Source organism: Rhinoraja longicauda, chromosome 9, assembly GCF_053455715.1.
Source record: "Rhinoraja longicauda isolate Sanriku21f chromosome 9, sRhiLon1.1, whole genome shotgun sequence".
Lineage (NCBI taxonomy): Eukaryota > Metazoa > Chordata > Chondrichthyes > Rajiformes > Arhynchobatidae > Rhinoraja > Rhinoraja longicauda.
In genome coordinates this window covers 6,280,185-6,568,542 of record NC_135961.1, presented here as the reverse complement: position 1 = coordinate 6,568,542, position 288,358 = coordinate 6,280,185, and the positions used below count along the sequence as shown (strand labels likewise).

Below are 288,358 nucleotides of genomic sequence, written 5' to 3'. Positions count from 1 at the left end.
GACTCGGTGGGCCGAAGGGCCTGTTTCCGCGCTGTATCTCTAAATCTAAATCTAAAAATCTAAAATCCTACTGTAGGAGGAAACGGCAGATGCAGGTTTACACTGAAGGTAGACCCAAAATGCTGGAGTAACTCAGCGCATCAGGCAGCATCTCTGGAGAGAAGGAACGGCTGATGTTTTGGGTCGAGACCCTTCTTCAGACTGATTTCGGGGAGAGGGAGACACAGGGATATGGAAATCTTTGTGTACCTCGTTGTCACCTTCCCCGAGCTAATAATGATCTATTCCACATTTTCCTTGATCTACGTCCCCTTTGTTTTCTCGTTTTCACACCTTATGCTTCCATATCTCTGTTCCACCCTCTCCCCTGACTCTCAGTCTGAAGATGGGTCTCGACCCGAAATGTCACCCATACTTTCTCTCCAGAGATGCTGCCTGTCCCGCTGAGTTACTCCAGTGTCTGCCTCCAGTGTATCACCAACATCTGCAGTTCCTTCCTACACGTAACAACATTTACGTCAGGCTATTGTCCATCTACTACAGCATGGCATTCAGCGTCATCATCCCCTCCAGACCTGTTATCAAACCCAGACAGCTGGGGTTCTGCTTGTCTCTATCTAACTGGGGCATGGGTGGCACGGTGGCGCAGCGGTAGAGTTGCTGCCTTACAGCGCCAGAGACCCGGGTTCGATCCCGACTGCGGGTGCTGTCTGTACAGAGTTTGAACGTTCTCCCCATGACCTGTGTGTGTTTTCTCCGAGATCTCCGGCTTCCTCCCACACTCCAAAGACGTGCAGGTTTGTAGGTTAATTGGATTGGTATAAATGCAAATTGTCCCTGGTGTGTGTAGGATAGCGTTGGTGTGCGGGGATCGCTGGGCGGCGCGGACTCGGTGGAACGAAGGGCCTGTTTCCGCGCTGTGATTCTAAAACTAAATTCTAAAAAACAATACAATACAATACAATATATCTTTATTGTCATTGTACAGTGGTACAACGAGATTGGGAATGCGCCTCCCATACGATGCAATAAATTAATTAGCTAGTCAGTATTAATTTAAACAACCCAATGAAACAAATTGTAACAGTTTCAACAGAATAAAGTGCAAGTAGATCTGTGCCGGATCACTGTGCGATGTGACCATCCGGCTCAGCAGGACCGGTTCATAGCAGCTATGGCCCTGGGGATGAAGCTGTTCCTGAGTCTGGAGGTGCGGGCGTAGAAGGCCTTGTATCGTCTGCCCGATGGTAGAAGTTCGAACAGACTGTTGCAGGGGTGTGAACTGGATCCTCAAATTCTTTGTCTGCAGACCACAATCAGCAGAAATTGCCCACAACATGACCTCCTAAATGACCATCGACCCAGGAGCACGGCATGGCTGTGTGCTCTGTCCCCTGCTCTACTCAGTCTACACCCATGACTGTGTGGCCAGGCATACCTCCCGCGTCAACTTTAAATGCGCCAATGATGTCACCGTTGTTGGATGAATAATGGGTAACAATGAGTCAAGGCGCCCCTTTGCCATGCAAGCCCACTAGCTGCTCTGTGCAAAACCAGTTGACACTTCCAAGGCCACCTGGGTCAAGACGAGATGGAGAGACAGGTAGAAGCCAGGGGAACCATTTAGGCTACACCACTACATCAGTGAACCCATGGACGTCCCTGGCCAGGACCTGCCCCGAAAGCAGTGGATAACCCTCAATCGCTTGAGGACAGGGGTCGGATGCTATGGAGTAGCGATGAAGAGGTGGGGTCTTGTGGACAGTGCGAGTGTGGGGACCCAACACAGACAGTGGAGCACGGTCACCAGTTGCCCCAAATACCGGCCACCGAATGGTGAACGAGGTCTGATTAACCTGGACGATGACACGTTGGCCTGGCTCACCTCAACGGAGCTGCAGGTCTAAAAGACACACGACAGAAGAAGAAGAAAGTGCAGAAGGGAAATTGATAATCCCATTGAATGGTGCCAGAACAGCAATCTTGCTCTCGTAGCAAGATCAAGGCATGATAGTTCGCTTCAGCAGGGGGAAGCCAAGGATACATTCACCTGTTCAGGCAGCATCTCTAGAGACAAGGAATGGGTGACGTTTCGGGTCGAGACCCTTCTTCACACTCGAAACGTCACCTAATCCTTTTCTCCAGAGATGCTGTCTGACCCGTTGAATCACTCCAGCTTTTTGTGTCTGTCTTTGGTTTAAACCAGCATCTGCACAGTTCCTTCAAACACCTGTGTTCATCGAGCAGACTGTGGTGGAGAAAATCAACAGCTTCAACTTCCTGGGTGCGCATTTCTGTGAAGATTTGGCCTGGGCCCGGGCGGACAATGGTGCAATCAGAAAGTAAGTTCATCAATGCCTCTCCTTCCTGAGAAGATTGAGGTGATTCAGTACGTCACTGAATACTCTATTGAACTTCTGCAGATGTACGGTGGAGAGCATATTGACTGGTTGCACCACAGCCTGGTTCATTAACTCAAACACCAGGAATGAAGGAGGCTGCAGAAAGCGAACACCAGGAATGGACATACCCAGTCCATCATGGGTGTTGACCACCCCAGCACTGAAGAGACCTGCCAAGGCAGCAAATATCATCCAAGACCCACGCCAACCTGGCCACACTCCCATCTCACTACTATCATCAAGAAGAAGGTGCAGGAACCTGGGAGCAATGACCTCCAAGCTCAAGAACAGCTTCTTCCCAGTAACTTCCTACCTCAGTAAATCCGTGATTCTGGTAAGGATACCGTCTGTCGGTCATGCACCCGTGAGCATAAAAGCAACTACTGCCCCGCTCAGTACATGCGATGTCACAACTGCGGAGAGATTGGACATTTTTCCAGATCCCCCGACTGGCCACTAGCCCACTAGCCGCCCACGGTCCCGACAACATGACCGGCTAATCAGACAGAAGGCCGGGGACTGGAGCCGTGACGTCCGTGATGTTGAGTTCCAGATCAACACTTATCCGCTGCCTGAGCCAGTGGATGACGACGTTGATGTATTCTACATTGACACTGTGATTGACGCTGTGATTGAGTCGACGCGTGAATGGGGACAGATGTGCAGCATCAACAATGTGAACATTGAGTTCAAACTTGACTCTGGAGCTCAAGTTGACATCCTGCCAGAGCACTTGTTCAGAAAGACTGGTCTTGCCTTACTGAACACGAACGTAACACTGAGATCATACTCTGGACATACAATGAAGCCGGTGGGACAGGCAAAAGGGAACGTCAAAGTAGGTAAGAAAGAATATAGGGTTGTCTTTCAAATAGTAAAGGGGGAGATGTGATGTAATTAAAGTAAAGGGGGAGATGTGATGTATATGTAATATAAATGCCAGTGCCCCCTTGAGGCCAAGAGCAGAAGCGGGCCAATGAGCCTTGTGACTGAGGTCAGGTGACCTTCTAGGGCCAATGGGCTGGGGCCTTGTGACTGAGGTCAGGTGACCCTCTAGAAGTTTCCTGGTGAAGGATCAATAATAGAATCTTCTTACAAGATGTCGGGCGTATATTCATTGTGCTAGCCACAACAGGGTCTTACAGAGGACATTACAGTAACTATGATGTACTATGTTGCTCAATGTATTTCTGTTCTTCACTAATAGACAATAGACAATAGATAATATGATCTGATTACCTCGCATTACTAATTATCGGTATATTATATTACTGATTGCTGCATGTTTATTTGTGTTACTATGGTAATGTGCCTGTAAAGCCGCTGCAAGTAAGAATGTTCATTGCAGGTGCGGGTAAACACACTCGACTCTCCTGAAACATTCCCATTGGACTTCAGCATAATGACGAAATTGAGCAGAAGTGACACAATGCATTGGAAGAGAGAGAATGGTAGGAAGAATTCTAATCGAGCGGCTTTATTCAGAGAGCAATTTTTGCACCTGGACTTGGGCAAGTAAGAGTATGGGAGATATCTGCCCTTCCCCACCGATGTCCTCGCAGAATGTGCCTTTAGATGCAATCACAACTGACAGTTAAAAACTGCCTCGAATGCACACGTCCTCAAACCATCTGGATTCCTCAATTTTGTTCATGTCGTTTGTGTGGCAAAACCTTGGGTCCTCCTTTAAAAATGCACATTGTGGTGTGATGGTGTAATTATGCTTTGGTTGCAATCTTAACTCATGCCGAGCAAGAATGTCAGCAGGATAAAGGGATTTCACTAGTTTGATCCAGGACCAGGCTGGAAAGTAAGACGTCCCACATGTTAACGTCGAAGGCAAGATGAATGTTCCTCTATATCTTACAATCAAGTCCAGACCTCCTCCGTGTCACCATCTATTGTCTATTGTCTATCTCAGTCCACATTAACTTGCATTTGACTGCTTGGTTTAGTTTAGAGATACAGCGTGGAAACAGGCCCTTCGGCCCACCGAGTCCGCATCGACCAGTGATCCCCGGACACTGCCACTACCCTACATACACCAGGGACAATTTACACTTATACCAATTTACCTACAAACCCGTACGTCTTTGGAGTGTGGGAGGAATCCGAAGATCACGAAGAAAACCCACACAGGTCTCGGAGAAAATGTACAAATTCCGTACAGACAGCACCCGTCGTCGGGATCGAACCTGGGTCTCTGGCGCTGTAAGGCAGAAACGCTACCGCTGCGCCACCAAGCGCCCCTGGCAGGCTGATTCTGTGGTCTTACCATCTATCTGAAATTAGTATGTCCACAGTTGTCAGATGTGGATTGTCACCATTTTGAATATGAAATCTCCATTTGTCTCTTTCTGATCTACTGAAGCTCGTGGTCATTAAACGCTTTCCTTACCGTCAGTGCCTCACATGTCTCCTCCTCTGCCTCGCTAATGAATCTGAACGTGATCATCCATCCAGTGGGAATTACCTCTGTTCAGCTCCAATTCCATGTAGGTTTTTGATTGCCTTGCAACACTGAGCGGGATGGGTCTCGTCAAAGTTCAAACCACTGGCAGACGGAAAAGCAAATAGTGGAGAGAGATTGATCCCTGGGATGGAGGGACTGTCATATGAGGAAAGATTGAAGACTAGGCTTGTATTCACCGGCGTTTAGAAGGATGAGAGGGGATCTTATGGAAACATATAAAATTATAAAAGAACTGGACAAGTTAGATGCAGGAAAAATGTTCCCAATGTTGGGCGAGTCCAGAACCAAGGGCCACTGTCTTAGACTAAAGGGGAGGCCATTTAAAACTGAGGTGAGAAAAAACCTTTTCACCCAGAGAGTTATGAATTTGTGGAATTCTCTGCCACAGAGGGCAGTGGAAGCCAAACCACTGGATGGATTTAAGAGAGAGTTGGATACTCTGGGGGCTAGTGGAATCAAGGGATATGGGGAGAAGGCAGGTATGGGTTATTGATTAGGGACGATCAGCCATGATCACAATCAATGACGGTGCTGGCTCGAATGGCCTCCTCCTGCACCTATTTTCTATGTGTCTGTTTCTATGTAGCAGCACCAAGAAAATAATTTAACTGGCTAGGTGTACCCATGTCTTTACTGATACAAGGAAAGGAACGTTTAGTCCTTAAATGAATCATTTTAGTTCATTTTGTCTCATAAAGGCGGCACATTGGCACAGCGGTAGAGTTGCTACCTTACAGCACCAGAGACCCAGGTTTGATCCTGACTACGGGTGCTGTCTGTATGGGGTTTTGTATGTTCTTCCTGTGACTGCCTGGGTTTTTTCCGGGTGCTCCGGTTTCCTCCCACACTCAAAAGATGTACAGGTTTGTAGGTGAATTGTAGATTATCCCTGGTGTATAGGATCGTGCTAGTGTAGTGTTGGCACGGACCCGGTGGGCCGAAGGGCCTGTTTCCACGCTGTATCTGGAAAAATATATAGTAAAGTGAAGTCTTTGTGCAATTGGTGGATTTGGTGGATAAGTGAAGTTAAAATACACTCAGCTGGAAATTGAGAGGCACTGACGTTGTTGATTACCTTGATTCCATTTTATAACGTTCATTATAACAATAAGATAGTGAAGCTCACAATTAAGGACAATTAAACATTAACCCATTAATTACAGAATCAAAATGTTCTCTGGATGAGTTTCATTACTTCCGCCAACAGAAACCAATGTTTCTGGTTTCTGGTTTGTCTTGTTTTCTGCCCATTAAAAAGGGTCAGAAAGGCCCACCAAAGCTAATTTTATTGCCAGATATTGTAAATGTCCCGATGCCGGATGCAGGTTATTGAATCACCACAGAGAGACACAAAAAGCTGGAGTAACTCAGCTGGTCAGACCGCCTCTCTGGAGAGAAGGAAGAGGTGACGTTTCTGGTCGAGACCCTCGGGAACGTGGGTTCTGTCGTGGATGAGGCCCTCTCACGTGTCTCCTCTGTGTCCCAGAGCTCCAGTTCAGATACTCCAGCATTTTGTCTCTATCTTCGGTGTAAACCAGCATCTGCAGTTCCCTCCTGCACATTCCCTCTACATTCACTCCCAGTGGGCAAGTCCTAAATGGGACTTGTACAGGAGTTGGACGACCCCGCCCCCACGATGTGGAGAGGACTCAGCCTTACCACCAAGCTGAAGGTCTACCGTGCAGTGGTACTCACCACTCGTCTCTATGCCAGTGAGACCTGGACTGTCTACAGCAGACATGCCAAACAGCTCAACCACTTTCACTTGAGCTGCCTACGCAGACTCCTTCACATCAGGCGGCAGGACAAAATTGCCGACACAGAGGTCTTGGAACGGGCCGGAATCCCCAGCGTCCACACCCTCCTACGGAAAGCCCAAGCCAGATGGGCAGGCCGTGTCGTCAGAATGCCCGAGAGTCGACTGCCAAAACAGCTTCTGTATGGAGAACTGTGTCAGGGCAAGCACTCAGTAGGAGGACAAAAAAAACGGTTTAAGGACTGCCTCAAAGTGTCCCTCAAAGACTTGGACATCAACCTCAGCACTTGGGAGTCTCTTGCTCTGGACCGTCCAACCTGGCGTAGCAAGCTCACCACAGGAGCCCGTGCAGCAGAGAACAGACGCACTGCAGAGGCCTAGAGGAAACGCACCGCACGCAAGGCCCGGGCTACCTCCACTCCCACTGCAGCACCCATCCACTTGTGTCCTACGTGTGGGCGTGCCTTCCGGGCCCGGATTGGCCTCACCAGTCACTTCAGGACCCACAGTCACCAATCCTCCAACTGAAAGTGAAGTCATGGTCATCTTCGAACCTGAAGGACGAACAACAACAACTTTCACTCCCCTCTCTCCCCCTCCACCCTAGTTGCTTTCCCAGTTCCACAGTTCTCCACTTTGTTTCCCTCTTGAGATCACAGCTTCCTGAGTCATCAATGGGCCTACCAGGGCACCACTCTGCCTGAGGTCATTTATGGCTGGTCCTAATTGGTCCTGGTCTTTTCTTGCCTCCAGTTCTTCACCCCCTACTTTCAGTCCGATCAAGGGTCCTGACCCGAAACATCACCCATCTTTTTTTCTCTAGAGATGCTGTCTGGCCTGCTGAGTTGCTCCAGCACTTTGTGTCTATTTTTGAAGGCAAGGTTGTTGTCTTGGCACCAGGTTGAGAGGTTCTCAATCTCCCTCCTGTACATCATCAGTATTTTCTGGTTTTATCTTGAGGAAGAAAGGTTCTCCCATTGGAGAAACAAGGATCTGAAGATGCTGGTTTTCCAAAAGGAAAAGACACAAAGTGTTGGAGTAACTCACCGGGTCAGGCAGCATCTCTGCAGAACATGGGTACGTGATGTAAGTCTCGACCCGAAACTTCTAGAAGGGTCTTGACCCGAAACTTCTAGAAGGGTCTCGACCCGAAACGTCACCCATTCCTTCTCTCCTGAGATGCTGCCTGACCCGCTGAGTTACTCCAGCATTTTGTGTCTACCATGGGTAGGTGATGTTTCAGGTTCTTCAGACTGATTCAGCGTCAACAGCACATTGTACTGGCTACAGCACCTGGAGGGTGTTACATAATTTCTGCTGCCTCAAACGCAAGAAATTAGAAGACTGATTGAGGTGGGGTGGGAGGGGGGAGGAGGGGGGGGGGTTTGGGGGAAAGGGGGAGAAAGCTAGAAAAGAGAAAGGGAAGGGCAAATCCAGGCAAGTGAAAGGTAGATACAGGTGAAGTTCTGGATGAGCGAGGGATTCGGACACAGGCCAGAAATTAAAAGACAAAAGGTGTGTGTTAAGGATAAAAGTGCAATTTGAAGCCAGAGGAAGCAATACTGGTGGAATGGGAGGGGAAAGGAAGAAATAGGTGTGCGTCCAGGTGAGGCACAGGGGAGAGACGGGAGGAGTTGGGAAAGGGAGGGGGGATGGAGGTGGGGGTGTAGGTTAGATACCTAAAATTGGAGAATTCAATGTTCATACTGTAAGGTTGTAAGCAGAATATGAGGTGCTGGAAGCCTGTGGAGATTGTTGAGGAATACAAGTACCTGGGCACAGTATTCGACAACCTGCTGAAATTTGCCTCCAACACAGAGGGTGTCCTCAGGAAATGCCAGCAGCGGCAGTATCTCCTGAGGAAGCGCAACTGCTTTGGGGTCAGCAGGGACATCCTCATAACGTTTCAGTACTCCTTCGTTCAGAGCGTCGTCACTTTCTCCATCACCTGCTGGCTCCACTCCATCAGCCTTCAGAACTGAAACCGCCTGCAGACCACAGCCGAAGTCTGTTCCAAAATTATTGGACTCCCTGTCAGAGCCCTCTCTCTCCACCCTCTGCGACCAGCAGATGCTGAGGTCAGCTGGCAGGGTTTTACAGGAGCCCTCACACGCCCTGTGCTCTGTGTTTGAGTGGCTCCCCCCAGGACGCCGGCTTCGCTGCCCAGGCTGTGGGACACAGAGGAGAAGGGCAACCTTTGTCCCCAAGGCTGTTCAGCTCCTCAACTCCCAATCCACCCCTGTCCCACTGCTCACCCTGCTAATCCCGCCCACCCCCCTCCCACCCACAATAGTTTTTGTACTACCCCACGTGCCTTTGTAAATTGCCCCATGGGACAAAAGTGATTTTGAACTTTGAAATTGAACCTTGAACTTGTTCCTCCAATTTGCGCTGGGGGAGGCCCAGAACAGAAAGGTCAGTGTGGGAATGAGAGGCGGAGTTAAAGTGCTGAGCGACCGGGAGATCAGGTAGGTTAATACGGAATGAGTGGAGGTGTTCAGCGAAACGATCGCCGAGCCTGTGCTTGGTCTCGCCGATGTACAGGAGTTGACGCCTGGATCAGGGCAGAGTGAGTGGAATTTAATGGGGGCAAGTGAGATTAGTATAGATCAGCATGATGGTCGACATAGTCGTAGTGAGCCATGGGCCCTGTTTCTATGCTACACTAATCTATGACCCCATTAAGGAGCACCAGACACACATCTGACGGCACTGGGCCTGTACTCGCTGGAGTTTAGAAGGATGAGGGGGGACCTCATTGAAACTTACCGAATAGTCAAAGGCTTGGATAGAGAGGATGTTTCCACTAGAGGGAGAGTCTAAGACCAGAGGTTGTAGCCTCAGAGTTAAAGGACGTTCATTTAGGAAGGAGATGGGGAGGAATTTCTTTAGTCAAAGGGTGGTGAATCTGTGGAATTCTTTTCCACAGAAGGCTGTGGAGGCCAAGTCAATGGATATGTTTAAGCAGAGATAGATAGATTCTTGATTATCTCCCCATCAGAACTGCCCCCTCCATCGACTCCTTTAAGTCCAGGCTCAAAACCTATTTCTACTCCCTAGCGTTTGAGGCCCTCTGAGGGGGCGCTGTGAACTGTTTATGTATGTGCTGTTATGTTTGTGTGCCATTGTATGTTCGTTTCTTAGTACCTGAACTGATGTTATGCACTTTGGTCAACGTGGGTTGTTTTTAAATGTGCTATACAAATAAAATTGACTTGACTTGACTTGACTTGATTAGTACAGGTGTCAGGGCTTATGGGGAGAAGAGAGGAGAATGGGGTTAGGAGGGAGAGATAGATCAGCCATGATTGAATGGCAGAGTAGATGTGATTGGCCGAATGGCCTAATTCTGCTCCTATCACGTATGGCCTTATGACCTTATGACCTGTGATCTCCACCATCAAGAAGTAGAAGAGGAGTAGATGCAAGTGAACCCCACCATCTAAAGGTCCCATCAAGTTGCAAGCTGTCCTGATTTTGAGGCATATCGCTGTTCCTTCATTGTTACTGGTCAAAAGCAGAAGCGGCCACTTAGCAGCGTTATGGGAGCCTATTCACCAGCGGGACTGCGACAGTCAGGGAAGGCAGCCCAGCCCAGCTGCTCCTGCTCAATACGCCTCGCCAGACCCCCAAAAATACGATCAGCCCGAGTATCTGGGAACCCACTCTGCCGTGTAAGAAGGAAGTGCAGAAGCTGGCGTAAACTGAAGATAGACACAAAATGCTGGCGTAACTCAGCGTGACAGGCAGCATCTCTGGAGAGAAGGAATGCGTGACGTTTTTGTTCCAGACGGTCTGAAGAAGGGTCTCGACCCGAAACTTCACCCATTCCTTCTCTCCAGAGATGCTGCCTGTCCCGCTGAGTTACGCCACCTTTTTTCTGTCAACCTACTCTGCTGACCAGAGCAGGTCAGATTTGTGACATCACAGGTGGCATAATGTCGAGCTGCTGCCTTACAGCGCCAGAGACCCACCTTCGATCCTGACCACAGGTGCTGTCTGCACGGAGGGGCGAGGGGGAGAGGGAGGGGGGAGGGGGGGAGGAGGGAGGATAAGGGGGGTTGAGGGGGATGGAGTTGGGGGAGAGGGAGGGGGAGGGGAGGGGAGGGGGGGGGGGGAGGAAGGGGGGGGGAGGGGCTGCACCAATGCAGGAGAGGTTTGGGCCCAACGGGTCCACTTGGTCTAGTCTCCTTTAAATTTCCCTCTCTGACCTGAAGAATCATAACATTCACACTCACCTGCCCAGCAAGGAGGACATGAGAGTGACCCTGGCACGTTCACCCTCTGCACTGATGCTAACTGCTGCTTCAGTCCTGTACCTTGGGTCGAATAATAATAATAATATATTCTTTTATTCGTCCCACACCGGGGAAATTTACAGTGTTACAGCAGCAAAGTGGATAGCAAGAGAGCAAGAGATCATTCATAAATTGTCATCAGTTTTCTGTGTGTTCATAGCTGTTACTGTTGACTCGTCTGCTGGGAGCAGTGCTGGTTGTGCAGCCTCACAGCAGCGGGAAGGAAGGACCTCCGATATCTCTCCTTCACGCACTTGGGGTGAAGGAGTCTGTCACTGAAGGAGTCTGTCCTGTATGGGGTGGGAGTCGTTGTCCAGCAGCGATGTTAGCTTTGCCATCATCCTCCTCTCTCCCACCGCCTGCACTGAGTCGAGGGGGCAACCCAGGACAGGGCTGGCCTTCCTGACCAGCTTGTCGAGTCTCTTCCCTTCCGCCGCTGAGATGCTGCTGCTCCAGCAGACCACTCCATAGAAGATGGCCGATGCAACCAGTGTGTTGTAGAAGGTCCTTAGGAGTGCCCCCTGCACACCAAAGGACCTGAGTCGCCTTAGCAGATAAAGTCTGCTCTGGCCCTTTCTGTATAGTGCATCGGTGTTTTCAGTCCAGTCCAGTTTATTGTTGAGGTAGACACCCAGGTACTTATAAGAATCCACCCTCTCGATGTCCATTCCCTGGATGTTCACCGGTGTCGGGCGGACCTGGCTGTGCCTGCGGAAATCCACCACCATATCCCTGGTTTTCCCCGCGTTGATCCGGAGGCAGTTCCGCTGGCACCAGTCCACAAACTCCTTGATCAGTTCTCTGTACGCCCTGTCCTCGTCGCCCGTGATGAGGCCGACAATGGCAGAGTCGTCAGAGAACTTCTGTAGATAGGAGTCTGCAGAGCTGTGCCTGAAGTCCACAGTGTACAGGGTGAACAAGAATGGAGCTAGCACTGTTCCCTGCGGAACCCCAGTGCTGCAGACCACCCTGTCCGAGACCAGGTCCTTTGTCCTCACATACTGTGGTCAGGGGAATTAAATATTACGTTACCATCCAGCCTGAGTGAAAACAATAATCCAATCAACACATGTAAAAACAGCAGGGTGCAGCGGTAGAGTTGCTGCCTTACAGCACTTGCAGCGCCGGAGACCCGGGTTCGATCCTGACTACGGGTGCCGTCTGTACGGAGTTTGTACGTTCTCCCCGTGACCTACGTGGGTTTTCTCCGAGATCTTCGGTTTCCTCCCACACTCCAAAGACGTGCAGGTTTGTAGGTTAATTGGCTTGGTATAAGTCTAAATTGTCCCTCGTGTGTGCAGGGTAGTGTTAATGTGCGGGGATCGCTGGCCGGAGCGGACTCGATGGGCCAAAGGGCCTGTTTCCGCGCTGTATCTGTAAACTAAACTAAGTTGATAATCATCAGTGAAAGAAACCTCAGCTGCAATAGTGTGTGGTGGATGAAAGGCAGACGACAATATTCAGTGTATCATTTTATTTCAATCACCGCATAATTTTAGATTTAGAGATATAGCGCGGAAACAGGCCCTTCGGCCCACCGAGTCCGCGCCGCCCAGCGATCCCCGCACATTAACACTATCCTACACCCACTAGGGACAATTTTTACATTTGCCCAGTCAATTAACCTACAAACCTGTACGTCTTTGGAGTGTTGGAGGAAACCGAAGATCTCGGAGAAAACCCACGCAGGTCACGGGGAGAACGTACAAACTCCGTACAGACGGCGCCCGTAGTCGGGATCGAACCCGAGTCTCCGGCGCTGCATTCGCTGTAAGGCAGCAACTCTACCGCTGCGCCACCGTGCCGCCCTTATGGATTATGGATAAGCTTTCAGGACGAGATCCCTTGTTCAGACTGAGAGTCAGGGGAGATCGAGTCTCGAGGTATGGAAGGGTAAGGTGTGAAAACGACAGATCTTGAGCTGCAGTTTCAAACATTTTAACTACAACCCACCTCAACCAAAACTGATTTGCCCCCCCACCCCCACCCCCCACCCCCCACCAACCCAGTAATAATAACAACCAGTAAATTATAAATCTAATTGCAGCTACATGTAAAGCACTCTGGTAACCCCCAGAGGGCAGTGTGATAAGGAATGATATTTTGTATGGTACACTGTTACATGCCACTAGAGGGTGGATTTAATGTGACCACAGCTGAGATGGGATGCGATGTTCCCTAGTTGGTGAACCTACACTCCCTGTACCTCTTCCTCCGCCTCCACTCTCCCCGAGTTTTGCTGACTTCCCTCTCCTAGAATCCTCACAAGTGACAGTGTCTTTCTCTCTCCCAGCCCCCCACAAGTTCCTGGACCGAAATAATCAGAGGTTATTTCTGCTTTCTTACAAACTTACAAACTTCTTAAGGGGTTGGACAGGCTAGATGCAGGAAGATTGTTCCCGATGTTGGGGAAGTCCAGAACAAGGGGTCACAGTTTAAGGATAAGGGGGAAGTCTTTTAGGACCGAGATGAGAAAGTTTTTCTTCACACAGAGAGTGGTGAATCTGTGGAATTCTCTGCCACAGAAGGTAGTTGAGGCCAGTTCATTGGCTATATTTAAGAGGGAGTTAGATGTGGCCCTTGTGGCTAAAGGGATCAGGGGGTATGGAGAGAAGGCAGGTACGGGATACTGAGTTGGATGATCAGCCATGATCATATTGAATGGCGGTGCAGGCTCGAAGGGCCGAATGGCCTACTCCTGCACATATTTTCTATGTTTCTATGTTCCTCAGATAGACACAAAATTAGGACAGGTGTCAGAGATTATGGGGAGAAGGCAGGAGAATCGGGTTAGGAGGGAGAGATGGATCAGCCATGATTGAATGGCGGAGTAGACTTGATGGGCCTAATTCCACTCCTACTCCTTATGACCTTATGAGAAAAGCTAGAGCAACTCAGCGGGACAGGCAGCATCTCTGGAGAGAAGGAACGGGTGACGTCTCCGGTCGAGACCCTTCTTCAGACTGAGAGTCGGGGGAGAGGGAGTCGAGAGACACGGAAGGGTAAGGTGTGAAAACGGCAGATCAAAGCAGACAATGCAAAGGAAATGTAGAATGGTTCATTGTCTTGTTTGTCTGCCTTGCCTGACTGACTTATAACTTGATTCCATCCCCTAGCCTCTCCCCGCACCTCACCACCCACGCTTGACTACATTGCATCACCATCCCTTAATAGCCTTGGCTAGCATTAATACATTGCTGGAATATGTTTGTAAGGTAATGATCGGAATAAAACAAAGAGAATCCAGAGCTGTGATTCAGGCCGCAGTTTATTTCCTTTCACTTGCCATCTTAATCATGTCCCAGAATCTGGCCGCAGTCAAGAAAACAGAATGTAAATCTGGGCTCTCCGTGCATTTACACAATCATTTTTTAAAAATGTGCTTGTTAACATGTAGGCAGCTGTTTAGTGCATATTGGAGTTAGTTATTGTCCTCAGCATAAGATGGTATAATCAGTTTGGATAGTGCCTTGGCTTTGGGCTTGGTTTTCTTAGATGAGCACTTATCCTGGTGTTATCGCACATGTACTTTGTGTTTTAATTGTAACGAGACCAAGTGTAGGGCCCAAGGTTGGGCCCAAACCTCTCCTGCAATGGTGCAGCACCCTCTCCTCTCCGTCTCCCCCTCCCTTCTCTCCTCCCCTTCCCCCACTCCCCCCTCCCCCCATCCCTCACTCCCCCCCCCCTCCCCACCACCCACCCCCCTCCTCCCCTGCCCCCTCCCTCCCTCCATCCCTCTCCACCCCTTCCCCCTCCCCTTCCCCTTCCCCTCCCCCCCACTCCATCCCCCTCAACCCCCCTTATCCTCCCTCCTCCCCCCTCCTTCCCTCCCTAGGAGATAGATTTAAACTTTAAAATGTGAATAAGTTAAAAAATATAAACTCCGATTTCAATGAAACCTCTTCCATGATCACCAAAGGGACGACGGTGAGCAAGGTGGGCCTAAAGTTGTCGCGCTATCGTGTACCGTTTTGGCTGTAGTTCAGGAACAAACAAACAAACAAACGAGAGTTTTAGTATATAGATGTAATTCATCCTTCGTTATTTTGTCATGAGTACCGAGGTACAGCGAAAAGCTTTTTGATGCGTGTTGACGAGTCGGCAGAAAGACAATACATGATTACAATCGATCCATTTATAGATCTAAGAGTGTGGAGTGATCGTCGCAGCGGTGGAGTTGCTGCCTTACAGCGCCAGAGACCCGGGTTCAATCCTGACCTCGGGTGCTGTCTGTACGGTGTTCGCATGGACATCCATTCTTCCTGTGACCTCATGGGTTTCCTCTGGGTGCCCTGGTTTCCTATCACATTCCAAAGACTTGCAACGTTGCAGGCTAATTAGCTTTTGAAAATTGTCATATCATATCATATCATATATATACAGCCGGAAACAGGCCTTTTCGGCCCACCAAGTCCGTGCCGCCCAGTGATCCCTGCACACTAACACTATCCTACACCCACTAGGGACAATTTTTACATTTACCCAGCCAATTAACCTACATACCTGTACGTCTTTGGAGTGTGGGAGGAAACCGAAGATCTCGGAGAAAACCCACGCAGGTCACGGGGAGAACGTACAAACTCCTTACAGTGCAGCACCCGTAGTCAGGATCGAACCTGAGTCTCCGGCGCTGCATTCGCTGTAAAGCAGCAACTCTACCGCTGCGCTACCGTGTCCCCAGTGTGCAGGATATAACTAGTGCAAGGGTGATCGCTGGGTGGCACGGACTTGGTAAGCTGATGGGCCAGTCTCCACACTGTATCTCCAAACTAATTAGTGGGAAAGAATGAGTTACAGTAGAAGACTGTTCAGTGCTGGTTGCTTGTATAGCATTCTCTAATAGAATGACAAAAATAAGTTATAATTATAGAAATAGATATAGAAATAAGTATGGCCTATTTCAAAGCCTTGTTCGATTAATGTTTTCTGTTCCTGGTTCTCACACCTCTGTATCCATAAACCATTTGATTTTACCTCTCTGTAGTTCAGAGGTACATCGCGGAAACAGGCCCTTCGGCCCACCGAGCCCGCACCGACCAGCGATCCCCACACATTACATAGAAACATAGAAAATAGGTGCAGGAGTAGGCCATTCGGCCCTTCGAGCCTGCACCGCCATTCAATATGATCATGGCTGATCATCCAACTCAATATCCCGTACCTGCCTTCTCTCCATACCCCCTGATCCCTTTAGCCACAAGGGCCACATCTAACTCCCTCTTAAATATAGCCAATGAACTGGCCTCAACTACCTTCTGTGGCAGAGAATTCCACAGACTCACCACTCTCATTAACACTACCCGACACACACTAGGGGCAATTTTACCTCGATATCAAACCAATTGACCTACAAAGATGTACGTCTTTGGAGTGTGGGAGGAAACTGAAGATCTTGGAGAAAACCATGCAGGTCATGGGGAGAACGTACAAACTCCGCACAGAAAGCACCCGTGGTCAGGATCGAACCTGGGTCTTTGGCTCTATAAGGCACCAACTCTACCGCTGTGCCACCGTCCTGTCCAATGATCATGGGGATTTGAAGGTAAGATGCCTTCCTTCCGTGCCGCCCTGTCCCTGACCCTGATCTTACCCATCAGTAATAAACCACATCCCTGACCACTTAATACTTACACCTCCCGCCTTCTCTTTCATGCTTTCGGATTTATTCGTTATCATTCACCCCTCAGTTCATTCCTTCAGTATCTTATAGAAACTTACAAAATTCTTAAGGGGTTGGACAGACTAGATGCAGGAAGATTGTTCCCGATGTTGGGGAAGTCCAGAACAAGGGGTCACAGTTTAAGGATAAGGGGGAAGTCTTTTAGGACCGAGATGAGAAAGTTTTTTTTCACACAGAGTGGTGAATCTGTGGAATTCTCTGCCACAGAAGGTAGTTGAGGCCAGTTCATTGGCTATATTTAAGAGGGAGTTAGATGTGGCCCTTGTGGCTAAAGGGATCAGGGGGTATGGAGAGAAGGCAGGTACGGGATACTGAGTTGGATGATCAGCCATGATCATATTGAATGGCGGTGCAGGCTCGAAGGGCCGAATGGCCTCCTCCTGCACCTATTTTCTATGTTTCTATGTTTCTCCTCAGAGTTACGGGCAGAGGGCAGTTATGAACAAGGGGTCAGGGATTCCAGAGTTCTGCAACAGTGGAAAAGAATGAGTTACAGCAGAGTACTAGTCATCCTGTCAGGTCGTTTTAGCTGTGTGATAAATGAGAGTAATAGCTATAGAAATGAATATGGACGATTTCAAAGCCACCGTTATATTAATGTATGCTATTCCTGTTTTTCGCATCTCTGTGTCACTTCTCACCGGTCTGATGCCCTCAAATTCTTTCTCTCTCTGGATCATCCCTATTTTTAACTGGTCTGAATCACATATTACTCTGCCAGGAAAAGAGAGCGTACAGAGTTAAGAAGGATGAAAGACTGGTGACAATTGAGTAACCGTCTGATTCTTCTGTTCTGCCCCCGAGCAGGGGTCCAATTATTTCTGTATGAGGTGCAGTCAAAACCAAGCGAGATGCTTGATTTGGAACCAGAGAAGATCAGAGATGCTGGAGTCTGGAGAAAAATAAATAAATTACTGGGGGATCTCAGCAGGGCGGGCATTTGCAGAAGGAAACGGGCAGCAGACGTTTCAGGTCGAGACCCTTCATCGGGACTGTAAGATGCACGATTTAACTAACTCCCTCCGGTAAAGCAACCTTTCCTTGAACGCAGCAAATGAAATTCAGTAATTGGGAAATAGTGAAATAAAGGTGCTGGAGACAATGGTCCTCACTTGTTAAACTTGAAAGTGATGCCTGGGCAGGACGAATCATCTGAGATGGTGCTGAAATGTGCTAGTACCAGGTTCATTTCCCGACCTGTGGCAAATTTGCTCATCTTCTCCTGAGCAGGGGTAAATTTACATTCATTGTAAACTTCAGTGATCGTATTTAAGGCAAGAAAAAAAATCACCCAGAGCTTTTACCACTGATAGTCCTGGTTTTCTGAATCCATGTCTCTGTAGGTGATTTTCAATGACTAATATGCCAAGTTGCAAATGTAGATTTAGATTTTTTTAGATTTTTAGATTTAGAGATACAGTGCGGAAACAGGCCCTTCGGCCCACCGAGTCCGCGCCGCCCTGCGATTCCCGCACATTAACACTATCCTACACACATAGGGACAATTTTTACATTTACCCAGTCAATTAACCTACATACCTGTACGTCTTTGGAGTGTGGGAGGAAACCGAAGATCTCGGAGAAAACCCACGCAGGTCACGGGGAGAACGTACAAACTCCGTACAGTACAGCACTCGTAGTCAGGATCGAACCTGAGTCTCTGGCGTTGCATTCGCTGTAAGGCAGCAACTCTACCGCTGCGCCACCGTGCCGCCCATACTAGAGAACCCATACTAAAATGAAGAGACCCATTTCTGATCGTACTGTGGGCACTGAAATGAGACTCTAATGGCATGCTCGTCATTGAGAATAGTTGGCCATGGCTACCTGTCTTGATTTACACATCAAAACTGGCCAAGCAGTGAAATGCGCAGGAAGGAACTGCAGATGCTGGTTTAAACCGAAGATAGACACAAAAATCTGGAGTAACTCAGCGGGTCAGACGGTATCTCTGGAGAAAAGGAATAGGTGACGTTTCTTCTTGAAGAAGGGTCTCGACCTGGAACGTCACCTGTTCCTTTTCTCCAGAGATGCTGACTGGCCAGGAGGTGAGGCAGTATTGCTACGACTGATTGAATTGTACCATGCCAGAAATTCCATTCCCGAACGATTGGCTCCATGTGCAATATCTGAGGACACTTGTCATTCCCTTTTTGACCTTGAGTTGTCTTTAGATCTACATCATCAACTTCACCAAGGCTAGCTACTTCCACCACTGTAGCAATGTTGGAGATTCATACATCTGCATCAGTACGTATCTGCAAAGAGTTAGAGCAAGCGACACAGCGTCTATTCAGAAGACTTAGGTTGCCAGTTCACTAAACTGCCTGGTGTAACCTGTCAACCCAAAATGTTACTCTCTGAAGAAGTGTCTCGACCCGAAACGGTGCTGATTGTCCCGCTGCCCAACTTGCCCACACCGGCCAACATGTCCCAGCTGCACTAATCCCACCTTCCATGATTCAGCAAGACTCCAGCATTTTGTGTCTACCTTCGATTCAAACCAGCATCTGCAGTTCTTTCATGTTACTAGTTACTAGTGTTGATCTGTGCTGCAATCGTTGGACTACTGCTATTGACCTGAGCATTCCCAGGGTGGAGAAGGAACATATCACCAGTTATAGGTGTACTTGGTCACCATTCAATACCGTCTGAAGAAGGGTTTCCACCAGAAACGTTACCCGTTCCTTCTCACCAGAGATGCCGCCTGTCCCACTGAGTTACTCCACCATTTTGTGTCTATCTTCGCTGTAAATAAAATCTGCTGTTCCTTCCTACACACATGGTTGATTGCTGTCCCTTTCGAGAAGGAAACCTGTCTTTCCTATCTTTTCTGGCCTCAATGCAACTCCAGTCAACATCAATGTGGGTGACTCTTAATTTCTCACTGATACGCCTGATCACTGTTGTCAGAAAATGCTGGAGTAACTCAGCAGGTCAGGCAGCATCTCTGGAGAGAAGGAATGGGTGATGTTTCGGGTCGAGACCCTTCTTCAGACTGATGTCAGGGGGGCGGGACAAAGAAAGGATATAGGTGGAGACAGGAAGACAGTGGGAGAACTGGGAAGGGGAGGGGAGGAGAGGGACAGAGGAACTATCTAAAGTTAGAGAAGTCAATGTTCATACCGCTAGGCTGCAAGCTGCCCAAGCGAAATATGAGGTGCTGTTCCTCCAATATCCGGTGGGCCTCACTATGACACTGGAGGAGGCCCATGACAGAAAGGTCAGACTGGGAGTGGGATGGGGAGTTGAAGTGCTCAGCCACCGGGAGATCAGGTTGGTTAAGGCGGACTGAGCGAAGGTGTTGAGCGAAACGATCGCCGAGTCTGCGTTTGGTCTCGCCGATGTAGAGCAGTTGACATCTGGAACAGCGGATACAATAGATGAGGTTGGAGGAGGTGCAGGTGAACCTCTGTCTCACCTGGAAAGACTGTTTGGGTGATATCACTGTGGTATGTGACCACCTCCTCACTGGAATGGCATTAAATATCAACCTGCCCCAAGTCCAAAGAACTAATATATAATGACCACACCACATGTGCTAGGAATAAGTCATTTAGGGGAGGGTAAGAAAAGAATCAGTGTGCTGCAATGTAATATTTTTGTCCCCTGTTTAACAACTTGAACCATGGAGAATAAGCAGGACATTTTCCTGCAACCCAAACAATTCTTGTATTCTGTCAAAAGTACTTTCCATTTCTTCCATGATTCAGCAAGTGGAATTGTGTCATAGTCATGGAGTCATACAGTGATACTGTGTGGAAACAAGCCCTTCGGCCCAACTGGCCAACATGTCCCAGCTACACTAGTCCCACCTGCCTGCGTTTGCCTCTATATCCCTCCAAACCTGTCCTATCCATGTACCTGTCTGACTGTTCGTAAACATTGGGCTAGTCCCTGCCTCAACTACCTTGTTCCATACACCCACCACCCTTTGTGTGAAAAGGTAACCCCTCAAATTCCAATGAAATATTTTCCCTTTCTCCTTAAACCTATGTCCTCTGGTCCTCTCTGGGTAAGAGACTCTGTGCATCTACCCTATCTATTCCTCTCATGATTTTATACACCTCTATAAGATCACCCCTCATCTTCCTGTGCTCCAAGGAATAGAATCCCAGCTTATTCAATCTCTCCCTATAGCTCCGATTCTCTAGTCCTGTGGTGCGAGGGAGATTTCAGATCCTGGTGCTGATAGTTTTATAATTGGATGAAATTAGCTGTCGCAGTAGGTCAGATGAAAGAAAAGGAGGCAGCTTCTAACTTGACTGATATGCATTTGACAACCATTAGTCCTTTTCAACCAGAAATGGAGCAAAACTGAAAAACTGCCCTGGGCAAATCTCACAGGTATTTGTAAGTGAGTGCCAACAGTGAATATAATACTGCACATTGCAGCAAACACACGCTGAACTCAAATGTTAAAAAGCAAACATGTGCGGATGTCGGAAACCTGAAATAAAACAGCAAGCTCTAAATACTCAGCACGTCAGCTAATATCAATGGAGGTAGACACAAGGTCAATGTTTCTGGTTGACGATTAGTTCTGATAAAAGGTCATCAAACTGAAACATGATGTTACTCACCGTGCCAACCATCTCAAGTCCACTCCCGGCCCATCTCCCCAGACCACACATCGATCTATCTCTTCATCCAACCCTACCCATACCCACTTATCCCAGCCCTCCTCTCCCACCCACTCGACTGCACCTTCCCCAGCCCCCACAGCCTCTCGTCATCCTTGTTAACCCCGACACCACTTCAACCATCCCCACCCGAACTGAGTTCATCTCACCTAGCCCAAATCCCTTTTTAGAAACAAAGAAACATAGAAAATAAGTGCAGGAGTAGGCCATTCGGCCCTTTGAGCCAGCACCGCCATTCTATATGTAGTATAAGAAAATAACTGCAGATGCTGGTACAAATCGAAGGTATTTATTCACAAAAAGCTGGTAACTCAGCAGGTCAGGCAGCATCTCAGGAGAGAAGGAATGGGTGATGTTTCGGGTCGAGACCCTTCTTCAGACTGATGTCAGGGGGGCGGGACAATTCAATATGATCATGGCTGATCATCCAGAATCAGTACCCCGTTCCTGCTTTCTCCCCTTACCCTTCTATCAATAATTGCTGCCTTACAGAACTTGCAGCGCCGGAGACCTGGGTTCGATCCCGACTACGGGTGCTGTCTGTATGGAGTTTGTACGTTCTCCCCGTGACCACGTGAATTTTCTCCGAGATCTTCCGTTTCCTCCCACACACCAAAGACGTGCAGATTTGCAGAAAAAGTGTAAATTGTTCCTAGTGTGTGTGTGGGATAGTGTAAATGTGCGGGGATCGCTGGTTGGTGCGGACCTGGTGGGCCGAAGGGCCTGTTTCCATGGTGCAAATCTAAACTAAATTAAATGAAACGCTGTTAATCTTCATTTTATCCACAAAATTATGACCTTGCCTCCCGTATATGTATCCAAGTCATTCACATATATTATAAACAATGATAAACAATGACACTGATCCTTGTCGGACACCACTGGTCACAGGCATCTAATTGCAAAATTAATCCCTATCATCGTGTCTTCTATTGCCAAGCAAATTTTGGATCCTATTTTGCCAACTTGCCCTGGTTCCCATAGGCCATAATGTTTTGAACCAGTGGGATGTTTTCAAAGACTTTATTGAAATCCACGTAAATCACATCCACTACCCTGAATTCATCAATATGCTTTGTTGTCTCTTCAAAGAATTCAACCAAATTAATCAGCTAGGATCCATGCTGAACAACGACATGGTGGCTGTATCACACCCGTGGGGAATAAAGGTGGACGGGCAAGGAGGGGGACGTGGGTTCGCTGAACTATCCAGACGTCCAAGGAATCTTCTTCTTCGTTCGTGTCCATCATCCATGTTTCAAATGTTGACATCGCTGTCATCGTCCGTCAATAGACAATAGACAATAGGTGCAGGAGGAGGCCATTCGGCCCTTTGAGCCAGCACCGCCATTCAATGTGATCATGGCTGATCATTCTCAATCAGTACCCCGTTCCTGCCTTCTCCCCATACCCCCTGACTCCGCTATCCTTAAGAGCTCTATCTAGCTCTCTCTTGAATGCATTCAGAGAATTGGCCTCCACTGCCTTCTGAGGCAGAGAATTCCACAGATTCACAACTCTCTGACTGAAAAAGTTTTTCCTCATCTCAGTTCTAAATGGCCTACCCCTTAATCTTAAACTGTGGCCCCTGGTTCTGGACTCCCCCAACATTGGGAACATGTTTCCTGCCTTTAACGTGTCCAACCCCTTAAAAATCTTATACGTTTCGATAAGATCCCCTCTCATCCTTCTAAATTCCAGTGTATACAAGCCTAGTCGCTCCAGTCTTTCAACATACGACAGTCCTGCCATTCCGTCCTGCAAAGGGCGCAAGCTTCCGGCGACAATCAGTGGGAGCCATCACTTGTACAATAGATGATGGTGGTAGCAGAATTAGCTCAGGACACTTCCAGTTTCCAGCCCCGTGACGTGGACGCTTCTGCTATGGGGCTGTCCAAGGAATGTAATGGCTGGATGCCCTACAGCAGCCTGAGGCCTGCCTGGGTCGGGCGCCGATCATAAGACCTAGAGTGTGGACTGGACTTTGAAAATGGTGCCAAAACCTCTCGCCTCTTGCACGTGGTCTCAGTGGATTATTTCTGTACACTTTGCTGAGTGGGGGTTGTGCTTAGGTAAGGGAATACTTTACTGAGCCGTATGTGAGAAAATAAATTCAACGTGCATTTGCATAGGTGACAATGAAGCGCCATTGAACCAGAGTCCCTATCATAGGAGGTGCAACAACTGCCACTTTACCTCCCTCCTCGACTCCATCCAAGGACCCAAACAGTCTTTCTAGGTGAGGCAGAGGTTCACCTGCACCTCCTCCAACTTCATCTACTGTATCCGCTGTTCCAGATGTCAACTTCTCTACATCGGATAGAACAAGCGCAGGCTCGGCGATCGTTTCGCTGAACACCTCCACTCAGTCCGTCTTAACCTACTTGATCTCCCAGTGGCTCAGCACTTCAACTCACCTTCCCATTTCCAATCTGACCTTTCTGTCTTGGGCCTCCTCCATTGTCAGAGTGAGGCCCAGCGCAAATTGGAGGAACAGCACCTCATATTTCGCTTGGGTAGTTTACACCCCAGCAGTATGAACATTGACTTCTCTAACTTCAGATAGTCCCTGCTTTCCCTCTCTATCCCCTTCCACGTCCCAATTCTCCCACTAGTCTTACTGTCTCCGACTACATTCTATCTTTGTCCCGCCCCCTCCCCTGACATCAGTCTGAAGAAGGGTCTCGACCCGAAACGTCACCCATTTCTTCTCTCCCGAGATGCTGCCTGACCTGCTGAGTTACTCCAGCATTTTGTGTCTATCCTCCAGTAGTATCATTCCATTTCAGAATTCTTGCGGAATTTTAAGTTCTGCACAGTGTTGAATTGGATTTCAGCAAGAACAAAGACTTGAACACAAATACTCTACGGAGATTTTCTTGGCATAAGAGGAGGAAGAGGAAGTTAATGATTCAATTCAGTAGCTTTTCATCACATTTTCTGGCTCGTCGGTTACAGATTATTTTATGGTATTATCGTCAGGTCAAGTCAAATCGGGTTTATTGTTAGAGAAGTCAATGTTCATAGTGCTGGGGTGTAAACTACCCAAGCGAAATATGAGGTGCTGTTCCTCCAATTTGCACTGGGCCTCACTCTGACAATGGAGGAGGCCCAAGGACAGCGAGAAGATTGTCAGAAGATAGACTCAAAAAGCTGGAGCAACTCAGTGGGTCGGACAGCATCTCTGGAGAAAAGGAATAGTTATAATAATAATAATAATAATGCATTACATTTATATAGCGCTTTTCATATACTCAAAGACGCTTTACAGGGATTTAGAGAACATAGGGAAGTGAATAAATAGATAAATAAGTAAACGAACAGAGAAAGAAGACAGAAGGTGAGGTGACCTTCAGTGGTTGAAGGCAGTACTGAACAGGTGAGACTTCAATGATGTTTTGAATGTGGTGAGTGAGGAGGAGTCTCTGATGGTTTGGGGTAGTGAGTTCCATAGGGTGGGAGCAGCGATGGAGAAAGCCCTGTCCCCCCAGGATCTGAGTTTGGTCCGGATGTGGGGGGATAGGAGATTGGCAGCAGCAGAGCGGAGGGTGCAGGTGGGAGTGTGCCTGTGGAGGAGGTCGGTCAGGTAGGATGGGGCCAGGTTATGGAGGGCTTTGTAGGTCATGAGGAGGATTTTGTACTGGATTCTCTGGGGGATGGGGAGCCAGTGGAGCTTGTAAAGGACGGGGGTGATATGGTCACGGATCGGGGTGTGGGTGAGTAGACGGGCAGCGGAGTTTTGAATGTATTGAAGTTTACTGATGATTTTTGAGGGTGCGCCATAGAGTTGACGTTTCGGATCTGAGACCCTTCTGAAGAAGGGCCCCGGGTGGAAATATCACTTCTCCATGTTCTCCTAAGATGCTGACCGACCTACTGAGTGACTCCAGCATTTTATTTATTTTTTACAATGCAGCCACATAACGGGGCACAGACTCAAACAGTGAAATGAAAGTGGCAATGCCTGCGGATTGTGCCAAACTACAAAACAGAATAGAAAAAAAAAATTTAACGCAAAAAATAAATTAATACAGTAAATTAAATTAGTCCCTGTTAACTCTCATATCACCAGGGACTATTTTAATTTACTGTATTAACTTTTTTTTTTGTGTTGACATTTTTTTTTCTATTCTGTTTTGTAGTTTAGCACAATCCGCAGGTGTTGCCACTTTCATTTCACTGCACATCTTGTATATTTATGTGACATATACGCTGTGGCATTAAGCTGTGTCATTACATCACATATGTGACATTACGCGGTGGTAAAAGCCAGCTTCTTCCAGCTTCGTACCATAGCTAAAATCAAACCATTCCTCCAATTTGACGACAGTGAAAAAATCATCCACGCATTCATTTCCTCCCGCCTAGACTACTGCAACTCCCTATACACTGGGATCAGCCAATCATCCCTGTCCCGCCTGCAATTGGTCCAAAACGCCGCAGCGAGACTCCTGACGGGTACCCGTAAAAGGGACCACATCACCTCGATTCTGGCCTCTCTCCACTGGCTCCCAGTACGGTACAGAATCAACTTCAAGCTCCTCCTATTCACTTACAAAGCCCTAAACGGGCTCCCCCCCCCCCCCCCCCCCCCATATATCAAAAATCTTCTAACCCACCACTCTATCTCTAGGTCCCTCAGGACGGCCGACTTGGGGCTACTGACTATCCCGCGGTCTAGGCTTAAGCTCAGGGGTGACCGCGCTTTTGCGGTTGCAGCTCCGAGACTGTGGAACAGCATCCCTCTCCCCATCAGAACTGCCCCCTCCATCGACTCCTTTAAGTCCAGGCTCAAAACCTATTTCTACTCCCTAGCGTTTGAGGCCCTCTGAGGGGGCGCTGTGAACTGTTTATGTATGTGCTGTTATGTTTGTGTGCCATTGTATGTTCGTTTCTTAGTACCTGAACTGATGTACAGCACTTTGGTCAATGTGGGTTGTTTTTAAATGTGCTATACAAATAAAATTGACTTGACTTGACAAATAAACTTGACTTGACTTGACTTGAAACACACATAAACATAGATTATCTCTGGCATCCATCCGTCCATCTGCGGGAGATGAGTCGTCCTGCTTGGAGAGGGGGGTTTATCATCAGTGGTTATGTTTCCTTGTGTGACTGACTAGGTCTATCCATGACAGGCAGATCCTTCCACAGTTTCCACGGGTGAGGTGGTCTCTGGTCGTTGTTCTGGGGGGTCCGTGGCTGCTGTCTTTGACCATATGGTGGCGTTGGCGCTTGTGCTCCAGGGTCTTGAAGCACATGCTGTTGTGATGTTTCATGCCCTCCTGGAGGTCCATCCTCCACCTAGATCAACATAGATTACACGCAAATTACATAAACGGCTGGAAAAAGAGAAAAACGTGCAAGAAAACAAGACAGTGCAGAGCACAATTAAAAAAGCTAGTCCATGGAAGTGCAAGTGATAGTCTGTAATGTTGCGTTGTCGAGGGAGCAGTGGGGTTTTGTGTGTTGGTTCAATAACATGATAGTTGCAGGAATGAACCTCTTCCTGAACCTGGTGTGCAACGTCAGGCCACATACCTCCTGCCCGATGGTAACAGTGAGAAGAGGGCATGGTCTGGATGGTGGGGGGTTCTCAACGATCGATACCATCTGTTTGAGATGCTTTAGGCAAGACTGTGTTCACAATGGACCAGGCTGAGACCATTAGTCACTGCAACCTCTTGCACTCTTGCGCATTGGAATTGCCGTACCTGACCATGATGCAACCAAGCAGCATCTCTGGAGAAAAGGAATGGGTAACCTTTCGGATCGAGACCCTTCTTCAGTCTCGACCTGAAACGTCACATATTCCTTCTCTCCAGAGATGCTGTCTGACCCGCTGAGTTACTCCAGCTCTTTGTGTCTATCTTCGGTTTAAACCAGCATGCGCTGTTCCTTCCTACACGTGATGCAAACCCATCAGATTGCTCTCTACAGTGCATTTGTAGAGGTCTGTGAAAGTATCTGGTTAATGCCATGCCTCTGTAAACTTTTATATCGAGGCACTGGTGAGCCTTCTTCTATGTGTTGGGCCCAGTACAGGTCATCCGAGATGAAGCAGCTAACTCAGGCATGGGTATAGGGAGAGTAGAGCAGGGAGCTAAGCACGCATCCTTCAAGTACACCTGTGCTGATGGTCAGTGAGGAGGAATCGCATTGACAAAATGCTGGAGTAACTCAGCGGGTCAGGCAGCATCTCAGGAGAGAAGGAATGGGTGACGTTTCGGTCACAAAATGCTGGAGGAGATCTTGTCACCAATCTGTACTGATTGAGAATATCTGCTGATGAGGAAGTCAAAGATCCAGTTGCAAAGGGAGGGACAGAGGCCCGGGTGATGAGTTTGGAGGGGATGATTGTGTTGAATGCTCTGCTGTAGACAATGACCAGCAGCCTGACGTATGTGTTCCACTTATTCAGATATACAGTGCATTCAGAAAGTATTCCGACCCCTTTACTTTTTCCACATTTTGCTACGTTACAGCCTTATTTTAAAATGGATTAAATTCTTTTTTTTTTAATCATCAATCTACACACAATATCCCATAATAAAAAAGCAAACACAGGTGTTTAGAAATCTTTGCAAAGTCATTATAAAGAAATAACTGAAATATCACATTTACATAAGTAATCAGACCCTTTACTCAGTACTTTGTTGAGGCACCTTTGGCAGCGATTACAGCCTCAAGTCTTCTTGAGCATGACGCCACAAGCTTGGTACACCTGTATTTGGGTAATTTCTCCCATTCTTCTCTGCAGATCCTCTCAAGCTCTGTCAGGTTGGATGGGGAGTGTCGATGCACAGCTATTTTCAAGTCCTTCCAGCGATGTTTGATCGGGTTCAAGTCTGGGCCCTGGCTGGGCCACTCAAAGACATTCACAGACTTGTCACAAAGCCACTCCTGCGTTGTCTTGGCTGTGTGCTTAGGATCGTTGTCCTGTTGGAAGGTGAACCTCCGCCCCAGTCTGAGGCCCAGAACACTCTGGAGCAGGTTTCCATTAAGGGTCTCTCTGTACTTTGCTCCGTTCATCTTTCCCTCGATCCTGACTAGTCTCCCAGTTCCTGCCGCTGAAAAACATCCCCACAGCATGATGCTGCCACCACCATGCTTCACCGTAGGTATGGTATTGGCCAGGTGATGAGATGTGACCTTGGCATTCAGGCCAAAGAGTTCAATCTTGGTTTCATCAGACCAGAGAATCTTGTTTCTCATGGTCTGAGAGTCCTTTAGGTGCCTTTTGGCAAACTCCAAGCGGGCTGTCATGTGCCTTTTACTGAGGAGTGGCTTCCGTCTGGCCACTCTACCATAAAGGCCTGATTGGTGGAGTGCTGCAGATATAGTTGTCTTTCTGGAAGGTTCTCCCATCTTCACAGAGGCTCTGTCAAAGTGACCATCGGGTTCTTGGTCAAGTCCCTGACCAAGGCCCTTCTCCCCCGATTGCTCAGTTTGGCCGGGCGGCCAGCACTATGAAGAGCCCTGGTGGTTCCAATGTTCATCCATTTAAGAATGACGGAGGCCACTGTGCTCTCGGGACCTGCAATGCTGCAGAAATTGTTTTATACCCTTCCCCAGATCTGTGTCTCGACACAATCCTGTCTCGGAGGTCTACGGACAATTCCTTCGTCTTCATGGCTTGGTTTTTGCTCTGACATGCACTGTCAACAGTGGGACCTTATATAGATAGGTGTGTGCCTTTGCAAATCATGTCCAATCAATTTAATTTACCACTGGGGGACTCCAATCAAGTTGTAGAAACATCTCACGGATAATCAATGGAAACAGGATGAACCTAAGCTCAATTTTGAGTGTCATAGCAAAGGGTTTGAATACTTATGTAAATGTGATATTTCAAGTTATTTCTTTGTAATTACTTTGCAAAAAATTCTAAACACCTGTTTTCACTTTATTATTATGGGGTATTGGGTGTAGATTGATGATTAAAAAAATTAATTTAATCCGTTTTAAAATAAGGCTGTAACGTAGCAAAATGTGGAAATAGTGAAGGGGTTTGATAACTTTCTGAATGCACTGTACATATTATTCATTAGCAACAGATGACGTTCTTCTGATGACCTCTTCCAAAGCCCAGCTCCATTACCATCACATCCATTCGAGGAAATTATCTACAGCTGAGGTAGACTGTTCACAATTGTAAAATGTGTAAGAGGGAACTGCAGATGTTTAGTTTACACCAAAGATAGACTCAAAATGGTGGAGTAACTCAGCGGGACAGGCAGCATCTCTGGAGAGAATGAATGGGTGACTTTTCAGGTCAATACCCTTCTTCAGACCTTGCAAGGTGTTTAACATTGAGCAGAGATTTAGAAACATAGAAACATAGAAACATAGGTGCAGGAGTAGGCCATTCAGCCCTTCGAGCCAGCACCACCATTCAATGTGATCATTGTTGATCATCTAAAATCAGTATCCCATTCCTGCTTTTTCCCCATATCCCTTGATTCCTTAAGCCCTAAGAGCTAAATCTAATTCTCTCTTGAAAACATCCAGTGAATTGGCCTCCACTGCCTTCTGTGGCAGAGAATTCCACAGCTTCACAACTCTCCGGCTGAAAATGTTTTTCCTCATCTCAGTTTAAATGGCCTACCCCTTATTCTTAAACTGTGACCCCTAGTTCTGGATTCCCCCAACATCAGGAACATTTTTCTTGCATCTAGCCTGTCCAATCCTTTAAGAATTTTATATGTTTCTGTAAGATCCCCTCTCATCCTTCTAAATTCCAGTGTATACAAGCCCAGTCGACACATTCTTTCATCATATGTCAGTCCCGCCATCCCGGGAATTAACCTGGTAAACCTACGCTGCACTCCCTCAATAGCAATAATGTCCTTCCTCAAATTAGGAGACCAAAATTGCACATAATACTCCAGGTGCGGTCTCACCAGGGCCCTGTACAACTGCAGTAGGACCTCCTTGCTTCTAAACTCAAATCCTCTTGCAATGAAGGCCAACATGCCATTAGCTTTCTTCACTGCCTGCTGCACCTGCATGTTTACTTTCAGTGACTGATGTACAAGCACACCCAGGTCTCGTTGCACCTCCCCTTTTCCTAATCTGACACCACTCAGATAATAATCTGCCTTCCTGTTCTTGCCACCAAAGTGGATAACCTCACATTTATCCACATTATACTGCATCTGTCATGAATCTGCCCACCCACCCAACCTATCGAAGTCACCCTGCGGCCTCATAGCATCCTCCTCGCAGCTCACACTGCCACCCAGCTTTGTGTCATTCACATTTTGTCCACCTATTTACCTCATCATTTAAACTGCCTCTTTCAACTCTTCAAACATCCTAACCTCAGCTCATCGAATCTTGAAACCCATTATTACCTCTAGTCATGACTATTTTAATTCTCTTCTACCTTGTGGCCATCCAAAAATTTGTCGCTCATGGTACATGTTCGTTTTGGCTAATGCTGATTTTTCTCTAACAAACCTTCAATTTAAAAATACCTAGATCTGTTTTCAAGTCACTCCACGCCCTTACCTCATCTCTTCAAGCTTTGTATTTTTGTACCTATCCATCCTATTCTGTTCCACCAAAGGCAGCCATTTCATTAGCTCCATTGGGCCTAAGTTCTGGATTCTCTTTTTAAATCTCTTTACTTTACTGACATTCATTCCTCCTTGGTCCTTTAAAACTACCACTTTTAGCAGACGTGGAGCCAATCTACTCTGACCCATCCTCTGACTGCTGAGATTCTCTTTACAGACAATAATGACCATTCCATCTGAAATTATGCTGAGTTGGTTTTTGGGATATGAGGCATTTTGTCAAGTACTGATTGAATGTGGAATCATGCTTGGAGGGGGTTCATAGGTTTAGTCTACATTTCAATGTGCCATTTGGCCATCTTGTCCTGCTTAAGCATTTGCTGCATTGGAGTTACTAAACCCTCTGGACCATCTCCAGCTATATCTTCTTTACAGCAGTTGCAAATTCCCTCTTCCCATTCCAGCGAAAGAGTATCTCTCTGGTGTTGCTGACCCTTGTAATACATCAAGGGAGGCCATTTCCTTAGCTCCATTGGGCCTAATGGCCAATAATAAAGTTCAGCCTTTGAGAGTCATGAGTCCATGTTCTGTCATTACTGTCTACATGTCATGCACTCCAAATTCCATTTTTTGATTGGCCCTTTATAAATGATTGTTAAGCTCACAATACGGATCATTTGTGGACAGACACAAAATGTTGGAGCAACTCAGCGGGACAGGCAGCATCTCTGGGGAGAAGGAATAGGTGACGTTTCGGGTCGAGACCCTTCTTCTGAAGAAGGGCCTCGACCCGAACCGCCATCTATTCCTTCTCTCCAGAGATACTGCCTGTCCCACTGAGTTAGTCCAGCATTTTATGTCTTTCTTCGGTTTAAACCAGCATCTGCAGTTCCTTCCTACACTCCAGTACAAATAAAACATAAACACAGATACATCTTAGGTAAGCATCTCAGATACAGTACAGGTGTATAGTAGTAGCACACTTTGACATAAAGGTCGGACAGAAAGCAGTTTTTCTATTAGTCTTTTCAGTGAGAGCGACTAGGCTTGTATACACTGGAATTTAGAAGGATGAGAGGGGATCTTATCGAAACGTATAAGATTATTAAGGGGTTGGACACGTTAGAGGCAGGAAACATGTTCCCAATGTTGGGGGAGTCCAGAACAAGGGGCCACAGTTTAAGAATAAGGGTTAGGCCATTTAGAACTGAGATGAGGTAAAACTTTTTCAGTCAGAGAGTTGTGAATCTGTGGAATTCTCTGCCCCAGAAGGCAGTGGAGGCCAATTCTCTGAATGCATTCAAGAGAGAGCTAGATAGAGCTCTTAAGGATAGCGGAGTCAGGGGGTTTGGGGAGAAGGCAGGAACGGGGTACTGATTGAGAATGATCAGCCATGATCACATTGAATGGCGGTGCTGGCTCGAAGGGCCGAATGGCCTAATCCTGCACCTATTGTCTATTGTCTATTGAGAGCTTGATGGGGTGTTCCAGCAGAGCATAACTCCAGGACAGTCTGAATAAATTCTCTAAGTCTGTAGATTTGCAAAATCAGTTTAAATGGCGAGATTATTTTAAGATTACAATCAACTGCAGTGAAACCAGATGTTGATGGACTGGGCTCAGATATGGCTCACCAAAAACAACTTACCGTTCAGGGCATGGAAAAGCAGATCCACAAACTAAGTGCACCAATAAATGATAGAATATTTCAAAGGATAGTCATCATTGATTATATGAGTCTGAAGAAGGGTCTTGACCCAAAACGTGACCCATTCCTTCTCTCCAGAGATGCTGCCTGTCCCGCTGAGTTACTCCAGCATTTTGTGTCTATCTTTGGTTTGAACCAGCATCTGCAGTTCCTTTCTACATATGATTTTCTTAAGGTCCATTTCACCAGGTATTTGTAAATGCATCATTAAGGGGAGTCCTGTAAGAGATCAGTGCATTTGGAGAATCTGGCTAGGCACAAACGTGCTCTCGTTGCAGCTGTACCATGCTTTGGCTCCACAAACAAGTCTAATGAACTGAATATTCAAGTATGCGGCCCCGGGTTTAGTTGAATATTCAAAAGCTATATTTGCGATTCACCACTGCTGTGTAAGGAAATGGTCAGCAGAGAAATTTCCCTTTACTTCAGCAGTGTGAACCTATGAGGCACAAGAGCTTTCCTTTGATGTGTGCATTTGCACCATCCCATTTGGGAAATGCAAGGAAAGCTTATTCTGGGCAGTGTTTTGAAAACCTGTTGAGATTTTCCTGTTTAGTTTCGTTTCATTTAGATTTACAGCGCGGAAACAGGCCCTTCGGCCAAACAAGTCTGGAACCGACCGGAGATCCCCCACACACTAACACTGTTCTACACACACTAGGGACAATTTACATTCACACCAAGCCAATTAACCTACAAACCTGTACGTCTTTGGAGTGTGGGAGGAAACCGAAGATCTCGGCGGAAACCCACACGGTCACGGGGAGAACGTACAAACTCCGTACAGACAGCACCCGTAGTTGGGATTGAACCCGGGTCTCTGGCGCTGCAAGCGCTGTAAAGCAACAACTCTACCGCTGTGCTACCGTGCCACCCACATTTTTTTTGTAAAACAGTATTTTTTTTTATTTTTGGAAACCAATAGTTTATTTTCCTAATTTATTTCAAATTGTCTCACGTTTCAACTCACAGGGTAAATGCGGCAACAAGTAAAATATAAGCTGGGGTAAGGAAAGGCGCTCACACGAGCAGCACCAATGTAAAGTTATGCATTGTGGCCATCGTGCTTCCTATGGCAAAACTTAATGTCAAGAGGACGGAATGATGGAATCGTTCATCTGGAAATGTGTTGAGACACTGATCTTAACAATAGGGAGCTCGGTCCTGCAGAGTGTAAAACAAGGTGGTGGAAGATAGACACAAAATGCTGGAGTAATTCAGCGGGACAAGCAGCATCTTTGGTTAGAAGGAATGGGTGACGTTTCGTGTGGAGACCTTCTTCTATGTGGGTCAGGCAGCACCTGCAGTTGGAATGGACAGCTGACCTTTCGGGTTAAGATCCTCTCATTAGCCGTCATATTAAACCGTGCTTTTCCACAGCAAATCAGCATAGCAAGAATGCCAGATGTAACTTACATTATCTAATAACATCTTACAGATATGATCTTTTAGCTCTAGATTTCATGTTATATTTGCATGTTCTGGATTTCCCCAAAGGAGGTTGGCCCTGGTGTGGCTCATGGCACAAGTTCGCCCCAGCATGCCATGGCCAAACTTGACATTAGGAAGGAGATGATGAGGAATTTCTTTCGTCTGAGGGTGGTGAATCTGTGGAATTCTTTGCCACAGAAGGCTGTGGAGACCAAGTCAATGGATATTTTTAAGGCAAAGATAGATAGATTCTTGATTAGTATGGGTGTCAGGGGTTATGGGGAGAAGGCAGGAGAATGGGGTTAGGAGGGAGAGATAGATCAGCCATGATTGAATGTATCTGGCAGAGTAGGCCTGATGGGCCGAATGGCCTAATTCTGCTCCTATCATTTATGATCTTATGACCTTATGACACCAGGCATTGCTTGCCTGCCGCAGAGCTGAGAACCTGCCTGTAGAGGGGGTATAGGTATGTATAGTGATACTTTTATTGAACTGTATACAAAAAATGAATTTCACTGATAATGCACATGTTCACTGCACATGTGATAATAAAGTACCGTGGAACCTTCAAATTTTGTTTGACAACCTTCTTGCAAAGTAATTTCAGTCCATCTTTCTTTACATTTGGCTACAAACCCCTCATTATAATTTAAGTTCCATGTTTGACACTCAACCTTCTCCACTGATGGGAATACAAGGTTAGTCTATCCAAACATCGACACAAAAAGCTGGAGTAATTCAGCAGGTCAGACAGCGTCTCTGGAGAAAAGGAATGGGTAACATTTCAGGACGAGACCCTTCTTCAGACTCGACCTGAAACATCACCTATTCCTTTTATCCAGAGATGCTGTGGGACCCGCTGAGTTACTCCAGCTTTTTGTGTCTATCTTCGGTTTAAACCAATCTGTTCTCATGATTTAACCACATTTTACGATCAGTGGAGCCCACCCTCGGAGGCAAATAAATTCTTACTCGTTTGCAGTATCTACAACTAAACAATACCCCAGACAGAATTCTGAAAGAGGCCTTATACCACCGATAACAGTGTCTGCACCCCCTTCCCCTTTTCATTCCAGAACCTGACATTAAGTCGTATAAGAAAATAACTGCAGATGCTGGTATAAATCGAAGGTATTTATTCACAAAATGCTGAAGTAACTCAGCAGGTCAGGCAGCATCTCGGGAGAGAAGGAATGGGTGACGTTTCGGGTCGAGACCCTTCTTCATACACATCGTGTATGTGTATGTGACAAATAAACTTGACTTGACTTGACTTGACTTGTTAGGCATAACCTGTCCTTGTAACGGTTCCACCAGCTCCAGGTATCTAATACCTCCCCTGCACTACCTCTTCAGTCTATTCATCTGTCATGTCCTATTATAACACCTGCTAGCACATGGCATGGTGGGGGGGAGGGGGGAGTAGAGGGTTTAATCCAGAGATTATAACCTTTGAGATCCCACATTTTAATCTTCTGCCTCATGATTCAATTATTTACAAATGACCGTCCACATGTTTCAATTACTTACAAATATCATATCATATCATATCATATATATACAGCACGGAAACAGGCCCTTTCGGCCCACCAAGTCCGCGCCGCCCAGCGATCCCCGCACATTAACACTATCCTACACACACTAGGGACAATTTTTTACATTTACCCAGTCAAATTAACCTACATACCCGTACGTCTTTGGAGTGTGGGAGGAAACCGAAGATCTCGGAGAAAATATAACATTCAGATCTTAGAAAATATACCAAATAAGTGTGCAAAACTAATTGTAATTTTAGGCGTCCTCCAGTTTTCTTTTGGATCAAGTGTTGCACACTCATTTCTCAATTGCCACACTTCATTTCCTGAAGTGGCCCAGGGTATCATTCGGAGGTTTGCACCTCCCAGCCCCCCTGCGGCTAGACCTTGGATTTAGTATAAATTAGAGATCAAACGCGAGACCTGTTCAGATAATATAGCTGATCCTGCCAACAGCTGCAGAGCTGTGAAGTGAGTCCACAGATTTGTCTTTGATAATCCACGTGCACAGGTGCCCTATTCCACTCCACTTAATCAAGTCAAGTCAAGTCAAATTTATTTGTCACATACACATACACGATGTGCAGTGAAATGAAAGTGGCAATGCCTGCGGGTTGTGCACAAAAAAGAATTACAGTTACAGCATATAAATAAAGTTAATAAGTTACTATTAGTGTCGACAAAAATTTAGTCTCTGGGGTTATAAAAGTTGACAGTCCTGATGGCCTGTGGGAAGAAGCTCCGTCTCATCCTCTACGTTTTCGCAGCGTGACAGCGGAGGCGTTTGCCTGATCGTAGCATCTGGAACAGTCCGTTACTGGGGTGGCAGGGGTCCCTCATGATCTTGCTTGCTCTGGATCTGCACCTCCTGATGTATAGGTCCTGCAGGGGGACGAGTGTAGTTCCCATGGTGCGTTCTGCCGGCAGTGTCACCGGCAACGTCAGGCCGCTCCCCGACAAGATGGATGCATTCTCACTAAGTGGCGGTCGGTGTTGCCTTCCGGTCGCGAGGGGGCCCCGCGGTGGGGGTTTCCTCTACGCAGGGATTCTGCTCCTCTCCATCGGGGACCTGGGGTGGAGGGGACTGCACCGAGGAGTCCCCTGCAACCTGTTCCTCACGCGGTTCACAGACTCGCCAGCCGCCTGCCACTGTTGCGGGATGGAAGAGTCTGTGTACCACGTGTACATGGAATGTGTGAGTCTGTGTACCACGTGTGTATTGAGTGTGTGAGTCTGTGTACCACGTGTACATGGAGTGTGTGAGTCTGTGTGCCACGTGTACATGGAGTGTGTGAGTCTGTGTACCACGTGTACATGGAGTGTGTGAGTCTGTGTACCACGTGTACATGGAGTGTGTGAGGTTGCAGCCCCTGTTCCAATATCTAAAGGGGCTGCTCCTTGCTTTTTGGCTGCACCTTTCACCCACCATCCTCATCTTTGGACACCCTGTGCGTGGGGGAGAGGGTAGGGCTGAAGATGTCCTTGTTGGGTTGCTCCTGGGCCTGGCCAAGCTGGCCATCCGCGACTCACGGCGCAAGGCGGAGGAGGGCTCTGCCCGAGCCAGCTGCCTACCCCTTTTCCGGGGTTACATCCGTGCCCGGGTGGTGTTGGAGAGGGACTATGCGCTGTCCACGGGCACCCTGGAGGATTTCCGGGACCGCTGGGCACCGCTGGGGATTGGATGTATCCTGGATGGGGATTGTAATATAATTGTATAATAGTTTCAATTGGTATATTTGTTTGTATAATATTCTGGTGGTGGGTTCTGTTTTGGTTTTATTGTATTGTATATATTATTTTAATATTTGAATAAATATTTTTGATTTTTAAAAAAAAAGAAGAAAAAAAAGATGAATGCATTCTACGCTCGGTTGAACAAACGGCCGATGGAATGACATCTTCAGCCCCAACTTCCTTGTACTGCCTGTACTGATGGTCACTGTCAAAGATATTTTGGTTTAGAGATACAGCACGGAAACAGGCCCTTTCGGCCCACCGGGTCCGCGCCGACCAGCGATCCCCGCACATTAACACCATCCTATACCCACCAGGGACATTTTTTTTACACATTTATACCAAGCCAATTAACCTACAAACCTGTACGTCTTTGGAGTGTGGGAGGAAATGGAAGATCTCGGAGAAAACCCACGCAGGTCACGGGGAGAACGTACAAACTCCGTACAGACAGCGCCCGTAGTCGGGATCGAACCCGGGTCTCCGGCGTTGCAGTCGCTGTAAGGCAGCAACTCTACCGCTGCGCCACCGCGTCACCCAGATATCAGGTCGGCTTTCCTCAGGAAAGCAACTGGCCCGATGGAGTCCCCAGCTGCATCCTCATTACCTGTGTGGACCGTATGCTAAGAGTATTCACAGACATCTTTCGCCTCTCCCTACTCCATTCTGAGGTTTCCACCTGCTTTAACAAGGGCACTATCATCCCGGTGCCAAAGAAAAGCAAGGTAACAGGCCTTACTGACAATCATACAGTGGCTCTGTTATCCACCATCATGAATTGACTTGAAAGGCTGGTCAAGGCACACATTAACTTCAGCCGCCCAGTCAGCCTTGATCCACTGCAATCTGTCTACCATCGCAACAGGTCCACGGCCATACACTAATTGCAGGAACATCTAGATACCATGGCGATCTATGACAGAATCCTATTTACTGACTATAGCCACCTTCAACACCATTATCTCAACCGAAGTCATCGTTGAATTCCTGGATCTAGGTCTCAGACCCCTCATTTTTAAGAGATTAAATAATCGACCGTGATATTTCTCAACTGCGGATGGTACCCACAATGATGCATTCTTAGTCCCTCACTGGACTCCTTATTCACACAACGGAATGGTCAAGTTCTGCTCTAACTCCATGTACACGTTTTCAGAGGACACTGCGGGTTCACTCAGTGGGTCGGATTTTTGAACAATGACAAGATGGGAGTACACAAAAGAGGTTGGGAGCTCAGTAACATGGTAGCGAGACAACAACGCCTCCCTCAATGGCGGCAAGAAGAAGGAGCTAGTTATTGACTTCAGGATCGACACAAAATGCTGGAGTAACTCAGCTGGACAGGCAGCATATCTGGAGAGAAGGAATGGGTGACGTTTCGGGTCGAAACCCTTCTTCAGACTGAAATGAGGTGCCGTACCTGGCCCAGTCAGCATCAATGGTGAAGTAGAGAAGGTCAAGAGCCTCAAATTCCCAATGTAAATATCAGCAACAATTTGTCCTCGACCAACCCATATTAAAGCCATGGCCAAGATAGCACACTAATGCTCCTACTTCCTCAGAAGACTAAGGTTTGGCATGTTTCCAATGACTCTTATCAACTTCTACAGATGTACTGTTGAAAGCATCCTATCGGAATGCATCACAGCTTGGTTTGGCAACAGCTCTGTCCAAGACTGCAAAAAAAAGCAGGGAGTTGTGGATGTAGCCCATTTCATCACATAGACCAGCCTTTCCACCCGCCCTCCCCCCACCCCTACTCCCCCCCCCCCCCCCCCCCCCCACCCCACCATCTGAAACACCCGGGGAGCTATGTAAGGATTCTTTTTATTGACTATAGCCCAAGTCAAGTCAAGTCAAGTTTATTTGTCACATACATATACAAGATGTGCAGTGAAATGAAAGTGGCAATGCCTGCGGATTGTGCTAAAACTACAAAACAGAATAGAAAAACAAAAATGTTAACACAAAAAATAAATTAATACAGTAAATTAAATTAGTCCCTGTTGATATGAGAGTTAACAGTCCTGATGGCCTGTGGGAAGAAACTCCGTCTCATCCTCTCCGTTTTCACAGCGTGACAGCGGAGGCGTTTGCCTGACCGTAGCAGCTGGGATGGTAGGGGTCCCCCATAATGTTGCTGGCTCTGGATCTGCACCTCCTGATGTATAGGTCCTGCAGGGGGACGAGTGTAGTTCCCACGGTGCGTTCAGCCGAACGCACTACTCTCCGCAGAGCCTTCCTGTCCTGGGCAGAGCTGTTCCCAAACCAGACTGTGATGTTGCCGGACAAGATGCTTTCTACAGCTTTTAATACAATCATCCTTGACATACTGGTCGACAAGCTGTCGGACTTAGACTTCCCGCCTCTCACCTGCGCCTGGATAAAGGACTTTCTCACTAACCGCCCACAAACAGTCAAAATGGGCCCCCACTGCTCCTCCACCCTCACACTCAGCACTGGCTCTCTACAGGGCTGTGTGCTGAGTCCACTCCTTCTATGCTCTGTACACTTATGACTGCACTCCCATCAACTCCACAAACTCCATTATTAAATTTGCGGATGACAGCACTGTGGTCGGACTCATATCAGGAGGGGTCGAGGCAGCGTACAGAGATGAGGTCCTGAAGCTGTCAGAGTGGTGTTCTGCGAACAGCCTGGCACTCGATACCAGCAAAACAAAGGAAATGGTCATCGACTACAGAAGGCCCCATTCTGCATCAATGGGGACAGTGCCGAGAGGGTTTCCACCTTCAAATTCCTGGGAACGCACATCGCGGAGGACCTCTCCTGGTCTGCCAACACTTCAGCGGTGGTAAAAAAGACCCAGCAGCGATTGCACTTCCAGAGAGTGCTAAGGAAGGACAGTCTAGAGGAGAAGCTGCTGGTGGCCTTCTACCGCTCCACCATCGTGAGTGTGCTGGCATATTGCATCACAGTGTGGTATGCCAGCTGCTCAGGATCAGACAGGAGAGTCATCAAAACTGCCCAGAAAATAATCGGCTGCCCTCTGCCTTCCCTGGAAGACATCTCCAGCTCTCGGTGCCTCTGCAGAGCCAGGAAAATAATCATAGACCCCTCCCATCCTGGACTGTTCCTGTTCAACCTCCTGCCCTCTGGTAGGCAGTACAGGTGCATCAAAAGCCGGACAAACAGACTCGAGAACAGTTTCTTTCCCTGGGTCATCAGAACTCTAAATTCCTCAAATATTCGCACAACATGAGAAATGCCGTCATCCATTCCACTCATTTCTTTTAAAGTATTTATTACATTTTAAAGTGCAATATACTCCCAAGTGCAATATTCTACCTAGGGGTGAAAATATATATATTCATTTACTACTTTAAGCATTTAAATGACCTATTGGATGTGTTTTTAATTTGTTTTGACTTGTTTTGGTTGCACTGATCAGGAGTAGCTCTCCTAATTTCGTTGCATCTCTAAGTACAATGACAATAAAGGCTTATTGTAGATCTGTAGATTCCATTTATACTTCACATTGCCTCAGGAACGCAACCAGCACAATCAAGGACTATTTCACCCCAGTCGTACCTTCTTTAACCCTCACCCATCGGGGGGAAGATACAAAAGCTTGAAAGAATGTACCAGCAGATTCAGGAAGAGGTTTTTCCTCACTGTAATCAGACTACTGAACAGTATTTAGACTTTAGTCCTCCCATAAGCTAAGCTGTCGTCCCGATCTTCCAACCTACACCATTGCAGAACCTGTACTTTTTGTTTCTGAAAATGCAATGCTATCATGCTACAACACTCTCTATTGTGCTCTGGTAATTTTCTCTTTGCACTACCTGTTGTACATATGTATGGCTTGGTCATACTCATGTATAGCACCCAAAGCTTTTCCCAATATTTCGATGCACATGATAGTAAACCAATACCAATGGCAATAACTAAAATCATCCATCATTTTTTTGTACTAAAAGGCGTATCACAATCAAGGGACTCTTGTGGCCCTCAAAAATCTGTTATCCTCACCAAAGTCCCAGTTGTACCTTATCTCTATGTAGTTTAAACACGATTGATAACATTACGTTTATTAACATTATAAACCAGCATTATAAACAACTGGTATTTATAAAGCATCTTTAAAACAGAACCACAGTTCTCCCAGCTTCAGGGCAGTATTGTTAAAGAGAACTTGACATTACTGTGAATAATCAAAAAACCATTTAAATAATATGCTTCTATTTTATGTTTTCTGCCAATGTGGACAATTTTGCATTCCCCCAATTTTGGCCTTTTTTCTCACCCACTTAACACATTTACTATATCCCTTTGTTGCCTCTTTATTTTATCTTCACAACTTACTTTCCTAAATATATTTGTGCGAATAGCAAATTTAGCGATCATATTTTCAGTAACTTCATCCATCATTTATCTAAATTATAAAATGTAAAGGCCCAGCAGTGATCTCAGGTTATTACAACTTGCCAACCTGAACTCATTTATGCCTTCTCTCTGTTAACCAGCTGATCGCCTATTCAACCCAGGTATTTATTCACAAAATGCTGGAGTAACTCAGCAGGTCAGGCAGCATCCTATTCAACCCAATTCACTCATATTCCTCCTTATGAGCTGTGCCTTTTAAAGACTGGTAAAGAAAACAGGGACAAAGTTGAGAGGAAAGACACATTGTTGGAAAGCTGATATTTAAATAATATAGATATCATGTAATGATATCAAATAATATAGATGCTGGAGTCAATTATTAAAGAGGTAATAACAGCGCATTTGGACAGCGGTAAAAGTCCAAGTCAGCATGGATTTGTGAAAGGGAAATCTGCTTGACTAATCTTCTGGAATTTTTTCAGGATGTGACAAGTAAAATGGATGAAGGAGAGCCAGTGGATGTAGTGCATCTAGACTTTCAGAAAGCTTTTGATAAGGTACCACACGGGAGGTTAGTGAGCAAAATTAGAGCACATGGTATTGAGGGTAGGGTATTGATGTGGATAGAGAATTGGTTGGCAGACAGGAAGCAAAGAGTAGGAATAAACGGGTCCTTTTCAGAATGGCAGGCAGTGGAGAGAGGAGTGCCGCAAGGCTCGGTGTTGGGGCCGCAACTATTTGCAATATATATTAATGATTTATCATATCATATCATATCATATATATACAGCCGGAAACAGGCCTTTTCGGCCCTCCAAGTCCGTGCCGCCCAGTGATCCCCGTACATTAACACTATCCTACACCCACTAGGGACAATTTTTACATTTACCCAGCCAATTAACCTACATACCTGTACGTCTTTGGAGTGTGGGAGGAAACCGAAGATCTGAGGGAAAACCCACGCAGGTCACGGGGAGAACGTACAAACTCCTTACAGTGCAGCACAAGCAGCAACTCTACCGCTGCGCTACCGTGCCGTGGATGATGGAATTAGAAGTAACACGAGCAAGTTTGCAGATGACACAAAGCTGGGTGACAGGGTAAACTGCGAAGAGGATGTTAGGAGGTTACAGGGTGAGTGAGTGGGCAGATGCATGGCAGATGCAGTATAATGTAGATAAATGTGAGGTTATCCACTTTGGCAGCAAAAACAAGGAGGCAGATTATTATCTCAATTGTGTCAGATTAGGTCAAGGGGAAGTGCAGCGAGACCTGGGTGTCCTTGAACACCAGTCATTGAAAGTAAGCATGCAGGTACAGCAGGCAGTGAAGAAAGCAAATGGCATGTTGACCTTCATAACGAGAGGATTTGAGTACAGGAGCAAAGAAGTCCTTCTGCAATTGTACAGGGCCCTGGTGAGACCACATCTGGAGTATTGTGTGCAGTTTTGGTCTCCTAATTTGAGGAAGGACGTCCTTGCTATTGAGGCAGTGCAGCGTAGGTTCACGAGGTTAATCCCCGGGATGGAGGGACTGTCATATGAGGAAAGATTTGAAAGATTAGGCTTGTGTTCACTGGAGTTTAGAAGGATGAGAGGGGATTTTATAGAGACTTATAAAATTATAAAAGGACTAGACAAGCTAAATGCAGGAAAAATGTTCCCAATGTTGGGGGAGTCCAGAACCAGGGGACACGGTCTAAGAATAAAGGGGAGGCCATTTAAAACTGAGGTGAGAAGAAACGTTTTCACCCAGAGAGTTGTGAATTTGTGGAATTCTCTGCCACAGAAGGCAGTGGAGGCCAATTATATTAGATAGAGCTCTAGGGGCTAATGGAATCAAGGGATATGGGGAGAAGGCAGGCACAGGTTACTGATTGTAGATGATCAGCCATGATCACAATGAATGGCGGTGCTGGCTCAAAGGGCCAAATGGCCTCCTTCTGCACCTATTTGCTATGTTTCCATGCTTCTATCAATGGTGTCTGCTGTAGAAATTGAATTGTTTTCATACTTTGACATGTGCTTTCAGATTCTTTATTGTGGATTAAGTATATTGTCAATGTGTTCCTATACTTCATTGTTATGTTCATCATTAACATGTGATCTTGGCAGAAAATGTCACACACTACTGCATACATTCCTGTTCTCTAATTTGATTTTTTTTAGATTTAGAGATACAGCGCAGAAACTGGCCCTTCAGCCCACCGGGTCCGCGCCGCCCAGCGATCCCCGCACACTAACACTATCCTACACCCACTAGGGACAATTTTTAAATTTGCCCAGCCAATTAACCTACATACCTGCACGCCTTTGGAGTGTAGGAGGAAACCGAAGATCTCGGAGAAAACCCACGCAGGTCACGGGGAGAACGTACAAACTCCGTACAGACGGCGCCCGTAGTCAGGATCGAACCCGAGTCTCCGGCGCTGCATTCGCGGTAAGGCAGCAAATCTACCACTGCGCCACCGTGCCGCAACAAAACATACTAAATCCAGGTGTCCCTCGATGTTCTGAAGATAGACGCAAAATGCTGGAGTAACTCAGTGGGGCAGGCAGCATCTCTAGAGAGAAGGAATGGGTGACGTTTCGGGTCGAGACCCTTCTTCGGACCTAGATGATCCTCTTAGTAACAACAACTAGTTGTGACTTGTTGATTCTACTCATTATAATCTTGGCATTTACTATTTGTCATTTCATTTCATTTCCATTTTTCTCCATTCCATCAGATTCCATGCCATGAAAAGTCATTGTCGATTCAAACCTCATCAAAATTAACCCCTATTCAAATACAGTGACGAGCTTTGTCCTGATAGCCAAACTATAGCCACCATAACCAAGCCCAAGGCTGTTCCAACTGAAATACGGTCAATATAGATGCAATTTCAGTCGGAATTGTCGCACGATCTCCAAGAGAAGAGGTTTGGCTGATCATTCTTGCACAATATGGCACACAGTGATACAGCTGCTGCTTCTCAGAGCCAGAGACCCAGGTTCGATCCTGACCTCAGGTGTTGTCTGTGTTGACATTGCACATTCTCCTTGTGACCACTAGGACTTCCTCCGAGGGCTCCACTTTCCTCCCACGTGCCAATGACATGTGGGTTTGTAGTATTAATTGGCCTCTGTAAATTGCCCCTAATGCATGGGGTGTGGCTGACAAAGTGAGATCACACTGCATTAGTGCTAAGGGACGATCGATGGTGGGTATGCACTCGATGAGCCTGTTTCCATGCTGCATCGCTAAAATCAATATAAGAAATCTATCTACAACTTTCGCAGAGCCTCCGAGGACACCAAGAAGGAATTCCGGACCAAGCTGGATGCCCATAGATTGTGGCAAGACTTGCATGGTATCATGGCTTACAAACTAGAGGAGGACGGTGTCATTGGCAATAATAGGTCATAGAAACATAGAGACAGAGAAAATAGGTGCAGGAGGAGGCCATTTGGCCTTTCGAGCCAGCACCGCCATTCATTGTGATCATAGCTGATCATCCACAATCAGTAACCCGTGCCTGCCTTCTCCCCATATCCCCTGATTCCTCTAGCCCCTAGAGCTCTATCTAACTCTCCCCTCCCCTATTAACTCAATGCATTCATTCTATGCTCGCTTTGCACAGAATGGCGGTGGACAAATGGCACCTGCCCCGCCAATCTTAGGTGTGCCTGCGCCGAAGGTTACCGTGGTAGACGTGAGATAATCCTTCCTGAGGGTGAATCCGTGGAAAGCAACTGATGCAGTTGGAGCCCCCTGGCCATGTCCTCAGGACCCGTGCAGATCAGTTGACAGAGGTATTCCCAGACATCTTTAACCTCTCACTGGTCCATTCTGGGATCCCCACCTGCTTCAAGAAGGCCACTCTCATCCTGGTACCAAAGCAAAGTAAAATAGCATTTCTCAATGACTACTATTCAGTGGCTCTGACATCCACCATCATGAAGTGCTTTGAGAGACTGGTGATGTTGCACATTAAATCCAGCCAGCCTTGATCCACTGCTGTTTTCTTACTGACGCAACAGGTACACAGCAGACGTTATCTCCCTGGCCCTAAACCCATCTCTGGAACACCTTAGATGACATTCTTGCCATAGAGGGAGTACAGAGAATGTTCACCAGATTGATCCCTGGGATGGCAGGACTTTCATATGAAGAAAGACTGGATAGACTCGGCTTGCACTCGCTGGAATTTAGAAGATTGAGGGGGGATCTTATAGAAACTTACAAAATTCTTAAGGGGTTGGACAGGCTAGATGCAGGAAGATTGTTCCCGATGTTGGGGAAGTCCAGAACAAGGGGTCACAGTTTAAGGATGAGGGGAAGTCTTTTAGGACCGAGATGAGAAAGTTTTTTTTCACACAGAGAGTGGTGAATCTGTGGAATTCTCTGCCACAGAAGGTAGTTGAGGCCAGTTCATTGGCTATATTTAAGAGGGTGTTAGATGTGGCCCTTGTGGCAAAAGGGATCAGGGGGTATGGAGAGAAGGCAGGTACAGGATATTGAGTTGGATGATCAGCCATGATCATATTGAATGGCGGTGCAGGCTCGAAGGGCCGAATGACCTACTCCTGCACCTATTTTCTATGTTTCTATGTTTCTATGACTCCTGAAACATATAAGATTATTAAGGGATTGGACACGCTAGAGGCAGGAAACATGTTCCCAAAGTTGGGGGAGTCCAGAACCAGGGGCCACAGTTTAAGAATAAGGGGTAGGCCATTTAGAACGGAGATGAGGAAAAACGTTTTCACTCAGAGAGTTGTAAATCTGTGGAATTCTCTGCCTCAGAAGGCAGTGGAGGCCAATTCTCTGGATGCTTTCAAGAGAGAGTTAGATAGAGCTCTTAATGATAGTGGAGTCAGGTGGTATGGGGAGAAGGCAGGAACGGGGTACTGATTGTGAATGATCAGCCATGATCACATTGAATGACGGTGCTGGCTATAAAGGCTGGATGGCCTACTCCTGCACCTATTGTCTATTGTCTATTATCAGCTATAGCTCTGGCATCAACACCACAATCCCATCCAAACTCATCTCCAGACTGCTGACCTACGAATCAGCACTGGATCCTCAACGTTTTGACCAAAAGACCATAATCGGATAGGATAGGTGACAATGCCTCCTGCACAATGATTCTCAACACCGCAGGAAGCATTCTTAGTCCCATTCTATACTTCCCGTAGACTCATGAATGTGTGGCCAAATTCAGCTCTAACTCCATCTACGAGTTTGCAGATGAGGCCATTGTGGTGGGCCGGATTTTCTCTGTTCCCCAGTAATCTCTTAACACTGTGATGGGCTGAATCAAGAACAATGACAAGACGGAGTACAGGGGATAGAGAACTAAGCAACATGGTGCCAGAACAATATCCTCTCCCTCAATGTCAGCAAGACGAAGGAGCTATCGACTCCAGGAAGCATGGTGGAGTACATGCCCCAATCAGCATTACTGGGGCCAAAGTGGAAATGGTTGTGAGCTTCAAGTTCCTTGGGGTTAATATTACCGAGGTCCAACCGCCAAGATGTGCACACATGAAGGCACGTCAACGCCTCTACTTCCTGAGGAGACTGGGGAAATCTTGCATGTGACCTGCGTGGGTTTTCTCCGAGATCTTGGGTTTCCTCCCACACTCCAAAGACTTACAGGTATGTAGATTGATTGGCTGGGCAAATGTAAAAATTGTCCCTAGTGTACGTAGGATTGTGTTAATGTGCGGGGATCGCTGGGCGGCGCGGACCCGGTGGGCCGAAGGGCCTGTTTTCGCGCTGTATCTCTAAAAATAAAATTAAAATAAAAATGTCTCCAACCACTTACAAACTTGTGCAAATGCACCGTAGAAAGCATGCTGTTGAGGTGCATCACCACTTGGTTTGGGAACTGCTCTGCCCAAGAGCACAAGAAATTGCAGAGAGTTATAGATGTAACCCAGTCCATCACACAGACCGGACCGGACTTATAATAATAATAATAATAATAATAATAATAATAATAATAATAATATTCATTTATTGTCATTGCAACGAGTACAACGAAATTAAAAAATAGCCAATCCTGACGGTGCGTAAAAACATAAATGCAATAAATGCAAAAACAAATAAATACAATTATATTAAGTACAAAATATTTTTTAACAGTGTTGCCTAGTGCAGAAGGTAGTGTTCAGTTCTCGTATGGCCCTGGGGTAAAAACTGTTCTTAAGTCTGTTTGTTCGGGATTTGATCGACCTGAAACGTCGACCAGACGGTGAACAAACAGACGGGGTGGGATGGATCTTTTATTATTTTGCCTGCTCTACTGAGGCAGCGTAGGCTGAACAGGTGCTCCAGGGAGGGCAGTGAGCAGCCGATGATCTTCTGGGCCGTCGTGATGACCCTCTGAAGGGCCTTCCTGTCCTTTTCTGAGCAGCTGGCATACCATGTGGTTATACAGTATGCCAGCACACTCTCGATGGAGCAGCGATAGAAGGACATCATGAGCTTCTCCTGCAGGTTGGTTTTCCTGAGGATCCTCAGGAAGTGGAGTCTCTGCTGTGCCTTCTTCACTGTGGTGATGGTGTTGGTAGACCAGGTAAGATCCTCTGCGATTGGCACCATTGGCACCACCTACACTTCACGCTGCCTCGGAAAAGCAGCCAACAAAATCAAAGTCATTCCACCCCAGTCATTCCATCTCCTTCCTGCTCTCATCCAGCAGAAGGTACAGAAGCTTGAAAGCATGCACTAGTAGACACACAAACAGCTGTGATCAGGCTTTTAAGCGGTCCTTCCATAAACTAGGGTTCTGTCCGATTCACCTCTAGTATATTGTGAACATTGGATTTTGTCGATAGAAATTATGTGCTGCAATGCTCACAACTACATTTGGCATTCAGTATATTCCACTTTGTTCTATCTATTAGACCCGAGTTTGACCTGATTGTACTTATGTATAGAATATCTGAACTGTTTAGATAGCATGCAAAACAAGTTCATTGCACGTGAGAATAATATCTAAGCTGAAACGTAAACCTAATTTAAAGGTCCTATAGCTAGTGTAGGTCACTTTCCAGAAAGGCAACCATCGATGGAAAGTTGGAAGAGGTGAGGAGATGTTTGTTATATTGTAATAATGTTGATGCCATTGAGTTGCACAAAGTGAAATCGTGCAAGGAATGACTTTGTGTGGCTCTGATTTTCCCCCAGGTGAATCTAACTGAGTTCACTGACTGAGATATTTTATATCAGGCAAATTGATAATAAACTACTGGGTACAGAAAATTTTGGCTTGAAAACTGAGCAGGTTTTAGAGTAATACAAATGATCTCTCCACCAGCGATCCTTTACCACCTACGTTTTTAGTACAACACAAGAATAACTAGTCAGATACGGTACCAGGGAACTATCAGCACATAGAGGGGAAAGAAAAGAGGCAGTAAAATTGAATCTGTTCTAGTTGTTAATCAATTTGCAGTAACTTTTCTTGGTAAAATACTATCAAGGTGGTGTCAACATAGTTAATTTCCACCCAAGTAGGCGTGCAACTTGGTCTCACTTCATATAATTCAATGGGGTTTAAATAATTCCAATATAATAAACATACTTCCAAAGAATGTACATGCAATTAATTTAACTGAACAGGCATAAGCTTAATGGATGACAAGTAAATCTGGAAAAAAGCAGCATTTCAATTTTGGAGATTCAATGGTTGTGGTCTAAGTGCGAATTAAATTTTGTCCGTGGGTCTCAATAAGGTTAATTGCTCAATATTTTCTGCCAGTTAAAGGCTCCTGTCTGCTTTTTTCAAGGTGACAACGCTGAAGTTTCAACTCGGCTGCAGGCATGGTTGTCATTCCTCACCTAAGTAGCAGAATTTGCTCATAAGGCAAAGTACACAGATGTGGGAATGCGTGTTGTCACTGAAAAATTTAACCCCTTCAGTGATTCACTTACTTCCACCAGATGCCGTGCTGCAATATACAGAGTAATGTGCAGGAAGGAAGTGCAGGTGCTGGTTTAAACCTTGGATAGACACGGAAAGCTGGAGTAACTCAACGGGACAGGCAACGTCTCTGGAGAGAAGGAACGGGTGACGTTTCGGGTCGAGACCCTTCTTCAGACTAGTTAAAGGGATATGGGAAACGAGAGATATAAACAATGATGTAGGGGGATAAAGAACAATGAATGAAAGATAAACAAAAAAGTATTGATGATAAATGATTTATTCACAAAATGCTGGAGTAACTCAGCAGGTCAGGCAGCATCTCGGGAGAGAAGGAATGGGTGACGTCACCCATTCCTTCTCTCCCGAGATGCTGCCTGACCTGCTGAGTTACTCCAGCATTTTGTGAATAAATCATTTATCATCAATACTTCAGTCTGAAGAAGGGTCTCGACCCGAAACGTCACCCATTCCTTCTCTCCCGAGATGCTGCCTGACCTGCTGTGTTACTCCAGCATTTTGTGAATAAATCGATTTGTACCAGCATCTGCAGTTATTTTCTTATAATACTTGATGATAAAGGAAACAGGCCATTGTTAGCTGCTTGTTCCAGAACAATATGATCTAGAAAAACTGAGTGTATTTCATTGATGGAGGAGCTACAATGATGGACAATTATTTCTGATTATTAAGAGATAAACATTGCTGAGGGTAAATAACATGTTTTACTGGTCTGCCACCCAGTTTTGCCACTAGTCATTTAACTGGTCAGACTGAAATGGAGTAGGAGTTCCCTCGGTATTCTCCAGAGTTCCACCTTCTTCCAATAGTCTTTCTTCAGACCTCCGATGATCAGCAATTTGACACATTGAAGTTCATTCAAGTAGCTTAATTCTCCATTTGTGACATCCAGTTTTATTTGATCCAACAGACATGTGAGCTAGCACTGTATACACCTTTAACAATAGAAGTAAAATTTCATTATCAAACCTCCAATTTCCAATTATTCAATAAATGTTTCGATGTTGGTTCATTCCTTAAATTGCCCTTTTGGGTCAACTTGCATCCACTACTTTTCTATTGATTCTGAAGGGAGTCTTGAATCCGATGTGGGATCCTCAGACTTTACCACAGATGAGGCAAGTAGTGCTAGACATTGTTGTACGTGTGTTCTTTGCCTTCTGCAACAGACCTTCCACAGTTTGTGCTTGGCCTGCGCATGTCCATATTGGAGACACTCGTCTCTTTGGGATGCCACCTCCATTCTTCCCATGTTAATAAATGCAATACAAATATTCTCTTCGCCCTCAAACTGAAAACCCTTAGGTTTGGAGCAAACTGTCTGTTTGTTTGTTCTGCTTGATGTGTAGTAAGAGGTAACTAAACCCTGGCCACTCCCTCGTCTCCCCTCTCCCATCAGGCAAAAGGGAGAGAAGTGTGAAAATGACACCTCCAGATTCAGGGACAGTTTCTTCCCAGCTGTTATCAGGCAACTGAATCATCCTACCACAACCAGAGAGCAGTGCTGAACTACTATCTACCTCTTTGATGACCCTCGGACTATCCTTGACCGGACTTGCTGGCTTTACCTTGCACTAAACGTTGTTCTATTATCATGTATATATACACTGTAAATGGATCGATCGTAAGCATGTATAGTCTTTCTGCTGACTGGTCAGCACGCAACAAAAAAGCTTTTCACTGTACCCGTGACAATAAACTAAAGTGAACTGAACTGAACTGAACCCATCTACTTTGACTGGATTTCCCAGTCACCATATAACTGAAGCAAGGTTTCTGTATTCTTTAGGTCCTTGTGATGCTTGTGGATTTCTGTTTGGATTTCTAATCTTTCTTGGGTGATCTCTATTTGTTTTCAACCAGTTCAAGTGAAAGTATCTTTTACTTTAGTACAATGCCAATAGACAATAGACAATAGGTGCAGGAGGAGGCCATTCGGCCCTTCGAGCCAGCACCGCCATTCAATGTGATCATGGCTGATCATTCTCAATCAGTACCCCGTTCCTGTCTTCTCTCTTGAATGCATTCAGAGAATTGGCCTCCACTGCCTTCTGAGGCTGAGAATTCCACAGATTCACAACTCTCTGACTGAAAACGTTTTTCCTCATCTCCGTTCTAAATGGCCTACCCCTTATTCTTAAACTGTGGCCCCTTGTTCTGGACTCCCCCAACATTGGGAACATGTTTCCTGCCTCTAACGTGTCCAACCCCTTAATAATCTTATACGTTTCGATAAGATCTCCTCTCATCCTTCTAAATTCCAGTGTATACAAGCCTAGTCTCTCCAGTCTTTCAACATATGATAGTCCCGCCATTCCGGGAATTAACCTAGTAAACCTACGCTGCACGCCCTCAATAGCAAGTATGCATTTGAAATGCCAATAAAGACTTTTTAAAAGTGTACAATTTAATCTACAAATTTGACTTATTCATTCATTACAAATCTGTTTCCCCTCATTAAATAGTGACCTCGACAACCTGTTCGTAGTCTGTGTAGGAGGGGACTGCAGTTGTGTAGGAAGAAACTGCAGTTGCTGGTTTACACTGAAGATAGACGCAAAATGCTGGAGTAACTCAGCGGGACAGGCAGCATCTATGGATAGAAGAGATGCTCCCTGTCCCGCTGAGTTACTTCTGCATTCTGTGTCCATCTTCAAGGAACTGTAGTTGCTGGTTTAAACCGAAGATAGAAACAAAAAGCTGGGGTAACTCAACGGGTCAGACAGCATCTTTGGAGGTCTGAAGGAGGATCTTGACCCGAAAAGTCACCTTTCCCTTTTCTCCAGAGATGCTGTCTGACCCGCTGAGTTACTCCAGCTGTTTGTGTCTATCAACCTGTGCATGGTGCTCGCTCTCAGGATTTAATGGTAGCAATAGGTATTCTATCTGAGATGTACAATCGATTCTGATAACTACACTCCAAGTATGCTTTCTAGAACGCTGTATTAATCCAATACATGTACATAGTGGTTTATTCTTGGTCCTTTCCAGATAAGTAGATTAGCAAGCTAATTGCCCTCAGTCACATTTCGATCTGTACATCATGCATGCCTCCAAAAGTAACGCTAAAGCAGGAGGAAAGATGGTCGCCACTTTCAGTCAATGAAGGATTAATTATCCAGTTGAGGATTTGAGGTAAGATACACTAAGAAGTTGGACGAATTGCTGGAGTAACTCAGCGGGACAGGCAGCATCTCTGGAGAGAAGGAATGGGTGACGTGTCAGGTCGAGACCCTTCTTCAGACAGCCAGGGCAGAGGGAGACTAGAGATATGGAAGGGCAAGGTGTGAAAACGGCAGATCAAAGCAGTTGATCATATCTCCAGTGTCCCTCTCCTCGACTCTCAGTCTGAAGAAGGGTCTCGACCTGTTCCTTCTCCAGGAAGGAACAGCAGCTTGCAGCCCGGTGGTATGAACATCGACTTCTCCAACTTTAGATAGTTCCTCTGTCCCTCTCTTCCCCTCCTCCTTCCCAGATCTCCCACTGTCTTCCTGTCTCCACCTGTATCCTTCCTTTGTCCCGCCCCCCTGACATCAGTCTGAAGAAGGGTCTCAACCCGAAACGTCACCCATTCCTTCTCTCCTGAGATGCTGCCTGACCTGCTGAGTTACTCCAGCATTTTGTGAATAAATACCTTCGATTTGTACCGGCATCTGCAGTTATTTTCTTATGTTCCTTCTCCAGAGATGCTGCCTGTCCCGCTGAGTTACTCCAGCATTGTGTGTCTACCTGAGCAGCATGACTTGATCTGCTAAAATGAGAGCTTTTACTCTTTCTCCCCGATCTCCTCGAAGCTGGAAGTCTCCAATCTGGGCGAGCTCCAGTCAGTTCGCCAGATCCCATGCCCCGCTCCCCCCTCCACCATCCCGCCCCGCAGACAGTAAAATTAAGTCTGGTTAACAAGGTGCAGCATTCGCCCTGGGAATAGCTGGATTATTCCGTTGGATTTTTATGCTGTTATATTTTGCGATTCGCGCAATTCTCCCAATGTATTGCAGGCGGCAATGTATATAGTTTTAAGCGAGGCTTCGATGCCGATGAAAAGTAACAGGAGGCACAGATGAAATCTTGTTTGTTTGCCTGTGAATTGAAATGTTATTCAAAAGTGCAGCAACTGAGTTAATATTTACCTAGAACCTACAATGTTCTATAGTGCCAGCGATCATAGCTTTACAACAATCCACTTCTCATAGAGTCCCAGGGCTCGAAGCTGCCAAACCTTATCGTAAAATCTATGGCTTTTCGGAAAAGTCTTTGGCAAAGCTTAATACGTTCAAACGCATTACATGCAAAGCAATTGAGTCTATCTGAGATTTGATATTGTGTATGGAACCTCTTCGCATGTCGCATTCACCAAAGGTATTGTATACACTGGAATTTAGAAGGATGAGAGGAGATCTTATCGAAACGTATAAGATTATTAAGGGGTTGGACACGTTAGAGGCAGGAAACATGTTCCCAATGTTGGGGGAGTCCAGAACAAGGGGCCACGGTTTAAGAATAAGGGGTAGGCCATTTAGAACTGAGATGAGGAAAAACCTTTTCAGTCAGAGAGTTGTGAATCTGTGGAATTCTCTGCCTCAGAAGGCAGTGGAGGCCAATTCTCTGAATGCATTCAAGAGAGAGCTAGATAGAGCTCTTAAGGATAGCGGAGTCAGGGGGTGTGGGGAGAAGGCAGGAACGGGGTACTGATTGAGAATGATCAGCCGTGATCACATTGAATGGCGGTGCTGGCTCGAAGGGCCGAATGGCCTCCTCCTGCACCTATTGTCTATTGGTACCGGTAGTATTATTATCCTCGGGTACAGGTTCCATAAATAGCCGCAAAGTCCAAGAATCGAACTACTGTATCTCGAAGATAGACACAAAAAGCTGGAGTAACTCAGCGGGTCAGGCAGCATCTCTGGAGAGAAGGAATGGGTGACGTTTCGGGTCGAGACCCTTCTTCAGACTGAGAGTCAGGGGAGGGAGAAATTTATCTTCTCGCCATCTGACTGGGGTTCAAGTGCCCGTGTTTTATGGTTCTGAAATGGCTATTAAAATATGACCAACAACTCAGCATCAACCCGTATGGCCCATGCCAACGTTATAGACTCCTGCCACAGTGTATCGAAGTCACATCAAAGAGCGACACAAAAAGCTGGAGTATCTCAGCGGGTCAGGCAGCATCTCTGGAAAAAAAAAAAGGAATGGGAGAGGTTTCAGGTCGAGGCCTTTCTTGAGACCGAAGACCGTCTGAAGGAACGTCACCTATCCCTTTTCAGCGGAGATGCTGCCTGACCCGTTGAGTTACTCCAGCTTTTTGCGTCTACCTTCGGTTTAAACCAGCTTCTGCAGTTCCTCTCCACTCCGCTGGAATTTAGAAGATTGAGGGGGGATCTTATAGAAACTTACAAAATTCTTAAGGGGTTGGACAGGCTAGATGCAGCTAGATTGTTCCCGATGTTGGGGAAGTTCAGAACAAGGGGTCACAGTTTGAGGATAAGGGGGAAGTCTTTTAGGAGCGGGATGAGAAAGTTTTTTTCCACACAGAGAGTGGTGAATCTGTGGAATTCTCTGCCACAGAAGGTAGTTGAGGCCAGTTCATTGGCTATATTTAAGAGGGAGTTAGATGTGGCCCTTGTGGCTAAAGGTATCAGGGGGTATGGAGAGAAGGCAGGTACGGGATACTGAGTTGGATGATCAGCCATGATCACATTGAATGGCGGTGCATGCTCGAAGGGCCGAATAGCCTACTCCTGCACCTATTTTCTATGTTTCTATGTTTCGATATCAAAGAGCTCTATTTAACGCGATGGTCAAAATGAGCGGTGTTGCACTGCGCGACCCGGTTGGGTAGAGCAATACTTGCAGTTAGTGTTTATGAAAATAATCTTGACATTGTTCCAAATCCACAGTCTTTGTTGGATCACCGAGGAGTCATCTGGTTAACCAATCAATGATTGAAGCTTCATTCATAATTCATTTATTTCGTATAGACAGAAGTGCGTAGTCTAATACCCTCGACTTTTTTTTTTCTCGTGGGACTGACATGAAATCTTTTATTCGAAATATACTCATTTCCGCCAACACCAGCGATTCAAAGCCACACCTTTTTCCATTGGTATTGATATCCGTCCCAAACGATGTCCCACAAAACTCCACCTGCGGCTTTAATTAAACCCCTGTGGGAGTTCTTTAAAAGTCCTGTAAAAGTCTTTAACAGGGCCTGCTCGGTTTTGTTATGCATCGTGTGATTCAGAATATGCCTAAAGTCGAGTCTCCGCGCCGTTGTGGAAGAGCCCGTGCTGGAATAAACACTGGAATGCGGCAGTGGGTGATTTCAAGAATTTACCATTTCTTTTGATGTGATGGCACATTTTCACAATGATGGCTGGCTACCGTGGACGCTAAACTGAGGGCTCGCCCGCTCCTCCAAAGACCTGACTTTATACCAAGATGATACAAGAGACTGCAGATGCTGGAATCTTGTGCAAAACAAAAACCCGAAATGCTAGAGGAACTCAGCGAATCAGGCAGCGTGTGTGGAGGATAGACACAAAAAGCTGGAGTAACTCAGCGGGACAGGCAGCATCTCTGGAGAGAAGGAAATGGTGGCGTTTCCGTGTCGGGACCCTTCTACAGACTGAAGAATTGGATAGACCACGTTTCGGGTCAGAAACTTACTTCAGACTAAAGATGTTGCCTGGCCCTCAATTTCAAATTAAACAACCTTATTTACGGATGTGAATGAAACGGATCACACCGGCATTCAATTATTTCAACGTGCATATATTTCAAACAACTTTCTTAAAAAAATAATAAGTTAGTTACTGAGAATTTCAGTCGTAAGTGTTGCGCCAAAAAATGTTTATAAGCTCTCGGAGCAGAATTAGGCCATTCGGCCCAACAAGTGCACTCCGCCATTCGATCATGGCTGATCTTTCTCACCCTCTCAACTACTGCCTTCTCCCCATTACCCCTGACACCTTTACTAATCAATTTCTGCCTTAAAAATATCCATTGACTTGGCCTCCACAGCCTTCTGTGTCAAAGAATTCTACAGATTCACCACCCTCTGACTAAAGAAATTCCTTCTCATCTCCTTTCAAAAGATACCGCCTTTAATTCTGAGGCTGTGGCCTCTGGTCCTAGACTCTCCCATCAGTGGAAACATCCTTTCCACATGCATCCCATCCAGGACATTCACTATTCGTCCGTTTCAATGGGGTCCCCCCTCATCCTTCTAAACTCCAGCGAGTACAGGCCCAGTGCCTTCAAACGCTCAGCATATGTTAACCCACTCATTCCCGGGGTTGCGGTGAACCTCCTATGGACCCTCTCCAACGCCAGCACATCATTCCTCAGATATGGGGCCCAAAACTGCTCACAATACTCCAAATGCGGTCTATAACTACTGCCTTATATAAAGCCTGAAGACGGGGCTCGACCCGAAACGTCACCCATTCCTTCTCTCCAGAGATGTTGCCTGTCCCGCTGAGTTACTCCAGTGTCTACCCTCAGCATTGCACCCCTGTTTTTGTATTGTAGCCCTCTCGAAGTGATAGCATTGCTAACTATTCATAAAGTGCCAAGAGTTAAGAATCTGGTTATCCCTTTCGGAGTTGTCCACTTGACCGTGAGCTATTGACACCCATGGTCTCTCTGCTTTTCCCACACCATTTGAAGCCTTGATTTATTCCCCTACGTTTGAAAATCTTTCTTCATATTCCCTGATTGGGAGTTGGGTACACAAGCACCAGGGGATCTGGTGATGGTTCTATAAAGCGTTTACTTTCTTGAAAATACCCACTGAAGTAAATACATTTATAAGGTGGTAAGTGATAGGAGCAGAATTGGGCCATTCAATCATGGCTGATCTTTCTCTTCTCCCCATAACCCCTGACACCCATACGAATTAAGAATCTATCTATCTCTGCCTTAAAAAATATCCATTGACTTGGCCTCCACAGCCTTCTGTTGCAAAGAATTCCACAGATTAACCATCCCCTGACTAAAGAAATTTCTCCTCATCTCCTTCCTAAAAGGACGTCCTTTAATTCTGAGGCTATGACCTCTAGTCCTAGACTCTCCCACTAGTGGAAACAAACTCTCCTCATCCGCTCTATCCAAGCTTTTCACTATTCTGTAAGTTTCAAAGAAGTCCCCCTCCTCATCCTTCTAAACCCCAGCGAGTACAGGCACAGTGCTGCCAAAGGACTATCATATGTTAACCCTTTGTTACCCTTTACTGACGATGTTTGAAATTGTATATCATGAAGACCTTTCTATGCCACTGGTAAAATATACGTACAACTGCTAAGTTAACAGTTTTAATAAAAGTTAGCTAGCCTTTACTATTTTGGCTAGATCTCCTTTGGGGACCAATGCAATATTATTGTGTTTTTGTCTTTCGCTAAAGTATTTTATTAGCTTATACTTTTGCCAATGGTATCCCGGTGCGTCGCAGGAAACATGTTCCCAATGTTGGTGGAGTCCAGAACCAGGGGCCACAGTTTAAGAATAAGGGGTAGGCCATTTAGAACGGAGATGCGGAAAAACTTTTTCAGTCAGAGAGTTGTGAATCTGTGGAATTCTCTGCCTCAGAAGGCAGTGGAGGCCAATTCTCTGAATGCATTCAAGAGAGAGCTGGATAGAGCTCTTAAGGATAGCGGAGTCAGGGGGTATGGGGAGAAGGCAGGAACGGGGTACTGATTGAGACTTTTCGGGTCAAGATCCTCCTTCAAACCTCCAAAGATGCTGTCTGACCCGTTGAGTTACCCCAGCTTTTTGTTTCTATCTTCGGTTTAAACCAGCAACTACAGTTCCTTGAAGATGGACACAGAATGCAGAAGTAACTCAGCGGGACAGGGAGCATCTCTTCTATCCATAGATGCTGCCTGTCCCGCTGAGTTACTCCAGCATTTTGCGTCTATCTTCAGTGTAAACCAGCATCTGCAGTTTTTTCCTACACAACTGCAGTCCCCTCCTACACAGACTACGAACAGGTTGTCGAGGTCACTATTTAATGAGGGGAAACAGATTTGTAATGAATGAATAAGTCAAATTTGTAGATTAAATTGTACACTTTTAAAAAGTCTTTATTGGCATTTCAAATGCATACTTGCTATTGAGGGCGTGCAGCGTAGGTTTACTAGGTTAATTCCCGGAATGGCGGGACTATCATATGTTGAAAGACTGGAGAGACTAGGCTTGTATACACTGGAATTTAGAAGGATGAGAGGGGATCTTATCGAAACGTATAAGATTATTAAGGGGTTGGACACGTTAGAGGCAGGAAACATGTTCCCAATGTTGGGGGAGTCCAGACAAGGGGCCACAGTTTAAGAATAAGGGGTAGGCCATTTAGAACGGAGATGAGGAAAAACGTTTTCAGTCAGAGAGTTGTGAATCTGTGGAATTCTCAGCCTCAGAAGGCAGTGGAGGCCAATTCTCTGAATGCATTCAAGAGAGAAGACAGGAACGGGGTACTGATTGAGAATGATCAGCCATGATCACATTGAATGGCGGTGCTGGCTCGAAGGGCCGAATGGCCTCCTCCTGCACCTATTGTCTATTGTCTATTGTCGCGCCTGTCGGACTTGAAGATTATACGGACGTTGCACTTTTATACTTAAATGTGGAAGGCAGGGAGATTGACTCTGAAAACATCGCCACCAGATGTGATGAACATCCACAGTGTGCATTTCGTGCTCGTTTCCATTTTGTAAAGACCACCCTGTTTAACCCCAGCATTCTGCGGCTTTCAGAACCCGACTGACTAAAAATAGCCTCAATCTCGCCGCAATGTTTACGACCTGGTAATCACAAGAACCGCCAAGTTTACCTTAATTAGGCTGGAAAAAGCTGGGAACGTTTAGCCTGTTAGGTGCAGCATCTGCCGATCGGCCAGACAGTTCAATAGTCAATCAATAGTCATTTTATTTGTCACGTACACATAAATGTGCAGTGAAATGAAAAATTACCCGCAGTTCAACAATAAGACCAATAAGAATAAGCAATAAAAATATGCAATAACATACAATCATAAACCAACACCAAAAAAAAGAAACATCCATCACAGTGAGTCTCCTCCAGTCACCTCCTCACTGTGATGGAAGGCCAGAATGTATTTTCTCTTCCCTTGGTCAGAGACACAGCGCGGAAACAGGCCCTTCGGCCCACCGAGTCCGACCCGACCCGCGATCCCCGCACATTCTAATTACTATCCTACACACACAAGGGACAATTTTACATTTATGCCAAGCCAATTAACCTTCAAACCTGTACGTCCTTGGAATGTGGGAGGAAAACGAAGATCTCGGAGAAAACCCACGCAGGTCACGGGGAGAACGTACAAACTCCGTACAGACGACACCTGTAGTCGGGATCGAACCAGCGTCTCCGGCGTTGCTCTACCGCTCTACCACAAAGTTCAATCGCCGAAGGAACTGCAGATGCTGGTTTACATCGAAGATAGACACAAAATGCTGGAGTCGTCTCTGGATACATTATGTATCTATTTCAACTCAATGGTGGATTGGTTTAGTGTCTCCTGCATTTTCAGTTTTGTTTCACGTCCGCGCAATATTTCATCTTAATTAGGTTGGCATTCGCACTGTAAGGCCAATACCTGAGAGCGACGATTTTAATTTTAGGTGTTGCTGCTGGGCGAGACTTCTGGTGGGAAAATGTTTTATTCCATCTCTTTGTCAGGTGCAGGCCTAGAACAACAACTTGATACTTTTTTTCCCGCGGGAGGGGTGTTGCAGGAAGCTTAGCAGAAACAGGTAAAATAAGTAAAACACAACGGGGATAGCCGAGCGGGGGTGCCCGGGCACGGTGGAGCAGGGAGGAATAACGTGAACAAGAAAGTGTTTGAAAGAGTGTGTGTGTGTGTGTGTGTGTGTGTGTGTGTGTGTGTGTGTGTGTGTGTTAATGTGTGTTAATGTGTGTGTGTGTGTGTGTGTGTGTGTGAATGTGTGTGCGTGTGTGCGTGTGTGAATGTGTGTGCGTGTGAATGTGTGTGTGTGCGCGTGTGTGTGTGTGTGAATGTGTGTGTGTGTGTGTGTGCGTGTGTGTGTGTGCGCGCGTGTATGTGTGTGTGTGTGTGTAAATGTGTATGTGTGTGTGTGTGTGTGAATGTGTGTGTGACTGTGTGAATGTGTGCGCGTGTGTGTGCGCGCGTGTGAATGTATGTGTGTGTGTGTGAATGTGTGTGTGTGTGCGCGTGTGTGTGCGTGCGTGTATGTGCGTGTATGTGTGTGTGTGTGTGAATGTGTGTGTGTGTGTAAATGTGTGTGTGTGTGTGTGTGTGTGTGAATGTGTGTGCGATCGTGTATGTGTGTGTATGTGTGTGCGTGTGTGTGTGTGTGAGTGTGTGTGTGTGTGTGTGTGTGTGTGAATGTGTGTGTGTGTGTGTGTGAATGTGTGTGCGATCGTGTATGTGTGTGTATGTGTGTGTGTGTGTGTGTGCATGTGTGTGTGTGTGTGTGTGTGTGCGCGCGCGCGTGTATGTGTGTGTATGTGTTGGGGAGGGGCGAAATTGAGAGATGGAAATTGAACAAGAAAGTGTTTGAAATAGTGTGTGTGTGTGTGTGTGTGTGTGTTCGCGCGTGTATGTGTGTGTGAGTGTGCGTGTGCGTGTGTGTGCGCGCGTGTATGTGTGTGTGTATGTGTATGTGTTGGGGAGAGGGGGCGAAATTGAGAGATGGAAATTGAATTAGAGCAATTACGGGTTCGGCGACTGAACTACCAAACCCCAGCGACAACAAATATAATAAAAAGGAACTGAAGATGCTGGTTTATACCCAATAAGGACACACAATGCTAGAGTAACTCAACAGGCCAGGAGTAAACTGGGTATCTCTGCGACAACAAGCCATTTTTAATTCCAGAGACACAAAATGCTGTAGTAACTCAGCGGGTCAGGCAGCATCTCGGGAGAGAAGGGATGGGCGACCCAGAAGGGTCTCGACCCGAAACGTCACCCATTCCTTCTCTCCAGAGATGCTGCCTGACCCGCTGAGTTACTCCAGCATTTCGTGTCTACCTTCGATTTAAACCAGCATCTGCAATTTTTTTTCCCTACTAAATTCCAGAGACCCTCTTTTTCGGTAGAAATGTATGTCACCGATCTTCGGATGTATTCCATTCATCCAAATCGATCAATATGATCGGGCAAAGTGGTAACACCCACGACCACTGCAGGGTAGAATTGTTGATCGCGTTCATTGAGTACATTCCTGAATCCAGTGTACCAGATCATTAAATGGATTGAGGACGTTTTTGGCAAAAAAAGTACATAAGAACACTAAATAAACCACATAAACTACACTAAATAAAGATAAATGGGATGGAGTTCAGTCTGAAGAAGGTCTCGACCCGAAAAATCACCCATTCCTTCTCTCCCGAGAAGCTGCCTGTCCAGCTGAATTACTCCAGCTTTTTGTGTCGAAAGATCGGTGTCATTTTGTGCCACTGGTCTGTACTAGTCTCCGTACACCTGCAAGTCGCTTTATTTGTAAAGACGTGTGAATCCAAAAAGGCTCTGGACCACTTGTAGCGTTTTGTTTGAAAGCTAGACAATCGGATATCGTGCAGATATCGATTTGCAAAAATCGTTGCTTCCAAAGTACATTGCAGTATTTTGCCAAAAGCGAGCCAGTTACCTATAGCTCAGGGTACGGCATAGGCCATTTAATTAAAGTTCTGAGAAAATTATTCTGATCATTTAAATTCAAAACTGAAGAAGTCTCGAACCGAGAGATCCTTCTCTCCAGAGATGCTGCCTGTCCCGCTGAGATACCCCCGCTTGCTGTGTCTGTCCATCTTTGGTGTAAACGAGCATCTGCCGTTCATTCCCGAAATTTAACATTAGTCGGTGAAAGTACTTTAAAATTGATGTGACTGTCCAATATTAAGCTGTGGGAGGATATCAATCGTTTAGTGGCTCTGATGTTGTAGTTAAGACACGTAATATGTAATGACTGAAGAGTGTTCAATAGACAATAGGTGCAGGAGGAGGCCATTCGGCCCTTCGAGCCAGCACCGCCATTCAATGTGATCATGGCTGATCATTCCCAATCAGTACCCCGTTCCTGCCTTCTCCCCATACCCCCTGACTCCGCTATCCTTAAGAGCTCTATCCAGCTCTCTCTTGAATGCATTCAGAGAATTGGCCTCCACTGCCTTCTGAGGCAGAGAATTCCACAGATTCACAACTCTCTGACTGAAAAAGTGTTTCCTCATCTCAGTTCTAAATGGCCTACCCCTTATTCTTAAACTGTGGCCCCTTGTTCTGGACTCCCCCCCAACATTGGGAACATGTTTCCTGCCTCTAACGTGTCCTTTCCTGCCTCTAACGTGTCAGGCAACTTTACACTTCGGTAAGGGCGAGCAGAATTGTGCGTCTATCTTCGGTGTAAAGCAGCATCTGCAGTTCCTTCCTAGGCAACCTTTTAGTTTTGCCGATCTCATCCTGATGCGCATTATTTAACAGCGGCTCACACCATCTCTTCCATTTATAACGCCGAAAGCCTGGCTTGCTTTTTGTTTTGTAAATAAAGGAACTCCCCTCCCAGTCTACTGGCTCCGTCACATGCAGTTACATTCCACCTCACTCTTTCTCACGTCGAGATATATTTGTAGCTTTTATTGTTCCTGTGCGGCAATAAAGAAAACGGAAATGGTGCCTATAAACAAGGCCGGCCAGTGCTTCGACATCTCTTCAAAGAGAAAGCAAAGTACAATCATATCGACGGTCAGAAACACACTCCGATATTTCTGATTCTTTTATATTTTCCATGGCTTCCGACATAGTTTTTTTGGTTTTTTTTAAAGTTTAAAACCCTTATTCAGACAAAAACAGGAATTCTTGGAGGACTCAGCATTTGTGGAAAGGGTTGACCTTTCTCGTATTTGTTTTCCAAGACCTTTCTTTACTCGTTCCAATAACTTTTTCTCTCCAGTCTCTTCACATACTGTACATATCTCCGGTGGAATACAAAAGAAAATCTGTTCTGATGGCTCTCTCTGAGGGGGTGGGGCTTGTGGCTAGTCCCGGCTCGCAGGTCGAGACAAGGCCGGTGTTGAAAGTGTGGGTCCTGGCCAATATTTAAAGTAGGGCCTCAAATTCTTGGCACTGATAGACCCATGCATGGGAGCAACAGAACTGCGCCACATCTTCGTATATTGGTTTAGTGTGTTTGACATCTATCCAATGAATACTGCCGTTGTGCATTGATAACGAGTATCGTCTGGACTAGACGTCAGCATTATCTACATACGCAACTGTCCATTTTAACCACAGTGCGTATACGTGGCGCGTAATTCCGCGTTAATAAGTTACAGTCCAAAACCTTGAAATACTAATTCTAATTTTATTATATGATTTCTGACAATCGAGACATTCAACTGGATCGAAACTGGATGTTTTTAATGCGGCGATAGACAGATAAGTGATTAGCAAGGGTGTCAAGGGTTATGGGGAAAATGCAGGAGAATGGGGTTGGGAGGGAGAGATAGATCAGCCATGAGTGAATGGCGGAGTAGACTTGATGGGCCGAGTGGCCGAATTCTGCTCCTATCACTTATGAACGGAAGAAGGGTCTCGACCCGAAATGTTACCTATTTTTTTTTCTCCAGAGATGCTGCCTGATCCGCTGAGTTACTCCAACTTTTTGTGTCTATCTTATGAGCTTACAAAACTCTTTAGGATTACAGTGATAAACTCATAAGATGATGCGATTTTCCCCAAAGAAAACACATGAATGTATCCCACATATTTATTCACAAAATGCTGGAGTAACTCAGCAGGTCAGGCAGCATCTCGGGAGAGAAGGAATGGGTGACGTTTCGGGTCGAGACCCTGCTTCAGACTGTATCCTACGAGCTGGCAGTGACGACTCGGGCTAGTTTTAGCCTGGTGTGTCCAGATTAATTGATCAAAACTTTGTCCCTCACCACCTTCCTCTCACAAATATCCCCCGACAATCCGATGTTAGCCGGTTACATGTTTTACTTTTTAATGTCTGCGTCGGAGACCTTCGTGTGCAAAATTACACAATCAATCGATCCAACCAAAGCTTGATGAGAACTTGAGGCCAAGTTAATATTTTTTTCCCCAGTTATTAAAAAACTTCTAAGTCGACATAATGGAATTCTGCTCAAGAAATAAAAATGAACAAGTGGTGATTAAAAGAACCGGTAGTTCCGCTTTGGAATGATGAATACAGAGAAGAGTTTCTGAAATGGACACAAAAATGCTGGAGTAACTCAGCGGGACAGGCAGCGTCTCTGGAGAGAAGGAATCTGGGGCGACGTTTCGGATCGAGACCCTTCAGACTGATGCAGTCAGGGGACTATTCACTCTTCAAGCCAAATGCATATAGAAAGGCTACACCATCTGAGGATTTCGCAAAATGTTTTACCCTTCAGGTTAATTGCTCTATTGCTTATACTCCCCAAATATTAATTCATGTTTGTTCTAAAATGCTTGGGCGTCAATTCCCGACCAAGATTCCGCCAGAATTATTGCCCCCTTCATTTCTCCGGTTATTTGACAGTCTCTAAATGTTTTGTTAATCAAGCGCTTTGCCGTGTTTCCTTTCATTGCCCACCGTGTTTGTTTTGTTTGTTTTGTATTTTTAATATTAATCCCAGCGTTGTGTTCTCTCAATGCACTTTGAAGACGGCACTTAAAAGAGAAAATAATTAATTATATGACGACATAACCCTTCTTTGATTTATCACCATCGCCAACGACTCAAAAATACAATCTCGTCTTGGCAGAGGGAATCAAATTCCGGGAGATTTTTGGGGGGGGGGGGGGGGGACCGGTGAGAAAAGCTGGAAAATCACTGGGAAAAACCAAAAGGTGCCAAAACAGCAATTGATTTTGAATGAAATTCAGGGGGGAAAGAAAATCACCGTTGTGTTGAAAGGAATGATAAATTTATTATACATTTGTGGGGTTGCATAGCGCAGCATTCAATTCTCAGTCAAATGATAAAATCATCAAAATGTCTACACGATTTCAAGGTGTCAAGCTTCTGTCTCCAGACACTGAATTGAATGTAACATTATATTCTGGAGAGCTCTCTATAAATAGAGTAAAAACATTTATATTTTTTCAACTAACAGGTTGAAAAAAGTTCTCAAAGGAAAACATCTGTTAAACAGTTCAATTATTTGTACAATCAGTCATTTTACATAAAACCTAATGTACCTCTATCTCTACTAGTGTATGCAATTGTTCGAGGGAAGTTCCAGATTCCTGTCGCCCAAAGTCAAGGATCCAACAAGTATCTAACCCACGTCTGATCCACTATCTTATTTTTTCCTATATGTCCTATCAGGTCCTTAAATGGTGAGAATAATGGAGATCTTCCACAATGGTCGGTATTTGAGGACTTGCACCGTGGCCAACATTGGATTTTAAGGCACTTTTGTTTTGACTTCAACTCGCTGAGTGTAGTATTTAGTTCCTTGTATGATTTACCTTCAAGGGTCCCGAAGCAGGTTCATGCGTTCTTTATTAAAATGATTTTCCACTCATTTCCTATCTTCTCTAAATCACAGTTAATGGAATCTTATGAAATCAACCATTGATTGTCAACGAAAATGTTTAATGTCAATTCCATAAACGCCAAGATTGGTGGAACTTAGTAGTAGCGAGCAACTCTCATCTCTGATATGTATAGTAAACTTTTAAACTCTCTAACAAGTTCATTTCTCGTGCTAATCGCATTTCCCACCGAGGTGCAAACGCCAAGTCCAAAAAGGGAAGGCGAGAACAGGCAGGAGGTCCTTAAATAGAAGGTTAGGGAATGGAATGGATCCGGATGTCTTCACATGGATGGGGGAGTCACTGGAGTCCACGTGGAAGCCAGTCTGCTGTGTGCAGACGTGTCGAACTGGCTGTCAGAAAGCTCGAGTCCGGTCCCGCTGTCGTACAGTGGCGATCCCGAGGAGGTGGCACCCACTGAATGAGCCAAAGGTTGGTAATGAGCTGCAGAACCCCGTAGGAACTGTGAGCTCAAGCCGCTGGACATGGTCCCAGACTGGGGCACGGGGGTGATGGTGCTGTTACTGACTGACCACAGACTCGGATATTGGCTGCAAAGAGAACGAAATGGCCATTAACTGTTGTGTAACTTCCTTATAAACAGTGGCTAATGAAATGTGCCACGACTATAATGACATTCTGCTGCCACTATTGTGACTACGGTAAATTGAGGTTCTTTGAAACAATCAGATTCACCCCACGATCGTTTCCTCTTAGTTTTTTATCCTGTAAAAAAAAAATCATCCTCGAGTATTAGTTTAACCTTTATCCTGCAAAAAAAAATCATCCTCCAGTATTAGTTTAACCCCATCAAAAAAAAAATATGGAAGGGTTTTCCACCGTATGTTCAGGTGGAAGAATCGAGATCCCAGAACATTAAAATAAAAGGAAAATCTAAATTTGCTTGATTTGTTGAGGACATTGCTAAATCTGCTTTCATTTCGATGCACAGAGGAATATTTACAGTAAATATGAATTGATGGTACTTCCATTCTGATTTCAACATTTTCATTGCCTGGCCATAATATAGGTGCTGGAGCAACTCTATTTGTTTTAGGGACAGGTTGGAGCTTAATCTAAATGCGTTGACAAACAGAATGAAAGTAATAAAATGGGGGATTTGTTAACAGCAGGGTTCCAAATCGACCCTGGGAAACTACGGGAGTTCCCACTCAGAGAGTCATAGAGTGATACAGTGTGGAAACCGGCCCTCCGGCCCAACTTGCCCACACCGGTCAGATACATGTCCAAGCTACACTAGTCCCACTTGCCTGCGTTTGGTCAATATCCCTCGAAACCCGTCCTATCCATGTACCTGTTTAACTGTTCTTAAACGTTGGGATATAATATATAAGAAAATAACTGCAGATGCTGGTACAAATCGAAGGTATTTATTCACAAAATGCTGGAGTACCTCAGCAGGTCAGGCAGCATCTCGGGAGAGAAGGGATGGGCGACGTTTTGGGTCGAGGCCCTTCTTCAGATATGGGATAGTCCATGCCTCAACTACCTCCTCTGGCAGATTGTTCCATACACCCACCACCCTTTGTGTGAAAAGGTTACCCTCAGATTCCTATTAAATCCTTTCCCCTTCACCATGAACCTATGTCCTCTGGTCCTCGATTCACCTGCACTAGGCAAGGGACTCTGTGCATCTACCCGGTCTATTCCTCTCATGATTTTACACACAATTACGCAGTGTTGTGATAAACTCGCCAGGCTTATCTGGTAGTGATCTGGTACCTGGAGCTGGGGGCAGTGCCGGCGTTGTGTGCCATTGGGAGCATGCTAGTGTGCGTGGAGACCTGGAGACCCGACCAGTTGTCGTGGCTCGGAAGCATGGGCAGGCAAGCCGACGAATTATCGGAATAGCCGGCTGCAGAGAGAAAACAAAAAAGATCACGTTTAAATATGACAAATGAAGGTACCACGTCGTGCAACAAATATTTTAAAGATAAGCGATGATGAGAAATAGTTCAAAACGCGCGATTTTAAAATGTGACGTCTATCGTTAAAGGTCCAACTGAATATTTCATTTGAGGAAACCAAATATTTCTCCCAACATTCTCAACCCAAGTCGAACTTTACACATTCTAATCTCAAAAAATATACACGGTGCAAATGAATGCCACAAGTTTGTAAAACATTTCCGACGTTAACATAATTTAGCAACAACAAAATTACTAAGTTAAAACAGAGAGTTGGTCGTTAATTATCTAAACCGGCAGGGCAGGCACATGATACCATCTCTCCTATCACTATATTATTCTAGTTAGTGATTTCAGAACTTTTGACTCAAGCATGTTCCTCCTGTACTCCGACTGTGCTGAAATTAGGACACGTTAGTGTTCTACAGCAATTGGTTTTATTTCCTTTAATTTGGGAAAGGTACTATTCCAGATTCGCACCAGTCATTAAACTGAGGCTTAAATTACTTTGTCTGTGACGCTTTTGGCTACTACAATACCCCACCCCCTCCACTCACCATCGTTCTTTGTCTCCTTTCTAACTGTAAGACATATCTGCGTAATGTACCATACATTGAGCGTCGCGTCTTGAAGGGAACATATTTAAGCCTTCCATTCAAGTACAATATAATGAAGTATTCGCAGTACATTAGTTTGACAAAAGGATATCTGGCATGCTACGATATCCAACAGCAGTTCAAACTTTATACACGAAGCATTGTAATTAATATATACCCAGGTTATTTTAGAATGGCTTAACGTTAGATCTAGGCTATGCCGCCACTTACTCGACGAGTTGTTCCTGTGTGTGTACGGGTTGGGGTATGGCGCAGAGCGATGGTTCCTCAGGGTGGAATAGCGTTCGCAGCCATGGGGAGCGGAGAGAGAGAGAGGGCCTCCATACTGAGCATGAGGATTAGCGGGAGGACACAAGCCACCCGTACCAGGCAGAAACCAGCCACCTACTGGGGAACAAAAATCATAGACGGCCACCAGCAAGTTAAACATTTGCAACCAAATTACTTATGTGCATCAGTGAAAAACAGCTCATCCAACAACTCACATTGCGAATATCCGGATTGTTGACTGTCACCCATGTCATCCAGCATTTCCTTGTGATCGCTTCTGGACGAGAAAACGTCTATTAACGCAATGCACGTATTTACACCCTTCCCCGAATTACGTTAGTAAAATACTTTTCATAGCTCACCTCTCTTTCGAATCGAGGAAGGCTTTTGCAAACGGGTTGTACTTAATTTTAAGAGCTGTAATCTGTGGGCGAAAACAGATAACATGGTCCTTCAGCTTTCGTTGCACAGTTGAGTTGCTGCCATTTGATGTTTCAATGCTTTATACCGGCTGTTAATATTCATTATTGTTAATAACAGGTTGAGTTTTAAGAAATTAATATAGTCATAGAGTGATACGGTGTGGAAACAGGCCCTTCGAACCAACTTGCCCACACCGGCCAACTTGTTCCAGCTACACTAGTCCCATCTACCTGCGCTTGGTCCATATCCCTCCAAACTTCTATCCAGAAAATGCAATTGATATGCTGATCATCAATCAGTCGTAATAACACACGAGAGCAACTGACATCCTGGGTTGTCTACTGATGAAACCGTCTCAAATTATGTGAAGGGCACTTACTTCTTCGTTTTGATAAGCCGTCACGGCTATGAACTGTGTCTCGGGGAAGGAATGGCTGCTGATCATCCTCTGAGGCCCTCCAACGCGGACAATGTGAATCCTGGGTTCGTACTTGTGCAGAGAATTCAACATGATCTTTGAATTTACATTTAAAACAAAAAGCCGTTGAGGTACGAGTTAGATTTTCATAGCATTGCTCCATGTTAGTTACGACAACACTTGCCGTTTTGTTAAATTACATCGATTGCACAAAAATGTTGGTCCCGACATTCAATATTCGATGTGAATGTATTTGGACCAATAACCCTATTTTATTAAGCAATTTATCCACGATTTTACTGCTCCTTTTGCCATTTGAACTGATTTGGTTTAGTTCATAAATAAATACGCTATCTCTGGAATTTCCTTGCACCTCGGAGAACATACGGTACAATTAAATATTTCCACTTTGTACTGCAATAACTTCACGGTAATATAAAAGGCTTTTGGAATATCGTAGAACTGTGGAGAGATATGTGCGATTCTCATAGAGATCGATATCGTTTTGTTTTTTGCTGTTCTTTCATTATATTTTGGAGAACGCCTGTCGTTCTTTTAGTAAACAACTTATTCGTATTAATGCCAATCATTAAAGAATATACATTTTTCAACGCATTTCCACAAGGTGCATCTATCCAGGTGATGATAAAGGTGATGTTTATATTCAAAATGCTGGAGTAACTCAGCAGGTCAGGCAGCATGTCAGGAGAGAAGGAATGGGCGACGTTTCGGGTCGAGACCCTTGGGTCTCGACCCGAAACGTCACCCATTCTTTCTCTCCTGAGATGCTGCCTGACCTGCTGAGTTACTCCAGCATTTTGTGAATAAATACCTTCGATTTGTACCAGCATCTGCAGTTATTTTCTTATACATAAAGATGATGTAATATCTTCACATAGTATTGAAGTTAGGTATAAAATATCAATGTGTTTGTTAATAGCGCTGAATCATTTATTGTAGATATATATGTAATCTAGATATGTAAATTGAATTCAGATAGAACTTCATCTAATTCCAAACTTGGATAGAATATTGTAAATGGCTGAATCGGTTACTTTATTTAAAAGGTATACCTGTCCTCCGCCGTTGAGTTTGTTGGTGAGTTTGACTTTACTGAAGGAAACGGGGGCTTTCATCCAGTGAGCTCCGAAGTTGGGCGAGTCCGGGTGGATGTAGACACAACTCGGAGCCTGGGGCTCCGGTTTCCCCCCTGGAACCCACTCTCCGTTCACATACTTCCAGCGGTGGTTGTCGGCAGCCACAAAATCCAACACGAAGGAGTACATGGCGTTGGGATCCAGCCCAGACACATTCACTTTGAGTACGGGAAACATCCTCCTGCGAATAAAACAAAATGAATGCATGTGAACGGGGGACGGGGCGTTATTTTATCCATTGCACCAAACTCATCATAAGTTGCCTTTTGAGAATCCCCGAAAGACGAGCTTGTAAATGCCGCCACTGTTGGCCACAATTGTAGGAGAAAAATAGTTTAAGAGGTCGCGGATTGAACAAACACACAGACGCGGATGTTGCTTAACATTGGGGTGCTTTGTAGCGAGTACAATCGCAGCAAGCAATTACAGTCTGAGTCATAAAGTTAGCCCAATTACTCTTCTAACAGTTTTGAAATGTATGCTTCTGAAATGCGCAAAGCGAAGAGATCAGAGGGCAGTTAGTTCCCCAGAGGAAACGCGGCTCGCTGCCTACCTGCCGTTCTTTGTAACGATCATTTCGTTCGTCAGCTCCTTAAACTTAAGCCACAGATCCAGATCTTCCAGATTGACTTTCAGTTCCCTCTCAGTGGGGTCTCCTTTCTCGCTTCCTGCCTGCAGTTCATTTTCCACCGCGCTCAGGAGGTGGTCTACGCGGTACTGTCCGCTCTTCCCGCTGTCTGCTCCACTCGAAGTCATCGTCGTTATCCTTGGTGCCCAAAGATTGCTCTCAATTGATTCCTATTCCAAGCTGAAGGCTGCTGCGGAAAACTATATAATCCTTTTTTTTGCCTCTCTCAGTGGCTCTCCACTATCCCAATAAATACTAATCCGTCCGAGGGCTGACGTCAGGTAACTATTTGGATGTTCTGGGATTGGTTGCGCGATGCTTTGATGTCCTTTGTCCTATCTGGTATTGGCCATTGTCGGGCATATCAGTGAGACTGGGCCGACCTTCTGAAGTTCCAGCCACATGCAATTACCAGGTTAAATAGAGCTATTTTATGCAAATCTGCAAATGTTTACACCTATATCAAAGCACGAGGTTCAATGAGGAAATAGCTTTTAGGATATAGATTCGCAGTCCTCTCAAGTGTCCAACCTGTTTGCTATACAATTTTTCACACATATCGAGACGTAAACACCACTTCAAGTGGAATTGAAATATCGATAATTTCAAGCGTACTCGGCACGAGGATTCGGATTTCTCAAACGATTGACATTGTTATTGATCAAGTCAAGTTTATTTGTCACATACACATACACGGTGTGCAGTGAAATGAAAGTGGCAATGCCTGCGGATTGTGCAACAAAAAAAAATACAAATAGAGCATATAAATTAAAATTATACAGAAAAGAAACTTTAGCACGTTTTGAAAATCCCCATTAAGCTCAACGGATATGCGGCATTTATCAACTTGGTATTTCAGGAGAAACACACTTTTCCTGTTACAATTAAATAAATCAAGTTAGATCAATCAGCATGACTTTTAATAACGTGTGACAATAACACAGCATTGACTCCTGATATACTTTAGACTTCTTACCAACGGGGAAGGCTTGCTAAAACAATTCAAATGCATCTTGAGACTGAGGAATACTATATCAGCGACTGGTCTGAAAGACGAGGCAAACATTTGGTCCGAAATCCTGTATCGCTGGGTTAGTTTATTACTTCTCTCGAGAAAGATACATTTGGGGACTGAGATGACAATAACCAAATGGAAACCGTTAATCGAGTTAGTACGAGAACAAAACATTTTTGAAATGACGTACACCGGATAGTGAAGTCTTGGGCCAAAGTTAACTTGAAGCACAAATCTTCCAATATAAAAAAATATATATAATGTAGGTTCTAGATTGAATCACCGTCCCGAAACGCTAACTTTGTTATTCTATGGTCTCTTCCAATCCTGTTTGGGTTTCATATTTTCTGTATAGGCATTCTTATACCATATTAAAAATATTTCATTTTGGTACAGAATTTACTTTACCGTGAATGGTAGTTGAATTATAAAAAATGCGTTGTTTTAAAACACGAGAAATTTAATTCGCATGGTTTGCCATGAGAATTAGATTTCTCTAATCAAAGTCTGTACTATATCAGGAGTGTGTTATAGTCACAAGTTATTAAAAGTCATGCTGATTGATCTAACTTGATGTCTTTCATTACAACGGGAAAATTGTTCCTCGTGAAATACAAAATTGATAATGCCTTATATCCGTTCAGTTCTGGGGGGATTTTCCAAACGCGTTAACATTTAGTAAATTAACACTCATCCCATATTAATAACAGTGTACATTATTTGATGTATCTGAATCCTCGTGCCAAGTATGCTTGAAATTATCAATATCACAATATCATGATAAAAAATCTTGAAGTTCCGGAATTGAAACTGTTTGAATGTTAATGGAGTTGGAGAAATATTTATGCTGACGAATCGGCCGTGAATCATCCACATTTAACGCGCGCCAGATAAAGTGAGGGAGACGGGGTTCAAGTTCTGATTGAAAATACAAACTTTTTTCCCCCCCAAAAAGATGATATCGTATCGAGATTTCGGTTGGGGTGGGGGGTTGGGGGCCAGTAGGCTAATTGTGAAGGAAGACTGGGAATGTCCGTCGTGTATAAAGCAAACGTTTCTGTTCTATTCACCTGTAAAAGGGAAGCAATTTGTTTTGGATCGGAGGCTAATTTCAGGCTGGTTCTCATGACCGAGTGCTGCAGGGGCACCTATAGATCTTTTGACTGTGAGCGATAGTGCATGACAGTTTACAGCCAAAAACTTCTTTGGCCCTATAAACAATGGTCAGAAAAAGAGAGAGGGAGAGAGAGAGAGGGAGAAGCGGAACATTCCATTCACTTGACCTTTACAATTCGTTTAATATTCATCCCGGTTTTGGTTTTGCCAGTGGGCTCGGGTGTACTGGAACCATCGTATTATTTTGAGGACAACACGAAGTGAAATTAAAAGTAATGCGAATTTAACCCTGATTTATTTCATGCTTTGCCAGTGACTGTGACTATTTTGTTGCATTTGGTCACTATAGCGTTAAATTACCGAGACGAATCAAAACGAAGTGGGACTAACTACCCCAACAGTTAATGTAGGAAGCAACTGCAGAGTTCGATATCGCTCTGAGGGCTAACGGAATCAAGGGATATGGGGAGAAAGCAGGGACGGGGTACTGATTTTGGATGATCAGCTATGATCATATTGAATGGCGGTGCTGGCTCGAAGGGCCGAATGGCCTACCTCCTGCACCTATTTTCTATGTTTCGTTGTTCTTTGTTTATATGCTGGTTTAAACCGAAGTTTGACAGAAAAAGCTGCAGTCTGAAGAAGGGTCTCGACCCAAAACGTCACCTATTCATTTTCTCCAGAGATGCTGCCTGACCCAGTGTAAGAAAATAACTGCAGATGCTGGTACAAATCGAAGATATTTATTCACAAAATGCTGGAGTAACTCAGCAGGTCAGGTAGCATCTCAGGAGAGAAGGAATGGGTGACGTTTCGGGTCGAGACTTTTCTTCAGACACTTCCAGCATGTGTCTATCCCCAACAGTTACTTTGCTCGACGTTTCAGATGAATATTATTGACTGTGTTGATATTGTATAAACTGTTCAGCATTTGGGACGAATTCAATAGCGAAATAAATGAGTTAGTGCCTTGGTGGCCGGATATCAGAAAATAATAGATCAATATTTAGCACATTTCGAAAATCAGGATGATTCTGTTTCTCATCGGAGCCAACAAACAAAATACGTATTTCTATTTAACTGCAGTTACCGCTTCGCTCAGGAGAGTCTGAAACAACTCCTTCTTACTCCATCCGCAGAATGCCATATTTATTATTTTAAATGAAACTATCGACATTTTTTTTCCCGCGCACTGAATGCATTTTGAAGAGCATTTCAGTTTTATTTTGAATGCTACAACATTTCGCTATAGACTTCTGGAACTTTTTCAGCTACTCGCTTCTCTCTAAAAGTTGGCACAGTTTGGAGCCAAACTGCAGAACAAAATGAATTTGACATGATGTCGATAACTATTTCATTTACTCCAATCTTACGCCCGTAATGGCGCAAAGAATGTGATGATGTAATTCTGAGTGCTTGGCAGAAGACTGGAAATGTCTGATCTTGAGCAGAGAGACCCACCATAGACATCTATGCAGACAAATGTTTATGACTCTTAGTGGGCAAAGCACCAACTGCGGTCACGTCTAATGTGCACATATCAGGCAACCAACTCAGAAATAAATAGAAAAAAAGAAACGAAGAATAAAAATAAAATGCCTTAATCACGAAAACAACATCTCAATTGTGTAACATTCAAGGACGAAAAGAAAGACAATATGATGCGATGAATGAATGATTCGGAATAAGAAATATTTAAATTACGTTCAAGGGATGTCGAGATTTCGCTGTCAGAGTAACGGCATTTAATGTATTCGGAAGAACTTGTTTTTTAGTCTGGAATCTTGGCCAGCCCCGGTTTTCTTGTCTCAGTCTCCTTCGCGCGGCTATGTAGTTTGGACATTGGCAATCGAGCAAAGTTGCTGATGTTAGACTCAAAAAGCTGGAGTAACTCAGCGGGTCAGACCGCATCTCTGGAGAGAAGGAATAAGCGATGTTTCGGGTCGAGACCATTCTTCAGACTGATGTAATTTACTGGCCTCGTTTTACTGAAATGGAACGATATTCTAATTCTTCAGAAGAAAGTTGCTTATCTTTCCTCACGTTGTAATTATCATTTAATTCAATTTCAGGAATGTAGCTATATTACCTACGGTTGATATTGGGCATGGGTTACCAAACCGAAACATAGAAAATAGGTGCATGAGTAGGACATTCGGCCCTTCGAGCCAGTACCGCCATTCAATTTGATCATGGCTGATCATCCAAAAACGGAATAACTCAGTAGCGCTGGAGTTGCATGGTTTAGTACTAGTATTGGTTTATTATTGTCACTGATACTGAGAACAGGGAAAATCTTCAAATCAAATCACACTATACATGAGTAAAACCAGGCAACACATGTACACCAGGTAGTTTGTTGAAACAACGGTACCAGAGTGCAGAGTATAGTGTTACAGCGCTGTAGAATTCCAAGGTCCACAATGAGAAGGGTTCGAAGATCGGGATTTCACCCTAGTTTAAGGAAACACCATTGAGTATTTTGATAACATTGGGAAGCTCTTTCTGAATCTGGTGCTATATGTTTTGATGCTTTTTGTATCTCCTGGCCGACTGGAGAGGGGAAAAGAGGGAATTACAAGGCGAAAAAGGTCATAAGTCCATTAGTGATAGGAGCAGAATTCGGTCAGTCAGCCCATCAAGTCAACTCCACCATTCAATCATGGCGGATCTATCTCTCCCTCCTCGCCCCATTCTCCTGCCTTCTCCCCATAACCCCTGACACCATTACTATTTATTACTACTCTGCCTTAAAAATATCCATGTCTTTGATTATATTGGCTACCTTCCTGAGGCTGCGTGAAGTAAGGTCGATGGTGGGGAGACCGGACTGGGGATACTTCCTCAACCCTCTTCAATGTATTGTAGTCTCGGGCAGAGCTGTTCCCAAACCAAGTTCTGATGCATTCCGATCGAATGCTTCCTACTGTCCCACTGTAAAAGTTGGCAAGTCATTGGGAACATATCCAACTTCCTTAGTCTTCTGAAGAAGTAAAAGTACCACCAGGATAAATCCCATTCGATAGCCTTCACAAATCAAATATACATTATCATAATAAAGGACCTTATTGTACAATTATTACCATGGACATGTGACATAATGTTAAACAAAATTATAATGTTATGTTAAATGTTAATGGTGATAATGTTAAACAAAAGCTTAATATAAAATCCAACTCACTAGAGAGATAGAAACTATTAACACCTGCAGCCAGCATGAAAGAAAATATTGACCTAGCAGAAGTTAAGAAATAGAAGCAAGAACAGTCTCTCATATCTGCTCTATCATTCAATAATCCTATGAATGTTTTTTTTTACCTCATTACCACGTACCCACATTATGGTCATATCTTTCACATTCCTTAATAGCCAAGAATCCACCTATATCTGTCTTTAATATAGTCACATAGCCTCCATAGCTTTCTTCGGTATTCAATTCCAAAGAATCACAAAATCCTTCTCATCTGTGTTTTGAATAGCTCTTATTTTGAGAAGATTCTAGATACCTCAATAAGATGCTGTCAAGTTCCTTGAGTCAGAGAGTTATTACAGCACAGAAACAGACCCTTTGGCCCATTGTGTACATGCCCAACCAAGGTACCTGCCTGAGCTAGTCCAACTTGCTTGCATCGAGCCTTACCTGCCAAAATTGTATTTTAAAACAGAATGTGTAAACGTAGTACACTGAAAACAATATAGTAAATGAGAAAAAAAGGGAATTATTACTTTGTATCCAAAGTAATAATTCTGTCCCTTTCTTCATGAATATGCTCTATTGTTTTGTGTAATTTTCTAGTTGTCCTATTGGTCATATTGGCATTTTGGCCACTCCCTCTTCTCCCCTCTCCCATCTGGCAAAAGGTATAGAATTGTGAAAACACACACCTCCAGATTTAGGGGCAGTTTCTTCCCAGCTGTTATCAGGCAACTGAGCCATCCTACCACAACTAGACAGCAGTCCTAAAATATTATCTACCTCATTGGTGATCCTCGGACTATCTTTAAATGGACTTTACTGCCTTTATCATGCACTAAATGTTATTCCCTTAATCATGTATCTGTACACTGAATGGCTCGATTGTGATCATGTATTATCTTTCTGCTGACTAGTTACCTCGGTACACCTGACAATAAACTAAACTGAAACTGAAGTGAACAGTCACAGTCTTTTTCTCAGGTTTGAGGATTTTCAAACTAGAGGGCACAGGCTTATGGTGAGAGGGCAGAGGTTTAAGAAGGACATTGATGACAACGTTTTTACTCAAAGGGTAGACCGTATCTGGAGTGAGCTGCAAGAGGAAGGTATAGAGGCAGATATCATTATGATTTTTGGATAGATATATGGATAGGAAGTGTTTACAGTCCAAATGCAGGAAAATAAGACACTTCAGTATGCCAACTTGGTCGGCATGGATAAGATGAGCTGAATGGGCTGTTTGATGTTGTTTAGCTTTATTACAGCCTCCTTCACTCCAGAAAATCTGTTTTTTTGCCATTTCCAACCTAATGGCATTCGTCCTATAACCAGGCTACCAGAACTGCATATACGGATTGCCAAGTGCATGTGGTCTCATCATGATGCAGCTGTCATTGGTGAGGTGCGTCATGATGTTCTAACCTTTGTACTCAATACCCTTCCCAATGAAGCCCAGCATGCCAAAGGCCTTCTTTACCACTCTCCCCACTTGACTCCCGCACTCCAAATGACCCCTTTGGCTGCTTCCTCTGTGTTAATTTTGAATCCAATTTAGCTAGCTTACCTTGGATTCCATGTGATCTAAACTAGCCCAGCCTACAATGTGAAACTTTGCTAAAGGCCTAACTAAAGTCCATACACACAATGTCCACTGCCCTACCCCTACAATCCTTTTGTAAAAAACTCTTGGATTTGTGAGGCACAACCTCCCATGCACAAAGCCATGCTAGCTATCCCTAATCAGAAAGACACAAAATGCTGGAGTAACTCAGACAGGCAGCATCTCTGTAGAGAAGGAATTGGTGATGTTTTGGTGTCTACTTTCAGTGTAAACCAGCATTTTCAGTTCCTTCCTACACATTTTATCCCTAATCAGTCTCTGCCTGAAGAAGGGGTTCGACCCGAAATGTCACCCATTCCTTTTCTCCAGAGATGTTGCCTGTCCCACTGAGTTCCAGCTTTATGTGTCTATCTTCTGCCTATCCAAATGTTGGTAGATCCTGTTGCTAAGAATCACCTGCAACAACATTCCCACCACTGACATCAGGCTCACTGGCCTGTAATTCCCTGGTTTGTTCTTAAATAACAGTACAACAATGGTTTTAAAACTAGAGCATAGGTTTGAGTTCAGAGGGGAAAGATTTAAAGGAATCTGAGCGGCAGGTTTTTCCACACAGAGGGTGATGGGCATTTAGAATGAGCTGCCATAGGAAGTGGTCCAAAAACCATCCGAATGTTTCCTAACCAGAAGGTTTGGATGACCCAGGAGATCCACATTCTTCTGAGGACCAGATCCCGGGCATTCAAGTCTGGCGATGCAGGGGTGTACAAGAAGTCCAGATACGAACTTGACAAAGCCATCAAAAAGGACCAAAGGAACTTTCACTCCAAGCTGGAGGATGAGGCAGATGTTCAGCAACTGTGGCAGGGCTTGAATACCATCACCTCCTCAAAGGCAAAATCAGGCAGCAGCTCAAGCGACAGCGAAGCATCACTCCCTGACGAGCTCAATGAGTTCTGCACACACTTTGATATGGAGAACACAGATGTGACTGCCCGAGCCCCCATACAGTATTACAGTCACAGTTACAGAGGCTGACATCAGGAGATCCTTCAGGGGGGTGCACCCTCGGAAAGCGTCTGGACCTGATGGTATACCCGGTTGTGTTCTCAAAGCCTGTGCAGACCAACTGGCTGGAGGTTTTATGGACATTTTCAACCTCTCCTTACTGAGGTTACCTCCTGATTTAAGAAGGCATCAATAATACCGGTGCCCAAGAAGAGTAAGGTGACATGCCTCAACAACTATCGACCGGTGGCACTAACGTCCGTTGTGATGAAGTGTTTTGAGAGGTTGGTTATGGTGCATATCAGCTCCTACATCAACATAAACCTCGACCCAATACAGTTTGCCTACTGCCACAACAGGTCAACAGAGGATGCGATCTCATTGGCTCGCCACTCCACACTGGACCACTTGGACAATAAAAACACCTACGTCAGGCTATTGTTTATAAACTACAGCTCGGCGTTCAATACTAATAATAATAATAATAATGCATTACATTTATATAGCGCTTTTCAAACACTTAAAGACGCTTTACAGGGATTACTAGAACATAGAGAAGAAAATAAATAGATAAATAAGTAAACGAACAGAAAAAGGAGACAGAAGGTGAGGTGACGGTCAGTGGTTGAAGGCAGTGCTGAACAGGTGAGACTTCAGTGCTGTTTTGAATGTGGTGAGTGAGGAGGAGTCTCTGACGGTTTGGGGTAGTGAGTTCCAGATGGTGGGAGCAGCGATGGGGAAAGCCCTGTCCCCCCAGGATCTGAGTTTGGTCCGGATGGGGGGGGGGACAGGAGGTTGGCAGCAGCAGAGCGGAGGGTGCAGGTGGGAGTGTGCCTGTGGAGGAGGTCAGTCAGGTAGGATGGGGCCAGGTTATGGAGGGCTTTGTAGGTCATGAGGAGGATTTTGTACTGGATTCTCTGGGGGATGGGGAGCCAGTGGAGCTTGTAAAGGACGGGGGTGATATGGTCACGGATCGGGGAGTGGGTGAGTAGACGGGCAGCGGAGTTTTGAATGTATTGAAGTTTACTGATGATTTTTGAGGGTGAGCCATTGAGGAGGCTGTTGCAGTAGTCCAGACGGGAGGTGATGAAGGCGTGGATGAGGGTTTCTGCAGCTGTGGAGGAGAGGGATGGACGGAGACGGGCGATGTTTTTGAGGTGGAAGAAGGCTGTCTTTGTGATGTGTTTGTCGAAGGAGAGGGTTTGATCAAAGATGATTCCAAGATTCCGGATGTGAGGGGAGGTGGATACTGGGAGACCATCAATATTGAGGATGAAGTTTTGGGTGGATTTGGTGAGGGTTTTTGGACCAATGATTTCAGATTTGTTGCGGTTGAGTTTGAGGAAATTTGATTGAAGCCAAGATTTTATTTCAGTGATGCAGTTTGTCAGTGTAGAGTGTGTGGTGATGGAGATTGACTTGGTGGAGATGAGGAGCTGGATATCATCGGTGAAGCAGTGGAAGTTGAGACCATGACGGCGGATTAATACTATCATCCCCCTCCAAGCTGGTCAACAAGTGCGCTGTCCACGGGTACCCTGGGGGATTTCCAGGACCAGTGAGCACCGCGGGGGATTGGATGCCTCCTGGATAGGGATTGTAATATAATTGTATAATAGTTTCATTTGGTATATTTGTTGGCATTGTATTCTGGTGGTGGGTTCTGTTTTGTTTTACTGCATTGTAAATATTGTTTTTATATAATTGAATAAATTTTTTGATTAAAAAAAAAATCCAGGTCCACCGCATCCAGGACTTCACGGCAAACCTGGACGGTGCCAAGATTTTTTCCAAGATCGACCTGGTATGCAGCTACCATCAGATTCAGTTCCACCCAGACGACATCCCCAAGACGGCCCTCATCACCTCCTTCGGGCTCTTTGAGTTCCTGCGCATGCCTTTTGGCCTCAAGAACGCCGCCCAAGCTTTCCAACGGCTCATGGACATGGTGGGCCGCGGGCCGGACTTCGTGTTCATCTAACTCGACGACATCCTCGTCACCAGCCGCTCTCGCCAGGAACACCGCGCACACCTCCGGCAGCTCTGCCAAACGCTCAACGAGCATGGCCTGGCCATCAACCTTGCCAAGTGTCAGTTTGGCCTCACTTCCATCAACTTCTTCGGCCACCACAGAGCGGTCCCGCTCTGCATCAACCTGCACAGACCGGTCCTGCTGCCGACCAAAGTCGAGGCCATTCGCAAGTTTGCCAAACCCTCTACTGTGAAGGGACTCCAAGAGTTTGTCGGCATGGTCAAATTCTCCCACCACTTCGTGCCAGCAGCCGCCAGGATCATGCAACCGTTCTTCAAGGCCCTGGCCAACAAGCTGAAAGAGCTCATTTTTGGACCCCATTCGACGCCAAGTAAACGCTGGCAAAGGCAACAATGCTGGTACATCCATGAGCCAATGCACCAACAGCTCTCATGGTCGACGCATCTGACACAGCCATGGGCCAAGTGCTGGAACTGACCAATGGTAGCTGGCAGCCCCTCGCCTTTTCCAGTTGTCACCTGAGATCCCCCGTCAGTGAGCTCCTCGCACTCTACCTGGTCATCCGGCATTTCCGCTACTTCCTCGAGGGCAGGGATTTCACAAGCCACTCACGTTTGCCTTTGCCAGTGTCTGATCCTTGGTCAGCCCGACAGCAGCGCCACCTGACTTACATCTCAGAATACACGACTTGCATCCAGCACATCGCAGGCAAGATTAACAGGTCGCAGATGCGTTGCCCCGCACCTACATCAATGCTTTGGGCCCAGGTGTTAACTACACGGCCGTGGTGGCCGCCCAGTGAGAGGATGAAGAGATGCTCACCTACTGCACCGCCATCTCAGGCCTGCTGTTGGAGGATGTGCGATTCGGGCCCGCTGACACCACGTTCCTCTCACTCCTTCATGTGGCACGGGTTGCCCAAACAGTTTGGCAACTCGGCCAGAGCGTCCATCCCCTGTCAATCCTCCAAGATTCAGCGACATATCAAGGCGCCGCTGCAGGACTTCGCCCTGACACACCGGTGTTTCGACCACTTCCACGTCGACATTGTTGGACTCACCTCTTCACCATCGTGGAGATTCACGAGATGGCCGGAAGCCATCCCGCTCTCGGATACCTCCACTGCAACATGTGCACATGCCCTCACCGCCCACTGGATTGCCTGCTTTGGTGTGCCGGCGGACATCTCCTCCGACAGAGGTGCTCAGTTCATCTCCGAGCTGTGGTCAGCAATGGCCCAGCTGCTTGGTACTAAGCTGAATCACACAACGGTCTACCACCCACAAGCAAACGGGCTAGTGAAATGTTTTTACTGGCACATGAAGGCATCCCTCAACGCACGGCTCACGGGCCCGTACTGGATGGATGAATTGCCGTGGGTCATGCTAGGCATACGCACAGCCCCGAAGGAGGACCTGGCAACTTTCTTAGCCGATCTGGTGTATGGCGCCCTGCTTACGGTCCATGGGGACTTCATCCCGGCGGCGCATGGACATCAAGAACTGCCCACAACAATGCTGACGCGCATCCGTGAGAAGGTGGGCACGCTCTCTCCAGTCCCAACGTCCCGACGGTCTCACAACCATGTACGTCCCACCCGACCTCTAGGATTGCCAGTACTTCTTCCCTCGCCGAGATTCCCACCGTACACCACTGCAAAAGCCTTTTGAGGGACCCTTCAGAGTACTGCAAAATGATGCCACGACTTCCATCATCGACATGGGAGGCAGACACGAGACTGTCTCCGTGGACCGTCTTAAGCCAGCACACTTGGACATTGACCAACCAGTGCAGGTGGCACAACCCCGTTGCAGAGGGCGTTCACCATCACGACCAAACCCCGCCCTCAACTCAACCAGCTGCAACCCCGAACACAGGAGACATGTACACAAGATCAGGCCGCCTCACTTGACAGCCTAACCGCCTCCAAAACTCCGGTTCTGAGGGGGATCATGTGGCGGGCCGAGCCACTTTGGTCTCAAACCGTCGTTCGTCGAGCTCTCGCGTGGACCAGGCGTGATCTGGGCCGACCAATCAACGCCAACCTGGGTGGTCTGCTGGCGGTGTGCAGCGGACGACGGAGCTAATCTCCACCTCACAGTCAACACATTAACACACACCTTGCCCTCTTGTACTAATGGTTGAGCTGTATCGGTTAAATGTTTATACAACACGTGAACCTCTACAAGATACATAATGGAAACTGACTCTCCGAACCAATAAGTCCACCCCAACTATCGATCACCCCATCACACTAATCCTATGTTATCCCACTTTCTCATCCATTCCCCACACTCGGGGTAATTGACAGAGAGGCCAATTAATCTACAAATCAACACGTCTTTGGGATGTGGGAGGAAACTGGAGTATCTGGAGGAGACCCGCATGGTCACAGAGAGAACGTGTCAACTGTACAGTTAGCACTCACGGTCAGGATCGAACCCGGGTCTCTGGCGCTGAAAGGCAGCAGGTCTATCAGCTGCTCCACAGCGCTTCTTAAAGAATATTACTTTACTTAAATGTAAATAATCATATTTTTTGATGAACTTTCAGTTAACTTTAAAAAAATATATTTTCATTGCTTACTTCCATTTTGATCTCTGTATGTTGGTGAACTTTAAAAACTATCAGAATCAATGGACACTTTGACGGCTGGCGAAACCTCCCCAGCTTTGTTGACTGTCAAAGTCATAAGGTCATATGTGATAGGAATAGAACTAGGCCATCCGGCCCATCAAGTCTACTGTGCCATTCAATCATGTCTGATCTATCTCTCCCTCCTAACCCCATTTAGGTTTTTGAGGACGGGGCCCTGGCACTGAGCTGCTCGAAGCCCACTCGCCCATCGTTTTCGGTATTTTCTGTTCGACCCGTGACTTCTTCTTCTTCTGTCGTATGTCTTTTAGACCTGCAGCTCCGTTGAGGCAAGCCAGGCCAATGTGTCATCGTCCAGGTCAATCAGACCTCGTTCACCATTCGGTGGCCGGTATTTGGGGCAACTGGTGACTATGTGCTCCACTGTCTGTGTTGGGTTCCCACACCCGCAGAAGGCACTGTCCACGAGACCCCACCTCTTCATCGCTCCGCCTGTCCTCAAGCGGTTGAGGGTTATCCACTGCTTTCGGGGCAGGTCCTGGCCAGGGGGGACCCGTGACTGTTCCACCTGTACAAGGGGTTAATAAACCCCCACAAAGAAAGCTTTGGCGTCCATTTAACATTGTTTCCACCCGGATGGTTCTTTCGAGTTGTTGAAATTTCCAAGTTTTGAAAGTCCTATTGTTACTGTTTGGCTTTCTGCCTCACATTTTCACTGTTTTTTTGCCTTATATACTGAAAATCTAAACCAATACTCGCTTAAAAACACAATCCAAATTTCAAGTTGAAAGTGCAATCAGTCCTGCTGAGCCTGGCTCCCTCTGCCTTACATTTTCACTGTTTTTTTGCCTTAAACACTGAAAACCTAAACCAATACTCGCTGAAAAACACAATCTAAATTTCAAGTTGAAAGTCCAATCAGTACTGCTGAACCCTCTGGGCTCTGCCTTACATTTTCACTGTGTTTTGCCTCATGAAATACTGAAAGTCTAAAGCAATGCTGATTTAAAAACGCAATCGGAGCAACGGCCCAGTTGCATTTCTGACTTTTCAAAAGCTAATTTCTCGATGATTGATGGAGTGGATTGATGACTCTGGTCACTGGGGGGGGGGCTTGGCGGCAAGTTCGATAGTGGCGGCGTGCGGCTTGGTGGCCTGTTGAGAGTTTGCAGCGCTTTAGAGAAGTTCCCGCAAGAAATACGCAGTAATGTCTGCGAAGAAAAAGGGGCGGGAAATGCGCGAGAAGGCTGTCAGGAGAGCGGCGGATGGAACGGCTGCAACGGCTGCGAGCGGGGCCGGGCCCGGGCCCGGGGCGGCAACGGCACCAACGGCACCAACGGCAACGGGAGAGGAGGGGGAGCGCGAGCTGCTGAGGGTGGGGAGAGGATGCGCGCGGCCCCGGGCTCGCGCTCACTTTGCAACGACGTTGGTGGGGGGGGGGGGGGGGGGGGGGAGTGAGTGAGGGGGAGGGGAGAGCGGGGAAGGAGAGGGGAAGGGAGAGTAAGAGGGAGAGGAGTGGGGGAGGAGAGGGAGGGGAGGAGGGACTGGGGAGGGGTGGAGGGAGGAGGGAGGTGACTGAGAAGGGGAAGGGGAGGGAGGAGGGAGGAGGGAGGGGACTGGGGGAGCAGGTGGAGGGAAGGGACTGGGGAGGAGGTGGGAGTGGAGGGGAGGGGCCTGGGAGGAGGAGTGAGGTGAGGAGGAGAGAGGGGAAGTGGGGAGGGGAGGAGGAAGTGGGGGAGGAGGTGAGAGTAGGTGGGAGGAGATCAGCCATGATCACATTGAATGGCGTTGCTGGCTCGAAGGGCCGAATGGCCTCCTCCTGCACCTTATTGTCTATTGAGGTGGTAGGAGAGTGGGGGGTGGGAGGAGGAGGGGGGGTAGAGGCAGTGGAGGAGTGGGAATGGGAGGAGGAGGGAGGAGGGAGGGGATTGAAGGGGGAGCGGAGTGAGGGAGGAGACTGGGGGTGGAGGGAGGGGAAGTGGGGGAGGAGGGAGGGACTGGGGAGGGACGGGGAAGTGGGGGGATGATGGAGGGGGGTGAAGGGGAGGGGAGTGAGGGAGGAGACTGGGGAGGAGGGAGGGGAGTTGGGGAAGGAGAAGGAGAGGAGGAGGGAGGGGAGTGAGGGAGGAGATTGGGGAGGGGAAGTGGGGAGGGAGGGGACTGGGGAGCAGGTGGAGGGAGGGAACTGGGGGAGGAAGTGGGAGGGGAGGGGAATGGGAGGGAGGAGAGCAGAGTGGGGAGGGGAGGAGGAGGGAGGGGAGTGGGGGAGGAGGTGAGAGTAGGGGTGGGAGGAGATGAGAGTAGGGAGGGGAGTGGGAGGGGAGGAGGAGGGAGTGGAGGAGGGAGTGGAGTGATTGGGGAGGAGGCAGCGGAGGAGTGGGAATGGGAGGAGGAGGGAGGGAGGGAGGGGAGAGGTAGGGGAGTGGGAGAGGAGGACTGGGGAGGGGAAGAGGAGGGGTGTGTGGGGGAGGGGTGATGTTAGGGTGGGGGACTGGGGGAGTGAGTGAGGGAGGGGCGTGGGGGAGTGACGGAGGGGATTGGGAGAGGAGGAGGGGTATGGGGGAGTGTGTGGAGGGGAGGGGGAGTGTGTGGAGGGGAGAGGGGGAGTGTGGAGGGGAGAGGGGGATTGTGGAGGGGAGAGGGGTGTGGGGCGGGTGTAGGGGATTGTGTGTGGGAAGAGGGACGGGGATAAATGGAGGGATATGGAGTGAGTGAGAGGTGGAAGGGGCGGAGTGGAGTTTAGTGGGGAGTGTGAGTGTGTGGGGTGGAGTCTTGGATGCAGAGAGGCTGGCGATAATGCCGAAGGTCTGCGTTTTATAACTTGACAGAAAATCGCACCTTTTTTAGCCATTATAGTGGAAGGTCGAAGTGTCATTCTGCTATTTGGCAAAGTTTGCGGATGATACGAAAATACGTGGAGGGGCAGGTCTTGAGAAAGCAGGGACTCTGCAGAAGGACTTGGACAGGTTGGGAGAGTGGGCAGAGAAGTGGCAGATGGAATATCGTGTAACAAAGTGGAATCATGCATTTTGGTAGTAGGAATAAAGGCGTAGACTATTTTCTAAATGGGGCGTGAATCCAGAAATTGGAGGTGCAAAGGGACTTGGGAGTGCTGGTGCAGGATTCCCAAAATGTTAATCTGCAAGTCGAATCGGTAGTAAAGAAAGCAAACTCAATGATAGCATTTATTTCAAGAGGGCTTGAATACTAAACCGGGGATGTAATGTTGAGGCTCTATAAGGTGCTGGTAAGGCCGCACTTGGAATATTGTGGGCACTTTTGGGCACCATATCTGAAGAAGGATGTGCTGGCTCTGGAGAGGGTCCAGAGGAGGTTTACAAGACTGATCCCAGGAATAAGTAGGTTAACCTATGACGAGTGTTTGTTGGCACTGGGCCTGTATTCGCTGGAGTTTAGAAGAATGAGGGGGGGACCTCATTGAAACATGCAGAATAGTGAAAGGCTTGGATGTGGAGAGGATGTTTCCACCAGTGGGAGAGTCTGGGGCTAGAGGTCATAGCCTCAGAATTAAAGGATGTTCTTTTAGGAAGGAGATGAGGAGAAATTTCTTTTGTTAGAGGGTGGTGAATCTGTGGAATTCTTTACCACAGAGGCTGTGAAGGCCAAGTCAATGGATATTTATAAGGCAGAGATAGATAGATTCTTAATTAGTGCAGGTGTCAGAGATTATGGAGTGAGAACAAATCAGGCAAGAGAATATTTGATAAATGATAGGGCACCAAGAAGTGTGTAAAGGTATAATGGAAAGATAGACATGACCCGAAACGTCACCCATTCCTTCTATCCAGAGATGCTGCCTGTCCCGCTGAGTTACTCCAGCATTTTGTGTCTGCAATGTAAACCAGCATCTGCAGTTTGTTCCTACACGGAGGTATAATGGAATCTTGGACTGAGACTTCACAAATGCATGAAAGTAGCAGGACCATTCAGTGGTTGAGAAGGAAAACAGGATGGTTTTTGTCTCTATTCGGGTAATATTTGTCTCTATTACTTCGGGTATAGAATGCAAAAGTAGGGCAGTCAAGCTAGAACTGTATGAAATGTTATTGGGCCACAACTACTACTACTAGAGCAGTAGTAGTACTGAGCAGTACTGAGGTAGACACAAAATGCTGGAGTAACTCAGCGGGACAGGCAGCATCTCCAGAGAGAAGGAATGGGTGACGATTCGGGTCAAGACCCTTCTTCAGACCTGAGCTTTACAGGTAGAATCTGATGGCACTAGAGGGGGCACAGGGTACATTTCTGAGGATGTGGTTTTGTAAACGCAAGGAATAACTCCCGAGAATGGCAAAGGAACCTGAGGGGATATTTGGTTACATAAAATCATGAAAAGTCTTAACTGATTCAGGTTAGTTTGTTGTTGTATACACCAGGGTGCAATTAAATTCCTTGTTCATACAAAGCTCACAGAGTAAGCTCTATAGTAATGACCAATATAACAATAAATACAATGAGGAGTGCAAAGCACAATGGTACAAGATTGTACTGCAGACTCTAGTAGTAAAAATAACCGAATAACGGAGGTAGGGTTAAGAGTAAGAGTATGTGGCAGTGCCTCCAGGAAGAGGGTAAGGCATTCAAGATAGAGCAAGGAAGAGATGTTCTTAAATCTGGCTTTCACGTTCTGGGACTCTATTCCTTGGAGCAAAGGAGGATGAGGGGTGATCTTATAGAGGAGTATAAAATCATGAGAGGAATATATCGGGTAGATGCAGAGTCTCTTGCCCAGAGTAGGTGAATCGAGGACCAGAAGACATACGTTTAAGGTGAAGGGGAAAAGATTTACTAGGAATCTGAGGGGTAACATTTTCACACAAAGGGTTGTGGGTGTACGGAACAAGCTGCCAGAGGAGGTAGTTGAGGCAGGGACTATCCCAACGTTTAAGAAACAGTCAGACAGGTACATGGATATGACAAGTTTGGAGGGATATGGACTAAACGAGTGCAGGTGGGACTAGTGTAGCTGGGACATTTTGGTCGGTGTGGGCAAGTTGGGCCGAAAGGCCTGTTTCCATGCTGTATCACCTTATAACTAAAATTCCAGCATCTTAAGTTTTTTGAGTCGCTTACTTTGTTTTGTATAGCTGTGTTATTCTTGCAGACTGAAGTAGACAATAGACAATAGGTGCAGGAGTAGGCCATTCTGCCCTTCGAGCCAACATCACCATTCAATGTGATCATGGCTGATCATTCTCAATCAGTACCCCGTTCCTGCCTTCTCCCCATACCCCCTGACTCCGCTATCCTCAAGAGGTCTATCTAGCTCTCTCTTGAAAGCATTCAGAGAACTGGCCTCCACTGCCTTCTGAGGCAGAGAATTCCACAGATTTACAACTCTCTGACTGAAAAAGTTTTTCCTCATCTCTGTTCTAAATGGCCTACCCCTTATTCTTAAACTGTGGCCCCTGGTTCTGGACTCCCCCAACATTGGGAACATGTTTCCTGCCTCTAACGTGTCCAACCCTTTAATAATCTTATATGTTTCAATAAGATCCCCTCTCATCCTTCTAAATTCCGGTCTATATAAGCCTAGTCGCTCCAGTCTTTCAACATACGACAGTCCTGCCATTCCGGGAATTAACCTAGTAAACCTATGCTGCACGCCCTCAATAGCAAGAATATCCTTCCTCAAATTTGGAGATCAAAACTCCACACAGTACTCCAGGTGCGGTCTCGCTAGGGCCCTGTACAACTGTAGAAGGACCTCTTTGGTCCTATACTCAACTCCTCTTGTTATGAAGGCCAATATTCCATTGGCTTTCTTCACTGCCTGCTGTACCTGCATGCTTCCTTTCAGTGACTGGTGCACTAGGACACCCAGATCTCGTTGTACATCCCCTTTTCCTAACTTGACACCATTCAGATAATAATCTGCCTTCCTATTCTTACCACCAAAGTGGATAACCTCACACTTATCCACATTAAACTGCATCTGCCATGCATCTGCCCACTCACACAGCCTGTCCAAGTCACCCTCCAACCTTGTAGCATCTTCCTCACAGTTCACACTGCCCCCCAGCTTTGTGTCATCTGCAAATTTGCTAATGTTACTTTTAATCCCTTCATCCAAGTCATTAATGTACATTGTAAATAGCTGCGGTCCCAGCACCGAGCCTTGCGGTAGCCCACTAGTCACTGCCTGCCATTCTGAAAGGGACCCATTTATCCCCACTCTTTGCTTTCTGTCTGCCAACTAATTTTCTATCCATATCAGTACACTACCCCCAATACCATGCTCTCTAATTTTGCACACTAATCTATGTGGGACCATGTCGAAGGCTTTCTGAAAGTCAAGGTACACTACATCCACCTGCTCTCCCCAGCCAATTTTCCTAGTTACATCCTCAAAAAGTTCCAGAAGATTAGTCAAGCATGATTTCCCCTTCGTAAATCCATGCTGACTCGGAACGATCCTGTTACTGCTATCCAAATGCTCCGCAATTTCGTCTTTTATAATTGACTCCAGCATCTTCCCCACCACTGATGTCAGACTAACTGGTCTATAATTTCCTGTTTTCTCTCTCCCTCCTTTCTTAAAAAGTGGGATAACATTAGCTACCCTCAAATCCACAGGAACTGATCCTGAATCTATAGAACATTGGAAAATGATCACCAATGCGTCCATAATTTGTAGAGCCACCTCCTTAAGTACCCTGGGATGCAGACCATCAGGCCCTGGGGATTTATCAGCCTTCAGTTCCATCAATCTACCCAACACCATTTCCTGCCTAATGTGAATTTCCTTCAGTTCCTCTGTCATCCTAGGATCTCTGGCCACTAGAACATCTGGGAGATTGTTTGTATCTTCCTTAGTGAAGACAGATCCAAAGTACCGGTTCAACTCGTCTGCCATTTCCTTGTTCCCCGTAATAAATTCCCCTGTTTCTGTCTTCAAGGGACCCACATTTGCCTTAACTATTTTTTTCCTCTTCACATACCTAAAGAAGCTTTTACTATCCTCCTTTATATTATTGGCCAGCTTGCCTTCGTACCTCATCTTTTCTTCCCGTATTGCCTTTTTAGTTATATTCTGTTGCTCTTTAAAAGAGTCCCAATCCTCTGGCTTTCTGCTCTTCTTTGCTATGTTATACTTATTCTCTTTTATTTTTATGCTGTCCTGACTTCCCTTGTCAGCCACGGGTGCCTCTTACTCCCCTTAGAATCTTTCCACCTCTTTGGGATGAATTGATCCTGCAACTTCTGCATTATTCCCAGGAATACCTGCCATTGCTGTTCCACCGTCTTCCCTGCTAGGGTCTCCTTCCAGTCAAATCTGGCCAGCTCCTGCCTCATGCCTCTGTAATCCCCTTTGCTATACTGTAATACTGACACTTCCGATTTTTCCTTCTCCCTCTCGATTTGTAGATTAAAACATCATATTATGATCACTGCCTCCTAATGGCTCTTTTACCTAGAGTTCCCTTCTCAAATCAGGTTCATTACTCAACACTAAATCCACAATTGCCTTCTCCCTGGTAGGCTCCAGTACAAGCTGTTATAAGAATCCATCTCGGAGGCACTCCACAAACTCCCTTTCCTGGGGTCCAGTACCAACCTGATTTTCCCAGTCTACCTGCATGTTGAAATCTCCCATAACCACCGTAGCATTACATTTTCGACATGCCAATTTTAGCTCTTGATTCAACTTGCACCCTATGTCGAGCCTACTGTTTGGGGGCCTGTAGATAACTCCCATTAGGGTCGTTTTATCCTTACAATTTCTCATTTCTATCCATACTGATTCTATATCTCCTGATTCTATGTCACCCCTTGCAAGGGAGTGAATATCATTACTTACCAACAGAGCAACCCACCCCCTCTGCCCACCTGTCTGTCTTTTCGATAGGTTGTATACCCCTGAATATTCAGTTCCTAGCACTTTGTCCTCTTGTAGCCATGTTTCTGTAATTCCCACAACGTCTTACTTGCCAATGTCTAACTAAGCCTCAAGCTCATCCACTTTATTTTTTATACTTTGCGCATTTAAATACAACACTTTAACTTCGGTATTCACCTCCCCTCTCACCATTGGCCCTGACCTTACTCTCTTATTCCATCTAGAACTTTCCTTCCCATTTATTCTAGAGTCCTTTGCAATTTCTCCTGTATTTGCTTCCCCTTTAACTCCATCTTCATATTCCCAATTTGTCAACTGCTGTTATTCGATGGCTTGTATTAAGATGATTGTTAACAGGGCTTTGTTTTTATTTTTAGCATGAGTTGATGAATTTACAGCAAATGAACTTATCGCTCCAAGCTGTCCTCCATATGGTTGTCTCTTTCAAAAAGGTACGTGTCAGAAATATTGTGATAGAATATACCATATTTAGTTCGATATCTGCTTAATATTAAAATCTGTAGTTTTTTTCCTGAATTCTACTTTTAAATCCATTTTGAATCGGTCACATTTAACTATTATGTTGCCCACTTGTGTCCAACTGATCTGTGCTGACATGATTGCCATTATGCCATTTGCTGCCATTAGGCTATTAAAAACTGCAACCTCAAATAACTTCTGAACTAAATAGACTATTATTGCATTATTATGGAGTTTTTTTTATGTCAGTGTATATATTTTTTATTGTATTGTTTACAGTGTACTATGCTTCCATATTCTGTTGCGCTGCTGCAAGTAAGAATTTCATTGTTCTAACATAGAAAATAGGTGCAGGAGGAGACCATTTGGCCCTTCGAGCCAGCACCGCCATTCATTGTGATCATGGCTGATCATCCACAATCAGTAACCCATGCCTGCCTTCTCCCCATATCCCTTGATTCCGCTAGCCCCGAGAGTTCTATCTCTCTTTTAAATTCATCCAGTGGATTGGCCTCTACTGCCTTCTGTGGCAGAGAATTCCACAAATTCACAACTCTCTGGGTGAAAAAAATCTGGGACATATGACAATAAAATTCTCTTGACTCTCTTGACTAGTTGCCCAAGACTGAAGGCAGAGAGTAATTGATTACGCTATGTGAATTGCTATTGGTATGATAATGTGAACCTAGGCCAGTTCATCTTTGGTGAAAACTCCTTGGAATAAATTAATATAGTGGTCAGCATGATAAATAAGTAAATTCTGAAAGATGGAATTGTCAATAATTTACAAAACATTAGCCAAAGGGAAAATCAAGGCCTTGTTGCAATGAGCATGGTCAAAGAACAATGTATAAAATGAATAAAATATATTACAGCAGCATGTAACTCTTTTTGGAATGATTTCAAATTCATTGCCGAAAAGCTTTAAATCTTATCAAATTTTGAGAGCAACATCCAGTGTGTTGATGAGAGGTGGCAGTTAGGGGGGAGACGGTCGAGGGGATTGTGGAGAGAATAAAATGGGATTAGTGTAAATGGGTGCTTGTTAGTTGGCAGTGACTCTGGGACAAGGGACCTATTTCGTGCTGTATCACTATGATTTTCAAGAGAGTATTTTTAATGTGGAGGGAAATGTGCAGGTTATGGTCTCATAGCCCTGCTGCCCCTTTCATCCTTGGTAATAAAGGTGGCGCATAGGTGAGTACACATTTTTTGTAGATGCCAGCACTATGCTCTGGTTGGATGTAATCTATATACTAATACTCTCGTTTGTTTGTTTGTTACTGAACTACAGCCAAAACGGTACACGATAGCGCGACAATTTTAGGCCCACCTTACTCACCGTCATCCCTTTGGTGCTAATGGAAGAAGTTTCATTGAAATCGGTGTTATATTTTTAAAGTTATTCACATTTTAAAATTTAAATCTATCTCCTAGGGGAGGGTGGAGGGAGAGGGGAGGAGGGAGGATAAGGGGGGTTGAAGGGGAGAGAGGGGAGCGAGGGAGGGGGAGGAGAGGGTGCTGCACCAATGCAGGAGAGGTTTGGGCCTAACGGGTCCGCTTGGTCTAACACCAATTATAACGGTTGTGTTGTCTGAATAGCATTGCGATTCTTATTTGTTGGAGATGTATTCAATCTGGCAAATGGATAGTATTCTGTCGCATTCCCAAATTTTGAATTGTAAATGGCAGAAAGATCTTAGGTAGGCAGGAGGTGAGTCGCATACGGCAGCTCGCATGACCTCTGCTGCTCTTGTAACGTGGGCCTCTGTGGCTGAAACCATAGTTCCCAACGGTGGTGATCGCGAAGAAGCCAAGAGACTAAATTGCAGAAATTATTAAGGGGCGGCATGTTGCCACAGCTGATGGTGTCAAAGACCCTGGTTTGGAGTTTGCATCTTTTCCCCGTGACCGCGTGAATTTCCTCTGGACGCACCCACTTCCCAAAGACTTGCCTATGTTAATTGACAATAGACAATAGACAATAGACAATAGGTGCAGGAGTAGGCCATTCAGCCCTTCGAGCCAGCACCGCCATTCAATGCGATCATGGCTGATCACTCAATCAGTACCCCGTTCCTGCCTTCTCCCCATACCCCCTCACTCCGCTATCCTCAAGAGCTCTATCCAGCTCTCTCTTGAAAGCATCCAACGAACTGGCCTCCACTGCCTTCTGAGGCAGAGAATTCCACACCTTCACCACCCTCTGACTGAAAAAGTTCTTCCTCATCTCCGTTCTAAATGGCCTACCCCTTATTCTCAAACTGTGGCCCCTTGTTCTGGACTCCCCTAACATTGGGAACATGTTATCTGCCTCTAATGTGTCCAATCCCCTAATTATCTTATATGTTTCAATAAGATCCCCCCATATCCTTCTAAATTCCAGTGTATACAAGCCCAATCGCTCCAGCCTTTCAACATACGACAGTCCCGCCATTCCGGGAATTAACCTAGTGAACCTACGCTGCACGCCCTCCATAGCAAGAATATCCTTCCTCAAATTTGGAGACCAAAACTGCACACAGTACTCCAGGTGCGGTCTCACCAGGGCCCGGTACAACTGTAGAAGGACCTCTTTGCTCCTATACTCAACTCCTCTTGTTACGAAGGCCAACATTCCATTGGCTTTCTTCACTGCCTGCTGTACCTGCATGCTTCCTTTCATTGACTGATGCACTAGGACACCCAGATCTCGTTGAACTCCCCCTCCTCCTAACTTGACACCATTCAGATAATAATCTGCCTTTCTATTCTTACTTCCAAAGTGAATAACCTCACACTTATCTACATTAAACTGCATCTGCCATGTATCCGCCCACTCACACAACCTGTCCAAGTCACCCTGCAGCCTTATTGCATCTTCCTCACAATTCACACTACCCCCCAACTTAGTATCATCTGCAAATTTGCTAATGGTACTTTTAATCCCTTCGTCTAAGTCATTAATGTATATCGTAAATAGCTGGGGTCCCAGCACCGAACCTTGCGGTACCCCACTGGTCACTGCCTGCCATTCCGAAAGGGACCCATTTATCCCCACTCTTTGCTTTCTGTCTGTCAACCAATTTTCTATCCATGTCAGTACCCTACCCCCAATACCATGTGCCCTAATTTTGCCCACTAATCTCCTATGTGGGACCTTGTCGAAGGCTTTCTGAAAGTCGAGGTACACCACATCCACTGACTCTCCCTTGTCAATTTTCCTAGTTACATCCTCAAAAAATTCCAGTAGATTTGTCAAGCATGATTTCCCCTTCGTAAATCCATGCTGACTCGGAATGATCCCGTTACTGCTATCCAAATGCTCAGCAATTTCGTCTTTTATAATTGACTCCAGCATCTTCCCCACCACTGATGTCAGACTAACTGGTCTATAATTCCCCGTTTTCTCTCTCCCTCCTTTCTTAAAAAGTGGGATAACATTTGCTATCCTCCAATCCACAGGAACTGATCCTGAATCTATAGAACATTGAAAAATGATCTCCAATGCTTCCACTATTTCTAGAGCCACCTCCTTAAGTACTCTGGGATGCAGACCATCAGGCCCTGGGGATTTATCAGCCTTCAGTCCCATCAGTCTACCCAAAACCATTTCCTGCCTAATGTGGATTTCCTTCAGTTCCTCCATCACCCTAGGTTCTCCGGCCCTTAGAACATTTGGGAGATTGTGTGTATCTTCCTCAGTGAAGACAGATCCAAAGTAACGGTTTAACTCGTCTGCCATTTCTTTGTTCCCCATAATAAATTCCCCTGCTTCTGTCTTCAAGGGACCCACATTTGCCTTGACTATTTTTTTCCTCTTCACGTACCTAAAAAAACTTTTGCTATCCTCCTTTATATTATTGGCTAGTTTACCCTCGTACCTCATCTTTTCTCCCCGTATTGCCTTTTTAGTTAACTTGACCACTATAAATTGTGCCTGGTGTGCAGGGCTGTGGATAAGAAAGTGGGACAACATAGAACTAGGCTGTACAGGTGATCAATGGTTGGTGTTGAGTCGCTGGGACGAAAGGCTTGTTTCCAAGCTGCAAAACTGAATTCTCTACGGTGAGACCATGGACAATTTTTAGATTTTAGTGCTATGAAACCTTTCGCTGGTTCTTGCTAAACGTAGGCTACAAACGTTCAGATGCATGACAACAATTTTATTTATTTATTTATTTAGACAATTGAAGAGGTTATCCAGAATTCTGATCATCTTGCAGGTTAGTCCTACCATACTCTTCTGTCCTTGTGAGGAGTGACCAATGTCCAGATGGATCTTTGTATCTAACATAACATGCTATCCAGTGAGTGATTATAGCAAGCCCACTTTCTGTAACAATTAGTAAACATTCAATATGATTTCCGTCTACTGAGTTTTGGCTATTGTTTAGTTATTCTGGTGTACAAATGGAATAATGAGTCTGCAAGCAAGTGTGTCGTTGCCAATCAACTGGACTCTTGACAACTTGTATCTGTTTTCCAGTCACAATTTATTTACGTACACAATGAGAGCACAGTTCCAGTTACTGTACTCTGAAATGCCACTCAGAACGGTCGACTTTTTATACAGATTTTGACCCTTGAAATCGTGTGCACTTTCTAATTTCTTGTCATCAATAACAATACGTTCTCAAAACATTAATATACAAATGCAATAACACTAATACAAGTAAAACTACATGCTATTTAATTTGCAATATCAAGAACCTTGTAGTGTGAGTTAAGGAATACCCATCCCAAACATTGTGGTGTGCATCAAGGAATACCTATCAGGAACATTGATGTGCGTCAATGAACGCCTAAAGGTTGTTGTGCTGCACAGCTATTCTAATCTTTGCCATACTGCAGCTTCCACAAGTGCACTAATCATGAGGATAACTAGCTGTACAATCTGCAGAAAGCTTTTCCGTACATTGTGGTCGTAACTAAATGCTTGTCACCTAGCTATGATCATAGAATTGTTTTGGTATTTAAGGCATCAAAGCCTTGCCAGATCCTTGTGGAGGAATCCTATTAGTCTTGGTTCCGAGCTGGATATCTGGTTACTTAATCTAAATATGTTGCGATCTTGCACATCTCTGCCAAATCTCTTAACTACCTTTCCTCCAGGATAACAGCCTCCAGCCAAATCATACCCCTTGGACATTCTGCTAAATCTTTATTGGACTTCACATTCTTAAAGATAGACACAAAGTGCTGGAGCAACTCAGCGGGTCAGGCAGCATTGCTGGAGAAAATGGATGGGTGACGTTTCGGGTCAGGACCCTTGTTTAGACTGTAGAGATTCCCAATACACTGTTGTGCATCAATCCTTGAAAATGCATATGCACCCATATTCATCTGTTAATGAATGTCTTGTATAATTGCCATGTATTCTATATTTTCTTTCCCCATTCATTCTGGAAACGCGTGTCACTTCACACTTCTGTATATTATATTGAATCTACCCATTCAGACAGCCCACCTGTGCCGTCTTGATCTATTATATTCCTCCCAACTGTTGCCACTTTCAGGGTTGAACATTTTAGTCAAACATGATTTGCCCTTAACAAATCCATGCTATCCTCTTATTAACTCGAAAAATACATCTAATCATGTCCTGATACAAAGGTCATTTTTCCCACTGCCAATGTCCAGGCGAGCAATCTTATCAGTTCCATTCCAGAGTCTGAAGAAGGGTACAGACCCAAAGCATCGACTGTTCATTTTCCTTCACAGATGCTGCTTGAGTTCCTCCAGCACTTTGTCTTTTGCTCAGGGTTTTGGCATCAACAGTCTCTTGTCCGTCTCTTTCTCTGGTCCCATTCCCTCCCTCCTTATTTCTCTGTACGCTTGCAACACATTCCCTCTCGCACATGTCCATGTCGGTACTTTTGCCAGTTAACCTAAACAATTGGGTAGGTTACCACAGCCAGTCCCAAAGATGTGCTGGAGGAAACCAGAGCAGAGGAAGGAAATCCATATGGTTGCAGAGATGATGCCATAAACTCTGCAGAGATGGCATCTTGGGTCATGATCAAACCTCAGTCTCTGGAACTGTGGGGCAGTAATGCTAACGTCCACACCTCTGCTGCACTTTTGATAGTTAATGATACTGTTTCATCATTATTCTCTCAAAGCTTCTCCAAAACTAAAGTAAATCTGAGTGATCCATAATTACGTAGTATAGCTGCATTCCTTCTTGAACAAGGATTTTTGCTATTTTCTGGATACCAAGCACCTTCCCTGGGTGCAAGGAATATTGAAAGACTATTTCACAGCCTTCAGCAACCAAAATTATTCCCCATTCTCAGAATCCCATTCTGATCAGGGGATTTGATGATGAAGCATAACCAGCTCAGCTTTTGAGTGCCTCCTCCTCATAACTTTTTATCTTGTCTTGCCAATTCTGATATTCCTATTTTAAATTCTCACAAGTTCATAATACTTCAGAGTTTTCAAATAGAATGTATAATGGTAATTTTATTCCTGCCTTCTGCAACTCTGACTGTTGGGTCTTGAGTTCTTTCTATCCCAAATTGTCAGTTCTAATGTGAACCACAACTCTGGATGTCTCAGAGTCCTTTTTACCCTGGATAAATGGATGCAATGCTTCACCCAGCACTTATTTTGGCTGTTGGGGAAATGCTAAGTTGTCCACCTAACTCCCCAACAGACTTGAGGGGCTGAATGGCCTAATTCTGCTCCTATCACTTATGACTTTATGACCCCAGCTGCCTCTCGAGTTTGGAATTTCTTGGAATTGCACACGGAATTGTCCCTCCATAATGCTTGGAACCTCTTCCCTTTAAAAAAAGGACTTGTAATGTGTATCTTTACTTAAGCAACTCTCCATCTTGGTTTAATTTTACATCTTTGACCAGCTTAACGTAGGGAGCAGCATCTCCATTGTCCTGATTGCATTCCTGAGTTAAACATGATTCAAAGCTCAACTACTGAGATGCTTCGCTTCTGGGGAGTGTGGGAGGTGGGAAGGAAAGTGTGTGTAATAAACGCAATTGAATAAACTGCTCTTTATGCTTTTATCTTTTGTTGGGAGCTTTCTACAAGGTCAGCGACGAGCACTTTTCAAAGATCAAGCTATCTTTGTGAGCTTTCGGGAGGAGACAATATTAAAATACCATGATCGTTTTTTTGCATGATTTTCCTGACCCTGCAAGAATAGAATCTCAATCTAATCCAGTGTTAATTGACCCTGGGACATCGTGCTCTGAAGCCACTGAATTATATAATTAACCTTTTTTTAAATACCCAAATTCATCTAATTCTGACTTCAGACCTTGCATCAATATTTAAAGTTGACATTAAGTGAAGAAATAACAACAATGAATGGGGTTAAGTATTGACACATTATTGCAATTTATTGACTTTTATAGAGTTGAATGAAGGATGGTCAACTTTCTTCGGTATGCAGAGATCAAGAATACCAAACTAAATGCTGAAATCCAAAGTTCTCACTTTCAGATGTAGGTAATATCTTGTATATTAATGTTGTATTTACATATTTTGAGAACATTGTAACTTCAAATGATTACCCCATTGACTATTCTTGCAGTTAATCTGATAAATATTGATATTTTAATGTCTTAAATTTTGATTACATCTATGGAATAAGTTGGTGTGACAGTAAACTTGGTCTTAGGCCATTGGCCAAGATTGTATATTTCTAGGTATAAAGCACAATTGATTGGATTTCTGAACTGTTTGCATTAACTGACACATGTTAGTTGTATGAACCTAAAGCAATGGGTTTAAGCCACTGCTAATATATTAGTCGTAATCCATAAAGTAATTATAGCATCACTTAATTCATCAATTTCCTTAAGTACTTTAAAGAGTTGATGTTGTCAAATCATGCTTGGCGGATCTGTTTTAACTTCCTGGAATCACTCATTCCTCAGTTACATAATTTGTCCAGAGGCTGCTGGGACGTTTTGCTACCTGTGGGGAGAAAATATATGTATTAAAAACAATTGGCTAACACAGTTATTTTATCCTTTGGGAACTTTATTCAAGGTCAGTGACAAGCACTTTTCAAAGATCAAGCCATCTATGGTGTGAGCTTTCAGGAAGAGAGGGGAAAAGTACCATTCTCATTTTCTGACATGATTTTCCTGACTCTGCAAGATTGAAATCCCAATTTGGTCCGATGCTGAGTGACTGTGCAAAATTATGCCCTGGTGTTTATTAACAAAACTGCTGGAGGAACTCATTTTTCTTCAGAGATGCTGACTGACATGCTGAGTTACTCCAGTCTTTTGTCTATCTGCTGGAGAGAAAGGAATTGTTGATGTTTTGGGTTTGCCAATTCCTTTCCTCCCCATTGATGCTGCTCAACCTGCTGAGTTCCCCTAGCAGTTTATATATTTTTTTTCTCTCTCCAGATTCCAGCATCTCCATGCGCTGGAGTTACCTGACTGACAAAAAAGGCTAGGACTTGATGAGTACTGTTAGCTTGCCACTGACCTTTGCTAATTAAAATTAACCTTTTAAGAATGATTCTCTCAGCGGGCTATTCCTGAATCTTTACGTTAGGCAGAACAAGTACCACCCAGAACTCGTCATGGATATTTGAAATGTATAACTCAAATATTTTATATTTGGCATTCTTCATCAATAGAATTTTGTCCATTGTTTAGTAATACACTTACCAAAATATTGCTTTTTGGGAGAATGTCATCAATGTTTAAGGGTACAAAACAGCTCACGGGGTTTTCAGTATTCTGATTCCGGCCTTGTGGTTTAAGATATTTACGTACAATTCTGTGGATAAAAGTTACAAGACAGAATAACTAACATGTTGACTGGAACAGCATAAACTGCTTGGATATAACAGATTTAACTTTGGTTTTCAGAAAGCACATATGAAACATGAGTGAGGACACCAGCAGTGCCCTCCAGATATAAAGATGATCCCACTCATTTGCTAGATTCTTATCTACAAAGTGGACTTTGACAAGGGCTACTTGCAATCGTGTACCTGAATCTGAATTGTGCCAGAAAGTGGGGGGATTCTTGAATGACCATTGCAATATGTGAATATTATCTCTGTATTTGCAATGGCAGAAGCCTGCTGTGGTAATAAGAGTTCAATATACCATTGTCCATATTCCTAATGACTGTAAATGGATGACTGTCAATCTCAAATTAAATATCAACATTGTGCTGACATTGTTTGTCTTTCTGTCTGTGCTATTACATGCCCATCGAGCAATTTCAACTGGACGAAGAAATGTGGCTCACTATCCTGTTATCCAAGTGGTCAATAAATGCAGAGGCCCACACGCACATTATCAATGTTTACACACTGTGTCACTTTGCAGGAGCACCACTTGATGTGAGTCTGAAAGTTTGATCATATAAAAACCAGGCTGACAGCACTGTGGTGCTGTCCTTTTGGAGACATTCAACAGATGTTATTTATCTCATGCTCAAAATGACAGCCCATATTTCTAGTATGTGTTTTTCTTCTTAAACCACCTAAAGGTATAATCAGAGCTCCATATTCTGTTCCGGATCCATGCTGAGTTGTGAAAGGAAAGGTGAAGGTTGGCTCACTTACTCGGCTTTCATTCCCTCTGATGCATCCTGATCGTGAGACTCAAAACTCCTTGGGTTTGGCTTCTCACAGATTTTAAGTTCATTGCGAGATGGAAACGAGTTATTTCTTTTCCTTCCGCTTTGGATATCCTTTTCTGTTATATAATTCTCATGACAAAACACCTGGAACAAAGATAGGTTTTTCTGAATGGTGTTGGAATATGACCTTTACAACAGCATTGATGACCAATAAAGACATGTTTTTCTTTAATGGTTCCAAGCATTGTGTTGGTAGATATTTCATTTTTTCATGAATGCATCACTGAATGCTAGGACAAAATGAAGTATTTTTCTGGGGAATGTGCAGTGCAGAAAATATAAAATTTGTGAACCTGCCAATTTCATGCTAATAATCTGATAACCAAATTAGCCCTCCATTTTCAGGGAGTTTTTGTTTAGGTCACTAGTATAGATAAAATTTCAAGATTTTCAGGTGACACTGTATTACAGAATGTTGGGCTGGATGGTGTTAGAAGGAATGCAAAGGATTGGAAATAAACTGGAAGACGAGGTTTTTAAATGGCAATTGAATTTGAGTTTGAGATGATGTCTTGTAGATATTGGAAGAAGCAGGCTACCTATTCAGACGGATCTTGAGGCACACATTTACAAATCAATGGAAGTAATCTGAACAAGCCATCACAAATGCAAACAAAGGATAAAAGAGCATGGGTAAAAGAAACAGCTTTTTCAAGGAGAGGGAGGAAGCAATGTATAAAGAATCTGCGAGGCAATTCCAGAGAATAGTGCCGTGAAAGAGAAGTAAGATAAAGCAACAATTGGAGAGATTTGGGGGGGGGGGGGGAAATGGATGAGAACTGTCATGTTTTACGTACCAAAAAGCAGCACAACTCTGCAAGCTTTAGTTTAGTTTAGAGATACATCTAGGAAACAGGCACTTCGGCTACCACGTCCTTCCTGAATATCGATCACTTGTTCACACTTAGTTCTATGTAATCTCATGCACTCCCATCAGGAAATATTTTAAAAATATATATAGACTAATTAACCTATAAACCCGCATGTCCTTTTGGGATGTGGGAGGAAACCAGAGCACCAGGAGGAAGCCCCCTACTCAGGAAGAATGTGCAAACTCCACACAGACAGCATCCAAGGTCAGGATCGAACCTGGGTTCCTGGTGCTGTGAGGCAGCAGCAGCAGCCCTACCAGCTGTGCTACTGTGCTGCCCATTGTAATGACAAAGCTGAACTCGAATTGGCACTTGTTGGAACACAGAAGAAGAAGTTATTTATTGAAAGTAAAACAATGGACATCAACCAGTAGTGCATTGAAGAGGTGAAGTCCAGCGGTATCGAAGTCAGGTGAGGACTTGTACTCGCTGGAGTTTAGAAGAATGAGGGGAGATTCCTTCATTGAAACGTACAGAATAGTGAAAGGCTTGGATAGAGTGGAGGAAAGAAAACTGCAGATGGTGGTTTAAATCGAAGGTAGACACAAAATGCTGGATTAACTCAGCGGGGCAGGCAACATCTCCAGAGGGAAGGAATGGGTGAATGTTTCGAGTCGAGACCCTTCTTCAAACTAACGATATGGAGAGTGCATATGGAGAGGATGTTTCCGCCAATGGGAGAGTCTAGGACCAGAAGAATTATTTGCCACAGAAGGCTGTGGAGGCTACATCAGTGGATATTTTTAAGACAGATAGATTATTGATTAGTACAGGTGTCAGAGGTTATGGGGAGAAGGCTGGAGAATGGGGTTAGGAGGTAGAGATAGATCAGCCATGATCGAATGGTGGAGTAGACTTGATGGGCTGAATGGCCTAATTCTGCTCCGATCACTTATGACTTCTGCAGCAAATCAGCTGATATAAGATGAAAGTAATGTAGGTGCTGATGCGAAAATGGGACTGGATTTATTATTATGGTTGCAACTTGCTTCTGATTTGTATATTACTATTGCAGTGTCCCAGCCCCAGGACTGCAGTTGTCCTTGGCCCAACCATCCTCACTATTACATTAATTAACTTATTTTCATCGTTAAGAGTCAGAAGTTTGGATGTTTCCTGATGATTGCACAATATCCAATTCTATGCATAGCTTCACGGCAATGGAAGCAGCCTATGCCTGCACGCTGCCAGACCAAGGCAATACTGGGGGCTGTGTTGGTATCGCAGTTAACATTGACACAAAACGTAGAGGGGTATCGCTGATTAGAAACTTAATTGGATCCAGAACATAAATACTGTGGCTATTGTTGGAGCCAGATTAGATCAGAGGCTGAATGTCCCACACCAAGTGAAACACCGAAAAACCTTTCAACCAACTACACAGCTCAACGCTGGGGCATGATGGAATACTCTCTATGTGCCTGGATGAATGCAGTTCCAACACCACTCAAGCGTTTGGCACATTGGCCTTCATCAGTCAGAGTATAGAGTATAGAAGTTGGGAGGCCATGTTGCAGTTGAATAAGACGTTGGTGAGACCGAATTTAGAGTATTGTGTTCAGTTATGGGCACCATGTTTTGGAAAGATGTTGTCAAGCTGTCACGCTATGAAAACAGAGAGGATGAGACGGAGTTTCTTCCCACAGGCCATCAGGACTGTTAACTCTCATATCACCAGGGACTAATTTAATTTACTGTATTATTATTTTTTTGTGTTAACATTTTTTTTCTATTCTGTTTTGTAGTTTAGCACAATCCGCAGGCGTTGCCACTTTCATTTCACTGCACATCTTGTATATGTATGTGACAAATAAACTTGACTTGACTTGAAGCTTGAAAGGGTTCAGAAAAGATTTACAAGGATGTTGCCAGGACTAGAGGGTGTGAGCTATAGGGAGAGGTTGAGTAGGCTGGGTCTCTATTCCTTGGTGCGCAGGAGGATGAGGGGTGATCTTATAGAGTATACAAAATCATAAGAGGTTTAGATCGGGTAGATGCCCAGAGTCTCTTGCCCTGATTGGGAAATCGAGAACCAGAGGACATACAGTAGGTTCAATGTGTAGTGGGAAAGATTTAATAGGAATCTGAGGGGTAGGGTTTTCACACAAGGGTGGTGGGTGTGTGGAACAAGCTGCCAGATGAGGTAGTTGAGGCTGGGACTATCCCAACAATTAAGAAACAGACAGGTACATGGATAGGACAGGTTAGGAGGGATACGGACCAAGCGCAGGAAGGTGGGACTAGTGTAGCTGGGACATGTTGGCCGGTGTGGGCAAGTTGGGCTGAAGGGCCTGTTTCGACACTATCACTCTATGACTCTATGACTCTTAGCAGCTCAACATAATACCAGAAATGTAGTTGACCTGGTTGAAGCCCCATCTACCACCCTAAACGTTCATTGCCCATGCCATGGTTACAGTGGGGCTGCGGTGTCTGTTGTCTACAAAATGCACTCCTGTTACTTCCCCGGACTACTCTGTCAGCACCGCCAGAACCCACCACGCTTACAGCAAGAAGGACTAGGGCTTTGGGTGCATGGGACCAGCACTGGTTATAGGTTAGGACGTTATCTTTAAACCTAGGGCTGAATTTGTAGCGAGCAGTGAACCATCTGCATTTGCTGATGACCGTTTGGGGAAAGATTATAATCTTCCCAGCAGGAAATCCTAATGAACGCCAGAATGTATCTGCAGTGCGGCTCTGCATATTGAAAGTGCCCTCTGTGTCACGATGAGATCGCATGGGGTGGTCAGACAGGCTCCGTCTCTAATGCGACGAACAGAACACATACAACTGGCTAAAGCATAGCCCTGCCTTAGTCAGATGGTAAGAGCTCTTGTCTGTGTGCCCTATAGAACCCTTTGTTGAATCCATCAGGAGGGATGAGAGCATAGGAGGGGTGACATTTCCGGGCAGTGGGGTCACTCGGATCGAAACCTTCCTGAACGTGGGCGACGTTGCATCTTCTACACAGATCCATGAGTAGTCGGCAGATTGATCAGCACCTGCAATCAGTTTGAATAGACATTGAGAGCCAGAGTCAATCGCAGAAAGAGTGAGGCCGTGCTCGTCAGCAACCTCGTTTATAGTTTTAGTTTTAGAGACACAGCGCAGAAACAGGCCCTTCGGCCCACGTGATCGCGGGGAGAACGTACAAACTGCGTACAGACAGCACCCGTAGTCAGGATTGAACCCGGGTCTCTGGTGCTGCAAGCGCTGTAAGGCAGCAACTCTACCGCTGCGCCACCGAGCCGCTCTGACTGGCCTTCTGTCCCCTTCACCATCAGATCTGACAACCTGAAGGTGCTGGGGATCTGGTTCGGAGGGGCTGAGGTGTTCCACAAGAATTGGCTGGAGCAGATCGCCACCGTCAAACGAAAATTGGAGCCGTGAAAGCAGCGCTCCCTCTCGATAATGGAAAGAAATGTGGTCATCAGGTGTGAGATGCTCTCGGGACTGCTGTACTTGCTGCAAATGTGGCCCGTCTGTCACTCCTCTGCCTCAGCGATCACCTGTGTCATCATCTAGTTAATCCGGGGATCAAAGATGGAGCTGGTCCAACAGGTCACCCTGCACAAGTCTGCAGACAACGGGGGAAAACGCGTGCCCAATGTCGCCTTCCTGAAGGACGCCTTCATGTGTGGCTGCATCAGGCTGTGCGGAGAGGCAAAGCATGTGGGCACCAAATGTCATTACCTGCTGAGGTTCTGCTTGCTCCCGGTTTTGGGATAATTGGGTCTGGCTCTAATGCCGTGCAATGTGCCTGTCAGCTGGACATTGCCGCACCACTTGTCCTTGTGCAAAAGTTCTTCCGGACCAACACCATTGTCCATCAGTCCATCGGGCAGTGGTTGAGGCAGGTACTATCGCAACGTTTCAGAAACATTTACAGAGGTACATGAATAGGATAGGTTTAGAGGAATACTAGACCAAGTGGACCCGTTGGGCCCAAACCTCTCCTGCATTCGTGCAGCACCCTCTCCCCCCTCCTCTCCCCCCCTCCCCTCCCTCCCCCTCCCTCCTTCACTCCCCCCTCCCCTCCCTTCCCCCCTTCCCGTCCCCCACACTCCATCCCCCTCAACCCCCCTTATCCTCCCCTCACTCCCTCCCTCCCTCCCTCCATCCCTAGGAGATAGATTTAAACTTTAAAATCTGAATAACTTAAAAAATATAACACCAATTTCAATGAAACTTCCTCCAAAGGAACGACGTTGAGTAAGGTGGGCCTAAAATTGCCACGCTATCGTGTACCGTTTTGGCTGTAGTTCAGGAACAAACAAACAAACAAACCAGAGTTTTAGTATATAGATGGGGCAAACACAGGCAGGTGGGATTAGTGTAGATGGGACATGTTTGTCTGTGCAAGTTGAGCTGGTGGGCCTGTTTCCACGCTGCATGACTATTATTCGGTGGCTCTCAGAGCCAACGCCAAGGCTCTGTGGGGGAGGACCGCAGTCTAGGGTCCTTCTGCTATTGATCATTGATGGGCAGAGACCGGTGGGAACACCTCTCAAGCAAGGGGAGGTATATCACCCCGGTGGGCAACATGAGTGACAATAGACAATAGACAATAGGTGCAGGAGGAGGCCAATCGGCCCTTCGAACCAGCACCGCCATTCAATGTGATCATGGCTGATCATTCTCAATCAGTACCCCGTTCCTGCCTTCTCCCCATACCCCCTGACTCCGCTATCCTTAAGAGCTCTATCTAGCTCTCTCTTGAAAGCATTCAGAGAATTGGCCTCCACTGCCCTCTGAGGCAGAGAATTCCACAGATTCACAACTCTCTGACTGAAAAAGTTTTTCCTCATCTCCGTTCTAAATGGCCTACCCCTTATTCTTAAACTGTGGCCCCTTGTTCTGGACTCCCCCAACATTGGGAACATGTTTCCTGCCTCTAACGTGTCCAATCCCTTAATAATCTTATATGTTTCGATAAGATCCCCTCTCATCCTTCTAAATTCCTGTGTATACAAGCCTAGTCACTCCAGTCTTTCAACATATGACAGTCCCGCCATTCCGGGAATTAACCTAGTAAACCTACGCTGCACGCCCTCAATAGCAAGAATATCCTTCCTCAAATTTGGAGACCAAAACTGCACACAGTACTCCAGGTGCGGTCTCACTAGGGCCCTAGTGTTTAAAGATAGCTGCAAACACTACTGAGTATGAAGGCTGCTGAATGTATCGACACCAAGAATGTCTAAAGCATTCTTGCAAAGTGTTTATTTTGTACAAATTTTATATTCAGAATCAAGTTGATTTTTGGAGAGAAAAAACTCTTCAAAAAAACAATGCAAGGAACAATGCTGTTTGTCACATATTCATAAACAACTTTTAAAAGTGAAAATACAAAAGCAATTAAAAAAATTAAGAAATATTCTGGGGGAGTTAAGAGTATTTTTGCACAAGGAAAGCTTATAAAAGCAATAAAAGGTATTTCTAAAAGTCTTATGTGTAGTAGGAAGGAACTGCAGATGCTGTTTTAAACTGAAGATAGACACAAAATGCTGGAGTAACTAAGCAGGGCAGGCTGCTGAGTTACTCTAGCATTTTGTGTCTAAAAGACATGATAGTTTAAAAAGACCTTGTCCAGGTTTCTCGTTGCCATTCCCTTTTCAAATTAAGGAGAAAACACTAGTTGCATTCCTTCCTGCCATAGTAAGATTCAATGGCAGGCTAAGCTGTAAATATAAAGCATTTTTCCAGTTCCCACTGCCGCGAGGAGTCCAGATTCCCAGCAGCAAAGCACAGACAACAACGTAGGGACTTTTATATGCACTAATACACAGGGTGATATGAAATAAGGTGGATGTAAAGAGGTTGGTTCCACATGTGGAAGTATATCACCATGTCCCAAGTCAAGATTGCCATCGATAAACCCGGTAGAGTTCAAGAGATATTGTTTTACTCAGAGAATATATAAGAATATGGAATTTGCTACCAAATACAGCAATTGAACTTAATTAGACACAAAAAGCTGGGGTAACTCAGCGGTTCAGGCAACATCTCTGGAGAAAAAGAATAGGTGACATTTCGAGTTGAGAAACTTTTTCAGGCTGAAGGTCTAAAAAAGGTCTCGACCAAAGGAGGTAGTTGAGGCTGGGACTATCCCATCGTTTAAGAAACAGTTAGACAGGTACATAGATAGGACAGATTTGGAGGGATATGGACCAAGCGCAGGCAAGTGGGACTAGTGTAGTTGGGACATTGTTGGCCGGTGTGGGCGAGTTGGGCCGAAGGGCCTGTTTCCACACTGAATCACTCTATGACTCTATGACCCGAAACGTCACCTATTCCTTTTTCTCCAGAGATGCTGCCTGACCCGCTGAGTTACTCCTGGTTTTTGTGTCTATCTTCAGTTTAAACCAGCATCTGCAGTTCCTTCCGACACACGAGACATATTTGAGCTGAGTAATTCATACTCTTGAAAAAGAGTTAGGGAAAATATTATTATCTATTGTTTTAAAGATTTATTAGCTCTTTATTATACTTAACATTTTACAGAATAAAAATTGTTGAAAGTTGCAAATGAAATCTGATGTTGCAATGATGAGATAATGGTCAATAATCAGCATTAGTATGTATAGCTGTGTTATTTGTGGTCATGTAATTAACATAGAACAATTAGTTAGTGATAAGATCACTGTTCACAGCTCCATTTCAATTGCCATGGCACAGACAGCCATTATTAATGGTTTCATGCAAATGAAATATATATCTGAGTGTTATGGGTGTGGATGTGATCAGACGAACACCACAATGTGCTTTAATTACTTACAAAATCTTGAACAGTGGGTTCTTTGAACTCTGCGAAGTGGCCACTCCTCTGAAGCAGTCTGCCCAATATAGCACCAAACAGAGAAAAGCAAATGTGAAGTAAAACTGAGGTGGTCATCACTTACTGAACAGAAAAGCGATAGAAATCATAATCAGTTAACCAAGGGTTTCTGATGCTCATGTATTGAATTTTCGTTTAGTTGCTCTTGGCCATTTAAAACTTACCGTCAGCTATGGACACCAATAACAACTTTTAGAGATTTATAATGCACTTTGAACATTGCAAAGCAAATGCCAACAATCTAGTAGGCGTCAGTTTAACCTTGCATTTTTTAAATGTGTAGCATAGCTTAGAGTAAAACATTCTGATGAATTAAAAATACAAATGCACACCAACATACACTTTGCACTAAAATGAATAAAAACAAAATAGAAATGCATTCCAGAACAGATGTAAAACACAAGAATCTATATTTACTTTGTAACTATACACTTATCTAGCATTTTTAATTATGTGAGGATACAAAGGCACTTTGAAGGAGTGTAATCAAACTACTATTGACACCAAACAAAGGAAAAAAATCATGATGTGTAGGAAGGAAATGCAGATGCTGGTTTAAACCGAAGATAGATACAAAAAGCTGGAATAACTCAGCGGGTCAGACAGCATCTCTGGAGTAAAGGAATACGTGACATTTCGGGTCGAGACCCTTCCTCAGACTCATGATGTTGGTCTGAATTGTGGGTGGTGGGAATGAATGGAGCTGCTGGTGTTCAGCCAGTGTACTGAACCAAGTCCTCAATTTTTGCACCAACAGGATTTAATGAGAGATTTGTGAAATTGCATCTGTCAGCTTGTCAGAGTCTACATGGATCCTGGTGCAGGATCTGAAACCACACGGACTTAAATAGGAATCATAAGATACAGATTTGGGAAGCAAGTACTATTTTTTTAAAATCCATTAATATTTTCATTTTATTTCTAAGTGTTTAACAATTTAACTCAATTCATAGAGTCACAGAGTGATACAGTGTGGAAACAGGGCCTTCGGCCCAACTTGACCACACTGGCCACCATGTTCCAGCCACACTAGTCCCATCTGCCCGCATTTGGTCCATATCCCTCCAAACCTGTCCTATCCATGTACCTGTCTAACTGTTTCTTAAATGTTGGGATAATCCCTGCCTCAACTTACCTCCTCTGGCAGCTTGTTCCATACACCCACCACCCATTGTGTGAAAAGGTTACCCCCCAGATTCCTATTAAATCTTTTCCCCTTCACCTTAAACCTATGTTCTCTGGTCCTCGATTCCCCTACTCTGGGCAAGAGATTCTGTGCGTCTACCCGATCTATTCTTCTCATGATCTTATACAATTCACGGGGCGGCATGGTAGTGCAGCGGTAGAGTTGCTGCCTTACAGCGAATGCAGCGCCGGAAGACTCAGGTTCGATCCTGACTACGGGCGCCGTCTGTACGGAGTTTGTACGTTCTCCCCGTGACCTGCGTGGGTTTTCTCCGAGATCTTCGGTTTCCTCCCACACTCCAAAGACGTACAGGTATGTAGGTTAATTGGCTGGGTAAAATGTAAAAATTGTCCTTAGTGTGTGTAGAGGGGATCGCTGGGCGGTGCGGACTCGGTGGGCCGAAGGGCCTGTTTCCGCGCTGTATCTCTAAATCTAAATCTAAATCTAAAAAAGATCACCCCTCATCCAAATATTTGTTGGAGACAATTAAAATCTGCGCTTACAAAATTAACTTTTTTTTAAAGAACTAGAAAAGTTTCGGAACAGTAATGGAAAGCAATTCTGAAGATAATCTTTTAATCTAAGCACTTCTCACTGACGATGTTGCCGAGTCTGCTGAGTATTTCGTAACATTCTGTGATTTTTATTGCTAACCAATATATAGCAATGCATTTTAGCAATTTTATAGCATTGCTTACTGCAAAATCAAAAACTCACCTCACATAACAAGGTATAACATTATCAGGGTGTTTTACCGTGGTAATGGTCCCAAAGCAGTGCCCCTTGTGGAATGACAAAGTATCACGGATAACAACAATGGGTTTCAATCTCACATATACCTACTCCAGCAGCTGCTGTCAGTTTTGCAATGTAACTACCATGATTACTGAGGCCTTCCAAAATTATTACAGTCCCAAAATACAACCTATTTTCTTTGAGCTAATGACATACCTCAACTAGTGAAATTGCATTACATTTTACTTCCGGAAGATTTCAATTAAAATCTCAAATAAAATGGGCACAACTCTTGGATTTGGGTATCTGAACAGATGATTCTCTTGACACAGAATTAAAGGACCCTTAACGAAAGGAACTGAAGTGAATAAATTGACATCAAATGGAATGATGGTGAGCTTGATTCACTTCAACAAAGCCTACATTTACATTTCAGTCAGGAGAACAAACTTTCTTCTGTATTGTCATTTCCATGTCCATTTCAACTGATAAAAGGGAATGGGAAAATGACCTTGGCTCTAATTAGTACAACAAAGGCCGCATTTCTCTTTTAAAGCCAAACAACTAGCTTGGCCCAATTCAAATGCTAATAAAGAGTGAACTGAATTGGTGGCTGGCTTTCTCGCGCAGACGGGGAAATTCCATTTTGCTGAGACCCATTCATACATGTGGCTGCAGGACATAGTAGAATTTCTCCATCAAGTACTGTTAGTGTCTATTTTAAAACATGAACCAAATCAACTTCTGTTGAAGATTGTTTCACAATTCATTGCACATGGAAGATGGACACAAAATGCTGGAGTAACTCAGCGGGGGGACAGGCAGCATCTCTGGATAGTAGGAATGGGTGATGTTTCAAGCATTCCTTCTCTCCAGAGATGCTGCCTGTCCCGCTGAGTTACTCCAGCATTTTGTGTCTACGGTGTATACCAGCATCTGCAGTTCATTCCTACAATTCTCTACCTCAGAATGCAGTGGAGGCCAATTCTCTGAATGCATTCAAGAGAGAGCTAGATAAAGCTCAAGGATAGCGGAGTCAGGGGGTATGGGGAGAAGGCAGGAACGGGGTACTGATTGAGAATGATCAGCCATGATCACATTGAATGGCGGTGCTAGCTCGAAGGGACGAATGGCCTCCTCCTGCACCTATTGTCTATTGTCTATTGTCTATTTCATTGCACATGGAGACAAGTTTAAGATGCCAGTACATCGGGACTAATATACTGAATTTTCTTTAAAATTAAAATATAGACTCACTGTATATATGATATATGATCAGTTCAGTTCAGTTTAGTTTATCGTCACGTGTACCGAGATACAGTGAGAAGCTTTTGTTGCGTGCTAACTAGTCAGCAGAAAGACAATATATGATTACAATCGAGCCATTTACAGTGTATAGATACATGATAAGGGAATAATGTTTAGTGCAAGGTAAAGCCATCAAGGATAGTCCAAGGGTCACCAATGAGGTAGATAGTAGTTCAGCATTTGTTATTTATTATTTAACGAACACAATGACATCAGATCTAATATTGTCCATTTATATTTTCCATCATAAGTAATTTAGGATTTTACTTCAGAAAAAAGAAAACCAGTGGACTCACCGATGGGCTTTCGCCACATTAGCAATGGAGCGATTGTACATCTGGTAAAGCATGTCAAATTGCACCTCTCCACGATGAGGAGCCTCCTGCTTTTGTTTAAGGTTTTTCACCTGGTAATCACAATTAACATGAAAAAATAAAGAAACACCCACTTTGTGTCACTATTAAGTATAACCTCAAAATTAAAAATAAACAATTGTACTATGGAATTTTACATATGCTGGTAAAAATGGTTAAGTCCCCACGTGGCATAATTCACCGAGGTAACCATAATGAGGCCCAACCTGTTGCATCCACATATATTCTTTCAGCGTGGGCCACTGGATAGAGACCTAGGAACGCAGGTTGACATCAAGACCTGTAACACTTTGGCTATTCACAGCAGCTTAACTGCCACCATAGCTGAGAATGGATGACTCCAAGAATGCTTGAGGTGAAACCTGGGACCTTTCTTACCGCTGCATGGCCAAGAAAAACCTTTTATGTAAGTTTAAATATGAAACTGTAATGCTCCCAACTCCATCAATATCCAGACTTGATCATGATCATGAAGGTAGCAGCAAATGTGTTAAAGACTAAATACTGATTGAGAATGATCAGCCATGATCACATTGAATGGCGATGCTGGCTCGAAGGGCCGAATGGCCTCCTCCTGCACCTATTGTCTATAAATAAACTCATTTGGGTAGAATTTTTTTAATGGCTCCCTGATTTGCTGTGAGGCCTCAAAGCAAAGCACCACTATCTGCTGTTATTCTGCAGTTTCTTAATACATGACACAGCTGCAGGATTTCAAAACCACCATGATGAGAAATACGGCCGAGAATCTGCTGGGAAAGTCAAAGCACCCCTGGCACATCTCATGGCACACCACCAGATTCAGGGACAGTTTCTTCCCAGCTGTTATCAGGCAACTGAATCATCCTACCACAACCAGAGAGCAGTGCTGAACTACTATCTACCTCTTTGGTGACCCTCGTACTATCCTTGACCAGACTTTGCTAGCTTTACGTTGCACTAAACGTTATTCCCTATACATTGTAAATGAATCGATTGTAATCATGTATTGTCTTTCTGCTGACTGGATAGCAGGCAGCAAAAGCTTTTCATTGTACCTCAGTGCACGTGACAATAAACTAAACTGAACTGAACTAATCTAAACTTAACTACTATGAAGATCAAACTCAACAGTTTAGGAAGGTGATATCCTGTGAGTCACTATTATCAAATATCATTAGATCTTTTGTGCCATTCAGTTGACAAGGAGAAGATTAATTCTTGTTTGGAGCGACACACAAATGTGTTAAAAATTAAATCAAATCATCTGGGTTGAATTTTCATTATGGCTCCCTGATTTCCTCTGTTTAGAAACATAGAAACATAGAAAATAGGTGCAGGAGGAGGCCATTCGGCCCTTCGAGCCAGCACTGCCATTCATTGTGATCATGGCTGATCATCCACAATCAATAACCCGTGCCTGCCTTCTCCCCATATCCCTTGATTCTACTAGCCCCTAGAGCTCTGTCTAACTCTCTCTTAAATCCATCCAGTGATTTGGCCTCCACTGCCCTCTGTGGCAGAGAATTCCACAAATTCACAACTCTCTGGGTGAAAAAGTCCCTACTCACCTCAGTTTTAAATTGCCTCCCCTTTATTCTAAGACTGTGGCCCCTGGTTCTGGATTCGTCCAACATTGGGAACATGTTTCCTGCATCTAGCTTGTCCAGTCCTTTTATAATTTTATATGTCTCTATAAGATCCCCTCTCATCCTTCTAAACTCCAGTGAATACAAGCCTAGTCTTTTCAATCTTTCCTCATAAGACAGTCCCTCCATCCCAGGGATCAATCTCGTGAACCTATACTGCCTCAATTACAAGGATGTCCTTCCTCAAATTAGGAGACCATAACTGTACACAATACTCCAGATGTGGTCTTACCAGGGCCCTATACAACTGCAGAAGAACCTCTTTACTCCTATACTGAAATCCTCTCGTTATGAAGGCCAACATGCCATTAGCTTTCTTCACTGCCTGCACGCCAACTTTCAGTGACCGGTGTACAAGGACACCCAGGTTTCGCTGCACTTCCCCCTTACCTAACCTGACATAATTGAGATAATAATCTGCCTCCTTGTTTTTGCCACCAAAGTGGATAACCTCACATTTATCTATATTATACTGCATCTGCCACGCATCTGCCCACTCACTCAACCTGTCCAGGTCACCCTGCAACCTCCTAACATCCTCTTCGCAGTTCACACTGCCACCCAGCTTTGTGTCATCTGCAAACATGCTTGTGTTACTTCTAATTCCTTCATCCAAATCATTAATATATATGGTAAACAGTTGCGGCCCCAACACCGAGCCTTGCGGCACTCCACTCGCCACTGCCTGCCATTCTGAAAAGGACCCGTTTACTCCTACTCTGCTTCCTGTCTGCCAACCAATTCTCTATCCACGTCAACACCCTACCCCCAAAACCATGTGCTCTAATTTTGCTCACCAACCTCCCATGTGGGACCTTATCAAAAGCTTTTTGAAAGTCTAGATACACGACATCCACTGGCTCCCCTTCATCCATTTTATTTGTCACATCCTCAAAAAATTCCAGAAGATTAGTCAAGCATGATTTCCCTTTCATAAATCCATGCTGACTTGGACATCCTTTTACTGCTATCCAAATGCACCATTATTACCTCTTTAATAATTGACTCCAGCATCTTCCCCACCACCGATGTCAGGCTAACTGGTCTGTAATTCCCTGTTTTCTCTCTCGCTCCTTTCTTGAAAAGTGGGATAACATTAGCTATCCTCCAATCCACAGGAACTGATCCTGAATCTATTGAACATTGGAAAATGATCACCAATGTGTCCACTATTTCTAGAGCCACCTCCCTGAGTACCCTGGGATGCAGACCATCAGGGCCTGGGGATTTATCAAGCTTCAGTCCCATCAGTCTACCCAACACTATTTCTCACCTAATGCAAATTTCTTTCAGTTCCTCTATCCCCCTAGATCCTCTGTCCTCTAATACATCTGGGAGATTGTTTGTGTCTTCCTTAGTGAAGATGGATCCGAAGTACCTGTTCAACTCTTCTGCCATTTCCTTGTTACCCATAATAATTTCACCCGTGTCTGCCTTCAAGGGACCCACATTTGACTTTGCTACTCTTTTTCTCTTATCTCTACTTTCTAAAAGACAACCGGTATAAATGAATTAAAAGTTCATTTATTGTAAAAAAAAAACAAGAGGCCAAATGACACTGAGAAGCAGAAATCTAAAAGTTTTCAGGTAGGGTTAGTTCAGTTTAGTTTATTGCCACATATAACGAGGTACAGTGAAAAGCTTTTGTTGTGTGCTAACTAGTCAGCAGAAAGACAAAACATGATTACAATAGAGCCATTTTGCAGTGTATAGATACATGATAAGGGAATACCATTTAGTGCAAGGTAAAGCCAGCAAAGTCCGATCAAGGATAGTCCGAGGGTCACCAATGAGGTAGATTGTAGTTCAGCACTGCTCTCTGGTTGTGGTAGGATGATTCAGTTGCCTGATAACAGCTGGGAAAAAACTGTCCCTGAATATGGAGGTGTGCGTTTCCACACTTCTATACCTTTTGCCCGATGGGAGAGGGAGAAAAGGGAGTGGCCAGGGTGCGACTCGTCCTTGATTATGCTGCTGGCCTTGCCGAGGCAGCGTGAGGTATAAATGGAGTCAATAGAAGGGAGGTTGGTTTGTGTGATGGTCTGGGCTGCGTCCACAATTCGCTGCAATACCTTGCGGTCTTGGATGGAGCTGTTCCCAAACCAAGCTGTGATGCATCCTGATAAAGGTTGAAGATTTCCTAAAGCAGAGGGATTCGGGAATGCTAATTCGGATATGTTTCAATGTGGAAGGAGGCTGTCAGATTGGCTGGATGCACATTCCTTGGTTTTATAATTGTAAGCACTGAATATAAAATAAGGATGCGATGTTCAATATTTAGAAGTCATTGGTTGAACCTTAGCATCTGTAGTTCCTTCCTACACTTTTTAACATCCCATTTGGAAAGGCCTTGGATAACAGATTAGGAATTTCAATTAGTGTGAACCGGTGTGAAAATCTGAAGTTATTCTCTTGATGTTACATAATGTTATGCAGAGACCTGATAAAGAAAATGTCTACACAGCACCTTTCACAATCTCATGACAATGGAAAGCACTACGTCGGCAATTTTTTGCAGTTTAGGAAATGTGGAATTACACTTCCATGCAGTAAAATTACAGCAAATGTTCCAATAACATGTCAGCCACTTGAGTATCCTGACTTGCTGAGTATTTCTGGCATTGTCGTTTCTGATATAACAACTGGAAATGATTTTGCATGGGGAAAGAATATTGACCAGCCCACTGGTGATAACGCCTGCTTTTTTTTTTCAAACTAGTTCCTTGGATTAATTCACGTTCAGCTGTGAGAACTGAAAATTCCTTTTGGGTGCTGAAAGTGCTCTCAGGGATTGATGATGCTTTGAATTAATATGGGATCTGGTTGTGTGTTTGAAACTGTAGCTTGCAAACAAAGGTAGATTTGCAAAGGCCAGGCACATCTGAGACTTGCTTATCTGAAAGCAATGGCAAATTTTGGTAATCAATAAATCAATAGAGGTAAAAAGTCAGGTTGAGTGTGTAGGAAGGAACTGCAGATGCTAGCTTACACTGAAGATGGACACAAAATGCTGGAGTAACTCAGCGGGACAAGCTGCAAGCAGCTCTGGAGAGAAGGAATGGGCGACGTTTCGGGTCGAGCTTCTTCAGACTAAAACGTCACCCATTCCTTCTCTCCAGAGATGCTCGCTGCCCGCTAAGTTATTCCACAATTTTGTGTCTATCTTCGGTGTAAATCGGCATCTGCAGTTCCTTCCTACACATATGGAGGCTATCGTTCAGCTTGGTCCTGCTCTCAGCTGAAAGCTATCAATGTCATTTTCCACTTAAGGTTACTGGATGCAAAAATAAGTGCCTAGCACAGATTATGATATTAAAAAATCAGCAGAGGGTCAGGTACGGTGTGCCCACTGCGATCCTGGCTCAAATCAGCTGACTCAACAGAGACTGGGAATCGAACTGAAGAATATCCTCATCTGTAAGAATCACTCTGATATCATGGTCTGAAGAAGGGTCTCGACCCGAAACGTCACCCATTTCTTCTCTCCAGAGATGCTGCCTGTCCCACTGAGTTACTCCAGCATTTTGTGTATATCATGGTCTACTTATCTGTTATAACATCAAAAATGTAGAAAAATATAATAATCTTGCATGCCTATCCGGTATAATAATAAATGCCCGATCTCAGTTACAGCTTTTTACAGTAAGATCTCTTGGTTCCTGCATTTCAAGCATGTTCTGAATTTTGCAGGGCAAAGAATTTCATTGAACTCTATCATGTGACTATTCCGGCATTCACCTCCTTACCAATTCCTTACCAAGGTGGTACCTTGAGCTAAAGGCTGCCTAAATTGACTCAAGGCCCCATCATTGCCACTTTAGATGATAATCAACATCTTGATGCTGTGTTAGTGAGGTTGAATTAACAGTCAGCCAAATCCCAATCCCATATTGACCTTTCTGACCTGGGCCTCCTCCACTGTCAGAGTGAGGCTCAGCACAAATTGGAGGAACAGCACCTCATATTTCACTTGGGCAGCTTACACCCGAGAGGTATAAATATTGACTTCTCTAACTTCAAGTAACCCTTGCTTTCCCTCTCTCTCCATCCCTTCTCTATCCTAGTTCTCCGACAAGTTTGACTATCCCCTGATTATATTTTACTTTGTATGCCTCATAGTCAACTTCCCTTAGCTAACAATGTTCTATTCTACATTTTCCTTGATCTTTGACCCCTTTGATCGCTCGTTTTCACACCTTACCCATATTTCTCGTTTCCCTCTCCCCTGATTCTCAGTCTGAAGAAGGGTTTCGACTCAAAACATCACCCATTCCTTCTCTCCAGAGATGCTGCCTGCCCCGCTGAGTTACTCCAGCATTTTGTGTCTATCTTCAGCCAATTCTGTAATCGGTTTCTCCACCACTGCCTCACCAACAAGTATTCTTTCCTCACTCCTGCCAAATCAGCCCAGAATCCAACTCAATCTGCCTTCTGTGTAGGAAGGAATGAACTGTTTTACACCGAAGACAGACACAAAATGCTGGAGTAACTCAGCAGGCGGCTTCTCTGGGGAGAAGGAATGGGTGATATTTTGGGTTGAGACCCTTCTTCAGACTGAGAGTCAGGGGAGAGGGAAATGAGATCTGTAAGGGTACAAAGACAATGTAAGGGATGTGTAGGAAAGAACTGCAGATGCTGGTTTAAATAGAAGGTAGACACAAAATGCTGGAGTAACTCAGCGGGACAGGCAGCATCTTAGGAGAGAAGGAATGGGTGAAGCAAGTCTGAAGTTCAGTCTGAAGAAGGGTCTCGACCCGAAACGTCACCCATTCCTTCTCTCCAGAGATGCTGCCTGTCCTGCTGAGTTACTCCAGCATTTTGTGACTACCTATAGACAGTGTAAGGTGTGGATAGAACAGTTCAAAGCAGACGATGATCAAGGAAATGTAGAATGGTTCATGGTTCAATCAGTGGAAAGAAACAACAAGGCTTGCAAACACTAAAATTAATCAGGAGGACAGTGAAACTAGTTGGAGTACTAGGGTGGGGGAGGGACAGAGAGAGAGGGAAAGCAAGGGTTACATGACGTTAGAGAAATCAATATTCAAGCTGCTGGGTTGTAAGCTGCCCAAGCAAAATTGTGAGGTGCTGTTCCTCCAATTTGCTTTGGGCCTCACTCTGACAGTGGAGGAGGCCCAGGACAGAAATGTCAGTGTGGGTAGGAAGGAACTGAAAAGGCTGGTTTACATTGAAGATGGACACACAATGCTGGAGTAACTCAGCGGGACAGGCAGCATCTCTGGAGAGAAGGAATGGGTGACGTTTCGGGTCGAGACCCTTATCGGCGAAACCAAACGCAGGCTCGGCGATTGTTTCGCTCAACACCTTTGCTCAGTCCGCCTTAACCAAGCTGATCTCCCGGTGGCTGAGCACTTCAACCCCCCCTCCCACTCCCAGTCTGATCTTTCTGTCATGGGCCTCCTCCAGTGCCATAGTGAGGCCCACCGGAAATTGGAGGAACAGCACCTCATATTTTGCCTGGGCAGCTTGCAGCCCAGCGGTATGAACATTGACTTCTCGAACTTTAGATAGTTCCTCTGTCCCTCTCTTCCCCTCCCCCTTCCCAAAGGGGCTCGACCCGAAACGTCACCCATTCCTTCTCTCCTGAGATGCTGCCTGACCTGCTGAGTTACTCCAGCATTTTGTGAATAAATACCTTCGATTTGTACCAGCATCTGCAGTTATTTTCTTACACTTCTTCACACTGATGTCAGTATATCAGTGTGGGAATGGGAGGGGCAGTTAAAGTGTTTGGCAGACTGAGCGAAGGTGTTCAGCAAAACGATGGTGCAGTCTGTCTTATCCTCATTATTTGGATATAGCTCGGTCCTGGATCTCTTTCATCCAGTTTTACTATGAATCTTTCAGAGAGGGTAATATTTTATGTCCCCAGGGTAGGAGTACGAATTATCTGATGGCTGTCTCCAAGTAAGTGCTAGACCTTAAGAAAGTAATTTACAAGTGGAGGTGGCCTAAGTGGCATCCCTAATGTTAATGAAGTCTTCATACAATTGACACCGAGGTGTCTTAGATACTCTCAAGATGAAGAGATGTCTGATTCTCAGGCCCCAAGACTAATTTTATAATGTGTAAGAAAGAGCTGCAGATGCTGGTTTAAACCAGTTAGACCCAAAAAGCTGGTGTAACTCAGCGGGGCAGGCAGCATCTCTGGAGAGAAGGAATGGGTTGTGTCTGAAGAAGTGCCTCGACCCGAAAGATCACCCGTTCCTTCTCTCCAGAGATGCTGCCTATCCCGCTGAGTTACTCCAGCTGTTTTTGACTCATTTTATAATGTCATCTCCACTGTTGATTGAATTTTTTATTCTTAATAGCTGTATTGACACAAAAGTTTTGGCTGCTCGAATCAATCTGTGGTTCTCAGACTTCCCTTCTCAGTACAAAACCCTGTGTGCTGCCAGTTGCCATAGTCTTAACCTGTTTAGCCTTAACTGCCTTATCATTTTGTCGGAATTACTCTCTTAGTGGTGCTGTGTGGAGGAGGTTGGCTCAATGCCATGATCACTGCATGAATTAGAATTAAGAATAGACTTGAAGCAGAGCCTCACATGTTGAGAGCTGGTCAATACTGAACCAGAACAATTTGAAGGATGTATCGGAAGGAACTGCAGATGCTGGTTTACACTGAAGATTGACACAAAATGCTGGAGTAACTCAGAATGAATGAATGAATGGGTGACGTTTCGGGTCGAGACCCTTCCTCAGTCTGAGTCAGTCTTAGTCAGTCTGTGGAAGGGTCTCGATCTGAAACGTCACCCATTCCTTCTCTCCAGAGATGCTGCCTGTCTTGCTGAGTTACTCCAGCATTTTGTGTCTATCTTCAGAACACTTTGAATGTGGTTGCTGGACAACAATCATGTTTGGCTACATTAAAGTCATACATTCATCCAACTCATCCATGCTGACCAAGACTCCCATCTAAACTAAACACATATCCATCTAAACCTTTCCTATCCATGTGCCTATCCAAATATTTTAAAATGATAAAATATTTTAAAAATATTTTTAAAATTTAAAAACATATATTTTTATCGTGTCTGCTTCAACAATTTCCTCTGGCAGCTCATGTGATATACGTTCCACCCTCAAGGTGAATAACTTGACCCTCAGGTTCCTATTAAATCTTTCCTCTCTCTCCTTAAACACATGCCCTCTCATTTTAATTCCACAATCCTGGGAAAAAGACTGTGTGCATTTTAGCTACGCCACTTGTGATCTTATACACCTCTATAAGATCATCCCTCAGTCTCCCATGCGCCAGGAACGTAGTCCTCGCCATCCCAAACTCTCTCTATAACTTAGTCCCCCTCTCTATAACTTAATCCTCATAAATCTTTTCAGCACTCTTTGTAGTTTATTGGCATTTTTCACAGAGCAGGATGACCAAAACCGAAGATACTGCTCAAGTGCAGCTTCATCATCCTCTTGTACAACTGCAACATAATATCCAAACTTCTACTTCGCTGTCCTTATGAAGACCAGCGTTCCAGACCACATCCTCACCACCCTATCCCACCCGTGATGCCACTTTCAGTGATCTATGTACTTGTACTCCTAGATCCCTCTGCTGTACAACACCTTCCAGGGGCATTGGCTCCTTGATTTAAGGTGAAATGACACAAAGTGCTCATTGCATGTGGCCCACAAGACAATGTCCTCGGCTCAAACATCTTCAGCTGGTTCATCAATAAGTAAGGTCAGAAGTGGGAATGTTCGTTAATAACCACACAATGTTCAATTCCATTTGCAACTCGTCAGCAAATGAAGCAGCCCCTGCCTGCATGCACCAAGACCTGTATGGGGTGGCGTGGTGGCGTAGCGGTAGAGATATTATACACACACACACATATATATATATATATATGTATATATCTATATATATACATGCACATACTCTTGTTACCCCCGAGCTCGCACCACCTCCCCAATTGCTTTCATCCCCGCTTCTGATGCCACCCTCGATTCACAAGGTGCACCAGCGAGCCCTTCTTCACCCACCGCGAGGTCCAGTTGACACGGCTGTTGTAGCGGCCCCTGGGGGCAGTACTTTCCTCAAGCCGCTGCCACCGACAAGACCCGCTTAGTAACCCTGGGTCTCCCTACCCTCCCACCTGCTGCTGCTTCTTCCAGTCGGCCCATTGCTTTGTCCGCTCCCCGCTCCACTGCCCCCTCCTCCTCCTTCTCCCATCCTTTCTTGCTATTGAGGGCATATTCTTGCTATTGAGGGCGTGCAGCGTAGGTTTACTAGGTTAATTCCCGGAATGGCGGGACTGTCATATGTTGAAAGACTGGAGCGACTAGGCTTGTATACACTGGAATTTAGAAGGATGAGAGGAGATCTTATCGAAACGTATAAGATTATTAAGGGGTTGGACACTTTAGAGGCAGGAAACATGTTCCCAATGTTGGGGGAGTCCAGAACCAGGGGCCACAGTTTAAGAATAAGGGGTAGGCCATTTAGAACGGAGATGAGGAAAAACGTTTTCAGTCAGAGAGTTGTAAATCTGTGGAATTCTCTGCCTCAGAAGGCAGTGGAGGCCAATTCTCTGAATGCGTTATAGAGAGAGCTGGATAGAGCTCTTAAGGATAGCGGAGTCAGGGGGTATGGGGAGAAGGCAGGAACGGGGTACTGATTGAGAATGATCAGCCATGATCACATTGAATGGCGGTGCTGGCTCGAAGGGCCGAATGGCCTCCTCCTGCACCTATTGTCTATTGTCTATTCTGTCACTTGGCCCCTCCCCCCCCTTCCCACTGCTGCCTCCTCCTCCTTCTTCCCCAGAGTTGCCGACCTTGGAAGATGTTCGCTACTACGGTGGGGGAAGCAGAAGGAGGTGGCGGTGGAGAGGCTGTGGACAGAGCAATGGGAGAAGGGCTACAAGTTGAGCTGCAACAGCAGCAGGTGCACTAGTGGTGCAGACCTGCGGCATTGGCAACTTGATTTAAGGTCAAACCACACAAAATGCTGGAGTAACTCAGCAGACTGAATCAGTCTGAAGAAGGGTCCCGACATCACCTATCCATGTTCTCCAGCGATGTCGCCTGACCCACTGAGTGACTCCAGCACTTGGTGTTCTTTTGTATATTAACCAGCATCTGCAGTTCTTTGTTTCAACTACATACAATTATAACACCTTCATCAGTTATAGTGGACAATCTGCAATGTATGTATGTATGTATGTATGTAGACACAAAATGCTGGAGTAACTCAGCGGGACTGGCAGCATCTCTGGAGAGAAGGAATGGGTGGTGTTTCGGGTTGAGACCCTACTTCTGACTGACGTCAGGGGAGTGGGCGGGACAAAGATAGAATATAGTCGGAGACAGTAAGATTGGTGGGAGAACTGGGAAGGGGGAGGGGATAGAGTGGGAAAGCAAGGACTATTTGAAGTTAGAGAAGTCAATGTTCATACTGCTGGAGTGTAAACTATCCAAGCGAAATATGAGGTGCTGTTCCTCCAATTTGCACTGGGCCTCACTCTGACAATAGAGGAGGCCCAGAACAGAAAGGTCAGATTGGGAATGGGAGGGGAAGTTGAAGTGCTGAGCCACCGGGAGATCAGGTTGGTTAAGACAGACTGAGCGGAGGTGTTCAGCGAAACGATCACCGAGCCTGCGCTTGGTCTCACCGATGTAAAGAAGTTGACACGTGGAATAGAGGATACAGTAGATGAGGTTGGAGGAGGTGCAAGTGAACCTCTGCCTCACCTGGAAAGACTGTCGGGGTCATTGGATGGAGTTGAGGGGGGAGGTAAAGGGACAGGTGATGCATCTCCTGTGGTTGCAGGGGTGCATGTATGTATGTGTGTATGTATGTATGTATGTATGTGTGTAGGAAGGAACTGCATATGCTGGTTTAAACCGAAGATTTGACACAAAATGTTGGAGTAACTCAGCGGGACAGGCAGCATCTCTGGAGAGAAGGAATGGGTGATGTTTCGGGTCGAGACCCTTCCTCAGATGTGTGTGTGTGTGTGTGTGTGTGTGTGCTTATATATATATATTTGTATAAATATATATTCTTTGATCTGACCATTCCTGTGACATCATTGATCACTGTTTTTTATTGAATTCTGGTCCTCGAGACTTGATTCCTGGCATTGTATAAAATACAAATCTTTCTTTTCTTTAAAATACTCACCAGGAGGTCCTTGCTTCCAGGGCCCACAGCTATTACCTTTGGATTTCAATTACCACACAATTAGGCTTTGAGTGAAGAGCTAAACTCAGCCTCACCCCAAATCTGCCTTTAAAATTAGGACCTCTGAGTTTCAGTTACCTGCACCATTTCAACTGGTCAGCAAAATTTACATGGAATCACACTTTTCTCAACTCTTCGGCACATACTTCAAAACGCTGTGATCCCAAAGCCTCCACATTTCTTCTCAAGTTATTTATTTTGAGCTGATACCATGTGCAAAATACTTTCCCTACTGATCAGTTTGCTCCTTGAATTAAGATGTAAAACATCCGAAAAAGATTAAATATTTGTTTCCAGTATCTTTGTCGAACAGTTCCACCATGCATTTTCACAAATTTGGCAACTTTTCCAAAGTCTGTATACCTGAAATTACGGCTGCACATTCCATACTTTAAAGCATTCAGAGATGTTATATTTGATTCTGAAGAAGGGTCTCGACCCAAAATGTCACCTATTCCTTCTCTCCAGAGATGCTGTCTGACCCTCTGAGTTACTCCAACTTTTTGTGTCTATCTTCGGTTTAAACCACCATCTGCAGTTCCTTCCTGCATATTTCTCTACTTTTGGTTTAGGGTTAAGTTGACGAACCTGTTATTTCTTGTATTCATATTTATGCCTTCATGTTACTGTGTGCGCCTCTGCATTTTTTGCTCCAAGCCAACCCACAAGATGCGATGTGAGAAATATGTGTAACAGGGCCAAACTCGACCACTGGCCACTGGCACTGTTCCAACCTGTTTCAAGCACGCGGTGGTCCAGCCCCTCCTGAAAAAACCTAACCTAGACCCCCACCTTGCCTAGCAACTACAGACCCATTTCCAAACTGCCATTCCTGTCAAAAGTCCTTGAAAAGGTCATTCTAAATCAACTACTGCCTTACCTACACCAAAGTGCCATCCTGGAAAGTTTCCAGTCAGGTTTCAGGGTCCACCACAGCACAGAGTCTGCCTTGTTGAAGGTACACAACGACCTGCTTCTCGCCACCGACACCGGCGACTGTGCAATCCTGCTCCTTCTCAACCTCAGCGCAGCGTTCGATACAGCGGACCACACCATCCTTATTGACCGTTTCCGGTACGGGGTTGGTGTTGATGGTACTGCCCTGAGCTGGTTCGTTTCCTACCTCAAAAATAGGAGTTTCTCCATCAACATAGGCAATTATTCCTCTTCCCCAGCTAGCCTCTCCTGCGGGGTTACACAAGGCTCCATCCTAGGCCCCATTCTCTTCTCTCTATACATGCTCCCCCTCGGCCAAATCATTCAAAGGCACGGCATTTCTTTCCACTGCTATGCGGATGACACACAGCTTTATCTCCCCCTGAAACCCAACAACCGGTCAAATTTAATCAGCCTCATGCACTGCCTTGAGGACATAAAATGTTGGATGGCACAGAACTTGCTTCAACTAAACGAGAGCAAGTCTGAGGTCATCCTATTCGGCCCTCCTGACTCCATCAAAACGATAACAGGCAGCCTTGGAAGCCTATCCTCCCTAGTCAAACCGCATGTCAAAAACCTTGGCGTGATATTTGACTCTGCATTAAAGTTTGACAAGCAAGTCAACGCTGTGGTAAAAGCCAGCTTCTTCCAGCTTCGTACCATAGCTAAAATCAAACTATTCCTCCAATTTGACAACATTGAAAAAATCATCCACACATTCATTTCCTCCCGCCTAGACTACTGCAACTCCCTATACACTGGGATCAGCCAATCATCCCTGTCCCGCCTACAATTGGTCTAAAATGCCGCAGCGAGACTCCTGACGAGTACCCGTAAAAGGGACCCCATCACCCCGATTCTGGCCTCTCTCCACTGGCTCCCAATTCAGTACAGAATCAACTTCAAGCTCCTCCTATTCACATACAAAGCCCTAAACGGGCTTGCCCCCCCATATCAAGAATCTTCTAACCCACCACTCTATCTCCAGGTCCCTCAGGTCAGCCGACTTGGGGCTACTGACTATCCCGCGGTCTAGGCTTAAGCTCAGGGGTGACCGCGCTTTTGCGGTTGCAGCTCCTAGACTGTGGAACAGCATCCCTCTCCCTATCAGAACTGCCCCCTCCATCGACTCCTTTAAGTTCTGGCTCAAAACCTATTTCTACTCCCTAGCATTTGAGGCCCTCTGAGGAGGCGCTGTGAACTGTTTATGTATGTGCTGTTATGTTTGTGTGCCATTGTATGTTCGTTCTTAGTACCTGAACTGATTTACAGCACTTTGGTCAACGTGGGTTGTTTTTAAATGTGCTATACAAATAAAATTGATTTGACTTGACTTGACCTTGCACTAATGATTCCAGTAGTCACACGACAAATTATGAGCACTGAGCTTTGGGGGCAAGGTGTATTGAGCAATGACTGAGCTTAGTAGTGCAGTTGGCGGTATATAGCATTGAGGATAGATTACATGGAGGAGACTACATAGAGTCATAGAGTGATACAGCGTGGAAACGGGCCCTTCGGCCCAACATGCCCACACTGGCCAACATGTCCCAGCTACAATAGTCCCACCTGCCTGCATTTGGTCCATATCCCTCCAAACCTGTCCTATCCATGTACCTGGCTAACTGTTTGTTTCTTAAACGTTGGGATAGTCCCAGCCTCAACTACCTCCTCTGGCAGCTTGTTCCATACACCCACCACCCTTTGTGTGAAAAAGTTACCCCTATTAAATCTTTTCCCCATGAATTAAATCCTTTCATGGCGGATTACAGCCCAGGTGTGAACTGTATCATGTAGTTTTATCAGCCTGCTAATTGCAATGAATTTTTTTTTCCAAAGCTGTAAGACTCCATAAATTTATAATCAGAGTAGAATGTTTGTGACAACACATGTACGTTAAATGTGTTTTTTTATAACAAAAATTGAACGTAAAAATTGCCATATTTGAACAAATATCTGTAAAAATTACAACGCATGGAACTGACAATAGACAATAGACAATAGGTGCAGGAGGAGGCCATTCGGCCCTTCGAGCCAGCACCGCCATTCAATGTGATCATGGCTGATCATTCTCAATCAGCACCCCGTTCCTGCCTTCTCCCCGTACCCCCTGACTCCGCTATCCTTAAGAGCTCTATCCAGCTCTCTCTTGAACTGGTTTGAAAAAGGTGCCAGAAATGAATGATAAACGCTTCTTTCTCTTACGTTATGAAAGAAAGAATAAAAGGATCAAAAGGGACACTATTTCTTTACTGGGGCTTGATCTTAAAATTAATACATTGCAAAGAAATCTGGAGCATGAAGGATTTAAAGTATTTTAAGGTATGCATTGAAAGGTGCCTCACAGGGTTGAAAGAGGTGTAGCACCATGTCTTTGATGCTGTGAGAACAGTTGTTGAGCTTTGTAGTTCCCAGCTCTCTGTATGTGTTACCTCAGTAAAAGTGTATAGTCACTCCTTGGAGCAGGAAGCAGTTTATACTGTAGTGGCCAGCGTACCTCAGTCTATTGTCTAGACTCTTTCTCCACACTATACTAATTACTATTAGCATGACAAAGAGGAGTATGCGTCTGCTTTCTTTTTCTCTCTTTCATTTTTATCTGCCCGCTTTCTACAATCTTGGGAGAGCGCTATGCGGCAGCCCGCAGCCAGACGGAATCATGACAAGCACACCTGTGATCATCGCAACACGAATGAGCGGCTTACTCAAGGTATTCCTGACTCCGATTGGAATTTGCCACAGTTTGAGTGTTGCTTTGTTTCGGTGGTCATATTGGAAGGGCAGAGAGATGAGGAAGCACAACCTTTTTTTAGATTTTCGAGATACAGCGCAGAAACAGGCACTTCGGCCCACCGGGTTCGCGCCGCCCAGCGATCCCCGCACATTAACACTATCCTACACCCACCAGGGACAATTTTTATGTTTGCCCAGTCAATTAGCCTACAAACGTGTACGTCTTTGGAGTGTGGGAGGAAACCGAGGATCTCGGAGAAAACCCACGCAGGTCACGGGGAGAACGTACAAACTCCATACAGACAGCCCCGAGGTCAGGATCGAACCTGAGTCTCCGGCGTTGCATTCGCTGTAAAGCAGCAACTCTACCGCTGCACCACCTACGATGAAGTGTTTCTGGAACTGATATCAATAACCCCCAAAAAAACATATTGCAAAATACCATGAATGTTAACATTCATAAATAACATAATGCTAGAAAATGTGTCCATGTTCTATTTTATACGGGTTGACAGGACGACACAGGGTAAATCCAAAATCACCAAAACTATTGTGCAGGAAGGAACTGCAGGTGCTGGTTTAAACCGAAGATAGACACAAAATGCTGGAGTAACTCAGCGGGACAGGCAGTGGGCCAGACAGTCTGAAGAAGGGTCTCGACCCGAAATGTCACCTATTCCTTCTCTCCAGAGGGTTTGAAGAGGGTCTCGACCTGAAAAGTTACCTACTCCTTCTCTCCAGAGGATTTGATGAAGGTTCTCGATCCGAAACGTCACCCATTCCTTCTCTCCAGAGATGCTGCCTGACCCTCTGAGTTACTCCAACATTTTGTGTCTATCTTCACCAAAACTATTGTCATGAACCTAACTCCCAGGTACTTAACCCACACCTACGGGGAATATTGGCAAGATGTAAAAGCAGATCAGAGAACATTAGGTATGCTGTGCAATTAAATAGGATCGAAAAGGATCCAATAGTGCTTTATTTGTCACTTATGCAACTGCACAGTGAAATTCTTTTTGCACATATTACACATGCCGGCATCGCCACTATTGGCACCATTATTCAAAGTCCAAAGCAGTCAGAGATAATTGATCTTTGAGCAGACTTCGCTGGCTTTATCTTGCACTAAACGTTCTTCCCTTATCACATATCTGTACACAAAATGCTGGAGTAACTCAGCAGACCAGGCAGCATGTAGGAGAGAGGGAATGGGTGATGTTTCGGGTCGAGACCCTTCATCAGGTCTCCTGAAGTCAAAAGCTTTCTTCCTCACATCTAACAGATTTTTTGCATTATTTCCAAAATTCTTTATCATTCCCCACATTCAGATCTAAAGCATTAATACATATAGTCGAAAGCAAGGGGCCAGCTCCTGAGCCTTCTGGAAGCTGTCGGAAGGAACTACAGGTATTATAAGAAGATAACTGCAGATGCTGGTACAAATCGAAGGTATTTATTCACAAAATGCTGGAGTAACTCAGCAGGTCAGGCAGCATCTTGGGAGAGAAGGAATGGGTGACGTTTTGGGTCGAGACCCTTCTTCAATCTGAACTACAGGTGCTGGTTTAAACCAAAGATAGTCATAAAATGCTGGAGTAACTAAGCGGGACAATCAGCATCTCAGGAAGGAAGGAATGGGTGACGTTTCGGGTCAAGGCCCTCCTTCAAACTGAGAGTCACAGGAAAGGGGAATATATCTCTATGTCACTTGTAAAGAGTACAAGTTCGCCAAGGCTGTTACGACTGGGGTGCACAACACTTTTGCTTTTGGGAGATCCTAACACCCGAACACAAACTTGTATTCTTTACAAGAGACGCAGAGAAACATTTGCCGGTTCACATCTCATCAATGAAACAATTCAAAGTGGAGAGAAGCAATGTGCCTAACTCTGAGAGTTTAAAAGGTACTGAAAATGCCAAAGGCCTTTGTGAGGCGATTTCAGGAATCCAGGAAGAATATTGTAGGCAGATGAATTGGCTACTGAAAATTACCCCTCGAGCAATGGAGATTAGGGTGACATTGAAGAGAATAGATTACAGGGTAATCTGAAGAAGGGTCTCGATCCAAAACTTCAGCACTTTGTGTCGATCTTCTTTATAAAAAATTACAGGGAAGTCGGATTGCTCTGAAAGCCTGCATAACCTTGATGGGCTGAATTACCTCATTCCATGCCTTAAGGAAGCATGAAGACAATGAGAAATGGCAGTTCTACCAGTTGCGCTGACAATCCGTCTCTACTCAAGTCTGGAGCATTGACAGGAGCAGAATTACAGCACAAATTTGAAGAAGGGTCTCGACCCGAAACGTCACCCATTCCTTCTCTCCAGAGATGCTGCCTGTCCCGCTGAGTTACTCCAGCTTTTTGTGTCTAACCGGTTTAAACCAGCATCTGCAGTTCCTTCTTACATATAGAGCACAAGTTTCCTCAGTTGCAGGAGAGGCCTATGGGCTTCTAAATTTAGAGCCTGAATTTTCAAACTGAAAAGTTAGAAAGGCAGAAATCTACCTTGGCAATTCAGCACAAATAGGCAGCTGGGCACAATCTATTAAGAGGGCAGCCTCTTTTTGGTTTGAACTTGAGTCACCCCTGCACTCGATAAGGATGGAAGAGGCCACAACCTCTAAAATTCCCTTAAATCTTTACTATATTCAGCAAACATATCCACACTGAAAAAACCCCACTTTAAATCCCTTCGTAAAAAACACACTGATAGTGTGGCATGAAGTGTTAAATTATCTGGGGGAAAATCCCCCTCTATCCCAATTTTCACCAATCTGGGGAAACGGAAACTTTACGCCAGGCACTAATGACTTGGGTTTTAAGATATGGGCGGACAAGGGTATCAGTAAAATCTCAGATTTATATAATAATGATATTCTTTTAAGTTTCAATGAAGTAAAACAAAAATTTGGACTTGACTCAAAACATTTTTTTAAGTATCTCCAGATCAGAAACTTCATAACAAAGACGCAAAACTCCCTAGGTCTGCCAACTCAAAACTCTTTAGAAAAGGCGGCTTTAAACCATCATGAGGCAGGTGGCCAAATCTCACGGTTTTACCAAGTTATTATAGCTACAGCAAAGGAATCTTCAGAAGATAAAAGGCTTGCATGGTGTTCAGATCTTGATGAAGAAATTACTGTAGAAGAATGGCAGGATATATGTTTACAGTCTCAAGTCCAAACAATAAATACGCTGTTCAAATTACTCCAGTACAAATGGATAATGAGACTATATATTACTCTTGTTTTACCACATCGCATTAACCCTAATACACCTGATCTGTGCATCAAATGTGGTATACATGAGGGTAGCTTGTTTCATTGCCTTTGGGAATGCCCCAGCATCCAAGAGTAGAAACATAGAAAATAGGTGCAGGAGTAGGCCATTCGGCCCTTCGAGCCTGCACCGCCATTCAATATGATCATGGCTGATCATCCAGCTCAGTAGCCTGTACCTGCCTTCTCTCCATACCCCCTGGAAGGAGACAACTTTATCTATCGCCACAAAAGAGAAGCTTTCACTATGTCCTAAACTTTGTATTTTCGGGTGTTTTCCAGCAAGCTGTAAACTTAACAATACAGATAAGAAGATGGTTATATTTTGTCTGCTTGAAGCTAAACATAAAATTGCTCTGTCATGGAAATCAGTTTATAGACCAACCAAGCAAAGTTGGGTTGATGGATTGCTGCAGTCTTGCTTCGGAGAAACTTACATATACAGTTAAGGGGAACTACGACACTTTTGAAAAGATTTGGGGCTCGTTTATGAAATTTTCTTCCCTATCCACTATGATGAGGAATAGTTTGTTGTAAACATGGACTACAGCAGACACGTGGCTTAAGGGCCTGTCCCACTTAGGCAATTTTTTAGGCGACTACAGGTGACTAGGCTGTCGCCTGAATGGTCGTGAGTAGTCTCCAAAGAGTCATGCGTTTTTCTGGTCGGCGCTGGATTTTGTAAAGAATAAACATTTTCGGCGACGGTGGGTTTGACGCCAATGATCGTAGCTTGACGTCTCCTGACAGAGGTGCTGTTGTAGGTTGTCGCCAGGTGACGTAGGTTGTCGCCGGTGCTGACTTTGGTGAATTCCATTGGCGACTGCCTACGTCAACCTATGTCAACTGGCGATAGGTACCGGCATCAAGAGAAGTCAAGTTGCGACAGGCATTTGGAAAACCCGTCCACAGATGTCCACAGAAGTCAAGCTGCAACAGCCAGCCGCGATGCTGATGAATGAGAGCGACAATCTATGACAATGTACGACCACACCGATGACAAGGCACGACCATACCTGTGACAAGGCACGACCATCCAGGCGATAACCTACGACAACTTACTACCACATCACTGGCGCCTCCGTGGCGAACGCCCGTGGTCACGGGACTTTGGGCGTCTCCTCTTGAGGACTGGACATTCTGCGTTTTTCACTTGATGACTGTGCTTCTCATCTGGAGGACTGCAGCTCAACATGGCACCGAGGAGAAGGAAGGGGCAAGGGCAGTGTCCAACCCCCACACCCACCCACCAGGCAGCTGGAGACTGAGGGGACCCAGGAGGTGGAGGCCCAGGAGGTGGAGGACCAGGAGGAGACCAGGGAGGTGGCCTTTGTACCCACCACCACCCCAGCCCTAGTGAAGACTGGTGAAGACTCAAGGAGGCCATATGATTTCAGTGAGGAACAAGAGTGTGGTACCAATTATACCCTCTGCTATATGACAAGAACCACCGGCAGTACCGGAACAAAGCCGGGAAGACACCTCTACTTGAAGTCAAGGCCATGGAGTTCCCTGAATGCACCTGTAAGTATTAGCTTCATGTTGTGTGGTAGCTGTGGTCTCCATTCTCTTGCAAGCAGGCGATTCACACTGATATTTATCTTTTTTTTTTACAGATGAACAACTAGGGATCTTCTTCAAAAGCCAGAGGACAAGATACGGGAAGTTTTCCCAGAGGACAAACAAGTCCGGGTCTGGTGGCAAGACCTTGACACAGGAATCCTTGACACAGAGGCAGGAGTGGATCCTGGAGAAGTGGTCCTTCATAACGTCACGCATTGTGCGTGTGGAGACTCGACAAAGCACCAAGAAAGTAATTATCACTACATAGTCATTGATGAAATTGACTATCTTGCTTGCCATGTCCTGATGGTCTTGAAAGTCTGTAAGTGCACATTTGTTTCCTTCCAGTTTGACAGGAGGTCATCACTTCCCAGGACCTCGAGTGGAGACGAGTCTGATCCTCTTGAGGGAACCTCTGCATCCACCACCTCCACCAGTCAAACTTTGAGCATTAAACTTCAAACAAATGTGGGTGTCTCAAGGCAATGGTCGTCTGGTTGAATGGTTGAAATTTTTTGAAGTTTATATTTTTTGACGTTGTTATCCACCTTTTTTAAGAATTTTGTTTCAATAAAGGAAATTTTGGACATTCTGGCAAAAGATTGATGTTTGAAGTTATTGTATTTCAGAGTAGTTTCTCACGGCATCACTTTCAAATAGTCATGATGCAGAATGATTGGAAACCCTACCATACACCCCCATTTATAGGGATACTGGGTGAATGACGCGAATTGTCTTCTGTTGTCTTCATTCATCAGGGTCGTAGCTTGTCGTAGCTTGTCGCGGGTGGACGTAGGTTGACTTCGGTTGTCGTAGGTTGTCGCCTGTGTGGTCGAGGGTTGTCGTAGGTGTCGTCGTAGGTGCGGTCGCAGGTGGACGTCCTAGGTCACGACGATTGGGTCGCCGGTTGTCGGTAGCTTGCCGTAGCTTGACGTCGACTAGGTGGTAGGTTGTTGTAGCTTGTCATAGACATTGTCGTGGGGGGGTCCAGTCGCCGGTTTTTCGGCAACCTGTCACGACTATGACAGTCGCCGGCAGTCACCTAAAAAATCGCCTAAGTGGGACAGGTCCTTAACTTCCTTTATATTTAAAGTACCCTCAGGTGCCTAAATGTGACCTTGTTGTTGATGTGCCTTGTTAGGTTATGTTATGTTATGTTAAGTGTTTTTGTATGGTATTCGGAAAAAGCAAATAAAAAAAATAAAAAATTTAAACACCAGATTGCATTTTGAACTTGGACTTTAGTGTCGGACAGCTGTGGTAAATTTGCATGTGGCAGTCTCTTCATCTTTAAATCAATTTATATGTACAACCATGTGCTTTCAAGTACAAATTCATAAAATGCAGAGAAGCAAAAAAGAACAATACAAGCATGTGTAGGAAGGAACTGCAGACCAAAGCTGGTTAAACCAAAGATAGACACAAAAAGCTGGAGTAACTCAGCGGGTCAGGCAGCATCTCTGGAGAGAAGGAATAGGCGATGTTTCGTATCAAGACCCTTCTTCAGACTGAAAGTCAGGGGAAGGGAAATGAGAGATCCAGAACAAATGAATGAAAGATTTGCAAAAAATAACCATGATAAAAGAAACAGGCCATTGTTAGCTGTGTGCTTAAAAAAAAAGCTTTTCACTGTACCTCAATACAGGTGACAATAATAAAATAAAATAAACTAAAACGAGTACAGACGATGCGACTCGACAAGACGACTTTGAAGTTGGTACGACATGGAGGGATGTGGAGAGAGGGGATGCAAGGGTTACTTGAAGTTAGAGAAATCAAAAATCATACCACTGGATTGTAAGCTGCCCAAGCAAAATATGAGAACCTGTTCCTCCAATACAATACAAGCATAATACACGCTGAAGAAGGGTTTCGACCCGAAACGTCGCCCATCCAAGTTCTCCGGAGATGCTGCCTGAGCCACTGAGGTACACCAGCACTTTGTGTCTTTTTTGTAAAAATGCATCTACAACTCCTTGGGTCAACAAATTTACAGTCCCGTTTAAAACTGAAAACAACAGCAAATTGAATTGAGAACAGGAGTTGGTACCTCATGGTCAGCTGTGCAAGATTGCTGATAGACAATAGGTGCAGCGTAGGTTCACTAGATTAATTCCCGGAATGGCGGGACTGTCGTATGTTGAAAGGCTGGAGCGATTGGGCTTGTATACACTGGAATTTAGAAGGATGAGGGGGGATCTTATTGAAACATATAAGATAATTAGGGGATTGGACACATTAGAGGCAGATAACATGTTCCCAATGTTGGGGGAGTCCAGAACAAGGGGCCACAGTTTGAGAATAAGGGGTAGGCCATTTAGAACGGAGATGAGGAAGAACTTTTTCAGTCAGAGGGTGGTGAAGGTGTGGAATTCTCTGCCTCAGAAGGCAGTGGAGGCCAGTTCGTTGGATGCTTTCAAGAGAGAGCTGGATAGAGCTCTTAAGGATAGTGGAGTGAGGGGGTATGGGGAGAAGGCAGGAACGGGGTACTGATTGAGAGTGATCAGCCATGATCGCATTGAATGGCGGTGCTGGCTCGAAGGGCTGAATGGCCTACTCCTGCACCTATTGTCTATTGTCTATTGTCTATTGTCTATTGCAGGAGTAGGCCATTCGGTCCTTCGAGCCAGCACCACCATTCAATGTGATCATGGTTGATCATTCTCAGTCAGTACTCCGTTCCTGCCTTCTCCCCATACCCCCTGACTCCGCTATCCTTAAGAGCTCTATCTAGCTCTCTCTTGAATGCATTCAGAGAATTGGCCTCCACTGTCTTCTGAGGCCCCAGATTTACAACTCTCTGACTGAAAAGGTTTTTCCTCATCTCCGTTCTAAATGGCCTACCCCTTATTCTTAAACTGTGGCCCCTAGTTCTGGACTCCCCCAACATTGGGAACATGTTTCCTGCCTCTAACGTGTCCAACCCCTTAATAATCACATGTTTCGATAAAATCCCCTCTCATCCTTCTAAATTCCAGTGTATACAAGCCTAGCCGCTCCAGTCTTTCAACATATGACAGTCCCGCCATTCCGGGAATTAACCTAGTAAACCTACGCTGCATGCCCTCAATAGCAAGAATATCCTTCCTCAGATTTGGAGACCAAAACTGCACACAGTACTAAAGTATGATAAGATCACATTTGGAGTACTGTGTGCACTTCTAGTCTCACTACTATAGGAAGGATGTCATTAAACTGGAAAGGATGCAAAAAAAAATTACGAGGAAGTTACAGAGTCTGATGGGTTTCAGCTATAAGGAGAGGCTGGTTAGGCTGGGTCTTTTCCCCCTGGAATGTAGGAAACCGAGGGGTGACCTTACAGAGGTTTATAAAATCCTGTGCGGCATAGATGACAAGGCACAATAATTCTTCCAGGGTAGGGAAATCAAAAACATAAGGGGATGGGTTTAAGGCGAGAGTGAAAAGATTTAAAAGGAACCTAAGGGGCAATTTTTTAACAGTGTGTATATGGAATAAATTGACAGAGGATGTGGTAGAGGCGAATACTCTTATAACATTTAGAAGGCACTTAGATAGATAAGGGTTGGAGGGATAAGGGCCCGGAACAGGTGAGTGAGACTAGGAACTTGGTTGGCATGGACAAGATGGACCGAAGGGCCTGGTTCTGTGTTCATGATTCTGTTTAAAGAGAATAACAAGCACCCGAGGTCAGGATTGAACTCCTTTCACTGGCATTGCAAGGCAGAAACTCTAACACTGGTGAATGAACACATGGCAGAAAACTACCTCAAAGGGAATTTATGGGCTTTGATAATTCCAAAAAAAGTAGGCATCTTTAAAAGCAGCTTCGCTTTGGGCTAACCGATTCAAAAACAATTTATTTTCTGTTTTGACAATACTGAACAAGATATAAATTAAGAATTAGGTGATAAATCTAAATTATTAGGATGCAAATGTACATTCAATCTGTAGATAGACACCAAATGCTGGAGTAACTCAGCGGGTCAGGCAGGATCTCTGGAGAAAAGGAATAGGTGACGTTTCGGGTCGAGACCCTTCTTCAAACCAGCATCTGCAGTTGCTTCCTATACATTCAATCTGTGTCTGTTCAAAAGCCAAAACTCATTTGGTTATCTCTGCTGTTGAAGCTTCTGTATACACTGCACTGCTGATTAAATTGCTGAAACTAATACAAACTTGCACTGTAATTGTGTTTTTTACCTCAGTGGGGCTGATTTTTTTACTTGGCCAGTAAAAGCCTGATGCCCACTTTCAGTAACCAAACCACAATTAACAGCAGAATTGCTAACAATGAATGAGCAGGTGGCAAAACCTTAAGGGCTGCCACCAGACTGAGGACTGGGGTGACCGACTTTGTCATGTTTCCTTTTTTTCAGGTGACAAACCGTTCCAGTCACCAGGTATTTATTCACAAAATGCTGGAGTAACTCAGCAGGTCAGGCAGCATCTCGGGAGAGAAGGAATGGGTGACGTTTCGGGTCGAGACCCATTCCTTCTCTCCCGAGATGCTGCCTGACCTGCTGAGTTACTCCAGCATTTTGTGAATAAATACCTTCGATTTGTACCAGCATCTGCAGTTATTTTCTTATACTACTTGTTCCAGTCACCAGCACAGCGTCCTCAACAAATGGGCAATTCAGCAGAGGAAAAAGATTGCACGGTGTAAACATGATCAGCACTACTACAATGCACAACTGCTCTTTCTTTTCTTTGTACCATTCTGCTGTTCTGCATTTGTTGTTATATTTATTGTTGTATCAACCATTACCATGTACTGTTTACTCTGACTGCTTCACGCGAACAAGGAATTTCATTCCAGCTTGGTGTATATGACAATAGAGTTGCTGCCTTACAGCGCCGGAGACCCGGGTTCGATCTCGACTACAGGTGCTGTCTGTACGGAGTTTGTATGTTCTCCTCGTGACCTGCATGGGTTTTCTCCGAGGTCTTCGGTTTCCTCCAACACTCCAGAGAGGTACAGATGTGTAGGTTAATTGGCTTTGTATAAATGGCTTTGTATAATTTTATAAATTTGTTAATTGGCTTTGTAGGTTAATTGGCTTTGTATAAATGTAAAATTGTCCCTGGTGTGTGTATGACAGTGTTAATGTGCGGGGATCACTGGAACGCGTATACTTGGTGGGCCGATGGGCCTGTTTCGGCATTGTATCTTAAACTAAAACTCAAAACTAAACAAACCTATTTGTATTGGAATCTGGTAATAATGTTAAAACCCTCTGCTCTATTGAGTGCAAAATGAAACTGCTTCAAATTTTGTTAGGTGGCTATGATGTTCGGGAGGTTAGGTGGCTATGATGTTCGGCAGATTAGGTGGCTGTGATTTTCAGTAGATTAGGTGGCTATGATGTTCGGGAGGTTAGGTGGCTATGATGTTCGGCAGATTAGGTGGCTGTGATTTTCAGTAGATTAGGTGGCTATGATGTTTGGTAGGTTAGGTGTATTAAATGCATTTTCGACTTACAATATTTTCGATTTACGATGGGTTTATCGGAACGTAACCCCATCGTAAGTCGAGGAGCATCTGTAGTGGAAAGTGAGACCTGTTTTACTCCCGTATAAATCTTATTGCCGTTGACTTGAAATATGAATTGCTTTCAAGCATTTCACTCTATTACATAAAGTTAAATTCACAAGTCCAAAAGTTATAGAAGCAGAATTAGCCCATCAGGTCTATTCCACCTTTCAATCATGGCTAATCTATGTCTCCCTCATAACCCCATTCTCCTGCCTTCTCCCCATAACCCCTGAAACCTGTACTCATCAAGAATCTATCAACCTCCACCTTAAAAATATCCACTGACTTGGCCTCCACAGCCACCTGTGGCAATGAATTCCACAGATTCACCACCCTCTGACTAAAGAAATTCCTCCTCATCTCCTTTCTAAAGGTATGTACTTTTATTCTGACGCTATGGGCTCTGGTCCTAGACTCTCCCACTAGTGGAAACAATCCTCTCCACATCCACTCTATTCAGGCCTTTCATTATTCAGTACGTTTCAATGAGGTCCTTTTAAACTCTAGCGATCACAAGCCCAACGTCATCAAACGCTCATCATATGTTAACCCAATCACCCCTGGGATCATTCTCGGAAACCTCCTCTGGACCCTTTCCAACGCCAGCACATCCTTCCTTAGATATGGGGCCTACAACTACTCACAATACTCCAAATGTTGTCTGACCAGCGCCTTACATCCCTGTTTTTGTATTCTAGCCCTTTTGCATTTGTCTTCCTTACTACCAATTCAACTTGCAAATTAACTGTTTGGGAATCCTGCACCAGGTCCCTTTGAACCTCAGATTTCTGATTTCTCTCCCCATTTAGAAAATAGTCTACACCTTTATTCCTACTACCAAAATGCATGACTCCACATTTTTGTATGCTGTATTCCATCTGCCACTTCTCCGCCCACTCTCCCAACCTGTCCAAGTCCTTCTGCAGAGTCCCTGCTTTCTCTACACTACTTGCCCCTCCACCTATTTTTGTATTATCTGCAAACTAGGCCACAAAGGCTTCAATTCCCTCATCCAAATCGTCGAGATACAACGTGAAGATTAGCGGCCCGATCGACCCCTGTGGAACATCACTAGTCACTGGTAGACAACCAGAAAAAGCCCCCTAAGATATCCAGTTCTAAAGTTTGAAGATAGGCACAAAATGCTGGAGTAACTCAGCGGGACAGGCAGCATCTCTGGATAGAAGGAATGGGTGATGTTTTGGGTCGAGACTCTTTGTCAGACTGCTGGTCCCTCCTACACAAAGTTCTAAAGTTCTCCAGGTGTACGGTAGAGAACATACTGACTGTTTGCAGCATGGCCTGGTACGGTAACTCAGATGCTCAGCAACACAGGAGATGTATTCAAGAGAGAGTTAAATATAGCCTCTTAGGGCTAACGGAATCAAGGGATATTGGGAGAAAGCAGGAATTGGGTACTGATTTTGGATGATCAGCCCAGATCATATTGAATGGCGGTGCTGGCTCAAAGGGCCGAATGGCCTCCTCCTGCACCTATTTTCTATGTTTCTATGTTTCCAGAGAGTGGTAGACACTGCCCGGTCCATCACTGGTGCTAATCAAGGAGATCTAGAGGAGGCGGTGCCTCATAAAGGCAGCTAATATCATCAAACACCCACACAACCCTATCCATGCTCTCATTTTGCTACTACCTATCATGAAGGTGACACAGGGGCCTGAATATCATGACCAGCAGATTCAAGAACAGCTATTCCCAACAACAATCAGACTCTTGTTTTGTTTAGTTTCATTTAGTTTATTGTCACCTGTACTGAGGTACAGTGAAAAGTTGTTGTTGCGTGCTATTCAGTCAGCAGAAAGACAAAACGTGATTACAATCAAGCTATTTACAGCGTATAGATACATGATAAGGGAATAACGTTTAGTGCAAGGTCAAGCCAGCAGGGGGGCACGGTGGCGCAGCGGTAGAGTTGCTGCCTTACAGCGAATGCAGCGCCTGAGACTCAGGTTCGATCCTGACTACGGGCGCCGTCTGTACGGAGTTTGTACGTTCTCCCCGTGACCTGCGTGGGTTTTCTCCGAGATCTTCGGTTTCCTCCCACATTCCAAAGACGTACAGGTTTGTAGGTTAATTGACTGGGTAAAATGTAATAATTATCCCTAGTGTGTGTAGGATAGTGTTAATGTGCGGGGATCGCTGGGCGGCGCGGACTTGGTGGGCCGAAGCGCCTGTTTCCACACTGTATCTCTAAATCTAAATCAAATTTTGAACAAAGATAGTCCGTGGGTCATCAATGAGGTGGATAGTAGTTCCGCACTGCTCTCTGGTTGCGGTAGGATGATTCAGTTGCTTGATAACGGCTGGGAAGAAACTGTCCCTGAATCTGGAGGTGTGCGTTTTCACATCTATACCTTTTGCCTGATGGGAGAGGGGAGAAGAGGGAGTGGCCAGGGTGCGGCTCATCCTTGATTATGCTGCTGGCCTTGCCGAGGCAGCGTGAGGTATAAATGGAGTCAATGGAAGGGCGGTTTGTTTGTGTGATGGTCTGGGCTGCGTCCGCAATTTGCTGCAATTTCTTGCGGTCTTGGATGGGGCTGCTCCCGAACCAAGCTGTGATGCATCCTGATAGAATGCTTTCTACGGCGCATCTGTAGAAGTTGGCGAGAGGTGTAGGGGACATGCCAAACTTCCTAAGCCTTCTGAGGAACGTGAACACCGCACAACACTAACCACAATCTCAGCAGCCACGATCTTCCATGGACTGTGTTCCTGGTTGCACTATGGACTATTATGGTTATTACTCTTACTAAATTTAATGTTATTATTGATTATTATATATTTATCTGAGTGTTATTGCATTGACGAGCCTGTTACGCTGCCGCAAGTAAGAATTCCATATCTTCCCCTTTGCCACTTTGTATCGTCCCCTTTGCTCTATCTATTCTACCTGAGTTTGATTTGATTGTATATATGTACGGTATCATATCATATCATATCATATATATACAGCCGGAAACAGGCCTTTTCGGCCCTCCAAGTCCGTGCCGCCCAGTGATCCCCGTACATTAACACTATCCTACACCCACTAGGGACAATTTTTACATTTACCCAGCCAATTAACCTACATACCTGTACGTCTTTGGAGTGTGGGAGGAAACCGAAGATCTCGGAGAAAACCCACGCAGGTCACGGGGAGAACGTACAAACTCCTTACAGTGCAGCACCCGTAGTCAGGATCGAACCTGAGTCTCCAGCGCTGCATTCGCTGTAAAGCAGCAACTCTACCGCTGCGCTACCGTGCGATCACTTTGGATAGCATGCAAAAGAAAGCTTTTCACTGTACCTTGGTAAGTGTGACTATAATAAACCTAAACCTATTTCTTAGTTCCATTGCTAGTACGTATGACAATGAAACTCTCATAACTCTGTGTAGGAAGGAACTGCAGATGGTGGTTTAAACCGAAAGAAGGAACTCCAGATGCTGGTTTAAACCGAAGAAGGTCTAGTCTGAAGAAAGGTCTCAACCTGAAACGTCACCCATTCCTTCTCTCCAGATATGCTGCCCATCATAGTCATAGAGTGATACAGTGTGGAAACAGGCCCTTAGGCCCAACTTGCCCACACCGACCAACATGTCCCAGCTACACTAGTCCCACCTGCCTGCGTTGGGTCCATATCCCAATATGGGAAAACCTGTCCTACCAATGTACCTGTCTAACTGCTTCTTAAACGTTGGGATAGTCCCTGCCTCAACTACCTCCTCTGGCAGCTTGTTCCATTCACCCACCAAACCTTTGTGTGAAAAATTTACCCCTCAGATTCCTGTTAAATCTATTCCCCTTCACCTTAAGCCTATATCCTCTGGTCCTCGATTCCCCTGCTCTGGGCAAGAGGCACTGTACATCTACCCGATCTATTCCTCTCATGATTTTATACGTGAGTCTATGACTGTCCCGCTGAGTTACTCCAGCAATTTGTGTCTATTTCTCAAAACTGTCTTGACTTGAGATTTAAAAACAATGTTTTGATGTTATTGATTGACAAGGGCCCAGAACAAGTTTTTCTTCGTCTCTGGCATAAAATAAGTTTTTGTTTGCAATTCCTCTGCTATCTACCTTTTCTTAATGAGCACACAATAAATTTTAAAATAAAGACTGCAATGAAAGATCCATTAATTGATGCTTCTCTCAGGGACTGGCTTGGGAGAATAAGGGGTCAGGCCATTTAAGAATAAGGGGTGGGCCATTTTGAAACAAGAGATGAGGAAAAACTTTTTCACTCAGCGAGTTGTAAATCTGTGGAATTCTCTGCCTCAGAAGGCAGTGGAGGCCAATTCTCTGGATGCTTTCAAGAGAGAGTTAGATAGAGGTCTTAATGATAGCGGAGTCAGGGGGTATGGGGAGAGGGCAGGAACGGGGTACTGATTGTGGATGATCAGCCATGATCACATTGAACGGCGGTGCTGGCTCGAAGGGCCGAATGGTCTACTCCTGCACCTATTGTCTATTGTCTATTGAAACAACGCATAAATGATTAAAAAAATCTCAATATCCCTCCCTCCCTGAGGAAGTCATTTAAGCTACCAACTGACATGGAAGGTTAAGGTTAGATTTCTCCACATGTCACATGGAGAACTTGCAAACTCCACAAAGACATCATGTGGGTCAATGAAACTGTGAACCGGCAGCTCTGCCAGGTGTGCTGCCCGACCTTCAACCACAACCCTCTTCCGCCCCAATTCCTAAGTCTGTTGATCTCCTTGGTGCAACAACCTAACAATTTCAGTGTAAAATATGCTCATTAGTGAGCACTGATGTGATTTGTCTGAAGAAGGGATTCGACCCGAAACATCACCCATTCCTTCTCACCAGAAATGATGCCTGTCCCACTGAGTTACTCCAGCATTTTGTGTCCATCTTTGGTTGTGTCTATCATCTGCAGTTCCTTCCTAAACAATTCAGTACGTTCTATTGCAATATAGCAATACCACTAACATTTCATCCTTAAACAATGCATCGGCAAAACATTTGAAACCTGGGATGAGGTCCTTCCTACCTATTTATTGCCTTTGCAGTGCCTGCACGGAGCTTGATTTTGTTCCTCAGCAGATACACCTTGCATGTTGGTAACATTCAAATGAATGATGGGGAGGATTGAAAGGTATCACGACCGTGCTCTGCGGAAACCTCCTTCTATACCTTAGATCTCAGCTCGAAAAATAAGAATGGTCTCGACCCGAAACATCACCCATTCCTTCTCTCCCGAGATGCTGCCTGATCCGCTGATTTAGATTTTTAGATTTAGAGATACAGCGCAGAAACAGGCCCTTCGGCCCACCGGGTCCGCGCCGCCCAGCGATCCCCGCACATTACACTATCCTACACCCACTAGGGACAGTTTTTACATTTTGCCCAGCCAATTAACCTACAAACCTGTACGTCTTTGGAGTGTGGGAGGAAACCGAAGATCTCGGAGAAAACCTACGCAGGTCACGGGGAGAACATACAAACTCCGTAGCAGACAGCAACCGTAGTCAGGATCGAACCCGAGTTCTCCGGCGCTGCATTCGCTGTAAGGCAGCAACTCTACCGCTGCGCCACTCCAGCATTTTGTGTCTACCTTCGAAAAATACATAACCACTTTACAATCTCACCAATGCCTTTGGTCAGGGGAATAAATGTTTTGGTTCAAGAAAAAATCCCAACCTGAATCCAGCAACTCTTCCGTTGTTAAAGTAATAATTAGAAAAAAGTAAATAGGGAAGAATTTTTGTTTGGAGAATGTTGTTTAACTAGGTGGTCAATTTGTCAAAGTACCTAAAGACAGCTAATTACAAAAAGGAAGTTGAAAAGACTCAAGCCTATTGTAAACATCAAAGGTAAAAGTGAATCTTCATGATCTTTTCTTCCTCCCCAGCTCACTTTCCTGTTTCCAGCACCACCCACAGCACCCCCACCCCACCCCCACCCATTCCCCATTCTGCAGCTGTTGGCTGCTCTTTAAGGGATCGGTGTCAAAGTTGCCTCCTCACAGCCCATAAAATTACAGTGAATCACCAGGGGAAGGTGTGAGCATTTTTTGATAAGTCTTCTGTTCTCCGCCCCTCCCACTGAGCATTTGACAATGGCAGCTTGTTTGAAGGTGAGTCCCGTGCCATCACAAGGAGGCACAGATAGGAGCTGGCCTTCACTTTATGCTGCTTTTAACGCGGTAACCACCACCACCGGACTGCTAAACTAACCTGATCCGGGCGTTTTCAGATAACCGAGGTAGTGGTTAAGAAAGCCAAATGGGACTTAGCTTATCCCCGCATTCGATGGTGTTGCTTTAAAAAGAATTTCATTGTGCACTTGTAGAATTCAAACAGACAGATCCACAATAAGGATCTGTAGGAAGGAACTGCAGGTGCTGGTTTACACCGAAGATAGACACAAAAAGCTGGAGTAACTCAGCGGGTCAGATAGCATTTCTAGAGAAAAGGAATAGGTGACGTTTCGGATCAAGACCCTTCTTCAGACTGAGAGTCAGGGGCCCCTCTCGACTTGAAACGTCACCTATTTCTTTTCTCCAAGTCTGACCCACTAGAGTTATTTGTGTCTATCTTCGGTGTAAACCAGCATCTGCAGTTCCTTCCTCCACATTCTGCCTGCTCCACTATAACAACCTCCTCAAAGTAGGCCTGCTTTGAAGGAGTTCTCCTGCGTCCCCTGACAGGCCCTTCATCACGACTGCATTGACCAATCACTCATCTACACTAACTTCATTATCCTCCTACGTCATACAAGGTCATAAGGTCATAAGCCATTGTAGAATTAGGCCATTCGGCCCATCAAGTCTACTCCGCCATACAATCATATCTCTCTCTCCCTCCTAACCCCATTCTCCTGCCTTCTTCCCATAACTGACACCCGTACTAATCAAGAATCTATTTACAGTATCTCTGCCTTAAAAATATCCACTGACTTGGCTCCAGAGCCAGCCCATCCTTCCTCAGATATGGTGCCCAAAACTGCTCACAATACGCCAAATGCGGCCTTACTAGTGCCTTGTCGAACCTCAGCATTGCATGCCTGATCTTGACCAGTGAAGTGTCTGTCTAAATGCCTCTTAAACATAGGGATTGTGTCTGATTCCATCACCTCCTCATGCAGCAAGTTCCAGACACCAAACACTCTGTATAAAAGTCTTATTCCACAGGTTCCCTTTAAACTCTAACCTTTCACCTTAAAACAATGACCTCTTGTTTTTGATAGCTCTACCATGGGATAAAATGCCAAAAAAATTGCCATTTGAAGTGAAGAAAACTGCAGATTCTGGAAATGTAATACATGAGAAACACAATAAATACTCACAAAATGTTGGAGTAACTCTCAGCAGGTCAGGCAGCATCTCGGGAGAGAAGGAATGGGTGACGTTGAGACCCTTCTTCAGTCTGAAGAAGGGTCTCGACCCGAAACGTCACCCATTCCTTCTCTCCCGAGATGCTGCCTGACCTGCTGAGAGTTACTCCAGCATTTTGTGAATAAATAGGCCTGACAATATGATGGGCTGAATCACCTAATTCTGCTCCTAGAACTTATGAACCCATGAACTTAATATCTTTGAAAGGATCTTGGTCTGTTGACTACTTTATCATTTTTATTTGTATTCCATCTTAGCTTCAATGAAGAAAATGCACAACATGAGTGAGGGGATTTTGGGTTATTCAGCAGAGAAGAGACTTGAAATGCAAGCGGGTTAACAGCCGGTACAACTCCAGCTCACTCCTCCCAGTGTCAGGCCAGAGAATGAGGGCATGCAACCCAATTGATGGCACTGGGCCTGTACTCGCTGGAGTTTAGAAGAATGAGGGGGTGGGGGACCTCATTGAAACATACAGAATAGTGAAAGGCTTGGATAGAGTGTATGTGGAGAGGATGTTTCCACCAGTGGGAGAGTCGAGGACTAGAGGTCATCGTCTCAGAGTTAAAAGACGTTCATTTAGGAAGGTATTTATTCACAAAATGCTGGAGTAACTCAGCAGGTCAGGCAGCATCTCAGGAGAGAAGGAATGGGTGACGTTTCGGGTCGAGACCCTTCTTCAGACTGAGGAAGGAGATGAGGAGGAATTTCTTTAGTCAGAGGTTGGTGAATCTGTGGAATTCCTAGCCACAGAAGGCTGTGGAGACCAACTCAATGGATATTTTTAAGGCAGAGATAGATTCTTGATTAGTACGGGCGTCAGAGGTTATGGGGAGAAAGCAGGAGAATGGGGTTAGGAGGGAGAGATAGATCAGCCATGCTTGAATGGCAGAGTAGACCTGATGGGCCGAATGGCCTAATTCTGCTCCTATCACGTGACCATATAACAATCAGTACAAACGCCTTATTTTGCTGTTTCCATCTTTTGCTTATTGAAAAATGCCCGATCTAGACTTTTCTTGATGGGTGATACCAGCCTTGTTCCCTTATAAATCTTCACTGCATATTATTGTGAGGCATCTCCAGGCTGCCTTCTCATCTGTCTACGTGAAGGTTTGTGAGCAATGCTTCTTGCAGTTAGGCTGACAGCCAAGGCTACACTATGTTTACTGACTCCTCAATGGGGCTCCAATGTAATCCTGCTTCTGTAGGAATGAGTTGACTTTGACAGCAGCGTGCGAGAAAGTATTCTCAAATAAATCCGTCCATCCCGGAGTTTCTGTTTAGTTCAACGATGTCGCAAGCTGCCCAAGATGGTGATTTTTCATCACCCTTCAAGATTTTTTTTTTTGTTTGCCTTTGGGTTTAGCAAATGTATTACTTTAGGTGAGAAGGCAATGCGTGAATGGTCTTTATATCATGAGGGCAGAGGGAGGCACTTAACATTAGATTTTCCTTATTCACAACGAGCGTCCATCTCCCTCCTGTGCGTTGTAAAAAGCAAAGCAAGCAGAGTTTCCAGCACCTGCTCACTTGAGGTGACAACAATTAATTAGCTGTGGAGGAAAGGGAGTATTAATTCTAACACTGTGTGCTATATGTGCTACTGAAAAACACTGTCAAACTGAAGCGTTGTAGGCCTGTGGGTTTGGCACCTACCTTGGGAAATATCTGCTCAGATTCCTTGTGCACTTTCTTTTGTTTACTCTTGGGATGACTTGTGTGTTGTGAGGCCGGCAATCCTGGAAGCTCACTCTGCAAAGAACGTGAATGAATGACAAATCCAATTTAGATCATTACCAAACTTTAAACAGTGATCATTTATCTCCTTTTTTTCGAGACCGTTGTAAAAATCACAAGATCTAACTTTTTGCAATTTGGTTGAAAAAAATCTGGGACTTTCTACTAAACTGAAGCGCTTCAAAAGATTTGTAGGAAGGAACTGCAGATGCTGGTTTAAACCGAAGATAGACATAAAAAGCTGGAGTAACTCAGCGAGTCAGACAGCAGCACTGGAGAAAAGGAATAGGTGACGTTTCGAATCGAGGCTGAAGAAGGGTCTCGACCCGAAACATCACCCATTCCTTCTCTCCAGAGATGCTGCCTGACCTGCTGAGTTACTCCAACTGTTTGTGTCTATCTTTGCTTTAAAAGATTGGCAGTAATATTTGAGGAAATGATTACATTTTTAAAGACTTGAGTCAAAACCATTCAAATGAAACATTGATTACAAACAATATTATTTTAAGAATCTCAGTTTAAAAAAAGCTGCAGAGCCTTGGCTGGATTAATGGTTAAAAGTATAATTGCTTGGCATAATATCAGCAACAGAGACCAGAAAACGGTCGATAGACACAAAATGCTGGAGCAACTCAGCGGGACAGGCAGCATCGCTGGAGAGAAGGAATGGGTGACGTTTCGGATCGAGATCCTTTTTCAGAGACGACCAGAAAGATCACCATTCCTTCTCTCCAGAGATGCTGCCTGTCCTGCTGAGTTACTCCAGCATTTTGTGTTTATCTTTAGTTTAAACCAGCATCTGCAGTTCCTTCCGTCACACTAGAAAACAGTTGATCAGATCCCCGATGTTGAGTTAGGAAGCAGTAACTGTTTGACATTCTTAGATTCTAGTGTGGAGATACAGCACGGAAACAGGCCCTTCGGCCCACCGAGTTCGCACCGACGAAAGGTCTCTGCACATTACCACTATCCTACACACCACTAGGATAATTTTCATTTATACCAAGCCAATTAACCTACAAACCTGTACGTCTTTGGAGTGTGGGAGGAAACCGAAGATCTCGGAGAAAACCCATGCGGTCATGGGGAGAACGTACAAACTCCGTGCAGACAGCACCCGTAGTCAGGATCGAACCTAGTGGGGCAAGCACTGTAAGGCAGCAACTCGCAACTCTACTACTACGCCACCGTGCCGCCCAACTGCTGTTTCTAGTCTAATGCTATCCAGTGACTCCAACTGCAAAGTGCTTGTGCGAAGGTGGATATCACGCTTGGAATGAGTGATGTGCACACCAGTTACAAAACATTTGTCACAAACTGCTTTGAAGGATGCTGATACTGACAAGGTACCAAGTGAACCTGTAGGGATGTAGTCTTCAATGGGAAGAAAACTTTTGAAATGGAAGCATCACGGGCAGTTGTAATCGCTAAGTTAATGAAAAACTTGCTATGGTACGGACGGATCCTAGAAGGATTTGTTGGGTAATTTACAAATTAGTGGTCTGGCAAGTGGACCTCTGTGTACGAAGCTCTGTGTACGAAGCCTCCAGCCGTAAGACCCTGCAGCGCATAGTGAACACTGCTGAGAGGATCACTGGCGCCTCACTCCCAACACTCCTGGTCCTTTACACCACCCGCCTCACCCGCAAAGCATTGAGCATTGTGGGTGACCCCTCCCACCCCTCCAACAGCCTCTTCACCCTCCTGCCTTCAGGGAGAAGGTTTCGCAGCCTGAGGTCAAGCACCACCCGACTAAAGAACAGTTTTTTCCACCAGGCTGTCAGGATGCTGAACTCTCTCCCCTCCCTTCCTCCTCTCTCCCCTGCCCCTATGGGACCTGGACTTTAACACCCCACACACACGCACATCCAGCACCAGACACTTTTTTAAAAAAAAATTTGAAGTGACTATATTTTATATTTTATATTTTATGTTGATTGTTGTTTGCTGTGCCTTTTGTTTTATGCACTTTGTTCCTCGGGATTGTGGGAAACGGTATTTCGATTTTCTGTCTGTGTAAACTGGCTGAGGATTGACAATAAAATTGACTTTGACTTTGACGAAGGAACTGCAGATGCAGGTTTAAACCCAAGATAGACACAAATAGCTGGAGTAACAGCGGCTCGGGCAGCATCTCTGTAGAAAAGGAATAGGTGACACTTCTGGTCGAGACTCTTCTTCAGACCTTCTTCAGATTTAGTGGACCTCTGTGCTTGGAAAGGAAATTTGGACTACGTCTCACTATCATCTCCCAACCTCCCACCATTCTGCACAAGGTTAATCCTCCTTCCCACAGCATGCTTCATTAAAGCCTGCGAATTGGGCGATATTCATCTACATTTAGCAATGAGCACTTTGTAAAGTTGTCCAAATTGAAGATAATTTTTTTAAACATTGGGTTACCACTCAATCAAGTTAAGGAAGGAAAGATGCAAAGAAGTCTCTTATTGTGGTTAAAGGCATCTGCAAAAGTAAACAAAATCATTGAGATAGTGATTAATGCAGGTATCAGTGAACCAAAATTATTATGAAGATGACAGAAAGAATAAGTAACTTCTAATAGTTTCCTTTCATTAATGTTTTTGCAGAACCATTGGGCAGTGGTTTGAAGGTTTAAGAATGCTCATTCATCACCTCCACTGCTGGCTGGGAATCTGCTTTCCAACAGGCGAAAGCAGGGTCTGAAGAAGGGTCTCGACCCAAAACGTCACCCATTCCTTCTCTCCAGAGATGCTGCCTGACCCGCTGAGTTACTCCAGCATTTTGTGTCTATCTTAGGCCAAAGTAAAAGCTGAATTTCCAATATCCCCGAATTTCCAATTAGCTCGCTGAGAATTGGTCCCTTCCATTACCTCATGTACACAAAGATTTATATTACGATAGGATACGATACGATAGAACTTTATTTATCCCAGGAGGGAAGTTGACCTGCCAACAGTCATAAAACACAAAATAAATGAAACATGAAATGAAAGTGATGAGTGGAAAGGATTAGGGATGTGCAAATATTGGGGAGGGGAGTCAGTCTACCCCATGACAGAAGGGGGAGGAGTTGTACAGTTTGATAGCCACAGGGAGGAAGGATCTCCTGTGGCGTTCTGTGCTGCATCTTGGTGGAACCAGTCTTAGTTGTGTCAGTCACTGATTTATTTACTTATTCTTGCTCAACTGCCATACTGCACAGCCAGCAGCTGCACACAGTGCAAGGGGTCACCAGGAAGCTGGTGGAGTGGGGATGTATGTGTGCGTGCAAGTGCGTGTGGTATAAACAGCGGCTGCAAAAGACGCATTAAAAAACCTTAAAGGGGTCTGTTCTCCTTCCAGACAAATCGGCAATGGAAAAAATAATTACAGTTTTAAACTGGTCATGGAAATGCAGGAGCAGGAAGAAACCATTTGACATCTTGAGCCTCAGCCACCATTAAGAAACAGTAAGTTAATCTTGGAGTCGCAGAGTCATACAGCACAGAGACAGATCCTTCGGCCCACCGAAACCGTGCTGAATGTAAGGCACCCATTTACACTAATCCTACACTAATCCCATTTTGTTTTCCCCATCAACTCTCCGCAGGTTCTACCATTCACCTGCACACTGGTGAAAATTTACATTGGCCATTTAATTTACCAACTGACACACCTTTGGGATTACAATAGACAATAGGTGCAGGAGGAGGCCATTCGGTCCGAGCCAGCACCGCCATTCACCGTGATCATGGCTGATCATGCACAATCAGTACCCCGTTCCTGCCTTCTCCCCATATCCCTTGACTCCACTATCATTAAGAGCTCTATCGAACTATCTCTTGAAAGCATCCAGAGAATTGGCCTCCACTGCCTTCTGAGGCAGAGAATTCCACAGCTTCACAACTCTCTGAGTGAAAAAGTTTTTCTTCATCATCATCATCATCATATCATCATTATATATCCGTTCTAAATGGCCTACCCCTTATTCTTAAATTGTGGCCCCTGGTTTGGGACTCCCCCAACATCGGGAACATGTTTCCTGCCTCTAGCGTGTCCAATCCTTTGATAATCTTATATGTTTCAATAAGATCCCCTCTCATCCTTCTAAATTCCAGAGTATACAAGCCCAGTCGCTCCAGTCTTTCAATGTACAACAGTCCCGCCATTCCGGGAATTAACCTCGTGAACCTACGCTGCACTCCCTCATTAGCAAGAATGTCCTTCCTCAAATTTGGAGACCAAAACTCCACACAATACTCCAGGTGTGGTCTCACTAGGGCCCTGTACAACTGCAGAAGGACCTCTTTGTTCCTATACTCAACTCCTCTTGTTATGGATTTGGGAAGGTCAGGGTTATAGTCCCCCACATGTCACATGGAGAACTTGCAAACTCCACGCAGACACCATGTGGGTCAATGGAACTGTGAACCGGCAGCTCTACCAGCTGTGCTGCCCGACCTTCAACCACGACCCTCTCCCGCCCCAATTCCCAAGTCTGTTGATCTCCTTGGTGTAACAATCTAACAATTTCAGTGTAAAACATACTCATTAGTGAGCACTGATGTGATTTGTCTGAAGAAGGGTTTCGACCCGAAACGCCACCCATTCCTTCTCTCCAGAGATGCTGCCTGTCCCGCTGAGTTACTCCAGCATTTTGTGTCTATCACTGATGTGACGTTACTCTATTTCTAAATATTTTGAATGTACACCTGGTTGATGCATTGCTTAATATTCGCTGCCTGCACCCGCCTGCAAGACAGGAGAGGTTGTTCACCAGAGGGCGAGCTGTGAGAATGCCCTGCCACTCGTCAGACAAACTTGTCATTCAAATAGTGAGAATTCACACCAACAAAATACTTTGCCGGCACAAGTCACAGCTACTCTGTTCAACCCCTGCTACTCTCTTTCACCCCTTTCTAATTTCCACCAGACAGATAACTGCGGGAGTTACACTCTTCCTAACATGATGCACAACCATACTAAGTAGAGTTAGAAAGTGCTTGACAAGTGTGGCTGCTAGACAAATGGGTGCAGAGTCGAGGCATTTTGTTAATTGAATGCTAAATTTCCCCTTCAGCTTCCAAATTGTGTTGTAGGTAGTACCTTGTCATGGATGATATCGAACGAAAATGTTATGGAGTGCAGCGGCAGTAGGTATTTAAACTGGTACTGACGACACAGTGGTCTGTTGCCAGTAAAGACATTGTGATTACAGTCGGGATACTGGACATGTGGAATTCTCTGCCTCAGAAGGCAGTGGAGGCCAATTCTCTGAATGCATTCAAGAGAGAGCTAGATAGAGCTCTTAAGGATAGCGGAGTCAGGGGGTATGGGGAGAAGGCAGGAACGGGGTACTGAATGAGAATGATCAGCCATGATCACATTGAATGGCGGTGCTGGCTTGAAGGGCCGAATGGCCTCCTCCTGCACCTATTGTCTATTGTCTATTGACATTAATGCACACGATGTGCTATATATACAATACTATACAATACAATATATCTTTATTGTCATTGTACGGGGGTACAACGAGATTGGGAATGTGCCTCCCATACGATGCAATAATTTAATTAGCTAATCAGTATTAATTTAAACAACCCAATGAAACAAATGAGAACAGTTTTAAAACAGAATAAAGTGCAAGTAGATCTGTGCCGGTTCACTGTGCGATGTGACTATCCGGCTCAGCAGGACCGGTTCACAGTAGCTATGGCCCTGGGGATGAAGCTGTTCCTGAGTCTGGAGGTGTGGGCGTAGAAGGCCTTGTATCGTCTGCCCGATGGTAGAAGTTCGAACAGACTGTTGCAGGGGTGTGAAGAGTCTTTGTGGATGCTGGTGGTTTTTCTGAGGCATCGTGTGTTGTAGATGCCCTCCAATGCTGGTGGCTGTGTTCCGATAGTCCTCTGAGCTCTATGGACTACCCGCTGAAAAGCTTTCCTCTCTGCCTCCGTGCAGCTGAGGTACCACACAGGGATGCCATGTGTTAGGATGCTCTCTATGGTGCAGCGGTAGAATGTCGTCAGCAGCTGTTGGGGCAGACCAGACTTTTTCAGTGTTCTTAGGTAGAACAGTCGTTGCTGTGCCTTCTTGACCAGCGCAGCAGTGATATTGGACCATGTTAGTTCCTCTGAGATGTGAGTGCCCAGAAACTTGAAGCTGGACACTCTCTCCACTTGATAAAGATCGGGGCGTATTCCCCGTTGTGTGACCTGCGGAAGTTGATGATCAGCTCCTTGGTCTTGGTGGTATTTAGGGACAGGTTGTTATCAGAGCACCAGTCCGCCAGGTTCTGCACCTCCGCTCTTAACACTTAACTCTGATCACTTAACAGGTGGATGTTCATAAAATGGAGGTCCTTCAAGCTATGGGCCATCTCAGAATGATTAGTCCCCCGTCAACTCCCTACGTCCCAAGAAAACAGTCTGCTGACCTTTTCTCATAATTAACTTCTTCAGTTCTGACAAAACTCTCAGACCTACTCTGCGCCCTCTTTAATCTTTTATATACTTCCAGTGATGTGGTGATCAGACCCCATACATTTAACACGAGCTGATGAATTATCAGTTCCATCAGGAGCTGCCTGCCTTGGACGATTGGGACATTATTCCCTATGTCCTTTTAAACACTTCATCTACCTGTCTATCGACCTGCAGTTGACATGCTCTCCAAAGTTCAAGGGAAACGGGTTCTCAGTATCTTTCTCATGCAGGGTAATTCGTCTCTCTATATGGAGATGTTGGATGCCTTAGTGTTTCCACTCGGTTTTAATCGTCTTTAATATTTCACAAGCTTTCTTCAACTGTAACATCTAAATCCATTCAGAACAAAATCCATTTCATTCACGCAGTCCTATCTTTTACTTGCTGCCTCACCCACAGGTCATCTAATTGGCCACTATGCAGCTCTACGGGACTTTGGTTAGGCTGCGTTTGGAGTATTGTGGGCAGTTCTGGTCACCCCATTACAGGAACGATGTGGAGGCTTTGGAGCGGGTGCAGAGGAGGTTTACCAGGATGCTGCCTGGATTAGTGGGTTTCACCTACAGGGTTGTGGTTGGATAGTGTTTTTAGGTAGGAAAATAACTGCAGATGCTGGTACAAATCGAAGGTGTCACAAAATGCTGGAGTAACTCAGTAGGTCAGGCAGCATCTAGGAGAGAGGGAATGGGTGACAATAGACAATAGACAATAGGTGCAGGAGTAGGCCATTCAGCCCTTTGAGCCAGCACCGCCATTCAATGCAATCATGGCTGATCATTCTTAATCAGTACCCCATTCCTGCCTTCTCCCCATACCCCCTGACTCCGCTATCCTTAAGAGCTCTATCCAGCTCTCTCTTGAATGTATTCAGAGAATTGGCCTCCACTGCCTTCTGAGGCAGAGAATTCCACAGATTCACAACTCTCTGACTGAAAAAGTTTTTCCTCATCTCCGTTCTAAATGGCCTACCCCTTCTTCGTAAACTGTGGCCCCTGGTTCTGGACTCCCCCAACATTGGGAACATGTTTCCTGCCTCTAACGTGTCCAACCCCTTAATAATCTTATACGTTTCGATAAGATTCCCTCTCATCCTTCTAAATTCCAGTCTTTCAACATATGACAGTCCCGCCATTCCGGGAATTAACCTAGTAAACCTACGCTGCACGCCCTCAATAGCAAGAATATCCTTCCTCAAATTTGGAGACCAAAACTGCACACAGTACTCCAGGTGATGTTTCGGGTCGAGACCCTTCTTCAGTCTGAAGTAGGGGTCTCGACCCGGAACGCCACCCATTCCCTCTCTCCTAGATGCTGCCTGACCTGCTGAGCTACTCCAGCATTTTGTGCTACCTTGGATAGTCTTTGATTGTTTTCTCTGGAACGTCAGAGTTTGAGGGGGAGACTTGATAGAAGTATGTAAGATGATGACAGGCATAATTAGGTTAGAGGCAGTCAGAACCTTTTTCCCGGGATGGAAATGTCCAGCAGTGTGGAGGACATAGCTATAAGGTGAGAAGGGGAGAGTTTAATGGAGGTGTGTTGGGCAAGTTTCTTTACACAGAGAGAGGTGGGGGCTTGAAAGCCATTGCCAGAGGTGGTGGCAGGGGCAGAGATTATAGTAGCGTTTAAGAGGCATTTAGATAGGCACACGGAGGTGCAGGGAATAAAGGGATATAGATCATGTATAGGCAGATGAGATCAATTTAACTTGGCATCATATTCTGTACAAACATTGTGGGCTGAAAGGCCCATTCCTATGCTGTGCTGTTCTATGTACTAACAGGATTATCCAGCTGCTCTTTAGATATGTATAAATTCAAGTTTATTGTCATCTGCTTGAGTATGTTGAGGTACAGGTACAATGAAAATCTGGCTTGCAGCAATGTCGTAGGCACATAGACTCAGGTGAATACACACAAAAAAATTAACCGTTAGTTCCACTATTGCTATTAATTTCTTGCAACTTCCCTTTCCTAACGTTTCTTGCTGAACACGCCTGTACTTGACCCTGGATATGCTTCTCTCAGATGCAATCTGTGGTCTTCAAGGTCGAATGACTTAAACTGAGCGCAGCTAATGCTTTTTTAAAATGAAAGTGGTGCTCTGGGATAACAGCATATAACCAAGGATGAGTTGAGTAAAATCACCTCTTTCAGCACTTGCGGAAGCAGCTTTTGGAATATGATGAGGTATTTCATCTTTCGTCCCTTCCTTGATGAAGAGGACATTTTCTTGTTGCTTTCTACCATGCGACTGTGAACATTTTATCTTACTGAAGTTAGATTGATGGTAAGAAAGAATGAGCTAAATGTGTTTGTCCTGGGCCAGGCAGGGTAAACAGAAGCCCATGTGGCCAAGTTTAAGCAGGAGGGAGGATAAAAGACCAGCCTGGCCTCCTCACGGTTTGGTGACATCCCCAGTAATCCTCACAGCATTGGAAGCAATTACAAAAATCAGCTGAATGTACTCACAGGACGTTTAATGGTCAAATTGTGCCTGTCCAAACTTCTAAAGGCTGCCGTGGATCACAGAGTCGAAGACAGGATGTATGTATGGACCAACAACAAAGCTAATGATAGATACTATATCAATAAGTAGCCCGAATGTGGAGGAAGGAACTGCAGATGCTGGTTTAAACCGAAATGCTGGAGTAACTCAGTGGGACAGGCAGCATCTCTGGAGTGAAGGAATGGGTGAAGGAGTGAAGAAAGGTCTCGACCCGAAACGTCACCCATTTATAGAAACATAGAAACATAGAAAATAGGTGCAGGAGTAGGCCATTCGGCCCTTCGAGCCTGCACCGCCATTCAATATGATCATGGCTGATCATCCAACTCAGTATCCCGTACCTGCCTTCTCTCCATACCCCCTGATCCCTTTAGCCACAAGGGCCACATCTAACTCCCTCTTAAATATAGCCAATGAACTGGCTTCAACTACCTTCTGTGGCAGAGAATTCCACAGACTCACCACTCTCTGTGTGAAGAAATGTTTTCTCATCTCGGTCCTAAAATACTTCCCCCTTATCCTTAAGCTGTGATCCCTGGTTCTGGACTTCCCCAACATAGGGAACAATCTTCCCGCATCTAGCCTCTCCAACCCCTTAAGAATTTTATATGTTTCTATAAGATCCCCCCTCAGTCTTCTAAATTCCAGCGAGTACAAGCCTAGTCTATCCAGTCTTTCTTCATTTGAAATTCCTGCCATCCCAGAGATCAATCTGGTGAACCTTCTCTGTACTCCCTCTAAGGTTAGAATGTCAGATTTCTATGAAAGAAAAACAGTGCAGGTTGTGGAAATCTGAAATAAAGACCAAGAATGCTGGTGGAATGCCATTAATCTACAGTGTTTACTCTGCTTCTCTCTCCAGAGGTGCTGCCTAACCCGGTGTGCATTTCCAGAATTTTCCAGGGATTAAAAGTACCATTAGCAAATTTGCAGATGATACAAAGCTGGGTGGCAGTGTGAGCTGTGAGGAAGATGCTATGAGGTTGCAGGGTGACTTGGACAGGTTGTGTGAGTGGGCGGATGCATGGCAGATGCAGTTTAATGTGGATAAGTGTGAGGTTATCCACTTTGGTGGTAAGAATAAGAAGGCAGATTATTATCTGAATGGTGTCAAGTTAGGAAAAGGGGACGTACAACGAGATCTGGGTGTCCTAGTGCATCAGTCACTGAAAGGAAGCATGCAGGTACAGCAGGCAGTGAAGAAAGCCAATGGAATGTTGGCCTTCATAACAAGAGGAGTTGAGTATAGGAGCAAAGAGATCATTCTGCAGTTGTATAGGGCCCTAGTGAGACCGCACCTGAAGTACTGTGTGCAGTTTTGGTCTCCAAATTTGAGGAAGGATATTCTTGCTATTGAGGGCGTGCAGCGTAGGTTTACTAGGTTAATTCCCGGAATGGCGGGACTGTCGTATGTTGAAAGACTGGAGCGCCTAGGCTTGTATACACTGGAATTTAGAAGGATGAGAGGGGATCTTATCGAAACATATAAGATTATTAAGGGGTTGGACACGTTAGAGGCAGGAAACATGTTCCCAATGTTGGGGGAGTCCAGAACCAGGGGCCACAGTTTACGAATAAGGGGTAGGCCATTTAGAATGGAGATGAGGATTCACTCAGAGAGTTGTAAATCGGTGGAATTCACTGCCTCAGGAGGCCAAGTCTCTGAATGCATTCAAGAGAGAACTAGATAGACCTCTTAAGGATAGCGGAGTCAGGGGGTATGGGGAGAAGGCAGGAACGGGGTACTGATTGAGAATGATCAGCCATGATCACATTGAATGGTGGTGCTGGCTTGAAGGGCCGAATGGCCTCCTCCTGCACCTATTGTCTATTGTCTATTCATGTAAAGGATAATGCTGCCTCATCCAATTGTAAAAACAATTATTTGTGAAATGAATAGAATTTTTACAAAGTGACTCACAGCAATGGGCGGCAGAGTGGCGCAGCGGTATAGCTACTGCCTTACAGAGCCAGAGACCCGGGTTCGATCCTGACTACGGGTGCTCTCTGTACAGAGTCTGTACGTTCTCCATGTGACCTGCGTGGATTTTCTCCGAGATCTTCGGTTTCCTTCCCACACTCCAAAGTCATACAGATTTGAAAGTTAATTGGCTTGGTGTAAATGTAAAACTTGTCCCTCGTGTGTGTAGGGTAGTGTTAATGTGCGGGGATCGCTGGTAGGTGCGGACTCGGTGGGCCGAAGGGCCTGTTTTCGTGCTGTATTTCTAAAATAAACTAAAACAAAACTAAATAATGATCTAGTGCAATACCACGGAGTGGCAGAAACAGGCAGAGGAACTTTCAACTGGAATTGGATCTTTCACTGGTGAAGGAAAGATTTGCGGACCTTAATGAAAGAGTGAGAGATTGCAACTCATATGTTTGAAATGCAGCTGATCAAACATCCCAGGTACAATCATTTGTGCAGAATCTTAGAAGAAGCAGTTGGCTATGAAAGGTCATAAGGTTAAAGGTTAAAGTTTTTTTCTTGATCAGAAATATTTGGACAAATTGCTCCATCAACTAAAATTGCTTAGCTCTGCTGGTCAAGAGAATCAAGGAAGATTTCATCAAAGGGTTTAAAGTATTTGCCACAGACCTGACTCTTTGTTGGGCCCTCCTATTAAATTTCCCCTAGGTATCAAAGACTTTTGGTCTCATTGAAACTTACAGAACAATAAAGGGCATAGATAGAGTGGATGTGGAGAGGATGTTTCCACTGGTGGGAGAGGAGGACCAGAGGTCATAGCCTCAGGATTAAAAGGCGCTCTTTTAGAAAGGTGAGGAGGAACTTCTTTAGTCAGAGGGTAGTTAATCTGTGGGACCCATTGCCACAGAGGGCTGTGGAGGCCAAGTCAGTGGATATCTTTAAGGCAGAAATGGACAAATTCTTGATTAGAACGGGTGTCAAGGGTTATGGGGAGAAGGAAGGAGAATGGGATTAGGAGGCAGAGATCAGCCATGACTGAATGGCGGAGTGGACTCGATGGGCCGAATGGCCTAATTCTACTCCGATAACTTGTGTCTTTGGTTACCTGTGACCTACATGTGAGTTTTGAGTCATGAGAGTATCAGTGGTACATACTCTCAAATTCTCCTTGGCGGTGGGAATCCATGACTCTTTACTACTCAAAGTGAAGAAGAAGCTTTCACTGAGAATCTTGACTCAGAAACGCACAGGAGTAGGAAGTGCATCAGCTCCCAAACAAATGCCCATTGCCCCAACTGTGGCAGAGACTTGCATTGATCAAGTCAAGTCAAGATTATTTGTCACGTGCACATACACGATGTGCAGTGAAATGAAAGTGGCAATGCCTGCGGATTGTGCAAAAAAAAGAATTACAGTTACAGCATATAAATAAAAGTTAATACAGAGAAGACAAAATTTAGTCCCTGGAGTTATAAAAGTTAACAGTCCTGATGGCCTGTGGGAAGAAACTCCGTCTCATCCTCTCCGTTTTCACAGCGTGACAGCGGAGGCGCTTGCCTGACCGTAGCAGCTGGAACAGTCCGTTGCTGGGGTGGTAGGGGTCCCCCATAATCTTGCTTGCTCTCGATCTACACCTCCTGATGTATAGGTCCTGCAGGAGGGCGAGTGTAGTTCCCATGGTGCGTTCTGCCGAACGCACTACTCTCTGCAGGGCCTTCCTGTCCTGGGCAGAGCTGTTCCCAAACCAGACGGTAATGTTGCCAGACAGGATGCTTTCTACAGCCCCAGAGTAGAAGCACTGAAGGATCCTCAGAGACACTCTGAATTTCCTCAGCTGTCTAAGGTGGTAAAGGCGCTGCCTTGCCTTACCCACCAGTGCAGCAATGTATGTTGCCCTACATTCATCTCACCAGTTGCCTCTGCCCCATGCTCAATCCCAAGGGAATGCCGGAGGAGGATATTAAAGGATGAAATCCAATTCCCCCAAGGTAAGTTAACAAAGATTTATTCACCAGATGGATCTTTCTGAATTACGTTGGACAAAGCTGGATTATCAACATGCACTTTGATACTGGCCAATTAACTCTTCCCAATCACATTTCCCATCATTGATCAGAATGTGCACAGTGTCAATCATCATTGCCACATAGATAGACACAAAAAGCTGGAGTAACTCAGCGGGTCAGACCACATATCATATCATATCATATCATATATATACAGCCGGAAACAGGCCTTTTCGGCCCTACAAGTCCGTGCCGCCCAGCGATCCCCGTACATTAACACTATCCTACACCCACTAGGGACAATTTATACATTAACCTAGCCAATTAACCTACATATCTGTACGTCTTTGGAGTGTGGGAGGAAACCGAAGATCTCGGAGAAAACCCACGCAGGTCACGGGGAGAACGTACAAACTCCTTACAGTGCAGCCTCCTTAGTCAGGATCGAACCTGAGTCTCCGGCGCTGCATTCGCTGTAAAGCATCAACTCTACCGCTGCGCTACCGTGTCGAAATCCTTCTTTAGTCTTGACCCGAAACATCACCTATTCCTTCTCTCCAGAGATGCTGCCTGTCCCACTGAGTTACTCCAGCTTTTTGTGTCTACCTTCGGTTTAAACCAGCATCTGTAGTTCCTTCCGACACACATCATTGCTACATAGTGCAGTCTCGTCAACATTTTGTTGTCACTCGATTAATTTTGTTAGAATGTTATTCCTAACTAAGTAATTACAGAAAAATAAGTCGATGCAAAGAGAAAAACCAAGAGAATGGCAAGGAAAAACTTGTCTTTCATTCTTAAAATGAAAGAGAATTGGATATAAACAATATTAGAAATACCATGTTAATATAAAAATCACAGCAAGCAAGATAGATCTATGGGATTAAGTAAAGACTTTTATTTTAGGATTAAATCAAACGGTAATAAGAGCATGTTGTAAAACTCCACACAGACAGCACCCGAGGTCAGGATTGAACCGGGGTCTCTGGTGCGGTGAGGCGGCAGCTCAACCAGCTGCACCACTCTGCTGCCCTTGAAAGTCTGGAGAAGGGTCTTGACCCGAAACGTCGCCCATTCCTTCTCTCCTGAGATGCTGAGTTACTCCAGCATTTTGTGAATAAAGCTGGATAATAAGATTTTTTAAATGGCTCTATTTATTCTATAATGGGCTCCCAATAATAATTATATACTTTATTACATGTTGATATGATTTTTAGAATAAATGGTGTGCAGGAAAATAAACAAGTGTGATGGAACAGATGATTACACTGTCACAAGATGTTCACTGACTTTCTTCCAGATCATGCAGTACCCAAAGGAGGAATGTGCCCTGCAAATTAGACCTTTAACTGCCTTCAGCAATCACCTGACAAGCAGGGTTCAGAAATATTGCCACGTCTGGAGGATTGGAAGACTGATGTTCTGTCACACTGCCGTGTGAAGCACCCAGCCCTCTCCAGCTCATCGTCGAGGGCACAGCTGTGGGTCTGTACACAAGAGCGGCGTAGCTGCGGGGAACCTGGAGCTGCCTCAACTTCCAGCGGCCTTTCCATCATCCGACTTCCCTCTCCAAACAAGCTTCCCCCCTCACCACCCCCCCCCCCCCCCCCGGTCACATCAACAAGAGAAGAAAAGGCTACGAGCGCTTAAAATAAACCTGAGATGAGATGATAAAAATGTAGCTCGGAAAACTGGAAAATATGTTCACGCTTGTGTATTAAAGATGGTATTTTAAAATTAAAAACCATTGGTTCAGAATTGCAAAGTTTTTTGACATATACTGCAATTGATTGCAGATATACATTCTGTGTTCTCCTTTGCACCTATAAATAAATTTATTATCCATTATTTCTTGCAAGATATTGAAATCTCATTTAATGCCATCTTTTTTAATTTACATTTAAACAAACTCACTACATGGAGTGAAACCACTCACGGTTCCATTTTGCAATATGTAACCACTGGCCTCTAGTGTTTAGACTTTGTTTACTCGGTGGTCGATGTATCAGCATTCGCACACACTGACTGCTGATTTATACTCAGAGTTCCTGTTCAAAACTATAATTCTTTCAGGCTACTGTGGGCTCCCTATGCGAGGAAACAGTAGCAGAATGTAAACAGCTTAACAACACATATTTTGGAAATGTTGTAAACCATTTGTAATTTAATATTAATCAATTAATGAATTAATTGATTATTTCTGTAATAAATTGATGACCTAATTAATTAATTAATTAATCACTCGATCAATTAATTCATTAATTGATCAGCTCATTAATTAATGTGTAGGAAAAAAAACTGCAGATGTTGGTTTAAATCAAAGGTAGACACAAAATGCTGGATAACTCAGCGGGTCAGGCAGCATCTCGGGAGAGAAGGAATGAATGGGTGACGTTTCGGGTCGAGACCCTTCTTCAGTCTAAAGAAGGGACTCGACCCGAAACGTCACCCATTCCTTCTCTCCAGAGATGCTGCCTGACCCGCTGAGTTACTCCAGCATTTTGTGTCCACCAGCTCATTAATTAATTGTCACTGTAATATAAACCACTTGTAATTTAGATTTGTACAAGTATTATGCAAAATGGTCTCAAATTATATTCGGTTGCCATCTTGAAGTCTTCTACCGCCCCGATCCCAGGGGTTCACACAGTATAACATTGTTGCTGCCCAACTACCGATTTTCAATGCTGTTATGTATCTGATAGAGTTAGACAATAGACAATAGGTGCAGGAGGAGGCCATTCGGCCCTTCGAGCCAGCACCACCATTCAATGTGATCATGGCTGATCATTCTCAATCAGTACCCCGTTCCTGCCTTCTCCCCATACCCCCTGACTCCGCTATCCTTAAGAGCTCTATCCAGCTCTCTCTTGAATGCATTCAGAGAATTGGCCTCCACTGCCTTCTGAGGCAGAGAATTCCACGGATTTACAACTCTCTGACTGAAAAAGTTTTTCCTCATCTCCGTTGACATGGAGAAATATTAAATGCCAATCCAAATAATTCACACAGCACAATCTTGCTAGCAGTGTGTTGCACGTCATTAGCACAAACTGCGTCAAAAAGTTAATTCTCACATCTTCCCACCTCACTTGCCCAAAGCACTAAATCCACCTCCACTAGTCCATGTATCAACACCTAAATGGAACAACATTTCCTTGTGTGTCTAACCTTTCATAATCCTGTGAACTTCCATTACCCTCCTATGCTCCAAGGAGATTAACAGCAGTTTTCCAAACCTAACCTGGCATTATCCTTGGAAATATCCAGGTAAATCTTCGGTGTAATCTCTCAAGAACTTTCACATCCTCCCTAAAGTGTGATGGCCAGAATTAGATGCAATACTCAACTTGCACTCTAACCAGACCTGTAAAAACAACTTCCCTGCTTTTGTGTAGGAAGGAACTGCAGATGCTGATTTACACTGAAGATAAGACACAAAATGCTGGAGTAACTCAGCGGGACAGGCAGCATCTCTGGAGAGAAAGAATGGGCGACGTTTTGGGTCGACACCCGTCTTCAGACATTTGTGCATCTCTGACCAACACCAATATTTACAAGAAATGCTAAATGTGCTGATCTTAAGGTCACGTGACAGGAGCAGAATTAGGCCATTCGGCCCATCAAGTCTACTTCGCCATTCAATCATGGCTGATCTATCTCTCAATAATATCTCTTGCACTAATCAAGAATCTATCTATGTCTGCCTTAAAAATATCCGTTGGCTTGGCCTCCACAGCCTTCTGTGGCAAAAAATCCCACAGATTCACCACCCTCTGACTAAATAAATTCTTCCTCATCTCCTTCCTAAAGGAACATCCTTTTAATTCTGAGGCTATGACCTCTGGTCCTAGACTCTCCCACTGGTGGAAACATCCTCTTCACATCCACTCCTTCCAAGCCTTAACATCGTATCTTAAGCCATCCAATAAGATGCCATTATCTCTGCAGTTGCCATTATGTTCTGTGAAATTGGAGAGAGATTAAAAAACAGGTTTCCTACTCTTTGATGCTATCCAGCAGGAATACAACGTATAGTTAGGTTTCCTGCTGTTTGTCACGATTCACTGGAGGAGTGGTGGGAGTCTGAAATGTCCCTGGATTCCCATTCCTTATTCGCTATCCAGCAACTGATGTAAATGGTGTAGGAAGGAACTGCAGATGCTGGTTTAAACCGAAGATATACACAAAAAGCTGGAGTAACTCAGCGGGACGTGCAGCATATCCGGAGAGAAGGAATGGGTGAAGTTCCGGGTCGTGACTGAAGAATTGTCTCGACCCGAGACATCACCCATTCCTTCTGTCCACAGATGCTGCCTGTCCCGCTGAGTTACTCCAACTTTTTGTGTCTAACTCATGTAAATGGCTTCTGCTGAAAAATGCGCAGGTGAACAATGGAGAGAGTGTGGGACCAGCTGTGATTCCCTCTCCCAGCAAACATCCTGCTGAAACAGAACACCAAGCCTCATGTGTAAACAGCAATCACTCGGAAGGCCATTGAATCGTTCCTGGGCCAAGCAAGGCGAGAAGAAAATTAGCCCCAAAGGTTTGCAGGAACAATACATTTGAACTTCGAGCTGCATATGCCACTTATACTACCAATTCAATACAATTAATAAAAAATTATTTATAATATGAGAACATTATATGATAATCATCACCAGGGACATTCAAATGTGTATTATGAAAAGCTATATTAAATATGATAGACTAAATGCTGGAGTAACTCAGCGGCACAGGCAGCAACTCTGTAGAGAAGGAATGGGTGACGTTGCAGGTCGAGACCCTTCATCAGATTATTAAACACATATATTATTATACATATATTAAATATGTATTTTAACGGGTGCAATTTTATGGAAACAAATTACTTACATCGGTGGAAAGATTGTTTTTCATTCTGCTCACGTGTGGGCCTTTGACCTGCTGCTCTACATGTCTGGTCTTTGGGTACGGTAGCGACCTATTCACTAGGAGAAAAGGAAAAGTGGAAGTTATCTTATGTCTTTGGCACGAGAACCTATCCTGAACTGCTTCATAGGAGTGCTCCAAACAACATTTCCACCAAATCACAGAAGGAGATCTTAACAGATTGTGTCAAGAGGATTCTCTTGAACTTCTACTGGTGTATAGTAGAGAGCATATTGACTGGTTGCATCACAGCCTGGTTCGGGCAATTTGAATGCCCAGGAGCGAGGAAGACTGTAAAAAGTTATGAACACTGCCCAGGCCATCACGGCTACTGACCTCCCCACATCGAAGGGATTTACAGGAGTCGCTGCCTCCAAAATGCAGCCGTCATCATCAGAGACCCACACCACCCTGACCACACACTCATTTCACCCCTGCCATTGGGAAGAAGGTACAGGAACCTGAAAACTGTAACCACCAGGTTCAGGAACAGCTTCTTCCCTACAGCCATCAGGCTATCAAACACTACAACCTCCAATAAGCTCTGAACTACAGACTAATATTGTTATTATTGCACTAACATTGTTTGTTTTTTATGTGTGCGTATGTGTGCATGTGTTTGTATGTATATGTGTGCGTGTGTGTGTGTGTGTGTATGTATATATGTGTGTGTGTGGGTGTATGTATGTGTATATATATATATATATATATATATATATATATATATATGCATATGAGTATGTGTGAGTATGTGTGTATATACGCACACTGAACTTTTTTTTCTTGTTCGTTATATTGTTTATAGTGTACTATCTTTACACTATCACCACATCACCCCGATTCTGGCCTCTCTCCACTGGCTCCCAGTACGGTACAGAATCAAGTTCAAGCTCCTCCTATTCACATACAAAGCCCTAAAAGGGCTTGCCCCCACCCTATATCAAAAATCTTCTAACCCACCACTCTATCTCCAGGTCCCTCAGGTCGGCCGACTTGGGGCTACTGACTATCCCGCGGTCTAGGCTTAAGCTCAGGGGTGACCGCGCTTTTGCGGTTGCAGCTCCTAGACTGTGGAACAGCATCCCTCTCCCCATCAGAACTGCCCCCTCCATCGACTCCTTTAAGTCCAGGCTCAAAACCTATTTCTACTCCCTAGCGTTTGAGGCCCTCTGAGGGGGCGCTGTGAACTGTTTATGTATGTGCTGTTATGTTTGTGTGCCATTGTATGTTCGTTCTTAGTACCTGAACTGATGTACAGCACTTTGGTCAACGTGGGTTGTTTTTAAATGTGCTATACAAATAAAATTGACTTGACTTGACTTGAATGAACATTTTCTGTTGTGCTGCTGCAAGTAAGTTTCATTGTTCTATCTGGGAGATATGACAATAAAACATTCTTGACTAGCACATGCAAGCAAATGTATGGTCAATTACTCAGGCTTCAAGGAGAGACAAAGAAGGGGAGTGGAGAGCTGGAAAAGTTGAAACAGAAAATTCCAGGGCTCGGCACCTAGGCACCTCAAAGTACTGGAAGCAATGAAAATTGGAGAATGGCAATTGGCATAAAATCCAGAAACACAAAGACTTCAGATCTCTGATGCCACTTTCAGAGGATGAGGAGGTGACACAGGAGAGTTTTAATAGCAAGGCATTTATTTACCTTTGGGGTGCCGCGTTAGGACTGTGAGCAGGGGTTTGATCAAAGTTCAGGTGTCAGAATATATCTGAATGAACCCAAGCTTAAGAGGATGCAAATTCAGAGGCAGGCCAGAGGTGGATTTGAATAGTCTTAGGCAAGGAAGAAATGGGATGAGTGTTTACTTTACTTTAGTTTAGAGAGAGTTTAGTTCGACTGGGCTTATATTCACTGGAATTCAGAAGGAGAAGAGGGGATCTTATAGAAACATATGAAATTCTTAAGGGATTGGATAGGCTAGATGCAGGAAAAATGTTCCCGATGTTGGGGGAGTCCAGAACCAGGGGTCACAGTTTAAGAATAAGAGGTAGGCCATTTAGAACTGAGATGAGGAGAAACTTTTTCATCCAGAGAGGTGTGAATCTGTGGAATTCTCTGCCGCAGAAGGCAGTGGAGGCTAATTCACTGGATGTTTACAAGAGAGAGTTAGATATAGCTCTTAGGGCTAATGGAATCAAGGGATATGGGAAGAAAGCAGGAACGGGGTACTGATTTAGGATGATCAGCCATGATAGTATTGAATGGCGGTGCTGGCTCGAAGGGCCGAATGGGCAACTCCTGCACCTATTTTTTATGTCTCTATATATAGTATGGAAACAGGCCTTTCGTCCCACCGAGTCCAAGCCATCCAGTAATCCATGCTGCGTGGTTCAGCTGCTGACAGTGATGATCTCAATATATATTCTCAGTTAATAAGAATAAGCGTGTAAGAAGGAACTGCAGATGCTGGTTTAAACCAAAGATAGACACAAAAAGCTGGAGTAACTCAGCGGGACAGGCAGCATCTCTGGAGAGAAGGAATGGGTGACATTTCGGCTCAAGACCCTTCTTCAGAATAAGCTCTGTGCAGCATTACACACGTGACTTACATTACTCAATCAATGAAAAAGGTCAAGTAACTAAACTTTTTAACTTGACATCCTGGAGTCTTGTTTCAAAATGCGAACGAGAATTTTGCTTTAGCAACCGCCAGAAATCTTCATAATCTTCTTGGTTTTTCAGAATCCCACTCTTGACTAGTTGGTCTTGTACTTCCACAATCTGGACAAAGGGGAGATTGAAGAAGAGGTTCGGGCGCAAGCCAACATCAACTCCAGCTGTACATTTCATTGATTTATTCTCCAATATTTTGACCAGTTCTCAAAACTCACCAAAAAGTTCTAAGTGTCCACTGCAATTTTTAAATCTATATTTAAAAATCGCGTTGGATATTTAGAACTTTTTGGTGGGTTTTGAGAACTGGTCAAAATCTATATTTAAAAATCATGTCCCATGATATAGGAAAGATACTGTCAAGCTTGAAAGGGTTCAGAGTAGATTTACGAGGATGTTGCCAGGACTAGACAGTCTGAGCTATAGGATGAGTTTGAGTAGGCTGGGTCTCTATTCCTTGGAGCGCAGGAGGATGAGGGGTGATCTTATGGAGGTATGTAAAATCATGAGAGGAATAGATCAGGTAGATGCATAAAGTCTCTTGCCCAGAGCGGGGGAATCAAGTACCAAAGGACATAGGTTTAAGGTGAAGGGTAAACGATTTAATAGGAATCTGAGGGGTAACTTTTTCACACAAAGGGTGGTGGGTTTATGGAACGAGCTGCCAGAGGAGGTAGTTAAGACAGGTACTATTGCAACGTTTAAGAAACATTTGGACAGGTACAGGATAGGACAAGTTTGGAGGGATGTGGACCAAACGCAGGCAGGTGGGACCAGTGTAGCTGGGACACGTTGGCCGGTGTGGGCAAGTTGGACTAAAGTGCCAGTTTCCACACTGTATCACTCTACGACTCTATGACTCTACAATGTTAAATCCTGCACATGCATCCTTGTGATAACCTACTTCACTGTTATCTAATGCCCAAATGATGGTATTCCCGACCCCTGCTCTCTGCTGAGGTACATTATCTTCGCTCAATGCAACAGTACACACGTTATTTTCTCACAGGTGTACATTGCAGCAATCTGGACTAGTCTAAGATCAACAAATCAAGCATGAGATACAACTTCAAGATGAAGATGTGGTCGTGATTTAGTGGGTGCATTGTCCTCACCTACTAAGCTTTAGAAGAGCACATACTTAATTTGTTTTGTAACGAAACAAGGTCAAATAGATAATCTTAATAAATATGGATTCTGGGAAGCAAGATAACTGGTTACACTTGATTTTACATTGAAACAGACCACTCCTGATATGTTGAATATAGACACAAGATGCTGAAGTAACTAGCAGGACAAGCAGCATCTCTGGATAGAAAGAATGGATGACATAAGAAGATAACTGCAGATGCTGGTACAAATCAAAGGTATTTATTCACAAAATGCTGGAGTAACTCAGCAGGTCAGGCAGCATCTCAGGAGAGAAGGAATGGGTGACGTTTCGGGTCGAGACCCTTCTTCAGACTGCATTGGTTATAAAGTGCTTTATGACATCCAGTGGCCAATGTAATAGAAGCCTATCTATATTTGTTTACTTCTGCAAAAATCTGAATGAGGACAGGAACAGGAACAGGAATTGGGGGAATTTCTAAAATGTATAAGAAATTATAAATATTAATTTCTTCTGGAATTATAATCAGTTTTGAAATCATTTAAAAAAGGATCGAATCGGTTTGAATGCTAAACTCTACAAACTACATGTTGACATTCTGCAAAGCAGCTTTACATATAAAATTTGAATGACAATAGATTAAAGAGTTTTGAGATTTTTTTCAGTTTAAGTGCTTAGAAAAACAAAAGACTTATGATGCATACCATGTATGAATGTGACTTTGGAACAGACTTGAGATATTCAATATCGTGACGGAGCGGAGAAAATTCTGACTGGTGACTAAGCATTGGCCTTGTACGATTCTGTAAAAAAAAACACAGAGAGAAGAACTCATCAGTGGTTTTGGTAGCTGAGATATAAAGCACCAGGCAAATGACATGTAAACACTCAGCCACAGGAAGCCATTAACAACACTGGCCACCAATTAGGACCCAGCAGGTAACCTTAACACTGCCTGCTGATGCTGCTCCACCTCTCCTCCTTTGACATAACTCACCATTTTAACTGAGGAAACAACAGGCTGTTTCATTTATCCAGTAATTTGTACCGAGAGATCCCTGCTGACAAACCTATAAAACTGTTTGTAGTCCTTTTCTGCCGTCTTTTCATTACCTGCCACAATAAGCAGCAATTACTAGCTGCAAAACAACTCTGCCGCTTACAAGAGAAAGGGAAATGAAGGTTTGGTAATGTCCTCAGACTTCTCTGAAGTTGTTTAGGCTAAATGCATTTCTCCCATTTTCTGCATTGTTTATTTTCTGTTTAATTTTGTCCATTCACCGGAAAGAAGTATTTCGAAACCATTGATGCAAGCTCACTGTTGTGGCTTGATATTTGGTTCCATCAACTGAACTATACTATTATTATAAAACAAAAGGACAAAAGTGCTGGAGTAACTCAGCAGGTCAAGCAGCATCTCTGAAGAACATGGATAAGATGCTGCCTGACCTGCTGGGTTATTCCGGCACTTTACGTCGACCCGAAAAGTCACCCATTCCTTCTCTCCGGAGATGCTGCCTGTCCCGCTGAGTTACTCCAGCTTTGTGTGTCTATCTTCGGTTTAAATCAGCATCTGCAGTTCTTTGTATAGTATGGTAGTACTAATACTATATATAGTACTATATATAGTAGTATATGGTACATATACTACATATATGTACCATACATATATATGTACCATACATACTACTAGTAGGTATAGTAGTATATGTACTACTACTATATATACTACTATATATACTACTATATATAGTAGTATATATAGTAGTAATATATAGTATTATACTACTATTAGTATAATAGTAGTATAATATACTACTATTATACTATTAATATAGTAATATATTATTGTAATATACTACTATAAATATATTTTTTAGATATGCTCATGCTAAAGAAATGCTTTGTAATAGTGTACCATTAATTGCATAGTGAACATAATTTCAAACCTGAAAGCAATTGGATTTGGATCTGCTTGTGTGTAGGCAATGCTTGGAACATTGGAAAGTGATTCTCAGACAAGAGTTTGTAAATCCAATTTACGTCAGGTCAATGTGTAGGAAGGAACTGCAGATGCTGTGTTAAACCGAAGGGAGACACAAAATGCTGGAGTAACTCAGGCAGCATCTCTGGAGAGAAGGAATGGGTGACGTTTCGGGTCGAGATCCTTCTACAGACTGAGGAAAGTTCTTCTTCAGACTCAGGTCAATATTTACCTGTTATATTGTTCCTAATTTCAAAAGCCAACAATAGAAGGTAATAAGATGCTTTTTAAAAAAAATGTCTAGCTCATTTGCAGTAATACGGTCATTCTTGACTAAACAGATTCTTAAAGAAAGCATATATTTTAAAATTCTGGAGATTGCCTTATTCATTAAACCAGGCAATGGTACAGTCATGCCTTTGATTCTGAGGTTGTGTATTACAACTCAGACGTAGTCTGTACTCTATGCGCATCCAGGACCGGCAGGATGCACAACAAAGGTGTCAAAGAACTGCATGACAATAACTTCGGAATAAGGGCTGTCTGCTGCCCTCCAGTGTCAACTGCAGTGACTAACAAAATAAAATGCTGGCTTTCTTCATCCAACAATTGTACTGCTTAACATTAGCTAGCACCACAGGTGATGAAGAAGGGCCTTGACCCGAAAAGTCACCCATTCCTTCTCTCCACATGTTGCCTGTCCCGCTGAGTTACTCCAGCACTTTGTGTCTATCTTCAGTGTAAACCAGCATCTGCAGGCCCTTCCTACACCAAAGTTGGACCACTTGAATGTTATTCGCTAGCTTCCGCTCAAGCTTGTACAAGTCGAATTGATTAAATCTAAAAATAATTCAACTTCTTGTTCATTGTGTAGAAAAATCACTGCAGATGCTGGTACAAATCGAAGGTATCACAAAATGCTGGAGTAACTCAGCAGGTCAGGCAGCATCTCGGAGAGAGGGAATGGATGACGTTTCGGGTCGAGACCCTTCCTCAGATTGAGGCACGTCACCCATTCCCTCTCCTAGATGCTGCCTGACCTGCTGAGTTACTCCAGCATCTTGTTCATCGTGTCATCGACTTTTGTTCTTTGAAAATCCCCCCAAAATTGGAGACTAAAATCTGAATTAAACAGAAATTGCTGTCAGTAGACTGGGCTAGGCAGCACTTACACAGAGTTAACATACAATACAATACAATATCCTTTATTGGCGTTGTACAAGTACAACAAGATTTTGATTGTCGCTTCCACATCGATGCTATCAAATCAAATATTTAAATAAATCTCGGCGAACATGTAAACAACAAAGGGGGAGGGGGGAAGGAAAAAGAAATAGGGAGAACAAGGTAAAGTGCAAAAACGGTTCATGTAGGTGGTCAGTTGTGCCAGATCACCCTGGGGGCAGAGATAGCAGCTAGAGCTCATATTCATATTTCACTCTATTTCATAGGTCTGGTGAGTTCACTTCAGGGCAGTCCTTTCATCCCACCATTGTCAGACGTGAAGAAACTGCCACTGCACCACCAGCTCGCTCATTCATGTCCTTTCAGATTACAAAGTTGTTTCCATTGAAAAATGTACCGAGCCAATCCACTGATACAAAATAAAATATTGTGCCATTGATAGGTCTGGCAGACATCCCCTTGAAGATAGACATAAAATGCTGGAGTAACTCAGCGGGACAGGCGGCATCTCTGGAGAGAAGGAATGGGTGACGTTTCAGGTCCAGACCCTTTTTCAGTATCTTTCGTGTTCTTGTTCTACGTCTGTATAAAACTTGAGAGTCTCCAAGGTACAACAGAAGTCTTTATTACATTAACTTAATGCTGGCAGCGAGACAACTAAAAATGGCTGTACACTCACACACTGTGTACAGACAGAGATAACCATGTGCAAAACATCTCCCTTTGTCCTGTGCAGTGCCACCTGCTGCACGGGAGGAGCAACGGGTCCTCCCATCCCACACGGTCCACCAAACATTATAGAATCGACCCAAAACATCACCCATTCCTTCGCTCCAGAGATGCTGCCTGTCCGATTGAGTTTCTCCGCCACTTTGGGTCAATCTTTGGTGTAAACCAGCATCTGCAGTTCCTTTCTACACATTCCCCTGAGGAGGCAGTCACAATGAATATTCTGCATTCACTGCTCTGAATCATCTGCAGACCCAGGTAAAATGCTAGGAATGAACAGTGAGGGAATCGATGTCGTGGGAGGGAACTACCGATGCTGGTTTACACCAAAGGCAGACACAAAATGCTGGGGTAACTCAGTGGGACATCAGCATCACTGGAGAGAAGGATTGGGTGACGTTTCGGGTGGAGAAAAGTCTGAAGAAGAGTCTCGACCTGAAACATCACCCATTCCTTCTCTCCACAGACGCTGCCTGTCCTGCCGAGTTATTCCAGCATTTTGTGTCTGTCTTCAGTGAGAGAATTGATCCTTGATCTAGTGAGGGGAGCAAGATTTTTTAGATTTAGATTTAGAGATACAGCGCAGAAACAGGCCTTTCGGCCCACCGGGTCCGCGCCGCCCAGCGATCCCCGCACATTAACACTATCCTACACCCACTAGGGACAATTTTTACATTTGCCCAGCCAATTAACCTACAAACCTGTACGTCTTTGGAGTGTGGGAGGAAAGCGAAGATCTCGGAGAAAACCCACACAGGTCACGGGGAGAACGTACAAACTCCGTACAGACGGCACCCGTAGTCAGGATCGAACCTGAGTCTCCAGCGCTGCATTCGCTGTAAGGCAGCAACTCTACCGCTGCACCACAGTGCAGGTCTGGAAGGGTAAAATGGCCTTGTGGCTGTGGAATCCAGGGACCAGGATCTTGGTGTACAGGGAATGGGATCACAATTACAAATGAGCTGTCCAGTGGAACAGGCAGTGCCACATAGTTGTGATTTTTGGTATAAAATATTAGACCAAACGCACAAGATGCTGAGATGAAGCAGCTAATGTCAGACATTGGCATTGCATCACCATTGTGGGCCGGATGTCAAATAATGATGAGACACAGTACAGGATGGACATTGAGAAGCTCGTGACCTGGTGTTGAGACAACACCCTTTCTCATCACCTCCAGCAGGATCCCACCACTAGTCACATCTTCCATATCTCCACCCCTTTCCGATTTCCACAGAGACCGCTCCCTCCACAGCTCCCTGCTCCACTCGTCCCTTCCCACCCAAACCACCCGCTCCCCAGGTATTTTCCCCTGCAACTGCAGGTCTTGCAACACCTGTCCCAATCCCTCCCCCCACGACTCTGTCCAGGGACCCCGACAGTCCTTTCAGGTGAGGCAAAGGTTCACTTGCACCTCCTCCAACCTCATCTACTGTATTCGCTGTTCTCGGTGTGGACTCAGTGAGACCAAACGTAGACTCAGCGATCGTTTTGCTGAACACCTTCGCTCAGTCCGCCTTGGCCCACGCGATCACCTGGCTGCCAGACACTTTAACTCCCCTTCTTATTCCCACACTGACCTTTCTGTCCTGGGCCTCCTCCATTGTCAGAGTGAGGCCAAACACAAATTGGAGGAACAACACCTCATATTTTGCTTGGGCAGCTCACAATCCAGCAGTGTGATAATTGATTTCTCTCATTTTGTGACCCTTGAATCCCCTCTCTCTCCTGATTGTAATCATGTATTGTGTTTCCGCTGACTGGTGATCACGCAACAAAAGTTTTTCACTGTATCTCGGTACACGTGACAATAAACTGAACTGAACTAAACCAAACTAAACAAAACATTAAAAGAAGAGCTCACAATATTGGAGTTGAAGCAAGGTATCTACAACCCCAGGAACAGGGTACAATTTATGAAGCAGAATTATCATGTGTGAAAGTGCTGAACAAAGTAGAGAGGTGATTTTTCAAAAACAAGATAGTTCCCCCTGTACATAGGAAGGACCTGCAGATGCTGGTTTAAACCGAAGATAGGCACAAAAAGCTGGAGTAACTCAGCGGGTCAGGCAGCATCTCTGGGGAGACGGAATAAGTGATGTTTCAGGTCGAGACCCTTCTTCAGTCTGACCCGAAACATCGCCTGTTCCTTTTCTCCAGAGATGCTGCCTGTCCCGCTGAGTTACTCCAGCTTTTTGTGTCTTTCTATACTTCCCCTTGTCTTCAATGTAGCATTTCTGTTGGTTTGCAGTTAAGTTAATCTCTGGAACACAAATCATTCATAGAAAATTTAACAGAAAATGCTTTTTCAATTCACATTAATCAGCTCAGCTAAATCTCCTCCAAGAACATACCCCTTTCATAAATCCTGTAATTACAAATTAAGTTAACTATGTGAATTATATAGTTTCCCTCCTTTGCTTCCATTTATACCTCACGCTGCCTCGGCAAGGCCAGCAGCATAATCAAGGACGAGTCGCACCCTGGCCACTCCCTCTTCTCCCCTCTCCCATCGGGCAAAAGGTGTACAAGTGTGAAAACGCACACCTCCAGATTCAGGGACAGTTTCTTCCCAGCTGTTATCAGGCAACTGAATCATCCTACTGAAGAAGGGTCTGAAGAAGGGTCTCGACCCGAAACGTCACCCATTCCTTCTCTCCCGAGATGCTGCCTGACCTGCTGAGTTACTCCAGCATTTTGTGAATAAATACCACAACCAGAAAGCAGTGCAGAACTTCTATCTACCTCATTGGTGACGATCCTTGATCGGACTTTGCTGGCTTTACCTTGCACTAAACGTTATTCCCTTATCACGTATCTAAACTGTAAGTGGCTCGATTGTCATCATGTATTGTCTTTCCGCTGACTGGCTAGCACGCAACAAAAGCATTTAATTGTACCTCGATACACATGACAATAAACTGTAACTGAAACAGTAACTGTGCAACTGTAACCTTATCTTAGTGTCTGGCACCCTCTGCTGGATTCATACCTAATATATTTTAGCACACATAAAAACAATGGATCACAATTGGTTTCAAGTGGATATTGATCCGATTATGGCTCATAGAAAACTAGCAGTCTGTTTCAAAGCAGGTCCGATATTGTTCCTCATTGATTTTAAGAGAAAACCAGATGCTGTGTAAAATGAGCTATAAATGTGCCATCTATTTGTTTTTCACACTTGATGTTTGCCAGTATCAACCCCAATATATCCCACATTATGGAAGTGGGCAGAAAGAACTCCATCACACACTTAACTTGTACATACCAGATGACAGAAAGACCTTTGGGGTATCAGGAGCAGATTCATACTGCGAAGAGACCTAGTCTCTGAGTTGGCGGCACAGTGGCACAGCGGTAGAGTTGCTGCCTTACAGCGAATGCAGCGCCTGAGACTCAGGTTCGATCCTGAGTACGGGCGCCATCTGTACGGAGTTTGTACGTTCCCCCGTGACCTGCATGGGTTTTCTCCGAGATCTTCGGTTTCCTCCCACACTCCAAAGACGTGCAGGTTTGTGGGTTAATTGACTGGGTAAATGTAAAAATTGTCCCTGGTGTGTGTAGGATAGTGTTAATGTGCGGGGATCGCTGGGCGGCGCGGACTCGGTGGGCCGTAGGGCCTGTTTCCGCGCTGTATCTCTAAATCTAAATCTACAGTAGGAAGGAACTGCAGATGCTGGTTTAATCCGAAGATAGACACAAAATGCTGGAGTAACTTCGCGGGACAGGCAGCATCTCTGGAGAGAAGGAATTCCTTCTGGAGGGGGAGGGGGAGGGGGGACAGGGGGAGGGGGTGGAGGACAGGGTGCTGCACCAATGCAGGAGAAGTTTGGGCCCAACGGGTCCACTTGGTCTAGCCAATTTTAAAATAACGTCATCCTCATCAGTAATACACTCGGCCTGCCGTGGCGACCAGCGTTCATGGAAGGCCTCCAGCGTGCCCGTGGACACCGCGTGTTCCCTCTCCAGGGGCACGCTGGCACGGATGTAGGCCCGGAAAAGGGGCAGTTAGACTACCCGCTGCCTGGACGCACGAATGGCCACCTTAGCCAGGCCCAGGAGCACTGTTCATTACCTCAGGAGTGACAAACGGGTTTGAATGATGTGTAATCAGCAATAGAGAGTCCCACTTCTGACCTTGTGATGACATGGAGGTGATAGATATAGGATAGATATAGGAAGTGGCGGCGCTGCGAAGCCTGCAGTCCGTTTGTGTTTTGCCCGACGTGGCAAGTTCAAACAGCCTGACGGCGGGAGAAGACGGCAGTGGAAGAGAAAAGACATTCTGGCCTTCCATCACAGTGAGGAGGTGACTGGAGGAGACTCACTGTGATGGATGTTTCTTTGTTTTGTTTTGTGTTGGTTTGTGATTGTATGTGTGTTATTGATTTATTTTTATTGCTCTTATTGTTGGACTGTGGGTAACGGATTCTGATTCTGATTCTGATTCTGATCTGGCAGCCTGTTGGGGCTGGGAACTGTTCAGAACAATTACTGTGGTAACATCCTGAGGCTGGGGCTGGGTCATTGTTCCCTCAAAACTGCAACCATTGTCCTGTTGGAAGGAACTGCAGATGCTGGTTTACACCGAAGATAGGCACAAAATGCTGGAGTAACTCAGCGGGACAGGCAGCATCCCTGGAGAGAAGGAATGGGTGACGTTTTGGGTCGAGATCCTTCTTCAGACTGAGAGTCAGGGGAGAGGGAGAATAGAGAAATGGAAGGGTAAGGTGTGAAAACTGCATGATAAAGCAGACGATGATCAAGAAAATGGTTCATTGTTGGCTGAGAGGGAGGTGACGTTGAGGCATACAATCAGTAAAATTAATTAGGGCGGACACGGAGGCACAGCGGTAGAGTTGCGGCCTTACAGCGCTTACAGCGTCAGAGACCCGGGTTCGATCCCAACTACGGGTGCAGTCTGTGCGAATTTGTACGTTCTCCCCGTGACCTGCGTGGGTTTTCTCTGAGATCTTCGATTTCCTCCCACACTCCAAAGACATATAGGTTTGTAAGTCAATTGGCTTGGTGTAAATGTAAATTGTCCCTAGTATGTGTAGGATAGTGTTAATGTGCAGGGATCTCTGGGCGGTGCAAACTCAGAGGGCCGAAGGGCCTCTTTTCCACGCTGTATTTCTAAACTAAAAAACTAAGCTGAAGGAGGACAGTGAAACTAGGTGGAGAACTAGGGTGGGTGAGGAACAGAGAGAGAGAGAGAGAGAGGTAAAGAGGGGTTGTTTGAAGTTAGCGAAATCAATATTCATACCGCTGGGTTGTCAGCTGCCCAAGGTGCCATTGTACTTGTGTCGGCCAGTAATCGATAAGAGGGTTTGCTCAAGATCCAGTAAAGGAGTACTGCTCCTGATTACTAATTCGATTTGGGCTCCTAGATATCACATTTAGTGTAATATTCTCCTGTTACCAGAAACTGGCTTCATCCCAACACTTCGCCAGAACCCAAAGAAGGGTCTCGACCCGAAACATCACCTTCTCACCAGAGATGCTGCCTTACCCGCTGAATTACTCCAGCTTTTTATCGTCGGTGTCAACTGGCATCCACAGTTCCATCCTACCCAAGCTGTAATACAGTCCAGAGCCACCTGGTTCATTAGATAATGTTCCATGATCTTCCTGGATCTTTACTGAATCTGGATCTTGTGGGCAGCACGGTGGCGCAACGGTAGAGTTGCTGCCTTACAGCGAATGCAGCGCCGGAGACTCGGGTTCGATCCTGACTACGGGCGCCGTCTGTACGGGGTTTGTACGTTCTCCCCGTGACCTGCGTGGGTTTTCTCCGAGATCTTCGGTTTCCTCCCACACTCCAAAGACGTACAGGTATGTAGGTTAATTGGCTGGGCAAATGTAAAAAAAAATTTTTTTTAATTGTCCCTAGTGTGTAGGATAGTGTTAATGTGTGGGGATCGCTGGGCGGCACAGATCCGGTGGGCCGAAGGGCCTGTTTCCGCGCTGTATCTCTAAATCTAAAAAAATCTAAAATGATAACTTCTCATCTCAGAAACCATTGACTTTTTAAGCATAATTGTGAGGACAGAACATTGACATCAACTGCAGAATGTTGAGTTTGCTGCAGATTACCAACAAGGGGTTGGTCAGCAGTTTTAATCCTTCTATTTAATTCTTAAATAATACTAAAAACTCGCCGATTCATCGAAATATTCCTTTCAAAGAGTAGGTGGTAAAGTATGAGCAAGGCTGCTCTCACCCACAAAATACTCTCTATTAATACATACCCGTGCAATCTTCTGCTTCTCGGACTTCTGCTGGAAATAAAGATCACGGTCTTTGATCTCTTGCCGCTGCCTCTGCACTTTCTTGCTCAGTAAATCTTTGTAGTGTAAACGCAAGGCCTTACGCAGCCTGTACATGTTCTTGTAGATCTCCAGGTAGTGCTGCAGTAAATAATGAGCAAGAATCACATTACAAGGAGGTCTTAAGGTATCTCAAATAGATGGTACATAGCCTAAGTCTTGTCAAGCCGGAGAGGGTACAGAGACGATTTATGGGTATGTTGCCAGGACTAGAGGGTGTGAGCTACAAGGAGAGGTTGAGTAGGTGGGGGCTCTGTTCCTTGGAGCACAGGAGGATGAGGGGTGATCTTATAGAGATGTATACAATCATGAGAGGAATAGATCGGGTAGATGCACAGAGTTTCTTGCCCAGAGTAGGTGAATCCAGGACCAGAGGACATAGGTTTAAGGTGAAGGGGAAAGATTTAATAGGAATCTGAGGGGCAATTTTTTCCACACAAAGGGTGGTGGGTGAATGGAACAAGCTGCCAGATGAGGTAGTTGAGGCTGGGACTATCCCAACGTTTAAGAAACAGTTAGACAGGTACATGGATAGGACAGGTTTGGAGGGATATGGACCAAATGCAGGCAGGTGGGACTAGGGTAGCTGGGACATGTTGGCCAGTGTGGGCAATCTGGGTTGTCTTACTCTATGACTCTATAAAATTTGGAATTTTTTAAAACATAGATTTCATGTTATTATGTTAATGTGGCACAAAAAAGGATTGTTTGACAATACTATGTTTCCCCCCCATCATCAATGAGTAATATCCAAGTTTGAAGCCAGCTTCAAGTAATAGATTGAATACCTTACAACACTTTCCTTAAAATGAGTTGCCTTAATTCTGAAGAAGGGTCTCGACCTGAAACATCACTTGATCCTTCTCTCCAGAGATGATGCCTGACCCGCTGAGTTACTCCAGCGTTTTTGTGTCCGCTTTGCCTTAGGTTTTGTCAGTGCTTTATACAAGATGTGGGCCCTTGCTTCTCTGTGTTTACTGATGCCAAGACATATCTTCATTCCTTTACTCTCCCAGGTTCCATACTAAGAAACTTCTCCTTTTCAGTGATTTTAACCTCTGATTTGACCTCTTCACTAAAATTCATATCACATTTCAATTGTTGTGTCCTTGTTCACTTGATTTGGCTGAATCAACATAAAAGAATTGACAGATGCCTGATGTGACAGTCGACACCTTCCACTCCAATTTTTGGATTCCTTTGCCAGTTATTGAATGATGTTCAACTTGACTGTAGAATCCCTGAGAATTGACCATGAGACACAAACAATGGCAGAAACATTCCACAGTCTCTATTTTCCACGGAGTTAGGGAGACACATACTGTATAGCCTCTTTTAATTAAAGCTTTCAACAGCGAGCCATTAAATTCCTAACCTACCAATCTGAAACAGCTATGTCATGATGTCATGAGCTCAATGCCAGGAGCTCCTTTGGAAGAGTCGCCAATGGTCGCCGGGTCTCTCAGGGTGGCCAGCGAGATTGTGTAAGAATTTGCGCTGGGCCGCACTCTGACAACGGAGGAGGCCCAGGACGGAAAGGTCAGATTGGGAATAGGAGGGGGATTTAAAGTGCTGAGCAACCTTTTTGTCCTGGGCCTCCTCCGTTGTCCAGAGTGAGGCCCAGCGCAAATTGGAGGAACAGCACCTCATATTTCACTTGGGTAGCTTACACCCCAGCGGTATGAACATTGACTTCTCTAACTTCAAGTAGCCCTTGGCTCTCCCTCTCTCTCCATCCCCTCTGCCTTCCCAGTCCTCCCACCAGTCTTCCTGTCTCCGACTATATTTTATCTCTGTACCACCCACTCTCCTATTAAATCTATGTCCCCTCAACTTAAATGTATGTCCTTTGGTTCTTGATTCCCCGAATCTGGACAAGAGACTCTGTGCGTCTACCCGATCCATTCCTCTCAAGATTTTGTGCACCTCTGTACATTCACCCCTCATCCTCCTGCGCTCCAAGGAATAGCGTCCTTGCCTGCTTAACCTCTCCCCATAGCTCAGGCCCTTAAGTCCTGGCAACATCTTCGTAAATGTTCTCTGTACCCTTTCCAGCTTGACAATATCTTTCCAATAACATGGTTTAGCATTGAGTGCACTGATGAAACCAATGTGCCAAAAGCCTTTTTGACCACCCTTTCCACCTGTGATGCCTCTTTCAACGAACTTTGTATCTGCACTCTCCCCACCAGCCCTATCATTCACTGTGTAGCTCCAGTCCATGTTAGTCTTCCCAAAATGCAACACCTCACATTTCTCTGTATTAAATTCCGCCAACACGTTCCTCAGCCCATCTGGCCAATCGATCAAGATCCTGCTGCAATTTTTCACAACCACCTTCATTATCTGCAATGCCACCCACTTTTGTATCATCTGCAAACTTGCTAATAGACAATAGACAATAGGTGCAGGAGGAGGCCATTCGGCCCTTCGAGCCAGCACCGCCATTCAATGTGATCATGGCTGATCATTCTCAATCAGTACCCCGTTCCTGCCTTCTCCCCATACCCCCTGACTCCGCTATCCTTAAGAGCTCTATCTAGCTCTCTCTTGAATGCATTCAGAGAATTGGCCTCCACTGCCTTCTGAGGCAGAGAATTTCACAGATTTACAACTCTCTGACTGAAAAAGTTTTTCCTCATCTCAGTTCTAAATGGCCTATCCCTTATTCTTAAACTGTGGCCCCTTGTTCTGGACTCCCCCAACATTGGAAACATGTTTCCTGCCTCTAACGTGTCCAACCCCTTAATAATCTTATAATTGGTTTAGTATAAGTGTTAATGTTCCCCCGTGTGTTTGTAGGGTAGTGATAGTGCGTGGGGACGGCTGATCGGTGCGGACTCGGTGGGCTGAAGGGCCTGTTTCCGCGCTGGAACTCAAAACTAAACTAAACTAAAGTACTGCTGCAGAATACCTGTTCCTGAAGGGCCTTCCTTGTGGCTTTGACATTACGAACTTCATTATCTTCATTTTCATCCTCATCTTCATCCAGCAGGGGGAGTCTTTTGCATTTGCTTGGGCCCCTTTTTTGTGGATTATTTTGTTGATCTTGGTCATCCTGCACAAAACCAAAATACTGCAAATTAGAGTGCAGAGAGGAAGCCTTTATTGGTCGTTTCCTCAATTATATTTTGCGCCTTTTCAAATAATATAAACATATTAAAGGTCCAGACTCTGATAGAAGGTGGGGCCACCCACTGTTAGAAATCAATAACTGTTGGAGTGGGTCCTCAGCAGCATCTTCTCTGATCAACGTGAAACCAGACTTAAAGATATAATGATCGACCTAGATTTCAATGTGGAGCAGAATTTCACATAATCCCACACGCAGTAAGTTTACACCGAAGACAGACACAAAATGCTGGAGTAACTCAGCAGGACAGGCAGCATGGATAGAAGGAATAGGTGACGTTTCGGGTCGAGACCCTTCTTCAGGCTGAATGTCAGGGGAGAGGGAAGACACAGAGATAAGAAAGTGCAAGGTGTGAAGACGAGACATCAAAGGGGTCAGAGATTAAGGAAAGTGTAGAACAGATCATCATCAGCTAGGAGAAAGCGACAACGAAGCATACAGACATAAAATTTAATCAGGGGGACTGGTCGGAGAACTGGGAAATGGGAGGGATGGAGAGAGAGAAAAAGCAAGGGTTACTTGAAGTTAGAGAAGACAAAATTCATACCGCTGGGGTGTAAGCTGCCCAAGAGAAATATGAGGCGCTGTTCCCCCAATTTGCGTTGGGCCTCACTCTGACAATGGAGGAGGCCCAGGGCAGGTCAGTGTGGGAATGGGAGGGGGAGTTAAAGTGTTGAGCAACTGGGAGATCAGGTAGGTTTAAGCAACTCTGTGAGAGGGTACGGCTTCAGGCAATATTGCGATTTAAAAATAATTATGCATTACATGAACAATTGCTGTTGGAGCAGGGACACCAGATATTGCATTATAGAGCAAAGCAAGAATTTTATGATACGTGAATACAGAGCGGAGGTGCAGAACCTGGCGGACTGATGCTCTGATAACAACCTGTCCCTAAATACCACCAAGACCAAGGAGCTGATCATCAACTTCCGTAGGTCACATAACGGGGAATATGCCCCGATCTTTATCAACGGGGACAGTGTGGAGAGAGTGTCCAGCTTCACGTTTCTGGGCACTCACATTTCGGAGGACCTCACATGGTCCAATAACACTGCTGCGCTGGTCAAGAAGGCACAGCAACGACTGTTCTACCTAAGAACACTGAAGAAGTCTGGTCTACCCCAACAGCTGCTGACGACATTCTACCGCTGCACCATAGAGAGCATCCTAACACATGGCATCCCTGTGTGGTACCTCAGCTGCACGGAGGCAGAGAGGAAAGCTCTTCAGCAGGTAGTCCATAGAGCTCAGAGGACCATCGGAACACAGCTACCAGCCTTGGAGGGCATCTACAACACACGATGCCTCAAAAAAGCCACCAGCATCCACAAAGACTCTTCACACCCCTGCAACAGCCTGTTCGAACTTCTACCATCGGGCAGACGATACAAGGCTTTCTACGCCCGCACCTCCAGACTCAGGAACAGCTTCATCCCCAGGGCCATAGCTGCTATGAACCGGTCCTGCTGAGCCGGATGGTCACATCGCACAGTGAACCGGCACAGATCTACTTGCACTTTATTCTGTTTTAAAACTGGTCTAATTTGTTTCATTGGGTTGGTTAAATTAATACCGACTAGCTAATTAACTTATTGCATCATATGGAAGGCGCATTCCCAATCTCGTTGTACAATGACAATAAAGATATATTGTATTGTTTGTATTGTATTGTATATAGCATGTGAACAGTCAAACTTATGTGCAAAAGCCAAAATAGATTTTGTTTTGGAAAAGTTTACTTAAAAAACATTCCAATACTCCCACATTCCAATTCAATATCTTTGATTGATAGGCACCTTGCAGCCTCTGCACCACAGATTAAAGCTTGATGCACTTTGGTTATTATGCAACTAAAATGTTTTATGCTCATTCAGACTTTGTTTACCTTCTTTCCAAAATAATACACTAGGTGGAGCTCACTAGCTTCTAAAACCCTCAACATAATGTGTGGGAAGAAACAGCAGCTGGTGATTTACACTGAAGATAGACGCAAAAAACTGGAGTAACTCAGCAGATCAGGCAGCATCTCCAGCGAAAAGGAATAGGTGACGTTTCGGGTCGAGACCCTTCTTCAGACGTGTGATCTGAACCATCCACAATATTTCTCAACTAGAAACGTCACCTACTCCTTTTCTCTTGAGATGCTTCCTGACCCACTGAGTTGCTCTTGACATAACGTTGGTTTCCAGTAAATTGTGTTTGTGCATTGATATCATTCCCGCTGGGGGTTCCCTCGGTCCAACATGCAGAGGTCACAATTGGAGAAACATAAAAGAAGTCATCCTTCATGTAGTTGCTACTTGTATTCACACTACCACTCAACCTTCTAGTGGAGGAAAGAACTGCAGATGCTGGTTTACAGCGAAGATCGACACAAAGTGCTGAGTAACTCAGTGGTTCAGGCAGCATCTCTGGAGAGAAGGAATGGGTGACGTTACGGATTGGAACCCTACTTTCAATCTGATGAAGGGTTCCGACCTGAAATGCTACCTATTCCTTTTCTCCAGGGATGCTGCCTGATCCACTGAGTTACTCAACTGTCTCGGTTGGATATAAACCGATCTAACTTGCAAAATGACAGGGTTCAAATTATCCTGGGTTCATCGCCTTGACTTTTTCACCCATAATTAAGTTGTAATGGTGTCCACTCAAAATATAGAGTAAAAAAGCACAGAAACAGACCGTTCTGTCCAACTTATCCATGCTGACCAACATGGCCCATCTACACTAGTCCCACCTGCCTGCATTCGACCCATGTCTCACTAAAATCTCCTTATCAACAAAGTACCTGTCCAAATGCCTTATAAATATTGTTATAGTACTTGCCCCAACTGCCTAATGCAGGAACTATCGTAACATTTAAGAAACATTCAGACAAGTGCATGGATAGGATAGGTTCAGAAGGATATGGGCCAAACGCGTGGCTGGTGGAACAAGTGTAGATGGGACGTTGATCGGTGTGGGTATGTTGGGCCGATGGGCCTGTTTACATGCTGTATAACTCTATGACTCTACCTCCTGTGGCAGCTTCTTCCAAATACCCACCACCCTCTGAGTGAAAATAATGCCCTTTGGGTTCCTGTTAAATGTTTCCCCTCTCACCTTAAACCTATGTCCTCTGTTTTTTGATTCCTCTAATCTGGGTAAAAGACTTGTGAGCATTCACCCTATTTATACCCCTCATAATCTCAGACACCACTATAAGTTCACCCCTCAGTCGTCTGCGCGCCAAGAAATAAAGTTCGAGCTTGTCCTACCTCTCCCTGTAGCTCATGACTTCAAGTCCTGGCAACATCCTTGTAAATCAGTGAAGATCACCTTATATTTAAGGTAATCTTCATTGATTTACGAGGATATGGCCAATACTTGAGGAGCTGAGCTTTAGGCAAAGGTTGAGCAGGCTAGAACTTTATCTGAACCGATTAATCTTCACCGATTAATTTCTCACAATATTGTACAAATAAAACGAGGTTTGAAATTAATTGGACTTACAAACCTTCAAAAAGAAAAAAAGAGATGATGCAATTGAGTCAAAACTTGATTTCCAGCCATCATCATATCATCATATCATATATATACAGCGCGGAAACAGGCCTTTTCGGCCCACCAAGTCCGCGCCGCCCAGCGATCCCCGCACATTAACACTATCCTACACACACTAGGGACAATTTTTTACATTTACCCAGTCAAATTAACCTACATACCCGTATGTCTTTGGAGTGTGGGAGGAAACCGAAGATCTCGGAGAAAACCCACGCAGGTCACGGGGAGAACGTACAAACTCCTTACAGTGCAGCACCCGTAGTCAGGATCGAACCTGAGTCTCCGGCGCTGCATTCGCTGTAAAGCAGCAACTCTACCGCTGCGCTACCGTGCCGCCATATTGCAATCTTTTGCATTCTATACCACGCAATCCAAGGACTGGGATAAAAAACAAATGGACTTTGCAAAGACTTTGTTCATAATAAGAGTAAATGAATTCTGCTCAAAAGAAAATGTACCCCTCCTAGGTTAATCTTGGACATGTCTCAAAGCCGCTGTTGTCTTCAAAGAGTTACATTCACTTCCACACATTATATCAAACTAAAGGGAAGACAAAGGGGGTCACTCTCACTTGAATCATGATCGATTCAGTTAGATCATTCTATCCAGAAATCTGCAGAAGGAGCTGAATAGTGCAGGATCAGCAATCTGTGGTCTTGCTCCAGCTCCCTTAGAGCAGGATGAAGAAGACCAACAGGGATGTAATGCTGACGCTTTGTAAGGCACTGGTCAGGCCACATTTGGAGCATTGTGAGCAGTTTTGGGCCCCATACGAGACCTGGGTGTCCTTGCACATCAGTCACTGAAAGTAAGCATGCAGGTACAGCAGACACTGAAGAAAGCTAATGGCATGTTGGTCTTCATTGCGAGAGGATTTGAGTTCAGGAGCAAGTTGTACATGGTCCTGGTGAGACCACACCTGGAGTATTGAGTGTAGTTTTGGTCTCCTAATTTGAGGAAGGTCATTCTTGCTATTGAGGGAGTGCAGCGTAGGTTCACCAGGTTAATTCCCGGGATGGCGAGACTGACATATGATGAAAGAATGGGTCGACTGGGCTTGTATTCACTGGAATTTAGAAGGATGAAAGGGGATCTTATAGAAACATATCAAAAATTTAAAGGGTTGGACAGGCTGGATGCAGTAAAAAGAATCCCGATGTTGGGGGTATCCAGAACCAGGGGTCACAGTTTAAGAAAAAGTGGTAGGCCATTTAGGACTGAGATGAGGAATAACCTTTTCACCCAGAGAGTTGTTAATCTGTGGAATTCTCTGCCACTGAAGGGAGTGGAGGCCAATTCACTGGATGTTTTCAAGAGAGAGTTAGATATAACTCTTAGGGCTAACGGAGTCGAGGGATATGGGGAAAAAGCAGGAACGGAGTACTGATTTAGGATGATCAGCCATGATCATATTGAACGGCGATGCTGGCTCAAAGGGCCGAATGACCGACTCCTGCACCTATTTCTATGTTTCTTTATCCGAGGAGGAATGTTCATAAATTCATAAGTTATAGGTGCAGAACTAGGTCATTCAGCCCATCAAATCTACACAGAGAGTGCATGGAACATGCTGTCAGAGGTAGTGATTGAAGCAGGTATGATAAGGGCTTTTAAGAGGCCTTCAGATAGACACATGGATGTGCATGGAATGGTGGGATATGGATTGTATCCAGGCAGAGGAGATTAGTTTAACATGGCATCATGCACAGACAATGTGGGCCGAAGGGCCTGTTCTCATGCTTAGTTCAAACCACAAAATGATGCGCCATGGAAGAATCCTCTTGAATGGTGATGGAAGTTGTATTTGAGCACTTAAACTCATCCCTAAAGGTGTCAACAACTAACACCACAGTAGCATTCCTGTGGCGTTTGGCTCTGAATCGAACATTCAATAGCTGCCAAACTAAATCCAAATTCTCATCTACAAAGCATGTTTTATAGGCATTAAACCTCCACCTAGCAAATGGAAAGTGACATAAATATATGTATATATATGTGTGTATATATCTATATATATATATATGGTCTATGTGTGTGTGTGTGTGTGTGTGTGTGTGTGCATATGTATATATACACACACGTATATATTTATAGAAAGAAATATTCCATGCAGTCAATGTTTCATATATAAAATGCAATCATGCCAGACACGAGACATGTGAGCATATCATTAGCTATTCCAATCATAAACAATTCAAAGGCAGTTCTTTTAAGATGTAGAAAAGTCAGGATGCTGATTGTAGTGGCCAGCTTCTCGTCTATATCAATTAGATCCCAAGCTGCCAGCGATAAGCGTAACTCAAACAAATAATAACAGAAATCCTCCTTGGCGTTTAATAGTTAGTCGTCTTTATTTGAAGGTGCAATAAACATATTGGCATTTCCCTTGTCATCGACTGGTTATTGCTTTGCTAGGTAAAATTCCATATCTTACCACAGTCTATGCGATCGATACGAATTGCCAGATATAACTTTGTGGTTTGTATTAATCTTTGCTAATAAATCTTTTGGCTGACCCTCTGTCAACACCTCCTTGGCTCAAACACACTCTCCCCGTCAGCATGTACCCAACTGCCCGTACTCGAGCTCCGCCCAGCCCCTACGTAAGCATTGCATTAACTCTATAGTGTCCAAACTACAGCAGGATACAAGGTAATGATATTAATAAGCAAAAATAACTAATGAATGCAAAATGGCTCCTACACTGATTGATAATCAATAGACAATAGACAATAGGTGCAGGGGTAGGCCATTCGGCCCTTCAAGCCAGCGCCACCATTCAATGTGATCATGGCTGATCATTCTCAATCAGTACCCCGTTCCTGCTTTCTCCCCATAACCCCTGACTCCGCTATCCTTAAGAGCTCTATCTAGCTCTCTCTTGAATGCATTCAGAGAATTAGCCTCCACTGCCTTCTGAAGCAGAGAATTCCACAGATTCACAACTCTCTGACTGAAAAAGTTTTTCCTCATCTCCGTTCTAAATGGCCTACCCCTTATTCTTAAACTGTGGCCCCTGGTCCTGGACTCCCCCAACATTGGGAACATGGTTCCTGCCTCTAACGTGTCCAACCCCTTAATAATCTTATACGTTTTGATAAGATCCCCTCTCATCCTTCTAAATTCCAGTGTATGCCAGCCTAGTTGCTCCAGTCTTTCAACATATGACAGTCCTGCCATTCCGGGAATTAACCTAGTAAACCTACGCTGCACGCCCTCAATAGCAAGAATATCCTTCCTCAAATTATCAAGTGGAACATATCATTCCCTCAACATACAACATTTTCCATTTCACACTTTAGGAGATGAAATAAACACAATATTAATTTACTCAATCTAATATAATTTAAAAATGCTAATCTTCAATATAGTAAACTAGTCCATTAAGCCAATTGAGTTGATCAGAAAACATTGAGTCTGAAAGATGTTGTCAAGCTGGAAAGGGTACAGAGAAGAATAACTTTTTCACACAAAGACTGGCGGGTGTATGGAACAAACTGCCGGTCGAGGCAGGGATTATCCCATCGTTTAAGAAACAGTTAGACAGGTACATGGATAGGACAAGTTTAGAGGGATATGGACCAAACGCAGCCAGGTGGGACGAGGGTAGCTGGGACATGTTAGCCAGTATGGGCAAGTTGGCCGAAGCACCTGTTTCCACACTGTATCACTCCATGGCGCTAACGAGGATGTTGCCAGGACTCGAGGCACTGAGTTATAGGGGGAGGTTGAGTAGGTGGGACTCTATTCCTTGGAACGTGGGAGGATGAGGGGTGATCTTATAGAGGTGTATAAAATCAAGAGAGGAATAGATCGGGTAGATGCACAGAGTCTCTTGCCTAGAGGAGGTGAATCGAGGACAAGAGGACATAGGTTTAAGGGGAAAAGATTTAATAGGAATCTGAGGCATAACTTTTTCACACAAAGGGTGGTGGGTGTATGGAACTAGCCGCCAGAGGAGGTAGTTGAGGCTGGGACTATCCCAATGTTTGAGAAACAGTTAGACAGGTACATGGATAGGACAGTTTTGGAGGGATATGGGCCAAATGCAGGAAGGCGAGACTAGTGTAGCTGGGACATGTTGGCCAGTGTGGGCAAGTTGGGCCAGAGGGCCTGTTTCCACACTGGATCACTCTATGACCATATGACAAAAGGTCCCGACCCGTAACATCAACTATCCATGCTCTCCAGAGATGAGCCGCTGAGTTACTCCATCTCATTGAGTCTTCTGATCAGAAAATATTACTCGGTACAGCAGGTCAAATGCACTGTCTGGATTCCCGTGATGAGACCAGTCTCTTCATCCAACATGACAAGCTGGAGTAACTCAACAGGACAGGCAGCATCCTTGGATAGAAGGAATGGGTCCTTCAGACTGAGAGGGAGACTCAGACAGGCAGGGAATGGGCAATCACTTTTACCACTGTTATTCAATATTTCTGAACGATGCTGTCTATTGAAGCCTCCTCATAAACTGCAGCCCATGAGATCTGGTAGCTTTCAGCCATTTAATGCCCCAATTAAACAGCTTCAACGGTTTAGTTTAGTTTAGTTTAGAGATACAGTGTGGAAACAGGCCCTTCGGCCCACCAAGTCCGCGCCGACCAGCGATCCCTGCACATTAACACTATCCACTCGGGACAATTTGTACATCTACTGTAAACTAATTAACCTACAAACCTGTACGTCTTTGGAGTGTGGGAGGAAACTGAAGATCTTGGAGAAAACCCACGCAGGTCACGGGGAGAACGTACAAACCCCGTACAGACGGCGCCCGTAGTCGGGATCGAACCCAGGTCTTCTTCTTCTTCTTGTGTTTGAGGCAGCAGGAGTTATGTAACGCCCTCCAGGCGCTGTAGCCAGTGCAATGTGCTGTTGTCGAGGGCTGTGAGGTCTACCCCTCCACCAGGGGGACGGAGGACAGTGCAGTCGAACGTGCCGTGCTGGTCTGCTCCACACACGCAGGCTGCTGATGAACGCAACCCCCAACGATGCACGTTGGCGTTAAATCGGCCGACCCCTGTGTGGAGCCGTTCAGGGCGACCCACTCTTTGCGGGGCGTGTCCGAGCCGGGTGGGGTTGTGATGTTCGGTGCGACAGTGAATTGAGGAGGTGGCGATGTCTGTTCCCAGCTGGTTCTCCATGCTCCTAGTCTGTTGAAACCGGAGCCACAGAGGGTCGCTGCATGACGGGAGAAAGGGTGACGAGATGACAGGCGTTGAGGTCCCAGTTGCTGTGGATCCTGGGCGAGATGGTGCAAAGGATGTTTGGCGTCCGATGGGGCCTTGCGCACCAGCCTATGAGTGAAGAACTCTCTGCGAAGCTTGGCGGGTGCGATACCTGCGAGTACCGGCAGGAGATCCGTGGGAGTAGGGCGTAGGCAGCCAGTGATGATCCGCATGGTGTCGTTGAGGGTGGCGTCTAGCTTGCTGGTATGAGCGCTGTGGTACCATGCTGGGGCGGCGTACTCAGCGGCGCTGTACACGAGCACTGGTTCGAAGAGTAGATGTCCTGGCGCCCCATGACGATCCGGTCAAGCAACACAGGAGGTTGTTCCGTGCCGAGACTTTAGCACGGAGAGCTTCAAGGTGTTGCTTGTAGGTCAGCTGCCAATCTAGTCTCACCCCGAGGTATGTAGGAAATGGGTTGTAGGGTAGGGGTGACCCATTGAGGGTGACGGTGAGCTGGCGTTGAGCTTCCTTGGTGTTCAGGTGAAAGGCCGTTGTGGTGGTTTTTGCCACACTCCGTTTTAGTCTGCAGGTCTTAAGGTAGCCCACGACAAGTTCCATATCCGCCGAGAGCACATCCTCAACATTTGACCAGCTCTTGCCCGAGTGCAGTAGGGCCAAGTCATCTGCGTATCCATACTGGCGCGAGGTCGTGCGTGGCAGATCGCTGATATAGAGGTTGAAGAGCATGGAGGCCAGTACCGAGCCTTGGGGGACTCTGTTTCTTAGGCGTCGCAGTCAGCTAGATTGTCCGTCGCTGGTCTTGGGTACAAAACTGCGGTTGGCAAGGATGTTGGCAAGGAACCGCACTAAATGATGGTCAGGGATGGTTCGGAGGAGCTTCAAGATCAAGCCCTGGTGCCACACTGTATCATAGGAGGCAGTGGTGAGGCCCACCAGGGTGATGCCCGCCTTGTCACCCTTTTGGAAACTGTCTTCGATGTCGTTGTCAGCGTGACTATTTGGTGGGTGGTGCAGTGTCCGGCTTGTTCAGCGGGTAGTTGAGGATCGACGATTGGATGGAGCCGGGCCAGGAGGAGCCGTTCGAGGAGCTTGTACGGGACACAGAGGAGTGAGATGGGCCGATAGTTCCTTGGGTCGTCCGCAGGCTTGTTTGGTTTTGGTAGCGCAATGACGGTGGCTTTCCGCCAGATCTTCGGGATGGACTGACCAATGAGGCAAGAGGAGTAAAACTCACGGAGCCAGGCCAGGCATTTAGGACCGCAGTGTTTCAGGAATTCTGGGGGGATGTTATCAGGACCCTGGGCTTTTCCACATTTCAGTTGAGAGATGACAGGGGAAAGTTCTGCAGAGGAAAAGGGTGCTGACAGGTGCCCATCAGGGCCTGGAGCTTTCCAAAGATTAGTGGATTCCTGTTTGACAGAACGAGTATGGTTCTTGTTTGCGTCTTTGGAGTGGCCATTGGCCAGGAACTGGTGGGCGATGGAGTTGGCCGTGACAGGGCAATGCTTTGGGCGGGTACTTCGACCGGTGAGGTGTTTGAAGGTCATCCACGCCACCCTACTGGAGTGTGTGAAGTCGATTCCTTGGACTGTCTCTCCCCACCACTCTCTGCGCTTCTTGTCAAGGCAGTCTGTCAGTTCCGCAGCCTTGGAGGCAGCCTCTTCGCCAGGTTCAGCGTACAGGAATGCATGGTAGCATGCGTCACACTCTCCGTCCCATGTGGGGATGTACCGGCGATGAGAGCCGCGAGGAATGGAACTCTCTGCTGCACTGATGAGGAGTTTGCAGAGGGCTGAGTAGGCATTGCCTGGGTTGGTGGGGGTGAGGAGTTTGCAGAGGGTTGAGTAGGCATTGTCCAGGTTGGGGGGTGGGGGTGGATGTGGGGGTGGGGGTGGGAGTGGGGGTGGGGATGAGGAGTTTGCAGAGGGTTGAGTAGGCATTGCCCGGGTTGGTGAGGCCCAGACTAGAAGACTGGGCCTCAGCCACTGGCGTTCAACTCCTGTACGACCCAAAACAACCGGACAGCTTCCGCTCTGGCAGGTGGAACACCACCACCAGCCCTGACTTGGCTTTAGCAAAGCTGAATGGACCATCCCCACACTGTACCACCCTGGATCACTTCCCAAAATCACAACATCGTCCATCTCTGATTATCCCGGACAACCCCATCGAGCCTTCCCCAACCAAACCTGCGAACCCAGGTCACTGGCGCTGCAAGCGCTGTAAGGCAGCAACTCTACCGCTGCACCACCGTGCGCAAGGCATTGATTGACGGATTCTAGAGGTGCAGATTGACCTGAAAGTTTAGTTTTCTAAACTACAGTATGTCAGTTTTAGATTTCTAGCAACATCATGGCTTCTTTCTGGCTCATTTCAGCAAATGATTTCACAGCAGTAATCCTATTGCGGCAAGCTACCAGATCTTATGAGCTGCAGTTTATGAGGAGGCTTCAGCGGACTGAACCGTTCAGAAATATTAAATGACAGTGGTGAAAGTGATTGCCCATTCCCTGCATGATTTGTCCTGAGGATGCAGAGACTGGTCCCATCACGGGAATCCAGACAGTGCATTTGACCTGCTGTTCCTGGTAATATTTTCTGATCAGAAGACACAAGGTGCTGGAGTAACTCAGCGGCTCATCTCTGGAGAACATGGATAGGTACCAACCTCAGACTCAATATTTTCTGATCAACTCAATTGGCTTATTTATTCACAAAATGCTGGAGTAACTCAGCAGGTCAGGCAGCATCTCAGGAGAGAAGGAATGGGTGATGTTTCGGGTCGAGACGTCACCCATTCCTTCTCTCCTGAGATGCTGCCTGACCTGCTGAGTTACTCCAGCATTTTGTGAATAAATACCTTCAATTTGTACCAGCATCTGCAGTTATTTTCTTATACTAACTCAATCGGCTTAATCTTTTGGGCTGAGGCTTGTGAGGAGGCTTTGGTGAACAGAGAGATCACCATTAAAGTCAACACAAACTAAATTTTTTGGCTGACAAATAAATATAGGGAAGTAATCCAAAGTAAAATTCAGGTCAGAAGGGCATCTGACAGCATGGTGGCGCAGCGGTAGAGTTGCTGCCTTACAGCGAATGCAGGGCCGGAGACCCGGGTTCGATCCTGACTACGGGCGCTGTCTGTACAGGGCTTGTACATTCTCCCCGTGACTTGTGTGGGTTTTCCCCAAGATCTTCCGTTTCCTCCCACACTCCAAAGACGTGCAGGTTTGTAGGTGAATTGGCTTGGTAAATGTAAAAATTGTCCCTTGTGGGTGTAGGATAGTGTTAATGTGCGGGGATCGCTGGTCGGTGCGGACCCGGTGGGCCGAAGGGCCTGTTTCCACGCTGTATATCTAAACTAAACTAAACTAAACTAAAACTAGACAGAGATCATGAAAATGGTTCAATCGTCTTTGTTATGGGGTAAACAGGTGTGCTTCCCCCATGGAAGATATATACAGGCAATTAGGAGAACACAGTTGTGTAGCAAAGAACTGCGGATGCTGGTTTTAATCGAAGGTAGACACAAAATGCTGGAGTAACTCAACGGGACAGGCAGCATCTCTGGAGAGAAGGAATGGGTGACGTTTCAGGTCGAGACCCTTCTTCAGACTGCTAGGAAAACACAGTTGCCGCACCTGAGGATATAAAGTCTAAAGGTCATAGGTGTTAGGAGCAGAATTAGGCCATTCGTCCCATCAGGTCAACTCTGCCATTCAATCATGGCTGATCGATCTCTCCCTCTTAACCCCATTTCCCTGCCTTCTCCCCATAACCCCTGATACAATCAAGAATCTATCTATCTATCTATCTCTCCAGCCAGCCTCCCACCCACCTTCGACCCACACCAGTTTGCCTACAGAGCAAATAGGTCTACAGGGGATGCCATCGACACTGCTCTTCACACTGCACTGACCCACCTTGAACACCAGGGGAGCTATGTGAGGATGCTCTTCCTCGACTTCAGCTCTGCCTTTAACACGGTCATCCCGAGCAGACTGGTCACCAAACTTTCCGACCTTGGATTTTCCCAAACCATCTGCCAATGGATCAAGGACTTCCTGACCAACCGCCCCCAGACCGTCAAAATAGGCCCTCACCTCTCCTCCACCATTACACTGAGCACCGGCTCACCACAGGGCTGTGTGTTGAGCCCCATCCTTTACTCCCTCTACACTCACGACAGCGCCCCCACCCATCCCACCAACACCATCATCAAGTTCGCGGATGACACGACTGTGGTTGGACTCATCTCAGAAGGAGATGAGACAGCCTATAGGGATGAAATCCAAAGGCTGTCAGCATGGTGTTCAGTGAACAATCTGGTCCTGAACTCCTCCAAAACAAAGGAACTTATAATTGACTTTAGAAAAACCAGTGGAGATTACGACCCACTCTACATCAATGGGGTCTGTGTGGAAAGGGTACCAGCTTTCAGGTTCCTGGGTACGCACATCGCAGAGGATCTTACTTGGTCTACCAACACCATCACCACAGTAAAGAAGGCACAGCAGAGACTCCACTTCCTGAGGATCCTCAGGAAAACCAACCTGCAGGAGAAGCTCATGTTGTCCTTCTATCGCTGCTCCATCGAGAGTGTGCTGGCATACTGTATAACCACATGGTATGCCAGCTGCTCAGAAAAGGACAGGAAGGCCCTTCAGAGGGTCATCACGACGGCCCAGAAGATCATCGGCTGCTCACTGCCCTCCCTGGAGCACCTGTTCAGCCTACGCTGCCTCAGTAGAGCAGGCAAAATAATAAAAGATCCATCCCACCCCGGCCACCGTCTGTTTGTTCATCTGCCCTCTGGTCGACGTTTCAGGTCGATCAAATCCCGAACAAACAGACTTAAGAACAGTTTTTACCCCAGGGCCATACGAGAACTGAACACTACCTTTGCACTAGGCAACACCGTTAAAAAATCTTGTACTTAATATAATTGTATTTAATTGTATTTATGTATTTATTTGTTTTTGCATTTATTGCATATATGTTTGTACGCACCGTCAGGATTGGCTATTTTTTAATTTCGTTGTACTCGTTGCAATGACAATAAATCAATATTATTATTATTATTAAAGCTATCCATTGACTTGGCCTCCACAGCCTTCTGTGGCAAAGAATTCCACAGATTCACCACCTCCTCATCTGCTTCCTAAAGGAACATCCTTTAATTCTGAGGCTATGACCTCTGGTCCTAGACTTTCCATTAAGTTTTAACATTAATAGACAATAGACAATAGACAATAGGTGCAGGAGGAGGACATTCAGCACTTCGAGCCAGCACCGCCATTCAATGTGATCATGGCTGTTCGTTCACAATCAGTACCCCGTTCCTGCCTTCTCCCCATACCCCCTGACTATCCTTAAGAGCTCTATCTAGCTCTCTCTTGAATGCATTCAGAGAATTGGCCTCCACTGCCTTCTGAGGCAGAGAATTCCACAGATTCACAACTCTCTGACTGAAAAAGTTTATCCTCATCTCAGTTCTAAATGGCCTACCCCTTATTCTTAAACTGTGGCCCCTGGTTCTGGACTCCCCCAACATTGGGAACATGTTTCCTGCCGCTAACGTGTCCAACCCCTTAATAATCTTATACGTTTCGATAAGATCCCCTCTCATCCTTCTAAATTCCAGTGTATACAAGCGTAGTCGCTCCAGTCTTTCAACATATTAAGTGAAGTAACTGGATATGGAGAAATATTCCTGCCATTGAGGTATTTAGTAATAATAACATCACCTTAACTGCTGTGCTGGCAATTTTGAAGACGAGATGCAGATGTTTATTTGAACAATAAATGAGGCCACATTATAAATCAGTTTGTCAATAGTTCTGAACAAATGCTGTACAATTTGAAAACTCAATCTAAAACACAATCTAAGGTAGCTCAAACAAGATTTATGTAGCTATAAACAAATTGTTTAACAGCATCGGCATTATGTATAAGAAGATAACTGCAGATGCTGATACAAATTGAAGGTATTTATTCACAAAATGCTGGAGTAACTCAGCAGGTCAACAGCATCTCGGGAGAGAAGGAATGGGTGAAGTTTTGGGTCGAGACCCTTCTTCAGACTGATGTCGGGGGGGGGGGGGGCGGGACAAAGGAAGGATATAGGTGGAGACAGGAAGATAGAGGGAGAACTGGGAAGGAGGAGGGGACGGGAAGGACAGAGGAACATAAAGCATCTGCATTATGCTTGTTAACGTATGCTACCCAATATTAAATGTTGTAGCAATTTATTGACCATCAATTCTGTGGGAACGTGACCGATACAGTTCTAATTATCCTTATATTAGATGAGTAGGAATCGTTCCCCACCAGGGCGGCTCGGTGGCGCAGCGGTAGAGTTGCTGCCTTACAGCGCTTGCAGAGACCCAGGTTCGATCCCGACTACGGGCGCCGTCTGCATGAAGTTTGTACGTTCTCCCCGTGACCTGCGTGGGTTTTCTCCGAGATCTTCGGTTTCCTCCCACACTCCAAAGACGTACAGGTGTGTAGGTTAATTGGCTTGGTGTAAGTGTAAATTGTCCCTAGCGTGTGTAGGATAGTGTTAATGTGCGGGGATCGCGGGTCGGTGCGGACTCGGTGGGCCGAAGGGCCTGTTTCCGCGCTGTATCTCTGAACTAAATATAACTCAAGCAAGAGAAGTTTACTAATCAACTAAACTCGAAGGTATTTAGTTGCGGTATTTAGGGCGGCACGGTAGCGCAGCGGTAGAGTTGCTGCTGTACAGCGAATGCAGCGCCGGAGACTCAGGTTCGATCCTGACTACGGGTGCTGCACTGTAAGGAGTTTGTACGTTCTCCCCGTGACCTGCGCGGGTTTTCTCCGAGATCTTCGGTTTCCTCCCACACTCCAAAGACGTACAGGTATGTAGGTTAATTGGCTGGGCAAATGTAAAAATTGTCCCTAGTGGGTGTAGGATAGTGTTAATGTGCGGGGATCGCTGGGCGGCACGGACTTGGAGGGCCGAAAAAGGCCTGTTTCCGGCTGTATATATATGATATGATATGATGATATGATATTCCTTCTCTCCTGAGATGCTGCCTGACCTGCTGAGTTACTCCAGCATTTTGTGAATAAATACCTTCGGTTTGTATCAGCATCTGCAGTTATTTTCTTATACAATCAACTAAGCTCGCTTCATTCCTTTCCTGCGTGTAAGCATTGTCTTTGTCCTCTCAATCCACTGCCTTTGAGATGATGCAGTATTTATGGCCCTGTTGCCACGGTAACACAGTGCACCATGGAGACTCACAAACAATGCTTAAAACCATCAGGCAGCAATTAGCTTGTGCTTGAAGGATGCTCATTATTAGCCCTCTGATTCAGAGCAGCAGCTCAGAGTCTGATTTTCAAATTTGAGTTAAGAATTAAGTGCGATCCATCCAATTTACCAGTGAGAGTAAGCACAGTCTGCCCATGGGTCTGTATTACTCCAGCGTCAGAATTGAAACATTTACATTTATTTTGGCAGCATCATGTGCTTCACACCTTACACAAATATGTTTAGTTTGGAGATACAGCACGGAAGCAGGCCCTTCGGCCCACCGAGTCCACGCCGACCCGCGATCCCCGCACACTAACACCACCCTACGCATGCGAGGGCCAATTTTACAATTTTACCGAGCCAATTAACCCACAAACTTGCACATCTTTGGAGCGTGGGAGGAAACCAGAGATCCTGGAGAAAACCCACGCAGGTCAACGGGGAGAACGTACAAACTCCAGACAGACAGCACCCGTAGTCATGATCGAACCCGGGTCTCTGGCGCTATAAGGCAGCAACTTTACCGCTGCACCTCCGCGCCGCCTCGTGGGAACTGATTAAGGGGAATATAGACTTGTGCTTCCATCACAAAGCTGTAGGTGATGATCCTTGGCATTTTTGATGGCTATCTCACTGACACGTACAAGGTCAGTAATATCTAAAATATATCACACGAATGCCAGCTCACAGACTCTGTGCCACGGATGTGAAACTAGTGGGAAGACAGAGGCCACATTGGAACTGCCTGATACAGAGATGGAAAGCATTAGAACAGAGATGAGGAAAAACTTTTTCAGTCAGAGAGTTGTGAATCTGTGGAATTCTCTGCCTCAGAGGGCAGTGGAGGCCAATTCTCTGAATACATTCAAGAGAGAGCTAGATAGAGCTCTTAAGGATAGCGGAGTCAGGGGGTATGGGGAGAAAGCAGGAACGGGGTACTGATTGAGAATGATCAGCCATGATCACATTGAATGGCAGTGCTGGCACGAAGGGCCGAATGGCCTACTCCTGCACCTATTGTCTATTGTCTATTATTGGCTACAGGAAGGATGCAGATGGGCCTCAGAAGTTATAAATACATTATGTGAATGAGCAAAGGACATAAAGTTTAGTTTAGTTTAGTTTGGAGATACAGCAGGGAAACAGGCCCTTCGGCCCACCGAGTCCGCACCGACCAGTGATCCCTGCACACTAACACTATCCTACACACACTTGGGACAATTTACACTGATAGCAAGTCAACTAACCTACAAACCTGTACGTCTTTGGAGTGGGAGGAAACCGAAGATCTCGGAGGAAGCCCATGTGGTCACGGGAAGAATGTACAAACTCCATACAGGCAGCACCCGTAGTCGGGATCGAACCTGGGTCACTGGCGCTGCAAGCACTGTAAGGCAGCAAAGCTATCGCTGCGCCACCGTGCCGGCTAAAGGAATATAATGTTGAGTGAGTAATATATAGTGAGGCATTCATCATGGGACATAAACATTGAAAGGTGGAGTATCTTTTAAATAGATTGTGATTGAAAAGCTTTAGTGTTCACAAGGACTTGCGAGAACTTGAACATAAAACCACTGGAAGTTAAGTGCAGGTTCAGCAAGAAATTAGTAAACAAAATGGTATCTGACCCACGCTGTAAAAGGGTTCAATTACAAGAGAAAAGATGTCTTGGTTCAATTATACAGAGCCTTGGGAAGACAACACATGGAATAATGTGTACAGGTCTGGTCTCCCTACCCAAGGAAAGACAGAGGTTCAATGGAGGGAGTGCAGCAAAGGTTCAATAGATTTAGTCTTAGAATTGTGGTGGGTGAGCACTGGAATTGTCCTACAAGGAGGCAGTAAGTAGACTGCACTCTTGGGTTTAGAAGAATGAAGGTGACCTCACTCAAAAGAGTACAAAATATTTGCAGGGCATTGCAAAGATAGATGGGGAGATGATGCTTCCACTGACCTGGGTATCTAGAAGCATGGCTTGGAACCTCGTAACATGGGAACCTCGTAACAAGAGATGAGAAGAAATTCCTACACCCAGAAGTAGAGAATCTTTGTGAATCTCTACACACAAGAGCTGTGGAACTTAGTTGCTAAATGTAGTCCAGACAGGGATCAAAAGATTTTCTTGGATCTCAAAGAAATCAAAAGGACATGGGGTTATTGCAGGAAAGTAGCACTGATGCAAAAGATCTTATTGAATGAACAAGGAGGCATGATGGGGTTAAATGGAAAACTTCTATTTCTCATGTCCTTATAAGAGTAATTGAGGGGAAAAGAAAAAGTCTTTAGGAGCACTTCAGGTGGGAGGAAGTGTTAATAATATTGGAGTATATTAGGTTGGATAAATCCCAATAACCTGATGGGATCTTTCTCAAGATGCTGCGAGAAGCCAAGGTGGAGATTTCTGATGCTTCCAAAGAGATTTTTGTATCTTCACCACTTGCGAGTGAGATACCAGAAGACTGGAGGATAGCTAACATGGCCTCCTTGTTCAAAAAAAGGAGAGCGAGAAGAAACCTGGAAACTATAGGCTGGTGAGTCTTACATCAGTCGGAGGGAACTTGTTGGAGTAGATTCAGAGGGATAGGATTTAAATTCACGAAGAAAGGCAGGCACTGATTTGGAGTCAGCATGGATTTGTACATGGGAGATCTTGCCTCACAAATCTGATTTGCGTTTTTGAGGAGGTAACTAAGAAAATTGATGAATCACATTTAAGTGTAATAGACGTGACTTGCATGGACTTCAGTAAGGCTTTTGACAAGGTCGCTACGATAGGCTGGTCCAAAAGGTTAAGGCGCAAGGGATCCAAGGTGTATTGACAAACTGAATACAAAATTAGCTTATTGGTAGGTGGTCGAGGATAATGGGGGGGGGGGGGGGGTGTTTTTCTGACTGGAAGTCTGTCATAGTTGGTTTTTCACACAAATTGGTGCTGGGGCATTCATTATTTGTAACATATATAAATGACAGATGCACACAGAGGTGGTCATGAAATACAGTTGAGTCATAGACAACGAAGAAAGGTTGTCTAAGGATACAGCCGGACATAGATTGGCTTTAAAGTTGAGCCGAGCAATGGCAGTTGAAACTTAAACTAGACAAGTGTGAGGTAGTGCATTTTGGGAAGTTAAATTCTGGTTGGACATATAAACGTCAAGGAACTCAGGAGCATTGAGGTACATCAAAACCTTGAGGTTTGTCCATGGCTCCCAGAAAGTGATGATAAAGATGGATAGGATAATGAAGAAAGCATTTGGTTCATCTGCCCTTCATTGGCTAGGGGACTTACATAAGAGTTGGAATATCATGTTGCAATTGTAGAAAACATTGTTCGACCAAATTTAAAGTATTGCATACAGTTCTGGTTGCCGTATTGCGGGAGGGTTTAGAAGCAACAGGGTGAGAGCAGGAGAGAAATCAAAGGTACTAGAGGAGCAAGATAGACCACTCAACCCAAAAAACAATAGTATGCCATGGCGCCATTTTAGTAGGCAGAAACTTGCAGAAACATTTTTTAAAAGAAAAATAACAAAAATCTGTGAATTGATAGATGAGATATATTCTGCATTTTTATGGTATCATCCCCCAAAATATTGATTACACTGCGAGAGGCATAGCGAACGGTGGATTTTGCTTACTAAAATGGCGGCCATTCCGCTCCTTTGCGTCCTACACTTCAGTATAGGCGATTTCAACGGAGTGTTTCATCTTGCTCCTCTAGTATCTTTGCTAGAAATGCACGGTGGAAGGAAGAGCTGTAGATATAGGGAGAGATCAGATAGGCTAGGTTTATTCTCACGGAAATGTAGGTCTATGAGGAGTGTACAGTGCATTGAGAAAGTATTCAGACCCCTTCACTTTTTCCACATTTTGTTACGTTACAGCCTTATTTTAAAATGGATTAAATTCATTTTTGTTATCATCAAGCTACACATAATAGAAAAGTGAAAACAGGTGTTTAGACATTTTTGCAAAGTAATTAAAAAGAAATAACTGAAATATCACATTTACATAAGAATTCAGACCCTTTACTCAGTACTTTGTTGAGGCACCTTTGGCAGCGATTACAGCCTCAAGCCTTCTTGGGTATGACGCTACAAGCTTGGCACACCTGTATTTGGGTAATTTCTCCCATTATTCTCAGATCCTCTCAAGCTCTGTCAGGTAGGATGGGGAGCGTCGATGCACAGCTATTTTCAGGTCCCTCCAGAGATATTCGATCGGGTTCAAGTCCTGGCTCTGGCTGGGCCACTCAAGGACATTCACAGACTTGTCGCGAAGCCACTCCTGCATTGTCTTGGCTGTGTGCTTTGGGTCGTTGTCCTGTTGGAAGGTGAACCTCCGCCCCAGTCTGAGGCCCAGAACACTCTGGAGCAGGTTTTCATTAAGGGTCTCTCTGTACTTTGCTCCGTTCATATTTCCCTCGATCCTGACTCGTCTCCCAGTTCCTGCCACTGAAAAACATCCCCACAGCATGATGCTGCCACTACAATGCTTCACCGTAGGTATGGTGCCAGATTTCCTCCAGACGTAACGCTTGGCATTCAGGCCAAAGAGTTCAATCTTGGTTTCATCAGACCAGAGAATCTTGTTTCTCATGGTCTGAGAGTCTTTTAGTTGCCTTTTGGCAAACTCCAAGCGGGCTGTCATGTGCCTTTTACTGAGGAGTGGCTTCTGTCTGGCCACTCTACCATAAAGGCCTGATTGTTGGAGTGCTGCAGATATAGTTGTCCTTCTGGAAGATTCTCCCATCTTCACAGAGGAACTCTGGAGCTCTGTCAGAGTGACCATCGGGTTCTTGGTCACCACCCTGACCAAGGCCCTTCTCCCCTGATTGCTCAGTTTGGCCGAGCTGCCAGCTCTATGAAGAGTCCTGGTGGTTCCAAAGTTCTTCCATTTAAGAATGACGGAGGCCACTGTGCTCTTCGGGACCTGCAATGCTGCAGAAATTGTTTTATACCCTTCCCCAGATCTGTGTCTCGACACAATCCTGTCTTGGAGGTTTACGGACAATTCCTTCGTCTTCATGGCTTGGTTTTTGCTCTGACGTGCACTGTCAACTTATATAGACAGGTGTGTGCCTTTCTAAATCATGTCCAATCAATTTACCACTGGTGGACTCCAATCAAGTTGTAGAAACATCTCACGGATAATCAATGGAAACAGGATGAACCAAAGCTCAATTATGAGTGTCCTATCAAAGGGTCTGAATACTTATGTAAATGTGATATTTCAGTTATTTCTTTTTAATTCCTTTGCAAAAATTTCTAAACACCTGTTCTCACTTTTTTATTATGGGGTATTGTGTGTAGATTGATGATAAAAAATGAATTCAATCCATTTTAAAATAAGGCTGTAACGTAACAAAATGTGGAAAAAGTGAAGGGGTCTGAATACTTTCTGAATGCACTGTAGATAGGATAGATAGTCAAAGTCTTTCACCCGGTGTCAGCGAGCCTTGAACCAGAGGGCAAAGTTTTAAGGATAGATGGAAGAAATTTAAAGGAGATGTTGGTTTTTCCACAGAGAGGTTGGTAATTATCTGGAATGATTTTCTGGAGGAGGTGGTAGAGGCAGAAATAATTACAACATTCAAAAGGTGTTTGGACAGGGAGTTGGATAGGAAAAGCAAAGAGGAATATGAGCTTAATATAGGCAAATATGATTAGCACCGGCATATATCATTTTCAGCATGGACAACGTTTTTCCACATAAGAAACAGATACAAAGTGTGAAAATAGAAGTTAAAAAATGGAGAGAAGTAACAATATGTGAAGCCAGTGTTGAGATGAAGGCATATTTTAGCACAGAGGATGTCATGTGGGTAAGTGGCCAGTTCTTGACCACCCGCAAGGATACAAGAGTTGGAAAAGAGTGAGGATAGACACAAAATGCTGGAGTAACTCAACGGAACAGGCAGCATCTCTGGAGACTGAAGAAGGATCTCGACCCGAAACAACACCCATTCCTTCCCTCCAGAGATGTTGCCTGTCCCGCTGAGTTACTCCAGCATTTTGTGTCTACGTTTAAACCAGCGTCTGCAATTCCTTCCCACACATGCCAAAGACAGAATCTTTATCCTTCCCCAACCTTCAGCTGAAACAAGTACAGTTGTGCGACTTGTGGGGATGGTGTTGCTAAGACTACTGCATTTCGGTCTTGCCTATAACAAAGAACCAAAAGAAAGTTTACTTCAATTTATTGACATAATTATTCTCTGTAGTGAGTGACGACCAATGTTCTGGTGTATCAGTCCAAGTATGTTTTGGTCTCACTGGGCGTATTGCTCAATTGTTGTTCCATAAGATTTTACGATTCTTTCACTGCTCCCTTCCCAATATTTAGAGAACTACTTGTTTTATTCACCCATGGAATCTAGGCATTAACTGTAAAATTTGTATTCAATGGACATCACCATTTGTTCATTTGAATGTTGAAGTGAGAAGCTGGCTTTTCAAAGACCAATACTCCTGTGGTTCTGTGAGTTGGCAGGATTTTGAGCCACTAGCAATGAAAGAATGGTAATATATCTGGCAGGTCCAACAATCTACAACTTGGAGGACAACTTGTAGATGATAATGGAAGTTTTCATAAAGTTTTCCGGGGGATTTTGAAGAACCACAGAATTGTATTACAGTACAGTTTTGTGAGTAACAATATTATAGGCTGACTGCATCATTCTATGCTCGCTCCAGTATAAGGATTTTTGTTGCTTCTTTTAACAATCAGTGATACATTTCATCCAGGCCAATCCACCTGTGCACTTTCAAATATTTTATATCATTTTAGATTTCCTCTCTTACTTATCCCATTCACTATTTTTACAATTGTCCAATTGAGCTATATCACACATAGAAACATAGAAAATAGGCGCAGAAGTAGGTCATTCGGCCCTTCGAGCCAGCACTGCCATTCAATATGATCAGGGCTGATCATTCGAAATCAGTACCCCGTTCCTGCTTTTGAATATCAGCCCAGTCGATCCATTCTTTCATCATATGTCAGTTCCGCCATCCCGGGAATTAACCTGGTGAACCTATGCTGCACTCCCTCAATACAAAAAATAATGTCCTTCCTCAAATTAGGAGACCAAACACTGCACACAATACTCCAGGTGTGGTCTCACCAGGGCCCTGCACAACTGCAGTAGGACTTCCTTGCTCCTATACTCAAATCCTCTCGCTATGAAGGCCAACATACCATTAGCTTTCTTCACGGCCTGCTGTACCTGCATGCTTACTTTCAGTGACTGGTGTACAAGGACACCCAGACCTTGTTGCACCTCCCCTTTTCCTAATCTGACACCATTCAGATAATAATCTGCCTTATTTTTCTTGCCACCAAAGTGGATAACCTCACATTTATTCACATTAAACTGCATCTGCCATGCATCTGCCCACTCACACAACCTGTCCAAGTCACCCTGCAGCCTCATGGCATCCTCCTCGCAGCTCACACTGCCACCCAGCTCTGTGTCATCTGCAAACTTGGAGATGTTACATTTAATTCATTTCTCTAAAGAATCAACATCCTGTTTTTCTATTGTGAAGACAGCCATAAAAGAAATCCTTCTTGTTTATCCACTTAGGAACACAAGGAATAGAAGGAGGAGAAATAGAAGGGTGACATGGTGGTGCAGCGGTAGAGTTCCTGCCTTGCAGTGCCAGAGGTCAGGGTTCCATTCCGACTATGGGTGCTTGTCTGTACGGCGTTTGTACGTTCTCCTGCTTGGGCTTTCTCCGGGGTCTCCAGTTTCCTCCCATAATCCAATGAAGTACTGGTTTGTCAGTTAATTGGCTTGGTATTAATGCAAAAAGTGTGTGTAGAATAGTGTTAATGTGCGGGGATCGCTGGTCGGTGTGGACTCGATGGGCCGAAGGGTCTTTTTCCGGCCTGTATCTCTAAACTAAACTAAACTAAGGTCTAGGTTACTCAGCCCATTATTGTCTGCTCTACCAATCACTAAGATCATTGCGAATATTTTACCTCAGCACCGCCTTGCTTGATTAACTACACATCCTTCCACTTTCCTACCACATATGCATTGATTTTGTTTTATCTCTGTGCACTTCGAAGAAATGTGATTGCACATAATTTGTATGCTTCCATTCAATTACAAAGTCATCAACTTCCGCAGGTCACACAACGGGGAATACACCCCGATCTTTATCAACGGGGACAGTGTGGAGAGAGTGTCCAGCTTCATGTTTCTGGGCACTCACATTTCGGAGGACCTAACATGGTCCAATAACACTGCTGCGCTGGTCAAGAAGGCACAGCAACGACTGTTCTACCTGGGAACACTGAAAAAGTCTGGTCTACCCCAACAGCTGCTGACGACATTCTACCGCTGCACCATAGAGAGCATCCTAACACATGGCATCCCTGTGTGGTACCTCAGCTGCACGGCGGCAGAGAGGAAAGCTCTTCAGCGGGCAGTCCATAGAGCTCAGAGGACCATCGGAACACAGCTACCAGCCTTGGAGGGCATCTACAACACACGATGCCTCAGAAAAGCCACCAGCATCCACAAAGACTCTTCACACCCCTGCAACAGTCTGTTCGAACGTCTACCATCGGGCAGACGATACAAGACCTTCTACGCCCGCACCTCCAGACTCAGGAACAGCTTCATCCCCAGGGCCATAGCTACTATGAACCGGTCCTGCTGAGCCAGATGGTCACATCGCACAGCGAACCGGCACAGATCTACTTGCACTTTATTCTGTTTTAAAACTGTTCTAATTTGTTTCATTGGGTTGTTTAAATTAATACTGACTGGCTAATTAATTGATTGCATCGTATGGGAGGCGCATTCCCAATCTCGTTGTACCCCTGTACAATGACAATAAAGATATATTGTATTGTAAGTCAAAATAACAAGAATATCACAATCACGATACAGCATCATTGCACAAATATGGCTACATGCCTAATTACATTGACATCAGTAATCACATGAGACAGAGGAAATTTCATTCTGATTGCAAGGTTGGTTAGTGAGGATAACAATGTCACACTGGCTGGATTATATCCACTTGGGAATGTATTAGGTGGACCTTCATTGTTCACCTGCTTCTGAAATGCAGAACTTGAACTGGGGAAACTGCTTTACTCTGCAGAGAACAATTAACTTAAATATTTTGGGATATTTAGGAAAATAAATTATGACATAATAAAAGTGTTCTGTTTTAACTTCCCACCTCTTCCGATATCTTTCTTTTGACAAATGCAAAGTATATTATCAAATGAAATGTTCTAATTTCAGCACAAATGTCCAGGTGATGTTTCCCAACTTGCAAGCCAGCCACAAAGTTGCCATGGTATTTGGAAGCAGTGTAATGAAAATGAGATCGATGGGTTCTACCTGTTTCTTGAGCCTTGGTGGAAGGTATGCATCCAAGAGAGACGGAAGGCTGCTTTTCATGTGTGTACTCATTTTATTTGAAGGGTACCTGCAACAAAATGAATAAAACTTGCCATTAAGACTATCTTTAGGTACAGTCCGAGTGTCCCATCTCCAGCTGCGTGCCCGAGCAGTGGAGCACCCTGCAAAATACCCATGGATTGGTTGACTGCAACTTGAAGGGCTGCACGGTGGCGCAGCGGTAGAGTTGCTGCCTCACGGCGCTTGCAGCGCCAGGGACCCGGGTTCGATCCCGACTATGGGTGCTGTCTGTACGGAGTTTGTACGTTCTCCCCATGACCTCCGTGGGTTTTCTCCGAGATCCTCGGTTTCCTCCCACGCTCCAAAGACGTACAGGTTTGTAGACTAATTGACTTGGTAAAAGTAAAATGGTCCCTAGTGTGTGTTGGATAGTGTTGATATGCAGGGATCACTGATCGGCGCGGACCCGGTGGGCCGATGGGCCTGTTTCCGCGCTGTATCTCACTAAACGAAATAAAGCCATGCCCTCAGGTTTGCCATTTTTGCAAACATTGTCAGGGAATTTTAATTTTAAAGTGGCTGCCATCTTGTCACGTGTGTGGGCCCTTGAAGGTAGAGAAACCTAAAATTGCAACTGCCAGCCAGAAAACAACACAACAAATCCCCCAAATCTTGTCAAAGTTGGAACCGGGTACCATGACCCACTGGGCAGCAGCAAATGGGAAAGGAACACATCTTCTATATACTAAAACTCTCGATTGTTATCTTGTTTGTGACTGAACCTCAGCCAAAACGGTACACGATAGCGCAACAATTTTAGGCAATTTTAGGCCCACCTTACTCACCGTTGTCACTTTAGTGATAATGCAAGTAGTTTTATTGAAATCGGTGTTATATATTTAAAGTTATTCACATTTTAAGGTTTAAAAGGATGGGAGGGGGAGGGGAGGAGGGGGGAGTGGGGGAGAAGGGAGAGGGGAGGGGGGGGGGGTTGAGGAGAGAGGGGAGGGGGGGAGGACAGGGTGCTGCACCAATGCAGGAGAGGTTTGGGCCCAACGGGTCCACTTGGTCTATTTTGTTGTAAAATGCTAGGTAAGCGATCGTCTGCACGAGTCCGACGATCTGTTGATAGCTGATGCAATGTAGCCTTGTTTATTTGAAAAGTCTGGAGAGTGTAAATACACTAGCTAGAATTTGGCAATTATCTCACACATCTAAACCACAAGCGATGTTGTTGTTTGCAAAGTTTGATGATCATAGCTCAAGTGTGCCCGTTCAAAGCAAGTATGAGTTCAGCTTCAAGTTTCTGGGCACTCACATCTCGGAGGACCTAACATGGTCCAATAACACTGCTGCGCTGGTCAAGAAGGCACAGCAACGACTGTTCTACCTGGGAACACTGAAAAAGTCTGGTCTACCCCAACAGCTGCTGACGACATTCTACCGCTGCACCATAGAGAGCATCCTAACACATGGCATCCCTGTGTGGTACCTCAGCTGCACGGCGGCAGAGAGGAAAGCTCTTCAGCGGGCAGTCCATAGAGCTCAGAGGACCATCGGAACACAGCTACCAGCCTTGGAGGGCATCTACAACACACGATGCCTCAGAAAAGCCACCAGCATCCACAAAGACTCTTCACACCCCTGCAACAGTCTGTTCGAACTTCTACCATCGGGCAGACGATACAAGGCCTTCTACGCCCGCACCTCCAGACTCAGGAACAGCTTCATCCCCAGGGCCATAGCTGCTATGAACCGGTCCTGCTGAGCCGGATGGTCACATCGCACAGTGAACCGGCACAGACCTACTTGCACTTTATTCTGTCTTAAAACTGTTACAATTTGTTTCGTTGGGTTGTTGTTGTTTAAATTAATTAATTTATTGCATCGTATCGGAGGCGCATTCCCAATCTCGTTGTACCTCTGTACAATGACAATAAAGATATATTGTTAGTGGCCAGTTAGCGCCCGGTGGGGGCTTCAAAAAGTTGGGAGCCTCGATCACCTCGTGGCACCACGGGAGAAGAAATCAGGAGGAGATAAGACTTTGCCTTCCATCACAGTGAGGGTGTGCCTAGAGCAATCACTGTGATGGCTGTTTGTGTAAAAATTGTGTAAAAATTATATCTGTGTGTCCTGTGCTTTTTGTTGTCTACTGCCGGACCCTGACGTGAGAGGACGCTGGCGTTGTTTATTCGCCGCTTCTCCGTTAGGATAGTTTGTCTGTTTGTTTTTATGTTTGATTGTTTATGTAAACCGCTGTGAGCACCTGATAAGGCGCTATATAAAATAAATGCTTATTATTATTATTATTATTAAATGCAAGATGTAGACGGCATGAATGAAATGGCTTGGATTGACTTCCGGTGGCGCCATGTTGGACTAGACAATCTAAAAAGTTAGCTCTCAAAGAAACCAATTAAAACTAGCTCTTTTAAACATTAGTAACAACAGGAAGCGGGCCAATCGCAAGTTATCTCGACAACGAAAGTTAACGATAAATAAAAATATGGAGACAAGGTTAAACAAAAAGGATAATGCGGATACTAAAGCTACGGACTTGGCAAAGAGAGCCACGCCAGATAAGGGAATCAGCTGTGGGGAACAAGACTCTGTAATATTGGCGGAGCTACGCAAGTTAAGACAAGAGCACACAGAAGCGGTAAATGACAACAAAAAAGCTCTGGTGAGACTAGAAACTAATTTAAAGGAGCTTTTGGAGAGAACCGCTTCACTGGAGCGACGAACAGTGAACATAGAAGAAAGGTTGGGGGAGACGGAAGACAGGGCAGCGCGGCTGGAAAGATCAGTCGCCTTTCTTCTTCAAAGAGAGGCGGCGTTAGCCGCAAAATGTGACGACTTGGAAGCAAGAGCGAGACGTAATAACATACGGATACATGGGATCCCGGAGGGCGCTGAGAAAGGCGACACCATAGGATTTGTGACTGATTTCATCCGAACAACATTACAAATCTCGGCGGCCGTCGATATCCGCATCGAAAGAGCGCACCGCTCGCTGACTACCAAACCGAAAGAGAGTGCGGCTCCCCCGCGAGCCATCATCGCCCGCTTCATTGACCACCAGGTGAAAGACCGCATCATACAACAAGCATGGAAACAAAAAATAACATATGAGGAACGGACCATTTACTTCAACCATGACTACACTACCGAGATACAGAAGAAGAGGAAACAAGTGCGGGATGTAATAAAAAAGTTGAAGGAGAAAAACATAAAGGCACAGTCCCCATATCCTGCAAGGCTGAAGGTGTTTCTGGGAACAGAGAGGAAGACATTCAATACACTGATGGAGGCTGCCCCCATGCTGAAGGACATGGGGATCCATGTGGAGGAGGACGAGTGGGAGAAACTACAGAGAGTGAGGATGGAGGGCAGCTGGACTACGGGGACAGGACAGAAGGGAAAGAGGAGACAGCCACCCATCACAGAGGCGGACATACAAGCCCTCGGTCTGTGAAATCTGAGGTTCACAGTGGTAAGGACTAAAAAAAAAAAAAAAAACAGCCTGGAACTAAGGGTAAAAAAATAAATGACAATCCTGAAGTATATATAATGCGGACAATCTGAATTTATGTTTAATGTTCAAAGAATTGAAAAGGAGCTAGTTATGGGATTTAAGTAACACTTATACTGAATAATGTCAAAATTGGTTGAAGGAGCAAAGCTGGATCTCAATTTGAGCAAGGAGCAACTTAATTCTGAGAAGTTGCAGGTGCACATTGTGCTATTTCCCCAGAGAGATTGCCACACTCTCTGATGACGGGACTTTTGGGAGTCACATGTTATTTTTGTATAGTAGTTCAGAGGGAGATGTGTATTGTTTGTTTGTTTGTTCGCTGTGTATCGTTTTGCACAGTTGTTTTGATTTATAGGAGGAACCGAGTTTATGGCCTACATCTTAAAATGTCATGAATAAGTTGAACCTTGTTTCTTATAATGTGCACGGTCTAAATCACCCTATTAAGAGAAAGAAAATATTGAGTCAGTTGAAGAAACTACAATGTGCCATTGCACTAATCCAAGAAACTCACTTGAGTGAAAATGAACATAAAAAACTGAAAAGGGAATGGGTAAACCAAGTATTCCATGCTTCATATGGCAAGAAAAGGGGGGTGGCCATACTAATTAATAAATCCCTACCATTTTCTGTAGAGAAAGTGATTAAAGGTGATATGGGAAGATATATCATGGTGGTTGGCACAATAGGAGATACGAGTATTTCAATATTAAACATCTATGCCCCAAATGAAGAAAATGAAACATTCTTTAAAAACATAGCCAATATACTTACCAGTAACGGACGAGGGATGATAATTTTGGGAGGGGATTTTAATACCATACAGAATGGTAACTTAGACAGGTTGCCATCTGAGAGGGGACCAAAAACAAAAAAATCCAGAGTCCTAAATAATGTTATAAAAGAATTAGGTCTGGTTGATCCATGGAGACATAATAATCCTAAAGGAAGAGATTTTACCTTTTACTCTAACCCACATGGGAGTTATTCGAGGATAGACTTTTTTTGTGTGTCAAAACAACAGATACATACAGTCAGGGACTGCAGTATAGAATCCATAACTATAAGTGACCACGCCCCTGTCATACTATCCATTGAGCTGGGCAGGGAATCCTTCTTTAAGTACTGGAGACTTAATGTGTCAATCCTATCAGATGAAAAGGTTGTCAAAGAACTAAAACTAAACTTAAAGGAATATTTTCCAATAAATGACAATGGCGAGGTCTCACCATCGACATTATGGGAGGGAGGAAAAGCAGTCATGAGAGAGAAAATAATAGAGATAACTTACAGATTGAAAAAAACTCGAATGGAAAGGCAAGGAAAGCTAGAAAGTAAAATCAGAGAGTTGGAGTTAGAACATAAAAGAACAAGAAACAATTCTATTCTCGTCGAATTAAAAAAAATGAGACAAGAGTTAGACGAACTTTTAACATATAAAGCAGAAGGAGCTCTTCGTTTTATAAATCAAAGATATTATGAGATGGGTAACAGAGCAAGCCGGTTACTGGCATTCCAACTGCGAAAAGCTCAAACAAATAGAATAGTTACAAAAATAAGACATCCCACTTCCAATTTTATTATGGCTAAGCCAAAAGAGATAGCAAAGGCCTTTGCAGAATATTATAAAAACTTATACAGTGACTCAGAATCTAATCTCACTGAGACCAAAACACAAGAATTTTTCAAAAAACTACATTTACCAGCATTAAAGGTAGAAGAAGCATCTGAAATGATAAAACCAATTTCGTCACAAGAAATAGCCGATACTATAAAAACCCTTAAAAGTAACAAATCCCCAGGTACAGATGGCTTCTCAGGGGAGTATTATAAATGTTTTGCAGAAGACATAACACCAGAATTATGTAAAGTTTTTAATTATGCGCTGTCAACAGGAAACCGCCCAGATACTTGGTCAGAAGCCATAATTTCCGTACTACATAAGGAGGGCAAAGATCCGACTTCATGTGAGGGATATAGACCGGTCAGCTTGCTCTGTAATGATTTAAAAATATTAACAAGCATACTAGCACAGAGAATGCAACAACATATAACTAAATTAATCAAGCCAGATCAAACGGGGTTTATCCCGGGGAGACAGGGGGCTAACAATATCAGGAGAACACTAAATCTTATATCATGTGCTAAAAATAATCCCAGACCTACCATGCTGCTTAGCCTAGATGCACAAAAAGCGTTTGACCGCGTGAAATGGAACTTTTTATATCAAACATTGAAGGTTTTTGGGTTTCACTCAACGTTTATAGACTGGGTAAGAATTGTCTATAAAAATCCCAAATCACGGATCAGAATTAATGGCTGCTGCTCAGACTTCTTCTAAAGGAATATTTTCAAATAAATGACAATGGCGAGGAAATTAAACAGATTATGGGCATTAACTTCCCTCTGGAACCAGCACTTTACATTTTGGGTATAATTCCTGACAGTATGACAGATAAGAGTTCGAAACATTTACTGACAATCCTGCTGCTGATAGCAAAGAAGACGATAACAACTTCTTGGTTGAAACCACAGCCTCCAAGCATAATGCAATGGAGAGATAGGGTAAAAAATGTGTATATAATGGAAAAAATCACAGCAAGGTTACAGTTGACAACAGACATGTTTGATAAAAGATGGTCATTATTAATACAGGCAATGCCGGGACTCTAGTCTCTTCCGATTTTGGGAACTTAAAGTAAGGGTATTTACATTCAATATGCATCTCCTATGTTTGTTTAGTTTGTGTTTGTGTGTATGTAAAAAAAATAATAATAAAAATAAAAAAGAAAGTATAAAAAAAAGAAATGGCTTGGATTTTTAAAAGTTTGTATCAACATGAATTTTATAAAGTGTAGTAATAGTGGTGAACTGACCATGATGTTAATGTAACAAAACACATCACCTTTGTGACCGTACCGAACAATGTTTAATTGTAGAGCACTAAAAGACCGTCACCACTGGGGCATCTCGAGGCTGTGTGCTCAGCCCTGTGCCCTTCTGTCTCTACACCCAGGACCGTGTAGCCAGACACAGCACCAACACCATCTTTAAATTCACCATCGATGCCACCACCAGATATTTATGTTAGAGCACAAGAGGGAAATCGATAATCTGACTGAATGGTGCCAGAACAATAATGTGTTACAATGAACTGCAGATGACATGTGTAGGAAGGAACTGCAGATGCTGGTTTATACCGAAGATAGACACAAAATGCTGGAGTAACTAAGCGGGTCAGACAGGGAATAGGTGACGTTTTGGGTCGAGACTCTTCTTCAGACAGGAGTCTTCAGTCTGAAGGGTCTCCACCCGAAATGTCACCTATTCCCTTTCTCCAGAGATGCTGCATGACCCGCTGAGTTACTCCAGCGTTTTGTGTCAATCTTCGCCAGAACAATAACCTTGCTCTCAACATTAGCAAGACCAAGGAGCCGATAGTTGACTGCAGAAAGGGAAAGCTGAGGATCCATGAACCTTCTTCATCAGTGGGGTGGCGGGTGTACAGTGAATCAACACCTTCAAGTGTCTGGGTGTGAATATTTCTGAAATATAGAGCATTGATGCTCTTTAGGCTAAAGGAATCATGAGGAAAAAGCAGGAACGGGGTACTAATTTTAGATGATCAGCCATGATCATATTGAATGGCGGGGCTGGTTTGAAGGGCCGAATGGCCTACTCCTGCACCTATTTTCTATGTTTCTATGATGCAATCACTAAGAAAGCTCGTCAAGACCTTCCTTCGAAGATTGAGGAGATTCTGTATGTTGCCGAATATTCTATCAAATCTGGACAGATTAGAGAGCATACTGACTGGATACATCTCCTCCTGGTTCGGTAACTCGAACGCCTAGAAACGATGCAGAAAGTGGTGGATATTGCCCGGTCCATCACAGACATTGACATCCGTGCCATTGAAAGGATTTACTGGAGGCGCAGCTTCAAAAAGGCAGCAAATATCAGCAAAGACCCACATCACCCAGGTTCGATCCTGACTACGGGTGCTGTCTGTACGGAGTTTGTACGTTCTCCCCGTGACCTGCGAGGGTTTTCTCCGAGAACTTCGGTTTCCTCCCACACTCCAAAGACGTACAGGTTTGTAGGTTAATTGGCATGGCGTAAATGTGCGGGGATGGCTGGTCAGTGCGGAATCGGTTGGGCTGAAGGGCCTGTTTCCATGCTATATCTCCAAACTAAACTAAACTAAGACTGTGGTTTGGCTTGTGCAAGTCGAAGTTTTCAGTGAATGCTCTGACCAGACTGATGTATGTACAGAATCTAATGCTATTCTAGAGGTACTTTCAGTTCCAATATACTTTAGGATGACTGTGATGCTGGATGGCTCTCTGAGAACATCGTCCGAAGGGCCTGTTTCCGCGCTGTATCTCTGAACTAAACTAAATCACACTGGCCACATATCATCTCACTGCTACCATTGGGAAGAAGGTACAAGGAGACTGTGAACGGCAACCTCCTGCTTTATGAACAGCTTCTATCTGGAAATCATCAGATTCTTGAGCCACAGTGCACAACCCTCACCACAACCCCACCTCAGCAACGATCGCCTGTGGACTTTGTTTCAGTTGCATTATGTATTTCGGTCTTGCAGTGTTACAGTCTGGTTACCAAGTATTACTGATTACTAACTTATTGTATTATTAATTATTGTGCATGTATTTGTTACTAGACCAAGTGGAGCCGTTGGGCCCAAACCTCTCCTGCATTGGTGTAGCACCCTCCCCTCCCCACTCCCTCCCCCCCAACCCCCCTTATCCTCCCGCTCCCCCCCCCTCCCTCCACCTCCCTCCTTCCCCCCTCCTTCCCCCCTCCCTCCCTCCCTCCCCCCTCCCTCCCTCCCTCCCCCCTCCCCTCGGAGATATATTTAGACCATCGACAATAGGTGCAGGAGTAGGTCATTCGGCCCTTTGAGCCAGCACCACCATTCAATGTGATCATGGCTGATCATTCTCAATCAGTACCCCATTCCTGCCTTCTCCCCATACCCCCTGACTCCGCTATCCTTGAGTATCTTTTAAACTTTAAAATGTGAATAACCTTAAAATATAACACTGGTTTCAATGAAACATTTTCCATTAGCACCAAAGGGGTGACGGTGAGTAAGGTGGGCCTAAAATTGTCGCGCTATCGTGTACCGTTTTGGCTGTAGTTCAGGAACAAACAAACGAGAGTTTTCGTATATAGATGTTACTGCATTGGTGGGGGCCTGTAAGTCTGCAGTAAATAAGAATTTCATAGTTCCATTCTCGGTTCATCACTTAGATGAAATGACACAAAGTGTTCATTAAACACTTTTGACTCATGATTCTTGACCATGTCAATGAAAGAAACTGAATTATATAGATATACAAGAGATAGGTTGTTGATATATCATTGCCCATTGAACAATGTGAGTCTCCATGGTCACGTCAATTGCAGTTGCAATAAAAACACCGGACACCCGCTTAGCTTCTTCTGTGCGAGGATGTCAATAGACAATAGGTGCAGGAGTAGGCCATTCGGCAATGATCATGGCTGACCATCCACAATCAGTACCCCATTCCTGCCTTCTCCCCATATCCCTTGACTCCGCTATCATTAAGAGCTCTGTCTAGCTCTCTCTTGAAAGCATCCAGAGAATTGGCCTCCACTGCCTTCTGAGGCAGAGAATTCCACAGATTCACAACTCTCTGAGTGAAAAGGTTTTTCCTCGTCTCCGTTCTAAATGGCCTACCCCTTATTATTAAACTGTGGCCCCTGGTTCTGGACTCCCCCAACATTGGGAACATGTTTCCTGCCTCTAACGTGTCCAACCCCTTAATAATCTTATATGTTTCGATAAGATCCCCTCTCATCCTTCTAAATTCCAGAGTATACAAGCCTAGTCGCTCCAGTCTTTCAACGTCAAGGAAGACACAAAAGGCTGGAGTAACCCAGCGGCTCAGGCAGCATCTCTAGAGAGGAATATGTGACCTTTCGGGTCGAGACCCTTCTTCAGACTGATCCTTTCAATTTACTTTAATTTCCCTTCTCTACACGGTGTACAGTCTAAATTATTTCAAAGTTCTTTTAGCAAGCTGGTGTCTATTAATGGACAGTTACCATACGTTCCTTTTTCTAACGTGTGTGTGTGTGTGTGTGTGTGTGTGTGTGTGTGTGTGTGTGAACGAGGAACGTATTTAGCGAGGAGGGAGGTGGTGAATGGAAATCTGGTGAATTTCGGAGGCGTGTTGCATGCGAACCTTTTTATAACTCAATAGGCGTTAATGCTGTTCAGGGCGTTCGGCGTGACATTGATTAGGAAGAGTTAACCACAAACCCCTTGAGGACATTGTAACCACCGATAATACGCTACGTTGAGAAGGGAAACGTGGGTTTCACCTGTTAGAAATCAGGTGGATTCAGGGCACAGCGCCCGGAGTAGAACAGGTAGAAATCACATGCAAGACAGACACTAAATGCATAAAGTGCACTCTGGCTTTAGATTTTGTGAATCTTTCAGGCAGTACTTGCGCGTCCAGTTGCCACAGAAAACATTGCGTTAAATACGTTTCCACCGAAGACAGACACAAAATGCTGGGGTAACTCAGCGGGACAGGCAGCTTCTCTGGAGAGAAGGGATGGGGGTCGAGAGAGACCCTTCTTCAGACTGAGAGTCAGGGGAGAGAGAGAAGGGAGACACGGTCAGAGAGAAGGGAGGGAGATAAGGAAAGAACTGGGTGCTTCCAAACCAAATCTTCCAACAAGAAGATGACAACGGCAACGTTTAAGAGCACAAGGACGTGGTGGAGCAGTGGTGTACTCACCCCAAGCGGGATCGAACCGTCAACATCCGCATAGTGGTTGCCCCGGGAGATGGGAGACGCTTCATCAAAGGCATGAGGTGCTGTTCCTCCAATTTGCGTCTAGCCTCACTCGGAGGAGACCGAGGACAGAAAGGTCTGTGTAGGAATAGGAAGGAGAATTAAAGTGTCCAGCAACCGGGAGATCAGGTAGGTTCAGGCGGGCTGAGCGAAGGTGTCCCCGTCCCCGTCCCCCTCCTCATCAGCACTGGCACAGCGGTAGAGACCCGGGTTCAATCCTGACTACGGCTGCTGTCTCTGCCGAGTATGTACGTTCTCCCTGCGACCACATGGTTGTCCCGGTTTCCTCTCAAATTCTAAAGCTGAGCTAGTTTGTAGGTTAATTGGCTTCTGGAAATTGCTCCTCATGTGTCGGATGCAACACTGGGAAAATGTAAAACTAGTGTACTGGATAATAGATGGTCAGTGTGGGCTCGGTGGGCCGAAGGAGCTTTCCACGCTGTTTCTCTCTGAAATAATAAGGGGCCCAAAGCTACTCACAATACTCCAAATGTGTTCTGGCCAGTGCCTTATAAAGCCTCAGCATTACCTCCACATTAGGCAGGAAATCCACATTAGGCAGGAAATATCCACATTAGGCAGGAAATGGTTTTGGGTAGACTGATGGGACTGAAGCTGATAAATCCCCAGGGCCTGATGGTCTGCATCCCAGAGTACTTAAGGAGGTGGCTCTAGAAATAGTGGAAGCATTGGAGATCATTTTTCAATGTTCTATAGATTCAGGATCAGTTCCTGTGGATTGGAGGATAGCAAATGTTATCCCACTTTTTAAGAAAGGAGGGAGAGAGAAAACGGGTAATTATAGACCAGTTAGTCTGACATCAATGGTGGGGAAGATGCTGGAGTCAATTATAAAAGACGAAATTGCTGAGCATTTGGATAGCAGTAACGGGATCATTCCGAGTCAGCATGGATTTACGAAGGGGAAATCATGCTTGACAAATCTACTGGAATTTTTTGAGGATGTAACTAGGAAAATTGACAGGGGAGAGTCAGTGGATGTGTACCTCGACTTTCAGAAAGCCTTCGACAAGGTCCCACATAGGAGATTAGTGGGCAAAATTAGAGCACATGGTATTGGGGGTAGGGTACTGACATGGATAGAAAATTGGATGACAGACAGAAAGCAAAGAGTGGGGATAAATGGGTCCCTTTCGGAATGGCAGGCAGTGACCAGTGGGGTACCGCAAGGTTCGGTGCTGGGACCCCAGCTATTTACGATATACATTAATGACTTAATGGCTTAAAGGGATTAAAAGTACCATTAGCAAATTTGCAGATGATACTAAGCTGGGGGGTAGTGTGAATTGTGAGGAAGATGCAATAAGGCTGCAGGGTGACTTGGACAGGTTGTGTGAGTGGGCGGATACATGGCAGATGCAGTTTAATGTAGATAAGTGTGAGGTTATTCACTTTGGAAATAAGAATAGAAAGGCAGATTATTATCTGAATGGTGTCAAGTTAGGAAGAGGGGATGTTCAACGAGATCTGGGTGTCCTAGTGCATCAGTCACTGAAAGGAAGCATACAGGTACAGCAGGCAGTGAAGAAAGCCAATGGAATGTTGGCCTTCATAACAAGAGGAGTTGAGTATAGGAGCAAAGAGGTCCTTCTACAGTTGTACCGGGCCCTGGTGAGACCGCACCTGGAGTACTGTGTGCAGTTTTGGTCTCCAAATTTGGGGAAGGATATTCTTGCTATTGAGGGGGTGCAGCGTAGGTTCACTAGGTTGATTCCCGGAATGGCAGGACTGTCGTATGTTGAAAGGCTGGAGCAATTAGGCTTGTATACACTGGAATTTAGAAGGATGAGGGGGGATCTTATTGAAACGTATAAGATAATTAGGGGATTGGACACATTAGAGGCAGGAAACATGTTCCCAATGTTGGGGGAGTCCAGAACAAGGGGCCACAGTTTAAGAATAAGGGGTAGGCCATTCAGAACGGAGATGAGGAAGAACTTTTTCAGTCAGAGAGTGGTGAAGGTGTGGAATTCTCTGCCTCAGAAGGCAGTGGAGGCCAGTTCGTTGGATGCTTTCAAGAGAGAGCTGGATAGAGCTCTTGAGGATAGCGGAGTGAGGGGGTATGCGGAGAAGGCAGGAACGGGGTACTGATTGAGAGTGATCAGCCATGATCGCATTGAATGGCGGTGCTGGCTCGAAGGGCTGAATGGCCTACTCCTGCACCTATTGTCTATTGTCTACCTCCTTGCTTTTAAATTCTCGTCATCTTGAAATGAATGCTGACATTGCATTTGACAATAGACAATAGGTGCAGGAGGTGGTCATTCGGCCCTTCGAGCCAGCACCGCCATTCAATGTGATCATGGCTGATCATTCTCAATCAGTACCCCGTTCCTGCCTTCACCCCATACCCCCTGACTCCGCTATCCTTAAGAGCTCTATCTAGCTCTCTCTTGAATGCATTCAGAGAATTGGCCTCCACTGCCTTCTGAGGCAGAGAATTCCACAGATTCACAACTCTCTGACTGAAAAAGTTTTTCCTCACTGCCTCATTTGCTTTCCTCACTACCGACTCCACCTGCAAATTAACCTTTTGGGAATTGTGCAACAGTACTCCCAAAGACATGGGAGTTGGTAGGATAATTTGCTTCTGTAAATTCCCCCCCATGTGTAGGCAGTGGATGAGCAAATAGGATAACGTAGAACGAGGGTGGACAAGAGATTGATGATGCACCTTTTGGACTCAGTAGACCAAAGGGCCTGTTTCCATGCTGAACTCTCTGAACTCCCAAATCCCTTTGCACTTTCGATTTGTGAATCCTTCTCTCATTTAGAAAAGAGCCTGTATCATTTTTTCCTTCTACCAAAGCGCATGACCCTCGACTTGCCACGCTGTAATCCATTTGCCAGTTTTCTGCCAACTCTCCCAACCTGTCCAAGTCATTTTGCAGACTCCCTGCTTCCACAACACCAGATGTACCTCCACCTACCTTCATATCATCTGCAAACTTGGCCACAGAGCCATCGTTTCCATCATCCAGACCTACAAACAGATCAGAAACTCTGGTCCAATTATCCATTAGGACAGATATTTTTTACCTCAAACTAAGTAAATCGCGAGTTTTTTTACCGGAACGGACAGGACCTCGGGTCTGAAACATTCACTGTTTCTCTTTAAGCAGATACTGCTTATCTGCCAAGTGTTTCCAGTATTTCCTGTTTTTATTTTAGACAAATAAATATGTTTACTCGTGTTCCCCCCCCCCCCCCCCGGTGGCAAAAGCTGAATGTTTATAACACTGTATTCTGAGGTAAACACACCTGCAGATATTAAAAAGAGACACACCAATTGTGGAGAAAGGTTATTTCATTTGTTACTTTATTGTCCCAGTATTTACGGCAAAGAGGATGGACTTCTAGCAATATTAAGGGCAGCTTTCGTTGTTCTGAAATATAATTTACAAGCATTTAATTTGGTCATTTGGGGTGGCACGATGGCGCAGCGATAGAGTTGCTGCCTTACAGCACTTACAGCGCCAGAGACCCAGGTTTGATCCTGACTAAGGGTGCTGTCGCTATGGAGTTTGTATGTTCTCCCCGTGACCGCGTGGGATTACTCTGAGATCTTCAGTTTCCTTCCACACTTTCTCTTGTTTTCGTGACTGGTCCTGACATCCTGACTGGTCCAAAATCAGCATGAATCAGTTATGTGAAATGCTTCACTGATCAGTTATTCATAGCTGGCAGGGTCTAAGCTGTTTCTTCCTGCTTATCTCATAGTCATACAGCATGGAAACAGGCCATTTGGCCCAACTTGTACATGTCAACAAAAATGGCCCATCTTAGCTGGGCCCATCTTAGCTGGTCCCATTCGCCCAGATGTGGCCCATATCCTTCTAAATCTTTCCTATCCATATACCTGTCCAAATGTCTTCTAAATGTTGTTATCGTACCTGCCACATCTACCTTCTCTGAAAACTTGTTCCATACACCCACCACCAACTGCGTGAAAAAGTTTCCCTTTTGAAGAAGGGTCCCAACCCAAAATGTCACCTAGCCATGTTCTCCAGGGATGTCCCGCTGAGTTATTCCAACACTTTGTGTCCTTCTTTGTAAACCTGCATCTGTGGTTCCTTGTTTCCATACTCAATACTCTGACTGATGAAGGCCAATGTACCACAAACCTTCTTTACCACCCTATATGCATGTGACACCACTTTCAGGGAACTATGTACTGGACCTACACTCCTATATCCCTTTGTTCTACAATGCTCCCCAGGGGCCCAACCGTTCACCATGATGTTTCTGCCCTGGTTTGACTGCCCAAATTGCAACATCTCACATTTATTTACATTAACCTCCATTAGCCATTCCTCATTCCACAAGCCCAACTGATCAAGATCCAACTGTAACGTTGATAACCATCTCCATTGCCTACGATTCCACCTACTTTAGTTTCATTTGCAAATTTACTAATCATGCCTTTTACATTCTTATCCAAATCTCTGACACGTTAGGTCAGTGCGACAATTTTAAAGATATTTACAAGATATTTCTGTCCTCTTTATCTACTTATTTCAAATAGATTATTGCTTTAATTGGTTCTACGTATGTATCCATGTCGTTGATTCTTGTATATCCTCTGTAAACACCTGAGACACTCTACTCAGACACAACTAAGGGTGGACACTTGGAAAACAATCTGTTTTTCTTTCAGACTTTCTGTCCTGGGCCTCCTCCACTGTCAGAGTGAGGTCCAGTGCAGGTTAGAGGGACAGCACTTCATATTTCACCTTGGCAGCTTAGACCCCAGCTGTATGAATATTGACTTCTCTAACTTCAAGTAACCCTTGCTTTCCCTCTCTCTCCATCCCTCCCCCTTCCTAGTTCTCTGACCAGTCTGACTGTCCCCCTGGTTAAATTTTTATCCCTGTTTGCTTCGTTGTCACCTTCTCCTAGCTAACATTGATCTATTCTACATTTTCCTTGTGCTGCATCTCTTCTGATGTCTCGTTTTCACATCTTACACTTCCTTATTTCTGTGTCTCCCTCTTCCCTGACTCTCAGTCTGAAGAAGGGTCTCCACCTGAAACATTACCAATTCCTTCTATCCAGAGATGCTCCCTGTCCTGCTGAGTTACCCCAGCATTTCCAATCTTTTTAAATATCTCATCCTGATTTACTCTCGCAATCTATCTTTTCCCAATCATCTTTTTTTTCCCCTTCTTAGCCTCCTTTGTTAGCCATGGATGGATTACTTTCCTTGGCACTTGTTTTCGGTGAAATGTCTATTCGTTGCATATTAGCCGAGACACCCATTATTACCACACAATTAGGTTCACGAGTTCAAGACAGTAGTTTACAACCTAATTTGAACTGTATCCTCTGTACTAGGTAGTCCACAGCATGTTCAATGTTGGAGTTCAGTCAGTAAACAATTGAGTGGAAATTTGTATATTGTTATTCCATGGAAATCCCAATGATGCAGTTAGCAAACAAATATGTCTGGTTACATGAATAATTCTCAGCATTTCATGCCTTTCCTACCTTCAGTCAGATTCTTCTTCCATATTCTTACTGTATCTGATTTGCAATTGAATTCAACACTCTGTGACTGCAAAGCCTACCATGATAGATGGAAAACGTATGATGATGGAGCCTGAAACCGTATATCCTCACCACACTGCAGAATACTTGAAGTACTATAGAGACACAAAAAGCTGGAGTAACTCAATGGGACAGGCAGCATCTCTGGAGAGAAGGAATGGGTGACGTTTCGGATCGAGACCTGTACTACATATATAGAAGATAGACACAAAAAGCTGGAGTAACTCAGCGGGACAGGCAGCATCTCTGGAGAGAAGGAATGGGTGACGTTTCGGGACTCGAGACCCTTCAAACTGGTTAGGGGATAAGGGAAACAAAAGATATAGACAGTGATATGGAGAGATAAAGAACAATGAATGAACGATATGCAAAAAAGTAAAGATCGTAAAGGAAACAGGCCATTGTAAACTGTTTGTAGGGTGAAAACGAGAAGCTAGTGCGACTTGGGTGGAGGAGGGATAGAGAGAGAGAGGGAATGCCGGGGCTACCTGGAGTGAGAGAAATCAATAGTCATACCACTGGGCTGTAAGCTGCCCAAGCGACATATGAGATGCTGTTCCTACAATTTGTGTTTAGCCTCACTCTGACAATGGAGGAGACTGAGAACAGAAAGGTCTGTGTGGGAATGGGAAGGAGAATTAAAGTGTCCAGCAACCGGGAGATCAGGTTGGTTCAGGCGGGCTGAGCAAAGGTGTTCCGCGAAACGATCGCCCAGTCTGCGTTTGGTCTCGCTGATGTAGAGGGGTCCACATCTTGAACAACGGATACAGTAGATGAGATTGGAGGAGGTGCAAGTGAACCTCTGCCTAACCAGAAAGGACTATAGGGGTCCCTGGACAGAGTCGAGGGAGGAGGTATAGTCAGGGGAAGATATCTGGGGAGGGGTTGGTAGGTAGGTAGGTGTATATATATATATATATATATATATACATATACTACACAAAGTGGGCCCGTTGGGCCCATTCCCCACTCCCCCATTCTCTCGTCCCCCATCCCCACTCTTACTCTCCCCACACTCTCCCCTTTGGCCCGTCCTCTTAGGGTTTCCATTGTATCCGGGAGGGGGTGAGGGAGTGAAGGGGGGAGGGAGGGAGAGAGGTGTGGAGTGATCGAGGGGGAGGGAGTGGTGGAGGGAGGGATGTGTTGAGGATGGAGGGTGGAGGGAGGGGGGGAGTGTGATGAGAGATGGGGTGGTATTTGTGGAGGGAGGGAGGGGGGGGAGAGAGGGGGGAGGGAGGGATGGGGGAGAGGGGAGGGATATGGACCTCCCCTTTTCCCAGTACCCCTCTTTCCCCCACCACCAATTCCCCTCCGCACTACCCCTGTTGTCCCATTCCCCATTCTCAGCCCCCCCCCCCATTTTCTCTCCCCCAGACACACTCTTAGCATCAGTTAAAGGCCCGGGGGGGGGGGGGGTGCGGGTGATCGGATCAGTGAAAAGTCCGGTGGGGGGGGGGCCTCGGGAGATCGCATCATTCAAAGGCCCGGGGGGTGGGGGGGGATAGCGGGGAGATGTTCTCCCGGGTGTGGGAGAGAGGAGAGAAGCAAGGGGAGAGAGGAGAGGTGAGCCGGTGATCGCGGGCTGGCGCCGCTAACGGCGTCCATTGTTTTGGTGCGAGTGAGGAGATGCCGCGCATGCGTGCTGAGTACAGAGTGAGGAGATTCCGCGCATGCGTACTGAGCACTGCCGGGCCGCAGCGCCCCCCTTCTGTCAAAACTTCGATAAATCAGGGGGGGCAGCACCTTTAGACCTCTGTAACTTAAAAAATATGCGTCCGAATTAAATAAAAATATCATTTTCCAGCAGCGAACCGCATTCTAATTAATGCGGTTCAAATATCGTGGCGCTACGGTTTACCGTTTTGCCGGAATTGTCTTCAGCCGACATCAGTGGAATATATATACAAACAACGCTACAAGATCTGAGTTTTAGTAGTATAAGAAGATAGAAGATAGATATATATATATATATATATATACATATATATATATATACATATATATATATACACACACACATATATATGTGTGTGTGTGTATATGTGTGTGTGCATATATATGTATGTATATATATGTATGTGTATATATATATGTATATATATGTATGTATATATATGTATGTATATATATATGTATGTGTGTGTGTGTGTATATGTGTGTGTGTGTATATATATGTATGTATATAAACATAGCACAAAAAGTAAGGAAATTTGTGTTTGGTAGATTATTTCTTTGTTGTAACAATGCTTCTTGGCAATAAATCTTATACTGTTGGAAAGCCTGTTTATTTCCCTTTTAAATGGTGCCACATTTGTAAGGAACATGCATTTGTGGGATGAGCAGCAGAGCTGAGAATGTGGGTTGTGCCCATGAAAAATCTGCCAAATCTTCTCTGCCAATGCCAAACAGCTTATTCTGCCATTGACTCTTGTTCAGTGTTGTTTGGTGGATTGGATGATTGAAGTCTGAAGAAACAAGACATATTGGCAATTTAACAATTTATTCATTTAATAAACAGGAGCCTCAGTAGCGTGTGGAAGAACCATACACAGCCACAACAGCCTGGCACCTCCTCCTCATGCTGGTCACCAGCCTGGTCACACACTGTTGTGGGATGGCATCCCATTCTTCAACCAGCATTTGTCACAAATCAGCCAACGTGGTTGTGTTGGTCACTCAGGCACGAACAGCACGCCCAAGCTGATCCCACAAGTGTTCAATGGGGTTGAGGTCAGGACTGCTGGCAGGCCATTCCATCCTCTCCACTCCCAAATTCTGGAGGTAGTCTCTGAGAAACCCTGCTCTGTGGGGGGGAGCATTGTCATCTTGGAGGATATTCGGTCCCAGACTGTGGAGATATGGGATTACCACTGGTTGCAGAATCTCATCTCGATATCTCTGCATTGAGATTGCCTCCAATAACGACAAGCCTCGTTTTTCCAGTGAGGGAGATGCCGCCCCACACCATCACACTGCCTCCACCAAAAGATGTTACTCTATCGGTGCAGCAATCAGCATAGCGTTCTCCGCGTCTTCTCCACACTTTGACCCTATGATCCAACTGCCGTAGGCAGAATCTGGACTCATCGCTGAACATAACGTTCCTCCACATGTTCAGGTTCCAGTGCACGTGTTGCCGACACCAGCGCAAACGGGCCTGACAGTGAAGGGCAGTCATGGCAGGCCTCCTGGCAGCCCTATGAGACCGGAGATCGGCTGCGTGCAGTCTGTTCCGAATTGTCTGGGCAGAGAGCCGTCGGCCATATCGTCCTGCAAACCTTGACTGCAAATCTGTAGAAGACAGCCTACGGTTCCTAAGTGCTGACAGGGTGAGGAAACGGTCTTCTTCGGGTGTCGTCTTCTTGGGACGCCCACTTCGCGGCCTGTCTCTGACATCCCCCGTTATATGGAACTTGGCCTTCACTTTGGAGATGGTACTAGGGCTCACTCCAAATAATGTCGCAACTTGGTTTTGCGGAACACCAGCTTGAAGTTGCCCTATCGCATGGGCCCTATCCAGATCAGTCAAACGTGGCATGCCGATTCTTGGAGCAGACACCTACTGACCACTGTAGCAGGGCCCATGCTCACAGATGCTGCCAATCAGGTGCCAATCAGAAGCTCTAAACAAGAGTCAATAGCAACAGCAGAATAAGCTGTTTGGCATTGGCAGAGATTAGGCAAATTTTTCATGGGCGCAACCCATATACTCAGCTCTGCTGCTCATCCCACAAATGCATGTTCCTTACAAATGTGGCACCATTTAAAAGGGAAATAAACAGGTTTTCCAACGGTATAAGATTTATTGCCAAGAAGCATTGTTACAACAAAGAAATAATCTACCAAACACATATTTCCTTACTTTTTGTGCTATGTTTATATATATGTGTGTGTGTGTGTGTGTGTGTGTGTGTTATATATATATACATATAAATAATTTATATAATTCAGCAGTTGCAGTTCAAAGTAAAACAACTACAAGGAAGAAATAAATAATGGGGAAAGTAAGGGTGGAAGCAGTCTTGTGTTTGAAATTGCATCTGAACTCTGTAACGTTTTAAATTACAAGGAGAGGTGGGGAATCCCCGAGAAGGGAACAAAGTGAACGCCTGTAACAGGAGGACAAGTGATACAAGTGGTAACTAATACCACGTCGACTGTTTGTAACTTAGTGCAGCAAACGCTGTATAATTAATTTCTGCTATTTAATCTAGTATCTGGGGATCTAATTTCCTAGATTGGATGGAAACTATTTTCAGGTCTAACAATTGCGCCGTTGTGCCCGTCTCACTGGGATGAAACACATTAGGTAACAAAGTTGTGCGGTGGGGTTTGAGCCGGGGCCGAACCAGGATCTTGGCCACTTAGCCGTGTCTACGCCCCCGGACTCGGGCCGCCGTCCAGTAGTATCTGTATCTTTATCTTTGGTCCAGTGGCCAAGTGTCAGTGACAGTGTGGGCGCTGATCCGCCCACCCCTATAAAGTGGCCGGTGGCGGGCGGGTGGGCTGGAGATTCTGGCTGCACCTTGTGTTGCAGAATGAAGACGGAGATCCCACCCAGGAGAGGCGCGGTGCCTCTGCCCCCGATCCACAGCCCGGGCACACAGCCGGAGCCCAGCAGGCGGGCACCGAGGAAGAGATTGCAGCAGCAGCAGCCACAACAACAACAGCAGCAGCAGCAGCCACAACAACAACAGCAGCCACAGCAGCAGCAGCAACAACAACAGCAACAACAGCAGCCACAACAACAGCAGCAGCAGCAGCAACAACAACAACAGCAGCAGCCACAACAACAGCAGCAGCCACAACAACAGCAGCAGCAGCAGCAACAGAAACAACAGCAGCAGCAACAGAAACAACAGCAGCAGCAACAGAAACAACAGCAGCAGCAGCAACAGAAACAACAGCAGCAACAGAAACAGCAACAGCAGAAACAGCAACAGCAGCAACAGAAGCAGCCACAACAGCAGCAGCAACAGCAGCCACAACAGCAACAACAACAGCAGCAGCAGCAGCAGCAACAGCAACAACAGCAGCAACAGCAACAACAGCAGCAACAGCAACAGCCTCAACAGCAGCAACAGCAGCAGCCACAACAGCAGCAACAGCAGCAGCCACTACAGCAGCAGCAGCAGCAGCCACTACAGCAGCAGCAGCAGCAGCCACTACAGCAGCAGCAGCAGCAGCAGCAGCCACTACAGCAGCAGCAGCAGCAGCCACTACAGCAGCAGCAGCAGCAGCCACTACAGCAGCAGCAGCAGCAGCCACTACAGCAGCAGCAGCAGCAGCCACTACAGCAGCAGCAGCAGCAGCCACAACAGCAGCAACAGAAACAGCCACAACAGCAGCAGCAGAAACAACAGAAACAGCAGCAGCAACAACAGCAGCAACAGCCACAACAGAAGCAGCAGCAGCAGCCACAACAACAGCAGCAAAAGCAGCAGCAGAAACAGAAACAGCAGCAGCAGCAGCCACAACAGATGCAACAGCCGCAGCCACAACAGCAGCAGCAGCAGCCACAACAGATGCAACAGCCGCAGCCACAACAGCAGCAGCTCACCACCCGGCGCAGGGAGAAAGCACCACCTCTTTGCTGTCCGGCCAAGCCGCCCCCGTCCGACGCCGGCAGCTTGCTGAAGGTCTCGCTGCTCAACGAGCAGCACAGGTACGACGACGTGGAGTACGAGGAGGAGGACGGCGGTCCCCCCGACCGCTCGGTGCTACACAAGTGCCTGGAGTGGCTGCAGGGAGTGGAGAACGCCCGTGGGCCAACGACAGGGCGGCCTGGGCTACCCCAGCTGGCCAGCTAACTGCTGCTGAGATCACCTTGTCATGTCCTTCCAACTTCCACTGTAGGAAGCAACTGCAGATGCTGCTTTAAGCAGAAGATAGACACAAGATGCTGGAGTAACTCAGCGGGACAGGCAACACCTCTGGAGAGAATGAATGGGCGATGTTTCTGGTCTGAAGAGGGTCTCGACCTCTGAAACGCCCCCCATTCCTTCTCTCCAGAGATGTTGCTTGTCCCGCTGAGTTACTCCAGCATCTTGTGTCCAACTACCACTGTTCTGCAAACTAAATACCTGGGATAACATCACGAGAGAAATTGTTGGCTGATGGTTTTTTTGAATAAGCTCTAAGAACAGCCAGATAACCAGTGGTTGGAGGAGGGGGGCCTCGAACCAGAAACCTCGCCCCTTCCTTCTCTCCAGAAATGGTGCCTGAGTCGCTCCAGCATTTTGTGTCTAATTTCGGTGGAAACGTTTGATGTAATGTTTTCTGTGACAACGAAACAAACGCGCAAGTACTGTCTGATCGATCCCTGATTCATTAATCTGAAGCTATTGTGCATGTTAACATGTCCGGGATTGGAACCGTAGCTGGATTTGGTGAATCGGACACAAGATGTTTAAATGAAATACACCGTGTTTCTGATACCAAACCCATTTCGAAATGAGCCAGTTCTAGCACTCTTTTCACCAACTGGAAGAGGCGTGCACTGGAGAGAAAAATCGAAAAGTGGACAATGATGAAACTTTTATTTTTGTAGCTACTAGTTGCTGGCAACATGTATAACCGTGCCCAAATTGTACAGTAATTTTTCATTTACATGGAACGTTTTAATTAGCCAGTGTGCCATTTATTGTATACGTTTTTAATAAAAGTGATTCCTGTGTTCCTGCTATTTCGTAAATTGCTTGGCGAAACCACATAGAAAGAAATTTAAATACTGTTCATTGAGATCAAATCCCACATTTCGTTTCTTCTAAAACTGTTGTTGAAAAACCTTCCTTTTAAAACAATTTTCTAAATTATATTGCAGTGTAGTTACTGCTAATAGGATTAGACATTTGAGTATAATTCAAAAAATAAACCTCAAATAGAGTATAAATCTAATTATATTGTTTGCAAATAAATGACTAATTCTCATGGATGATTTTAATCTTCATAGATTAGTAATTTATTGTCTACTATTCATGCGGTATATTTTGATTTTCTGACTGCAAATACATGGTGGAAATAAGTAGAGATGAGGGGGAGAACAGGCTACGTTAGATCTAGTATGTATCATGAAAAATGAATGAAAACTTTTAATCATATAAAGGATCCTCTCGGATAGAATGATTGTAATGTTTCACATTCATTTAAAGAAAGACAAACATAGGTCTGAAAGTAGTCTTAAAAGCATTTACAAAGGCAGTGTTGACTATTGTCAACTGGAGAAAAAAAATTGTAAGGTAATATCAATAAGCAGTGGCTTAAGAAACTTATGTACTTCATAATTTTCCATTCTGAAAACATTCCTCCAAAAACAATCTATTCATAGCTAACTCGGAGAGGGGGAAGGGGGGTATCAAATTGGAAAAAACCCACATACAAACATTGCTGGTGCTAAGATCCTGCATTCTTTGCTAGGAAAGGATAACTGACAAAGGGATAAACTGCACTGAGACGAAGAGAGCAGTTAAGGTAAATGCTAGCCCTTCAAAAATTGTGAATTAATAAGGTGAAATGTGGAAATATTTCATTTGTTTTCATGAAGGCATTAAAAGCAAACCGATAATAATAGAGCATCTTTGGGCAAAAGGGAGGAATTTAAAACAATCGCCAACACTAGATGAAATTACCAAATACTGCCAAAATCCAGACTTACTATAAAAGCAGAAAATGTTGGAAACATCTAGCAGAACAAGCAAAAAGCATGTCTGATCTGCTTCCAGCAAATGGTGTTTTTATTTCAGAGTAAAAGAATCTGCAATTGATGGTTTTCATCTCTTGGATTGGATGACTTGCATTCTTCAGTCATAAGAAGTGACTGAAGAGATAGGATCACAACGAATGCCTCAGCAGTCTGGAAAACTACAAATGTATAGCCATTCCTCAAGAAAAGGGAAGGAAACAGAACACAGCAAAGTATTGGTCATTGTGGAAAGTAGTGGAATCTATTAAGTAGCAAGACATTTAGAAAGTGTAATACAAACTAGTGGCATCAACATGGTTTTATTAAAAGGAAAGTGACAAATATTGGAATTCTCAGCCTATAATGAACAAGGTGAGTAAAGAACAAGAAGTGGACATGGTGTACTTGAAATGCCAGGTGACTTTCAATAAGATGTTAAATGCAAGGCCACTGCACAGGAAAGAGGTGATAGCTTTAGGTCTCAAATATTCACCCAAATTAAGGTTTGGCTGATGGAAAACAAGTCATTTTGACACCAGCAAGCCAAAACTAGTAGAATACTTCAGAAATAAGTACTGGGGTCATAACTTTACAATTAAATATTTACAGGGATGAATGGGCTAACTATATTTCAGCCAAATGTGATTAAATGAAGCTGCTTGAAAAACAAATTATGAAGGGAACACAAAGAGTGTACAAATGGATACAGGTAGATTTCGTTGAAAATCTTATCGAAACGTATAAGATTATTAAGGGGTTGGACACGTTAGAGGCAGGAAACATGTTCCCAATGTTGGGGGAGTCCAGAACAAGGGGCCACAGTTTAAGAACAAGGGGTAGGCCATTTAGAACTGAGATGAGGAAAAACCTTTTCAGTCAGAGTTGTGAATCTGTGGAATTCTCTGCCTCAAAAGGCAGTAGAGGCCAATTCTCTGAATGCATTCAAGAGAGAGCTAGATAGAGCTCTTAAGGATAGCGGAGTCAGGTGGTATGGGGAGAAGGCAGGAACGGGGTACTGATTGAGAATGATCAGCCATGATCACATTGAATGGCAGTGCTGGCTCGAAGGGCCGAATGGCCTCCTCCTGCACCTATTGTCTATAAAAATGCAAGGTTTGCCTGGCGGTAAATCAGAATATTTGTTTAAATGGCAAGAGACCACAAGGTTGTGGTACAAAACACATTCACTATCCTCCTACATGAAACAAGGCTAGCAGGCAGACACAGCAAATAATTACAAACGCAAATAGAATGTTATTTTTATTGCAAAGGAATTGAGCGTATACAGATACGATCACTATAACAACACAGAATGTTGGCAAGTTCTTACTCAGACCACTGAGTAGTTCCCATCTCTATTTTTAAAGAGAGATATACTTACAGTGGAGGCAGTTCGGGGAAGTTTCACTAGCTTAGTTCCTGAAAGGAAAGGTTGGTCTTATACTCAGTGTTCAGAAGAAAGTAGAACCAATTCTGAAGAGGTTTGACAAGATAGAAACTGACTATCTTCTGAAATGGGCAACTGGAAATAGGAAACAGTTTTAGACTAAAGAGTGGCCTAAGTGAGGATCGTGACAGTTTCTATTGTGAGGAATTTGACAAAGTTTTGTTCAAAAGGGTAATTAAGGATTATCAGGTATAGGCAGAAGTGGTGGTGTGTACAAGATTATCTTTTCAATGGTGGAGCAGGCCCAAATGGCCATTTGAGCCATTCTTGCTTCAGTTTATTTTGTACTTTAAGTTGAACACATTTCTCACCCCCCACCCCACCCCACCCAACCACAACACCTTGCAGGCAATGTTGATTAGTTGTCATATTAAAGATAAAAGAAAGCTGATTAAACAATCAATGGGACTGGAGTGCAGTTCATTCACAGCGAAACTAAATAATTCTAAATCATATTTTAAGGCTGAGATAGATGGATTCTTGATTAGTACAGGTGCCAGAGGTTATGGGGAGAAGGCTGGAGAATGGGATTAGGAGAGATAGATCAGCCATGATTGAATGGCGGAGTAGACTTGATGGGGCGAATGGCCTATTCCTAATGACATATGATTTAATTGAGTCCTGAAAATAAAAACAGACAATTTACAATAGGGGTTTGAACAATAAGGGATAGAAATGCTTGAAAGGGAACCATACTCAATTGGTACTTCCCTTCTCTGTATTCTTCAAAGTCAGTATCTATAAAAGAATACATTCGAGTTACTTTCATTTTTATTCAAATTTATTTATTTGCAAATGCACCAAATGTGACAGAAACAATTCAAACTTTGAATGCGGAAAAACAATGCCACCAATAGCTCATGCTGCTCCTACAATATTCCTTCTCTCCCGAGTTACACAAGCTTCGTGTGTCTACCTTCGATTTTAACTAGCATCTGCAGTTTTTTCCCCTACACTGCTCCTTCAATATCTACATTTGAACTTGGGGACCTTCTAATCCCCCCTCCCCCGTCCTCTACCCGAAAGCTTAATAGAATGGTTGAAAGCTCTCTCCAGGTGAGGAGCTGGAAGAGATCAAGGAATAAGTATAAATCAAAGGTGTGGTATCACTGCTCCTAATCAAACCATATCATATGCACAGAAGGGGCAAGTATTTTGAAGGTTACTATAAATTGATTCCACTAAGATTTCACTTCTGAAATGACTTAACAATTCTGCTTTTTAACTGTTAGCTTTTTGGATATAAACTAAATATTTCATACTGTAATTCAAAGGTTTTGAATGAATGGCACCCATAGAAAAATGTGTTCTTCATACAGTACTAACACCTTCTTGCATTTGCAACTTCAAATAACTTAGCAACCCCTTCTGGCTGCAAGAAAATAGTTCAATAAAACTCACAACTACGCAATTTTAACTAAGTGGCGGATCTTTAATTGAGTGAAATGCTGCTTCAAATTCTATAAACAGGCTCATTTCTTGTAATGGGAATATTCAGCAGAAAGTGGCACACAGTTTTAGTCATTGCAAAATAAATGTTCATTATAATTATATTAGCTTTACACAAATTTATTAGTAGCTCATTTATCACATCAGCACAGCAATTTAAGGCATAAGTAATGTAAATACATCAGAATGGTATCAAATGTGAAATAATTACTTTTAGAGATGGAAATTCCTTGTAAAAGGATGAAGGCTTGATTCTTTGGTTCAGTATAATCAGTAATGTGCAGTAGACATTTTAAAAACAAAATATTACATCATTTTCGTCGTAAAATACATCAAAATAAACAAATACGCGGTACTTAGTTATCGAAGTAACAAAATATGCAGTCTGTAGTTTTTTTTCTCCGTGGCCACCAAGAACCATTGGAAAGAGTCTTGGGATTTAACAAGTTTTCCCTTCTTCCTGGACTTATCCCATGCAAGAAGTGCAACACTTTATTATAGCATCTCTGAAAGGTAACCATAAAGAGTTTGTAAGTCACAAAATAGCTTACTTATTTTGTGCTTTTCATTACCTCAGGACTAAGTACTTTACAGCTTTGTACTTTTCAAATATAGTCACTGTTATAGGGCAAAATTGCAGTAAGAAATATGATAGACAAACAACATACCTAACTAATTGTGCTAAAAATATGGAAACAGCAGACTATCTTGGTGGCTCAATAGGATTTGTGAGATTGGTGCAAATAATCTGGAGATGTTGGAAGTTCAAAGCAAAAACAGATTTAAAATTGTGAGCTGGTCACTGAATGCAGTATGTACCTTCCACTTCAACCGCAGGAGTTACAACACCTGTCCCCATACCTCCTCCCTTGACTCCGTCCAAGGACCCCGACAGTCCTTTCAGGTGAGGCAGAGGTTCACTTGCACCTCCTCCAACCTCATCTACTGTGTCAGTTGTTCCAGGTGTGGACTCCTATATATCAGCGAGACCAAGCGCAGGCTCGGCGATTGTTTCGCTGAACATCTCCGCTCAGCTCGCCTAGATCTACTTGATCTCCTGGTTGCTAAACACTTTAACTCCCCCTCCCATTCCCAGACTGACTTTAGATGGACACAAAAAGCTGGAGTAACTCAGCGGGACAGGCAGCATCTCTGGAGAGAAGGACTGGGTGACGTTTCGGGTCTTGACCTTTCTGTCCTGGGCCTCCTCCACTGTCTGAGCGAGGCCCAACGCTAATGGGAGGAACAGCACCTTATATTTTACTTGGGCAGCTTACAACCCAGCGGTATGAATATTGATTTCTCTATCTTCAAGTAACCCTTGCTTTCCCCCCTCAGCATCCCTCCCCATCCTAGTTCTCCGGCCAATTTGACTATCTCCTTGATTAAATTTTATCTTTATATGCTTCATCTTCCCCAGCTAACAATGATCTATTCTACCTTTTCCTTGATCCTCATTCCTTTTGCTTTCTCGTTTTCACACCTTGCCCTTCCATATCTGCGTCTCCCTCTCCCCTGACTCTCAGTCTGAAGAAGTGTTTTGACCTGAAATATCCCCCATTCCTTCCATTCAGAGGGGAATTTGCCTTTCTTCCCTTTATAATTACTGTGCTTACATTTACTGAACCTGTCCAAGCAACTTAATAACTATTTTAAAGATACACACAATAAAATATTATTTTATTAGGTTTTAGAGACCTTTTGCTGAAACATCACAACTGCAGCAAAGTCATTGCTTTTAGATCAAATGGCACAAAAAAGAAAATGGGATAAAATAAACAGAATCGGCATGCACATTGTGCATGGAAAAGCAAAGCTTTCTGTGATTTATTGCCACCAATTTTTACAGATGGTCCATGTTCCACCTTTTACTTCACAATTGCTCCTCTGAGTTAAATGTTGCTTTCAACCTCACATATGAAATGCAGACCGTTTGACCATTTTTTGGGGCTCCACATTTAAATGATCCTGGTTAAATCCAAACTAAGCCCCAATGAAGAGGCTCTTCATGATTAAGTGTTGGATGCTCCTTTCACGGTTGAACACGCACATTACCCTGGATTCCACCTTCACTTTAAGGTAGCTTTGTATTGCTCCTAGCAAGCCTTTCTTGTCTCCTCCCTGAATCAAGGTTTGAAGATATTGCCAAGTCATTTAATTACAGATGGCAGTAACTTATAATTGTATTGTTGTGGAAGGCGATGAATGCCTCACTGCACCCTGCTTTGAGCTGTTCCATACCTTTCCCATTTAGCACCACCATACTATACAACACAATTTGTGTGAAGGCAGAGTTTCACCTCCAACAGAGCTATTCACTGGTTTTCAAGATATTGAAATCCAAAGACACAATACATTCTTTGATCTTGCATCCTAGTCCTTCTTTTAAATGATGTTCAATCCCTAGGTTCCTAAGTTCTAGGAGCAGAATAAGGCCATTCGGCCCATCGGGTCTACTCCGCCATTAAATCATGGCTGATCCACCTTTCCCTCTCTCCCCCATTCTCCTGCCTTCTCCCCAGAACCCCTGGCACCCGCACTAATCAAGTCTACATTGCCTTCAAAATATCCACTGTACTGATTCAGCACCTGAGATTTAATTGCCCATGTTACCAGCAAGTCAACATGTTAAGGTATCTATTTTCAAGCTGTTATAATTATGTGAACACTCCCAGTTGCAGAAGAGGATACATCCAGAGATAATGATAATTCACGACAGCAAAGAGGTCACCAGTCCCATTGTGTCGACACCAGCTCCCAGCAGAGCAATCCCTTCAGATTCATTCCCACACAGGCCTGCAACTTATTCCCCACCACATGCATGTGGGGAAACCCATGTGAGTGAGGTAAAAAAAAAAAGAGGAAAAGAGCCGAGCCCTTGTGTGAGGAATACAGCGGGGGTTAAAAAATTGGAAAATTTACACACAAAATTATTAGTTTCATGCCTCTTTTAGTGCATTTCAAAGTAAAAACAGACATTACAAAATAATGTGAATATGTCACTGTATGCCAATAACATTTAAGTAAATTCGCACATTAATTGATAATCAGATCAAAAAGGTGGTAATTGGCTTTTCTGCTGTGTTTTATATTTTAACCCCGTCTTAATTAATTTAGTTATATAATCTTGCACTTAAATTTAATATTTACTCATTACAGTTCCACCACTGATTTTCTGGCACTCTTGGTTCCAGAGCTTTGCTGGTTTATCCAGCAGGCCAAGGAAGTCGCTGGGCGATGGGGATAGATGTGCCGGCTCCAGCTGGGCTGGAGTTCCAGAGCCCCGGCCGCAGGTTGCAAATTCAACCCACCGATCGGCCGTGGAAGTCCCGATGAGGTCCAGATTGGCTTCCTTGCCCAGCCTAGGTGCCACATTTTCGGGGAGACTTCCAGGGCACGCGGGGGATTTCTCGCGGAACCCCTAGAGACCTCTAGCGGAAGCCTAGTGTTCATTACAAGTCTATACATCGTTTCTTTTTTTTTTTTTTCGATCTGATTTTTCCGTTGGTAAACGCGATATTGGGAAAGTGAAAAACGCGGAAATCATGCAAAAAGCGCGGAAAATTGATTAAAAAAACGCGGAAATCCGCAGAAACGTGGAAAATTCACATGCCTGATGCAGTCACAGGGAGAACATGCAAATCCCAGTAGAAGTCAGGATGAAACCTTGGGTTAGTAAAGCTTTGAGGGAGAAGCTTCACCACCATGCAAACTAATCTGTGTCTTCGGGTGAAAGAGGAATGAGCTAACTCAAATCTTCTACTCATATTGCTCTCATTTATTGAGTAAAACTTGCATAACAAAAATGTGTACCCCAACTTTACGCCCCTAAGTTTTGGAGAAACAAGACTTGAAGGATTATTTCTTTAAAGGCTGTCTATTTACCCAAGCTAAAGTTGAGAACTACAGTCCATGCATTTAACATTAAGATGAGGAAAAGCTCCTTCAATTAGGTCAGAAATCAAAGGAATCTCCACTTCAGAAGACTATGAATGCTCAGTCACTGCAGGCTCAGACAAAAACAGTTTTTCCAAGGACTCACCTTGCAAAAGGAATATATGACAGGCTGTACCTGAAAAGCAAATTGGGACAAATCTTTAGAAATCTGAATAAGCTTTTACTGTAATCTAGCTTTTACTGTAATCTATCTATCATTATGAAGGGGTTGAACACACATTTCATAATTTTACAAATATTTTATACTTAAATTAATTCAGTTAAGCTGAATAAACATCACACTCCAGTACAAACCAATTGCTCAGGGTGGTTCAATGTAGAAAGCAAAAAAAAAAGCATTACTATTAGGAAACATTTATACTCGTTCAATAAAAATACACACACTTCTTACGTCATTCTTTGATATTTAATAACTTAAGATCAACACGTAATAAATATGCACAGATGGAATTCAATTGAAGGACACCCTTATTATCTGGCAAATGTCCACCCTCTGTACTCTAGAAAGGAAAAATGCTGCATGATTTCTCGTGTTGAAAAACAATAGTGAATTTTACATGTAAAAAACAGTGCACCAGATTAAAGACTGGAAGGGATAAACAAATCCTGATCAAAAAATAGCAAAAAGCAAATTAGGTAAATGATCAGATGATCTGTTTTGGAACTATTAATTTGGACTGGAATGTTGGATAGGATAGCAGGAGACATTTCTTACTCCACTTTGAATAATCACATAGATCTACTATATCCATCACAAATGTTCAAAACCTCAGCTAAATGTCTCCTTTACAAAATTCTACACAAAGCAGCACTCCCTCAGCGTTGTATAGGAGCATAAGCTTTGACACTGTTGCAATGTCTCGTCTAAGGAATAAACTTTTTGACACCTTTCATAATTTCAGGATGTCAGAGTCATAAAGTCATAGAGAGATGCAGTACTGAAGCAAGCCTTTGGCCATCAAGCTGTGCTGTAGAATGCAAAGTGCTGCAATAACTCGGTGGGTAAGGCAGCATCTCTGGCTGACTGTCCTAAAACATTATAGAGTTAATAAAGAACTAAATTTAATTACTACTGTCAGATGCAAACACAGAAGGCAAAATGCACACTGCATGATCCCGCAAACATCAAAATCAAACAAATGAAGAAAACAAATAAAAAACAAAACAAAGTCTGAAACAAAAACACAAAATATCCAGCAGGTCAGGCAGAATCTCTGGAAAAACAGGTAACATTTCAGGTTGACAACCTTTCATCAAAGCTGGGAAACATTAGAAAACAGTGATGTGTGGGAAGGAACTACAGATGCTGGATTAAACTGAAGATAGTCACAAAAAGCTGGAGTAACTCAGCAGGGCAGGCAGCATCTCTGGAAAGAAGGAATGGGTGACGTTTCGGGTCGAGTCAGGGGAAAGGGAAACGAGAGATATGGACGACAATGTAGCGAGATAAAGAACAATGAATAAAAGATATGCAAAAAAGTAATGATGATAAAGGAGACAGACCATTGTCAGCTGTTTGTTGGGTGAAAACGAGAAGCTGGTGCGACTTGGGTGGGTGAGGGGTGGAGAGAGAGGGAATGCCAGGGTTACTTGCGGTTAGAGAAATCAATATTCATACCACAGGGCTGTAAGCTGCCAAAGCAAAATATGAATTAAGTAAATACTTGTAATATTAACTCAACATTTCCCTCTCCACTGGTGCTCTCTAACCTGCTGTTAGGTTTGCTAGATTTCCAGCTTCTAGGCCAATTCACTGGATGTTTTCAAGAGAGAGATTTAGCTGTTAGGGCTCAGGGGATCAAGGGATATGGGGAAAAAGCTGGTATGGGGGTACTGATTTTGGATGATCAGCCATGATCATATTGAATGGCGGTGCTGGCTCGAAGGGCCGAATGGCCTTACCCCTGCTCCTATTTTCTATGTTTCTCCTTTACCTAGATTTCCAGCAGCTGCTTCATTTTGTACCTCATAGTTCCTATTCTGATTTTTATCGAAGACACAAAATGCGTCCCTCTGTACACATGACAATAATAAACTAAACTGAACTATGATCATAACTGATCTTATCTTGGTCTCATCTCCACTTTCCTGCCGGTTTCCCTAAATTCAGTCTACCTCAGCTTTAAATATGCTCCAGATGCAGCTCTCTGGATAGAGAATTCCAAGGACACACAAGCATGGGTGAAGAAATTCTCATCTACTCCATCTTAAAATAGGTAACGTGTAAGAAGGAACTGCGGATGCTGATTTAAACCGAAGACAAGACACAAAAAGCTGGAGTAGCGCAGCGGGACAGGCAGCATCTCTGGAGAGAAGGAATGGGTGACGTTTCGGGTCGAGACCAGAGGCAATACCTGATCCAAAACTACACACACACGCTCCAACTACCCCTTTGAGGAAAATTGTTGTCTCTTTGGTCCTGCCTCTCCCTTCTCTACCTTGTCATGTTTACTCTGAATGTTGTGCTTCAAAGAGATCACCTCATATTTTTCAAACTTCAAATGAGCATAGGTCCAACCTACTCAACGTTTCTTCGTCTTTACTGAGGTGGAGATGGTATTTATGATTGTAGTTGAGTAAATGCTGCCAGAGGGGGAGTACTAGATATACTGGGTCTATTTGATGAATCATCTGGCCCAGAAGGAATGAATTTTAGAAGTGTAGCAAAAAGGAACTGCATATTCTGGTTAATGCACAAAAGGACACAAAGTGCTGGAATAACTCAGCGGGTCTGGCAGCATCTCTGGAGAACATGGATGGGTTTTGTTTCAGACAGAGACCCCTCTTCAGACTGATTGTGGATTGGAGAGAAGAAAGCTGCAAGAAGGGAGAGGCAGGACCAAAGATGATAGAGCTGAGCAAGATTGACCACCGTCAAAATCACCAACACTGAAATGTAGTACGCAAAGGAGGCATTTTAGTAGGCAAAACCCACCGTCTGTTATGCCTCTCGCAGTGTAATCAGTGTTTTGGGGGAACAGTATGTGCGATGATACCATTAAAATGCAGAATACATCTCATCTACCAATTCACAGATTTTTGTTATTTTTCTTTAAAAATGTTTCTGCGAGTTTCTGCCTACTAAAATGGCGCCATGAGATACTACGGTTTTAAGGGTCGAGTGGTCTACCTTGCTCTGTTCTATTATCTTTGGGGAGGACAAGGCATGGCAGGTAATAGGTGGACACAGGCCAGGGGGGGTTGGTTTGATAGGCAGGTGGAACAAAGGCCAGAGATAAAAACATGATGGTGTGAGGCAGGATTGAAGAACAGTCTGGGCACGGGGGAGGGGGGGTTAGTATTAGGTTACCTAACATTGCAAAATTCAATGTTTGTACTTTTGGGTTGGAAGCTACCCAAGCACAATACGAGGTGATGTTTCTCCATTTGAGTGTGGCCTTACTCTGGCAATCAAGGAGCCCCAAGACTGACAGGCCAGTATGGGAATGTAATGGGGAGTTAAAATGGTTAGCAACCGTGAGATCCAGTATAGGCCTCTGCAGATCGAGCGCAAGTGTTCAGAGAGCACAAGTGGAAACAAAAAAAATTGTGGTGAAGGATAGGAGACACAAGAGATTGCAGATGCAGGAATCTGGAGCAACAATCTGCTGGAGGTATTCAGCAGGTCAAGCAGCATCTGTGGGTGGAAAGGAATGATTTACATTTTGGGTCAAAACCTTGCATTAATACAGAGGGGAGATGGCCAATAGAAAGAGAGGGAGTAATGAAATAGAAGTGAGAGGTTTGGTGAACTAACCAGGAATGTAAGATTAGACAAAGTGCTGGAGTAACTCAGTGGGACAGGCAGCATCCCTGGAGAGAAGGAATGGGTGACGTTTCGATTTGAGTCTGAAGAAGGGTCTTGACCCGAAATGTACCCATTCCTTCTGTCTGGAGATGCTGCCTGTCCCGCTGAGTTACTCCAGCACTTTGTGTCCATCTTTGGTGTAAAAAACAGCATCTTCTTTTTCTTCCAACACAAGGAGTGTAAGGTGACAGGTATATGGAGGTAAGGAGGGATGGAGTTTGAAAGCTGAGGCAGGTGAATGATGGAGGTAAGCAGAAGATTAAAAAAAGAGGCAGATGGGGGTGGGGGGGGGGGGGGGGGGGGGGGTGGGGGGAGGGGAGGCCAAAGTGGAGACAGCTGCTGGGAGGCAGTGAGCAGGAACACAAAGGCGGCCAGTGCTGGAATCTTATAAACAAGAAAGGTGATAATGGGTAGGAACTGCAGATAATAATGGGAACCATTAGAGGAGAGGTGCAAGGCAGATGGATCCAGAACCAGGTGGTGGTGAAGCCTGTGGGGGAATCCCTGGGTGAAATTTGTATGTCGTAGGTGGATTGAACCAGGAGGGAGAGAGACTAAAAAAGAAAGAGGAATCAGGAGAGCAATGGGAGAGAGAGAGAATGGTGGCAAAAACATCTGAGGAGAAGGGTACCTAAAATTGGAGAATTCAGTTTATAATATTGGATTGTAGACTATCCCAGCATAATATGAGTGTTATTCCTTTGGTTTGAAAGTTAGTAGGAAAAGTTTTTTTTTGAACATGCAAACTGTGAGCAGGAAAGTAAGACACTTCATGGAAATATCGAGGTTCTAGGGGGTAGATGGAAGATAAAGTTTAATGCTGGGGATACGCAAAGTGGGAGAAGTTGGTAGTGATAGAATAGGCGATATAAAGACGAATACGGGGTATATGTGCTAGGGCAAATCACAAACAAGAGTTGGGTACTCATGAAGAACCTTCATACAAGTGGAATATGGTCTCCTGTTACCATAGACGCAGCAAGCTTTCGCAAGAGGGCAGAAAGATTTACAAAATGATCCCAGAGACATTAGTTATGTGGATCGATTGTTTTGCTTTTGAATACTGGAGGTTTTGAGGGGATAGCATTCACTGAATTGGTTGCTGGCCCACCAAAAGTTGCATTTAAAAATGATTAATTTTGTATTCAAGGTTCTCGGAATGTTGCTTTTCATTAACTCCGTAAATCGTCAAAGAAGTTTCTCCAATTTTAAAATTTTTAAATTAATCCCTATTCCTTCTGCCACGATTCCATTCACTAAATCCGGAATTTCCCTGAATTCTTCCATTTTTCTTTAATTCAAAGTGTAAGAATAAGAAAATAACTGCAGATGCTGGTACAAATCGAAGGTATTTATTCACAAAATGCTGGAGTAACTCAGCAGGTCAGGCAGCATCTCAGGAGAAAAGGAATAGGTGACGTTTCGGGTCGAGACCCTTCTTCAGACTGATCAGTCTAAAGAAGGGTCTCGACCCATTCCTTCTCTCCTGAGATGCTGCCTGGCCTGCTGAGTTACTCCAGCATTTTGTGAATAAATACCTTCTTTAATTCAAAAGTACCGTTAACCATTATTCTAGAAATTGATTCTCAAATTTGGTTTGATTAAGCATTCTGGAATGCTTCTTACATGGAAGTTGGAATATTCTACTGTTAGAAAAGAACTGGTATCTTAGTATATTTCATCTATAAATGCAACACCAATCTGAACAGCAAAACAAAATTAAGTGAATAACCTAGGACCTTGTTCATGAGGTCATAAGTGATAGGAGTAGAATTAGGCCACTCGGCCCATCAAGTCTACTCCACCATTCAATCATGGCTGATCTATCTCTCCCTCCAAACCCCATTCTCCTGCCTTCTCCCCATAACCTCTGACACCTGTACTAATCATTAATCTATCTGTCTCTGCCTTAAAAATATCAACTGACGGCCTCCACAGCCTTCTGTGGCAAATAATTCCACAGGTTCACCACGCTCTGACTAAAGAAATTTCTCCTCATCTCATATTGTTCATATTATATAATAGTGATCAGTCTGTATCAAGGTGTCACAAAATGCTGGAGTAACTCAGCAGGTCAGGCAGCATCTAGGAGAGAAGGAATGGGTGACGTTTCGGGTCGAGACCCTTCTTCTTCTGAAGAAGGGTCTCCTAGATGCTGCCTGACCTGCTGAGTTACTCCAGCATTTTGCGATACCTTCGATTTGTACCAGCATCTGCAGTTATTTTCCTACACAGTCTGTATCAAGTATGTTTTATCCAGGTCAGGCAGCATCTCGGGAGAGAAGGAATGGGTGACGTTTCGGGTCGAGACCCTTCTTCAGACTGATGTCGGGGGTGGGACAAAGGAAGGATATAGGTGGAGACAGGAAGATAGAGGGAGATCTGGGAAGGAGGAGGGGAAGGGAGGGACAGAGGAGCTATCTGAAGTTGGAGAAGTCGACGTTCATACCACCGGGCTGCAAACTGCCCAGGCGAAATATGAGGTGCTGCTCCTCCAATTTCTGGGCGGGCCTCACTATGGCACTGGAGGAGGCCCATGACAGAGAGGTCAGACTGGGAATGGGAGGGGGAGTTAAAGTGCTGGGCCACCGGGAGATCAGTTGCGTTAATGCGGACCGAGCGCAGGTGTTCAGCGAAGCGATCGCCGAGCCTGCGCTTGGTTTCGCCGATATAAATAAGTTGACATCTAGAGCAGCAGATGCAATAGATGAGGTTGGAGGAGGTGCAGGTGAACCTCTGTCTCACCTGGAAAGACTGTTTGGGTCCTTTGATGGAGTTGAGGGGGGAGGTAAAGGGACAGGTGTTGCATCTCGTGCGGTTGCAAGGGAAAGTGCCCGGGGTTGGGGTGGTTTGGGTAGGAAGGGACGAGTGGACCAGGGAGTTACGGAGGGAACGGTCTCTGCGGAACGCAGAGAGGGGAGGTGCCCGGGGTTGGGGTGGTTTGGGTAGGAAGGGACGAGTGGACCAGGGAGTTACGGAGGGAACGGTCTCTGCGGAACGCAGAGAGGGGAGGGGATGGGAAGATATGGCCAGTGGTGGGGTCCCGTTGTAGGTGACGGAAATGTTGGTGGATGATATGTTGGATCCGCTGGCTGGTGGGGTGGAAGGTGAGAACGAGGGGGATCCTGTCCTTGTTGCGAGTGGGGGGAGGGGGAGCAAGAGCGGAGCTGCGGGATGTAGAAGAGACCCTAGTGAGAGCCTCATCTATAATGGAGGAGGGGAAGCCCCGTTTTCTGAAGAACGAGGACATCTCGGAAGCCCTAGTCTGAAACACCTCATCCCGGGCGCAGATGCGGTGTAGACGGAGGAATTGGGAGTAGGGGATAGACTTTTTGCAGGGGACCGGGTGGGAAGAAGTGTAGTCCAGATAGCTGTGCGAGTCGGTGGGCTTGTAGTAAATGTCCGTCACTAGTCTGTCTCCTGTGATGGAGATGGTGAGGTCCAGAAACGGGAGGGAGATGTCAGAGATAGTCCAGGTATATTTAAGGGCAGGATGGAAATTGGAGGTGAAGTGTATGAAGTCAGTGAGTTCTGCATGGGTGCAAGAGGTAGCATCAATGCAGTCGTCGATGTAGCGGAGGTAGAGTTCGGGGATGGGGCCAGTGTACGTCTGGAACAGGGATTGTTCGACGTACCCGACAAAGAGGCAGGCGTAGCTAGGGCCCATGCGAGTGCCCATAGCTACGCCTCTGGTTTGGAGGAAGTGGAAGGAGTCAAAGGAGAAGTTGTTGAGGGTAAGAACCAGCTCTGCTAGGCGGAGGAGAGTGTTGGTCGATGGGGATTGGCTGGTTCTACGGTCGAGGAAGAAACGGAGGGCTTCGAGACCATCCTTGTGGGGGATGGAGGTGTAGAGTGACTGGACATTTATCCAGTCCTGATTACTACAACACAAGGGTGACATTTAATCATTGCGTATGTACCATTTAAAAACTATATTTGAATGTCTATTTAAATCAGTATCTTTGCATTAAAATAAAACGTGGCATTTTATTAGTGCACGTCATCCCTCTTAATATTAGAAATTAATTTGCCACAATTTCCCAGTCTTATTCAATTCTGCAGCTTCATTTTTGCACAGCACTGTTCATGGATGGAATTTAGAAGGATGAGGGGGGATCTTATTGAAACATATAAGATAATTAGGGGATTGGACACATTAGAGGCAGATAACATGTTCCCAATGTTGGGGGAGTCCAGAACAAGGGGCCACAGTTTGAGAATAAGGGGTAGGCCATTTAGAACGGAGATGAGGAAGAACTTTTTCAGTCAGAGGGTGGTGAAGGTGTGGAATTCTCTGCCTCAGAAGGCAGTGGAGGCCAGTTCGTTGGATGCTTTCAAGAGAGAGCTGGATAGAGCTCTTAAGGATAGCGGAGTGAGGGGGTATGGGGAGAAGGCAGGAACGGGGTACTGATTGATAGTGATCAGCCATGATCGCATTGAATGGCGGTGCTGGCTCGAAGGGCTGAATGGCCTACTCCTGCACCTATTGTCTATTGTCTATTGTCTATTGTCTATTGGATGCATTGATTTAAATAAAACACAAGCCCCACTTTGTCAATAGACCATTGTTGCAGAAATTTCTCTCGCCATACTCCTGCCACCATGCACATTCCAACAGGATGAACAGCAGCCTGTAAAACAAAGCTAGCAAAGGAAGTTTTTTGCTGCTTGCTGGCCGTGCTTTTGGATTCTCAAGGTTACAACTGGTTGCCACAACAAAATCTTTGAAGAATGCAGCAATGACTCAAGCTGCCGTTTTGCGGCATCTCACAAAGGCATACATTAGCTTTCAATAACACTTATAATCGGAATTCAAATATACAGGGTAGCAGGGAAGCCATAGAAGCTAAAGGAGGGTAGACAATTAAATGAACCAATAGTTTTTTTTTCTTCTTTATTTTTAATTAGCAATTGACAATGGATGTGGAATTGGAATTGAGGGATGGAGCCGATATTGGCGCTTAGCAAAGAAAGTTTGGCAACCTCCAGACAATGAAGTCAGAAGACATTTTATTAACATTTGATTTTTTTTACAGGAGTTTTCTATGAAATTAAAGTGCGTTTATGATAAATTCATGTTATCTATCGGAATGAGATGAATGAAAATAAAAAGGAACATTTGGAGTCATAGAGTCAGTCAGACAGCACAAAAACAGGCCCTTCGACCCAACTTACCCATGCAAACCAAGATACCCCATCTATGTTAGTCCCACCTGCCTGTGTTTGGCCCACATCCCTCTCAATCTTTCCTATCCAAATACCCGTCTCATATCTTTTAAATATAACTTACATATACATAGACAATAAGTGCAGGAATCGGCCATTCGGCCCTTCGAGCCAACACCGCCATTCAATGTGATCATGGCTGATCATCCACAATCAGTACCCTGTTCCTGCCTTCTCCCCATACCCCTTGATTCCGCTAGCCCTAAGAGCTCTATCTAACTCTCTTCCAGTGAATCGGCCTCCGACCATCAAGACAACATGTCCCCGATGTTGGGGGAGTCCAGAACCAGCGGCCACAGTTTAAGAATAAGGGGTAGGCCATTTAGAACTGAGATGAGGAAAACAGAGAGTTGTGAATTTGAGGAATTTTCTGCCTCAGAAGGCAGTGGTGGCCGATTCACTGGCGTGTGGGAGGAAACTGGAGATCCTGGACAAAACCCACACAGGTCACATGGAAATCGTACACACTCCGTGCAGTTAACACCCCAAGTCAGGATCGAACCCAGGTCTCTGGCGCGGTAAGGCAGCAACTCTACCACTGCGCCACCGTGCTGCCAAAAGCACACCCGTGCACTTAAGGTGATCTATATCTTGTAATCTTCTTCAATGTCCACTGTACTACTAACTTTGTTGTCAACTGTAAACTTGGTTATGCTACGTACATACCCCCTCCAAATCTGCAACATATAACAAGCAAAAGAGGACCAGCACTGATCCATGCGGCACTCCACTGGTCATAGGCCTCTGACCTGAAAAACAACCCTCCACTATCAATCTCTGCCTCCGACCATCAAGACAATTTTATACCCAATTGGCTAGTTCACCCTTGATCCCATGTGTTCTAACCACCTTAACCACAAAATGCTAGAGTAACTCAGCAGGACAGGCAGCATCTCTGGAAGGAAGGAATGGGTGACGTTTTGGGTCGAGACCCTTTTTCAGATGCCTTCGGTGGAAACCAAGCACCTGCTGTTCCTTCCTACACAACCACCTTAACCATCCTATCGTATGGAACCTCGTCAAATGTCCTGCTAGAGTCCATATAAAAAACATCTACCACCCTGCCCTCATCAATCCTCTTGACCACCTCTTTAAAAAAAATCCATGCACAAAACATGGACCCTAATAGGTCCTTGCCTTCATAAATGCAAATAAATCCTGCCCCTCAGAAGCCTTTTAATAACATTCCCATCACAGATGTTAGACTCACTTGTCTGTACTAAACACAAATGTAAGGTTCACTTGTCTGTACTTCTGTTTATTCTAAACAGAAATTAATGCAAAAGACTTAGAGAATAAAATTGATTACAAACTAAATGTAATTTGTAGTAATTAAAACAGGAATAAAAGTTTATCCAAATTTAAAATCTGCAACTTTCTACCAATAGATATTGCAGATTAAACAGACTTCAAATGACATTTACAAGCATAAAAATAAAATTGTGTTGGTATATTTTACATTCATTTAATTTTATTTCAAGATACCGATGATGAGTCTTACCAAGTTGTTGCTAGGAACTGTAATATGCAGAAGATTAGGGCAAGTCCTTTCTTGTGCCACTGAAAGACCAAAAAAATAATCTAATTTGACCACCAGATTTTTAAAAGGCTGGAAATATTCAGCACTTGGATAATTAGTAGCTAACAGCCATAATAGAAATCCACATACTGTCATGCAATGTCCCCCTCTACATACGCTATTAAACAACATACAGGGTATCTGTTTGAGAGCATAATGTGTAAAAATTCTAGTAGTAATATTTAATTTTGCCAATTTCTAGCATTACAGCAAAATTAATTTAAAAAGTAAGCAGATGTAAGCAACACTGGACTCTTGACTTTTTCATTTATACAAGTCTTTTTATTTAGATACAAGCATCTAAAGTACCCGGGATATATTGCCAGGACCAAGAGCATAGGTACAGTGGTGCAGTAGGTAGAGCTGCTGCCTCACAGCACCAGAGACCCAGTTCGATCCTGACCCCGGGTGCTGTCTGTGCGGAGTTTGCATACTCTCCCCGTGACCGCGTGGGGGGGGGGTTACACCACAGTTGCCGACAACACCATTCCCCCAGAACTGAAAATATCTCAATGGGAAGAAATTCAAAGGTGGTTGTTGAGCTTGTTTTTGGGCTGAGGAGAAATATGTAGCCAAAAAAAGAGAGGGAAACAAAAGGATTTGTATTTCCAATGCAAATTATGAGATTGTAAGATTCAAGCGGTCTGTCAACATGTGGAGCAACTGCTGCCCATTCCCATGTTCACCCCCCTGTCCCGTATGAACTTGAACCCCACACCTTGGTGCTAAATGGTTACACTGCTCATCCAACCATGCCTAACATCAGCTTTCACTGGAAAGACACAAAAAGCTGGAACAGATCAGGCAACATTCCCGGAGAGCATGGATAGGTGACGTTTCAGGCCGTGACCCTGCTTCAGACTGATCGCAGGGACGGGAGGAAAGAACGCTAGATACAGGAGGCCTCATCCACCGAGGCAATGTAGGTAGAGCTCAGCTCATATGACTATGAAGGGAATATACCAAAAGCTATCTAATAGCCAACGGAAGATAAAGGACCAGATAAGTAGGCAGATTATGGAAAGGTACAAAACAGCAAGGTTGCTTCCTGAACAGATTTCTGGGACTTCCTTAGCATGAGAGGCTTAGATAGGGAAGAAGCCTGGCATCTTTTGCTCTGCAGAATACCAGTATACGCAGTCAAGAAGAAAGCAAAAGCTTAAAAATTAGAGCTACGCTATTCAGTGACACCGGGAAGTGTTTCTTCACAAAAAGCTAGAGGAAATGTGGGAATCTCTCATTCAAAAGACTATTTTGCTAAGATTTAGTTAAAATTTCAATTGACAAGAGCGTTTGTTAAGTAGAGGTTACACAGCCAAGCCATACAAGATGGAGGCACGCTACAGATCAGCCATGACCGAAATGAATGGCAGAATGGCCCCTTCCAATTGCCGTGTCCTTAATGTTTTATCAGCAAGGTTTTATCCACAAAACAGTCGGTGGCAAACTGAGGAGGCAACAGCTTATAATATTCCATAGAAATTTAAATTGTCAGTTTACTGTGACAACAAATTTGGAAGCATCAGCTGAGTTATGAACATGGATTCCAGCAATTCTTTAGGTGCGTGAGCACATGTATATATTAATTCCTCTCAAGTGGCTGTTCTTCATCTGAGAGTGATTACTAGCAATGCTGTTCAAATCTAATGCCACCTATTCACACTTCATCATGGCAATATTTAACTTGAGGAAGCAGCACAAAAGTTAACTGTTAGCATTAATTCAGCTTACCAAAAAACATATCGAACAAGAGACATTCTAGTCCATATAGCATAGTATGGGAGAAGTTAATGAATTTAAGTATCATCAATTGGGAAGCCACCATATTGTTTAATGTTTAATATACTGACATTTAAGCAAAAACATAGTAAATGATACCTACCCAAAACACTGCACATAATGTTAAAATGAAGCACAGCTGTAGAATAAAACAGAGAACAATGTTTTTCATTTTAAAACAAGAATACAGCATATGTTTAAGTTAGTTCAGTCATAAACAAACCACTGCCTCGGCTGATTGCAATGTTCCTTCGGAAGAACTAATGTGCAACTGTTCAATCGATAAGAATTCGTCTATTCGAAATCTATATGAACAAATGTCAAAGATTGGAGAGAATATTTTTAAGGTCAGAGGGGATAAGTTTAAATGAGTAGAGCAAGTTTTTTTTTAACAGAGTGGTAGGTGCTTGGAATACACTGCAAGGGGTGCTAGTTAAAGCAAATACTTTAGTGGCATTTAGTTGGCACATAACTATGCAAGGAATGGAGGGATATGGATCACATGGAGGCAAACAAAATTGGTTAACTGCCCAGCATTTTGACACAGACATTGTTCCTGCTCTGTACTATGTTCCGTTAGTTTGCCTTGGGCTTCACCCTTGTCACATTCCTCACCATATTCTATGCCCTTTTAATACCCAGTTTGCTTTTGTGTTGTATTGTAATCATCTATGGCCACAGACAGATGAAAACTAAATACCTTTTACCCAAATCATTATTCATTCCAGACACAAGGAATCACAGATGCTGGTTTACAATGACAAGGTGTTGGAGTAACTCAGCAGGTTGTTGATAATTCTTCAGTAATTCAGTTTACGCAAGTTGTCCAAGAAAATTAACTGTCTTCAGTTTAGTTTGGGTTAGAGATACAGAAAGGAAACAAGTCCTTCGGCCCACCGGGTCCTTGTCGACCAGCGATCCCCGCATATTAACACTATACTACACACACACTAGGGACAATTTTTACATTTACCAAGCCAATTCACCTACAAACCTGTGTGTCTTTGGAGTGTGGGAGGAAAGCGAAGATCTCGAAGAAAACCCACCCAGGTCATGGGGAGAATGTACAAACTCCGTATAGACAGCACCCTTAGTCGAGATCGAACCCGGGTCTCTGACCTTGCAAGCGTTGTAAGGCTTCAACTCTACCACTGCGCCACCGTGCTGCCCCGTCTTGGAGAAGGAAATACTAACAAGCTAGTTAATGTTAGCAATTAAATGATATAGGCCTAGTTTTTTTTCAGTTTTGCCATATGGAGCTGCTGGTGTTTACCTAAGAGCCTGCAAATTTTGTAACATGTGCGAATGCCAATATCTGGTTCTCGGTGGCCAAGTTCTGTTGCAATTTCCCAGTAGTGCACTGTCACTGGACTCTGAAAGGAGTCTAACGATGAAGAGCAGCTAAATGAAATTTGCTAGACTTTGACAGTAGGGAAAATGCTCAGGTTAGATTAAGGAGAGGATACTTGAGCTCATTCATTTAAATAACAATTGTACACAAGTGAGAAAGCAAAGATTAAGACAAATTAATGATTTTATCTCAAAGTGATTTATAATTTAAAAAAATGTAATTTAGTTAATTTTCCATGTTAGCTGCACCCAGAGGCATTAATTTTTTTTTATAGCTTTGACCAGAATTGTACACTGGAATAGTCATCATATATTGAAGATTTCAGTCTTGAGGATGTTTCTATCTTGCTTATTATTTAGAATGATAATCAAAGTTAAGGTGCCTTAAATCCTTTCTGAACCACAAATAGCATAATCATAGAGTCACACAACACAGAAATAGGCCTTCAGCCCAGCTGGTCCATGTCGACCAATGTGGCTCATCTAAGCTTGTCCAATCTATTCACATTTGGCCCATATCCTTCTAAACCTTTCCTGTCCATGTACCTGTCCAAATGTCTTTTAAATGTCATTGTACCTGCTGCAACTACTTTCTCTGGCAGCTCATTCCATACACCCACCATCTGCTGTGTAAAAAAAGTTGCCTCTTTGGTTCCAATTAAATCATTCCCCTCTCAGCCATGCCCTCTAGTTCTTGATTTCCCTACTCTGGGAAAAAGACTGTCCATCTACCCTAAATATTGCCCTCGTGATTTTATACACCTTCATAAGACCACCCCTCAGCCTCCTGTGCTCCAAGTCCTAGCCTCCCCAACCTTTCCCTATAGCTCTTGTGTCTTGACAACATCCTTGTAAACCTTCTCTGCACTCTTTCTAGCTCAATGGCATCTTTCCAATAGCAAGGTGACCAAATCTGAAAACAATACCCCAAGTGTGACTTCACCCACATCTTGTACAATTGTAACAATGTCCCAACTTTAATAAGATTATTAAAGGGTTGGACACGTTAGAGGCAAGAAACATGTTCCCAATGTTGGGGGAGTCCAGAACAAGGGGCCACAGTTTAAGAATAAGGGGAAGGCCATTTAGAACTGAGATAAGGAAAAACTTTTTCAGTCAGAGAGTTGTAAATCTGTGGAATTCACTGCCTCAGAAGGCAGTGGAGGCCAATTCTCTGAATGCATTCAAGAGAGAGCTAGATAGAGCTCTTAAGGATAGCGGAGTCAGGGAGTATGGGGAGAAGGCAGGAACGGGGTACTAATTGAGAATGATCAGCCATGATCACATTGAATGGCGGTGCTGGCTCGAAGGACCGAACGGCCTCCTCCTGCACCTATTGTCTATTGTCTGGATTTTGGCAGTATTTGGTAATTTCATCTGGTGCTGGTGATTGTTTTAAATTCCTCCCTTTTGCCCAAAGATGCTCTATTATTATTGGTTTGCCGAGATGCTGCCTGACCTGCTGAGTTACTCCAGCATTTTGTGAATAAATACCTTCGAGGAGCAAAACAACAGTACATTTAACAGAAAGTGCTGTAAGAACTCAGCTGGTCATGCAGCATCTGTGGAGAGAATGGACAGGCAAGGTTTTGGGTTGGGACCCTTCCTTAGACTCTGAACAGGATCCCAAACCAAAACCTTGCCTGTCCCTTCCTTCCCCAGCCTAACTCACTGAGTCCCACCAACACTTTGTGTTTTCCTCAAGATTGCAGCATTTGCAGTTTCTTGTGTCAACAATAAATTTAATTCTAGATCTGTCTAAATTAGCATTTGTTTCTTAAACAGAAGTACAGATGATGTAGTAACAGGGCTCAAATTCAAATTAACTGTGTTCTAGCAACACAAATGGAAATAGTTACTCGTGACTGGATTGAGCAGCGATGGCCTCCGTCAAATAGCCCTGATAATACTGTACATATTAGTTTAATATCAATTTTTACTTGTGACATTAGAGAATGCCCAGTAGCCTTTGAGCTAATATGGAGAGGGAAGTAAACCAAAGCATTCCTATTGCAAACAATTTCTACCATTCTATGGCTGAACCAGACATCACAATCTTGCTATAGTATCCAAAACTAAAGTAAGCTTCTACTTATTTCACTGGCCCTTCCCCAACATCACCTGATTCTTAACCAATTTGTATTTGAAACCCTCATTGATTCCTAGTCAGGTCTTATTCTTGTCAGCAGAAATTGCTTACAATTTCAGGAATACATTATATAAAGGCACCTCTAAAGGTATCAGTATTGTCTAGTAGATCCAGCAATACGTCTGGCAGATATTTGGTTTAGCTATGACAATGTTTGTACTTAAATGTTGACCTGAATATACAAGTAAATCAACCTAAAAATAACTTGTGTAGGAAAGAACTGCAGATGCTGGTTTAAATCGAAGGTAGATACAAAATGTTGGAGTAACTCAGTGGGACAGGCAGCATCTCTGGAGAGAAGGAATGGGCGACGTTTCGGGTCGAGACCCTTCTTCAGACAATAAAAAAACTTGTTATACACAAGACAGATTCCTGAGCAGTCTTTACAAAAGGTATACTGTAAACAAAGGAACTGAACAGAAAATAAATTGCCAGGATATGGCAATTATGAGTCACATGCGAATAACCCAAGAATTTCTCTGACGACATTTCAAGATCAGAATTAATAACTGAAAGTTCCAACAGTTAATTATTAGCCAACAAGAATGCTTGGGCTCTGCATTAAACAGGAGAACGGAACATATCATATCATATCATATCATATATAGCCGGAAACAGGCCTTTTTTTTTTCCAGCCCTCCAAGTCCGTGCCGCCCAGCGATCCCCGTACATTAACACTATCCTACACCCACTAGGGACAATTTTTACATTTACCCAGCCAATTAACCTACATTTTGAGTTACAGAAGTTGCCGTTACATCACGTTGTTTTCCAACCAAGAAGGAATTTGGCATTGCATTTGGATGCGTCCAATTAAAGCCCTGCTGCTGGAATGTTGCCAGAGTTCCTGTTTACATGACAAAGTTGCTGTGTACAGTACTCTAACTTAAGGCAATCTTGTAGCTCCTGTCAGGGCCAGTTGCCTGAAAATAGGACAGATAAATAACTGATAGCTGAGAAAGCAGCATACACGGGACTACATCTAATCCAGCAACATCGACCAAAGTAGGCAACAACGTACACAACAGTAGTGTCTTGAAAACCCAATCACTCGTGCCTCTTTCCGAATTAGAACCGGGGTACAAAAGCAGCCATAAATAAGATCATAAATCTAAGTTGGAAGAAAATGTCCAAGATGGCCTTCACACATTCCGTTGAGGAAATACCAAACATGATGCCAAAGGGGTCATTTATAATGTACACATAGCAGTTGGGAATATACAAATGCTCAACCAAGGAATTATTACAAATCAGCAGTTGCAGTCACAATCAAAATTAAAAAGTGAACCAAACAGATTTGTTCAAAATTTGCCAAATCATCAAACATTTAGCTTACTCAGATGGAAAAAAAAGAACAAAAATACCTGTTGGGAACAGAAGGGACAATATTCTGCAGGGATAGAACCCTGCATTGCAAATTTTATTAAAGTAGTGGGCATACAATCCTCGGAGTCTGTTATACTATTCAATAATATTATAGATAATTCTGTTCTCCATGTCCACTCTGCACATTTGCTCCTATCCCTACCCAACTCATTTCCATTTCCTCTGACTCCCTTGCAGTCCAAAAATCTCTCATCCTGTTTTGTACACACCCCAAGATAGATTTCCAAATTTTATACCCCTTTAAAGAAAACATTCCTAAATTTTGTACTAAATGACCAACTTGTTATTCCAAGACCATTGTCACTGGCATTAGATATTCTAGCTAGAGGAAATAGCCTTTGTGTATCTATCCCGCAGATTTCCTTTGTGTAGTTAAATTGATTTACTTGTAATGTCATCCATTGTCATAGCACTGTACCCTCTTCCCATGAATCAATTTAGGATGAACAAACTCAAAAACAAGTCTATTCTTCTCCAGGTATGACAACCAAAGATGGACACAAGATGTGAAACAAAGACAAATCCAAAAGCCCTTACAATCTCAGTAAATTTTACTTTTTCTTCCCCAACTTCTGTAGTGGGCAACATTGAAAGGAACCTAGTTAGTGCAAAAGGCTTAGATGGGGCTGAATTTGTTAAGTGTGTCCAAGAGGGCTTCTTAAAATGGTATGTGGACAGTCCAATATGAGGAGGGAGCACACTGGATCCAGTATGCTGGATGCAGTACTGGGAAACAAGCCCGGCAAGCTGACAGGTATTTCTGGGGAATAGCATTTTTGGGATAGTGTTCACGAATCTATAGGTTTTAAGGCGGCACGGTAGCGCAGCGGTAGAGTTGCTGCTTTACAGCGAATGCAGCGCCGGAGACTCAGGTTCAATCCTGACTACGGGTGCTGCACTGTAAGGAGTTTGTACGTTCTCCGCGTGACCTGCGTGAGTTTTCTCCGAGATCTTCGGTTTCCTCCCACACTCCAAAGACGTACAGGTATGTAGGTTAATTGGCTGGGTAAATGTAAAAAATTGTCCCTAGTGGGTGTAGGATAGTGTTAATGTACGGGGATCGCTGGGCGGCACGGACTTGGTGGGCCGAAAGGGCCTGTTTCCGGCTGTATATATATGATATGATATGAAGATGGTTTTGAATAGGGATAACTGTGGACCTTGGGGGAAATTAGTAAATTGCAATGAATCAGATTACACTGTTATTAGGCAGGAGCTAGGGAGAGTAAATTGGGAGTATTTTTTGTTGGGCAAGTCTGCATCTGACATGTGGGGGCCAGTTAAAGGCAAGTTGATCATGTTCCAGTATGGAAGAGGAATGAAGACAGCAAGGTAAGGTAACCTTAGATGTCCAAAGAAGTAGTAAAATGGTTAAAAATAAAAATGAAGCGTATGTAAGACTTTTAAAGATGAAATCAGACAGGGGCTTTGAGGAATATAAAGCAAGGAGGAAAGAATCTTTACAGTAAGCAGTGGGGCCCTGGAGAGTGTTTTGGAACAACGGAATGTGTGAAGGCCATCAGGGACATTTTCTTCCATCTGATATTTATGATTTTATTTAAGGCTGCTTTTGTACTTTCTATTAAACTTGTGTTTTGTTTTCAGGTGGTTTTGGTTTTATGATTTGAAATGAAACCTCAAAAATGTTAAACGATCCGGCTAAAAGTAACATGCCAATTAGAAAATATTTTGTTTATTAGTTACCAAATGTAGAAGCACCCGATTATTGCCTATTCTATATGCAATGTGGGAATTTGAAAAAAATTACAATCACAAAATAATGAAATCACTTTCAACGTCAAGTGTTAGGATCCAAGTCAATGCAAGGATCTTTTCACTTCGCTTCTGGCCACCTGCAGTTTAAAAGAGCAGAGTACAAATATAGCATCACTGAACGAGAAGTTGCAAATCATGGTTTCCAAATATTGTAGTGATTTTTTTTTAGAGCGGGTGGGAGAGGTTACTGAGAAAGAGAAAAAGAAGAGTAATAATAATAGTAAATTAGCTCATGCTATTACAATTTGGGTTTGTGAGAACTTCAGACCTTGATTTCCCAGTCTACCTTGTTACAGCCCTTGCAGTTTTTTTTCTATCTTTCTGTGTAACTGTAATACTATATTTGCACTCTGTTACGTTCTTGTTTTGCACTAGTGGTTATACTCATGTATGCCATGACTGTCCTCATGTGTGGTATGATTTACCTGGATAGCAAGCAAACCATTTTTCACTGTATGGAGTGGGAGTGGCGCCTAACGGCTGCGGGCTCGCTGACAGTCTGTTGTCTTTTTTCCCTTTTGGTTGTGTGTTGGGGTGGTTTTTTGTTTTGTTTTTGGCTGTGTATGTGTGGGGGGGTGTGGGGTGGGGGAAACCTTTCTTTTTTTAGGTCGGGGTGAGGCTCGGCCGCGGGGCCTTCCAACGCCTGGCGTGGCTCGGCCACGGGACTTAACATCGCCCGGGGCAGCTCGACCGCGGGGCCTTCCATCGCCCGGCGCGGCTCGGCCGCGGGACTTAACATCGCCCGGGGCGACTCGGCCGCGGGACTTAACATCGCCCCGCGCGGCTCGGCCGCGGGACTTAACAGCGCCCGGGGCGGCTCGACCGCGGGGCCTTCCATCGCCCGGCGCGGCTCGGCCGCGGGACTTAACATCGCCGGTGCGGTTCGGCCGCGGGGCCCTCAATCGCCCGGTACGGCCGCGGGACGTTTCAGCACTCGGTGCGGCTCGGCCACTTCCATCCCCTTGCGGGGGCTGTGCGGGTCGGTCGCCTCGGTAGGGGTCGGGCTATCTGTCCGTGGGCATGGGGGTAGAGAGGGGAAGTTTTGTTGCCTTCCATCACAGTGAGGGGGTGTTTGGAGTCACTGTGATGGATGTTTGTGTTGGGGTCGTGTGTCTTGTGTTCTTTTTTTTTTGTGTTCTGCGACTGCTGGAAAATGTAATTTTGTTCGGTATCTCGGTATCGAATGACAATAAAAGATTACAATACAATACAACAATACAATACACGTGGCAATAATAAACAAAGTAATAAACAATAATAAAAATGGCATAAAATGGCAATTACCAACATAACAATAGTGGCAACCAAGCGGTTTGGGTCAACCATTTTCTTCAGTTGCTTCAGTGGTCCCATAAGAAAACAGGTGCTAGAGATGAAAAGACAGACAACAGTTCAAAACTTTGAGAAATTAGATATTATCTCGGTACCGAACGACAAATAAAGCTCTTTTGTCTGTTATACCTGTTATATTGAAATTTGGCAACATCAAGGCAGACTGTTTCATGAGAAGGAAGGGCCAACCTCAATTACCAATTAATTCATGTCAAATTATGCCTAAGAAACCTAAATCAGAATTACTTCTAACTTAATTGTTAAAAAAAGTTCAAGATGTTCTGATCATTCTCATCATTAGACAACAGCACATTCAAAGCAATAAACTTGTGATGTGAATGTCAGGTCACCATTGGCATAATATCTCGACTTTAAATTCAAAACTAATCCAAGTCATTAAACAACGAGGACTTTATTCCATTTGGACTTTCTGAAATATCTTTCTCTATACCCCTCCACCACTACCCACTGTCATTTATGACCAAGCCAATTCTGCATCCAATTTACCTGGATCCCATGTGACATAATCTTCTGGATCAGCTTTCCATGGGGAACCTTGTCAAATGCTTCACTAAAATCCATGTCTACAACATCTACTACCTACCTTCATAAATCATCTTCATCACCTCCTCATAAACCTAAATCAAATGTGTGTATCAGGACCTCCTTTATCCTTTAGTTGGATTATGCTGATTATCTGTATTAAAACCATTTTTCCAAATGTGAGCAAATTCTGTCCCCAAGAATCTGCTTCTTCTCACATGCCTATAATTTCCTGAAAGGTTCCTCTTTTATATCCCTTTCTATCAATTTAAATTTTGGAGCCAACCAAGGTAGTTGCCTACCTTGCCCCTCACTCAATCAAGTTTCTGCAATGCGCATTAGGCTAGAGAATGCTCTCGTCATCAATTCTCGAATTCTTCCTGTAGGTTTAAGGGTAGTAAATATAACCCCAACATTTAAGAAAGAAAGAATAGGAAAGAAAAACACACAACTACCAATCTGTTGGCCTATCGAAGGTATCACAAAATGCTGGAGTAACTCAGCAGGTCAGGCAGCAGCTCAGGAGAGAAGGAATGGATGACGTTTCGGGTCGAGACCCTTCTTCACTCGTACAATAGTTCTATCTTACACACTTGGGACAATTTACATAAGTCAATTAACCTACAAACCTGCACGTCTGGGATGTGGGAGAAAACCAGAGCACCTGCAGAAAACCTACACGGTCACAGGGAGAACGTACAAACTCCCACAGCCAACACAATTAGTCAGGATTGAACCCGGGTCTCTGGCGTGGAGACAGAAACACTACCGCTGCGCCACTGCGCCATCTAAAACGCCACATAGTTGTCATGTATTTCTGAAAGTTAAATCATGTTTGGCAAAAATGAATTTACAAGAGCTACGAACTGCTCCATGAGAAACAGGCAAAAGCTAACATGATTAGCAGTTGTAAGAAAAATGCAAAAAGACTTCAAGGCAACTTAGACCACTTGATTGAGCAGATGCAGTACAATGTGGATAATGGTGGTCTGATGAACGGCCTTTGACTTGAAAGGTTAACTCTGTTTCTCTCTCCACAGTTGCTTCCCGTCCTCATGAGTGTTTCTGGCATTTCAGTTCTTTCCTTAGCATGTAAAATCTCATTTGAAGGTTAACATGCCCAGTGTCAAAGCTTCCTCTCAATATTGCCAAGATTATGTTCTCAAGCCTCTTTTTAATTAGGAAAAAAATATTGTCCAATGGCATAAACAAGGTAATTATTGAACCTGTATTCTAAGTTGTGACCAATCTACGTCAGGACTAACACATTAGAACTGCTCCACCAGAAACAGGCAAAAGCAAACAAGATTAGCAGTTGAAATGTTCTCTTGGGAACCAAAGCAACAATGTGGTGGACATATTAAACGGCACTTGATATCAATAATCAAGCTTCGTTGCCATCTAATGTCAGATCACAAGAATTACCACATAAGATATTTGTCGTGTAAGCGCAAAGAATTTTGATCACCCAATTAGTATTTGATAAACTGAAGATCATTTTAATGCTGTAAAAGTAACTACAAAACAAAAGATATAAAAGTAAGTTGGCAAAATACAAGTATTCTAAACTTACTTCAAATCTTTGAAGTTTTTTGAACTTTTGCAGATGTGACCACATGGGACAAATAAGAGAACAAATCTATTAGAATGGCTAAAGCGTGATAGTTTTTACATGTAAGCCCAAGATAATGCCTTTGTACACAAAACACATCTGGTCCACAAAACAGAAAAGAGAAGCAAATAATCTACATTTGTCACAAGCGATCAGCAGATTTTCCTCATCTTTGTAAACTACTTACCGAGAAATTTAATTATGCACGCCATAAAACTGGAGGGTATTGTTCATAGTAATGGAAATGCCTTTCCATTTTGAGAATTTATTGTAAACCAATGAATTGGAGGGTATAGTGGGGCAGGACAAATAGGATAAACAGCTTGATGTACAACAAAGAAAATCAGTTTATTCAAAACACTGTAAACACCTACCTGGTAATAGCAGCAATATTTCCTAATGTGTAAAAAACTGCAAATAATTTTATTCCATTCGGAAGCCAGAGCAAAATTGTTCCCTGAAACAAAGGTACACAATGCAAAAGGTAATTAATCAGTGGTCATATGAGCTGCTAAAATTCTGCCTCTTCATACAGTAGGTGAACTTGACCTGTATCAAAGTCCTGCAAAACCATATTGAGGGAAAGGAAAATAAAATGTCAACTTAGGTTTTTTTTAGGTGGTTTGCATATGATTTATCTAATGGCTGCGAATTAGCTCATTATTCAAAATGTTTACCATTAATAAACACTAGGTAAGAAATAGTAGCATCCGAACAAGTTATGTTGACCAGCAATTTGTAGCAAGGTAGACATATTGGGAATTATTAGTCACCATCAGATGTGGCCAATTTATGTTGCTCCATTGTTGTGAAAGTGTCGTTCCCGTTCTTAATGCTCCTGTGATTTTCATGAAATTGCTAAATGGGTAGATTAGCTTCCTATTAAAGTCAACACAGAAATCTAACAATTATCAAGATAATTGTTACTGCGTCACTTTTGCCCAGAAAGTAAACAATTGAAAGTGTAAAATCATATCCTTCACATTGCAAATTGTGCTTCTCGGCTTTAACCTTTATTTCTCATGCATCTTACTTGAAATTCAATTCATCACCCCAAAAGGAAACACTTTTACTTCATGCAATGCGCATGTAGGTAAGATTAAAATGTGCAATAAATGTATTATAAACATTAACTATATCCAGCAATGGGGTTATCTTCATTACATTCAATTAATTGCACTTTATTCAATGTTTTTTCAATAGCACTAGAAAATAGCTTTCAAATATGTAGCATATACCTTGTCGCCAAGTTAAAACGGTGACATCAAATATTGGATGATTTAAAGGAACTGCATTGTGGATGAATGAGGAAAATGCATTCTATTAAATATTATAAATGCTACCATATACCATCTGGCTTTAATCACTTTTAATATTTTAGTTTTTAGTTGAATGGTTCTCTTCAAGTCGTTTTGATTTTCATTGAAGACTTCCTGTATATGCATTTTATACAATTAACTCAATTTACAGCCTTTATAGGAACATGCACTTACTTAATCAGGCATTGGGACACACGAGATCGCCCTCATCATCAACCACTCATTTAGGCAAATCTTATTTTTGTACTATTTCTCCCCAGATTGTCATCAATTCTACCCAGATTCCACCACTCCCGAACAATGGGGCCATTGACAGTGGCAAACTAACCTCACAAAATCAATGTAATGTAATGATGCAGAGCATGTAAGGGAACCCACGTGACATGGGTGACATGGAGGATATGCAAACTCCATACAGACATGGAGGATATGCAAATTCCAAAGTGACATGGAGGATATGCAAACTCCATACAGACACCACCCGAGGTGAGAAATGAAGCTGGGTGTCTGGTGCAGACAGCCAATGGCTTGACTAAATACTCCTCTATGCACACTACAGACTTCTTGTTTTGTACAATTACTTGCCTCCTTGTCCAACTAAAATTAATTTTGATATTATCTTTTAAGCACCTTGCAGGTCTTTCATCAATTGGCTGGAAAGTGCACTAACAAAGTGCACTAAACAGTGTTTATCTGTGCCCTTGCAATGCAGTACAGCACAGCACACCCTGGGAGGTCAGATGCTGATCTTTTGCCAGCAACTTCCAGCCTGCTCTTAACTCATTTGTTCTTATCAACAGAAATTAGGCGCGGACTGTTCATCATTGTTTGCTAACAAACAATCTCACATTTTTGTTGATTTTGCAGTTCCTACTGTTTTTATATTATTTAATAATGCAGCTACTAGAGCAGTGTGGAATTGGAAGAATCCTGCAGTGATCAACTACTGTCGTCTCTTAACACAATTTGTCAGTTTTACCACAAGTGGACCTTGAAAGTGACAAGCATTTGCTTCTATTAACACATGGGCAATGATACTCTATTAAAAGCTCTGATATTGTGAGTCTTAAACTCTCTAGCACTCACCCACTATATCCTACTGACATAATTGTTTTTATATCTCGATTTTCTATAATGCGAGGTTAATTTGAAATGTAACCATGGCATTACAGCAGAACTACCCGTATATGTAAAATATTTTGGACCAATTGATAATAAGCACAATAGTGTATTTAGCCCAATGTGGGTAACAGCATTGGGTAAAATTTTACACGATGTATATCATTTTCACATTTTGGCAAGAACAATGGATATGACGTGCAGTCCAACACAAATAATATTTCCTGTATGTGTAGCTGTTGGTGGTTGCTGAAATACAGCCAAATTATTCTTCATCCGTGACCCTAAATATTTTTTGTCATCACACTTTTCAATCAAGTGCAGCGCCCTTGGTCTAATTCGGATGCTTTTACGCAGAGGTGATTAAATGCAATGATGATGCTGTTGTGCTTCACGTAGTGTGTATAATCTTGAGTATGGTCTGTGACAAGGTCCAAGGTAGACACAAAATGCTGGAGTTACTCAGCGGGTCAGGCAGCATCTCAGGAGAGAAGGAATGGATGACGTTTCGGGTCAAGACCCTTCTTCAGACATGGAAGGTCCAACATGGAAGAATGATGCAAAAGGTAACAGCTCCTGGTATCGAGGGCAATTTGGCAAAGTGGATCCAAATTTGAGTCTGAAACTGGCTTGGTAATGAGAGACGGAAGTTAATGGTCAAGAGTTTTACGATTCAGAAGCCTGCATCTAGTGGAGTAGCACAAGGATCTGTGTTGTGACACCTAGTGGTTTTGAATACATTAACAATCTAAAAATGAATGTGGCAGGTATGATTCACAAGTTTTTTAAAAAAGGTGACACAACTTGTAAACAGGCCCATTGGCCCACCAAGTCCGTGTCAACCAACAATCACTCATACACCAGTTCTATGTTGTCCCAGTTTCGCATTCTACACACGAGAGGCAATTTACAGAAGCCAATTATCCCACAAACCTCTACGTCTTGGTCACAGAGTGAATGTGCAACCTCCATACATTCAGCAACCGAGGTCAGAATCAAACATGGGTCTGTGTTGGAAGCAACTCTACAGCTGTGCCACTGTGCAACCAAAGTGTGCAGATGACTTGAAAATTGATGTTGTTGATTGCGGGTAATGGAGTCTTCAGCCAAAGAATGATATCGAGGAATTGGTAAAATGGGCACAACAATGGCAGATGGAATTCAATTCTTAGATTATACATTTTGGGAGGAGAGCAAGCCAATTGAGTTGTTTCTTGATTTTTTTTTTGCGCCTTTTATGTATTCCCTGCAACTTGGAATGATCAGTTTTTAAATTATGACATGATAAATAGTACTTTAACTTAATTGGCTACTACTTTTTAAAAAAAGCAATGGAGTACTTACAAGAATTGAACAACCAACTCCAGAGGCAAAGCATATTGCAAACCATTTCACCCTTGTCCCAAAGCTGAGTGAAGTTGAATCAAGGACCTTAAAATAAAATCACATATTTAAGAAATATTTTCCCACCAGCATATATAAAAATTATAATCAAAAAACAAAAATTAAGTAAGTTTAGTAACTAGATAGATCCAAAAAAATTAAACCTCAAGCATTTAAGTGTCTGCAATCATAACTCCAAAAAGAGTTGGATGGCACGGGAAAAATTGTTTCACAGAAACAAAAAAACTGATCCCAAAATTAAACCATCAGCCAGCTTTATTCCAGTTTTTGAAGAGAAAAATAAAAATGAATATTGAAATCAGATCCCAGATTTTATAATTAAGATTCAGGATTGTTAAAATGGAAATCACACCCAAATTATATTTGTTAAATGGTGCATAAAATGATAACTAATTTCTTATAAGCCGGAAAGCATTGCGAGAGTCATGTGTTTTTATTTCTCCAGTGCTTTTAACAACATCCGGCCTGCACTTCTAGGGAGCAAACTGACGAAGATGCGGGTGGATGCTCCATTGGTGTCCTGGATTACCAACTACCTGACTGGATAACCACACTATGTCAGACTACAGAACTGTGTCATGGACATGGTAGTGAGCAAAACAGGGGCCCCACAGGGGACGGCCCTCTCCCTTCATGTTCACCATCTACACCTCAGACTTCAGTTATAACTTGGACTCCTGCCACCTGCAGAAGTTTTCAGATGACTCTGCAATTGTGGACTGCATCAGTGTGGGAGGGAGCTGAGCTGAATCACCTACAGCTCAACACTCCAAAGACGTACAGGTATGTAGGTTAATTGGCTGGGTAAATGTAAAAATTGTCCCTAGTGGGTGTAGGATAGTGTTAATGTACGGGGATCACTGGGCGGCACGGACTTGGTGGGCCGAGAAGGCCTGTTTCCGGCTGTATATATATGATATGATATGATAACACCAACAAGACTAAGGAGTTAATGGTGGACTTTAGGAGGAGAGGAACACCCCTGTCCCCTGTCTCCATCAATGGTGTGGATGTGCAGTTTACCAGGGAGTACAAATACCTTGGAGTGTACCTGGACTATAACCTGGACTGGTCCAGGAACTCTGAGGTCCTGTACAAGAAGGGACAGAGCCGGCTGTACTTTTTACAAAGGCTCCGCTCCTTCAACATCTGCAATAAGATGCTGCAGATGTTCTACCAATCGGTGGTGACCAGTGCCATCTTCTTCGCTGCAGTGTGCTGGGGCAGCAGGGCGAAGGCCGTGGACGCCAATAGGATTAACAAACTAATCAGTAAGGCTGGCTCCGTCCTGGGGGCAGAGTTGGATTCATGGGAGGTGGTCTTGGAGGGCAGGATGCTCCTCAAACTGCAGAGCATCCTGGACAATACAGTTCACCCCCTCCATGACACACTGGTCAACCTGAGGAGTACCTTCAGCAACAGACTGGTTCCACCAAGATGCAGCACAGAATGCCACAGGCCTGTATAAATTATTGAATTAAACAATTTATCTAATCTTCAGAGGCACAAGGGACCGCAGATGCAGGAATCTTGAGCAAAACAAAATGCTGGCGGAACTCAGTGGGATAGGCAGCATCTCTGGAGGGAATGGACAGACAACGTTTTGTGTCAGGGTTACTGTTGGTGTAACGACGAAAAAGCTGGAAAAAAGGTGCAAATGGGGCAAAGCCTGGCAAGTGATAACTAGATACAGGTGCAGGGAGGGGGACTGATTGTAAGAGTAGTGAAGTGCAAGATAAAGGTGTCAGATAAGGAGAAGAGGAGGAGTGAATAAAGCCAGAGGCAGGGATGTGGATGGAAGGGGTGGGATGGAGCAGTAAGAGGGGAGATAAATGGGAAATAGGTGATTGAATGTAGTCGACTGCATTACTGCATGTGAGACCTGAAAATAGCATGGAGCTTGGAGACTCTGAAGCAGGGTCCTGACCTAATATGTTGTCTGTCCATTCCTTCTACCGATGCTCTTTGACTCACCAAGTTCCTCCAGGATTTAAAAAACTAATAATCTTTGATTACCTATTGACAATTTGTGCTATTTTTGACACAGTGCTGCACAAAAGACCAATTGCAGCACGTTATTGAATTCATCTTATGAACTTCTCAAAAGCATAGGTTTTGGTTAAAATAGAATACATGAAATACATGATACATTAAAAGCATGAAGCCTATATGGCAAAGTTTTCCAAACTTTAACTAACCACTGCTTTGGAGATTATCCCCATTCATAAACTTCCCTATCTTTGAGGCAAGAAAAACAAAACTTGTGAGTTCAATATCCACTCAGTCATGTTGATGTACTGAGATAATTAATTTCTGTCAGGATCTCTCCTGTCAAACAATGATAAGGAGATGTCGCACAAACGTCTTGCACTTATACTATTTAGCTAGAGAAGCTGCATTATCAGACCACCACATGAGAACTCAAGAGGTTTCAGAATTGCTAAGTTCCAGAACTCCTAAGGGATTGTGATAATTGCTTCTGGTAGAACTGTAATCAATTAAAACATACTTCAGAGGGTTCTGATAGATATAACATCTGTCCTTTCAGAAGCAGCAAGGATTTAAGCATCATAATATTCAATTTAAAAATGCATGAGGGGACTTTACCACACGATTTTTAAATTGAATATTATGATGCTTAAATCCTTGTTTTGAGCAATGGACTGGATAAGAGCAAATATATACAGGAATGTTCTGTATATATTTGCTCTTATCCAGTCCATTGCTCTTCTGCCTTCTGGAAGGAAACTCTGCTATGCCTTTCTTTTTAATTCATTTTAGGAAACTTATAGCATGCTTGACATTTCTCACTGTACACTACAAATACGGTGATATTTAAGTATTACACTTACACGAAACAGAATTTCACAGTTTTTTGTAACAGTCAAAGCATAGGGAGGCCCATAATAGGTAGCCTTACTTACCACATCAGATCCATGGATTTATCCTTAAGCAGCATGAAAGAAATAAATTTACAGTGGTTTTTCATTCATTCTTTATTATTCACAAACATTAATTTTTCCTTGGAAGCAGCAAAATTGCGATTTTAGCTTACAGCAAAATCAGCTTTATAGGCAGAAATTTTGCTCATTTCAGTAAATTTAAAGTGGCTGCACAAAGAAATTTCTTTGAGAATCTCATGTATAAAGTGTTCGAAATTATAATACACAACATTCACTACAAATTGGATGAGATCATCATCTTCAAAAAAATGTTCACAAAATTTCTCCCCATTTTCTCCTTTCAATTCTGACTGTATTAGTTCTTTCTTAAGAATCCTCCAAGCTTAGCTGTTCTTTAGCATTTTAATCATGTCACTGCCATTCTTTACAAAAGCCTAAACACTAATGCCTGCAAACTTAGATTCACACCAAGCTTCAATTCACTCCATACTCATAACTAAATTGCAGTGAGAACAGAAGTTGTTAGAAACCAATCTTCCATTATATTGAGATTGTTGAATGCATGGGCCAGAATAATGCTGTTTCTTCTAATATACTCCAGGATGTAGTTTTCTGCTAGGAGTCTAAGTTATTGAGTATCCAATCTCAAACTCATCGGCTGTGAAGGTTGTCACTGTTATGATTATTTATGGATGTCTTTGACAGCCAAAAACATACAAAATCATTCAGAAAATGTTAAAAACTAAGATATGAAAAAAAATTAAAAGACTAGACATACATTCTTTAAACTATTGAAACCATTAAAACATTTAAACTCCTTTAGTTAATTTATTAAAAACTCTTCCTTTCTCTGAACGGCTATTTCCTTCTTTTCATTTCAAAGAACGTACTTACACCAGATTAAAGTGGTGTGGGTTCTGCTGGCAGATTTTCCAGCCAGAAAACTAGGAAATCTGCATACATTTAGGTTGGACTCCAGCAACATAACACATATCATATCATATCATCATATATATACAGCCGGAAACAGGCCTTTTCGGCCCTCCAAGTCCGTGCCGCCCAGTGATCCCCGTACATTAACACTATCCTACACCCACTAGGGACAATTTTTACATTTTACCCAGCCAATTAACCTACATACCTGTACGTCTTTGGAGTGTGGGAGGAAACCGAAGATCTCGGAGAAAACCCACGCAGGTCACGGGGAGAACGTACAAACTCCTTACAGTGCAGCACCCGTAGTCAGGATTGAACCTGAGTCTCCGGCGCTGCATTCGCTGTAAAGCAGCAACTCTACCGCTGCGGTAACATGTAACATGTTTACTGTTCTCCTGATCTCTATCTCATGAACAGCCTGGTTATGGGTTTATAAGCATGCAGATCTGTGCGGATTTAACCGAGAGATCACGTCACACTATTTGCTTCTCGCTTACCTGTAGTATTCAAGACATATTGTGGTGCTTCAGTTAAAATGGACATTAGAAGGGTCTCGACCCGAAATGTCACCCATTCCTTCTCTCCCGAGATGCTGCCTGACCCGCTGAGTTCAGCATTTTGTGTCCACCTTAGAAACATAGAAAATAGGTGCAGGAGGCCATTCTGCCCTTCGAGCCAGCACTGTCATTCAATATGATCATAAATGATCATCCAAAATCAGTACCCCATTTTTGCTTTCTCCCACATCCTTTGATTCTGTTAGCCCCAAGAGCTATATCGAACTCTCTCTTGAAAACATTCAGTGAATTGGCCTCAACTGCCTTCTGTGGCAGAGAATTCCACAGAATCACAACTCTCTGAGTGAAAAGGTTTTTCCTCATCTCAGTCCTACCCCTTATTCTTAAACTGTGACATGGTTCCGGACTCCCCCGATATCGGGAACATTTTTCCTGCGTCTAGGCTGTCCAATCCCTTAAGAATTGTATATATTTCTATAAGATCCCCTCTCATCCTTCGAGGAATCAGAGTTTGTATGTTCTGGTCAGTATTCTACTATGAAGTGCTTTCACCTAATAAGTCATAAAGGAAGCACCAGAAGAAAATATAATTAATGAGCATAGTCAGGCTTTACATATTGCAGGTGATAGCAAAGCAGTGTTGATCTTCCAGACTAATGAGTTGGCATGCAGGCTTGTAACCTGGCTGTTCAGGAGCAGTTTGTAATGGAGTTACAACCATAGTACATCTGTGCTATGGTGCTGGAGTCAAAGACTACTGCTTGAACTTTTACAGACATTTCTTGATGATACGATTTAATGGAATATCGACCGGTTCTTATCACTTTTATTCAAACCGGAACTCACTAAGCAATTTGCTGCAATAAAATCTCATATTTATAGGTCAATAAACTAATTACAATCACATATTCAGCTTTTAAATGAATCATTGTTATGGCTGTCACATGAATATAACCACAATAGAAAGTGACTTTAAGAACATTGTGCACTATCGTCACTATTCTTTATCTGATTTTTAAAGAATAGATAAATTCTTCATCTATTGATAAACAAACATACATAATCTTTAAAATAAAAAATGCAAGTGCCGGAAACCTTAAAAACAAGCAATCCAAATGGTAAAACATCTGACTTCCCTCTGCAACAGGGGAGGATTCATGCTATCGAAATGGATCAGCAACAGCCGTGCTGTATTGGAAACCATTCCACTAGATAACAGAGCCGAGGAGACCCGGGAGTTGGATTTGGACAAAGACAATCTGCCTATGGAGAGAGCACTGGGATTGCATTGGTGCGTTGAAACAGATGTATTCAAGTTCAGAATCTCGATTCAGGAGTGACCATGTACAAGACGGGGCATCATATCTGTGATTGGTTCTGTTTATGACCGTTTGGGATTTCTTGCACCATTTACACTACCAGCCAAGTTAATTTTGCAGGATCTCAGTAAGAAGAAACTTGGATGGGATGAGAGTATAACGCAAATCTTCTCTCAGCGATGGACAGAGTGGTTAGCAGATCTCGACAAGATCTCGGAGTTCAGAGTGGAAAAGTGTATGAGGCCTACAAACTTTGGTCAAATCAAATATGCACAGCTGCATCACTTTTCTGATGCAAGTGAAAGTGGTTACGGTACTGTTTCATATCTGAGACTGGAAAATGAAAACAATGAAGTACATGTTGCATTCTTAATGGGAAAGGCCAGAGTGGCACCATTGAAGCAAATGACGATTCCCAGAATGGAGCTTACAGCCGCAGTCTTAGCTGTCAGAATTGACATAATGCTGCAAAAAGAACTGCAGCTTGAGCTGGAGGATTCCACCTTCTGGACTGATAGCATGACAGTGCCGAAGTACATCAACAATGAAAACAAACGCTTTCAACCATTTGCAGCAAACAGGATCTCTTTTGTAAGGGATGCTACTAGTGTATCACAGTGGAAATATGTTAATACCAAGGAAAATCCTGCAGATGAAGCCTCTAGAGGATTAACAGCAGTCCGCTTCTGAAGCAGCAGGAGATGGATCAATGGACCAGAGTTTCTCTGTAAACCAGACAAAGAATGGACAATGCTACCACCTGGGCTCTTTGTGAAGGAAGATTTGTATATTAGACGCAGATAGAGACAGGTACAATGTATGGTAGACCTTTTTTGGAAACTGTGGACACAAGAATATTTGCCTCTAATCCAAGTACGTCAACGATGGTTGAGAGTGGTGATATCGTTTTGGTAGTTGATTTTACTGCACCATGAGGTTCTTGGTTGATGGGCAGGATACTGGAGATCATGCCAGTCGTTGAAAGTTTTGTGCGTACTGTACGACTTCAGATTAACAATCTGAAAGTGCATACTGCATGAATTCATTTTAGAATTTTATGAAGCTGAAAGCGATTAGCATGGCAAATTTGGAAAAACAAAATCTCCAGTTGATCTTTAGTCTCAGCATCAAATACCGACTCACAAAATAAGTCTGTCTGTCTGACCAGACAGTCTGAAGAAGGGCCTCGACCCGAAACGTCACCCATTCCTCTCCTGAGATGCTGCCTGACCTGATGAGTTACTCCAGCATTTTGTGAATACCTTTGATTTGTACCAGCATCTGCAGTTATTTTCTTACATTACATGACTCACAAAATAAACTCTTTACAGAACATGAGAAGATTTGATCAAGTAGATGCACAGAGGCTCTTACCCAGAGCAGGGGAATCAAGAATCAGAGGCTCTTACCCAGAGCAGGGGAATCAAGAATCAGAGATCATAGGTTTAAGGTGAGGGGGAAAGATTTAACAGGAACCCAAGGAGTAACTTTTTCACACATAGGGTGCTGGGTGTATGGAACAAACTGCCGGAGGAGGCAGCTGAAGCAGGTAGTATTGCAACGTTTAAGAAACATTAAGATAGGTACATGGATAGGTCAGGTTTAGAGGGATATAGGCCGTGGGGACTAGTGTAGATTGGAAATGCTGGTCGGTGTGTGGGCAAGTTGGGTCGAAGGGCCCATTTCCGCACTGTGTGACTCAATAACCACATTTGCACCGGTGCTCATTTTGCACTGATATGCAAGTACTCCTATCTTACAACACTGAATGGCTATCAGACAAGTTTTTACACCTTTCAGTTTCTGAAAACCTAAGAGTCACCTAATAGAAACAACTACCACATGCTAAATCTTCTAATGTACACATGAGCATGTATTTCTGCTCCAACACAATGGCTGTGTTCTTAAGAAAACATATTATATATCACGGGGGGGGGGGGGGGGGGGGGGGGGAGATTATCTTTCCTGCAGGATTTTCAAAAATAAAGTTCTTTTCAATCAATTTGTTTTTGTGACATTTTTATGAAATCTAAAAATAGTAAGAAATTGCCCGTCTAAAGAAGGGTTCCGACCAGAAACATAACCTAGCCATGTTCCCCAAAGATGCTGCCTGACCCGCTGAATTACTCTAACACTTTGTGTTGATTTTTCTGCAAACCGGTACCTGCAGTTCCACATTTCTACTGTAACTAATATTTACTTATTGCCAAAGATTTATTTCAGGGAATATTATTTAATATAGCAGTTGCTACACACAATCCCCGGTTGATTCAAAATCTATTACATGGCATTCTTGGATTTTAGAGTGCTTTGGAATCCATTACAGCGATTCCACAAGCGTACAATAAAGAAGACATTCATAATTGAATTTTGGTTTCATCGTTTGAAAAGCGGGCAGATGCGATAGTGGTGTTTAAGATGCTTTTGGATAGGTACATGGAAGTATAGGGAATGGAGGATTGTGGATCATGTGCAGGCAGATCAGATCAACTGGGCACCATGTTCGGCACAAACATCGTGAGCAGAAGAGCCTGATCCTATTCTGTATTGTTCAATGCCCTATGAGACACTTTCATGTGAATTTCCACTGAATTAAGAAGGGAAATTACAGCTTGCACACATTTCAAGAAAACTGGCACAGTGCACTGTATTGATGCACATTTCTTTCCCAATACAGAATACACACGATTGTATGATGATCACCTGGAATGGTTCCAAGACGACAGTTACTGCAAAAAATTAATCGCAGCAGTTTTCAGGTGCAAGTACACACTTTGTCTCCGGCCATTTGTGTATTGGGCAGATTGTTATGAATGAGCTTTGTCAATTCAAATTGACGTGACAATTACTCGTGTGAAGAGAGTGGGATGTGATGCGTCTTTATGGAGCTTTGGCAGTGATTGAGAGTAAAAAATATGAAATCAATCAATTCCTCTGTCCACATTCCATGGATAGAAGACGTATTTTTTTTAATAACCACTGGAAGTACAGAAGTGAACTTATGAATGTGTGAAAATTGTGCTGGTGATTAATTAGTGGTTTAAAAGTTTAAGTCACTGGCATAGCTTTTACACAATTCTATAAGCTCCGTCCTCATTGTTGATTCCTCCCTGTACAATCTTTTTTCATTTTGGGAGAGGGAAATTAGAAAACCCATAATATATTTCAAAATAAAAACATTGCAGATGCTGAAAGTGCCAGTCGGCCCTTCGAGCCAGCACCGCCATTCAATGTGATCATGGCTGATCATTCTCAATCAGTACCCCGTTCCTGCCTTCTCCCCATACCCCCTATGGATGATGGTGATCTTGTGAGGTTGAACCCATTTCCTGCTTGGGGTGCAACTTGTATTAAGAAGCTTCAGATAACGTACCAACTTTTGACATAACCCGTTCTTGAATTACAGCAACTTTTCATTGGACTCAGATTTGCGAAAATCCAAATTTTCAACCTTAACAAAAGCCTGCAATTATCAATTTAATTAAATGTAGGTGAAATACTACACTAAAGCATATTTCAACATTAGTTTGCAGAATGTAGCAAATGGAAATGTATGATCACATTGGGGGAAATAGGGTAACCAGAGAGAGAATGGGATCTCTCAGGAATCAAAGCAGTCAACTCTGTGTGGAGCTACAGGAGATGGGCAAGGTCCTCAATGCGTATTTCTCCTCTATTTTTACCGACATGAGGACCGGAAGTTACTAGAGAGTATTCCAAGAGATAAGATATACATGCATTTAGACGGACAAAGGCTGATTCGGCACTGTTTTATTTTTTGAAGATGTGATCAAAAAGGTTGACAGAACTGTAGACATTGTATGTACGGATTTCAGCAGGACATTTGACAAGGTATCATGAGATACGATTTATTGTGCATAAAGCCATGTTGACATCCCAGACGGAATCAGTAGATCCCGTTTCTCAGAACCTTCCAATAACTTACACACCACTGGCATTGGGCTCACCAGACCGTAGTTTCACGGCTTTACTTCTTAAATAGAAGCACAACTTAGCCACCCACCAGTCTACTGGCACCTTACCCATGGGTATCGATGATACAAATTTCTTTGCCAGAGCTCTCTCACTTTCTTCCCTAGTTTCCCGCAATGTCCTCAGATACATTTGATCAGGTCTCAGGAATTTATCTACCATTAAGCCCTTCACTGCTATAAGTCAGACTCTTAAGATGTCAATATTTACTTCCCCCAAGTTCCCAATCATTCATGTTTTCCTCCATGGCAAACACAGATGAGAAATATTCACATAACACCGTACCCATCTCCTGGAGCTCCACACCTACAAGATGATTTGGGTCTCCGAGGGACCTTGTTCTCTCCCTAGTTACTATTTCGCCCTTAATATACTCGTAGAATCTCTTTGGATTCTCCTTTATCTAACAAGGCTATCTCGTGCCACATTTTTGTCAACCTGATTTCTCTCTTAAGTGTATTTGGAAACCCCCTTATTTTACTTTTTCCATAGACAGTGGTAGAAACAGGTACAATTACAATGTTTAGAAAAAAATCATTTGGACAGGTATGTGGACAGGAAAGATTTACAGGAATATGTGCCAAACACAAGCAAATACCTTAGGCAGGCATGTATAAGAAAATAACTGCAGATGCTGGTACAAATCGAAGGTATTTATTCACAAAATGCTGGAGTAACTCAGCAGGTCAGGCAGCATCTCGGGAGAGAAGGAATGGGTGACGTTTCGGGTCGAGACCCTTTTAGGTCGGCATGGATGAATTCAAATGGTGTGTTTCTATACTGTATTACTCTAAAATATGAAAAATATGTTCAATTTTGTATGGATGCATACACAAATAAAAATGAACCAAAACTATCAATGTTGTATCCTCTCATCCCAATATTAAATATTTTAAAACAATTTGAAACTCATTATTTATGGTAGGATTAGACCCCTTGGAATGTTTTAACAAACATGATGCTTTAGATAGTGTTCAAGTTATTTCCCTTTCTAAAATCAATATCTGAAATTAAAACTAGTGTGGATTGTGAGCACCAAACAAACATGTAAACATGTGCATTTCAATTAATTTAAATAAGTACTCGAGCCATTTAGCCAATTGGTAGGCCACTGGGCATTTTCCAGTTAGGAAAGTTGGATGGCAAGGTTGGAGAGATGGGATGGGGGAAGAAATCAGTTTTGTGGTTGATGTGTTTGAAAAGATTAGCGGTGCAAAAAAAGAAAAGCAGGACAGAGGCACACCATGGTACAGATCAAACAGAATGAAAAAAATTAAACATGCCAGTTTGAACCTGTTTTCTTGCATAACTACTGTTTACAACAAGAAGACATGGTTCAAACATAACAAAACGAGGGCTGATATAATATTTTTTTATTCATATGAGAAACAATTAGTGCACAGAATAATCTTCATAATGAAGTAAAGTAAATAATGAACAAAATAATCCAAGAGGCATAAGATATCGCAGATACTGTAATCTGGATGATCTCAGTGAGCCAGGCAGCATCTCTGGAGGAAATGGATTGCCGGTGTTTCTGGTTAAATCTGTGCATCATGACATAGACTTGCACTCAGACACTTCCTTTCAAGCTCCCAGGGTGTCCCCAACCTTGTTATAGCCAATGAAGTATTTTCAAATTGTAGGAATAGAGATAAAAATCCTGGCATTTAAAAAAAATAATTAGATAGTACCATATGGCAATATTAAACTCTCTCTCTGAATGAATTAAAATAAACTGTTTGTAACTATTTAAATAGCAAGGAGCTCTTTAGAAAACATGACAGACTTTTCACTGAGATAGGCTTGACCAAGTCATTTTACTGAACAGATGCAGTTATAATCAGATAAACTCAGTCTAGTCACTGGGTTCAAATCTAATTTTACATGTTTAGATCAAAAGTATGTTGTGGTCTTTTTTTAGATTTAGAGATACAGCGCGGAACAAGGTCCTTCGGCCCACCGAGTCTGCGCCACCCACATTAACACTACCCTACACACACTAGGGACAATTTTTACATTTTACCCAGTCAATTAACCTACATACCTGTACGTCTTTGGAGTGTGGGAGGAAACCGAAGATCCCGTAGAAAACCCACGCAGGTCACGGGGAGAACGTACAAACTCCGTACAGACGGCGCCCGTAGTCAGGATCGAACCCGAGTCTCAGGCGCTGCATCGCTGTAAGGCAGCAACTCTACCGCTGCGCCACTGTGCCGCCGTAGTTGATGGCCCCAGCAAAAACAAACTGGGCATTATTGTGTTAGGGCTATAGTTAACATTGTTGACAACATCCATCACTTGTTCCAACCATATTATAATAAACTATTTGGTCTTCGCAAGCTTTGTGGTGACCCTAAAGGTGCTCCTCAACATCCCAAGGACACTGCAAATCAAGTTGCTCATGAATGGTAAAAGTGGAAAGAGGCAAAAAAAAGACCAAGCTAGACCGTAGCAAGTATAGCGAAGACCCGGGGTTTACATCACCATTTTCCATGGAAGAGCTGGAAACTACCATTTCAAGTCTTAAACCAGGAAAGGCAATTGGCTTACGGGACCTTCCATCTCCCTGTGCGGGTCGGTCGGTCGCCTCGGTAGGGGTCGAGCTGTCTGTCCGTGGGAGGGGCATGGGGGAAGAGAGAGGAAGTTTTTTTGCCTTCCATCACAGTGAGGGGGTGTTTGGAGTCACTGTGATGGATGTTTGTGTTGGGGTTGAGTGTCTTGTGTTCTTTTTTTTTTTGCTCTGTGACTGCTGGCAAATGAATTTCGTTCGGTATCGAATGACAATAAAGGTATTCTGTATTCTGTATTGGATAACATCGCATCTGAGCAGATCAAATACCTCAGACCTGATGCAAGGAGGTGGTTATTACCACTATACAATCCCTGTCCAGCAACCAACAAGCTGCCCAAGATCTGGAAGAAAGCACATGTGATAGCTCTTTTAAAACCAGGGAAAGATCCATCAATCCCAAAGAGCTACAGGCCGATCTCACTTCTTAGTCACACCTCTAAGCTGTTTGAACGCCTGATCCTAAACAGAATAGCTCCAACAGTAGATGAACGCCTCATCCCCAAGCAAGCAGGATTCTGCCCTGGAAAGTCAACAACAAGCCAAGTTCTCAACTTCAAGGCAAGGCAAGTTTATTTATATAGCACATTTCATACAGCAATGGCAATTCAAAGTGCTTTACACAGAGCATAACAAATACAGAACAAGGAGAAAAGGTAGGAAAATACAAATACGAGTAATAAGATAAATAAATAATAGTTATAAGTAAGATTAATAGAGTAATGGGGGATCATGACAGAAGCCTCCTCGTGGCGATGCCCCGGAATAGACGACACGATGCACTCTGTGACGCGTCGGGCAACCAATTCTGTCAACATCGAGCTAACGTCGTCTGACACATGAGCGAACGAAAGAGTAATAAAATTAGATAAAAAGTAGTAAGATATAAAAAGAATAAGAATAGACCAAAAGTAAGATAAAAAGAGTAGCAAGAATCCAAGTGCTAGTCATAGACACTGCAGAACATGAAGGTTTTAAACCTAGTTTTGAATATATTTGGAGTTTGGGCCTGTTTGAGCTCTTCGGGGAGTTTATTCCAGATGCACGAAGCAGAGTGACTAAAAGCTGCTTCACCACGTTTTGTTTTTACTCTTGGAGTGTTTAATAGACTGGTCCCAGCTGACCTAAGGGGTCTAGCTGGAATGCAAGGTGAGAGAAGGTCTGATATGTATTTTGGTCCAAGACCATTAAGTGATTTGTAGACAATTAGGAGTATAAGAAAATAACTGCAGATGCTGGTACAAATCGATTTGTTCACAAAATGCTGGAGTAACTCAGCAGGTCAGGCAGCATCTCGGGAGAGAAGGAATGGGTGACGTTTCGAGTCGAGACCCTTCTTCAGACTGATGTCAGGGGGTCGGGACAAAGGAAGGATATAGGTGGAGACAGGAAGATAGAGGGAGATCTGGGAAGGAAGAGGGGAAGGGAGGGACAGAGGAACTATCTAAAGTTGGAAATTGAATTTGATTATCTGACAGACTGGTAGCCAGTGTAGAGATGTGAGAATTGGTGTAATGTGTTCACATTTTTTTTGCTTTTGTTAAGACTCTAGCAGTGGTGTTTTGGACGAGCTGCAACTTGTGAACAGCCCCTTTAGATAGGCCTGTCAGAAGACTATTACAATAATCAAGCAAATTCGAAATAAATGCGTGGATGAACTTTTCAAGGTCTTGTTTAGACATGAAACCCCTAACTCTTGCAATGTTTTTCAGGTGATAGTAGGCTGATTTAGTTATTGAGTTTATGTGGCTGTTGAAGTTTAGATCAGAGTCTAGAATTACACCAAGATTTCTGACCTGGTTTCTAGTCTGAAGAGAGAATCAAGGTGAGCACAGACTATCGCTCTTTTGTCATGTGCACCGAAGACAATTATCTCGGTTTTATCTTTGTTTAGCTGGAGAAAATTGTGTCTCATCCAGCTGTTTATCATTTCAATGCATTGATGGAGACTATCGATGCGACTGTGGTCATTTGGAGAGAGGGCAATGTAAATTTGAGTGTCATCCGCAAAGTTAAGGTAGGCAAACTTCACACAAACCATTGAAGATGGATTTGAGAAAGGGATGGTGACAGGCGTAGTCTTTGATGACCTATTTGCACCATATGACGTAGTCAACCACAGATGTCTGCTTAGCAAGATCCTGGATCTGACGAAGGACATTCAGCTCACAGAGCTGATTGAGAGTATGCTGGAGAACAGGATGGTCTTTGTGCAGTTGGGTGGCAAACAAAGCAGATGGCATAGGCTGAAGAATGGTCTCCCTCAAGGGAGCATGCTTGCTCCCTTACCCTTCAACATCTACACTAATGACCAGCCAAGAAGCGATGGGACTCTACGTTTGCATCTGCTGATGCCGCCCAAGATACTGATTTTTCAGTAGCAGAGGAATGGCTGACCGATGCTCTCAATCAACTAACGCCATGTTATGAAGAGAACCACCTCCGTGCAAACCCATCTAAGACACAGGTGTGTGCCTTCCACTTGAGAAACCAAGAAGCCAAGAGACAACTTCAGATGAACTGGTCTGGAACAACACTGGAGCACTGTGAGCATCCGGTTTACCTTGGTGTAACCCTTGACCGATATCTTACCTTCAAGACCCGTATTGAGAAGACAAAGGCGAACGTGAGCGCACGCAACAATGTTGTTAGTAAGCACACCAACACAAGATGGGGTGCGAGTCCACAGACCCTACGTTCCACTGCCTTAGCCCTCTGCTATTCTGCTGCTGAGTACGCATGCCCAGTATGGGAAAGATCCACCCATGCCACGAAGCTGGACCCAGCCCACAATGCTTCCTGCAGACTTGTCACAGGTTGTCTCAAGCACCAAGTACTGACAGCCATTACCTCCGGGCAGGCACAGCCCCTCCAGGCTCCGGAGGAGCAGGAGCCAGCATGAAGGAGCGCCAGCGGCAGATAACAGATGAACGCCATCCAATGTTTGGCCAGACACCATTTCCGAGCCGCCTAAAGTCGAGGAAACGTTTTCTTAACCGTGTGACTCCTCTTGAGGCTGACATAACAACAAGTGAAGCACAAGTCTCCATGTGGGGTGACAGAATATCCACTCCACCTCCCTCAACTACCATGGGTCTAACGGCAAGTGAGCAACTCCCTCCTGATGTAGGCGCAAGTTGGGCCAAATGGAAATGCTTCAATCGATTGAGTACTGGGTGTTGGCAGGGGCAAGGTGTCTCTAAACAAGTGGGGATGCAACTCCAACGATGTCACCTGCGAATGTGGCATTGAACCGCAAACAATGGAACACCCGCTGAAATGCCCTCAACTGGAAAACCAATGCACAGCTGCCGATCTTGCTGCCAACAATGAACATGCCGAGAAGTGTGTTCAGGTCCGGCTGAACAATATCTAATCTTGTGCTGTGGATATCATTAAATTCATATATTATGTATTAAATAACACAATAAACATAATCACAAAGTAATAACTAAATTGTAATATTTGTCATGGTAGACAACAACTAACTATAGCTTTTATATCTGTCAACCCCATAAATACCAACAAAACCATAAGTAGTGTAAACAGCAGTGGGCCATTTAGCCCTTCAAGCCTGCTCCACCATTCAGTTAGATCATGACGATTAATTTAACATTCCTCAAGTCCACTTTCCTGCCTTTCCCCCAAAACCCTTGATTCCCAACATCAGAAATCTATATCAGCCATAAAAAATATCAATGACGCTGCGATGATATTTGCAAATATGACAACAAAATGACTGACAGTAAAAAAAAATCTTCCAAAAACTTAAGCGACATATTGCACACATTGCAATCTAGAAACACATTGAATGTTTACATCCTATACGAACAGAAGAATAAAAGCTACACCTAGAGGTTGAGTGGAGTGAATTTTGTTAAATTTAATTATCTGCATCAGCAGAAATTTTAAGCACATTGCTCACATTTTCAATCATAAAATGTGTGTAGCCATTTGAGCAAGATATGTAAAAACACTGTTAATATGAGAATCTTATACTTAAAAAACTACAAATTCAATATTCCACAAATGTTTTATGTTAGTTTGCCCACTTTCCGTCACAGATGCAAGACCCGGCAAAAGCATAAAGCATACCAATTTGCAATATGTGTCCCCTGAGCAGTGCATCAATTACGCAGCATGTCTAACAGCAACGCTTGGCCCTGCACGAAGGCCTGTTGTTTACACCAAATAATGTGCAACTCATGGCAGAAATATGAAAATCACGCGCCTTGGAGAAACGGATTACAAATAGAAGCATTAAATACAGACAATAGACACAAAAAGCTGGAGTAACTCAGTGGGCATCTGACTCTGGAGAAAAGGTATCGACATATTCCTTCTCTCCAGAGACGCTGCCTGTCCCGCTGAGTTACTCCAGCTTTTCGTGCCTATCTTCGGTTTAAACCAGCATCTGCAGTTCCTTCCTGCAACACAAATGCAGACAATAAACAGAATAAGAGTAAAGAGAGAGAGAAGCATGATGAGGCTTCTTTGAAGAGACTTAATGTTGACTCCCGTCAAACTCTATACATCCGTGTGAAATTCTCAATTTCAGTTCGAAATTCGACACGAACTTCCTTTTAATTTCTGCAATAATTCATGTGGGTAGTGGAGTGAAGGTCGGCCTGTGCTCATGTAACCTGGTGCCAGAGAGGCTGCAGCCACTACCTGGGCCGCCCAAGGCAAGGCAAGGCACTGACTGTAAAAGCTGCCCTCACCTGCGACGTTAGGCCTTGCTCCTCGTCATCCTGGCCGCTCAGAACTCGCCGCAATTTCTCCATTGAAATCCCCTCCCTCCCCCCCCCCCTCCCCTCGCCGCAAAGTGGAAGAGAAAACGAGAATGAAACTGCAACTCAAATCCTCCAGAGCAGAGGCGGTGACCCGGGAAGTAGCTGGAAGGCAGCGGTGTCACCACAACACCGTCCCCCCTCCCCACGGTGCTCGCCGAGCAGCGGACCGGAATGGAGGCGACAGGCGCCGGTTGCTAGGCAACAGCACCCTAGGCCTAGGTCTAGCCACACACTAAACGCTGGAGTAACTCAGCTGGAGGGACAGGCAGCATCTCTGGAGAGAAGGAATGAGTTGCAAGGAAAAGCAGATGCTGGTTTATACCGAATTTAGACACAAAATGCTGGAGTCATTCAGCTGGAGGGGCAGGCAGCATCTCTGGAGAGAAGGAATGGGTTGCAAAGACACCACAAGTTACAGTCACTATATCCATGGACTATCCCAGAGTGGAACATCCTTTCCGACACCACCAGATGTGCACTAACCTTGTCACTCTTCAAGTCACAACTCGACAACTTGGACATGGATCATCTCACCAAACTTGCCCACATGAAAATCGAAATAACCTTTTTGCAACCAATACCCACGCAAGCGAAACCTGCATGAGATAGCCCAGCTGTTGGCGGTTGTGCGGCATAAAACAGAAAAAAACCCTGCAGATGCTGGTTTATACTGAATAAAGACACAAAATGCTGGAGTAAGTCAGCTGGAGGGACAGGCAGCGTCTCTGGAGAGAAGGAATGTATTGCAAGGAGCAATATAGAAACAAAATGCTGGAGTAACTCAGCTGGAGGGACAGGCAGCGTCTCTGGAGAGAAGGAATGTGTTGCAAGGAACTGCAGATGCTGGTTTGAACCGAATATAGACACAAAATGCTGGAGTAATTCAGCTGGAGGAATTCAGCTGGAGGGACAGGCAGCATCTCTGGAGAGAAGGAATGTGTTGCAAGGAGCAATATAGACACAAAATGCTGGAGTAATTCAGCTGGAGGGACAGGCAGCATCTCTGGAGAGAAGGAATGTGTTGCAAGGAGCAATATAGACACAAAATGCTGGAGTAATTCAGCTGGAGGGACAGGCAGCGTCTCTGGAGAGAAGGAATGTGTTGCAAGGAACTGCAGATGCTGGTTTACACCGAATATAGACACAAAATGCTGGAGTAATTCAGCTGGAGGAATTCAGCTGGAGGGACAGGCAGCATCTCTGGAGAGAAGGAATGTGTTGCAAGGAGCAATATAGACACAAAATGCTGGAGTAATTCAGCTGGAGGGACAGGCAGCATCTCTGGAGAGAAGGAATGTGTTGCAAGGAGCAATATAGACACAAAATGCTGGAGTAATTCAGCTGGAGGGACAGGCAGCGTCTCTGGAGAGAAGGAATGTGTTGCAAGGAACTGCAGATGCTGGTTTACACCGAATATAGACACAAAATGCTGGATAACTCAGCTGGAGGGACAGGCAGCATCTCTGGAGAGAAGGAATGTGTTGCAAGGAAAAGCAGATGCTGGTTTACGAATATAGACACAAAATGCTGGAGTAATTCAGCTGGAGGGACAGGCAGCATCTCTGGAGAGAAGGAATGTATTGCAAGGAGCAAAATAGACACAAAATGCTGGAGTAATTCAGCTGGAGGGACAGGCAGCATCTCTGGAGAGAAGGAATGGGTTGCAAGGAACTGCAGATGCTGGTTTATATTGAATATAGACACAATATGCTGCAGTAATTCAGCTGGAGGGACGCAGTATCTGGAGAGAAGGAATGGGTTGCAAGGAGCTGCAGATGCTGGTTTACACCGAATATAGACACAAAATGCTGGAGGAATTCAGCTGGAGGGACAGGCAGCATCTCTGGAGAGAAGGAATGTGTTGCAAGGAGCAATATAGACACAAAATGCTGGAGTAATTCAGCTGGAGGGACAGGCAGCGTCTCTGGAGGGAAGGAATGGGTTGCAAGGAACTGCAGATGCTGGTTTATATTGAATATAGACACAATATGCTGCAGTAATTCAGCTGGAGGGACAGGCAGTATCTGGAGAGAAGGAATGGGTTACAAGGAGCTGCAGATGCTGGTTTACACCGAATATAGACACAATAGACAATAGGTGCAGGAGTAGGCCATTCAGCCCTTCGAGCCAGCACCGCCATTCAATGCGATCATGGCTGATCACTCTCAATCAGTACCCCGTTCCTGCCTTCTCCCCATACCCCCTCACTCCGCTATCCTTAAGAGCTCTATCCAGCTCTCTCTTGAAAGCATCCAACGAACTGGCCTCCACTGCCTTCTGAGGCAGAGAATTCCACACCTTCACCACTCTCTGACTGAAAAAGTTCTTCCTCATCTCCGTTCTAAATGGCCTACCCCTTATTCTTAAACTGTGGCCCCTTGTTCTGGACTCCCCCAACATTGGGAACATGTTTCCTGCCTCTAATGTGTCCAATCCCCTAATTATCTTATATGTTTCAATAAGATCCCCCCTCATCCTTCTAAATTCCAGTGTATACAAGCCCAATCGCTCCAGCCTTTCAACATACGACAGTCCCGCCATTCCGGGAATTAACCTAGTGAACCTACGCTGCACGCCCTCCATAGCAAGAATATCCTTCCTCAAATTTGGAGACCAAAACTGCACACAGTACTCCAGGTGCGGTCTCACCAGGGCCCGGTACAACTGTAGAAGGACCTCTTTGCTCCTATACTCAACTCCTCTTGTTACGAAGGCCAACATTCCATTGGCTTTCTTCACTGCCTGCTGTACCTGCATGCTTCCTTTCATTGACTGATGCACTAGGACACCCAGATCTCGTTGAACTCCCCCTCCTCCTAACTTGACACCATTCAGATAATAATCTGCCTTTCTATTCTTACTTCCAAAGTGAATAACCTCACACTTATCTACATTAAACTGCATCTGCCATGTATCCGCCCACTCACACAAAATGCTGGATAACTCAGCGGGGCCGGACAACATTTCTGGAGAGAAGGAATGTGTTGCAAGGAACTACAGATACTGGTTTATACCGAATATAGACACAAAATGCTGGAGTAATTCGGCTGGAGGGACAGGCAGTATCTCTGGAGAGAAGGGATGAGTTGCAAGGAGCAATATAGACACAAAATGCTGGAGTGATTCAGCTGGAGGGACAGGCAGCATCTCTGGAGAGAAGGAATATGTTGCAAGGAAATGCAGATACTGGTTTATATCGAATATAGACACAATATGCTGGAGTAATTCAGCTGGAGGGACAGGCAGTATCTCTGGAGAGAATGAATGTGTTGCAAGGAACTGCAGATGCTGGTTTACACCGAATATAGACACTAAATGCTGGAGTAAATCAGCTGGAGGGACAGGCAGCATCTCTGGAGAGAAGCAATGGGTTGCAAGGAACTGCAGATGCTGGTTTACACCGAAGATAGACACTAAACACAGAGTAACTCAGCTGTAGGGACAGGCAGCATCTCTGGAGAGAAGGAATGGGTTGCAAGGAATTGGGTTGCATTGGGTTGCAAAGACACCACAAGTTACAGTCACTATATCCATGGACTATCCCAGAGGGGAACATCCTTTCCGACACCACCAGATGTGCACTAAACTTGTCACTCTTCAAGTCACAACTCGACAACTTGGACATGGATCATCTCACCAAACTTGCCCACATGAAAATCGAAATAACCTTTTTGCAACCAATACCCACGCAAGCGAAACCTGCATGAGATAGCCCAGCTGTTGGCGGTTGTGCAGCATAAAACAGAAAAAAACCCTGCAGATGCTGGTTTATACTGAATAAAGACACAAAATGCTGGAGTAAGTCAGCTGGAGGGACAGGCAGCGTCTCTGGAGAGAAGGAATGTATTGCAAGGAGCAATATAGAAACAAAATGCTGGAGTAACTCAGCTGGAGGGACAGGCAGCGTCTCTGGAGAGAAGGAATGTGTTGCAAGGAACTGCAGATGCTGGTTTGAACCGAATATAGACACAAAATGCTGGAGTAATTCAGCTGGAGGAATTCAGCTGGAGGGACAGGCAGCATCTCTGGAGAGAAGGAATGTGTTGCAAGGAGCAATATAGACACAAAATGCTGGAGTAATTCAGCTGGAGGGACAGGCAGCATCTCTGGAGAGAAGGAATGTGTTGCAAGGAGCAATATAGACACAAAATGCTGGAGTAATTCAGCTGGAGGGACAGGCAGCGTCTCTGGAGAGAAGGAATGTGTTGCAAGGAACTGCAGATGCTGGTTTACACCGAATATAGACACAAAATGCTGGATAACTCAGCTGGAGGGACAGGCAGCATCTCTGGAGAGAAGGAATGTGTTGCAAGGAAAAGCAGATGCTGGTTTACGAATATAGACACAAAATGCTGGAGTAATTCAGCTGGAGGGACAGGCAGCATCTCTGGAGAGAAGGAATGTATTGCAAGGAGCAAAATAGACACAAGATGCTGGAGTAATTCAGCTGGAGGGACAGGCAGCATCTCTGGAGAGAAGGAATGGGTTGCAAGGAACTGCAGATGCTGGTTTATATTGAATATAGACACAATATGCTGCAGTAATTCAGCTGGAGGGACAGGCAGTATCTGGAGAGAAGGAATGGGTTGCAAGGAGCTGCAGATGCTGGTTTACACCGAATATAGACACAAAATGCTGGAGGAATTCAGCTGGAGGGACAGGCAGCATCTCTGGAGAGAAGGAATGTGTTGCAAGGAGCAATATAGACACAAAATGCTGGAGTAATTCAGCTGGAGGGACAGGCAGCGTCTCTGGAGGGAAGGAATGGGTTGCAAGGAACTGCAGATGCTGGTTTATATTGAATATAGACACAATATGCTGCAGTAATTCAGCTGGAGGGACAGGCAGTATCTGGAGAGAAGGAATGGGTTGCAAGGAGCTGCAGATGCTGGTTTACACCGAATATAGACACAATAGACAATAGGTGCAGGAGTAGGCCATTCAGCCCTTCGAGCCAGCACCGCCATTCAATGCGATCATGGCTGATCACTCTCAATCAGTACCCCGTTCCTGCCTTCTCCCCATACCCCCTCACTCCGCTATCCTTAAGAGCTCTATCCAGCTCTCTCTTGAAAGCATCCAACGAACTGGCCTCCACTGCCTTCTGAGGCAGAGAATTCCACACCTTCACCACTCTCTGACTGAAAAAGTTCTTCCTCATCTCCGTTCTAAATGGCCTACCCCTTATTCTTAAACTGTGGCCCCTTGTTCTGGACTCCCCCAACATTGGGAACATGTTTCCTGCCTCTAATGTGTCCAATCCCCTAATTATCTTATATGTTTCAATAAGATCCCCCCTCATCCTTCTAAATTCCAGTGTATACAAGCCCAATCGCTCCAGCCTTTCAACATACGACAGTCCCGCCATTCCGGGAATTAACCTAGTGAACCTACGCTGCACGCCCTCCATAGCAAGAATATCCTTCCTCAAATTTGGAGACCAAAACTGCACACAGTACTCCAGGTGCGGTCTCACCAGGGCCCGGTACAACTGTAGAAGGACCTCTTTGCTCCTATACTCAACTCCTCTTGTTACGAAGGCCAACATTCCATTGGCTTTCTTCACTGCCTGCTGTACCTGCATGCTTCCTTTCATTGACTGATGCACTAGGACACCCAGATCTCGTTGAACTCCCCCTCCTCCTAACTTGACACCATTCAGATAATAATCTGCCTTTCTATTCTTCCAAAGTGAATAACCTCACACTTATCTACATTAAACTGCATCTGCCATGTATCCGCCCACTCACACAAAATGCTGGATAACTCAGCGGGGCAGGACAACATTTCTGGAGAGAAGGAATGTGTTGCAAGGAACTACAGATACTGGTTTATACCGAATATAGACACAAAATGCTGGAGTAATTCGGCTGGAGGGACAGGCAGTATCTCTGGAGAGAAGGGATGAGTTGCAAGGAG

At 44.5% G+C, this 288,358-nt stretch overlaps 5 protein-coding genes across 9 annotated transcripts; 2 read left to right on the top strand and 3 right to left on the bottom strand.

Moving 5' to 3' along the window:
• Window positions 1-66,305: 66,305 nt before the first annotated feature.
• tbxtb (T-box transcription factor Tb) lies at window positions 66,306-71,591 on the bottom strand. 3 transcript variants are annotated; one of them, XM_078405759.1, is made up of 8 exons: window positions 71,389-71,591; window positions 70,752-71,016; window positions 69,640-69,774; window positions 69,200-69,261; window positions 69,053-69,114; window positions 68,778-68,954; window positions 67,766-67,898; window positions 66,306-66,573 (listed from the first exon to the last, which is right to left on the bottom strand). In XM_078405759.1, the coding sequence occupies exons 1-8, from the start codon at window positions 71,589-71,591 to the stop codon at window positions 66,306-66,308; spliced, it is 1,305 nt and encodes a 434-aa protein (XP_078261885.1). The 3 variants fall into 3 exon arrangements, with proteins under 3 accessions (XP_078261885.1, XP_078261886.1, XP_078261887.1); XM_078405760.1 differs by having other exon boundaries at window positions 68,778-68,951; XM_078405761.1 differs by lacking the exon at window positions 68,778-68,954.
• A 13,480-nt stretch (window positions 71,592-85,071) lies between these two features.
• LOC144596455 (uncharacterized) lies at window positions 85,072-101,438 on the top strand. Its single transcript, XM_078404724.1, has 5 exons — window positions 85,072-85,322; window positions 92,186-92,260; window positions 96,454-96,493; window positions 99,650-99,739; window positions 101,129-101,438. Exons 1-4 carry the CDS (start codon window positions 85,155-85,157, stop codon window positions 99,706-99,708), a joined length of 342 nt encoding a protein of 113 aa, XP_078260850.1. The 5' UTR covers window positions 85,072-85,154; the 3' UTR covers window positions 99,709-99,739; window positions 101,129-101,438.
• Window positions 96,778-230,437, bottom strand: LOC144596453 (uncharacterized). Of its 3 annotated transcripts, XM_078404719.1 has the most exons (15): window positions 230,076-230,437; window positions 221,873-221,925; window positions 218,865-218,999; window positions 208,503-208,590; window positions 182,897-183,040; window positions 179,905-180,063; window positions 170,457-170,555; window positions 168,614-168,749; window positions 165,977-166,071; window positions 148,134-148,229; window positions 113,151-113,260; window positions 109,566-109,623; window positions 101,836-101,996; window positions 100,925-101,036; window positions 96,778-100,214 (listed from the first exon to the last, which is right to left on the bottom strand). In XM_078404719.1, exons 3-15 carry the CDS (start codon window positions 218,936-218,938, stop codon window positions 100,164-100,166), a joined length of 1,383 nt encoding a protein of 460 aa, XP_078260845.1. In that variant the 5' UTR covers window positions 218,939-218,999; window positions 221,873-221,925; window positions 230,076-230,437; the 3' UTR covers window positions 96,778-100,163. The 3 variants fall into 3 exon arrangements, with proteins under 3 accessions (XP_078260845.1, XP_078260848.1, XP_078260846.1); XM_078404722.1 differs by lacking the exon at window positions 148,134-148,229; XM_078404720.1 differs by lacking the exons at window positions 218,865-218,999; window positions 221,873-221,925; window positions 230,076-230,437 and adding an exon at window positions 218,568-218,606.
• LOC144596454 (uncharacterized) lies at window positions 228,995-231,300 on the top strand. Its single transcript, XM_078404723.1, has one exon. The coding sequence runs from the start codon at window positions 229,028-229,030 to the stop codon at window positions 230,297-230,299; it is 1,272 nt and encodes a 423-aa protein (XP_078260849.1). The 5' UTR covers window positions 228,995-229,027; the 3' UTR covers window positions 230,300-231,300.
• A 2,131-nt stretch (window positions 231,301-233,431) lies between these two features.
• Window positions 233,432-282,483, bottom strand: sft2d1 (SFT2 domain containing 1). Its single transcript, XM_078404718.1, has 8 exons — window positions 282,368-282,483; window positions 265,346-265,432; window positions 261,938-262,020; window positions 259,361-259,442; window positions 251,519-251,554; window positions 249,559-249,617; window positions 239,109-239,138; window positions 233,432-235,572 (listed from the first exon to the last, which is right to left on the bottom strand). The coding sequence occupies exons 1-8, from the start codon at window positions 282,428-282,430 to the stop codon at window positions 235,533-235,535; spliced, it is 480 nt and encodes a 159-aa protein (XP_078260844.1). The 5' UTR covers window positions 282,431-282,483; the 3' UTR covers window positions 233,432-235,532.
• Between the last annotated feature and the right edge of the window lie 5,875 nt (window positions 282,484-288,358).

Coding starts and splice junctions, on each gene's coding strand:
- tbxtb (XM_078405759.1), bottom strand. CDS start 71,591: ATGACTTCGAGTGGAGCAGACAGCGGGAAGAGCGGACAGTACCGCGTA. Junction 71,017..71,388: donor ATCGTTACAAAGAACGGCAG/GTAGGCAGCGAG, acceptor TTTTATTCGCAG/GAGGATGTTTCCCGTACTCA. Junction 69,262..69,639: donor CGGCTTATCAAAACGAAGAA/GTAAGTGCCCTT, acceptor TTTCGCCCACAG/ATTACAGCTCTTAAAATTAA.
- LOC144596455 (XM_078404724.1), top strand. CDS start 85,155: ATGTCTGCGAAGAAAAAGGGGCGGGAAATGCGCGAGAAGGCTGTCAGG. Junction 92,261..96,453: donor TGGTTGTCTCTTTCAAAAAG/GTACGTGTCAGA, acceptor TTATTTATTTAG/ACAATTGAAGAGGTTATCCA. Junction 96,494..99,649: donor GAATTCTGATCATCTTGCAG/GTTAGTCCTACC, acceptor TGACTTTTATAG/AGTTGAATGAAGGATGGTCA.
- LOC144596453 (XM_078404719.1), bottom strand. CDS start 218,938: ATGCCTTTGATGAAGCGTCTCCCATCTCCCGGGGCAACCACTATGCGG. Junction 183,041..208,502: donor CACCAAGGCTCAAGAAACAG/GTAGAACCCATC, acceptor GGTTTTGTGCAG/GATGACCAAGATCAACAAAA. Junction 170,556..179,904: donor AGAAGCAGAAGATTGCACGG/GTATGTATTAAT, acceptor TTTTTTTTACAG/AATCGTACAAGGCCAATGCT.
- LOC144596454 (XM_078404723.1), top strand. CDS start 229,028: ATGAAGACGGAGATCCCACCCAGGAGAGGCGCGGTGCCTCTGCCCCCG.
- sft2d1 (XM_078404718.1), bottom strand. CDS start 282,430: ATGGAGAAATTGCGGCGAGTTCTGAGCGGCCAGGATGACGAGGAGCAA. Junction 251,555..259,360: donor TTGCCACTATTGTTATGTTG/GTAATTGCCATT, acceptor TTTATTCTACAG/CTGTGCTTCATTTTAACATT. Junction 239,139..249,558: donor CAGTTCCTAGCAACAACTTG/GTAAGACTCATC, acceptor TTTGCTTTTCAG/GTACAGCCTGTCATATATTC.